General features: G+C 41.5%; 1 protein-coding gene across 2 annotated transcripts; it reads right to left on the reverse strand.

Moving 5' to 3' along the window:
- Positions 1-68,754: 68,754 nt before the first annotated feature.
- lrrc40 (leucine rich repeat containing 40) lies at positions 68,755-242,777 on the reverse strand. 2 transcript variants are annotated; one of them, XM_056275812.1, is made up of 16 exons: positions 242,314-242,777; positions 239,573-239,754; positions 233,612-233,685; positions 212,639-212,768; positions 203,292-203,415; positions 203,034-203,173; positions 198,047-198,219; positions 197,052-197,142; positions 193,870-193,915; positions 193,596-193,698; positions 192,211-192,318; positions 179,386-179,505; positions 178,735-178,845; positions 79,879-79,956; positions 69,741-69,926; positions 68,755-69,473 (listed from the first exon to the last, which is right to left on the reverse strand). In XM_056275812.1, the coding sequence occupies exons 1-16, from the start codon at positions 242,453-242,455 to the stop codon at positions 69,368-69,370; spliced, it is 1,914 nt and encodes a 637-aa protein (XP_056131787.1). In that variant the 5' UTR covers positions 242,456-242,777; the 3' UTR covers positions 68,755-69,367. The 2 variants fall into 2 exon arrangements, with proteins under 2 accessions (XP_056131787.1, XP_056131788.1); XM_056275813.1 differs by lacking the exon at positions 179,386-179,505.
- Positions 242,778-276,065: the final 33,288 nt, after the last annotated feature.

Here is a 276,065-nt window from a genome sequence, read left to right on the forward strand (position 1 = left end):
TCGTGAGACCCGCTATGTTATATGGTTTGAAGACAGTGGCACTGACGAAAAGACAGGAGGTGGAGCTGGAGGTGGCAGAGTTGAAGATGATAAGATTTTCATTGGGAGTGACGAAGAAGGACAGGATTAGGAACGAGTATATTAGAGGGACAGCTCAGGTTGGACGGTTTGGAGACAAAGCAAGAGAGACAAGATTGAGATGACTTGGACATGTGTGGAGGAGAGATGCTGGGTATATTGGGAGAAGGATGCTGAATATGGAGCTGCCAGGGAAGAGGAAAAGAGGAAGGCCAAAAAGGAGGTTTATGGATGTGGTGAGGGAGGACATGCAGGTGACTGGTGTGACAGAGGAAGATGCGCAGAGGACAGGAAGAGATGGAAACGGATGATCCGCTGTGGCGCCCCCTAACGGGAGCAGCAGTAGTAGTAATAGATTAATAATTTGGAGAGTAATTTGAAAAACTAATCCCTCTCCCTACTGCCATGTACGCAGATGCAAGATGGACATTGAGAAGACGGCGGATGTTCTAAAGCAAACCACAACAGAGCTGAGTGATTTTAGGATGAAAGTATTGCACACAGTTAAGCCAGAAGGATGAAGACAAAGTTTTACACTGGGCTCCCAACTTCTTCTTTTTAATGCAGGTTTTTCAACTGTGTGAGTCCTATCACCTGTGGCTATTTGTGCTTTCTAAATTTGAACAAGTAATAAAAACGGCAATGATTTGTACATAATAAAACACCTTTTTTGTGTTTATATGTGATGGCATCAGCCACTTGCACTTTTCCGTTGTGCAGAAAAGAGGATTCTGACAATCTGAATGGAATAGATATTTCTTTATCAACCACAAATGTAAACTTGTATTTTGCAGTTCATCTGGGAGTGTACACTGGTGATGGATTTAAAATAGCTGCAAGTAACACCACTACCACTTAAATGGGGGTTAAAAATGACAGAAAAGACAGGCAAATGCAAGTAACTTAACCTGCCATGCAACTGCAATGAGCAGCAATGACTTCTCCATCTTGCTCGGCGATTCTCCACATCTGTAGTGGCGCTTCGCCAGACCTTTGAGACTGGTTAACCTCATAATGCTGAGAGGCGCTGCGGCATTGAATGTTTGTTGTCAGGTTAATCCACAGGACATGAAAGAAAAGCCGCTCACCCTGGCAAAACCCAAACGGCAGTCATTGTGCAGCACCTTGGTACCAAGGTTGTGGACCCAGCTGCTAACAGAGTTGTATGCCTCCATGCTTTTGTATGCTTTCATTTGTTATCTTGAGTAGGAAGTCCGGAGGACAAGGTAGCTGCTTATACCCGCTGCCTCGAGAGCAGGCAAGTCTTTCAGTCCAGTTAAAAAAATCACTCTTCCTGACACAAGGTTCATGCCCAACATATCTTACTCTCTGTTTATACCCTCCTCTCATAACATCGTCTAAACTAGCGCCGTTCGGGCTGTCCTCCATCTCGTCCATTCTGCTTTTCACCTCCTGCCCTCCATCTGAATCTCCTGCATCATCAGAATCACCTGACTGCAAACAAGCCATTGTCTGAAATACCTCTTTCAGAAACCTAGTGGGTGGTGTCTAATGGACAGCTGGAAGTCTTAAGTGAGAGACTAACCCCTCTAAGTCTAACAGAACTTTGTTTAAACGAGTCAGATTTGCCGAGGGTCAGTTCAGATGGGGGGTTTTGCCGTCACAGGTAGCCTATAATGTAGTGCCTGATGTCATCTATTTTATTAATGAAGTGGTGGAGAAACTGCTCGCATTTTTAATGGATGCTTCCAAAGGCTGGCTGTGAGCTGAGCTAACTGAATTTATTGCTTGAAATAAAACCCTGAGGTTGTGGCAGCTACCAGCAATTAAACTGTAGAAGCAGGAATGCCTTGCTTCCTGCAAAGCATTCTGATAAGCCAGCATCAAACTTTTCAGTATATCAAGAGATACCTTAAGTTTTCCCTCTTTCTCTTTCCATTTCCTCTCAGCTTTCCCTCATTGCCTCTTTGGGTCCATTGTGTGGTCATTAAGCCAGGCGAGGGCATTATGTTTGACTCGTTCAACTTTGATAGGGGCAGTGTCATCAAGGATCGTCCGGCCAGTTCTATTAAAATGATCCAGTAAATGAGAGAGAGAGAGAGAGAGAGAGAGAGAGAGAGAGAGAGAGAGAGAGAGAGAGAGAGAGAGAGAGAGAGAGAGAGAGAGCCCTTCTGATAAGGGTATTACTAGCAGGAGCCACTTTCAGGGTCAAGTCCTGGAACGGTATGAAGTCTGTGACTGGGTGTGGAGAACAGAGAACACAAAGGCAACAGGAACATGGCTCTGGCTGGTTCTAATTCAGATAAACACTTGGCGGTTGAGTTAAACAAATGTTACTTAAGATTTGATAATCATGACTTCACAGATAAACTGAATGCATTAAAGAACAACACTAGAGCACCCCCTGCTTGGACTGTTAATGTGGAGACCCATTCAGCCGTGTTGGTGTGCAAAGCCTGTGTGTGTTCAGAGGCCCTGATTCATTCCCACGGGGTAATAATGGAGAGGGTGATGGTAGGTGCAGGAAAATAACGTTGTAGTTTCTGGTGACCATTCCACCGCTGTCAGCAATCCATTATCTGCTCAGAGACCAAGGTCGGTCACTGGTCTGCTTACTGGCAGTGGTCTCAAACGGCCCATGTCACGTCTTTTTGTAATACACGTGTGAATAAGTTCATCGTTGTAAATCACATTTCTGTGGCCTTATGCATGTGAAATAGGGAGCGACTATACAGAAAACTTTTTTACTTTTACTTTTTACTACTTTATTGCCCCCCATGGCGAAACTCTTCCTCTGCATTTAACCGTCCTAGCTGTGTAGCTAGGCACAGTGGGCAGCTGCCGTGCAGCGCCCGGGGACCAGAAAACGGCTTGTGTTCTGTTGGAACAGGGGTCTGAAATACAGATTTGACCAGAAATGTAAAGCGCTTTGAGTGGCTGTTGCAGCTAGAAAAGTACTATATAAAATGCAACTTGATTGGTTGATTGATTGATTGATTGATTGGACCGTTGATATCAAACATGCGGAAAAACACTTCAAAGTCACCAAGTCTAGCAAAAGCCCCGGATCTGATAATATCTGTGACCAGGTTCTTACAACCTGTACTGAACAGTTGTGCGGACAGCGGTGGCAGCTTTTCCAGCACTCTAGAGTAGACCTCCCAAGCGAGACTGAGCACACCCTCCGGCCCCCTTTTTATATATGGGAACCATCACCCCAGTTGCATCGGAGGATCCAAACTCCTGATTTTCACTTTTACCTAAATGGAGTCTGAGCTGTCCAGTCTGAGATCCGATCTCCACTCCATCGAAAGCCTTGTGGATGACGTCCTCCAGCGGTAATCTCTGCCTATCACCCGGGTTGATGTGCTACAGCTGCACGCTCACCGCAGCTCTGAGAGTCCGGCAAAAAGTGACACTCCCGGCCCATCCACTGTTCACCCTCCCCCTAGGGAGTCTGTCGTGAGGAAGAGAAGAAGGATTTCTCTTCCTCCGCTCTCTCCAGACGGGGATGACGACCCCGTCCCGCTTTCAAACATCTTTGCTCCACTCGAACAGCTACCTGAGCTAACGGCTCCAACTCCGGAGCAGCTGGTCCCAGTCTGCTCCAACAAGAGAAGAAGGCGTCCAAACTCCCCAATGACCCTGGCTTCCCTTGGGAAACATCGCCGATGCCTCTCCTCTCCTACCTCGAGTGCGCTCCTGCTAGCCCTCAGCCTCCGACCCACCTGCTCAGCGGAGCAACGGACACTGCCGTGGCTAGTGGTGACATGATCTACAGCAACGTCTCACCAGGTGAAACGCTTTTTAGCAACGCTGTTGTCCCTGAAGCTGCCCCAACTATGTGGCTAACGACATTCATCTAACCTTTTTCTTCCACATTTTCTGTCTAAGGGGCTGTAAGGACAGGCAACCTGAAATCCCTCTATTCTTTGTGACTTCCTCGTAAGATCCGTTGAACTTCCAGGCACTATCACCTACTGTCTCTTTGGTGGCAAAGTTGCAGACGTGATTGACCTGTCTCCAGTGCTCATAGAGCTCCACACCTCAGCTCATATCTAATCATCCATGTGGGCACAAATGACGTTATGAATAAACAATCAATCAAACTCCGCGATCAATTAGAGTCTCATGCAATCAAAACCCAGAGCCTGAGCTCTGGTTGTTTGCCCTGTTAAAGTTTTTTTTTTAGGGAGTTGTTCCTTATCCGATCATAGGGTCTCAGGACAGGACGTTGTGTTGCTGTAAGCCCCTTGAGGCACATTTGTATTTTGTGATATTGGGCTGTACAAATAACATTGACTTGACTTGGGCAAAACCTGCATTTTTTTTTCTGGTCCCATTCCCTTCAAAAGGCCCTGAACATTTCAGCCGTCTCTATAGTCTGCATGAATGGCTCAAAACCTTCTGCACTGCAACCGGGCAGGGATTTATTAGCAACGTCGGCTGTTTCTGGACCGGACATGACGTGTATAAATCAGATGGCCTGCACCCAAACACAAAGGACATTAAGCAACTTGCTAAGAACCTCATACAGTATATCGCTCTTAATTCTGACTGGTACCTACCTCAGCATGACCCTGTACCAGAAGACACACCTGTTCTGATCTGTTATTCCCACCTATATGCTTATTTAGGTGTCATTAATTATAAATGATTAGGCACACCGTTATTACACAATGCCTGACGTGGCTTGCTTTATTCCACCATATTGCAAGACTGCCCGAACAATATTCCTCCCGCTTCTCCCCACATCAACAGGTGACGTCACATACATACGGGTGCCCTTACATGCCAAACCGGTACATGACATCCCTCCTTTTCTGGGAAATAAACTTCAGGTTATTTTCAATTCAAAAATATGAACCCATATAATGACAGTATCAAAACATTCCTAACCAAAACACATACCACATATTCTGTATGCTTTCACCTTAATTAGAACCATGTATTAATTCTCCATTAACACATATTCACTTATGAACAGTCTGTAAACATATAAGACCTTTTAACATGTTAATTTCACATTTGCATCATCAAACAACAATCGTCACTGAACTTGACCCAACAGTTTTTTTTTTACATTTCTCCAGTCTATGTCATGTCATAATCTGCCAGCCTCGATGGCAAGCGTCTCTCTCTTGGAGGCCTGTCTGCCCCCGGGGTGTCATTGCTGGTGTTGCTCCGCTCTGCGTTTTGAGCACCCAGTGTCTCTCTGTTTGATGTGCAGTCCTCGGCATCCTGTGATGCTTCTGCTCCGGCAGGTGTCTCCTGAGTACTGGTGTATCGCTTCACGAATGTTGTGTTCCGTGTGTATCTGGCTCCGGTTGGAGATTCGACGACAACTTGATCTCCTGATTTGCTCACCACCTTGTGTGGCGTTGTGTTGAATAGTGTTGTCAGTTTATCAGTCTTTTCTTGTCTCACTAGGACCGTGTCACCGACATTGACATCCGAGTACCTGGCGTGACGCCGTTCGTCTGCATAGATCTTTGATTGTCCTTTCTGTTCTGCGTCTCTGTCTCTTACCTCCAGATCAGCGTATGCTGCTGTGATGCTTGGCAGCTTCCCCCTCATCTTTCTTTTGAAGAGCAACTCCGCGGGACTCTTCCCTGTGGTCGCGTGATCGATGCTCCGGTATACTGTCACATACTTTCGGAGTTCTCGCGTCCAACTGAGTCCATCTGAAACAGCGATGCGAATCCTCTTCATCAGCGAGGCGTTTTGACGTTCTACCTCGCCGTTCGCCTGCGCCCATCGTGGCGTTGTTTTCACATGCTTGATTCCGTTGGTGTCACAGTACTCACTGAACTCCTCTGATTTGAACTGAGGACCCTGGTCCGACATCAGTGTGACGGGAAGTCCATGTCGACTGAAGATTGTCTCTAGACTGTCTATCACTTTTGACGTGGTTGTGGACTTTAACACGTCATACTCATAGTAGCGGCTGTAGTAATCAACTACAACTAGAATCGAGTCACCTGTCGGCAGGGGTCCGAGTAAGTCAATGGCAATATCTTGCCAGGGCCCCTCTGGTAACTCTGTTGGTCTTAACGGTTCCGGTGCGTCTGGCCGAGCAACAACTTGGCATCCGTGGCATGACCTACAATGTCTCTCGGCTGCTCTGTCCTTTGTTGGCCACCAGACTTTGCTCCTGAGGTGCTGTTTAGTTCTGACAATTCCTAAGTGTCCTTCGTGTGCTAGTGAGAGAGCGCGTGCCCGCAGTACTTGTGGCAGCACAATACGCGTTCCACGTAGAATCAACTGTCCTATTACACATAACTCACTAGCCACCGCGGCATATGCTGCGCACTTCTCAAAGTGTCCACTCTCAATAGCTTTACGCACCTCGATCAGCTCCTCGTCGTGGGCTGATGCCTCCTCCACCTCGCGGGTTGTCAATGCTCTGGGTGTGGCACTCACCGCAACGAATGTCACGTACTCGTCGGATCCGTGTGCATGTTTCTGTTTCAGTGCGCTGTTCCCCAGCAGACGTGATAGTGGGTCTGCTATGTTCTTTTTGCCCGAGATATGTACTACTTTAAAATCATAAGGCTGTAACCTTAGGACCCATCGCTCTATACGAGCGCATGGTTTCGAGCGTGGACTGTAGATAGATTCAAGAGGTTTGTGGTCTGTAACCAAGTCAAATCGTCTACCATAGATGTATGGGTGTAACCTTTCACACGCCCATACCAGACCTAAGCCCTCTTTCTCTGTCTGAGAATACCTGCGCTCACAGTCGGTTAGACCACGACTGACATAACAAATGAGAACATTTTCTCCATTCAATGATTTTGGTCGGTGCATCTTTGTTAAAGTAGGCTAGTGTCCCTGCTTTGGCTAAGCCCTCTTTCAGCGCCTCAAACCTTGTTTCTGTTCTTGACCGAATTCAAACGGAGTGTCCTTTCTTGTCAGGCGTCGCAGCGGCTCTGACACTGTTGCAAACTGTGGAATGAATCTGCTGCTGTAACTTACGAGCCCGAGGAAGCTTCTCACCTCCGATGCGTTTTCTGGCTCTCTCGCCTCGCTCACGGCTCTCACTCTCTCCTCTGTAGGGCCGATTCCTTTTTCAGACAGCAGGATTCCCATGAAAATCTGTCGATCCATGTTGAACTGACACTTGGCAGGGTTTAGCGTCAGTCCGCACTCCTCCAGTCTCCTCATGACTGTGTGTAGTCGCTCGTTGTGTGTCTCCTCATCCTTAGCGTGGACTATGACATCATCGGAGATGTTCTCCACACCTTCTATACCAGCCAGTGCAGCGGCGATTTCATGCTGGTACTGTTTGCTGGCGGAAGACACGCCGAAGATGAGTCTCTTGTATCTGTAGACTCCGTTGTGGATGGCGAATGTGGTGATTCCGCGTGATTCTGGGGTCATTTCAAGTTGGTGGTAGCCCCACTTTAAGTCCAGTTTACTAAACACCACCGATCTATTCATCCCTTGTAGTAGCTCATCCACAGTGGGTATTGGATACCTCTCTCTGATGATGGCAAGGTTTGCCTGTCGCATGTCTAAACACAGTCTTATTTCTGAGTTTGCCTTGGGCACGATGACCACTGGATTTCCCCATGGTGTTGGTCCATCGACCGGTTCTATTATGTCTAGATCTAGGAGCTCTTTTATCTTGGCCTCCACAGGCGCCCGTAGGTTGAAGGGTATACGCCTGAGTGGCTGTGCTACTGGTGTCACCTCTGGGTCTATGTGTAGCGTTATCTGTTTTGTTTTCAGCTTCCCTACCCCCTGAAATACAGTCGGGTACTGCTGCTGAAGTGATTGGTTCATGTCTCTGACGGCTGATATGTTGGCACCTATTTTCAGTACACCTAGTTTCATGGCCAACTCTTTTCCTAGTAGTGGTTCTCCATCACCTCTGATTACTATGAATTCTGCTTGTTCACAGCGTTCTCCTATTTTTACTTTGCATGTGAACGCCCCTGTAATGGGTAGAGGTTGGTTAGATGAATAGGAAGTTAGTTTCCTTCCCGGCTTTGAGGCATATGACTGGCACCTAATTTTCTCTGACTTTAAACCCTCCCAGGTCTTTTCGTCTATCACATTGCAAGTAGCCCCGGAGTCGACAAGCATCTTCAAGCTAACTCCTCCCACATTTATGTTGAGCCTATCTGACTTGTTTGTATCACTCAATACAAAGGCATAATCATGTTCTTCTATCTCTATTTTGAGGCACTTTTCCCTTTCCTGTTACACCTTTTGTTTTGCATTGCTTTGCGAAATGGTCTCTACCATTGCATTTGCGACACGTTTGGCCGCGCGCGGGATAATTGGGGTCTTTCCCAAAGTGGTCTGAATGTCCACATCTAAAACACGTTTTGTCCATTTTGTCCGTTTTTCCTCTATCCACGCCCGGTCTACCTTGTCCTCTTTTCTGATATTTCCCTCCTTTCTGTGAGACACGACTCACTGTCGCCTCTGCTTTCCCCTCCCTCACAGACATCTCCGCCATTTGTTCTTCAATTTGTTCACACTGTGCCGCCAACTCGAGAGCGCTAGCAAGCACCAAACCACGCTCCTCAAGGAGTCTACGACGAACATAACTTGACGTGCATTTGCTTACAATTGCATCTCTGATCTGATCATCTGTGTCTCCGCCAAAACCGCAGTCTTTTGCCGCACGTCTCAAGCGTGTAGCGAATTGTTGTACTGTCTCCCCCTGATTCTGAGAGATTTTCTGAAATGTCTGGCGGGCGAATGTAGCATTTACCTGAGGCACGAAATATCTGTTCAAAGCTGCAACAGCGGCATCATAATCAGTCATATTGTATTTAGAAATCACGTCAGGACACAGCGCTGTCGCTTGACACAACCTCTCCGTGGCATTCTTTATTTAGACTGACACAGCATCAAAGGCAGACCCGATCAAACAACCCAGAGCCCGCAGGCATCACCAATCGATCCCAGCACAATAGAACAGCACCAAATCAAATGCAGCACTGTCGATGTGTGCACACATAACATCCCCCCCCCCCCCGGCAGGATTTCAAACATGAAAGGTTGACACAAAGTCCTCTAGGTGGCCAGAGCGTAAACATGTGCGAACAGGTCGCGGGGCGGCCTGAGGCTGGGGAGGCCGAGGTGGGGAGGGAGATGGCAGGGGAAGCTGAGGCCCAGAAATGTCTGGGGCCCGTGTAGGAGCTGCATGAAGCCCCGGGGCGTCTCGCCATGCTGAGGAAATGGCTATGGTTGTGTCACCAGCTGTGTGTGGCGGAGCTGACACCTTCCGTAGACGACTGGAGTGCCACCGAGTGCCATCGCTGAGGAGGTAAGTGGCTGGGCCCAGCTGACGGGTGACTTGGAGAGGAGAGGACCAGTATGAAGCCATTTTATTGTCCCTGTGGGGCCTGCGGACCCTGACCCAGTCTGACACATTGATGTCTGGCACCCTGGTTCGTTTTGACTGGTCAAACCGTTGCTTCATCCGCGTCTGCTGATGAGTGACTGAGGCTCTGACCCCAGAGGGAGGTGCCTGAGGTGTGGAGGGGCGGAGCCTGTCAAGGGGCATGCACAGTTCCCGGCCTAGCATGAGAGAGGCTGGGGAGACGCCTGTGGTCGAGTGCTGTGTGGCCCGATAGTGCAGCAGAGTGTGACGGATGGCCTGCGTGAAAGAGCACCCTTGGGCCATGTGTGCTCTGAGGCCGTTCTTCAGTGACTGGTGAAAACGTTCAACGCCGCCATTGGCCTGGGGGTGGTAGTACGCAGTGCGTATATGACGGATGCCCTTGCTTTCGAGATAAGCAGTGAACTCAGCAGAGACCAGCTGAGGGCCGTTGTCAGTGGTGATGGCCTTTGGGAGGCCCCAGCGAGAGAAAAGAGAGTCCAGGAAGTCGATGATGATCTGTGAGGTCACAGTGCCGGAAGTGGTGAGTTCAGGCCATTTTGAGTGTAGATCGTAAGCGACCACCATGAAGCGTTGGTGGTGGGGAACTCCATGGATCTCACCACAAATGTCCAACTGCAGGTGTTCCCAGGGCTGAGAGGGCCAGGCGAGAGGTTGCAGGGGTGTGGGAGCCTGGTGGCCAGTCTTGCCACTCACAAGGCAGGCAGAACAGTCCTTCACCAGAGCCTCAATATCTCTGTCTATCCCCGGCCACCACACCAGGTCTCGGCAGCGCTGTTTCAGTTTCACAATGCCCAGGTGGCCTTCATGCGCCGTATTCAAAACACGTGCACGGAGAGCAGCTGGGACCACTGTGCAAAACCCACGTGCCACGCAGGTGTCGTTCCAGCAGGAGAGCTCCTGTCTGACTCGGGCGAACGCAGCCAGCTCCTCTGGGACCTTGTGAGGCCAGCCGTTCTGGATGTAGGTGCGGAGCTGGGAGAGGACAGGGTCCTGTTCGGAGGCTGCCCTCAGCTCCTGCAGAGAGACAGTGACCTGGAGGGGTGTGTGTAGCATTTGGACAATGTCCTTTTCCACACAGTCAGTGTCCGTCTGTGGAGCTGGGGTGGAGACAGAGCGAGAGAGCAGGTCGGCGACAACATTGTCTCTGCCTGGGTTGAACTGCAGGCTGAAGTTGTACTGGCGGAGGCGGTCAGACCAGCGGTGCAGCCTCAGGGGTTTGTGGCCTGTCCCAGATGTGGACAGCAGCGCTGTCAGGGCCTGGTGATCTGTCCTGAGGGTGAAGGAGCGGCCATAGAGGTAGAGGTGCCACCTTTCACAAGCCCAGATACAGGCTAACGCCTCACGCTCACCCACGGAGTACCGCTGCTCGGTCAGGTTGAGGGCACGGGAGGCGAAGGCAATGGGCTTCTCCACACCGTTCTGGGTTTGAGACAGCACGGCCCCTATCGCTGTGGCTGATGCGTCACAGGTCACAAAGGTGGAGCTGGAGATGTCGAAGTGAGCCAACACTGGTGGTGAAGTCAGTTGAGTCTTGAGATCACGCACAGCGTCACTGCATGCCTTTGACCACACCCATGGCTCGTCCTTACGCAGCAGCTGGCGCAGGGGGGCTGTGGTCGCAGAGTACTGGGGAAGAAACCTCAGGTAGTAACTTGTCATACCCAGGAAGGAGGCGACCTGGGCGGCCGAGCTGGGCTCAGGGATGGCCTGAATGGCGTCCACGTTGGATTGTAGTGGAGTTACACCGCTCGCTGACAGCCGGAACCCCACGAAGTCGATGGCTGGCACAGAGAGGACACATTTCTCAGCATTGAGAGTTAGCTTGTGCTTGGACAGGGCTGCGAAGACCATGTTAAGGCGCTTGTCGTGGATTTCACTGGTGGGCCCGTGTACCACTATATCGTCCAGATAAATGGCCACGCCCAGTATGCCAGCCAGCACGGAGACCATGATTTTCTGGAAGCAGCTAGGGGCGGAGCTGAGACCGAAAGGCATCCTGGTGTAGCGAAACACTCCTGCATGTGTCACAAAGGCTGTGAGGTTTCGGCTGCTGGGGTGGAGGGGCACCTGTAAGTACTCCTGTCTGAGGTCGAGCTTGGAGAACACCTCAGAGCCATAGAACTGAGCAGTGAGTTCTTCTGAGGTGGGCAGTGGATACTTATCAGGGACCACTGCCTTATTTACTGCACGTAGACCGACGCAGACACGCAGGCCCCCCCGACTTCTTCTTAGCCACCACGAGGTTTGAGACCCAAGGTGACGCGTCCACCGGTTCAATGATGCCAGCTTCCAGCAGTTGTTGCAGCTCGGCGGAGACCCCATCACGGAGAGCCAACGGGATGCGGCGCAGTGGTTGGATGACAGATTTCACAGCAGGGTTGAGGAGAGGTTGATGGGTGAAGGCGGAGAGGCAGCCCAGCCCCATAAACAGCGATGGCCACTTCTGCTGCCAAGGTGTGGCGACAGTCAGGATTGCTGCCCCCCTTGTGTTTAAGAGGGAGAACCCCAGAGTGGAGAACAGGTCCGGGCCCATCAGGTTGGCCCCACGGCGTGCCACATGAAAAACTGCATTGGGCACCAGCTTGGTTCCATAGCGGACAGTCAGTTGGAGAGAGCCAACCAGATCGATTTTGGAGTCACCATACCCACAGAGGACAGCTGAGGGTGCGGACAGTGGCAGTGAACCGAAAAATTGACTGTAGGTATCAACATTCAGGAGAGACACACTTGCACCGGTGTCCAACAGCAGGGGGATGCACACATCATTAATGTTGACTGTGCATGATTTGAATGACACTGGCCCAGAGCTCACCTTGTGAATGACGGCGGTTGAAGACTGGGGGGTGTGGCTCTCTGACCCAGCCGGGGAAGATCGACAGACGTTGGCAAAGTGATTGTGCTTACCGCAGCTACGGCATGTCTGGCCACGGGCAGGGCAGTTCTGAGCCCTTGAAACATGAGACCGAGACCCACAGTTACCACAGGACTGTTGAGGGCGGGGCCGAGAACGCCGTCGTTGCAGTTGCAAGACGTCCCCAGTGGAGTCGGCGCCCGCCTCGCTCTGGTTGGGTTGCGTCCCTAGGGGCAGCCGTGAGTAGAGGGAGGAGTCGTTGGCAGCTTGACTGGAGGTGGCCACTTGCTGTGTATTTAGCATAGCAGCACACTCAGCTGCTCCCTCAACCTGTAGTGCGATGGTAATTGCTCTGGACAGCAGCAGATCGTCTTTTTCCAGCAGGAGAGTCTCACGCACCTTTGCGTTGTTGGTGTGTTCGATTAGCTGGTCGCGAACCATCTCGTCCTGAAGCGCGCCAAACTTGCATGAGCTAGCTAGCCCTCGCAAATTAGCTACGTACTGCCGCACAGACTCACCAGGCAGTTGGTGTCGCTGACGGAATATAAATCGCCGAAGGAGGGCACTCTGTGGAGCAGCGAAATGGGTGCTCATAAGTCCCACAGCTTCGGCAAAGCTTGTGACGTTCCCCAGAGACCCGAGCACACGATGACCCTCTGATCCCAAGCAGTGTAGCAACAGAGCCGTCTTCCTAGCCTGGCTCACGTCGTCGAGCCCTGAGGCGATGATGTAATTTTCAAAACTATGTAGCCAGCGAGTCCATGGTACCGGAGGCTCGCCAGGTAATGCCAGGAAGGGGGCAGGTGGTGGGAGAGAGATATCAGCCATCCTCGTCGCCAATATTGTATTTAGAAATCACGTCAGGACACAGCGCTGTCGCTTGACACAACCTCTCCGTGGCATTCTTTATTTAGACTGACACAGCATCAAAGGCAGACCCGATCAAACAACCCAGAGCCCGCAGGCATCACCAATCGATCCCAGCACAATAGAACAGCACCAAATCAAATGCAGCACTGTCGATGTGTGCATACATAACACTGTCTCCCCCTGATTCTGAGAGATTTTCTGAAATGTCTGGCGGGCGAATGTAGCATTTACCTGAGGCACGAAATATCTGTTCAAAGCTGCAACAGCGGCATCATAATCAGACACCTCTCCGGTGCCGTCCAAAGTTGAAAAGATGTCCTGTGTGTCTGGACCTGCGTGATGCAAAAGAAGTGCTCTCCGGCGCTGCTTCACTGCATCCTCGGTGTTATCATCGATGATCAGACCTTTCCCATCAGCAAACAGTTCAAATGACATTAGCCATCTTGTCCACCGCGGCCCCAAAGTCGCCGGGTCGGAGTAGCAATCAATCGCCGGTACGCATGCTGTCTTTTCCATGCTGCCGCGCTAGCTAGCTACAACTGTTAGCTACACTTCAGATCTGACTAAACGTTACGAACTTTAGCTCATCACTTAGCTTAGGCTCGGTACATCACTCGTCGCCATTGTTCTGATCTGTTATTCCCACCTATATGCTTATTTAGGTGTCATTAATTATAAATGATTAGGCACACCGTTATTACACAATGCCTAACGTGGCTTGCGTTATTCCACCGTATTGCAAGACTGCCCGAATAATATTCCTCGCGCTTCTCCCCATGTCAACAGGTGACGTCACATACATACGGGTGCCCTTACATGCCAAACCGGTACATGACAACACCCGCGCATTTTTACCCTTTACAATCACCCTAATCAGTCCCCCCTGTTGACCCACAGGCACTACTGAAGCTACAGTAAGAGCATATTAGTTGCCATCCCACCCACCCCAACAACAAAATCGGGAATATCTTCTACTCAACATCAATCACGCTCTTTAACCGTATCTACTGCCATGTCTAACATTGCTGCTGTTTTGAATAATTATATAAGGTCCCGTGCCAACAAGTCTATTTTATGCCAAGATTTTATTATGACCAATATATTGATTTTGGTTTGTTTGTTTTTCATTACTGACTCTTGGTTAAGCCCTGGATACTCTGTCCTGTTAACCGAGGCATGTCCCTCTAACTCCTCCTGTCAACCCAGGCTGTCCGGCCATGGAGGTGGGCTGTCGTTTTTAATAAGTATAATGCTCCCCTCTCTCTTAATACTTCTTCTTCTTTCAATTCTCTGAGTTTTCTTCTAAATGGCCAGCATCCTATACTCTGTATTTTCATCTGTAGACCGCTTGAGACTTACACTAGTTCTAATCAAGAATTTTCTGAACTTCTTTCTTTTATTGTGGCTAAATATGATGACGTTCTGTGAGCTTAACAAATAAATACATTGTATTTATTGACTGTTTTTTTCTTTATTGTTTAATCACATCGGTAGCTGATGAGTGCATTACGCACGAAACAAGCTTGTACTGAAAAATATTAAAGTTTTTTTCTTCCTACATCTATCTTCATATTCCGCTCATTTGTTGAGCACTTTTATCAACACCATTGATGGTTTCCGGGAAAAAAGCTATATATACACTACCGTTCAAAAGTTTGGGATCACCCAAACAATTTTGTGTTTTCCATGAAAAGTCACACTTATTCACCACCATATGTTGTGAAATGAATAGAAAATAGAGTCAAGACATTGACAAGGTTAGAAATAATGATTTGTATTTGAAATAAGATTTTTTTTACATCAAACTTTGCTTTCGTCAAAGAATCCTCCATTTGCAGCAATTACAGCATTGCAGACCTTTGGCATTCTAGCTGTTAATTTGTTGAGGTAATCTGGAGAAATTGCACCCCACGCTTCCAGAAGCAGCTGCCACAAGTTGGATTGGTTGGATGGGCACTTCTTTGAGCAGATTGAGTTTCTGGAGCATCACATTTGTGGGGTCAATTAAACGCTCAAAATGGCCAGAAAAAGAGAACTTTCATCTGAAACTCGACAGTCTATTCTTGTTCTTAGAAATGAAGGCTATTCCATGCGAGAAATTGCTAAGAAATTGAAGATTTCCTACACCGGTGTGTACTACTCCCTTCAGAGGACAGCACAAACAGGCTCTAACCAGAGTAGAAAAAGAAGTGGGAGGCCGCGTTGCACAACTGAGCAAGAAGATAAGTACATTAGAGTCTCTAGTTTGAGAAACAGACGCCTCACAGGTCCCCAACTGGCATCTTCATTAAATAGTACCTGTTAGAGCCTGTTTGTGCTGTCCTCTGAAGGGAGTAGTACACACCGGTGTAGGAAATCTTCAATTTCTTAGCAATTTCTCGCATGGAATAGCCTTCATTTCTAAGAACAAGAATAGACTGTCGAGTTTCAGATGAAAGTTCTCTTTTTCTGGCCATTTTGAGCGTTTAATTGACCCCACAAATGTGATGCTCCAGAAACTCAATCTGCTCAAAGAAGTGCCCATCCAACCAATCCAACTTGTGGGAGCTGCTTCTGGAAGCGTGGGGTGCAATTTCTCCAGATTACCTCAACAAATTAACAGCTAGAATGCCAAAGGTCTGCAATGCTGTAATTGCTGCAAATGGAGGATTCTTTGACGAAAGCAAAGTTTGATGTAAAAAAAATCTTATTTCAAATACAAATCATTATTTCTAACCTTGTCAATGTCTTGACTCTATTTTCTATTCATTTCACAACATATGGTGGTGAATAAGTGTGACTTTTCATGGAAAACACGAAATTGTTTGGGTGATCCCAAACTTTTGAACGGTAGTGTAAATATAATAATTATTGTTACAAACGTTTGGTCAAGATGGCACAATGCGTTAACGAGTTATGACACGTTTTGAAAAGAGGCGCCGCCCATAGCATGTGATCCAAATTTAGAAGCCAATTATATCACAAAGTTATTAAACAGGAAGAAAACATGGATAATATTTGTGCACGATATTCCCATGCTGCCAAGTCCAAAATTGGCTGAAGATTGGAATAAATTTGTACCAGAATTAAACATTTATTTTAAAAACTGAAAAAAACAGTTGTGGAAAAAATTTTAAATGGCAGAAAATCTGGTCACATGGAAATGGCCATGGCCCATAAAGGGAGATACATCTTGAGCCAGGAATCCAGGGAAATACGAATTTTGATTCTTTGACTTGCAGCTAAAAGTTATGGACTTCACCAAAAGGGGAAGTGGTTTATTATGGCCCCACCTATGGGTCAATTGATGTAAAAAAAAAAAGCTTTGCCTGAGTAGTGGGGGAGATTTTGAACCGACCTGTAAATTTTGGTGACTGTAGCCCTTATAGATTCATATACTTATGTGTGCAGTTTGCATGTTCTCACTATGTCTGTGGTGGGTTTTCTCTGGGTGCTCCGGTTTCCCCCACCGTCAAAAAGACATGCAACTTACAGTTAGTACTCCTGTCTGTGTCCCTGAGCAAGGCATGGCAAGAGGAACTGGAGTTGGTCCCCGGGCGCTGCACGGCGGCTGCCCACTACTCCTAGCTCCACAGCTAGGATGGGTTAAACGCAGAGAAAGAATTGCCCCATGGGGATCAATGAAGTAGTAAAAGAAAGTGTTTCTGACATAAGGACACAGTAAGGGCAAAAAAAAAAGAATTCAAGCAAAAAAAAATAAAGTCTAAACCCCGGAAGGAATAGTAGTGTTGTGAATCTAATCTGTCCAAGGTCTGCAAATAACCATAAATCTACATCTCACAGTTCATCCATGGCATCCTGAACACAAACATGGTGAAACATGAACATGGTGAAACATCATGAACATGGTAAAACATCGTGTGCATGTTGAAACATCATGAACATGGTGAAACATCATGAGCATGGTGAGACATCATGAGCATGGTAAAACATCATGAGCATGGTGAAACATCATGAACATGGTGAAACATCATCAGCATGGTGAAACATCATGAACATGGTAAAACATCATGAGCCTGGTGAACCATCATGACCATGGTGAAACATCATGAACATGGTGAAACATCATGAGCCTGGTGAACCATCATGACCATGGTGAAACATAATAAGCATGTTAAACATCATGAGCATGGTAAAACATCATGAGCATGGTAAAATATCATGAGCATGGTGAAACACCGTGAGCATGGTAAAACACCGTGAGCATGGTAAAACATCATGAGCATGGTAAAATATCATGAACATGGTGAAACATGAGCATGGTGAAACATCATGGACATGGTGAAACATCATGAGCATGGTGAAACATGAACATGGTAAAACATCATGAGCATGGTGAAACATCATGAGCATGATAAAACATGAACATGGTGAAACATGAACATGGTGAAACAACATAAGCATGGTGAAACATCATGAGCATGGTAAAATATCATGAACATGGTGAAACATGAGCATGGTGAAACATCATGGACATAGTGAAACATTATGAGCATGGTGAAACATGAACATGGTGAAACAACATAAGCATGATGAAACATCATGAACATGGTGAAACAACATGGGCATGATGGAACATCATGAACATGGTAAAACATCATGAGCATGGTGAAATGTCATGAACATGGTGAAACATCATGAACATGTTGAAACATCATGATCATGGTAAAACATCATGAACATGCTTAAACAACATGAGCATGGTGAGACATGAACATGGTGAGACATGAACATGGTGAAACAACATAAGCATGGTGAAACATCATGAGCATGGTAAAATATCATGAACATGGTGAAACATCATGAGCATGGTAAAACATCATGAGCATGGTGAGACATGAACATGGTGAAACATCATGAACATGGTGAAACATCATGAGCAATATGACACATCATGAGCATGGTGAAATGTCATGAGCATGGTGAAACATAATGAACATGGTAAAACATGAGCATGGCGAAACATCATGAGCATGGTGAAACATCATGAGCATGGTGAAATGTCATGAGCATGGTGAAACATCATGAACATGGTAAAACATGAGCATGGCGAAACATCATGAGCATGGTGAAACATCATGAACATGATAAAACATCATGAACATGGTGAAACATCATGAGCATGGTGAAACATCATGAACATGGCTAACATCATGAGCATGGTGAAACATCATCAGCATGGTGAAAAATCACGAGCATGGCAAAACATCATGAGCATGTTGAAACATCATGAGCATGGCGAAACATCATGAACATGGTGAAACATCATGAACATGGTGAAACATCATCAGCATGGTGAAAAATCACGAGCATGGTGAAACATCATGAACATGGTGAAACATCATCAGCATGGTGAAAAATCATGAGCATGGCGAAACATCATGAACATGGTAAAACATGAGCCTGGTGAAACATCGTGAACATGGTAAAACATCATGAGCATGGTGAAATGTCATGAGCATGGTGAAACATCATGAACATGTTGAAACATCATGATCATGGTAAAACATCATGAACATGCTTAAACAACATGAGCATGGTGAGACATGAACATGGTGAGACATGAACATGGTGAAACAACATAAGCATGGTGAAACATCATGAGCATGGTAAAATATCATGAACATGGTGAAACATCATGAGCATGGTAAAACATCATGAGCATGGTGAGACATGAACATGGTGAAACATCATGAATATGGTGAAACATCATGAGCAATATGACACATCATGAGCATGGTGAAATGTCATGAGCATGGTGAAACATAATGAACATGGTAAAACATGAGCATGGCGAAACATCATGAGCATGGTGAAACATCATGAGCATGGTGAAATGTCATGAGCATGGTGAAACATCATGAACATGGTAAAACATGAGCATGGCGAAACATCATGAGCATGGTGAAACATCATGAACATGATAAAACATCATGAACATGGTGAAACATCATGAGCATGGTGAAACATCATGAACATGGCTAACATCATGAGCATGGTGAAACATCAGCATGGTGAAAAATCACGAGCATGGCAAAACATCATGAGCATGGTGAAACATCATGAGCATGGCGAAACATCATGAACATGGTGAAACATCATGAACATGGTGAAACATCATCAGCATGGTGAAAAATCACGAGCATGGTGAAACATCATGAACATGGTAAAACATGAGCATGGTGAAACATCATGAACATGGTGAAACATCATCAGCATGGTGAAACATCATGAACATGGTGAAACATCATCAGCATGGTGAAAATTCATGAGCATGGTGAAACATCATGAACATGGTAAAACATGAGCATGGTGAAACATCAGCATGGTGAAATGTCTGTGCAGTCCATCAGTGGATAGTAGCTTCACATAAGTGTCACCAATCACTTTGATAAGTAAATCTCAACAGCTGCTTTTTAAAGAGTCTCGTAGCGCCCCTTTGAGGGAGAAACTGCAGTGTGTGCAGCCAGGCAATATTGTCTGTTGAGTAAAACAAGAAAATCCAGTTATCATGTACTCGCAAAGTGGCTGCAGAACACAAACTACATTACAACAATTCACATTCCCTGGGAACTGAAAATAAAGTGGAAATGTAATGGACATAAAACTAAACGTGTTATGTTAAAACATATTACAAATATTAATATACATTTCATAGTCCAGTTGAATTTATATATGTATATTTTCAATTTCAATTGATGTTTTACATCATAGTTCAGTTGTTGCAGGTTTAGAATCATTTTATTTTCTACGGCTGTTCTTGTAATTACATAACACAGCCACTCAGGATGCACATGCCAGTGCATTCTTAGTGCTGGTCCCAAGCCCGGATAAATGGGGAGGGTTGCATCAGGAGGGGCATCTGGCATAAAACTAAAAATCAAATATGCGGATCATAAATCAGATTTCCATACCGGATCGGTCGAGGCCCCTGGGTTACCAAGAACCTCCACCGGTACTGTTGGCCAGCAGGGTGCCGGTGGAAACTATGTTACTGTTGGATGAAGGAGAAGGAGAGGGGGAAGGCATGTCCAGAGGCAGCGGGAGAGGAGGAAGGGTAGAAGGTTGGAGGTGAGAGTCGAAACTTTGAATGTTGGCACTATGAGTGGTAAAGGGAGACACGGGGAGAACATGCAAACTCCACACAAAGGATGACCTGGGATAACCCCAAGGTTGGACTACCCCGGGGTTCGAACCCAGGACCTGACTGGTAAAGGGAGAGAGCTGGCTGATATGATGGAGAGAAGAAAGGTAGATATACTGTGTGCAAGAGACCATGTGGAAGGGGAGTAAGGCCAGGAGCACTGGAGGTGGGTTCAAACTCTTCTACCATGGCGTGAGTGGGAGGAGAAATGGGGTAGGGGTAATTCTGAAAGAAGAGTTTGTCAAGAGTGTGCTGGAGGTGAAGAGTGTCAGACAGAGTGAAGAGTCTGAAAGTGTGATGATGAATGTTATCAGTCCATATGCCCCGCAAGGTGGGTGTGAGTTGGAAGAGAAAGAAGGATTTTGGTGTACGTTGGATGAAGTGGTGGAGGGTGTACCCAAGGGGGAGAGAGTGGTGACTGAAGCAAACGTCAATGGACCTGTTGGTGAAGGGAACAGAAACAATGAGGAGGTGATGGGCAGGTAGAGTGTCAAAGGTGAAGAATGTGGAAGGACAGATGGATAATCTGGACAGCAGGATCATCCATTTCCATCTCTTTCTGTCCTCTACATCTTCCTCTGTCACACCAGGCACCTGCATGTCCTCCCTCACCACATCCATAAACCTCCTCTTTGGTCTTCCTCTTCTCCTCTTCCCTGGCAGCTCCATATTCAGCATTCTTCTCTCAATATACCCAGCATCTCTCCTGCACACATGTCCACACCATCTCCAACTTGCCTCTCTTGCTTTGTCTCTAAGCTGTCCAACCTGAGTTGCCCCTCTAATATACTCGTTCCTTATCCTGTCCTTCTTCATCACTTCCAATGAAAATCTTATCATCTTCAACTCTGCCACCTGCAGCTCCACCTCCTGTCTTTTCATCAGTGCCACTGTCCCCAAATCATACAACATAGCTGGTCTCACAACCATCTTGTAAACCTTCCCTTTAACTCTTGCTGGTACCCTTCTGTCACAAATCACTCCTGACACTCTTCTCCACCCACTCTACTCTGCCTGCACTCTCTTTTTCACCTCTCTTCTGCACTCCCCGTGACTTTGGAAAGTTGACCCCAAGTATTTAAACACATATGCCTGCGTCACCTCCACTCCTTGCATCCTCACCATTCCACTGTCCTCCCTCTCATTCACACATAGGTATTCCGTCTTGCTCCTACTGACTTTCATTCCTCCTCTCTCCAGGTCATACCTCTACCTCTCCAGGCTCTCCTCCACCTGCACCCTACTCTCGCTACAGATCACAATGTCATCCGCAAACATCATAGTCTATGAAGACTCCTGCCTGATCTCGTCCGTCAACCTGTCCATCACAATTGCAAAGAAGAAAGGGCTCAGAGCCGATCCTTGATGTAATCCCACCTCCACCTTGAACCCATCTGTCACTCAAACCACACACCTCACCACTGTCACACTGCCCTCATACATATCCTGCACCACTCCTACATACTTCTCTGCAACTCCCGACTTCCTCATACAATACCACACCTCCTCTCTCGGCACCCTGTCATATGCTTTCTCTAAATCCACAAAGACACAATGTAACTCCTTCTGTCCTTCTCTATACTTCTCCATCAACATTCTCAAAGCAAACATCACATCTGTGGTGCTCTTTCATGGCATGAAACCATACTGCTGCTCGCTGATCATCACCTCTCCTCTTAACCTAGCTTCTATTACTCTTTCTCATATCTTTATGCTGTGGCTGATCAACTTTATACCTCTGTAGCTGCTACAGTTCTGCACATCACCCTTGTTACCGAGTAGGGGCGTCAGTTTGTTTTGAAAAGTGCCGGTGACATTTACCATCAGCACCAGTGAGTTTTGAAAAGTGCTGGTGACTATCAGGGGTTAAAGTGGGATTTGGTAAGTGGGGGATCTCTGTATTAGAGGTGGACAAAAGTGCGGGAGTGATAGGTAGCTAGCTAACGTTAGGCTAGCTAACCACTGGTCCAGTAGTCCCGACGTTAGCATTGTTAGCTAATAATAGCTACCGGTAGCTAACGTTTGCTAGCTAGTTAGTTATTTGAATGAAAATATTGCATGGCCAGAGCTAAGGTTGGACAAACATAACTAGCTAGCTACCGGTAACGTTACCGGACGCTACCGATAGTTAGCTTACCTAGCAGCATTCAAACAACTAGCCAGCAACGTCAGCAACTAGCTAGCAACGTTACCGGGTGGAAGATAGCTAGTTAGCTAGCTAGCTAACGTTACGTTCGCTAACGTTAGTTGCTTGAATGAAAACCACAGCAGAGCTAGACAAAACTATTGGAAATACTATTGGAAATACACTGAAGATACTCACTCTTTATGCCCCCCAATCCAAGATAATAGTGCAGGTAGCAGGTTGACGCTCTCTCGAGTCTTGTCTGCCTGGTGCGGTGAACTGACCCTGACCCGTGAGTGTGAAGCCAGTCTCTTTTGATGTCAAGTCTGGTGAAGCCAGACAGCAGGCAAGTGCGGGTCACGTGAGGACGCGATATCATTCAAACTTTTAGAAAAAGTAAAGTAGTATAAAAATAGAAGAACGACTTTATTTGCGATTTATTTTGTAATGTATGTGAATTGGCTGCATCATGTTTTTTGTTTTAAATTTTACTGTGACAAAATGGTTGAAATTACTCCTGTCTAGAGTGCCGGATCTCAGCTCCGGTTGACTTGGGGGAGGAGGGGAAGTGCCGGTGTCGGGATCCGGGTAGCTCCGGCCCACTTTAATCACTGGTGACTATGACGGGTTCGACATGTTCACACCTTTTTTCAGTGTTCCGGCCACAGAACAGCTATGTGAGGATGTTGTTCATTGACTTCAGCTCAGCTTTTAACACAATCATACCACAACAATTGATCAAAAAGCTGAGCCAGCTAGGCTTAACACCTCCCTCTGCAACTGGGTGCTGGACTTCCTCACGGGGAGGCCACAGTCAGTGCAAATTGGCAAGATCACCTCCAGGACCACCACACTGAGCACCGGCACTCCACAGGGATCTGTGCTCAGTCCACTCTTGTTCACCCTGCTGACTCATGACTGCACAGCATCATCCACCTCCTACCTCATTATAAAGTTTGCACAGTGGTAGGTCTCATCAGCAACAATGATAAATCATCATACAGAGCGGAGGTGGACCAACTGGTGACGAGCTGCAAAAACAACAACCTCTTCCTAAACAGAGGAAAAACTAAGGAGGTCATTATTGACTTTAGAAAGACCAGCGCCCACCATACCCCTCTGACCATCAATGGTATGGACGTGGAGAGAGTCAGCAGTGTTAAGTTCCTGGGAGTTCACATAACAGAGGACCTCTCCCGGTCCTCACATGTCACTGCACTCTCCAAGAAGGCCCAGCAGCGTCTTCAGCTCCTGTGGTGTCTGAAGAAGGCAAGTCTCCCCCCATCCATCCTCATCACATTCTACAGAGGCACCATGGAGAGCATCCTGACCAGCTGTATTACTGTCTGGCATGGGAACTGCAAGGCCTCGACTGCAAGTCCCTACAGCGGATAGCAAAGGCGGCTGGAAAGATCATAGGAACTGCTCTCCCGTCCATCGAGGCCATCTATGATGCACGGTGCACCCAGAAGGCTGTCAGCATCGTGAAGGACCCCACCCACCCTTCCCATATCCACTTCACCCTCCTACCCTCTGGCAGGAGGTACTGGTGCATCTGTGCTGCCTCCACCAGACTATGCAACAGGTTCATTCCTCAGGCTGTGAGGTTCCTCAACAGCCTGAACACTCAGACCTTCCACAAAATGACTTTTTGACCATCTTACTCGCTGTCCGTGTCATGTGTGCTTGTGGTGTTTAGTTCTATGAAGTAATTCTTGTTTTTAATGCACTTTTTGTTTTTAATATTTATTGTGTGTTTTTTGTTTTTATGTGGCCCTGAGGTCCTTGTGAAATGTAATTTCGTTCCCTGGTATGTAGGAGACATGCATATGAGGCAATGACAATAAAAGCAGTCTTTAGAAGTCTAAGTCACATAATGTCGTTCAAGGGATGTACACAGCCTTTAAAAGCTTCACCTTTTATGTGTTACGATACTGTCACGTCGACCTGCTTAGCCTACATGGATGACATAGCCTACATAATGGTGCATCATTCATTCTAGTGTCACTGTCATGTAAAACAATAAGAAGTTTATGAAATCCACATCAGCCCCTCAAAGTACTCCTTCCACCTTCTCAGCATGCTCTCCTTGCTCGTCAGCACATTTCCATCTCTATCCTTCATCACCTTAACCTGCTGCACATCCTTCCCAGCTCAGTCCCTCTGTCTAGCCAATCAGTACAAGTCCTTTTCTCCTTCCTTAGTGTCTAACCTGTCATACAACTCACCATACACCTTTTCCTTTGCCTTTGCCACCTTTCTCTTCACTTTATGCTGCATCTCCTTGTACTCCTGTCTACTTTCTTCATCTCTCTGACTATCCCACTTCTTCTTTGCCAACCTCTTCCTCTCTATAATTTGCTGTACTTCCTCATTCCACCACCAAGTCTCCTTGTCTTCCTTCCTCTGTCCTGATGACACACCAAGTACCTTCCTAGCTGTCTCCCTCACTGTTTCTGCAGTGGTTGCCCAGCCATCTGGCAACTCTTCACGACCACCCAGTGCCTGTCTTAACTGCTCCCTGAACTCCACACAACAGTCTTCCTTCTTCAACTTCCACCAGTTGATCTTCAAAATCCACCACCATCTGTCCTTCCACATTTCTCTCCTTGACACCATACCTACCCATCAACTGCTCATCACCTCTGTTCCCTTCACCAACATGCCCATTGAGGTCCGCTCCAGTCACCACTCTCTCCTCCTTGGGTACCCTCTCCACCACGTCATCCAACTCACTCCAGAATTCTTCTTTCTCTTCCATCTCACAACCAACTTGTGGGGCATATGCGCTGATAACATTCAGCAATCCATATGTCAATACATATGTCAATATGTCATTGATATTCATATATTAAACAACAAAATGTTGCGCTGACTGAAAAGCTCTGGCCGTCCAGCACCGCTGCAGGAAGTGTAACACTGCAGCACTGGAATTAACTGAACACCTGGCGTATCGCTACATGACAGGGTACACTGTGTGTCTTTTCATTTTATCCTATTTTATTTTATTTTGATGTTGTCTTCTGTGTTGGTCACTTCGACATTGTGTATCCATCCCAGCCGACAACACCACGTGCGTTTACTGAGGTGTGCACACTGTAATGCGCACACGCACTTGCACAAAAGAAACAGACGCACAAAAGGGTTTCGGGTAGGGAAACCCCGCAATGGCTACTTTAAGCACAAATTACTTCCAATTCCTAATATGTACAAACATCTTGTAATAATCTCTCCCAACTCTCCCCGTTCTGCACACTTCCTTATTTATATCTGAAATCCAGTGTCATGTGGAGTCCATGGATCTGTCTGTGTTTCTGTAGCTTTTGAGGTTCCACCGTAGCAGATCAGCAGCTACTGACATTTAAATAAAAACATTGTTCCAGAAGTCTCTTGTGCAACTCTGCCAGGACCTCCTACCACTGCTTTGCCACCCAACTTACAACTTGGTTGATCCCCCAATGCCAAGTTCTGCCCAGGCATGTGTTATTTCATTTAACCTTAATTTAATCAGGAAGGTCTTGTTGAGACAGGTCTCATTTTCACACGAGTCCTGACCAAGACAGCAGTGGATCATCCGTCTCCATCTCTTCCTGTCCTCTGCGTCTTCCTCTGTCACACCAGCCACCTGCATGTCCTCCCTCACCACCTCCTTTTTGGCCTTCCTCTTCTCCTCTTCCCTGGCAGCTCCAAATTCAACATCCTTCTCCCAATATACCCAGCATCTCTCCTCCACACATGTCCAAACCATCTCAATCTTGTCTCTCTTGCTTTGTCTCCAAACCGTCCAACCTGAACTGTCCCTCTAATATACTCGTTCCTAATCCTGTCTTTCTTCATCACTCCCAATTAAAATCTTATCATCTTCACCTCTGCCACCTCCAGCTCCACCTCCTGTCAGTGCCACTGTCTCCAAATCATACAACATAGCTGGTCTCACAACCATCTTGTAAACCTTCCCTTTAACTCTTGCTGGTACCCTTCTGTCACACATCACTCCTGAAACTCTTCTCCACCCACTCCACCCTGCCTGCACTCTCTTCTTCCCCTCTCTTCTGCACTCCCCGTTACTGTGGACAGTTGACCCCAAGTATTTAAACTCATACGCCTTCGTCACCTCTACTCCTTAGTTTCTAGAGATTTTTGTCATTTAATTTAAAGCACAAAGTGAGGCATGTTGAAAATATCAGTGGGCCGTCTTTTGTTCGTGTGACTATATACACGGGTAGAAGTGGTTGTTTGTCATCACAGCAGTCTGTCTAACAACATGAGGGGTCTTTCAGCATAGTTACAATAAAATCTACATTTCATTCCAGACCAGCATCATATCCACCATCATAACACTGAGTGCCTACTTGTGTCAGGTAAGTGTGCAGGTGTGTAGTGTGTAGGTAAAGGTAAGTGTGCAGGTGTGTAGTGTGTAGGTACAGGAAAGTGTGTAGGTGTGTAGTGTGTAGGTAAAGGTAAGTGTGCAGGTGTGTAGTGTGTAGGTACAGGTAAGTGTGCAGGTGTGTAGTGTGTAGGTACAGATAAGTGTGCAGGTGTGTAGTGTGTAGGTACAGGTAAGTGTGCAGGTGTGTAGTGTGTAGGTATAGGTAAGTGTGCAGGTGTGTAGTGTGTAGGTATAGGTAAGTGTGTAGGTGTGTAGTGTGTAGGTACAGGTAAGTGTGTAGTGTGTAGGTACAGGTAAGTTTACAGTGTGTAGGTGAGAGATGTGTAGGTATAAGTAAGTGTGCAGGTGTGTAGTGTGTAGGTACAGGTAATTGTGCAGGTGTGTAGTGTGTAGGTACAGGTAAGTGTGTTGGTGAGAGATGTGTAGGTACAAGTAAGTGTGCAGGTGTGTAGTGTATAAGTACAGGTAAGTGTGCAGGTGTGTAGTGTGTAGGTATAGGTAAGTGTGCAGGTGTGCAGTGTGTAGGTACAGGTAAGTGTGCAGGTGAGAGATGTGTAGGTAAAGGTAAGTGTGTTGGTGTGTAGTGTGTAGGTAAAGGTAAGTGTGTAGGTGTGTAGTGTGTAGGTAAAGATAAGTGTGCAGGTGTGTAGTGTGTAGGTACAGGTAAGTGTGAAGGTGAGAGATGTGTAGGTAAAGGTAAGTGTGCAGGTGTGTAGTGTGTAGGTAAAGGTAAGTGTGTAGGTACAGGTAAGTGTGTAGTGTGTAGTGTGTAGGTATAGGTAAGTGTGTAGGTGTGTAGTGTGTAGGTGTAGGGTGTGTAGGTGTGTAGTGTGTAGGTATAGGTAAGTGTGCAGGTTTGTAGTGTATAGGTATAGGTAAGTGTGTAGGTGTGTAGGTAAAGATAAGTGTGCAGGTGTGTAGTGTGTAGCTACAGGTAAATGTGAAGGTGAGAGATGTGTAGGTAAAGGTAAGTGTGCAGGTGTGTAGTGTGTAGGTAAAGGTAAGTGTGTAGTGTGTAGGTACAGGTAAGTGTGTAGTGTGTAGTGTGTAGGTATAGGTAAGTGTGTAGGTGTGTAGTGTGTAGGTACAGATAAATGTGCAGGTGTGTAGTGTGTAGGTACAGGTAAGTGTGCAGGTGTGTAGTGTGTAGGTACAGGTAAGTTTGCAGGTGTGTAGTGTGTAGGTACAGGTAAATGTGCAGGTTTGTAGTGTGTAGGTACAGGTAAGTGTGTAGTGTGTAGGTACAGGTAAGTGTTCAGGTGTGTAGTGTGTAGGTACAGGTAAGTGTGCAGGTGTGTAGGTACAGGTAAGTGTGTAGTGTGTAGGTACAGGTAAGTGTGTAGTGTGTAGGTACAGGTAAGTTTACAGTGTGTAGGTGAGAGATGTGTAGGTATAGGTAAGTGTGCAGGTGTGTAGTGTGTAGGTACAGGTAATTGTGCAGGTGTTTAGTGTGTAGGTACAGGTAAGTGTGCAGTGTGTAGGTACAGGTAAGTGTGTAGGTGAGAGATGTGTAGGTACAAGTAAGTGTGCAGGTGTGTAGTGTATAGGTACAGGTAAGTGTGCAGGTGTGTAGTGTGTAGGTACAGGTAAGTGTGCAGGTGTGCAGTGTGTAGGTACAGGTAAGTGTGCAGGTGAGAGATGTGTAGGTAAAGGTAAGTGTGTAGGTGTGTAGTGTGTAGGTACAGGTAAGTGTGCAGGTGTGTAGTGTGTAGGTACAGGTAAGTGTGCAGGTGTGCAGTGTGTAGGTACAGGTAAGTGTGCAGGTGTGCAGTGTGTAGGTACAGGTAAGTGTGCAGTGTGTAGGTACAGGTAAGTGTGCAGGTGTATAGTGAGTAGGTATAGGTAAGTGTGTAGGTGTGTTGTGTGTAGGTATAGGTAAGTGTGCAAGTGTGTAGGTACAGGTAAGTGTGTAGGTACAGGTACGTGTGCAGGTGTGCAGTGTGTAGGTACAGGTAAGTGTGCAGGTGTGTAGTGTGTAGGTACAGGTAAGTGTGTAGGTACAGGTAAGTGCAGGTGTGCAGTGTGTAGGTACAGGTAAGTGTGCAGTGTGTAGGTACAGGTAAGTGTGCAGTGTGTAGGTACAGGTAAGTGTGCAGGTGTGCAGTGTGTAGGTACAGGTAAGTGTGTAGTGTGTAGGTACAGGTAAGTATGCAGCTGTGTAGTGTGTAGGTACAGGTACGTGTGCAGGTGAGAGTTGTGTAGTGTTGTCAGGGGTTTGGTAAAAGTTGAGGGTGTCTATCACAAACCCAGTCGCAGCAGCAGCAGCAGCAGCAGCAGAGTCGGTGGAGCAGGCTGACCAGATTACGCCTTGTTATGTTTAAATGGGGTGTGTGAGCTAACAGCTCTGCCTCCTTTCTGCTCCTCCTCCTCATCTGCTGAGCTGATCTGGTAGACGGGCTGATGTGGTACCCTGGCTGCACCTGATGCCAGGACTCTGGAAGATGCTCTGTGTGCAGCGAGTTCAGCAGTGGCCACATCAAGACCGACCAATTAAAGACCAAAAAGAATTTCATCATAAAAACAAATTAGAAAAGCATCCTACCTTCATCAAACTGCACCAAATGGAAAGAGAAGATGAGGAGCAGCTGGGAGGGTAAGTTGTGCGAGTTCCCTTGCATTGCATTTCCTAAACCTGAATTAGACTGCTTATAGGAGTTGGATTAAGTAAGAATATAAATCTGCAACATGCTTGTGAGCGTTGACATTAAACAGCCCAGGTGTAGTCCACATGCGCCACCCTTTGCACGTGCATTTGATTGCCAGCTGTTGTTACCCTGCCCTGTGCAGCGCGCTATTGCAGGAGCAGCTGCCATTGTTCGTCACTTTAGAGAGCATGGCGACCACGGCGTCCGCCGCTGCGAGAAGAAACAACTGACCGTCCTCACGTCTCGACGTGTGACGGAGTCCGCATCACGACGTGTAGATCCGCCGGGCCGCGCGCTGGAGAACCCGTCTCCAGTGGTCTGGCTTACGGCTCCTTCATCATGAACAGGGATGCTGAGAAATAACGCGTTGGGTGACCTGGCAATCCTCCAACCACCTCCCATCACCTCCCATCATAACGGAGGATGAATTGGGGAATTAGCAGGATGAATAGCTTATCTACATCTCTATTTATATTTATATCTATATTTCTATATCTATATGCAAGAGGCCGTAAAGCGGAACAGGACCGACAGGTGCACGTAACCGCACGCGACTGCATCATAAAGCAAAAAAAAAAATCTCCCCACACGCGCACCCACCTTGATACACGTCCATACAATGACCCCAGACGCGAATAGCGCATCAAGTGAAATGACGCACACGGAGGTTGAAGATGCGCTGCTCTGCCATCCTGGAGAGGTTACGAGGGGTGTTAGCAGTAAGCTACACACCAGCCCGTCAGCGGGCTAACTGCTGCTGGGACCGGGCTAGCTGCTGCTGGGACCGGGCTAGCTGCTGCTGGGACCGGGCTAGCTGCTGCTGGATGCTCTGCCGACAGGAGGCATCACATAAAACAGCCCCGTCAGGCGAGGGGGAGGATGAACACGTCTCGGTCTTACCTCTCTGCCATTTTCCCGACGGTTGTCTGTCCTTATCCGCACAGAAGAATGTCCACCCTGCCTCCCATCTCACATGACTAACGCCTGTGGCCACAGTCTCCGGGACTCTCCTCCCTGGCGCCGGTCTCGCTGCACGCGCTCTCACTGACACTCCGGCTCCGCGCGAGCGGTCACCAACAAACCGGCCTCCCTCTCACCGGCGTGACGTCACTGCGGCGGCGTGCACGGGCTCTGATGGAGACGGTGTGCAGAGCCTCTCAGTAAGGGCACGTAAAGGATAAACAAGTCTTTCACAACCTGGCCTTATTTCCCTTGTTTTACCCATCGTGTACGTCGATTATGATGTCATTTTGCTCACTGACGTCACTGTAAACATGTTGGACACCGCTGGACACCGCTGGACACGGCTGGGCACGGCTGGACACCGCTGGACACAGCTGGACACCGCTGGACACAGCTGGGCACGGCTGGACACAGCTGGACACGGCTGGACACAGCTTCACACTGGCGTCTGACAGGACAATGGAACACCATCAGATATGTTTCAACAAGTCCGTTTCAACCCGATTATCTAGACCACATCTTTGGAAGGAAAACGGAAGTTTAAGTTCAGCGTTATGGCCCGACATGCCCCATGTTGTCAGTAGTCCATCACACTGCTGAACGTCTACACACTTGCATTAAGGTGATTGGTACAGTTTCTAATGTCCACCTTGTTTAAGCTTTCTGGCCATAAATAACAAATACAACATAGCCCAACACATGATCCACTTCTGTGCTACTGGGGATGTTACCTATAAATGTGAGGAGGAAAGAAGGCGTGGACTACCCTTCTGTGTAAACTGACCCAGCATTTTATTTTTTATTTTTTGTGTATCATCTAGGTGATTGAAACAACACATCTTAACATTGATTTATAACCATATTCATTGCACAATTTAATTCATACTTTTATATACGTTCACATGCACATTTTCCTTTTCATCATTATGAATTAACACGTCATGTCCATTTCTGTTAAACTTTATTACTGAAGGTTTTAAAATGCGTCCACACTTCATATCCACCTTATTCCTAGCCCCCGTGATACCTTGCGTGAATTATGGGCGCGACTTCCGGCGCGTCCTGTCACTGAACCGGAACCGGCGTTTTCCATGGTAGCGGTACGCTAACCGTCTTTCTTAGAGCGATTTGTACGGCGTCTCATTCATTCAGCCAGCCAAATGAGCTACTGGTGTAGGACACAACCTCACGGAGCTCAAAAAGGGTGCAATAAGAACACCTCGCCGTTCATAAGACGGCAAGTTGGTCGGGAAGATGACGTGAAAAAGTGGCCTCGTATCATGAAGCTGTGAAACGAAACACCACAGAGCCAAAAAAATAAAATAAAATTCTGATGAGCATGTGTACCCAACCTTCACTGGCAACACAGCATGGCAAAGAAAATGAGGTCAAATTCATCACACTCATGGAGAGCAGAGGGCATACTGTGGAGAAGAGAGGCCTGGTGGCGCACCCTGACCATCCTTGGTTGGGAGCCAGACCTGATGGGAGCCTTGATTCAACACAACTCCTTGAGATCAAGTGCCCCTTCAAGAGTTCCATGTCTCTGGTCGAATTTCTGAGTCGGCCACTGACATTAAATGCTTGGGTGGGGGACAGTACCCGGTTCATCCCTCAGGCGCAGGTGAATAGCATTTTTTTTCTTTCAAGAAAACAGATTATTGGCTGCATAATTAGAAGTATTGGACATTGTATTGTAAACTCATACTGATCAGAATTTTGTAGCAACGTGCTTTCATATTCTTTCTTTCAGACACAACTGACAATGATGTGCCTGGGCCTACAGACCTGCAAGCTGGTCATCTGGACACCAAGTGAGGACTTAGAAGTGAATATTCCCTTTGACAAAAACTATGCAGATGCACATGTGCAACAGCGGCAGAATTTCTACTTTTTACACATGCTACCTAGGCTGGCGGATGATTTTGCTAACAAGAAGCTAAATCTCTGCCCAAAGTACCTGGAGCTCGTCCATGTGTAGATGTGGGGTGAGCAGGCGAGTCAATATACTGGGCATACACAATACAATCCGTTTGAATGTACACATATTGTATGAAGTACTGTTTTAAAAGCTATGTTGAACAGATATAGATCACATGTTAAGGAACAGATCGACACAAACACAGTGTAATGATGTCTCAGATGGCGGTGCGAATTCACGTTCGCAGCGGCCTCACCCAGTGCCGGTGTGGGAAGATGGCGGCAGTGGCCTCCCCCAGTACCGGTGTGGGAAGATGGCGGCAGTGGCCTCACCCAGTGCCGGTGTGGGAAGATGGCGGCGGCGGCCTCACCCAGTGCCGGTGTGGGAAGATGGCAGCGGTGGCCTCAGCCAGTGCCGTCGGTGCAGTGTCTTTGTTCACGTCTGCGTCTAAATGGTTGTCTCGGTTTGTTGGCTGGGAGAGCTGGTGCTGGATCGGCTGCGAGAGCTTGCTCTGCTGCGCTGTGGGCCCAGGTAAGTGTGCAGGTGTGTAGTGTGTAGGTACAGGTAAGTGTGCAGGTTTGTAGTGTGTAGGTACAGGTAAGTGTGCAGGTGTGTAGTGTGTAGGTACAGGTAAGTGTGTAGTGTGTAGGTACAGGTAAGTGTGCAGGTGTGTAGTGTGTAGGTACAGGTAAGTGTGCAGGTTTGTAGTGTGTAGGTACAGGTAAGTGTGCAGGTGTGTAGTGTGTAGGTACAGGTAAGTGTGTAGTGTGTAGGTACAGGTAAGTGTACAGTGTGTAGGTGAGAGATGTGTAGGTATAGGTAAGTGTGCAGGTGTGTAGTGTGTAGGTACAGGTAATTGTGCAGGTGTGTAGTGTGTAGTGTGTAGGTACAGGTAAGTGTGCAGGTGTGTAGTGTGTAGGTACAGGTAAGTGTGCAGGTGAGAGATGTGTAGGTAAAGGTAGGTGTGTAGTGTGTAGGTAAAGGTAAGTGTGTAGGTGTGTAGTGTGTAGGTAAAGGTAAGTGTGCAGGTGTGTAGTGTGTAGGTACAGGTAAGTGTGCAGGTGAGAGATGTGTAGGTAAAGGTAAGTGTGTAGGTGTGTAGTGTGTAGGTATAGGTAAGTGTGTAGGTGTCTGGTCTGGCCTTGCCCGGAGCTGCGACTGAGGAGGAGACACGGAGAGCGGTCTGACAGGACCCATGATCGGGCAGGCTAAGCTAACTGCTAGCCCATGCAGACCGGCTGGCGTTTGTTCCCTTGGTCAGTGATTTTTTGTTTACTTTGGATATATGTGCTAGTTTGGATATATGTGTTAGTTTTGATATATGTTTTAGTTTACATATATGTGTTAGTTTGAATATATGTGTTAGTTTGGATATGTGTTAGTTTACATATATGTGTTAGTTTGGATATATGTGTTAGTTTGGATATATGTGTTAGTTTGGATATATGTGTTAGTTTAGATATATGTGTTAGTTTGGATATATGTGTTAGTTTGGATATATGTGTTAGTTTAGATATATGTGTTAGTTTGGATATATGTGTTAGTTTAGATATATGTGTTAGTTTGGATATATGTGTTAGTTTGGATATATGTGTTAGTTTAGATATATGTGTTAGTTTGGATATATGTGTTAGTTTGGATATATGTGTTAGTTTAGATGTATGTGTTCAGTAACACTTTAGTATGGGGAACATATACACCATTAATTAGGTGCGTATTAGCATGCAAATTAGCAACATATTGGCTCTTCATTGGTCTTTATTAAGCACTTATTAATGCCGTATTCTGCATGGCCTTATTATACAACCAGTAAGCCATTAACCATGAGTTTTCCCTCTATAACCTCAGAATTATTGCTTATTAGTAGTACCATCTCAATATGCTTTGCTTAGTATGGACTTTATAAGGTGGTAGTACCACAAGAAGAGTTATTCTCCCTTACTAACACTTAATGAATATGGTCTGTTCTTACATAACAAAACACAAAAGTACAAGTGTTAATAGTGTTAAATTACTCTAAATTAAGTTTTTGTTACTTAGAATATGTTCCCCATACTAAAGTGACATCTTCATCATTACTAATTCACTAGTAATTAAGTTTTTTTACTTAGAATATGTTCCCCATACTAAAGTGTTACCATGTGTTCTTGTAGTTCTTCAATGTGTTTATGTCTGTATGTTGTCCTGTTGTGGGCTGTGTGTTGTACTGCTGTGGGCTGTGTGTTGTCCTGTTGTGGGCTGTGTGTTGTACTGCTGTGGGCTGTGTGTTGTACTGCTGTGGGCTGTGTGTTGTCCTGTTGTGGGATGTGTGTTGTACTGCTGTAGGTTGTGTGTTGTACTGCTGTGGGCTGTGTGTTGTCCTGTTGTGGGCTGTGTGTTGTCCTGGTGTGAGCTGGGGGACGGCATTTTGTTTTGTGTCATGTGCCCCAGTACACGAGGTGACACATAAGCTGTTGGTGATTCCCGACTCTCCGGTTGGCTTTTCCTAGAGCCGGCTGTTCTGGTCGTGGGGAGGAACAGTGAGGACAGGCCAGTTGATGCAGGCAGTTGGGTGAGTTGACAGAACAGTGATTAGGAAACCGATCCCGCTAACGGCTGGAATCAAATAACTTTACACATTCTGACATTGTGCAGTTCATTAATAGGAATAAAGTCATGTACCTTTTTCAATACATTTAACAGCCAGCACACGTGGTGAGCAGTGGTAGAGGGATTCAGGTTCTTTCCTTTAATAAAAGTACTAATACAACATGGTAAAGTACTACACTGCAAGTGAAAGTCCTGCATTCAAAACCTTCAGTAAGAAAAAAGTATGTATAATCAGTAAAATCTACTGAAAATCTAAAAAGTAAAAGTACGCATTGTGCAGTAAAATGTTCCCTGTCAGTATTTTTACTATTATGTTTGATGTTTTTGGATTAATATTACTGCTGCATTAATGTGTATGCTGCATTTTACTACTGTAGATGTCTAAAGTGGAGCTCAGTGGAACTTCTTTCTATACTGTTTGTTACTTTACTCTACAGTGGTGCATCATATTCCATAAGATCATCACATGTTTGTAGCATGGCCATCCTGTGAGAATCACCTACATCTGAAATTCAGAAAATCAGCCTGATTTCAGCTTTGTGGTTGATATGGATTTCCCAACTAATCCAAGAGTTTTTTTAAATAGTTTATTGAGATTAACAAGGTAGGAGAATTTTCTCAACCCATGAAGAAACACTTTATCCTTCAGTTTATCACAAATACTCAAATTCAGCACATCTGGTTTTCACTGGACAGGAATGGTATGAACAATTATCTGAAAAGTAACTAGCAACTAAAACTGCAGGTTAGCAACTTCTATCATCTTTTTTGAAACACGAACAGCAATAGTTAACACTTCAGCCAAATCTGCTGCCGGTCTGTGATACTGCTTCCGCCGAACACCGGAAGTATTACCCATAATCGTTTCCCCAGAGACCCCCCCCCCCCCAAGGAAACTCATGGATAGCTGCCTTTCCTCACAACAACCCCCTCCCTCCCTCTCCCATCCTTAATTCTCCCCCACCAAATTTCATTAAACACATTTAATTGAGGTTAAAAATGCTTGAAGTCCAATATTCATTGAATACATTGAATTTAGGTGAAACAAAAATCATTAAGGTCAAAAAGGAATTGAACACATATAATTGAGGTAATAAAAAAAAATCCAGATCCGGATCGGTCGAGGCCCGGGTTAACAACGGCCGCCATCAGTGCTGTGTCCTCACAGGGTACCGATGGAAACAGGGAAGAAGCCGAAAGAAGAAGAAGAATTGAGGTTAAAAAATGCATTAATTCCAAAATCCACTGAATACATTTAACTAAAGTAAAAAGCTTCAGGGCCAAAATAAAACATTGCGGCAAAATCCTTTATGACATTTTTGTTTGTAGTTTAAAATGTATGAGGATTGCTCCAGATTGTTAATTAGGCCTAATTCTGGACACTAAGGAAGGAGAAAATAACTTGTACCGACTAGCTAGACAGAGGGACCGAGCTGGGAAGGATGTGCAGCAGCCTTAGGGCGATCAAGGATAGAGATGGAAATGTGCTGACAAGCGAGGAGAGTGTGCTGAGAAGGTGGAAGGAGTACTTTGAGGGGCTGATGAATGAAGAAAATGAGAGAGAGAGAGAGAGAGAGAGAGAAGAGAGAGAGAGAGAGAGAGAGAGAAGAGAGAGAGAGAGAGAGAGAGAGAGAGAGAGAGAGAGAGAGAGAGAGAGAGAGAGAGAGAAGGCTGGATGATGTGGGGATAGTGAATCAGGAAGTTCAGTGGATTAGCAAGGAGGAAGTGAGGGCAGCTATGAAGAGGATGAAGAGTGGAAGGGCAGTTGGTCCAGATGACATACCTGTGGAGGCATCGAGATGTTTAGGAGAGATGGCAGTGGGGTTTTTTATCTAGATTGTTTAACACAATCTTAGAAAGTGAGAAGATACCTGAAGAGTGGAGAAGAAGCATACTGGTACCGATTTTAAATAATGAGGGTGCTATGCAGAACTGTAGCAAGTATAAGGTATAAAGTTGATCAGCCACAGCATGAAGATATGGGAAAGAGTAATAGAAGCTAGGTTAGAGGAGAGGTGATGATCAGCAGCAGCAGTATGGTTCATGCCATGAAAGAGCACCACAGATGTGATGTTTGCTTTGAGAATGTTGATGGAGAAGTATAGAGAAGGCCAGAAGGAGTTACATTGTCTTGTAGGTTTAGAGAGAGAAAGCATATGACAGGGTGCCGAGAGAGTAGGTGTGGTATTGTATGAGGAAGTTGCGAATTGCAGAGAAGTATGTAGGAGTGGTGCAGGATGTGCATGAGGGCAGTGTGACAGTGGTGAGGTGTGTGGTTGGAATGACAGATGGGTTCAAGGTGGAGGTGGGATTACATCAAGGATTGGCTCTGAGCCCTTTCTTGTTTGCAGATGACATTATGATCTGTAGTGAGAGTAGTGTGCAGGTTGAGGAGAGCCTGGAAAGGTGGAGGTATGCACTGCAGAGAAGAGGGATGAAAGTCAGTAGGATCAAGACAGAATACATATGAGTGAATGAGAGAGAGGACAGCGAAATGGTGAGGATGCAAGGAGTAGAGGGGACGAAATATGAGTTTAAATGCTTGGGGTCAACTGTCCAAAGTAACGGGGAGTGCAGAAGTGAGGTGAAGAAGAGAGTGCAGGCAGGGTGGAGTAAGTGGAGAAGAGTGTCAGGAGTGATTTGTGACAGAAGGGTACCAGCAAGAGTTAAAGGGAAGGTTTACAAGATGGTTGTGAGACCAGCTATGTTGTATGGTTTGGAGACAGTGGCACTGACAGGAGGTGGAGCTGGAGGTGGCAGAGTTGAAGATGCTAAGATTTTCATTGGGAGTGATGGAAGAAGGACAGGATTAGGAACGAATATTTTAGAAGGACAGCTCAGGTTGGACAGTTTGGAGACAGAGCAAGCGAGACTAGATTGAGGGGGTTTGCACATTTGCAAAAGAGATGCTGGGTATGTTGAGAGAAGGAGCTGCCAGGGAAGAAGAAAAGAGGAAGCCCAAGGAGGAAGTTTATGGATGTGGTGAGAGAGGACATGCAGGTGGCTGGTTTGACAGAGGAAAATGCAGAGGACCGGAAGAGATGGAAACGGATGATCTGCTGTGGCGAACCCTAACGCAAGCAGCTGAAAGTAGTAGTAGTAGTAGTAGTAGTAGTAGTAGTAGTAGTAGTAGTAGTAGTAGTAGTAGTAGTAGTAGATCCTCTAAGTAAACCCTCTCTGGCACTAGTTGATACTTTTGGGTTCACTCAGTTTGTTCAAGAGTCAACTCATTGCAGTGGTAACACCCTTGATTTGATTTTATATAAAGGGATAGCTGTTTCTGATCTGAATGTCTTGCCAACCACATCTGCTGTGTCAGATCGTTTTTCTTGGCCTGTCCAGTTAATGTCAGCACAGATGTAATGTCACTCGCCACAGTGGTCCCTCCACTGTAACTGCATTTGGCCAGCAGCTGCCAGAACTCTTGTCTCCTTTCACTGTAGAGACTGACTCTGTTGAAAATTTCACTTGTGACTTAAATGTGGCCCTCTCTTGTCTCGTCGATTCAGTTGCACTACCAGAGCTAGGCAACTAAAGAGGCCTACACCCTGGTTTGACAATGAGACGCGTGCTCTTAAGCGGGCCTGCAGGAGTATGGAACGTAAATGACGAAAATCAAAACTGGAAGTTTTTTTTACCTATCATAGCATGAGTGTTTATTGAAATACAAGTGTGCTTTATCTGCTGCAAAAGCAGCGTACCTCTCGCTTGATCAATATTAATAAACATAATCCCAGATTTCTCTTTGATACTGCATCTAATTTTACTAAAAAGCAGGCATCTATTAGCTGCTCACCATTCACAGCCCATGAGTTTCTAGACTTTTTCTGCAATAAGGTTGATGAGATCATAAACAAAATTAGTTCAACTCCAGCAACTCCTGCAGATCTTGTCTTACCAAATTCATATATGTACAATGAGTCACTGATAGTCCCAGTTATTACAGTTTTGAGACTATCTCTCTTGATAATATGGCTAAGCTCGTGTCAGCTTCTAAACCAACTACTTGCCTACTTGACCCCTTACCAGCAAAACTTTATTTAAAGACCTTTGGCCTTTCCTGGGACCTACAATGCTAGACATTAATTTGTCACTTACTACTGGTACTGTTCCCAGCAGTTTTAAGATGGCTGTGGTTAAATCTCTACTTAAAAACCGCACCTCGATCCAGGGTCTCTTAATAACTATCGACTGGTCTCTAATCTTCCATTCTTTTTTTAGAGTACTAGAGAGAGTTGTGTATCAACAACATTCGACCCATATAAAAGAAATGATCTATATCTATATTATATATAATTATCTATATCTATATTATCTATATCTATGAACCTTTTCATTCAGCTTTCAGGGCCTGTCACTCCACTGAAACTGCTCTGACCAGAGTGTTGAATGATCTTTTACTAGCTATGGACTCTGATTCCACTTCTGTGCTTCTACTACTGGACTTCAGTGCAGCATTTGACACCATTGATCACTTTATACTATTAAGACTAAATTGTTATTTTGGTGTCTCTGGCTTAGTTCTCTCTTGACTTAAATCGTACTTATCTGGAAGAACACATTGTGTCTGCTATAGTAATATTACATCAAAATTCTCTGACGTTAAATATGGTGTACCTCAGGGCTCACTTCTTGGCCCTCTTTCTCTTTTCTCTTCTCAGTCCACTTTTCTCTCTTTATATTTTACCTCTTGGCCAAATTATACACAGTCATGGAATCAATTTGAATTGATATGCTGATGATACTGAGCTGTATGTGCCTTCACGGGCTGATGATCATTCTCAAATGATTAATGTAGAGGCCTGCTTGGCTGCTGTCAAATATTGGATGTCACAAAACTTTCTGTTTTTAAATTTGGATAAAACCGAGATGCTGGTCATTGGCCCTGGTAGACACAGACACCAATTTGATCAAGTAACGATAACAATCGACAACTCCGTGATTTCACAAAGTGTGGCAGCCTAAAATCTTGGTGTTACATTTGATCCCAGGCCTAGCCTTTCCTTTGATAAGCACATTAAAGAAATCACCAAGACTGCCTTTTTTCACTTATGTAACATAGCTAAAATTCGATCTGTCCTGTCCATGGCCGACACAGAAACTCTAATACATGCATTTGTTTCATCCAGACATGATTACTTTAATGTTCTGTTCTCAAGTCTGCTACATGCTAGTACTAAAAGTCTTCAGATCAGAATGCTGCAGCTAGAACGCTAAGTAAATCTAGGAAATTTGACCATATTGCACCAGTTCTTGCGTCCCTTCATTGGCTTCCTATCCATGTTAGATCATGGATTAGAAGCACCTTGAAGTCTGCTTCAAGGTGCTTCTGCTGACTTATAAAATCCTAAATGGGCTTGCTCCATCTTACCCGTCTGAGCTCCTTAAACTGTATATTCCATCTCGAGCTCTTCGCTCTCAAAATACAGGGCTCCTGTGTGTACCCAAAGTTAAAAATTAGTCAGCTGGTGGCAGGGCCTTTTCCTATCAGGCCTCATTCTAGTAGAATAACCTGCCTGCTGCCATCAGACAATCAAGAGTCTGTTGAGTCCTATAAAGCCAAACTTAAAACTCATCTTTTTGCCTTAGCTTACAATCAGTTGCCCTTAAGTTGAGTGCTTCACAACCTGTACTGGATGGCGGGTTGGTTTTCTGTCTCAATTTATTTACCAACCACTGTTCTGCCCACCAGATTATAGCATATAGATTATTGACAATCGCAAACTGTTCTCTTCTTTCACATGTCTTTTCTCTCTCTCTCTGAATTATGTCTTTTCCTTTCTCTTCTGTGTGTGAATGGTGTGATGTGAGTCTCCCAGGTGTGTGACGTGAGTCTCCCTCTTTTAACCCCCTCTTTGAAGTAATATAATGAGCCGTCACAGTTAAATAACTCTCCGTGGCTGTCGAGGTCCACGAGTCGGTGGTCAAAGCGAAGTGGTGCGCTTCAATTCCCTCGTTCGGGATTCCATGCTGTGTTTCATCATACAGGTCTGGAATGATTCTGCACGCCGTGTGGCACCTTGATGGTAAAGCGCGGCTGCGATATTTTAATCATGCGTTTAAATGCAGAATCTTCCACTATTGCCGGTGGCTGCATGTCCTTGGCTACGAACTGTCCTGGTGCTTTAGTGATTGGGTTTGCTCTGTGTGAATCGGCGGGCAGCTGCTGTCTCAAAGCAGCAGGAATACGTTTTTTTTATATATATATTTTTATTGAACATTGTTCATATTCGTGTACAGATTCTTGAAGAAAGTTCATTATAAAACAAACATGGCAAATATACATTCCATCCAAAAATACATAGATATATCCAAAGTGCCAAAGGGAACAGTATGTAAACATTTCTATACAGTATATCAGGAAGTACATAGAGATTTAATGTCACATGACAAATATACGGTAATGTATTATAAAAATAAGGGTACAAACAATAATAAATTAAATACATGATACACTAATTGAAAATAATAAAACATAGTCCATCATACAAGGGGGAATTAATAAGGATATCAGCCTTCTGATTCAGTGGGAAAATGTCTTAACACCTCATAAATCTTTAGAGCTTTTGTATCGGTCATTAGTTTTAAAGATTTCAAGTATAATCTAAATTCATTTAAAAAACAACAAATTTGGGGGATGACTTAAAGTATCTATTTTTATGAATAAAGACTTTGGCTAAGCAGAGGATTACAGTACAACAGAGTTCATCGTTTTTGTTTTGCAAAATCATACCAAATGTTATATTGTCTCTAGAAATCGAAGTTGGAAAGGACAAAATCCTTTGCTTTATCCATTTGTGAACGTCAAGCCAGAACACAAGTACCACGCCACATGAGAAAAATACATGGTCCGTAGTTTCTATGTCATTTTCACAAAATGAACATATATTATCGTCAAAACCAAACCGTGATCTAAGTAGTTCTTTGGAGGGATATATGTTATTCATAATTTTGAATTGTGTTTCCTTCGCTTTGGGGGGGGGGGGATAGGAAATGTTAGATACATTGTTCTCAATTTAATAATTGAATTTTTATCAAATTTGTGTAAAATGTCATTTTTGTTTTGTCTTTCAGGGAATAAGTTTTCAGTGAGACAGTTTCTAATAAAATGATTATCACATTTTTTGTCCAAGATTAAAAACCCTTGAATTGACAGTGGGGCCAATCGTGGCTGTACAGGTTGGTGAGTCATTATATTTGTTATCAGAGATACAAATTCTTTGGGGAGTGCTTTATGTAATTTAGTAAAGTCTGATTTGGAAGGCTTGAAAGTATGTTTTGTCTGGAATTGTTCATAGTTTAATAAATTACCACTAGGATCCATTAGATCAACTATTGACCATATATTTTCCTCATACCAATCCTTAAAGAATAAAGACTTGTTCCGATATAATATACACTACCGTTCAAAAGTTTGGGATCACCCAAACAATTTTGTGTTTTCCATGAAAAGTCACACTTATTCACCACCATATGTTGTGAAATGAATAGAAAATAGAGTCAAGACATTGACAAGGTTAGAAATAATGATTTGTATTGAAATAAGATTTTTTTTACATCAAACTTTGCTTTCGTCAAAGAATCCTCCATTTGCAGCAATTACAGCATTGCAGACCTTTGGCATTCTAGCTGTTAATTTGTTGAGGTAATCTGGAGAAATTGCACCCCACGCTTCCAGAAGCAGCTCCCACAAGTTGGATTGGTTGGATGGGCACTTCTTTGAGCAGATTGAGTTTCTGGAGCATCACATTTGTGGGGTCAATTAAACGCTCAAAATGGCCAGAAAAAGAGAACTTTCATCTGAAACTCGACAGTCTATTCTTGTTCTTAGAAATGAAGGCTATTCCATGCGAGAAATTGCTAAGAAATTGAAGATTTCCTACACCGGTGTGTACTACTCCCTTCAGAGGACAGCACAAACAGGCTCTAACCAGAGTAGAAAAAGAAGTGGGAGGCCGCGTTGCACAACTGAGCAAGAAGATAAGTACATTAGAGTCTCTAGTTTGAGAAACAGACGCCTCACAGGTCCCCAACTGGCATCTTCATTAAATAGTACCTGTTAGAGCCTGTTTGTGCTGTCCTCTGAAGGGAGTAGTACACACCGGTGTAGGAAATCTTCAATTTCTTAGCAATTTCTCGCATGGAATAGCCTTCATTTCTAAGAACAAGAATAGACTGTCGAGTTTCAGATGAAAGTTCTCTTTTTCTGGCCATTTTGAGCGTTTAATTGACCCCACAAATGTGATGCTCCAGAAACTCAATCTGCTCAAAGAAGTGCCCATCCAACCAATCCAACTTGTGGGAGCTGCTTCTGGAAGCGTGGGGTGCAATTTCTCCAGATTACCTCAACAAATTAACAGCTAGAATGCCAAAGGTCTGCAATGCTGTAATTGCTGCAAATGGAGGATTCTTTGACGAAAGCAAAGTTTGATGTAAAAAAAATCTTATTTCAAATACAAATCATTATTTCTAACCTTGTCAATGTCTTGACTCTATTTTCTATTCATTTCACAACATATGGTGGTGAATAAGTGTGACTTTTCATGGAAAACACGAAATTGTTTGGGTGATCCCAAACTTTTGAACGGTAGTGTATATCTATTATTCCAAAGTGCAGTGGTGTGGGGTGAAAAGTTATGTACATATAACATTCTCCAATACAACAGTATCTGTTTATGGAACTCTGATAATGAAACAGGAAGTTCATCAATATTATAGTCAGTTCTGAGTATAAATTTCATCCTCCAATTTTATTGAATAAGTGATTTGGAATACAGTACCAGAGGGAGTTACGATGTTTGATCCAAGATTTTAGCCAATTTATTTTTAAAGTTCCATTAAGGCAATCAAAATCAATAACTTTTAGTCCTCCATCCTTTACTTCTTTAACCATATGAATTTTCTTTATATAGTGTGGTCTGTTTCGCCAAATGAAATTTAGATTAATCTGATTGATTGATTTGATTAATTTTTTTTGGAATGGCGTGAGAATAGGCTGGGTAAATACACCTTGATAAGCATTCCATCTTAGTTAAATAAATTCTGCCAAGAATTGATAGGTCTCTTTGGAGCCAGATGTTTAGCTTTGATTTACATTCCTTTAACTTATTTTCTACATTCAAAGACTGACTTCGTTTTTGGTCTTTTGAAAGGAAAATTCCCAGGTATTTGATTTCTGATTTAATAGGAATATTACAGATTTCTTTTAGTGGGGTGTCATGTACAGCCAATAATTGACATTTTTTTAAATTTAGTGTTAATCCTGAAGCTTTAGAGAATTTTTCAACTTTTTCAATAGTTGTTGGAATTTGGTGTCTATCTTTTAAGAAAAATGTCGTGTCATCTGCTAGTTGGCTGATGATAACATCTGTACCTAATACATTTAATTGTTTAATGTCATCACAATTTTTGAGGTAAATTGCTAACATTTCTGTAACTAGTATGAATAAATATGGAGAAACCGGAAAACCCTGAGGAATCCCTACATTCACCTTAAAACTGGGGGTAGTGCCAGCAGGTAGTATAACACAGCTGGTAATATTCTGATACAGTCCACTGACAAAATTCCTAAAATTAACTCCAAATCCAAAATGTTCAAGTACCAAGATGATAAATGGATGCGCCACAGAGTCAAAGGCTTTATAAAAATCTAAAAACAGGAGAAACCCATCATCTTCAATTTGGTTTCTGTATTCAATAATGTCCATTACCAGCCTTATATTGTTGTGGATTGATCTTCCTTTTAGAAAACCTGATTGTGTTTCTGCAATAAGATTCGAAATCCCTGTTTGAAGACGAGTAGTGAAAATGTAGGTTAGGAGTTTGTAGTCTGAGTTTCTAAGAGTGATGGGCCTTCTATTATCTATAATTCTGGGGTCTTTTCCAGGTTTTGGAATTGAACTGATAATCCCTTGTTTCATTGTAGGTGGAAGTGTGCAAGTTTCAAATATTTCCATGAAAACTTGATGTAGTAGTTCTCTAATATCTTCCCAGAAATGTCTGTAGAAGTCACCTGTGAGGCCGTCTGACCCAGGGGCTTTATTTAAAGACAAGCGACTATTAAGCAGCAAGATGGAGGAGGGAGCGGACGCGGAATAAACAGCTCACGTAACAAACCCTGAAATCGACAAACTTGGACAAAAAACTCACAGGAAACTTTCTTTGTTTGCGTTGGAATCTATCGGAGTCGCTCTTAGAACTGAGTAGGTAATTTCGGTCACTTTCTAAAGCACACTCTAAACTAAAAATGGCTAAAGCTAACGCGAAGCTAAAGGCTCCCCAAATGCACGACCACTGCGGTCCAGAGAACATGGAGACAAACGCCAAAGGCACAAAAAACACCCTTACATCTCCTGCTAAGCCGCCAGGTCCTCAGAAAAAAACAAAAAGGAGACGAGGCCACAACTGCTGGAGCCCACGCCGAGGATACCTCGAATGCTGCTATCTTAGCTGCCATCGGTACTCTCCACAACATGATGGAGGATTTCAAGACGGAGTTGAAACAAAACACACTGACCATTGCTAACATCGCAAAAGCGGTCGAGTTTAACTCGGCCGAAATCAAAGTGTGCAAGGTTAAAAACAAAGAGTTGGATGAAGAAATAAAACAACTCCGTGTGAAGAACGCAGAGCTGGACAGGAGAGCTACAGAGGTGGAAAAGAGAGCTGCAGATCTGGAGCGCTACAAGACAGGATGGAACTTACGACTTAACGGCTGAAAAGAAGAAAAGGAGGAGAACACACGACAGCTCGTCGCTGAAATCAGCGGGAAGATCGTTCCACACTGGAAAGAGAAGATGGATCTCATGCTGGACTCTGTGCACCGTCTGGGGCCGAACAACAACAGCCGCCCTCGTCAGATCATCATGCAGTTCAATGGACGGCTCAACAGGGATGAACTCTGGCGAACCACCAAACTTCACCCAGTCTGCAAGAATCTCAACGTCCGCTTCGCAGAAGATCTCACCAAAGAAGACAGAGAGGCACGGCAAGCTGTTTGGCCGAAAGTTGAGCAAGCAAGGAGGGCAGGTCTGAAGAGCTTTTTCCGTGGCCCATATGCGTTCATTAACGGACAGAGTCACACCATAGACCTAAATAACCTGGAATGTTGATTCCTAAAACAAGTGAGTTATAAATAGAAAAAATGCTTAGGGTTTTGTTACACAAAGTTCAGTAACTACTAGCAGATAAACCTTTTTTTGTTCTTTAACAGTTCAGTTAATTATCTCTGTTTTTGTGTTCTATGTTTAGTCTAAAAAATGATATCTCTCATTTCTGTTAATGCAAGGGGTCTAAGAGACATGACAAAAAGGAAAAGCTTCTACTTATTCTGTAAAGGGAAAAATGCAAATGTTGTTTTTCTACAAGAAACTCACTCCAAGACTGAGGATACTTTATTTTGGTCTAAACAATGGGGAGATGATGCTTTCTTCAGCCATGGCACTTCAAGATCAGCAGGGGTTGCCATCCTCCTAAAAAACTTCAGAGGTCAGGTTATATCCCACAAGGCAGATGAACATGGCCACTGGTTGATTCTTACCCTAAGCATAGATGAATTGAAATTCATCCTGATTAATGTTTATGGCTACAACAATAGCACAGAAAACAGAGGACTATTTGATCAAATAAGCTTACAATTAGACAACTTAAAATGATCATACTCAACTGATAATGTTATAGTTGGAGGGGGTCTGAATTTAGTCCAGGATGATTTCTTTGATAAATATCCTCTTAGACATTCTGCAAGTCACCCTAATTCCTTATTTTCTAACTTTTGCAATGAACAAAATCTGATTGATGCATGGCGATATTTAAATCCAGGAATATTTAGATACTCATGGTTCAGCCCAAATTCAAATTTAAAATCTAGAATTGACTATTGGTTAATTGCAAGCCACTTGCTGTGCTATGATATCAACTCTGATATCTCGGCTGCTCCACTTACTGATCACAGCATTATTTCTCTACATGTTAAACCTAAAAACAGGAGTACTTATTCTCACAAATATTGCAAATTTAACTCCAGTCTAAATAAAAATTCTGATTACTGTAGAAAAATTAAACTATTGATTCAAGAGATCATAAACTTTGAAGAACTAACAACGCCTGTCAAGAAATGGGAGTTCCTAAAATATAAAATACGCCAACTCACCACCTCATTCAGTAAAAAAATTAAAAAAGATCTTGAAAGAAAAGAACTAGATATAATTAAACAGCTTAATGTTTACTGCAATAAACCTAATCCCACTGAAGATGAGAAACAGAAAATATTAAACCTTCAACCCAATTTGGATGAAATCTACACTCAGAAAGCAAAAGGAGCCTTTATTAGGTCTAGAGCTAAATGGATAGAGGAGGGTGAAAAATACTCAGCATATTTCTGTAACCTTGAAAAAAGAAGGCAAGAAAAAAATGACATTAAATCCTTGATAACTGATGATATAGAAACCACAGATGAAAAATTAATCTCCTCGGAAATCCTTAAATTCTATAGCCAGCTTTACAGCTCTAAATTTTCTAATGAGGAATGTCATGCATTCTTAAATGATATAGCAAGTTATATTCCCAAAATTGAAGATGGTTTCAAACAAACTTGCGATCATCAAATAACAATTGCAGAACTTGATGCAGTTATTAGTCACTTGTCTTTAAATAAAGCCCCTGGGTCAGACGGCCTCACAGGTGACTTCTACAGACATTTCTGGGAAGATATTAGAGAACTACTACATCAAGTTTTCATGGAAATATTTGAAACTTGTACATTCCACCTACAATGAAACAAGGGATTATCATTTCAATTCCAAAACCTGGAAAAGACCCCAGAATTATAGATAATAGAAGGCCCATCACTCTTAGAAACTCAGACTACAAACTCCTAACCTACATTTTCACTACTCGTCTTCAAACAGGGATTTCGAATCTTATTGCAGAAACACAATCAGGTTTTCTAAAAGGAAGATCAATCCACAACAATATAAGGCTGGTAATAGACATTATTGAATACAGAAACCAAATTGAGGATGATGGGTTTCTCCTGTTTTTAGATTTTTATAAAGCCTTTGGCTCTGTGGAGCATCCATTTATCATCTTGGTACCTGAACATTTTGGATTTGGAGTTAATTTTAGGAATTTTGTCAGTGGACTGTATCAGAATATTACCAGCTGTGTTATACTACCTGCTGGCACTACCCCCAGTTTTAAGGTTAATGTGTGGCGGACACCAGGGGCTATGCCTCCCACCCAGCAGGACTGTGAGCTGGGGGCGTGGTTTACGTTCCCGGACTCGCCGGTGCAGGGTTGTTCCTGCTGCAGTTGGTTTTTGGAGTTGAGGAATAAACATCAAACTCGCCTTGGTCTCCTGTGTTTTTCCTCATTCCTGCCACATTGGTGACCCCGAATTGAACATTTTTGGAGCAGAAGAGGACTGTGAATCCACTTCGGCCACGCCGCCCCAACTCTCACAGCCGGCCGTTCTCGCCGCGGCTGTGAAACTCCCAGAAACTCCCAGAGTTCTCGCAGAGCGACCCGGCCTCGTGGTTCCAGCATGTCGAGGCGCTGTTCCACCTGCGTGGAATCTCCGCGGACGACTCCAGATACTATCTGGTCGTCGCTGCGCTGGACCAGCAGTCCACACTCCGGGCCATGCAGCTGTTGCGCGCCCCTCCGCAACACGATAAATACGTCGCCCTCAAACATCTTCTGCTCCGGAGGTACAGACTATCTACCGCAGAGAGGGCAGATAGAATCCTTTCCCTATCCGGTTTGGGCGACGGGACGGCTGTGGATCTCATGGACAATATGCTGTCGCTGCTAGGCCCAGACGAAGGTGGGTTCCTTTTCCCGCACGTTTTCCTGCGCCAGCTCCCGTCTTCTGTGCGCGCGGCTTTGGCTAACTCCCCGTGTCTGGCCGCTGGTGACTGCCGAGGTTTGGCTGAGGAGGCCGATCGGGTCCTGCTGGTTACCAGACGGTTCTCTGTGCAGAGTGTGGCATCGGAGCCTCTGCAGCCGACGTCGGAGGACGCGGACCCGGCAGTGGTGGCTGAAGTGACTGCCCGGAGACGGCGCGGGAGAGGCCTCTGTTTCTTCCACCGGCGGTTCGGCGGCAAGGCGAGGCGCTGCGTCCCTCCGTGCACGTTTGAGGCGGCGGGAAACTCCAGGGCCAGCGCTCAGTAGCAGCTGTGGGCGCTGGTGGACGTCGTGAGCTGCTCTTCATTAAGGACACGATGTCAGGAAGACGGTTTCTGGTGGACTTAGGCTCGCAAAAGAGCCTACTCCCTCCTGCTAAGACAGACAGGTCAGCCGAAGGCGGCGGCCCACAGTTAAGTGCATCTAACGGTTCGTCCATTGCGACGTTTGGCACAAGGTTGGCGACTGTTTGCTTCCACGGACGCCATTTTGAGTGGGACTTTGTAGTGGCCGCCATTACTGTTCCTATTATCGGCGCGGATTTTCTGTGTGCTAATGGTCTGCTGGTTGATGTTGCAAACCGCCGTTTAATTGATGCTGTGTCTTTCGCCACTGTTCCGTGCGAGACAGGGGGAGCCGGGCCATTAACACACGCTAACTTTTTAGCATTAGGGGATGTTTTTCAGCGTTTGCTGGCGGATTTTCCATCGGTGACTACGCCTGCCTTTTCCACCACGGTTACTAAACACGGGGTAGAACATTTCATTCCCACGGTGGGACCGCCAGTTTTTGCGCGCGCGCGGCGCCTCGACGCGGTAAAATTGGCTACAGCTAAGGAGGAGTTCGCCATCATGGAGCGTCTGGGTATAGTGAGGCGTTCCAACAGCCCGTGGGCCTCGCCGCTTCACATGGTGCCCAAGGCGGATGGGTCGTGGTGGCCTTGCGGCGATTTTCGCCGCCTGAACAACGTCACCGCCAATGACCGCTATCCCATCCCACACATACAGGACTTTTCCATACGCCTGGCAGGTACCACTATCTTCTCTAAGGTGGACCTGGTGCGCGGCTATCATCAGGTTCCCGTGCGCGCAGAGGACGTGCCCAAGACCGCAGTGATCACCCCGTTTGGGCTTTTTGAGTTCATGCGCATGCCATTTGGCTTGAAGGGGGCAGCGCAAACCTTTCAGAGGCTGATGGACTCGGTGTTGCGTGACCTTGCTTTCGTGTTCGTTTATCTCGACGACATATTAGTGGCCAGTCCGTCAGCTGAAGAGCACCTGGCGCACCTGAAACAGGTTTTCCGTCGTCTGGACGAACACGGCCTGATAGTCAACCCGGCCAAGTGTCAGTTTGGACTGCCGGTGATTGACTTCTTGGGTCACCGCATTTCGCCGCAAGGCGCGGTCCCGTTGCCTTCTAAGGTGCAAGCGGTGGCGGAATTTCCCCGCCCAGTCTCTGTTAAGGCATTGCAGGAATTCTTGGGCATGGTGAATTTCTATAACCGTTTCCTCCCTCGCGCTGCCCACCTCCTTCAGCCACTTTACGAAGCCCTGCGGCTTAAGAAGGCTAACGACCCTGTCGACTGGACTCCCGAACAGGTCCAGGCCTTTGACGGAGCTAAGTGCGCCCTGGCTAACGCTGCCCTCCTCGCGCATCCCACACCCACGGCGTCCATAGCTTTAACAACCGACGCGTCTGACATAGCCGTGGGGGCTGTGGTTGAACAGCGTGTGGCGAATGCGTGGCAGCCACTCGCATTTTTTAGCCGCAAACTGCGAGATAGCGAGCGCAAGTACAGCGTTTTTGACCGGGAGTTGCTGGCACTGCACCCTGCAACCCGGCATTTCCGCTTCCTGCTGGAGGGTCGCCCATTCACGGCTTATGTGGATCATAAGCCGCTGACTTTTGCTATGTCCAAGGTGACTGAGCCGTGGTCTGCTCGCCAACAGCGCCAACTAGCGGCGAAACAGACCACACTATATAAAGAAAATTCATATGGTTAAAGAAGTAAAGGATGGAGGACTAAAAGTTATTGATTTTGATTGCCTTAATGGAACTTTAAAAATAAATTTTCTAAAATCTTGGATCAAACATAGTAACTCCTTCTGGTACTGTATTCCAAATCACTTATTCAATAAAATTGGAGGATGAAATTTATACTCAGAACTGACTATAATATTGATGAACTTCCTGTTTCATTATCAGAGTTCCATAAACAGATACTGTTGTATTGGAGAATGTTATATGTACATAACTTTTCACCCCACACCACTGTACTTTGGAATAATAGATATATATTATATCGGAACAAGTCTTTATTCTTTAAGGATTGGTATGAGGAAAATATATGGTCAATAGTTGATCTAATGGATCCTAGTGGTAATTTATTAAATTATGAACAATTCCAGACAAAACATACTTTCAAGCCTTCCAAATCAGACTTTACTAAATTACATAAAGCACTCCCCAAAGAATTTGTATCTCTGATAACAAATATAATGACTCACCAACCTATACAGCCACGATTGGCCCCACTGTCAATTCAAGGGTTTTTAATCTTGGACAAAAAATGTGATAATCATTTTATTAGAAACTGTCTCACTGAAAACTTATTCCCTGAAAGACAAAACAAAAATGACATTTTACACAAATTTGATAAAAATTCAATTATTAAATTGAGAACAATGTATCTAACATTTCCTATCCCCCCCCCCCAAAGCGAAGGAAACACACTTCAAAATTATGAATAACATATATCCCTCCAAAGAACTACTTAGATCACGGTTTGGTTTTGACGATAATATATGTTCATTTTGTGAAAATGACATAGAAACTACGGACCATGTATTTTTCTCATGTGGCGTGGTACTTGTGTTCTGGCTTGACGTTCACAAATGGATAAAGCAAAGGATTTTGTCCTTTCCAACTTCGATTTCTAGAGACAATATAACATTTGGTATGATTTTGCAAAACAAAAACGATGAACTCTGTTGTAATGTAATCCTCTGCTTAGCCAAATTCTTTATTCATAAAAATAGATACTTTAAGTCATCCCCCAAATTTATTGTTTTTTTAAATGAATTTAGATTATACTTGAAATCTTTAAAACTAATGACCGATACAAAAGCTCTAAAGATTTATGAGGTGTTAAGACATTTTCCCATTGAATCAGAAGACTGATATCCTTATTAATTCCCCCTTGTATGATGGACTATGTTTTATTATTTTCAATTAGTGTATCATGTATTTAATTTATTATTGTTTGTACCCTTATTTTTATAATACATTACCGTATATTTGTCATGTGACATTCAATCTCTATGTACTTCCTGATATACTGTATAGAAATGTTTACATACTGTTCCCTTTGGCACTTTGGATATATCTATGTATTTTTGGATGGAATGTATATTTGCCATGTTTGTTTTATAATGAACTTTTTTCAAGAATCTGTACGTGGATATGAACAATGTTCAATAAATATATATATATATAAAAATCTGTCGTGATGGCGATGGGCGCTCCAGACACAGGGTGTGCCAGCATCGCCGCGTCAGCCAGGGCGGCCTTCACATCCTTAAAAGCCTTGTCCCTCTCTGCAGACCAGTCCACGGTGTGTTTGGGGGCTGTGCCCTTCAGAGCCTCATATAGGGGGCGGAGGAGATCGGCAGCCCAGGGGATGAACCGGTGGTAGGACACCATGCCAATGAACTTCCGGAGGGACTGGGCCGTGTGTGGGCGTGGAAAGTCTGCGACGGCCTCCACCTTAGATGGAAGGGGGGCCGCCCCGTCCTTGGTGACCCGGTGGCCCAGGAAGTCGATGGTGCTCAGACCAAACTTGCATTTGGCCGGGTTAACTATCAGCCCGTGCAGGCTGAGCCTCTCGAAAAGGGCTCTGAGGTGGGACAAGTGATCGGACACGGAGGCGCTAGCGACCAGGATGTTATCCAGGTACACAAAGAGGAAAGGCAGGTCCCGCAACACTGAGTCCATGAGGCGTTGGAAGGACTGCGCGGCGTTCTTGAGCCCAAACGGCATGCGCAGGAACTCGAACAGTCCGAACGGAGCTGTCACAGCCGTTTTGGGGACATCAGGGGGATGGACGGGCACCTGGTGGTATCCACGGACGAGGTCCACCTTGGAAAAGATCACTTTCCCAGCCAGGTGGGCGGAGAAATCTTGGATGTGAGGGACCGGGTAGCGGTCCGGTGTTGTTGCGTCATTGAGCCGACGGTAGTCACCACATGGACGCCACCCACCGCCAGGCTTAGGCACTATGTGGAGGGGTGAAGCCCACGGGCTGCTAGAGCGGCGGATGATGCCGAGGCGCTCCATGTTCTCAAACTCCGCCTTGGCGACAGAGAGCTTGGTCGGGTCGAGGCGCCGAGCTCGGGCGTGCACCGGCGGCCCAGTGGTGACGATGTGGTGCTCAACCCCATGTTTGGTTGTAGATGACGAGAATGTGGGCTGAGTGAGGTCAGGGAACTCAGAGAGAAGATGGAGAAACACGTCCTCGTTGGAGAGCATGCTGGACAGCCTGACGGAGCCTGTATCGCTGAGTGCACACGCGTGTGAAGCGAAGGTGACGGCGTCAATCAGGCGTCGATTCCTAACGTCCACCAGCAGCTCATGAGCACAAAGGAAATCTGCACCGAGGAGGGGAAATGCCACGTCGGCGGTGACAAAATCCCAGCTGAACCGCTGTCCGTTAAAACACGTCAATGTGTCTCGTGCCGTACGTACGGATAGAGCTGCCGTTAGCAGCTTCCATGGGAGGGCCGTGAGCGCCCAACAGGGCGTCCACACTCGATGCAGGTACGACACCCCTCTGCGCCCCAGTGTCGCAAAGGAAACGCCGCCCCGAGATGGAGTCTTGCAGGAAAAGTAGCCTGTTGTCCTCCACGCCGACGCCCATGGCCACTAGTGAGCGCCAGCCTTGGCGTTTCCCGACGAGCTGAATTTGCACGGGGAGTTGCACTTTTTGCCCTGGCCCCGAACTTTGCATGGTAAAAGCACAGGCCGGGCTCCTGTCGCCGACCGGGGGTTGCCGCGGCGACCACCATGGAGTCACCAGGTGGTGGCGTGTGGGGGTGGGCAGGGGTGAGCGCGGACGCGCAGTGCTGCTTTTGGCTGGCCAGGGAGAACTTGTCAGCTTCTTCAGCTAGCTTGCGGCAATCGGTAATGCTGGTGTTAGCCAAAGCGGTCCGCACCTGAGCAGGCAGTTGTCGCAGAAACAGTTGGACAAAAAGGAAATCAGGTGTGTGCGCCGGTCCCAGCAGATTCAGCATCTTGTCCATGAGCTCGGATGGCTTGCGGTCACCCAAGCCCTGCAGAGAAAAGAGACGGTGGGCCCTCTCGGCGTCGGAAAGTTCAAAAATCTTCAGAAGGTGATCTTTGAGCCCCTTGTATTTGTCTTCCGCCGGAGGATTTGTAAGGAAACTCACCACTCTAGTTGCAGTCGAACACCCGAGCGCCGATACCACGTAATTGTATTTAGTAGCATCATCCGTTATTTTGCGGATAGCAAACTGACTCCCAGAACTCTGGCAATTTGAGAGAAACCGCGTTGATTTCGTCAACCATGTTCGTCTGAAAGATTGTCTCTGATAACTACCAAGAGACAAACGTCGGGGTCACCAGTGTAGAGGAGCTCAAGCAGGAGTCGTGACGACTTTCTCTTTCGGCTACACAACTTGCACCATTCATTCCTTCCACCTCTACAACAACAACAAAAACCCGCGCAGCGGAAGTGCACCACTGCAAACCCGAACAGAGAAAACAGCAGCTGTAAACAAACGTTCCTACTGGCTCAATAAGGGGAATCATGTATCCCCATAACCACTACAGTACAATGATTCGGGAAGACTTAAAATTACTATTTGTATTCATGGTGTTTTATTTTTGCATTTTCTCCAAGGCCACTACAAAATAGGCTGCGTAATGTCACCACAGCCTGAACTACGTTCGCCCAATTAATAACACACGAGCTCGCGAAATGGGGAGTGTATCGAACCGTGGAGACCGTAGCGAACGATTTGGAATTTGATCAAATATCGTCCCTCCCCTAGTCTCCCTTGTGTGCACGTGAAGTCTGTCCTCCTCCCAGGTCTCCATGGTGACGGTGGTCGCCACCTGTACAGTGCTTGGCATCCCCCTCATCACATTTTCTGTAAATGCATATAATGGTGTTATCCTATTTTAATGTTACATCCTCCTGTCACTCAGACGCGTGACTATTTTTATTTTTTTTTACATGGTGATGCTGGTCACGTGGCTCGGGTCATGGGCTGTTCCGGTGTCGTCAGGACACTACTTGGCATCCTCCTCATCACATTCTTCATATACTTTATAATTCCATTATAATTGTGTTATCCTCTTTTAATGTGGTATTGTGTAAATTGTGTAAACACAACATCATGGCACATTGTGCGTCTTGGGAGAGAGATCCTCTTCCTCTGTTGCTCTCCCTGAGGCTTCTTCCTGTTTTTCTCCCTGTTAGCGGGTTTTAGGGAGTTGTTCCTTATCCGATGCGAGGGTCTAAGGACAGGATGTTGTGTTGCTGTAAAGCCCCTGAGGCACATTTGTATTTTGTGATACTGAGCTACACAAATAACGCTGACTTGACTTGACTTACAATGTACACTCGCACCACGGATGATCCCTTCCACACTGTGTGGCTCAGCCCACCTAGTCAACACTGTAATAAACTACCCTCTCTCCGGGGCCACAGCATTCCAGTTTGCCCATGGCTTCGTCTTCTCGGAGATATCGCCTCAGTGGAAACACCACCTGAACCCCAGCAACCCATTTTGATGTCCTGAACTCTTGCCAAGAAAACAGTTCTACATCGCAACGGAAACACCAGTGGCAATATCCAGACATGAAGTTGATTCATTTGATGAAATAGGGCTGCTGTCATCGATGTCTTGGAATTAGCCAGCGACACATTAAGTCTTTCTGATCCTGGACGATGTGGTAGGTCTTGGGCATGTGTGGGTTTTCCAGGTCGCGGGATGTGCTGTCTGGTCGTGGGCCCTTGATCTTGGTTGGGTGCGCCTGGGGGGTGCTCTGCAAAGTGTGCTTCTCACTGGGGGACCAGGTGGCGGGTAGGGGACATTATCCATATCTGTGTCCATGGCCTGCATGCATGGCGGTCTGGTGCTGGCCAGGGTGCTGGTCAGGGGTCGGCTGGAGGTGGAGGATAGCCTGCCATGCTGGAGGTGCTTGGTGGGATGCTGAGTGCCCCTTGCTGGTCACAGTAGGTTGGTTTCCCTCCGGTGCCAGGGATGAGCCGCAGGCTGGTCCCGGAGGGGTGGGGTGGGGGGGTCTGCTTGGCCTCTGAGCAGCATTTAATGACAGTGCTGGGTGATGTCCTGCCTGCTGCATTCTGGCAGGACTGCGGTGAGCGCTGTTAGGTGCTTTTCAGAGCCTATTGGCTTATTGTCGTGGGTGTGGTCCGGGGGTGACAGTCTTGCTCCCGCTGCATGACTTTTCTGTGATGAGTGCAACATGTGTGGGGAGGTGGTGGTAGGACCACATGTCTGACTGTCCATGGGCGGTGGTGGGGCCCTATCTGTCCCGGTGGAGGTTGTTGTTGGGTGGCCTGGGTGGGATGTATTTGGGTATGTGGGTGTGTGCTTAGTGTGTGCGGCTGGATGGGGCGTCTACCCGATGGTGGTGGTGTAGCAGGCCACACCCCTGTGCCGTGTCTGGATAGGCATGGGCGCCCCACCCTGCATGCTGTGTGGGTGGGCGGTCCTGGCAGTGTGAGGGTCTGTCGTTTGTGGGGCCTAGCACCGGGTTTGTGCTTACCATCCACAGCTTGGGCCCCACACCGGCAGGTGCATCTTGTGCCTGCATGTTGGTGGTGTGGGCCTGGCTCATGCTTTTGGGGACTGGTTTGTGCACTATGTTGGCATGTGGGTCTGTTACTGTGCAGGCTCCTGGCCCCCCTGTGGGCTTGCTGTTCCTCTGGGGTTGTGGTGCTTTGGGCTCCGGCTGTTCTTTTGGTCGTGGGGTGTATGCACGTCTGTTGGGCCCGTGAGTGGCTGTGGAGCCTGTCTGCTGCACGGAGGCACTACGATAAGCCACAGATCTCAGACACCAGAATGTATGGGGATTAATCACGTGCACTCACGGGTGGACACTTCACATGCACATACACACTGCTAGCATCTGCCTCACACACTCGCTGGAACACACTGGATCACCTCCAGCTTCGTGATCCTTTTTCTCGCCTTGTTTTTGTCTTCTCCTTTGTCGACTGCCATCCTAACTGATCTTAACTTATGTAACCCTGTGGTTAAATTATAGGCCTTAGATATATGACATTGCACTATTAGATAAGAGTTTGGCCTATGTTTGTTATTTTGTATACCTTTTGAATATGAATATATTATATTGTTGATATTGTTCTGCAAAACAGTTGTTTACCAATGTGAAATGCATTTACTTTCGTGTTGAAACTTACCATTGTTGTGATTGGTTGGCTGTGGAGAGAATACCTTACCTTGAATGTGATTGGTTGAGAGGGCAGCGGGAAACGTGAGCACGAGCAGACTGGACGGAGGGAGGGAGGTCTCTCGTCCCTTGTGTGAGCAAAACGGAGCAGTTTGATGTCGAGTTGTTATATGCTATTTTGCGGTGAGAGAAATGTAATTGAAGTTTAGTGAACAGTGACGTGTGAGGGTGTCTGACCGAGACCCATCCCGGGAACTGTTTGTGTGGATTTGGGAGACAAACTGACTACTCGTCAGTCCCATATGTGGACCCAGCGACGTTACGGAGCGAGCTAGCCAGTCGGTGTTCGTTGCTAGCACAGCAAGACGCGCGAATGGACTGGATGCGGTAAGGGGCTCTCCCCACAGTGAGTCGGGCCGTCTTCTAGTTTAGCGAAGTAACGTTATCAGTACAGTGTAGTGGTGGGTTCATGCGACCATCGAGGAACGCAGAAGGAGTCGTCTGTTGCCGTGTTGGGCTGCCGAGGCGAGCGCACGGTTCGACCGTGAGATGGTGCTAACGGCTAACTAGCCAGTTAGCTAGGATGGCTGCCTGCCTGCCTGACGTTCGCTGCTGTGCCGCGGTGAGAAGCGCGAGACGAAGAGGAGCATTCTTTGTGAGTACAAGTTGGATGTGCGGGCTTCCAAGGGGAGCGAAGAGGGCTGTTTAGGGTCCCCACGTACCCGATAAAGAAACAGGCCTGCAACTGGGGGTTGACTTTCTTTTATTTTATTGCCGGCTTAGTTATAGGGTTATTGAGCTGTATGCTAATGTGTTAGTCTGATTAATTTGTGTATATCTGAATGCAGATGCTTGTTAGCCATTGAGGCTTATTACTTTCATTCATTCTAATAATTATTACTCATAATACATTTGTATATATAATTCTATGTACCTGTGTGAGTGTGGATTATTCATGTGTGTTTATTCCTGTGGTGTCTAGGCTATGGTAAGTGACATGTTGAGACAACCTTAAAGGGCTAATCCACCATTTTAATATGTTACTCGGTGACACATTGAGGTGTCTAGACCATGTTAGATTGCCTTAAAGGGGTAGTCAACCTTTTTAGTTGGAGTTACCAGATGACACTGTAAGACATTTAGAGCCTTTAGAACATACTTTAAACACATAAAAAGCGAAGTTAACATACTTCAATAGTTTATTGGATACCGAGTTGTATAGAGAACTCAGGAGCGTTGTCCTTGACAGTTAAAAAGGATAGATAGCGCTACACTTATCTTAACTGATCCTAACTGATCTCGATGAGCTCGAGTCAGTTGTTTTGTCAAACACACATCAGTGTCTGTCTCTATGTCTTATGGTCCCTTTTAATTTCTGTTTCCTTGTTCCTCTTGTGGTGATTGTCCCCCTATCGGAGAAGCAGTGCTGACTGGTTGTGTAGCTGATCAAACATGTGGAAGAGGGGGGCCGCCGAGTGGCGGCTATAAATACATAACCAAAACCCTGTGGCCTTGTCGCCTCACAGATCATCCAGTGGAAGGAGTTATAAGCAGGTCCTGATGGAGAACCTGAACTCCACATATGTCCAGGACACATCGACATGCAAATTCCCTGTGTTGGAGCCAAGCATGCCGACAGCACAGGTTTGAAAACAAAAATGATTGTTATTCCTCACAGAATAGATTCCAACGTATCATCACAGATTCAAACGTTGCATGTTGGAATGTGTATGACTTAATAGCGTGCTTTTAACATGCACTGTTGATGAAATGAAGGTGAAAAGGGCATGCTAAAATGTATATATAGCGCAAACACCTTTGCGCTCTATTTTCCATGCAAGCCCTGAGGATCAGGTGCCATATTCATTAAACATCTTCAGGCAAAAACAAGTTTCTAATGAGCTGATTTCTTAAAAATAATTTAAAGACTCCAATATTTTTTGTTTCAGAGTGATTCATTAAGCATTTAGCACCAAAACTAGCTCTTAAATCTGCAAAACCAGTGGTAGAGCAGTCCTACGTCATCACTTAGGACTCCTCCAAGGCCAAATCATAGAAGAAGAAGAAGAAGAAGAAGAAGAAGAAGAAGAAGAAGAAAGCCACTTTATTCTGTCTCTGTACGGTTGTTCGGTTACAATTAATTCATCCTCTGCATGTAACATCCTATTGTACAGGATGGGCTAGATACCCATCCTGTACAATAGGATGGGTATCTAGCCCATCCTGTTGTACAGGAGCAGCGGGCAGCTGCAGCACCCGGGGACCAACTCCACTGCTTCTTTCCATTGCCTTGCTCATAGCAGCCACTCACAGCAGTCTGCTGTTAGACTGGGCGGTGATCACAGGTCCAAAATTGCCTTTAATACTTTATTTCCTTTCATGGACAAGTTGTGCAAGAGGTAAAAGCTGGTCTTACATCCAATTTGGTTTTCGTTTGTTACAGTTATGACATCTAAGAGGCTCCATTAATTACCCGAACATATAGCCTATTTGATACCAAGTATTTTATTTTTGGTTCCATGTACGTGTAACCGGTTATTTTCTTGCCCGGTGCGGGATTCGATACGGGGTGTACTGCACCACAAGGCGACATCACTAACCGCTCGGCTAAAGGGTCAGACCCGTTAGCTAGGGACTAACGTGTCTTATTAGTAGTTTACATACGTAATCAGCTTATTAATAAACTAACTTTATTCAAGAATAAATTCTTTAATGGACATAATTTGCAACATAATGTGTACCTTCCACCTTTGTAATGTTCGTCTGCTCTTTGGGCTGGTATGAGAGTTGGCCTATAGGTGGCAACACTGTGTTAATCTTACGTGTCTGTGATCTACTAGACAAGAGAAGTAGAGTGATTGCGCCAACGTACAAGACATGTTCTGTACTGTGTCCCAGAGTTATAGGTAAAGCTTCATAAACCCACGTAACTGCATGATCATTTCAATATGGTGTCAGAACTGGACTCAGCGGCAACCAACAGAAGAAGAAAATAATAAATTTGAGGACGGAAAACTTCCACATTGAGACAGCTAGCTGGCTAACGTTGCTGCGGAGAAGTACCGTGCTAGCTACAATGGCAGAGGCAAAAGCTAATTTCCCGGCGATTCCAGTGCCGGAACGGATGGACCTGAAAGGAGGCGTATTCAACAACGTGACATTCTTTAGAGCACAATGGGAAAACTACCAGATGCAACGGGACTGAATGAAAAGGATGACAAAATCCGCGTGGCTACTCTGCTGACCGTGATGAGTAAGGAATGCCATGTGCTGCAACGGCACCTTCACAGGACAGATGTAGACAGACGCAAACCTGATAAGATTCTAGATGCACTTGAAAAGCACTTCGAGCCATCCAGGAATGAGATTTATGAGCGCTGTATATTCCATACCGCTCAGCAGAGCCAGTGTGAGTCAGCACTGCGCTGACTTGAGGAAGTTAGTGCACACCTGTGATTTTGGCGCTTTGAATGAGGAAATGATACGTGACAGGCTTGTCATTGGGACAAAAGACGTTGGCGCTCGCACGCACATGCTGAGGGAATCCAACCACACGCTAGCGACAGCCATAGATACTTTTGTGTCTATGGCTGTCCAGGCCTTTGGCTGTCCAGGCCTTTTGTCCTTGCATGTGACAAGTTTGATCAATACACCCATGGCAGGGAGAGCATTACAGTGCACAGCGACCACAAGCCACTGGAGGTGATCTTCAAAAAGTCCCTCCTCACAGCCCCCAAGAGGCCGTGAGGAGGCTCCAACGCTATCAGCTGCAGGTACAATACAAACCGGGCAAACTGCTGCATGTAGCGGATTTTCTCCCCAGAACGGCTCAACCAAATATGACACACACGCAAATGCAAACACCAGCCACAGTCTACGCCATGAGCCTGATTACAGAGGCCCTTGAAGGTGTGGATCACAGCAGCTGTACCAATATCTCCACAAAGACACTGGAGTCCATCAGAGCCGCCATGCTCAAAGATCCCTTATGTCAGGCTCTGTGTGCCCAAATCTCTGAAGGCTGGCCCATCTCTAAACGAGCAGTTGATCAAACACTGAGACCGTTTTGGACATTCAAGGACGAGCTAGCCATTGACAATGGACTGATATTCAAAGGTGACAGAGTGTTCATCCTAGAGCTACTACGCGATGGCTTCCTATCAAAGATTCCCTCAGGGCACTCTGGCATTGAAGGCAGTCCCAGGAAGGCACGGGACACAGTATTCTGGCCAGGAATAACGGAGGAGGTGAAGAAGTATGTGAGCAGATGTAGCACGTGCAACACCCTTCAGGGGAGACAGCAGAAGGAATCACTCAATCCCTATCATCTCCCCAAACTCCCACGGTCTAAGGTAGGCGTGGACCTATTCACCGTGAACCAATTACACTACCTCATCGACTACTACTCGGACTACTGGGAGCTGGATGAATTGGAGGACACCACAGCATCTATAGTCCATGGGCCAGAGCCCAAAATTTCCTATTTCGGTACACTCAAGGTGGCAAAACTTACTTATAATTTTTGAAAGGATCCATGTCTGTAGATGATATTTTGGTATGATAACAATTCCTGAGTGGCAGCTGTATCACAGTTATCAGCTCATGAAGTTAACCACCCGCTAAAGTAAATTGCATTTTAGACGCTGGTGCATATCCTGGTTTAGCCTCATGGTCAGGACATTTTTCAATGTTCTATAATATTGTCTTTGGTATCATTTTAAAGGGGACCTTCTTAGCTTTCATTCAAGCCCTGTTGTGGATATTTCTCACAAATATAGAGGTCACTTGAGCTCTTCAACCCGTCAATAACACACATCTTTCTGCAATGTTCGCCTAAACTATATACTTTCTTTTAGCCCTGTGGCATCTAGGAATATCAGGGACACAAAACACAAAAACTGGAATACTCACAGGACTGTAAAGATTCAGGAAATGTATAATATACCCATACTATTTCATTGTGTGAGGTGATTGTGAACCTTAAATTAGAAGGGCATTATTACTAAGAAACTAACTAGACCAAAGCCAGTTAGTCCATGGGTCAGACCAGATATCGATATCACCCAAGGTGACACAACTTCACTGGTGCCATTTTATTTGGTACACTAACAGAAGTAAAATAATACATGATAACCTTTCCAAATGAGCAGCTATTTCATTTTTCTTTCAGGAAACCTGTTTCTGTGCCTCTCACGATTGTGTATTTGCCCAGATTTTTACAAATATAGCATTTCAACACCCCTGGTACTGATTAGCCTAGCTTAAACTCTGGGACAGTTCTTAGTTGGCCAACAACCAAGGATAACCAGTACTGTGTACTTCCATTCATTGTGCTAAGCTAGGCTAACGTGCAGCCAGATAGCTTTCTACTAAACACATATAGAGGAAACTGGTATCTATCTTCTTGACTCACTCTGGAGAAGATTGTAAGCTAATTTCCCATAATGTTAGCATGTTCTTTTAATGTATATGTTAATATGATTAGTTAAAGTGGCTACGAGGAACTTTCATCTTGTGTTGATTTTAGCGGCCTCATGTGGACAAAATACAGCTGTTGCATAGCAACTAGGTAATGTATCTATTTGTGGCTATGTAAGATAAATAATGGTAATATGACGCTGGTGAAGCAAAGTAAACTTTGTTTTAGTAGTGTTCATACACCTAAGTTACATGTATTTGTTTGTATGTGGCAGGTGAAAACTGACTGAATATGGCCACTGGTGAACAAGCAAGTTTTTACCCAATACCAAAGCGCCCACGGGTGGAGTGCATTATCCACTGTTCTGATGATACAGATAAGCTGGTTTCACTACAAAGTGTCGACTCATGGAGAACTCTGCTCAGGGCAGCTCAGATACCAAATCATGCACCAGTTTTGAAACTGGAAAAAGACATTCCTGAGGGACAGATTCCAGCAATCTACTACCACAGAAAGTGTCGCAGTATCTTCACTATGAAGCAAATTCTTGATGGCCTCCTTGCAAAAGAAAAGAAAAGTTGTGTCTCTGCTGAAGAGAAACAATCTAAGAGAGTAGCTCGACATGCTCCAAGTACATCTAGGACTTATGATGCAGAGTGCATATTTTGTCAGAAAAACAGCAAATATTCCAAGAGACAGAATACGAGAGAAGTACTGGTGCAGTGTCGAGAACTGCGAGCTGATGCAAAGATCAGGAGTGCAGCCACAAAGAAAAGGGACAGCAGAATCCTTGCCATTGTGAGTAGAGACCTTGTAGCAGCTGAAGGGCACTACCACAGGTCATGCTATAGACTTTACACCAAAGAAGAGGTTTCCAAAGGAGAAGTTGCCGGCAACGAAGATGATGATGCTGCAGCCCAGTATGAAGCTGCTGTGAATAACGCATACAATGAGCTGTTCCTCTTCATCAGGATGGAGCTTTTGGGCAATCCTCAAGTGATGACAATGACTGATCTCTCTTCTAGACTGGTAGCTTCAATGAACTCCCAAGGCATTGCCCAAGTCAAGGAATCAACCAAGAAGCACATAAGGCGAAACCTGGAGAGTGAGTTTGCTGGAGCCTTGCAGATATTCGCTAATGAGAAAGGAAAATTCCTCCTCTATCCCGATAACTTGTCCATGAGGGAACTTGCCAAAGAAAATCAGTCTCTCGAAAGGGAGCTGCAGACCCTGAAAAGTGTCAGTGCACAAGATGTTATAGCCAAAGCAGCCATCAAATTGAGAGCAGACATTAAAAGTCAAGATGTTCCTCAAACCTGGCCGCCTGAAGTCAAACCAGAAGCAGAATGTCCTACCATTCCAGAGTCGCTCATTATCTTCCTGTACTCTCTACTCACAGGCTCAAATGATCCTGATCATCCATACCAGAGAGTGCAGTGCCTTCTGCAGTCATTTGGCCATGACATAGTATATGCAGTGACATGTGGAAATACCAAGCCTTCCAAGCACATTGTTCTGCCATTCAGTGTCAAATCGTTGACAGGAAATGTAGTTGATAAACATCCTCAACCGACTTGGTCAAAGTGTGTCCTATTTACAGATGGAAGAGATCAACACTGCCCTATGTCTCCAGAAAATCTCATCATCAGGGAGTGGCATTGCCCTTCCAGCTAACATCCATCCTGGCATATTCACAACTTTAGCCTGGGACAATATCGACCGTCTTGAAGAAACTGTCAGTGGTGAGGGAACATCTCACAGAGTCAATGGGATTGCTGTGCAAGCAAAGCCAGTCAACCCACTTCCTGTCCAACCCATGCCCACTGTTCCCAAAACAAAGAAGAGAAGCATTGATGGACCCCCACCAATGTTACCAACTTACAATGCTGGACAACGGGTAGGGCCACCACAAAGCAAAAAGTCAGATGCCGATACTGCAGCCAATACTAAGCTTGCCAGAGAGAAAAACCTTCTTTGGGTCCTAGCACGCATGTCACAACAAGAAGAACAGTCAGTCAGCAGCTGGACAGGCTTCAACATCCTGACTCGAGGAGAGATGACGGTCATCCCCGACAATATAGGCTATCTGCCTACCATCAATGCTCCAGCGACACAAATGTCTACTGTCAACGAGGTGCTTAACCAGTCACTGAGCATCATGCAGTGCTTAGGCCTGAGGAAGATTGTCTGTGTCTTTGACCAAGCCCTGTATGCGAAGGCTGTCGAGATCACATGGAAACACCATGACAAGTTCCATGATATCATCGTTAGGCTTGGGGTATTCCACACCATCTGCACACTGCTGGCAATAATAGGAAAACGTTTCCAAGATGCTGGACTCAAAGACCTCTGCATTGAGTCTGGCATGATTGCAGAAGGCTCAATTGCTGGTGTTATGGATGGCCGCAAGTACAACAGGGCAGTGCGACTACACAAGCTCCTGTATGAGGCTCTCATGCGACTGACCTTGAATGGTTTCCTGTCCCGGTTGGAAGAAACTCACAGGAATGACATGGTTCACCTGAATGAGACACTGAAGACCATTGACAGCCTTGGGAAAGAAGTATCACAACATGCTTTGAAGGAGGTCCTCGAGAACAGCTCTTGTACACGCATCATGGATCTATTTGAAGTCTACCGTGAGTTCCTTAGAGGTGGAAACGGCAGCCTCTCGAACTTCTGGATGTCCTATTTGGACATGGTTGAAATCTTGTTGGGGCTCATCCGAGCATCCAGAGAGGGAGACTGAATGCTACACTTGGCTAGCATTCGAGCAATGATCCCATGGTGCTTTGGTTATGACAGGATGAATTATGCACGCTACCTCCCCTACTACTACGCCCAGATGTCTGAGCTGCCCATCACACACCCAGATGTGTACACAGAATTCATGGAAGGAGGCTTCTCAGTCCAACTGGGCTCCACCAATCCCTTTGGCCGAATCCCTGTTGACCAAGCTATAGAAGAAACGGTGAACAAAGACACCAAAAACAGCTGGAGGGACAAAGGGATTCAGCTTGAAGCCAGGAGCTGTGACCAAATATTATCTCACAGCTGAGTATAGAAGCATGTACCTCAGACAGCTGAGAGACCTGACAGGTCAAGGCAGGTGCAAATGGTCTCATCCAGATCTACAGAGTCCAAGGATCAAGAGAGATGAAGCAGATGTCCAGTCTCTCATGGACCTTATGGAGAATAACTGGCTCAATCCTATGTCCCCTGATGACATTGATTTGGTTAGCCTCTCCACTGGCAACATGGCTCCACCTGATGTGACCATAGATCTCTTGAGAGCTCTTGAGAAAGGAGAAGAGGCCTACCAAGCATTCCAGCAAACAAGGTTAGATGCAGACCCACCACCTGTGAAATTCCACGACAAGATGACCAAGCAAAGTCTGAAAACATTCTCCAATGTCAGCACAAAACAAGCTCATGGAAAGAAAGCACAGGATGTGGTTCTGAAGGCAGATAGAAACCTTTTCAGTCACATGATCCTGGTGGCTGAAAGCAGGAAGGTGAATCTGAAGGATGTCCTTGCCTACCCATTGGGCCCACTACCATGGGCACTGGCAAATGCTGATGGGTCCTTACGAAAAACAAACAAGGCTGCACTTGCCAGAGAGCTTGAAAAGAATGCATCTCCTGCAGAAGACATCCCAATCCCATCTACTTCCATCATTGATGGGATGAGCCTGGTCCAAAAAATGAATGGCAACAACAAAACCTTTGCACAGGTGGCAGAGTCAGCCTTGACCCAGGTCCTCCATGAGGGAGCACAGAGTGGGAGGATTGATGTTGTTTTTGATGTCTATCACCAGACTTCGATCAAAGATGCTGAACGACTGAACCGGGGTGGAGACATCACTCTCCAGTACAAGAATCTTGCAGGGGGACACCACGTCCAGCAGTGGAGAAAATTTCTGTGCAGTTCCTCCAACAAGACCAGTCTCATCAAGTTTCTGGTGGAAGAGTGGAAACTCCCACGATACAGAGCTATGCTGCATGGCAAGGTGTTGTACATGACCTGTGAGGAAACCTGCTACAAGTTGACAGAAGATGGGTGTGAGGAAGCAGCAGAACTGCACTCCACACATGAAGAAGCTGACACCCGTCTGCTCCTGCATGCATTGCATGCAGCAAATGCGGGCTCAAAGTCAGTTATCATCACAGCTGAGGACACTGATGTCATGGTGCTTTGTCTTGGCTTCCAGAAGGACATCACCTGTCCCATCTACCAGAAGTGTGGGACTCAGAACCGCACACGGTTTGTCGACATCACCAAACTGGCAAGTTCACTTGGAGACAGCATCTGTGACAGCCTAATTGGCTTACATGCCTTCACAGGCTGCGACACTGTCAGTACATTCGCTGGTCGAGGGAAGCTGAATGCCCTGAAGATAGTGAGAAAGCACACTTCCTGCCAAGAGACTTTTAGTCAACTGGGACAGACATGGAATGTGAGTGATGAGCTGTTCCAGAAAATTGAGCAGTTCACCTGTCGGATGTATGTTGCTAATAGCAGCACTGCTGAGGTGAACAAACTGCGTTACCAGCTCTTCTGCACCAAAAGGGGAGAGGTTGAGTCCAGCCAGCTGCCACCATGTAGAGACTGTCTCTTTATGCATGTTCAACGAGCCAACTACCAGGCAGCAATATGGAAGTGCTGTCTGCAGGCTAACCCTGTGGTGCCAAGCCCTACTGAGTATGGATGGACAGACGATGAAGGCAAGCTGGCCATTTACTGGATGCGCTCCCCACCTGCACCAGATGTGGTCTTGGAAATGCTAACATGCAAGTGTGTGCATTCATGCAAAATGCCAAGCTGCATGTGCCTGTCAAATGGACTTCCATGCACAGACATGTGCAGGTTACAGACCTGCAGTAACCAAAAACAGCAGGATGGTCCAGAACTGGACTTTGAACTTGGGGAGTCAGATGATGAGAGAAACAAGCAGTTTGATGAATGACAGTGTGATGATTCTGATGGTATTACTGTGGTAGTAGTCTATTGATGCACAGGATGTTGATTCTGGACTTGGTTACCCAGAGCTTGATAACAATAATGTAACCATATTCACATATACCCATTACCCTACCCATTACCATTACATATACCCACTAATGATATGGGATTACATGTATCATTGACTAAGTATATGTAAATGTCAATGTTGTTTAAAATATTAAAATAGTTCATTACCTCACTATGGTATTCCTTTTTATCATGTATTTTGATTGTGTATTTAAACAAATGTATAGAGACCAGTTTGTGACCTAACTGGCTTTGGTCTAGTTCTCATTTAAGGCTCACAGTCACCTCACACAATGAAATAGTATGGGTATATTATACATTTTCTGAATCTTTACAGTCCTGTGAGTATTACAGTTTTTGTGTTTTGTGTCCCTGATATTCCTAGATGCCACAGGGCTAAAAGAAAGTATATAGTTTAGGCGAAAATTGCAGAAAGATGTGTGTTATTGACGGGTTGAAGAGCTCAAGTGACCTCTATATTTGTGAGAAATATCCACAACAGGGCTTGAATGAAAGCTAAGAAGGTCCCCTTTAAAATGATACCAAAGACAATATTATAGAACATTGAAAAATGTCCTGACCATGAGGCTAAACCAGGATATGCACCAGCGTCTAAAATGCAATTTAGTTTAGCGGGTGGTTAACTTCATGAGCTGATAACTGTGATACAGCTGCCACTCAGGAATGGTTATCATACCAAAATATCATCTACAGACATGGATCCTTTCAAAAATTATAAGTAAGTTTTGCCACCTTGAGTGTACCGAAATATCGTCTGGCCCATGGACTACTACTGTCATCGATCGCTGCAAACAGCACTTTAGCCGTTATGGCATCCCTCACACTGTCATCTCAGACAACGCCCCCCCCCCCCCCCCCCTGGACTTGACTTTCAGACCTTCTCAAATGACTGGGACTTCCGACACGTAACATCATCACCATACCACAGCCAAAACAATGCCAAGGCGGATTCAGCTGTCAAAATAGCCAAAGCAATGTGAAAACCAGATAATAACATCTCAAGCTATGTGATGAAAACCAACATTTTTATTTCCCAGTTATAACATGTCAAGCTGTGATGAAAACCAACATTTTTATTTCCCGGTTATAACATGTCAAGCTGTGATGAAAATCAGTTAATAACATCTCAAGCTGTGATGAAAATCAGTTATAACATCTCAAGCTATGTGATGAAAACCAACATTTTTATTTCCCAGTTATCACATGTCAAGCTGTGATGAAAACCCAACATTTTTATTTCCCAGTTATAACATGTCAAGCTGTGATGAAAATCAGTTATAACATGTCAAGCTGATGAAAATCAACATTTCTTTGCAAACATATTGAGTCAGGTTTGAGCAGGAGACTGTTGCCTCGGGTTTTTGATGAACTTACTGAAGCAGCCTGGTGTGTAAGATTGTGTCAGAACAAACCGGCTGCTGCGGGTGGCAGTTTCACATTGTGTGCGTTGTCCTCTGGGATTTGGCATGTTTATTGAATGTTGGACCAACAACAGTAGGTGACAACAACAGTTTTGTTCTCAGCGCTGGTCCTTCACTGCTGATTTCCTTGATAAGGATGTCGCCATCCATTTGTTCTGATGACGGATCTTGGAGCAGTGGCAGCTCACGGGTCACGTGAGGAGAAGGGTTATGTGGGAATGCGGCTGCGCAAATATTCCAACACAGCATCTGTTCCCTTGGCAACGATGGCTGCTCTTGGAGCCCGGAAGGGGTTCCCTTGTAGACTAAGACACCTGGAGAAGACAGACAATGGCTTTCATTTGTTATTTTCTCTTCTTTTCAAACGTTCTCTTCCCACAGTCAGCCTCGGCATTCAGAATAGGACAGACTACCAGGTCCAGAGTAAGGTCTGCAACACAGTCCACAACCCCCACATCAGATGTATCTGTGTGTGTGTGTGTGTGTGTGTGTGTGTGTGTGTGTGTGTGTGTGTGTGTGTGTGTGTGTGTGTGTGTGTGTGTGTGTGTGTGTGTGTGTGTGTGTGTGGATGTATATCAAACCTTAGGTTGGTACACAGTCCCAGCTCAGGAGGTATGTTTAGCAGGTCATTGTTTGAGAGATCCAGAGTTGAGAGATTGACCAGTTGCCTTAAACGGCAAGGGTCTATCCCGCCCACCTGATTGTCACTGAGCAACACCGTCTCCAGGGAAACTACCTGATACAGAACATCAGGGAAATACTTGAACCTACGACAACCAGCAAGAAAAACAGTAAGGAAACATTAGGAGAGTGACAGAATGTTTGGCCATGATCATTTCTGAACGCTTAACTGACAAGCTAACTGATGACTATATTAAGTAGCTAACTGACTGTACAGCACACAGCAGGCCTAGTTCTGACCAGCCACCAAGCCATTATCCAAGACTGTACAGCACACAGCAGGCCTGGTTCTGACCAGCCACCCAGCCATTATCCAAGACTGTACAGCACACAGCAGGCCTGGTTCTGACCACCCACCCACCCAGCCATTATCCAAGACTGTACAGCACACAGCAGGCCTAGTTCTGACCACCCACCCAGCCATTATCCAAGCCTGTACAGTACACAGCAGGCCTGGTTCTGACCACCCACCCAGCCACTATCCAAGACTGTACAGCACAAAGCAGGCCTAGTTCTGACCACCCACCCAGCCATTATCCAAGATTGTGCAGCACACATCAGGCCTGGTTCTGACCACCCAGCCAGCCAACCACTATCCAGACTGTACAGCACACGGCAGGCCTGGTTCTGACCAGCCACCCAGCCATTATCCAAGACTGTACAGCACACAGCAAGCCTAGTTCTGACCACCCACCCACCCACTATCCAAGACTGTACAGCACACAACAGGCCTAGTTCTGACCACCCACCCAGCCACTATCCAAGACTGTACAGCACACAGCAGGCCTAGTTCTGACCAACCACCCAACCACTATCTAAGACTGTGCAGCACATAGCAGGCCTAGTTCTGACCACCCACCCAGCCACTATCCAGACTGTACAGCACACAGCAGGCCTAGTTCTGACCACCCACCCACCCAGCCATTATCCAAGACTGTGCAGCACACAGCAAGCCTAGTTCTGACCACCCACCCAGCCATTATCCAAGACTGTGCAGCACACAGCAGGCCTGGTTCTGACCACCCAGCCAGCCAGCCACTATCCAAGACTGTACAGCAGGCCTGGTTCTGACCACCCACCCAGCCAATATCCAAGACTGTACAGCACACAGCAAGCCTAGTTCTGACCACCCACCCAGCCACTATCCAAGACTGTACAGCGCACAGAAGGCCTAGGTCTGACCACCCACCCAGCCATTATCCAAGACTGTATAGCACACAGCAGGCCTAGTTCTGACCACCCACCCACCCAGCCATTATTCAAGACTGTACAGCACACAGCAAGCCTAGTTCTGACCACCCACCCATCCACTATCCAAGACTGTACAGCACACAACAGGCCTAGTTCTGACCACCCACCCAGCCACTATCCAAGACTGTACAGCACACAGCAGGCCTAGTTCTGACCACCCACCCAACCACTATCTAAGACTGTGCAGCACACAGCAGGCCTAGTTCTGACCACCCACCCAGCCACTATCCAAGACTGTACAGCACACAGCAGGCCTAGTTCTGACCACCCACCCAGCCACTATACAGACTGTACAGCACACAGCAGGCCTAGTTCTGACCACCCACTCACCCAGCCATTATCCAAGACTGTGCAGCACACAGCAAGCCTAGTTCTGACCACCCACCCAGCCATTATCCAAGTCTGTACAGCACACAGCAGGCCTGGTTCTGACCACCCAGCCAGCCAGCCACTATCCAAGACTGTACAGCAGGCCTGGTTCTGACCACCCACCCAGCCAATATCCAAGACTGTACAGCACACAGCAAGCCTAGTTCTGACCACCCACCCAGCCATTATCCAAGACTGTACAGCACACAGCAGGCCTAGTTCTGACCACCCACCCAGCCACTATCCAAGACTGTACAGCACACAGCAGGCCTGGTTCTGACCACCCACCCAGCCATTATCCAAGCCGCTTTATCCGAATTCGGATTGCGGGGATGCTGGAGACTATCCCAGCAGTCACTGGGCGGCAGCTGGGGAGACACCCTGGACAGGCCGCCAGGCCATCACAGGGCCATCATTATTATTATCATTATCATTGGTATTATTATTATTGTTGTTGATTATTGCTATTATAATATTAAATATATCTTTATTTATATTTATATAATACCAAATTATTTAATAATTCTGACCATGAAGTTAAAAAGGTAAACTATCTCAATAAATACTACAGCACTCCTCACATTATTAATTCGTTCTTGAACAAAATTTTCTTCAGCTTGGTGACAAATACCCAAGAAATACAAGATAAGTACAAATACCAGGACAGCCGTCGATTTTCTGTAGTCGCCACTGGAATGTTCTGGGTAAGATACTCCAATTGTTCCACACAACACATATTAAGCCTCCTGATATCAAAGTATCAAGAAAACATCCAAAATTACCGTTATTAAAGACGAACACTGTCTACAGGACATCTTCATCACTTCACTGTTTATAACCCCTCTCTTCTACTGAATGTCTTCATCACTTCACTGTCTATAACCCTCTCTTCTACTGGACATCTTCATCACTTCACTGTCTACAATCCCTCTCTTCTACTTGATGTCTTCATCACTTCACTGTCTATAATCCCTCTCTTCTACTGGATGTCTTCATCACTTCACTGTCTATAATCCCTATTTTCTACTGAACGTCTTCATCGATTCACTGTCTATAATCCCTCTCTTCTACTGGACGTCTTCATCACTTCACTGTCTATAACCCCTTTCTTCTACTGGACATCTTCATCACTTCACTGTCTATAACCCCTCTCTTCTACTGGACATCTTCATCACTTCACTGTCTACAATCCCTCTCTTCTACTGGATGTCTTCATCCCTTCACTGTCTACAATCCCTCTCTTCTACTGGACGTATTCATCACTTCACTGTCTATCATCCCTCTCTTCTACTGGACATCGTCACCACTTCACCGTCTACAATCCCTCTCTTCTACTGGACGTCTTCATCGATTCACTGTCTATAATCCCTCTCTTCTACTGGATGTCTTCATCACTTCACTGTCTATAATCCCTATTTTCTACTGCACGTCTTCATCGATTCACTGTCTATAATCCCTCTCTTCTACTGGACGTCTTCATCACTTCACTGTCTATAACCCCTCTCTTCTACTCGACATCTTCATCACTTCACTGTCTATAACCCCTCTCTTCTACTCGACATCTTCATCACTTCACTGTCTACAATCGCTCTCTTCTACTGGATGTCTTCATCACTTCACTGTCTACAATTCCTCTCTTCTACTGGACGTCTTCATCACTTCACTGTCTATAACCCCTCTCTTCTACTGGATGTCTTCGTCACTTCACTGTCTATAATCCCTATTTTCTACTGGACGACTTCATCGATTCACTGTCTATAATCCCTCTCTTCTACTGGATGTCTTCATCACTTCACTGTCTATAATCCCTATTTTCTACCGCAAGTCTTCATCACTCCACTGTCTATAATCCCTGTCTTCTACTGGACGTCTTCATCACCTCACTGTCTATCATCCCTCTCGTCTACTGGACATCTTCATCACTCCACTGTCTATAACCCCTCTCTTCTACTGGACATCTTCATCACTTCACTGTCTATAACCCCTCTCTTCTACTGGACATCTTCATCACTTCACTGTCTACAATCCCTCTCTTCTACTGGATGTCTTCATCACTTCACTGTCTACAATTCCTCTCTTCTACTGGATGTCTTCATCACTTCACTGTCTACAATCCCTCTCTTCTACTGGACGTTTTCATCACTTCACTGACTTCACTGTCTACAATCCCTCTCTTCTACTGGATGTATTCATCACTTCACTGTCTATCATCCCTCTCTTCTACTGGACATCGTCACCACTTCACTGTCTACAATCCCTCTCTTCTACTGGACGTCTTCATCGATTCACTGTCTATAATCCCTCTCTTCTACTGGACGTCTTCATCACTTCACTGTCTATAATCCCTATTTTCTACTGCACGTCTTCATCGATTCACTGTCTATAATCCCTCTCTTCTACTGGACGTCTTCATCACTTCACTGTCTATCATCCCTCTCGTCTACTGGACATCTTCATCACTCCACTGTCTATAATCCCTGTCTTCTACTGGATGTCTTCATCACTTCACTGTCTATCATCCCTCTCGTCTACTGGACATCTTCATCACTCCACTGTCTATAATCCCTGTCTTCTACTGGACGTCTTCATCACTTAACTGTCTTTAATCCCTCTCTTCTACTGGACATCTTCATCACTTCACTGTCTATTATCCCTCTCTTGTACTGGACGTCTTCATCACTTCACTGTCTATTATCCCTCTCTTGTACTGGACGTCTTCATCACTTCACTGTCTATCATCCCTCTCGTCTACTGGACATCTTCATCACTCCACTGTCTATAACCCCTCTCTTCTACTGGACATCTTCATCACTTCACTGTCTATAACCCCTCTCTTCTACTGGACATCTTCATCACTTCACTGTCTACAATCCCTCTCTTCTACTGGATGTCTTCATCACTTCACTGTCTACAATTCCTCTCTTCTACTGGATGTCTTCATCACTTCACTGTCTATAATCCCTCTCTTCTACTGGACGTCTTCATCACGTCACTGTGTACAATCCCTCTCTTCTACTGGACGTTTTCATCACTTCACTGACTTCACTGTCTACAATCCCTCTCTTCTACTGGATGTATTCATCACTTCACTGTCTATCATCCCTCTCTTCTACTGGACATCGTCACCACTTCACTGTCTACAATCCCTCTCTTCTACTGGACGTCTTCATCGATTCACTGTCTATAATCCCTCTCTTCTACTGGACGTCTTCATCACTTCACTGTCTATAATCCCTATTTTCTACTGCACGTCTTCATCGATTCACTGTCTATAATCCCTCTCTTCTACTGGACGTCTTCATCACTTCACTGTCTATCATCCCTCTCGTCTACTGGACATCTTCATCACTCCACTGTCTATAATCCCTGTCTTCTACTGGATGTCTTCATCACTTCACTGTCTATCATCCCTCTCGTCTACTGGACATCTTCATCACTCCACTGTCTATAATCCCTGTCTTCTACTGGACGTCTTCATCACTTAACTGTCTTTAATCCCTCTCTTCTACTGGACATCTTCATCACTTCACTGTCTATTATCCCTCTCTTGTACTGGACGTCTTCATCACTTCACTGTCTATAACCCCTCTCTTCTACTGAATGTCTTCATCACTTCACTGTCTATAACCCTCTCTTCTACTCCTCTCCAGGTATGGATGGCCGCTGGTTCAGAGAGGAACTTATCCGCCTTTTGACAGGTTTTGTTTTTAGTTCTGCTGGTTGTCCACACACCATCCTGACAACAAACCAAGGGCTGAAGTGGGGGTGCCGGTTTAGTCGCTGACGACCCGACGGTTGCAGTTTAACGTCGTACCCAGGACTTGCATATGTTGCCTTCCAGTAAATAAACAGTTGTCACTTTATGATACTTTCTCAGCTCTTAAATATATTTCTGTAATGCTGTTAAATTACTTTTATTGCTATAAATAATAAATAAATGAATAATGCTACATAATAAATTGAACACTTTAAATGGAAGATCCCCATCCCCCCACCACCACCCACCCTGTGATTGACATCGGCCAATTCTGATTCAGGTGATTGGACCCAAAACCCCTGATCAGAGCATCCCTATAAGTCTATTTACACAAGTCTTTTTTTATACAATTATACAAGTCTATTTACATACACAAGTCTGTGATGGTTGTCAGACCTTTATCCTTCCTGTAAGTAAAGGCTTGATCAGATTGGGATGGAATAAAATAATGATTGAAACAAATAGAAGAATGGACAGAAATTTCGGTTCTGAGACCACTCTTAATTTGATTCAAACTTTTAATTGTGTTTTGCAGGACAAAACCATCTTCCAGCAGATGCAATGGATAATCCTTTGTGGAAAACAGAAGAGCTTACAGAGAAGTGTTCCTGGCTGTATGAAACTCAGCTGCAGCCACTTGGGTGTAGCAGAGACACACTTGTGTGAGGGAACTGATCCTGACAGTAAATTACGGCTCTGGCATTGGCCGCCACATAATAATGTTGGAAAACTGGAGGGGATAAACCCTCCAGTTTCTTAGACTTTTGTAAATAAGTCTTGGACATACAATGGGTTTCATAACCCCAAACGAACGGCATTGTTATTGAATCACGTTTTGAAAAGAATGACATCCATCCATCCATTATCCAAACTGCTTATCCTGCTCTCAGGGCCACGGGGATGCTGGAGCCTATCCCAGCAGTCATTGGGCAGCAGACGGGGAGACACCCTGGACAATGAAAGCTTAAATGGAATACTTTGAAACAAATACAGAAACCCGGGGAGCAACACCATAATAATCACTTTTACACGGCCTGTAAGTTAAAGTGACAAAGATGTCCATGAATCAATATTTTTCTTCAGCTGGTCTGAGTACAAAAGTTATTCTTAAACAAAAGCTTAGGACGTACAGGAGTAGACAAGTCCAAGTAAGAGAACTGGTCTTTGACATTTCAAAAGGCAGAGATTCAAGAAAAAGAAGATCCAAATTTTTTGTAAGAGGACTGAATACACTTTTCCTCCAGGTAACGGCATACCCAGAGAACCTACCAGAACATCTGATTAGAGAAACCCTCTCATGACACCCCCTATAATAAAACCCCTCGATACCCCCTATAATCAAGCTGGTAGAATTCAGATCTGGTATTAAACTGAAAACATTATGAAAGCATCCAAAGGAGTTGAATCAAGTGCAACTGGACTTGGTATATATATCCGTGAAGACGTTTCGCCTCTCATCCAAGAGGCTTCCTCAGTTCGTGCCTTTCTGACTAGACCAAGCTAGTCTGACTGGCTGGTGATGAAACTCAGATATTTATCCTCTTTGGAGTCGTTATCAGAGCTATTGATGTCCATGGCTCTTTGTGTTCCGATGTTTAGCAACGCCCGTCATTATCAGAGGTATTGATATGCATGGCTCTTTTGTGTTCCGATGTTTAGCCACGCCTGTCGTTATCAGAGCTATTGATGTGCATGGCTCTTTTGTGTACTGATGTTTAGCGGCGACGGTCGTTGGGGGTGTTAGTTTCGACTTCGTTAGTGCTCCATTCAGTGGTCATGAGTCATTGGAGCCGTTAGTGACCGACTGTTGTTCTTGGAGGCTAGGCTTCTTGAGTCTCCTGGGTAGAGATGAAAGGACGGCATTGTAAGTGGGAGATAGGTGGTGTCGCAGACCTCCTCCTCTGTTGAGGGATGGTTTTTCCAGTTTCACATAGATGGCTTCCTTCACCCCTCTTTCAAACCATCTATCTTCCCTGTCGAAAATGTGTACGTTGCTGTCCTCAAAGGAGTGTGTCTTCTCCTTTAGGTGTAGATAGACTGCTGAGTCTTGTCCTGAGGAGTTTGGCCTTCTGTGTTGGGCCATCCGTTTGCGTAGTGGTTGTTTGGTTTCTCCTATGTATAGGTCAGTGCAATCCTCATTGCATTGTACAGCATACACCAGATTGCTTACCCAAAAAAGCAACCTGGTGTATGCTGTACTTTGATCAGAAGGCTTAACATGGGCTTCTTGTGGGCGTCTAGGTGGCATAGCGGTCTATTCCGTTGCCTACCAACATGGGGATTTCCAGTTCGAATCCCCGTGTTACCTCCGGCTTGGTCGGGCATCCCTACAGACACAATTGGCTGTGTCTGCGGGTGAGAAGCCGGATGTGAGTATGTGTCCTGGTCGCTGCACTATCACCTCTTCTGGTTGGTTGGGACGCCTGTTCGGCGAGAGGGGGAACTGGGGGGAATAGTGTGATCCTCCCACGCGCGATGTCCCCCTGGTGAAACTCTTCACTGTCAAGTGAAAAGAAGCAGCTGGTGACTCCACATGTATCGGAGGAGACATGTGGTAGTCTGCGGCCCTCCCCGGATCAGCAGAGACCAGGATGACTCGGAAGAGTGGGGTAATTGGCCAAGTACAATTGGGGGAAAAAAGGGGGAGGAAAAAAATGTGTTTCTTGTAAAAATAAAACACCAGCAGATATTTTAGATGAGACAAAACCTTCCTTCTCTTCACGTGACTTCCCATACCCTCTACTTTGCCATACCCTCTACATTCCCATACCCTCTACTTTCCCGTCCCTTCTACATTCCCACGCCCTCTACAGTCCCATACCCTCTATGTTCCCATACCCTCTACATTCCCATGCCCTCTACAGTCCCATACCCTCTATGTTCCCATACCCTCTACATTCCCATGCCCTCTACAGTCCCATACCCTCTACGTTCCCACACCCTCTACATTCCCACACCCTCTACATTCCCATGCTCTCTACATTCCCATACCCTCTACGTTCCCTTACCCTCTACGTTCCAAGTAACAAAGGTTAATGTCCCGACATCAGAGGTATTCTTAATCATTCCCACCACTGCAAACATATCAAACAAATATAACACAAAGAATAGGCTTGGCAAATTTGAATAAAATTTGGAACATTCCCCAGTCTGGCACAAATATACCCAATCCCCCCCAAAGCTAAACAGGTTGACCATACCCCTGTCTTCTTAAGGAAACGACAAGGCAATAATGTGGGTTAACCACACTGACCCTCACCAGCAAAACCATTTTGGTAACCCTCTCAATATTTTAGCTTGTAATGCTCAGGTAAAGAATAGTAGCCTGTGCTTCATCACCCTTTCAATTTGAGAAGAAAAAAATAAAGGAACAAAACTGTATATCAGACCATTGAGTTAGCAACAATCATGCAGCTTACACATCTGTAGCTTTTACCAGCTGCATTTGTTTGTAGAATCAGCTGCAGGGTAAGGAGTCTGCAAAATGCTTGGGATCCTCCATTGATGTACTCAAACTTTTGGATGAGTGCTTTACCCCAGACCATCAACTAAGAAACGTATTCGACAGGAACACAGTCAAATTAGCTACAGCTGCACGCCAAATGTTCAGCAGGTTATTTCATCCCACAACACAAGCATCATGACCAAGGCACAGACACCCTCAATGCAGCCAAACACCACCAACTGCAACTGCCATGCTAAGGCATCGTGCCCTCTTGAAGGAAAATGCCAGACAGAGGGAGTCATCTACCAGGCATCGGTGACTATACAAGACAACTGCAATGTGGACACTTATGTTGGACTAACAGAGGGCCCTTTTAAAATGAGGTTTAACGCCTATATGAGTAGCTTCAGAAATGCAACGGCCTTGAGCTGCCACATTTGGTCATTGGTAGACAAGAATTTTAGTTACTCTATCTCATGGAAAATCCTTACTAAAAGCAATGCATATTCAACTAACAGCAAAAGATGTAACCTGTGCTTAGCAGAGACGTATTTTATTATTTGCAGACCAGATATGTCCACCTTGAACAGTAGAAATGAACTGGCCACCAGCTGTAGACACCGAAAAAATACCTGCTTTGTAATTATAAATAAGCCATTGTCTTTATTATTCCCCTCCCACAAGACGATACACATGTGATGACCTTTATTAGATGTTATATTTTTATATTTTAACTGTCTGCTCTTCCAACTGTGCTCCAGCACCACTCCACCATATGATTTACGTAAAGTACCCCGCTGGATGTTGCCCTGTTATATTTTACATGTAGGCTTTGTCAACAGTGCTCCGGCCCTTTAAGTCCTTGCTTTTTCAAAACAAGCCCCAACCCCTCCCACATTGGTTGTAATGTTTCTGATGTTATTTTTCAAATGTTTTCTATCCTCCCATTGGTTGCCGTGCACTGTAAATAGGCGGTATGGCGCGGGACAGCATAGTATTTATGCGCTGTGTTTTTTCTTTGTTGTTTAGCCACCTTGGCAGCTGATGAGCACGTGATGCACAAAACAGGCTTGTACTGCAATGTATTAAAGTTTTTTTTTCCTACATCTATCTTAATATAAATGTAAAACACACACACACACACAAGGTTATGGATAAAAAGAAGAGATCAGCTTGACTGAAGAAAGATCACAGCAGGAAACAGTGTGTTGCTTGCCTGTTACTACTGAGCACAACGGACCGCAGTCTGGTCAGGTTCTTCATGTCAGATGGCAGCTCATCCAGCTTGTTGTTCCTGACAGAAACACACAACAACACACAGTCACCACACTAACACAAACTCAGTCCCTTCATCTAGTTCAACATTCACACAAGTGTGTAAAAAAGACCCCAACTGTCCAACCTAGCCTCCTCAAATGGTTTAACATAGTACTGCTGTTTGTTTAACAGGTTACTGATGTTTTTTTAACATGTTACTGGTGTTTGTTTAACATGTTACTGGTGCTTATTTAATGGGTTACTGGTGTTTGTTTAACATGTTACTGGTGCTTATTTAACGGGTTACTGGTGTTTGTTTAACGGGTTACTGGTGTTTGTTTAACATGTTACTGGTGTTTGTTTAACAGGCTCCTGGTTTTTGTTTAACATGTTACTGGTGCTTATTTAACGGGTTAATGGTCTTTGTTTAACATGTTATTGGTGTTTGTTTAACATGTTACTGGTGTTTGTTTCACATGTTACTGGTGTTTGTTTAACATGTTATTGGTGTTTGTTTAACATGTTACTGGCGCTTATTTAACGGGTTACTTGTATTTGTTTAACAGGTTATTGGTGTTTGTTTAACATGTTACTGGTGTTTGTTTTAAAGGTGAATTGTGTTTGTTTAACAGGTTACTGGTGTTTGTTTTAAAGGTTAATGGTGTTTGTTTAACAGGTTACTGGTGTTTGTTTAGCATGTTACTGGTGTTTGTTTACGATGTTATTGGTGTTTGTTTAACAGGTTACTTGTGTTTGTTTAACATGTTACTTGTGCTTGTTTAACGGGTTACTGGTGTTTGTTTAACATGTTACTGGTGTTTGTTTAACAGGTTAATGGTGTTTGTCTAACATGTTACTGGTGCTTATTTAACGGGTTACTGGTGCTTATTTAACGGGTTACTGGTGTTTGTTTAACATGTTACTGGTGTTTGTTTAACATGTTATTAGTGTTTGTTTAACATGTTACAGGTGCTTATTTAACGGGTTAATGGTGTTTGTTTAACAGGTTACTGGTGTTTGTTTTAAAGGTTAATGGTGTTTGTTTAACAGGTTACTTGTGTTTGCTTTACATGTTACTGGTGTTTGTTTAACAGGTTCCTGGTTTTATGTTTAACATGTTACTGGTGCTTATTTAACGGGTTACTGGTGTTTGTTTAACATGTTACTGGTGTTTGTTTAACATGTTATTAGTGTTTGTTTAACATGTTACAGGTGCTTATTTAACGGGTTAATGGTGTTTGTTTAACAGGTTACTGGTGTTTGTTTAACAGGTTACTTGTGTTTGCTTTACATGTTACTGGTGTTTGTTTAACAGGTTCCTGGTTTTATGTTTAACATGTTACTGGTGCTTATTTAACGGGTTAATGGTCTTTGTTTAACATGTTATTGGTGTTTGTTTAACATGTTACTGGTGTTTGTTTCACATGTTACTGGTGCTTATTTAACGGGTTACTGGTGTTTGTTTAACATGTTACTGGTGTTTGTTTCACATTTTACCGGTGCTTATTTAACGGGTTACTGGTGTTTGTTTAACAGGTTACTGGTGTTTGTTTTAAAGGTTAATGGTGTTTGTTTAACAGGTTACTTGTGTTTGTTTTACATGTTACTGGTGTTTGTTTTAACATGTTACTGGTGCTCATTTAACGTGTTAATGGTCTTTGTTTAACATGTTATTGGTGTTTGTTTAACATGTTATTGGTGTTTGTTTCACATGTTACTGGTGCTTATTTAACGGGTTACTGGTGTTTGTTTAATATCTTACTGGTGTTTGTTTAACAGGTGAATGGTGTTTGTTTAACAGGTTACTGGTGTTTGTTTAACATGTTACTGGCGCTTATTTAACGGGTTACCGGTGTTTGTTTAACATGTTACTGGTGTTTGTTTAGCATGTTACTGGTGTTTAATCAACAGGTTACTGGTGTTTGTTCAACATGTTATTGGTGTTTGTTTAACATGTTACTGGTGTTTGCTTAACAGGTTACCGGTGTTTGTTTTACAGGTAACTGGTGTTTGTTCAATATGTTACTTATGTTTATTCAACAGGTTACTGGTGTTTGTTTAATGGTTTACTTGTCTTTGTTTTAAAGGTTAATGGTGTTTGTTTAACAGGTTACTGGTGTTTGTTTTACAGGTTACTGGTGTTTATTTTAATGGTCAATGGTGTTTGTTCAACATGTTATTGGTGTTTGTTTAACATGTTACTGTTGCTTATTTAACGGGTTACTGGTGTTTGTTCAACATGTTATTGGTGTTTGTTTAACATGTTACTGTTGCTTATTTAACGAGTTACTGGTGTTTCTTTAACAGGTTACTGATATTTGTTTAATATCTTACTGGTGTTTGTTTTAAAGGTGAATGGTGTTTGTTTAACAGGTTACTGGTGTTTGTTTTAAAGGTTAATGGTGCTTGTTTAACAGGTTACTGGTGTTTGTTTAACAGGTTACTGCTGTTTGTTTAACAGGTTACTGGTGTTTGTTTTACAGGTTACTGGTGTTTGTTTAACAGGTTACTGGTGTTTATTTTAAAGGTTAATGGTGTTTGTTTAACAGGTTACTGGTGTTTATTTTAAAGGTTAATGGTGTTTGTTTAATATGTTACTGGTGCTTATTTAACGAGTTACTGGTGTTTGTTTAACATGTTACTGGTGCTTATTTAACGGGTTAATGGTCTTTGTTTAACATGTTATTGGTGTTTGTTTAACATGTTACTGGTGTTTGTTTCACATGTTACAGGTGCTTATTTAACGGGTTAATGGTGTTTGTTTAACAGGTTAACGGTGTTTGTTTTAAAGGTTAATGGTGTTTGTTTAACAGGTTACTTGTGTTTGTTTTACATGTTACTGGTGTTTGTTTAACAGGTTCCTGGTTTTTGTTTAACATGTTACTGGTGCTTATTTAACGGGTTACTGGTGTTTGTTTAACATGTTACCGGTGTTTGTTTCACATGTTACTGGTGCTTATTTAACGGGTTACTGGTATTTGTTTAATATCTTACTGGTGTTTGTTTTAAAGGTGAATGGTGTTTGTTTAACAGGTTACTGGTGTTTTTTTTAGCATGTTACTGGTGTTTGTTTAACAGGTTACTGGTGTTTGTTTAACATGTTACTGGTGCTTATTTAACGGGTTACTGGTGTTTGTTTAACATGTTACTGGTGTTTGTTTAACAGGTTAATGGTGTTTGTCTAACATGTTACTGGTGCTTATTTAACGGGTTACTGGTGTTTGTTTAACATGTTACTGGTGCTTATTTAACGGGTTACTGGTATTTGTTTAATATCTTACTGATGTTTGTTTTAAAGGTGAATGGTGTTTGTTTAACAGGTTACTGGTGTTTGTTTAGCATGTTACTGGTGTTTGTTTAACAGGTTACCGGTGTTTGTTTTACAGGTAACTGGTGTTTGTTCAATATGTTACTTATGTTTATTCAACAGGTTACTGGTGTTTGTTTAATGGTTTACTTGTCTTTGTTTTAAAGGTTAATGGTGCTTGTTTAACAGGTTACTGGTGTTTGTTTAACAGGTTACTGGTGTTTGTTTTAAAGGTGAATTGTGTTTGTTTAACAGGTTACTGGTGTTTGTTTTAAAGGTTAATGGTGTTTGTTTAACAGGTTACTGGTGTTTGTTTAGCATGTTACTGGTGTTTGTTTACGATGTTATTGGTGTTTGTTTAACAGGTTACTTGTGTTTGTTTAACATGTTACTTGTGCTTGTTTAACGGGTTACTGGTGTTTGTTTAACATGTTACTGGTGTTTGTTTAACAGGTTAATGGTGTTTGTCTAACATGTTACTGGTGCTTATTTAACGGGTTACTGGTGCTTATTTAACGGGTTACTGGTGTTTGTTTAACATGTTACTGGTGTTTGTTTAACATGTTATTAGTGTTTGTTTAACATGTTACAGGTGCTTATTTAACGGGTTAATGGTGTTTGTTTAACAGGTTACTGGTGTTTGTTTTAAAGGTTAATGGTGTTTGTTTAACAGGTTACTTGTGTTTGCTTTACATGTTACTGGTGTTTGTTTAACAGGTTCCTGGTTTTATGTTTAACATGTTACTGGTGCTTATTTAACGGGTTACTGGTGTTTGTTTAACATGTTACTGGTGTTTGTTTAACATGTTATTAGTGTTTGTTTAACATGTTACAGGTGCTTATTTAACGGGTTAATGGTCTTTGTTTAACAGGTTACTGGTGTTTGTTTTAAAGGTTAATGGTGTTTGTTTAACAGGTTACTTGTGTTTGCTTTACATGTTACTGGTGTTTGTTTAACAGGTTCCTGGTTTTATGTTTAACATGTTACTGGTGCTTATTTAACGGGTTAATGGTCTTTGTTTAACATGTTATTGGTGTTTGTTTAACATGTTACTGGTGTTTGTTTCACATGTTACTGGTGCTTATTTAACGGGTTACTGGTGTTTGTTTAACATGTTACTGGTGTTTGTTTCACATTTTACCGGTGCTTATTTAACGGGTTACTGGTGTTTGTTTAACAGGTTACTGGTGTTTGTTTTAAAGGTTAATGGTGTTTGTTTCACATTTTACCGGTGCTTATTTAACGGGTTACTGGTGTTTGTTTAATATCTTACTGGTGTTTGTTTAACAGGTGAATGGTGTTTGTTTAACAGGTTACTGGTGTTTGTTTAACATGTTACTGGCGCTTATTTAACGGGTTACCGGTGTTTGTTTAACATGTTACTGGTGTTTGTTTTAAAGGTTAATGGTGTTTGTTTAACAGGTTACTTGTGTTTGTTTTACATGTTACTGGTGTTTGTTTTAACATGTTACTGGTGCTCATTTAACGTGTTAATGGTCTTTGTTTAACATGTTACTGGTGTTTGTTTCACATGTTACTGGTGCTTATTTAACGGGTTACTGGTGTTTGTTTAACATGTTACTGGTGTTTGTTTCACATGTTACTGGTGCTTATTTAACGGGTTATTGGTATTTGTTTAATATCTTACTGGTGTTTGTTTTAAAGTTGAATGGTGTTTGTTTAACAGGTTACTGGTGTTTGTTTAGCATGTTACTGGTGTTTAATCAACAGGTTACTGGTGTTTGTTCAACATGTTATTGGTGTTTGTTTAACATGTTACTGGTGTTTGCTTAACAGGTTACCGGTGTTTGTTTTACAGGTAACTGGTGTTTGTTCAGTATGTTACTTATGTTTATTCAACAGGTTACTGGTGTTTGTTTAATGGTTTACTTGTCTTTGTTTTAAAGGTTAATGGTGTTTGTTTAACAGGTTACTGGTGTTTGTTTTACAGGTTACTGGTGTTTATTTTAATGGTCAATGGTGTTTGTTTCACAGGTTACTGGTGTTTGTTCAACATGTTATTGGTGTTTGTTTAACATGTTACTGTTGCTTATTTAACGGGTTACTGGTGTTTGTTCAACATGTTATTGGTGTTTGTTTAACATGTTACTGTTGCTTATTTAACGAGTTACTGGTGTTTCTTTAACAGGTTACTGATATTTGTTTAATATCTTACTGGTGTTTGTTTTAAAGGTGAATGGTGTTTGTTTAACAGGTTACTGGTGTTTGTTTTAAAGGTTAATGGTGCTTGTTTAATAGGTTACTGGTGTTTGTTTAACAGGTTACTGCTGTTTGTTTAACAGGTTACTGGTGTTTGTTTTACAGGTTACTGGTGTTTGTTTAACAGGTTACTGGTGTTTATTTTAAAGGTTAATGGTGTTTCTTTAACAGGTTACTGGTGTTTACTTTAAAGGTTAATGGTGTTTGTTTAATATGTTACTGGTGCTTATTTAACGAGTTACTGGTGTTTGTTTAACATGTTACTGGTGCTTATTTAACGGGTTAATGGTCTTTGTTTAACATGTTATTGGTGTTTGTTTAACATGTTACTGGTGTTTGTTTCACATGTTACAGGTGCTTATTTAACGGGTTAATGGTGTTTGTTTAACAGGTTAACGGTGTTTGTTTTAAAGGTTACTTGTGTTTGTTTTACATGTTACTGGTGTTTGTTTAACAGGTTCCTGGTTTTTGTTTAACATGTTACTGGTGCTTATTTAACGGGTTACTGGTGTTTGTTTAACATGTTACCGGTGTTTGTTTCACATGTTACTGGTGCTTATTTAACGGGTTACTGGTATTTGTTTAATATCTTACTGGTGTTTGTTTTAAAGGTGAATGGTGTTTGTTTAACAGGTTACTGGTGTTTTTTTTAGCATGTTACTGGTGTTTGTTTAACAGGTTACTGGTGTTTGTTTAACATGTTACTGGTGCTTATTTAACGGGTTACTGGTGTTTGTTTAACATGTTACTGGTGTTTGTTTAACAGGTTAATGGTGTTTGTCTAACATGTTACTGGTGCTTATTTAACGGGTTACTGGTGTTTGTTTAACATGTTACTGGTGCTTATTTAACGGGTTACTGGTATTTGTTTAATATCTTACTGATGTTTGTTTTAAAGGTGAATGGTGTTTGTTTAACAGGTTACTGGTGTTTGTTTAGCATGTTACTGGTGTTTGTTTAACAGGTTACCGATGTTTGTTTTACAGGTAACTGGTGTTTGTTCAATATGTTACTTATGTTTATTCAACAGGTTACTGGTGTTTGTTTAATGGTTTACTTGTCTTTGTTTTAAAGGTTAATGGTGCTTGTTTAACAGGTTACTGGTGTTTGTTTAACAGGTTACTGGTGTTTGTTTTAAAGGTGAATTGTGTTTGTTTAACAGGTTACTGGTGTTTGTTTTAAAGGTTAATGGTGTTTGTTTAACAGGTTACTGGTGTTTGTTTTACAGGTTACTGGTGTTTATTTTAATGGTCAATGGTGTTTGTTTCACAGGTTACTGGTGTTTGTTCAACATGTTATTGGTGTTTGTTTAACATGTTACTGTTGCTTATTTAACGGGTTACTGGTGTTTGTTCAACATGTTATTGGTGTTTGTTTAACATGTTACTGTTGCTTATTTAACGAGTTACTGGTGTTTCTTTAACAGGTTACTGATATTTGTTTAATATCTTACTGGTGTTTGTTTTAAAGGTGAATGGTGTTTGTTTAACAGGTTACTGGTGTTTGTTTTAAAGGTTAATGGTGCTTGTTTAACAGGTTACTGGTGTTTGTTTAACAGGTTACTGCTGTTTGTTTAACAGGTTACTGGTGTTTGTTTTACAGGTTACTGGTGTTTGTTTAACAGGTTACTGGTGTTTATTTTAAAGGTTAATGGTGTTTGTTTAACAGGTTACTGGTGTTTATTTTAAAGGTTAATGGTGTTTGTTTAATATGTTACTGGTGCTTATTTAACGAGTTACTGGTGTTTGTTTAACATGTTACTGGTGCTTATTTAACGGGTTAATGGTCTTTGTTTAACATGTTATTGGTGTTTGTTTAACATGTTACTGGTGTTTGTTTCACATGTTACAGGTGCTTATTTAACGGGTTAATGGTGTTTGTTTAACAGGTTAACGGTGTTTGTTTTAAAGGTTAATGGTGTTTGTTTAACAGGTTACTTGTGTTTGTTTTACATGTTACTGGTGTTTGTTTAACAGGTTCCTGGTTTTTGTTTAACATGTTACTGGTGCTTATTTAACGGGTTACTGGTGTTTGTTTAACATGTTACCGGTGTTTGTTTCACATGTTACTGGTGCTTATTTAACGGGTTACTGGTATTTGTTTAATATCTTACTGGTGTTTGTTTTAAAGGTGAATGGTGTTTGTTTAACAGGTTACTGGTGTTTGTTTAACAGGTTACTGGTGTTTGTTTAACATGTTACTGGTGCTTATTTAACGGGTTACTGGTGTTTGTTTAACATGTTACTGGTGCTTATTTAACGGGTTACTGGTATTTGTTTAATATCTTACTGATGTTTGTTTTAAAGGTGAATGGTGTTTGTTTAACAGGTTACTGGTGTTTGTTTAGCATGTTACTGGTGTTTGTTTAACAGGTTACCGGTGTTTGTTTTACAGGTAACTGGTGTTTGTTCAATATGTTACTTATGTTTATTCAACAGGTTACTGGTGTTTGTTTAATGGTTTACTTGTCTTTGTTTTAAAGGTTAATGGTGCTTGTTTAACAGGTTACTGGTGTTTGTTTAACAGGTTACTGGTGTTTGTTTTAAAGGTGAATTGTGTTTGTTTAACAGGTTACTGGTGTTTGTTTTAAAGGTTAATGGTGTTTGTTTAACAGGTTACTGGTGTTTGTTTAGCATGTTACTGGTGTTTGTTTACGATGTTATTGGTGTTTGTTTAACAGGTTACTTGTGTTTGTTTAACATGTTACTTGTGCTTGTTTAACGGGTTACTGGTGTTTGTTTAACATGTTACTGGTGTTTGTTTAACAGGTTAATGGTGTTTGTCTAACATGTTACTGGTGCTTATTTAACGGGTTACTGGTGCTTATTTAACGGGTTACTGGTGTTTGTTTAACATGTTACTGGTGTTTGTTTAACATGTTATTAGTGTTTGTTTAACATGTTACAGGTGCTTATTTAACGGGTTAATGGTGTTTGTTTAACAGGTTACTGGTGTTTGTTTTAAAGGTTAATGGTGTTTGTTTAACAGGTTACTTGTGTTTGCTTTACATGTTACTGGTGTTTGTTTAACAGGTTCCTGGTTTTATGTTTAACATGTTACTGGTGCTTATTTAACGGGTTACTGGTGTTTGTTTAACATGTTACTGGTGTTTGTTTAACATGTTATTAGTGTTTGTTTAACATGTTACAGGTGCTTATTTAACGGGTTAATGGTCTTTGTTTAACAGGTTACCGGTGTTTGTTTTAAAGGTTAATGGTGTTTGTTTAACAGGTTACTTGTGTTTGCTTTACATGTTACTGGTGTTTGTTTAACAGGTTCCTGGTTTTATGTTTAACATGTTACTGGTGCTTATTTAACGGGTTAATGGTCTTTGTTTAACATGTTATTGGTGTTTGTTTAACATGTTACTGGTGTTTGTTTCACATGTTACTGGTGCTTATTTAACGGGTTACTGGTGTTTGTTTAACATGTTACTGGTGTTTGTTTCACATTTTACCGGTGCTTATTTAACGGGTTACTGGTGTTTGTTTAACAGGTTACTGGTGTTTGTTTTAAAGGTTAATGGTGTTTGTTTCACATTTTACCGGTGCTTATTTAACGGGTTACTGGTGTTTGTTTAATATCTTACTGGTGTTTGTTTAACAGGTGAATGGTGTTTGTTTAACAGGTTACTGGTGTTTGTTTAACATGTTACTGGCGCTTATTTAACGGGTTACCGGTGTTTGTTTAACATGTTACTGGTGTTTGTTTTAAAGGTTAATGGTGTTTGTTTAACAGGTTACTTGTGTTTGTTTTACATGTTACTGGTGTTTGTTTTAACATGTTACTGGTGCTCATTTAACGTGTTAATGGTCTTTGTTTAACATGTTACTGGTGTTTGTTTCACATGTTACTGGTGCTTATTTAACGGGTTACTGGTGTTTGTTTAACATGTTACTGGTGTTTGTTTCACATGTTACTGGTGCTTATTTAACGGGTTATTGGTATTTGTTTAATATCTTACTGGTGTTTGTTTTAAAGTTGAATGGTGTTTGTTTAACAGGTTACTGGTGTTTGTTTAGCATGTTACTGGTGTTTAATCAACAGGTTACTGGTGTTTGTTCAACATGTTATTGGTGTTTGTTTAACATGTTACTGGTGTTTGCTTAACAGGTTACCGGTGTTTGTTTTACAGGTAACTGGTGTTTGTTCAGTATGTTACTTATGTTTATTCAACAGGTTACTGGTGTTTGTTTAATGGTTTACTTGTCTTTGTTTTAAAGGTTAATGGTGTTTGTTTAACAGGTTACTGGTGTTTGTTTTACAGGTTACTGGTGTTTATTTTAATGGTCAATGGTGTTTGTTTCACAGGTTACTGGTGTTTGTTCAACATGTTATTGGTGTTTGTTTAACATGTTACTGTTGCTTATTTAACGGGTTACTGGTGTTTGTTCAACATGTTATTGGTGTTTGTTTAACATGTTACTGTTGCTTATTTAACGAGTTACTGGTGTTTCTTTAACAGGTTACTGATATTTGTTTAATATCTTACTGGTGTTTGTTTTAAAGGTGAATGGTGTTTGTTTAACAGGTTACTGGTGTTTGTTTTAAAGGTTAATGGTGCTTGTTTAACAGGTTACTGGTGTTTGTTTAACAGGTTACTGCTGTTTGTTTAACAGGTTACTGGTGTTTGTTTTACAGGTTACTGGTGTTTGTTTAACAGGTTACTGGTGTTTATTTTAAAGGTTAATGGTGTTTCTTTAACAGGTTACTGGTGTTTACTTTAAAGGTTAATGGTGTTTGTTTAATATGTTACTGGTGCTTATTTAACGAGTTACTGGTGTTTGTTTAACATGTTACTGGTGCTTATTTAACGGGTTAATGGTGTTTGTTTAACAGGTTAACGGTGTTTGTTTTAAAGGTTACTTGTGTTTGTTTTACATGTTACTGGTGTTTGTTTAACAGGTTCCTGGTTTTTGTTTAACATGTTACTGGTGCTTATTTAACGGGTTACTGGTGTTTGTTTAACATGTTACCGGTGTTTGTTTCACATGTTACTGGTGCTTATTTAACGGGTTACTGGTATTTGTTTAATATCTTACTGGTGTTTGTTTTAAAGGTGAATGGTGTTTGTTTAACAGGTTACTGGTGTTTTTTTTAGCATGTTACTGGTGTTTGTTTAACAGGTTACTGGTGTTTGTTTAACATGTTACTGGTGCTTATTTAACGGGTTACTGGTGTTTGTTTAACATGTTACTGGTGTTTGTTTAACAGGTTAATGGTGTTTGTCTAACATGTTACTGGTGCTTATTTAACGGGTTACTGGTGTTTGTTTAACATGTTACTGGTGCTTATTTAACGGGTTACTGGTATTTGTTTAATATCTTACTGATGTTTGTTTTAAAGGTGAATGGTGTTTGTTTAACAGGTTACTGGTGTTTGTTTAGCATGTTACTGGTGTTTGTTTAACAGGTTACCGGTGTTTGTTTTACAGGTAACTGGTGTTTGTTCAATATGTTACTTATGTTTATTCAACAGGTTACTGGTGTTTGTTTAATGGTTTACTTGTCTTTGTTTTAAAGGTTAATGGTGCTTGTTTAACAGGTTACTGGTGTTTGTTTAACAGGTTACTGGTGTTTATTTTAAAGGTTAATGGTGTTTGTTTAATATGTTACTGCTGCTTATTTAAGGAGTTACTGGTGTTTGTTTAACATGTTACTGGTGCTTATTTAACGGGTTACTGGTGTTTGTTTAACAGGTTACTGGTGTTTGTTTAATGGTTTACTTGTCTTTGTTTAACAGGTTACTGGTGCTTATTTAACGGGTTACTTGTATTTGTTTAACAGGTTATTGGTGTTTGTTTAACATGTTACCTACCGGTGTTTGTTTAATATCTTACTGGTGTTTGTTTAACAGGTTACTGGTGTTTCTTTAACAGGTTACTGATATTTGTTCAATATGTTACTTATGTTTATTCAACTGGTTACTGGTGTTTGTTTAATGGTTTGTCTTTGTTTTAAAGGTTAATGGTGTTTGTTTAACAGGTTACTGGTGTTTGTTTTACAGGTTACTGGTGTTTATTTTAATGGTCAATGGTGTTTGTTTCACAGGTTACTGGTGTTTGTTCAACATGTTATTGGTGTTTGTTTAACATGTTACTGTTGCTTATTTAACGGGTTACTGGTGTTTGTTCAACATGTTATTGGTGTTTGTTTAACATGTTACTGTTGCTTATTTAACGAGTTACTGGTGTTTCTTTAACAGGTTACTGATATTTGTTTAATATCTTACTGGTGTTTGTTTTAAAGGTGAATGGTGTTTGTTTAACAGGTTACTGGTGTTTGTTTTAAAGGTTAATGGGGCTTGTTTAACAGGCTACTGGTGTTTGTTTAACAGGTTACTTGTGTTTGTTTTACAGGTTACTGGTGTTTGTTTAACAGGTTACTGGTGTTTATTTTAAAGGTTAATGGTGTTTGTTTAATATGTTACTGGTGCTTATTTAACGAGTTACTGATGTTTGTTTAACATGTTACTGGTGCTTATTTAACGGGTTACTGGTGTTTGTTTAACATGTTATTGGTGTTTGTTTAACATGTTACTGTTGCTTATTTAACGGGTTACTGGAGTTTGTTCAACATGTTATTGGTGTTTGTTTAACATGTTGATGTTGCTTATTTAACGAGTTACTGGTGTTTCTTTAACAGGTTACTGATATTTGTTTAATATCTTACTGGTGTTTGTTTTAAAGGTGAATGGTGTTTGTTTAACAGGTTACTGGTGTTTGTTTTAAAGGTTAATGGGGCTTGTTTAACAGGTTACTGGTGTTTGTTTAACAGGTTACTGCTGTTTGTTTAACAGGTTACTTGTGTTTGTTTTACAGGTTACTGGTGTTTGTTTAACAGGTTACTGGTGTTTATTTTAAAGGTTAATGGTGTTTGTTTAATATGTTACTGGTGCTTATTTAACGAGTTACTGATGTTTGTTTAACATGTTACTGGTGCTTATTTAACGGGTTACTGGTGTTTGTTTAACATGTTATTGGTGCTTATTTAACGGGTTACTGGTGTTTGTTTAACGGGTTACTGGTGTTTGTTTAACATGTTACTGGTGTTTGTTTAACATGTTACTGGTGTTTGTTTTAAAGGTTAATGGTGCTTGTTTAACAGGTTACTGGTGTTTGTTTAACATGTTACTGGTGCTTATTTAACGGGTTACTGGTGTTTGTTTAACAGGTTAATGGTGTTTGCTTTAAAGGTTAATGGTGTTTGTTTAACATGTTACTGGCGCTTATTTAACGGGTTACCGGTGTTTGTTTAACATGTTACTGGTGTTTGTTTAACAGGTTACTGGTGTTTGTTTAACATGTTACTGGTGCTTATTTAACGGGCTACTGGTGTTTGCTTAACGTGTTACTGGTGTTTGTTTTAAAGGTTAATGGTGTTTGTTTAACAGGTTACTTGTGTTTGTTTTACATGTTACTGGTGTTTGTTTTAACATGTTACTGGTGCTTATTTAACGGGTTAATGGTCTTTGTTTAACATGTTATTGGTGTTTGTTTAACATGTTACTGGTGTTTGTTTCACATGTTCCTGGTGCTTATTTAACGGGTTACTGGTGTTTGTTTAACATGTTACTGGTGTTTGTTTCACATGTTACTGGTGCTTATTTAACGGGTTACTGGTGCTTATTTAACGGGTTACTGGTGTTTGTTTAACATGTTACTGGTGTTTGTTTAACATGTTATTAGTGTTTGTTTAACATGTTACAGGTGCTTATTTAACGGGTTAATGGTGTTTGTTTAACAGGTTACTGGTGTTTGTTTTAAAGGTTAATGGTGTTTGTTTAACAGGTTACTTGTGTTTGCTTTACATGTTACTGGTGTTTGTTTAACAGGTTCCTGGTTTTATGTTTAACATGTTACTGGTGCTTATTTAACGGGTTAATGGTCTTTGTTTAACATGTTATTGGTGTTTGTTTAACATGTTACTGGTGTTTGTTTCACATGTTACTGGTGCTTATTTAACGGGTTACTGGTGTTTGTTTAACATGTTACTGGTGTTTGTTTCACATTTTACCGGTGCTTATTTAACGGGTTACTGGTGTTTGTTTAACAGGTTACTGGTGTTTGTTTTAAAGGTTAATGGTGTTTGTTTCACATTTTACCGGTGCTTATTTAACGGGTTACTGGTGTTTGTTTAATATCTTACTGGTGTTTGTTTAACAGGTGAATGGTGTTTGTTTAACAGGTTACTGGTGTTTGTTTAACATGTTACTGGCGCTTATTTAACGGGTTACCGGTGTTTGTTTAACATGTTATTGGTGTTTGTTTTAAAGGTTAATGGTGTTTGTTTAACAGGTTACTTGTGTTTGTTTTACATGTTACTGGTGTTTGTTTTAACATGTTACTGGTGCTCATTTAACGTGTTAATGGTCTTTGTTTAACATGTTACTGGTGTTTGTTTCACATGTTACTGGTGCTTATTTAACGGGTTACTGGTGTTTGTTTAACATGTTACTGGTGTTTGTTTCACATGTTACTGGTGCTTATTTAACGGGTTATTGGTATTTGTTTAATATCTTACTGGTGTTTGTTTTAAAGTTGAATGGTGTTTGTTTAACAGGTTACTGGTGTTTGTTTAGCATGTTACTGGTGTTTAATCAACAGGTTACTGGTGTTTGTTCAACATGTTATTGGTGTTTGTTTAACATGTTACTGGTGTTTGCTTAACAGGTTACCGGTGTTTGTTTTACAGGTAACTGGTGTTTGTTCAGTATGTTACTTATGTTTATTCAACAGGTTACTGGTGTTTGTTTAATGGTTTACTTGTCTTTGTTTTAAAGGTTAATGGTGTTTGTTTAACAGGTTACTGGTGTTTGTTTTACAGGTTACTGGTGTTTATTTTAATGGTCAATGGTGTTTGTTTCACAGGTTACTGGTGTTTGTTCAACATGTTATTGGTGTTTGTTTAACATGTTACTGTTGCTTATTTAACGGGTTACTGGTGTTTGTTCAACATGTTATTGGTGTTTGTTTAACATGTTACTGTTGCTTATTTAACGAGTTACTGGTGTTTCTTTAACAGGTTACTGATATTTGTTTAATATCTTACTGGTGTTTGTTTTAAAGGTGAATGGTGTTTGTTTAACAGGTTACTGGTGTTTGTTTTAAAGGTTAATGGTGCTTGTTTAACAGGTTACTGGTGTTTGTTTAACAGGTTACTGCTGTTTGTTTAACAGGTTACTGGTGTTTGTTTTACAGGTTACTGGTGTTTGTTTAACAGGTTACTGGTGTTTATTTTAAAGGTTAATGGTGTTTCTTTAACAGGTTACTGGTGTTTACTTTAAAGGTTAATGGTGTTTGTTTAATATGTTACTGGTGCTTATTTAACGAGTTACTGGTGTTTGTTTAACATGTTACTGGTGCTTATTTAACGGGTTAATGGTGTTTGTTTAACAGGTTAACGGTGTTTGTTTTAAAGGTTACTTGTGTTTGTTTTACATGTTACTGGTGTTTGTTTAACAGGTTCCTGGTTTTTGTTTAACATGTTACTGGTGCTTATTTAACGGGTTACTGGTGTTTGTTTAACATGTTACCGGTGTTTGTTTCACATGCTACTGGTGCTTATTTAACGGGTTACTGGTATTTGTTTAATATCTTACTGGTGTTTGTTTTAAAGGTGAATGGTGTTTGTTTAACAGGTTACTGGTGTTTTTTTTAGCATGTTACTGGTGTTTGTTTAACAGGTTACTGGTGTTTGTTTAACATGTTACTGGTGCTTATTTAACGGGTTACTGGTGTTTGTTTAACATGTTACTGGTGTTTGTTTAACAGGTTAATGGTGTTTGTCTAACATGTTACTGGTGCTTATTTAACGGGTTACTGGTGTTTGTTTAACATGTTACTGGTGCTTATTTAACGGGTTACTGGTATTTGTTTAATATCTTACTGATGTTTGTTTTAAAGGTGAATGGTGTTTGTTTAACAGGTTACTGGTGTTTGTTTAGCATGTTACTGGTGTTTGTTTAACAGGTTACCGGTGTTTGTTTTACAGGTAACTGGTGTTTGTTCAATATGTTACTTATGTTTATTCAACAGGTTACTGGTGTTTGTTTAATGGTTTACTTGTCTTTGTTTTAAAGGTTAATGGTGCTTGTTTAACAGGTTACTGGTGTTTGTTTAACAGGTTACTGGTGTTTATTTTAAAGGTTAATGGTGTTTGTTTAATATGTTACTGCTGCTTATTTAAGGAGTTACTGGTGTTTGTTTAACATGTTACTGGTGCTTATTTAACGGGTTACTGGTGTTTGTTTAACAGGTTACTGGTGTTTGTTTAATGGTTTACTTGTCTTTGTTTAACAGGTTACTGGTGCTTATTTAACGGGTTACTTGTATTTGTTTAACAGGTTATTGGTGTTTGTTTAACATGTTACCTACCGGTGTTTGTTTAATATCTTACTGGTGTTTGTTTAACAGGTTACTGGTGTTTCTTTAACAGGTTACTGATATTTGTTCAATATGTTACTTATGTTTATTCAACTGGTTACTGGTGTTTGTTTAATGGTTTGTCTTTGTTTTAAAGGTTAATGGTGTTTGTTTAACAGGTTACTGGTGTTTGTTTTACAGGTTACTGGTGTTTATTTTAATGGTCAATGGTGTTTGTTTCACAGGTTACTGGTGTTTGTTCAACATGTTATTGGTGTTTGTTTAACATGTTACTGTTGCTTATTTAACGGGTTACTGGTGTTTGTTCAACATGTTATTGGTGTTTGTTTAACATGTTACTGTTGCTTATTTAACGAGTTACTGGTGTTTCTTTAACAGGTTACTGATATTTGTTTAATATCTTACTGGTGTTTGTTTAACAGGTTACTGGTGTTTGTTTTAAAGGTGAATGGTGTTTGTTTAACAGGTTACTGGTGTTTGTTTTAAAGGTTAATGGGGCTTGTTTAACAGGCTACTGGTGTTTGTTTAACAGGTTACTTGTGTTTGTTTTACAGGTTACTGGTGTTTGTTTAACAGGTTACTGGTGTTTATTTTAAAGGTTAATGGTGTTTGTTTAATATGTTACTGGTGCTTATTTAACGAGTTACTGATGTTTGTTTAACATGTTACTGGTGCTTATTTAACGGGTTACTGGTGTTTGTTTAACATGTTATTGGTGTTTGTTTAACATGTTACTGTTGCTTATTTAACGGGTTACTGGAGTTTGTTCAACATGTTATTGGTGTTTGTTTAACATGTTGATGTTGCTTATTTAACGAGTTACTGGTGTTTCTTTAACAGGTTACTGATATTTGTTTAATATCTTACTGGTGTTTGTTTTAAAGGTGAATGGTGTTTGTTTAACAGGTTACTGGTGTTTGTTTTAAAGGTTAATGGGGCTTGTTTAACAGGTTACTGGTGTTTGTTTAACAGGTTACTGCTGTTTGTTTAACAGGTTACTTGTGTTTGTTTTACAGGTTACTGGTGTTTGTTTAACAGGTTACTGGTGTTTATTTTAAAGGTTAATGGTGTTTGTTTAATATGTTACTGGTGCTTATTTAACGAGTTACTGATGTTTGTTTAACATGTTACTGGTGCTTATTTAACGGGTTACTGGTGTTTGTTTAACATGTTATTGGTGCTTATTTAACGGGTTACTGGTGTTTGTTTAACGGGTTACTGGTGTTTGTTTAACATGTTACTGGTGTTTGTTTAACATGTTACTGGTGTTTGTTTTAAAGGTTAATGGTGCTTGTTTAACAGGTTACTGGTGTTTGTTTAACATGTTACTGGTGCTTATTTAACGGGTTACTGGTGTTTGTTTAACAGGTTAATGGTGTTTGCTTTAAAGGTTAATGGTGTTTGTTTAACATGTTACTGGCGCTTATTTAACGGGTTACCGGTGTTTGTTTAACATGTTACTGGTGTTTGTTTAACAGGTTACTGGTGTTTGTTTAACATGTTACTGGTGCTTATTTAACGGGCTACTGGTGTTTGCTTAACGTGTTACTGGTGTTTGTTTTAAAGGTTAATGGTGTTTGTTTAACAGGTTACTTGTGTTTGTTTTACATGTTACTGGTGTTTGTTTTAACATGTTACTGGTGCTTATTTAACGGGTTAATGGTCTTTGTTTAACATGTTATTGGTGTTTGTTTAACATGTTACTGGTGTTTGTTTCACATGTTCCTGGTGCTTATTTAACGGGTTACTGGTGTTTGTTTAACATGTTACTGGTGTTTGTTTCACATGTTACTGGTGCTTATTTAACGGGTTACTGGTGTTTGTTTAACGGGTTACTGGTGTTTGTTTAACACGTTACTGGTGTTTGTTTAACAGGTTACTGGTGTTTGTTTTAAAGGTTAATGGTGCTTGTTTAACAGGTTACTGGCGTTTGTCTAACATGTTACTGGTGCTTATTTAACGGGTTACTGGTGTTTGTTTAACATGTTACTGGTGTTTGTTTAACAGGTTAATGGTGTTTGTCTAACATGTTACTGGTGCTTATTTAACGGGTTACTGGTGTTTGTTTAACATGTTACTGGTGCTTATTTAACGGGTTACTGGTGTTTGTTTAACATGTTACTGGTGTTTGTTTAACATGTTATTAGTGTTTGTTTAACATGTTACAGGTGCTTATTTAACGGGTTAATGGTGTTTGTTTAACAGGTTACTGGTGTTTGTTTTAAAGGTTAATGGTGTTTGTTTAACAGGTTACTTGTGTTTGTTTTACATGTTAGTGGTGTTTGTTTAACAGGTTCCTGGTTTTTGTTTAACATGTTACTGGTGCTTATTTAATGGGTTAATGGTCTTTGTTTAACATGTTATTGGTGTTTGTTTAACATGTTACTGGTGTTTGTTTAACAGGTTACTGGTGTTTAATCAACAGGTTACTGGTGTTTGTTTTACAGGTAACTGGTGTTTGTTCAATATGTTACCCATGTTTATTCAACAGGTTACTGGTGTTTGTTTAATGGTTTACTTGTCTTTGTTTAACAGGTTACTGGTGTTTGTTTAACATGTTACTGGTGCTTATTTAACGGGTTACTTGTATTTGTTTAACAGGTTATTGGTGTTTGTTTAACATGTTATTGGTGTTTGTTCAACATGTTACTGGTGCTTATTTAACGGGTTACTGGTGTTTGTTTAACAGGTTACTGGTGTTTGTTTTAAAGGTTAATGGTGCTTGTTTAACAGGTTACTGGTGTTTGTTTAACAGGTTACTGCTGTTTGTTTAACAGGTTACTGGTGTTTGTTTTACAGGTTACTGGTGTTTGTTTAACAGGTTACTGGTGTTTATTTTAAAGGTTAATGGTGTTTGTTTAACAGGTTACTGGTGTTTATTTTAAAGGTTAATGGTGTTTGTTTAATATGTTACTGGTGCTTATTTAACGAGTTACTGGTGTTTGTTTAACATGTTACTGGTGCTTATTTAACGGGTTAATGGTCTTTGTTTAACATGTTATTGGTGTTTGTTTAACATGTTACTGGTGTTTGTTTCACATGTTACAGGTGCTTATTTAACGGGTTAATGGTGTTTGTTTAACAGGTTAACGGTGTTTGTTTTAAAGGTTAATGGTGTTTGTTTAACAGGTTACTTGTGTTTGTTTTACATGTTACTGGTGTTTGTTTAACAGGTTCCTGGTTTTTGTTTAACATGTTACTGGTGCTTATTTAACGGGTTACTGGTGTTTGTTTAACATGTTACCGGTGTTTGTTTCACATGTTACTGGTGCTTATTTAACGGGTTACTGGTATCTGTTTAATATCTTACTGGTGTTTGTTTTAAAGGTGAATGGTGTTTGTTTAACAGGTTACTGGTGTTTTTTTTTAGCATGTTACTGGTGTTTGTTTAACAGGTTACTGGTGTTTGTTTAACATGTTACTGGTGCTTATTTAACGGGTTACTGGTGTTTGTTTAACATGTTACTGGTGTTTGTTTAACAGGTTAATGGTGTTTGTCTAACATGTTACTGGTGCTTATTTAACGGGTTACTGGTGTTTGTTTAACATGTTACTGGTGCTTATTTAACGGGTTACTGGTATTTGTTTAATATCTTACTGATGTTTGTTTTAAAGGTGAATGGTGTTTGTTTAACAGGTTACTGGTGTTTGTTTAGCATGTTACTGGTGTTTGTTTAACAGGTTACCGGTGTTTGTTTTACAGGTAACTGGTGTTTGTTCAATATGTTACTTATGTTTATTCAACAGGTTACTGGTGTTTGTTTAATGGTTTACTTGTCTTTGTTTTAAAGGTTAATGGTGCTTGTTTAACAGGTTACTGGTGTTTGTTTAACAGGTTACTGGTGTTTATTTTAAAGGTTAATGGTGTTTGTTTAATATGTTACTGCTGCTTATTTAAGGAGTTACTGGTGTTTGTTTAACATGTTACTGGTGCTTATTTAACGGGTTACTGGTGTTTGTTTAACAGGTTACTGGTGTTTGTTTAATGGTTTACTTGTCTTTGTTTAACAGGTTACTGGTGCTTATTTAACGGGTTACTTGTATTTGTTTAACAGGTTATTGGTGTTTGTTTAACATGTTACCTACCGGTGTTTGTTTAATATCTTACTGGTGTTTGTTTAACAGGTTACTGGTGTTTCTTTAACAGGTTACTGATATTTGTTCAATATGTTACTTATGTTTATTCAACAGGTTACTGGTGTTTGTTTAATGGTTTGTCTTTGTTTTAAAGGTTAATGGTGTTTGTTTAACAGGTTACTGGTGTTTGTTTTACAGGTTACTGGTGTTTATTTTAATGGTCAATGGTGTTTGTTTCACAGGTTACTGGTGTTTGTTCAACATGTTATTGGTGTTTGTTTAACATGTTACTGTTGCTTATTTAACGGGTTACTGGTGTTTGTTCAACATGTTATTGGTGTTTGTTTAACATGTTACTGTTGCTTATTTAACGAGTTACTGGTGTTTCTTTAACAGGTTACTGATATTTGTTTAATATCTTACTGGTGTTTGTTTTAAAGGTGAATGGTGTTTGTTTAACAGGTTACTGGTGTTTGTTTTAAAGGTTAATGGGGTTTGTTTAACAGGTTACTGGTGTTTGTTTAACAGGTTACTGCTGTTTGTTTAACAGGTTACTTGTGTTTGTTTTACAGGTTACTGGTGTTTGTTTAACAGGTTACTGGTGTTTATTTTAAAGGTTAATGGTGTTTGTTTAATATGTTACTGGTGCTTATTTAACGAGTTACTGATGTTTGTTTAACATGTTACTGGTGCTTATTTAACGGGTTACTGGTGTTTGTTTAACATGTTATTGGTGTTTGTTTAACATGTTACTGTTGCTTATTTAACGGGTTACTGGTGTTTGTTCAACATGTTATTGGTGTTTGTTTAGCATGTTACTGTTGCTTATTTAACGAGTTACTGGTGTTTCTTTAACAGGTTACTGATATTTGTTTAATATCTTACTGGTGTTTGTTTTAAAGGTGAATGGTGTTTGTTTAACAGGTTACTGGTGTTTGTTTTAAAGGTTAATGGGGCTTGTTTAACAGGTTACTGGTGTTTGTTTAACAGGTTACTGCTGTTTGTTTAACAGGTTACTTGTGTTTGTTTTACAGGTTACTGGTGTTTGTTTAACAGGTTACTGGTGTTTATTTTAAAGGTTAATGGTGTTTGTTTAATATGTTACTGGTGCTTATTTAACGAGTTACTGATGTTTGTTTAACATGTTACTGGTGCTTATTTAACGGGTTACTGGTGTTTGTTTAACATGTTATTGGTGCTTATTTAACGGGTTACTGGTGTTTGTTTAACATGTTACTGGTGTTTGTTTAACATGTTATTAGTGTTTGTTTAACATGTTACAGGTGCTTATTTAACGGTTAATGGTGTTTGTTTAACAGGTTACTGGTGTTTGTTTTAAAGGTTAATGGTGTTTGTTTAACAGGTTACTTGTGTTTGCTTTACATGTTACTGGTGTTTGTTTAACAGGTTCCTGGTTTTATGTTTAACATGTTACTGGTGCTTATTTAACGGGTTAATGGTCTTTGTTTAACATGTTATTGGTGTTTGTTTAACATGTTACTGGTGTTTGTTTCACATGTTACTGGTGCTTATTTAACGGGTTACTGGTGTTTGTTTAACATGTTACTGGTGTTTGTTTCACATTTTACCGGTGCTTATTTAACGGGTTACTGGTGTTTGTTTAACAGGTTACTGGTGTTTGTTTTAAAGGTTAATGGTGTTTGTTTCACATTTTACCGGTGCTTATTTAACGGGTTACTGGTGTTTGTTTAATATCTTACTGGTGTTTGTTTAACAGGTGAATGGTGTTTGTTTAACAGGTTACTGGTGTTTGTTTAACATGTTACTGGCGCTTATTTAACGGGTTACCGGTGTTTGTTTAACATGTTACTGGTGTTTGTTTTAAAGGTTAATGGTGTTTGTTTAACAGGTTACTTGTGTTTGTTTTACATGTTACTGGTGTTTGTTTTAACATGTTACTGGTGCTCATTTAACGTGTTAATGGTCTTTGTTTAACATGTTACTGGTGTTTGCTTAACAGGTTACCGGTGTTTGTTTTACAGGTAACTGGTGTTTGTTCAGTATGTTACTTATGTTTATTCAACAGGTTACTGGTGTTTGTTTAATGGTTTACTTGTCTTTGTTTTAAAGGTTAATGGTGTTTGTTTAACAGGTTACTGGTGTTTGTTTTACAGGTTACTGGTGTTTATTTTAATGGTCAATGGTGTTTGTTTCACAGGTTACTGGTGTTTGTTCAACATGTTATTGGTGTTTGTTTAACATGTTACTGTTGCTTATTTAACGGGTTACTGGTGTTTGTTCAACATGTTATTGGTGTTTGTTTAACATGTTACTGTTGCTTATTTAACGAGTTACTGGTGTTTCTTTAACAGGTTACTGATATTTGTTTAATATCTTACTGGTGTTTGTTTTAAAGGTGAATGGTGTTTGTTTAACAGGTTACTGGTGTTTGTTTTAAAGGTTAATGGTGCTTGTTTAACAGGTTACTGGTGTTTGTTTAACAGGTTACTGCTGTTTGTTTAACAGGTTACTGGTGTTTGTTTTACAGGTTACTGGTGTTTGTTTAACAGGTTACTGGTGTTTATTTTAAAGGTTAATGGTGTTTCTTTAACAGGTTACTGGTGTTTACTTTAAAGGTTAATGGTGTTTGTTTAATATGTTACTGGTGCTTATTTAACGAGTTACTGGTGTTTGTTTAACATGTTACTGGTGCTTATTTAACGGGTTAATGGTCTTTGTTTAACATGTTATTGGTGTTTGTTTAACATGTTACTGGTGTTTGTTTCACATGTTACAGGTGCTTATTTAACGGGTTAATGGTGTTTGTTTAACAGGTTAACGGTGTTTGTTTTAAAGGTTACTTGTGTTTGTTTTACATGTTACTGGTGTTTGTTTAACAGGTTCCTGGTTTTTGTTTAACATGTTACTGGTGCTTATTTAACGGGTTACTGGTGTTTGTTTAACATGTTACCGGTGTTTGTTTCACATGTTACTGGTGCTTATTTAACGGGTTACTGGTATTTGTTTAATATCTTACTGGTGTTTGTTTTAAAGGTGAATGGTGTTTGTTTAACAGGTTACTGGTGTTTTTTTTAGCATGTTACTGGTGTTTGTTTAACAGGTTACTGGTGTTTGTTTAACATGTTACTGGTGCTTATTTAACGGGTTACTGGTGTTTGTTTAACATGTTACTGGTGTTTGTTTAACAGGTTAATGGTGTTTGTCTAACATGTTACTGGTGCTTATTTAACGGGTTACTGGTGTTTGTTTAACATGTTACTGGTGCTTATTTAACGGGTTACTGGTATTTGTTTAATATCTTACTGATGTTTGTTTTAAAGGTGAATGGTGTTTGTTTAACAGGTTACTGGTGTTTGTTTAGCATGTTACTGGTGTTTGTTTAACAGGTTACCGGTGTTTGTTTTACAGGTAACTGGTGTTTGTTCAATATGTTACTTATGTTTATTCAACAGGTTACTGGTGTTTGTTTAATGGTTTACTTGTCTTTGTTTTAAAGGTTAATGGTGCTTGTTTAACAGGTTACTGGTGTTTGTTTAACAGGTTACTGGTGTTTATTTTAAAGGTTAATGGTGTTTGTTTAATATGTTACTGCTGCTTATTTAAGGAGTTACTGGTGTTTGTTTAACATGTTACTGGTGCTTATTTAACGGGTTACTGGTGTTTGTTTAACAGGTTACTGGTGTTTGTTTAATGGTTTACTTGTCTTTGTTTAACAGGTTACTGGTGCTTATTTAACGGGTTACTTGTATTTGTTTAACAGGTTATTGGTGTTTGTTTAACATGTTACCTACCGGTGTTTGTTTAATATCTTACTGGTGTTTGTTTAACAGGTTACTGGTGTTTCTTTAACAGGTTACTGATATTTGTTCAATATGTTACTTATGTTTATTCAACTGGTTACTGGTGTTTGTTTAATGGTTTGTCTTTGTTTTAAAGGTTAATGGTGTTTGTTTAACAGGTTACTGGTGTTTGTTTTACAGGTTACTGGTGTTTATTTTAATGGTCAATGGTGTTTGTTTCACAGGTTACTGGTGTTTGTTCAACATGTTATTGGTGTTTGTTTAACATGTTACTGTTGCTTATTTAACGGGTTACTGGTGTTTGTTCAACATGTTATTGGTGTTTGTTTAACATGTTACTGTTGCTTATTTAACGAGTTACTGGTGTTTCTTTAACAGGTTACTGATATTTGTTTAATATCTTACTGGTGTTTGTTTTAAAGGTGAATGGTGTTTGTTTAACAGGTTACTGGTGTTTGTTTTAAAGGTTAATGGGGCTTGTTTAACAGGTTACTGGTGTTTGTTTAACAGGTTACTTGTGTTTGTTTTACAGGTTACTGGTGTTTGTTTAACAGGTTACTGGTGTTTATTTTAAAGGTTAATGGTGTTTGTTTAATATGTTACTGGTGCTTATTTAACGAGTTACTGATGTTTGTTTAACATGTTACTGGTGCTTATTTAACGGGTTACTGGTGTTTGTTTAACATGTTATTGGTGTTTGTTTAACATGTTACTGTTGCTTATTTAACGGGTTACTGGAGTTTGTTCAACATGTTATTGGTGTTTGTTTAACATGTTGATGTTGCTTATTTAACGAGTTACTGGTGTTTCTTTAACAGGTTACTGATATTTGTTTAATATCTTACTGGTGTTTGTTTTAAAGGTGAATGGTGTTTGTTTAACAGGTTACTGGTGTTTGTTTTAAAGGTTAATGGGGCTTGTTTAACAGGTTACTGGTGTTTGTTTAACAGGTTACTGCTGTTTGTTTAACAGGTTACTTGTGTTTGTTTTACAGGTTACTGGTGTTTGTTTAACAGGTTACTGGTGTTTATTTTAAAGGTTAATGGTGTTTGTTTAATATGTTACTGGTGCTTATTTAACGAGTTACTGATGTTTGTTTAACATGTTACTGGTGCTTATTTAACGGGTTACTGGTGTTTGTTTAACATGTTATTGGTGCTTATTTAACGGGTTACTGGTGTTTGTTTAACGGGTTACTGGTGTTTGTTTAACATGTTACTGGTGTTTGTTTAACATGTTACTGGTGTTTGTTTTAAAGGTTAATGGTGCTTGTTTAACAGGTTACTGGTGTTTGTTTAACATGTTACTGGTGCTTATTTAACGGGTTACTGGTGTTTGTTTAACAGGTTAATGGTGTTTGCTTTAAAGGTTAATGGTGTTTGTTTAACATGTTACTGGCGCTTATTTAACGGGTTACCGGTGTTTGTTTAACATGTTACTGGTGTTTGTTTAACAGGTTACTGGTGTTTGTTTAACATGTTACTGGTGCTTATTTAACGGGCTACTGGTGTTTGCTTAACGTGTTACTGGTGTTTGTTTTAAAGGTTAATGGTGTTTGTTTAACAGGTTACTTGTGTTTGTTTTACATGTTACTGGTGTTTGTTTTAACATGTTACTGGTGCTTATTTAACGGGTTAATGGTCTTTGTTTAACATGTTATTGGTGTTTGTTTAACATGTTACTGGTGTTTGTTTCACATGTTCCTGGTGCTTATTTAACGGGTTACTGGTGTTTGTTTAACATGTTACTGGTGTTTGTTTCACATGTTACTGGTGCTTATTTAACGGGTTACTGGTGTTTGTTTAACGGGTTACTGGTGTTTGTTTAACACGTTACTGGTGTTTGTTTAACAGGTTACTGGTGTTTGTTTTAAAGGTTAATGGTGCTTGTTTAACAGGTTACTGGCGTTTGTCTAACATGTTACTGGTGCTTATTTAACGGGTTACTGGTGTTTGTTTAACATGTTACTGGTGTTTGTTTAACAGGTTAATGGTGTTTGTCTAACATGTTACTGGTGCTTATTTAACGGGTTACTGGTGTTTGTTTAACATGTTACTGGTGCTTATTTAACGGGTTACTGGTGTTTGTTTAACATGTTACTGGTGTTTGTTTAACATGTTATTAGTGTTTGTTTAACATGTTACAGGTGCTTATTTAACGGGTTAATGGTGTTTGTTTAACAGGTTACTGGTGTTTGTTTTAAAGGTTAATGGTGTTTGTTTAACAGGTTACTTGTGTTTGTTTTACATGTTAGTGGTGTTTGTTTAACAGGTTCCTGGTTTTTGTTTAACATGTTACTGGTGCTTATTTAATGGGTTAATGGTCTTTGTTTAACATGTTATTGGTGTTTGTTTAACATGTTACTGGTGTTTGTTTAACAGGTTACTGGTGTTTAATCAACAGGTTACTGGTGTTTGTTTTACAGGTAACTGGTGTTTGTTCAATATGTTACCCATGTTTATTCAACAGGTTACTGGTGTTTGTTTAATGGTTTACTTGTCTTTGTTTAACAGGTTACTGGTGTTTGTTTAACATGTTACTGGTGCTTATTTAACGGGTTACTTGTATTTGTTTAACAGGTTATTGGTGTTTGTTTAACATGTTATTGGTGTTTGTTCAACATGTTACTGGTGCTTATTTAACGGGTTACTGGTGTTTGTTTAACAGGTTACTGGTGTTTGTTTTAAAGGTTAATGGTGCTTGTTTAACAGGTTACTGGTGTTTGTTTAACAGGTTACTGCTGTTTGTTTAACAGGTTACTGGTGTTTGTTTTACAGGTTACTGGTGTTTGTTTAACAGGTTACTGGTGTTTATTTTAAAGGTTAATGGTGTTTGTTTAACAGGTTACTGGTGTTTATTTTAAAGGTTAATGGTGTTTGTTTAATATGTTACTGGTGCTTATTTAACGAGTTACTGGTGTTTGTTTAACATGTTACTGGTGCTTATTTAACGGGTTAATGGTCTTTGTTTAACATGTTATTGGTGTTTGTTTAACATGTTACTGGTGTTTGTTTCACATGTTACAGGTGCTTATTTAACGGGTTAATGGTGTTTGTTTAACAGGTTAACGGTGTTTGTTTTAAAGGTTAATGGTGTTTGTTTAACAGGTTACTTGTGTTTGTTTTACATGTTACTGGTGTTTGTTTAACAGGTTCCTGGTTTTTGTTTAACATGTTACTGGTGCTTATTTAACGGGTTACTGGTGTTTGTTTAACATGTTACCGGTGTTTGTTTCACATGTTACTGGTGCTTATTTAACGGGTTACTGGTATCTGTTTAATATCTTACTGGTGTTTGTTTTAAAGGTGAATGGTGTTTGTTTAACAGGTTACTGGTGTTTTTTTTTAGCATGTTACTGGTGTTTGTTTAACAGGTTACTGGTGTTTGTTTAACATGTTACTGGTGCTTATTTAACGGGTTACTGGTGTTTGTTTAACATGTTACTGGTGTTTGTTTAACAGGTTAATGGTGTTTGTCTAACATGTTACTGGTGCTTATTTAACGGGTTACTGGTGTTTGTTTAACATGTTACTGGTGCTTATTTAACGGGTTACTGGTATTTGTTTAATATCTTACCGATGTTTGTTTTAAAGGTGAATGGTGTTTGTTTAACAGGTTACTGGTGTTTGTTTAGCATGTTACTGGTGTTTGTTTAACAGGTTACCGGTGTTTGTTTTACAGGTAACTGGTGTTTGTTCAATATGTTACTTATGTTTATTCAACAGGTTACTGGTGTTTGTTTAATGGTTTACTTGTCTTTGTTTTAAAGGTTAATGGTGCTTGTTTAACAGGTTACTGGTGTTTGTTTAACAGGTTACTGGTGTTTATTTTAAAGGTTAATGGTGTTTGTTTAATATGTTACTGCTGCTTATTTAAGGAGTTACTGGTGTTTGTTTAACATGTTACTGGTGCTTATTTAACGGGTTACTGGTGTTTGTTTAACAGGTTACTGGTGTTTGTTTAATGGTTTACTTGTCTTTGTTTAACAGGTTACTGGTGCTTATTTAACGGGTTACTTGTATTTGTTTAACAGGTTATTGGTGTTTGTTTAACATGTTACCTACCGGTGTTTGTTTAATATCTTACTGGTGTTTGTTTAACAGGTTACTGGTGTTTCTTTAACAGGTTACTGATATTTGTTCAATATGTTACTTATGTTTATTCAACAGGTTACTGGTGTTTGTTTAATGGTTTGTCTTTGTTTTAAAGGTTAATGGTGTTTGTTTAACAGGTTACTGGTGTTTGTTTTACAGGTTACTGGTGTTTATTTTAATGGTCAATGGTGTTTGTTTCACAGGTTACTGGTGTTTGTTCAACATGTTATTGGTGTTTGTTTAACATGTTACTGTTGCTTATTTAACGGGTTACTGGTGTTTGTTCAACATGTTATTGGTGTTTGTTTAACATGTTACTGTTGCTTATTTAACGAGTTACTGGTGTTTCTTTAACAGGTTACTGATATTTGTTTAATATCTTACTGGTGTTTGTTTTAAAGGTGAATGGTGTTTGTTTAACAGGTTACTGGTGTTTGTTTTAAAGGTTAATGGGGCTTGTTTAACAGGTTACTGGTGTTTGTTTAACAGGTTACTGCTGTTTGTTTAACAGGTTACTTGTGTTTGTTTTACAGGTTACTGGTGTTTGTTTAACAGGTTACTGGTGTTTATTTTAAAGGTTAATGGTGTTTGTTTAATATGTTACTGGTGCTTATTTAACGAGTTACTGATGTTTGTTTAACATGTTACTGGTGCTTATTTAACGGGTTACTGGTGTTTGTTTAACATGTTATTGGTGTTTGTTTAACATGTTACTGTTGCTTATTTAACGGGTTACTGGTGTTTGTTCAACATGTTATTGGTGTTTGTTTAGCATGTTACTGTTGCTTATTTAACGAGTTACTGGTGTTTCTTTAACAGGTTACTGATATTTGTTTAATATCTTACTGGTGTTTGTTTTAAAGGTGAATGGTGTTTGTTTAACAGGTTACTGGTGTTTGTTTTAAAGGTTAATGGGGCTTGTTTAACAGGTTACTGGTGTTTGTTTAACAGGTTACTGCTGTTTGTTTAACAGGTTACTTGTGTTTGTTTTACAGGTTACTGGTGTTTGTTTAACAGGTTACTGGTGTTTATTTTAAAGGTTAATGGTGTTTGTTTAATATGTTACTGGTGCTTATTTAACGAGTTACTGATGTTTGTTTAACATGTTACTGGTGCTTATTTAACGGGTTACTGGTGTTTGTTTAACATGTTATTGGTGCTTATTTAACGGGTTACTGGTGTTTGTTTAACATGTTACTGGTGTTTGTTTAACATGTTATTAGTGTTTGTTTAACATGTTACAGGTGCTTATTTAACGGTTAATGGTGTTTGTTTAACAGGTTACTGGTGTTTGTTTTAAAGGTTAATGGTGTTTGTTTAACAGGTTACTTGTGTTTGTTTTACATGTTACTGGTGTTTGTTTAACAGGTTCCTGGTTTTTGTTTAACATGTTACTGGTGCTTATTTAATGGGTTAATGGTCTTTGTTTAACATGTTATTGGTGTTTGTTTAACAAGTTACTGGTGTTTGTTTAACAGGTTACTGGTGTTTAATCAACACTTTACTGGTGTTTGTTTTATAGGTAATTGGTGTTTGTTCAATATGTTACCCATGTTTATTCAACAGGTTACTGGTGTTTGTTTAATGGTATACTTGTCTTTGTTTAACATGTTACTGGTGTTTGTTTAACATGTTACTGGTGCTTATTTAACGGGTTACTTGTATTTGTTTAACAGGTTATTGGTGTTTGTTTAACATGTTATTGGTGTTTGTTCAACATGTTACTGGTGCTTATTTAACGGGTTACTGGTGTTTGTTTAACAGGTTACTGGTGTTTGTTTTAAAGGTTAATGGGGCTTGTTTAACAGGTTACTGGTGTTTGTTTTACAGGTTACTGGTGTTTGTTTAACAGGTTACTGGTGTTTATTTTAAAGGTTAATGGTGTTTGTTTAACAGGTTACTGGTGTTTATTTTAAAGGTTAATGGTGTTTGTTTAATATGTTACTGGTGCTTATTTAACGAGTTACTGGTGTTTGTTTAACATGTTACTGGTGCTTATTTAACGGGTTAATGGTCTTTGTTTAACATGTTATTGGTGTTTGTTTAACATGTTACTGGTGTTTGTTTCACATGTTACAGGTGCTTATTTAACGGGTTAATGGTGTTTGTTTAACAGGTTAACGGTGTTTGTTTTAAAGGTTAATGGTGTTTGTTTAACAGGTTACTTGTGTTTGTTTTACATGTTACTGGTGTTTGTTTAAAGGTTCCTGGTTTTTGTTTAACATGTTACTGGTGCTTATTTAACGGGTTACTGGTGTTTGTTTAACATGTTACCGGTGTTTGTTTCACATGTTACTGGTGCTTATTTAACGGGTTACTGGTATTTGTTTAATATCTTACTGGTGTTTGTTTTAAAGGTGAATGGTGTTTGTTTAACAGGTTACTGGTGTTTTTTTTAGCATGTTACTGGTGTTTGTTTAACAGGTTACTGGTGTTTGTTTAACATGTTACTGGTGCTTATTTAACGGGTTACTGGTGTTTGTTTAACATGTTACTGGTGTTTGTTTAACAGGTTAATGGTGTTTGTCTAACATGTTACTGGTGCTTATTTAACGGGTTACTGGTGTTTGTTTAACATGTTACTGGTGCTTATTTAACGGGTTACTGGTATTTGTTTAATATCTTACTGATGTTTGTTTTAAAGGTGAATGGTGTTTGTTTAACAGGTTACTGGTGTTTGTTTAGCATGTTACTGGTGTTTGTTTAACAGGTTACCGGTGTTTGTTTTACAGGTAACTGGTGTTTGTTCAATATGTTACTTATGTTTATTCAACAGGTTACTGGTGTTTGTTTAATGGTTTACTTGTCTTTGTTTTAAAGGTTAATGGTGCTTGTTTAACAGGTTACTGGTGTTTGTTTAACAGGTTACTGGTGTTTATTTTAAAGGTTAATGGTGTTTGTTTAATATGTTACTGCTGCTTATTTAAGGAGTTACTGGTGTTTGTTTAACATGTTACTGGTGCTTATTTAACGGGTTACTGGTGTTTGTTTAACAGGTTACTGGTGTTTGTTTAATGGTTTACTTGTCTTTGTTTAACAGGTTACTGGTGCTTATTTAACGGGTTACTTGTATTTGTTTAACAGGTTATTGGTGTTTGTTTAACATGTTACCTACCGGTGTTTGTTTAATATCTTACTGGTGTTTGTTTAACAGGTTACTGGTGTTTCTTTAACAGGTTACTGATATTTGTTCAATATGTTACTTATGTTTATTCAACAGGTTACTGGTGTTTGTTTAATGGTTTGTCTTTGTTTTAAAGGTTAATGGTGTTTGTTTAACAGGTTACTGGTGTTTGTTTTACAGGTTACTGGTGTTTATTTTAATGGTCAATGGTGTTTGTTTCACAGGTTACTGGTGTTTGTTCAACATGTTATTGGTGTTTGTTTAACATGTTACTGTTGCTTATTTAACGGGTTACTGGTGTTTGTTCAACATGTTATTGGTGTTTGTTTAACATGTTACTGTTGCTTATTTAACGAGTTACTGGTGTTTCTTTAACAGGTTACTGATATTTGTTTAATATCTTACTGGTGTTTGTTTTAAAGGTGAATGGTGTTTGTTTAACAGGTTACTGGTGTTTGTTTTAAAGGTTAATGGGGCTTGGTTAACAGGTTACTGGTGTTTGTTTAACAGGTTACTGCTGTTTGTTTAACAGGTTACTTGTGTTTGTTTTACAGGTTACTGGTGTTTGTTTAACAGGTTACTGGTGTTTATTTTAAAGGTTAATGGTGTTTGTTTAATATGTTACTGGTGCTTATTTAACGAGTTACTGATGTTTGTTTAACATGTTACTGGTGCTTATTTAACGGGTTACTGGTGTTTGTTTAACATGTTATTGGTGTTTGTTTAACATGTTACTGTTGCTTATTTAACGGGTTACTGGTGTTTGTTCAACATGTTATTGGTGTTTGTTTAGCATGTTACTGTTGCTTATTTAACGAGTTACTGGTGTTTCTTTAACAGGTTACTGATATTTGTTTAATATCTTACTGGTGTTTGTTTTAAAGGTGAATGGTGTTTGTTTAACAGGTTACTGGTGTTTGTTTTAAAGGTTAATGGGGCTTGTTTAACAGGTTACTGGTGTTTGTTTAACAGGTTACTGCTGTTTGTTTAACAGGTTACTTGTGTTTGTTTTACAGGTTACTGGTGTTTGTTTAACAGGTTACTGGTGTTTATTTTAAAGGTTAATGGTGTTTGTTTAATATGTTACTGGTGCTTATTTAACGAGTTACTTATGTTTGTTTAACATGTTACTGGTGCTTATTTAACGGGTTACTGGTGTTTGTTTAACATGTTACTGGTGCTTATTTAACGGGTTACTGGTGTTTGTTTAACATGTTACTGGTGTTTGTTTAACAGGTTAATGGTGTTTGTCTAACATGTTACTGGTGCTTATTTAACGGGTTACTGGTGTTTGTTTAACATGTTACTGGTGCTTATTTAACGGGTTACTGGTGTTTGTTTAACATGTTACTGGTGTTTGTTTAACATGTTATTAGTGTTTGTTTAACATGTTACAGGTGCTTATTTAACGGGTTAATGGTGTTTGTTTAACAGGTTACTGGTGTTTGTTTTAAAGGTTAATGGTGTTTGTTTAACAGGTTACTTGTGTTTGTTTTACATGTTACTGGTGTTTGTTTAACAGGTTCCTGGTTTTTGTTTAACATGTTACTGGTGCTTATTTAATGGGTTAATGGTCTTTGTTTAACATGTTATTGGTGTTTGTTTAACATGTTACTGGTGTTTGTTTAACAGGTTACTGGTGTTTGTTTAACAGGTTACTGGTGTTTGTTTTACAGGTAACTGGTGTTTGTTCAATATGTTACCCATGTTTATTCAACAGGTTACTGGTGTTTGTTTAATGGTTTACTTGTCTTTGTTTAACAGGTTACTGGTGTTTGTTTAACATGTTACTGGTGCTTATTTAACGGGTTACTTGTATTTGTTTAACAGGTTACTGGTGTTTGTTTTAAAGGTTAATGGTGCTTGTTTAACAGGTTATTGGTGTTTGTTTAACATGTTATTGGTGTTTGTTCAACATGTTACTGGTGCTTATTTAACGGGTTACTGGTGTTTGTTTAACAGGTTACTGGTGTTTGTTTTAAAGGTTAATGGTGCTTGTTTAACAGGTTACTGGTGTTTGTTTAACAGGTTACTGCTGTTTGTTTAACAGGTTACTGGTGTTTGTTTTACAGGTTACTGGTGTTTGTTTAACAGGTTACTGGTGTTTATTTTAAAGGTTAATGGTGTTTGTTTAATATGTTACTGGTGCTTATTTAACGAGTTACTGGTGTTTGTTTAACATGTTACTGGTGCTTATTTAACGGGTTAATGGTCTTTGTTTAACATGTTATTGGTGTTTGTTTAACATGTTACTGGTGTTTGTTTCACATGTTACAGGTGCTTATTTAACGGGTTAATGGTGTTTGTTTAACAGGTTAACGGTGTTTGTTTTAAAGGTTAATGGTGTTTGTTTAACAGGTTACTTGTGTTTGTTTTACATGTTACTGGTGTTTGTTTAACAGGTTCCTGGTTTTTGTTTAACATGTTACTGGTGCTTATTTAACGGGTTACTGGTATTTGTTTAATATCTTACTGGTGTTTGTTTTAAAGGTGAATGGTGTTTGTTTAACAGGTTACTGGTGGTTTTTTTAGCATGTTACTGGTGTTTGTTTAACAGGTTACTGGTGTTTGTTTAACATGTTACTGGTGCTTATTTAACGGGTTACTGGTGTTTGTTTAACATGTTACTGGTGTTTGTTTAACAGGTTAATGGTGTTTGTCTAACATGTTACTGGTGCTTATTTAACGGGTTACTGGTGTTTGTTTAACATGTTACTGGTGCTTATTTAACGGGTTACTGGTATTTGTTTAATATCTTACTGATGTTTGTTTTAAAGGTGAATGGTGTTTGTTTAACAGGTTACTGGTGTTTGTTTAGCATGTTACTGGTGTTTATTTTAAAGGTTAATGGTGTTTGTTTAATATGTTACTGCTGCTTATTTAAGGAGTTACTGGTGTTTGTTTAACATGTTACTGGTGCTTATTTAACGGGTTACTGGTGTTTGTTTAACAGGTTACTGGTGTTTGTTTAATGGTTTACTTGTCTTTGTTTAACAGGTTACTGGTGCTTATTTAACGGGTTACTTGTATTTGTTTAACAGGTTATTGGTGTTTGTTTAACATGTTACCTACCGGTGTTTGTTTAATATCTTACTGGTGTTTGTTTAACAGGTTACTGGTGTTTCTTTAACAGGTTACTGATATTTGTTCAATATGTTACTTATGTTTATTCAACAGGTTACTGGTGTTTGTTTAATGGTTTGTCTTTGTTTTAAAGGTTAATGGTGTTTGTTTAACAGGTTACTGGTGTTTGTTTTACAGGTTACTGGTGTTTATTTTAATGGTCAATGGTGTTTGTTTCACAGGTTACTGGTGTTTGTTCAACATGTTATTGGTGTTTGTTTAACATGTTACTGTTGCTTATTTAACGGGTTACTGGTGTTTGTTCAACATGTTATTGGTGTTTGTTTAACATGTTACTGTTGCTTATTTAACGAGTTACTGGTGTTTCTTTAACAGGTTACTGATATTTGTTTAATATCTTACTGGTGTTTGTTTTAAAGGTGAATGGTGTTTGTTTAACAGGTTACTGGTGTTTGTTTTAAAGGTTAATGGGGCTTGGTTAACAGGTTACTGGTGTTTGTTTAACAGGTTACTGCTGTTTGTTTAACAGGTTACTTGTGTTTGTTTTACAGGTTACTGGTGTTTGTTTAACAGGTTACTGGTGTTTATTTTAAAGGTTAATGGTGTTTGTTTAATATGTTACTGGTGCTTATTTAACGAGTTACTGATGTTTGTTTAACATGTTACTGGTGCTTATTTAACGGGTTACTGGTGTTTGTTTAACATGTTATTGGTGTTTGTTTAACATGTTACTGTTGCTTATTTAACGGGTTACTGGTGTTTGTTCAACATGTTATTGGTGTTTGTTTAGCATGTTACTGTTGCTTATTTAACGAGTTACTGGTGTTTCTTTAACAGGTTACTGATATTTGTTTAATATCTTACTGGTGTTTGTTTTAAAGGTGAATGGTGTTTGTTTAACAGGTTACTGGTGTTTGTTTTAAAGGTTAATGGGGCTTGTTTAACAGGTTACTGGTGTTTGTTTAACAGGTTACTGCTGTTTGTTTAACAGGTTACTTGTGTTTGTTTTACAGGTTACTGGTGTTTGTTTAACAGGTTACTGGTGTTTATTTTAAAGGTTAATGGTGTTTGTTTAATATGTTACTGGTGCTTATTTAACGAGTTACTGATGTTTGTTTAACATGTTACTGGTGCTTATTTAACGGGTTACTGGTGTTTGTTTAACATGTTATTGGTGCTTATTTAACGGGTTACTGGTGTTTGTTTAACGGGTTACTGGTGTTTGTTTAACATGTTACTGGTGTTTGTTTAACATGTTACTGGTGTTTGTTTTAAAGGTTAATGGTGCTTGTTTAACAGGTTACTGGCGTTTGTCTAACATGTTACTGGTGCTTATTTAACGGGTTACTGGTGTTTGTTTAACATGTTACTGGTGTTTGTTTAACGGGTTACTGGTGTTTGTTTAACAGGTTAATGGTGTTTGCTTTAAAGGTTAATGGTGTTTGTTTAACATGTTACTGGCGCTTATTTAACGGGTTACCGGTGTTTGTTTAACATGTTACTGGTGTTTGTTTAACAGGTTACTGGTGTTTGTTTAACATGTTACTGGTGCTTATTTAACGGGCTACTGGTGTTTGCTTAACGTGTTACTGGTGTTTGTTTTAAAGGTTAATGGTGTTTGTTTAACAGGTTACTTGTGTTTGTTTTACATGTTACTGGTGTTTGTTTTAACATGTTACTGGTGCTTATTTAACGGGTTAATGGTCTTTGTTTAACATGTTATTGGTGTTTGTTTAACATGTTACTGGTGTTTGTTTCACATGTTCCTGGTGCTTATTTAACGGGTTACTGGTGTTTGTTTAACATGTTACTGGTGTTTGTTTCACATGTTACTGGTGCTTATTTAACGGGTTACTGGTATTTGTTTAATATCTTACTGGTGTTTGTTTAACAGGTTAATGGTGTTTGTCTAACATGTTACTGGTGCTTATTTAACGGGTTACTGGTGTTTGTTTAACGGGTTACTGGTGTTTGTTTAACACATTACTGGTGTTTGTTTAACAGGTTACTGGTGTTTGTTTTAAAGGTTAATGGTGCTTGTTTAACAGGTTACTGGCGTTTGTCTAACATGTTACTGGTGCTTATTTAACGGGTTACTGGTGTTTGTTTAACATGTTACTGGTGTTTGTTTAACAGGTTAATGGTGTTTGTCTAACATGTTACTGGTGCTTATTTAACGGGTTACTGGTGTTTGTCTAACATGTTACTGGTGCTTATTTAACGGGTTACTGGTGTTTGTTTAACATGTTACTGGTGCTTATTTAACGGGTTACTGGTGTTTGTTTAACATGTTACTGGTGTTTGTTTAACATGTTATTAGTGTTTGTTTAACATGTTACAGGTGCTTATTTAACGGGTTAATGGTGTTTGTTTAACAGGTTACTGGTGTTTGTTTTAAAGGTTAATGGTGTTTGTTTAACAGGTTACTGGTGTTTTTTTTAGCATGTTACTGGTGTTTGTTTAACAGGTTACTGGTGTTTGTTTAACATGTTACTGGTGCTTATTTAACGGGTTACTGGTGTTTGTTTAACATGTTACTGGTGTTTGTTTAACAGGTTAATGGTGTTTGTCTAACATGTTACTGGTGCTTATTTAACGGGTTACTGGTGTTTGTTTAACATGTTACTGGTGCTTATTTAACGGGTTACTGGTATTTGCTTAATATCTTACTGATGTTTGTTTTAAAGGTGAATGGTGTTTGTTTAACAGGTTACTGGTGTTTGTTTAGCATGTTACTGGTGTTTATTTTAAAGGTTAATGGTGTTTGTTTAATATGTTACTGCTGCTTATTTAAGGAGTTACTGGTGTTTGTTTAACATGTTACTGGTGCTTATTTAACGGGTTACTGGTGTTTGTTTAACAGGTTACTGGTGTTTGTTTAATGGTTTACTTGTCTTTGTTTAACAGGTTACTGGTGCTTATTTAACGGGTTACTTGTATTTGTTTAACAGGTTATTGGTGTTTGTTTAACATGTTACCTACCGGTGTTTGTTTAATATCTTACTGGTGTTTGTTTAACAGGTTACTGGTGTTTCTTTAACAGGTTACTGATATTTGTTCAATATGTTACTTATGTTTATTCAACAGGTTACTGGTGTTTGTTTAATGGTTTGTCTTTGTTTAACAGGTTACTGGTGTTTGTTTTACAGGTTACTGGTGTTTATTTTAATGGTCAATGGTGTTTGTTTCACAGGTTACTGGTGTTTGTTCAACATGTTATTGGTGTTTGTTTAACATGTTACTGTTGCTTATTTAACGGGTTACTGGTGTTTGTTCAACATGTTATTGGTGTTTGTTTAACATGTTACTGTTGCTTATTTAACGAGTTACTGGTGTTTCTTTAACAGGTTACTGATATTTGTTTAATATCTTACTGGTGTTTGTTTTAAAGGTGAATGGTGTTTGTTTAACAGGTTACTGGTGTTTGTTTTAAAGGTTAATGGGGCTTGTTTAACAGGTTACTGGTGTTTGTTTAACAGGTTACTGCTGTTTGTTTAACAGGTTACTTGTGTTTGTTTTACAGGTTACTGGTGTTTGTTTAACAGGTTACTGGTGTTTATTTTAAAGGTTAATGGTGTTTGTTTAATATGTTACTGGTGCTTATTTAACGAGTTACTGATGTTTGTTTAACATGTTACTGGTGCTTATTTAACGGGTTACTGGTGTTTGTTTAACATGTTATTGGTGTTTGTTTAACATGTTACTGTTGCTTATTTAACGGGTTACTGGTGTTTGTTCAACATGTTATTGGTGTTTGTTTAGCATGTTACTGTTGCTTATTTAACGAGTTACTGGTGTTTCTTTAACAGGTTACTGATATTTGTTTAATATCTTACTGGTGTTTGTTTTAAAGGTGAATGGTGTTTGTTTAACAGGTTACTGGTGTTTGTTTTAAAGGTTAATGGGGCTTGTTTAACAGGTTACTGGTGTTTGTTTAACAGGTTACTGCTGTTTGTTTAACAGGTTACTTGTGTTTGTTTTACAGGTTACTGGTGTTTGTTTAACAGGTTACTGGTGTTTATTTTAAAGGTTAATGGTGTTTGTTTAATATGTTACTGGTGCTTGTTTAACGAGTTACTGATGTTTGTTTAACATGTTACTGGTGCTTATTTAATGGGTTACTGGTGTTTGTTTAACATGTTATTGGTGCTTATTTAACGGGTTACTGGTGTTTGTTTAACGGGTTACTGGTGTTTGTTTAACATGTTACTGGTGTTTGTTTAACATGTTACTGGTGTTTGTTTTAAAGGTTAATGGTGCTTGTTTAACAGGTTACTGGCGTTTGTCTAACATGTTACTGGTGCTTATTTAACGGGTTACTGGTGTTTGTTTAACATGTTACTGGTGTTTAACAGGTTAATGGTGTTTGTCTAACATGTTACTGGTGCTTATTTAACGGGTTACTGGTGTTTGTTTAACATGTTACTGGTGCTTATTTAACGGGTTACTGGTGTTTGTTTAACATGTTACTGGTGTTTGTTTAACATGTTATTAGTGTTTGTTTAACATGTTACAGGTGCTTATTTAACGGTTAATGGTGTTTGTTTAACAGGTTACTGGTGTTTGTTTTAAAGGTTAATGGTGTTTGTTTAACAGGTTACTTGTGTTTGTTTTACATGTTACTGGTGTTTTTTAACAGGTTCCCGGTTTTTGTTTAACATGTTACTGGTGCTTATTTAATGGGTTAATGGTCTTTGTTTAACATGTTATTGGTGTTTGTTTAACAAGTTACTGGTGTTTGTTTAACAGGTTACTGGTGTTTAATCAACAGGTTACTGGTGTTTGTTTTACAGGTAACTGGTGTTTGTTCAATATGTTACCCATGTTTATTCAACAGGTTACTGGTGTTTGTTTAATGGTTTACTTGTCTTTGTTTAACAGGTTACTGGTGTTTGTTTAACATGTTACTGGTGCTTATTTAACGGGTTACTTGTATTTGTTTAACAGGTTATTGGTGTTTGTTCAACATGTTACTGGTGCTTATTTAACGGGTTACTGGTGTTTGTTTAACAGGTTACTGGTGTTTGTTTTAAAGGTTAATGGTGCTTGTTTAACAGGTTACTGGTGTTTGTTTAACAGGTTACTGCTGTTTGTTTAACAGGTTACTGGTGTTTGTTTTACAGGTTACTGGTGTTTGTTTAACAGGTTACTGGTGTTTATTTTAAAGGTTAATGGTGTTTGTTTAACAGGTTACTGGTGTTTATTTTAAAGGTTAATGGTGTTTGTTTAATATGTTACTGGTGCTTATTTAACGAGTTACTGGTGTTTGTTTAACATGTTACTGGTGCTTATTTAACGGGTTAATGGTCTTTGTTTAACATGTTATTGGTGTTTGTTTAACATGTTACTGGTGTTTGTTTCACATGTTACAGGTGCTTATTTAACGGGTTAATGGTGTTTGTTTAACAGGTTACTTGTGTTTGTTTTACATGTTACTGGTGTTTGTTTAACAGGTTCCTGGTTTTTGTTTAACATGTTACTGGTGCTTATTTAACGGGTTACTGGTGTTTGTTTAACATGTTACCGGTGTTTGTTTCACATGTTACTGGTGCTTATTTAACGGGTTACTGGTATTTGTTTAATATCTTACTGGTGTTTGTTTTAAAGGTGAATGGTGTTTGTTTAACAGGTTACTGGTGTTTTTTTAGCATGTTACTGGTGTTTGTTTAACAGGTTACTGGTGTTTGTTTAACATGTTACTGGTGCTTATTTAACGGGTTACTGGTGTTTGTTTAACATGTTACTGGTGTTTGTTTAACAGGTTAATGGTGTTTGTCTAACATGTTACTGGTGCTTATTTAACGGGTTACTGGTGTTTGTTTAATGGTTTACTTGTCTTTGTTTTAAAGGTTAATGGTGCTTGTTTAACAGGTTACTGGTGTTTGTTTAACAGGTTACTGGTGTTTATTTTAAAGGTTAATGGTGTTTGTTTAATATGTTACTGCTGCTTATTTAAGGAGTTACTGGTGTTTGTTTAACATGTTACTGGTGCTTATTTAACGGGTTACTGGTGTTTGTTTAATGGTTTACTTGTCTTTGTTTAACAGGTTACTGGTGCTTATTTAACGGGTTACTTGTATTTGTTTAACAGGTTATTGGTGTTTGTTTAACATGTTACCTACCGGTGTTTGTTTAATATCTTACTGGTGTTTGTTTAACAGGTTACTGGTGTTTCTTTAACAGGTTACTGATATTTGTTCAATATGTTACTTATGTTTATTCAACAGGTTACTGGTGTTTGTTTAATGGTTTGTCTTTGTTTTAAAGGTTAATGGTGTTTGTTTAACAGGTTACTGGTGTTTGTTTTACAGGTTACTGGTGTTTATTTTAATGGTCAATGGTGTTTGTTTCACAGGTTACTGGTGTTTGTTCAACATGTTATTGGTGTTTGTTTAACATGTTACTGTTGCTTATTTAACGGGTTACTGGTGTTTGTTCAACATGTTATTGGTGTTTGTTTAACATGTTACTGTTGCTTATTTAACGAGTTACTGGTGTTTCTTTAACAGGTTACTGATATTTGTTTAATATCTTACTGGTGTTTGTTTTAAAGGTGAATGGTGTTTGTTTAACAGGTTACTGGTGTTTGTTTTAAAGGTTAATGGGGCTTGTTTAACAGGTTACTGGTGTTTGTTTAACAGGTTACTGCTGTTTGTTTAACAGGTTACTTGTGTTTGTTTTACAGGTTACTGGTGTTTGTTTAACAGGTTACTGGTGTTTATTTTAAAGGTTAATGGTGTTTGTTTAATATGTTACTGGTGCTTATTTAACGAGTTACTGATGTTTGTTTAACATGTTACTGGTGCTTATTTAACGGGTTACTGGTGTTTGTTTAACATGTTATTGGTGTTTGTTTAACATGTTACTGTTGCTTATTTAACGGGTTACTGGTGTTTGTTCAACATGTTATTGGTGTTTGTTTAACATGTTACTGTTGCTTATTTAACGAGTTACTGGTGTTTCTTTAACAGGTTACTGATATTTGTTTAATATCTTACTGGTGTTTGTTTTAAAGGTGAATGGTGTTTGTTTAACAGGTTACTGGTGTTTGTTTAATGGTTTACTTGTCTTTGTTTAACAGGTTACTGGTGTTTGTTTAACATGTTACTGGTGCTTATTTAACGGGTTACTTGTATTTGTTTAACAGGTTATTGGTGTTTGTTTAACATGTTATTGGTGTTTGTTCAACATGTTACTGGTGCTTATTTAACGGGTTACTGGTGTTTGTTTAACATGCTACTGGTGTTTGTTTAACAGGTTACTGGTGTTTGTTTAACAGGTTACTGGTGTTTGTTTTACAAGTAACTGGTGTTTGTTCAATATGTTACTCATGTTTATTCAACAGGTTACTGGTGTTTGATTAATGGTTTACTTGTGTTTGTTTAACAGGTTACTGGTGTTTGTTTAACGTGTTACTGGTGCTTATTTAACGGGTTACTTGTATTTGTTTAACAGGTTATTCGTGTTTGTTGAACATGTTACCAGTGTTTGTTTAACAGGTTACTGGTATTTGTTTAATAGCTTACCGGTGTTTGTTTAACAGGTTACTGGTGTTTGTTTTAAAGGTTAATGGTGTTTGTTTAGCAGGTTACTGGTGTTTGTTTAAGATGTTATTGGTGTTTGTTTAACAGGGTACTGGTTTTTGTTTAACATGTTACTTTTGTTTAATCAACAGGTTACTGGTGTTTGTTTAACATGTTATTGGAGTTTGTTTAACATGTTACTGGTGCTTATTTAACGGGTTACTGGTGTTTGTTTAACATGTTACTGGTGCTTATTTAACGGGTTACTGGTGTTTGTTTAACATGTTACTGGTGTTTGTTTAACAGCTTACTGATGTTTAATCAACAGATTACTGGTGTTTGTTTAACATGTTATTGGTGTTTGTTTAGCATGTTACTGTTGCTTATTTAACGAGTTACTGGTGTTTCTTTAACGGGTTACTGGTATTTGTTTAATATCTTACTGGTGTTTGTTTTAAAGGTGAATGGTGTTTGTTTAACAGGTTACTGGTGTTTTTTTTTAGCATGTTACTGGTGTTTGTTTAACAGGTTACTGGTGTTTGTTTAACATGTTACTGGTGCTTATTTAACGGGTTACTGGTGTTTGTTTAACATGTTACTGGTGTTTGTTTAACAGGTTAATGGTGTTTGTCTAACATGTTACTGGTGCTTATTTAACGGGTTACTGGTGTTTGTTTAACATGTTACTGGTGCTTATTTAACGGGTTACTGGTATTTGTTTAATATCTTACTGATGTTTGTTTTAAAGGTGAATGGTGTTTGTTTAACAGGTTACTGGTGTTTGTTTAGCATGTTACTGGTGTTTGTTTAACAGGTTACCGGTGTTTGTTTTACAGGTAACTGGTGTTTGTTCAATATGTTACTTATGTTTATTCAACAGGTTACTGGTGTTTGTTTAATGGTTTACTTGTCTTTGTTTTAAAGGTTAATGGTGCTTGTTTAACAGGTTACTGGTGTTTGTTTAACAGGTTACTGGTGTTTATCTTAAAGGTTAATGGTGTTTGTTTAATATGTTACTGCTGCTTATTTAAGGAGTTACTGGTGTTTGTTTAACATGTTACTGGTGCTTATTTAACGGGTTACTGGTGTTTGTTTAATGGTTTACTTGTCTTTGTTTAACAGGTTACTGGTGCTTATTTAACGGGTTACTTGTATTTGTTTAACAGGTTATTGGTGTTTGTTTAACATGTTACCTACCGGTGTTTGTTTAATATCTTACTGGTGTTTGTTTAACAGGTTACTGGTGTTTCTTTAACAGGTTACTGATATTTGTTCAATATGTTACTTATGTTTATTCAACAGGTTACTGGTGTTTGTTTAATGGTTTGTCTTTGTTTTAAAGGTTAATGGTGTTTGTTTAACAGGTTACTGGTGTTTGTTTTACAGGTTACTGGTGTTCATTTTAATGGTCAATGGTGTTTGTTTCACAGGTTACTGGTGTTTGTTCAACATGTTATTGGTGTTTGTTTAACATGTTACTGTTGCTTATTTAACGGGTTACTGGTGTTTGTTCAACATGTTATTGGTGTTTGTTTAACATGTTACTGTTGCTTATTTAACGAGTTACTGGTGTTTCTTTAACAGGTTACTGATATTTGTTTAATATCTTACTGGTGTTTGTTTTAAAGGTGAATGGTGTTTGTTTAACAGGTTACTGGTGTTTGTTTTAAAGGTTAATGGGGCTTGTTTAACAGGTTACTGGTGTTTGTTTAACAGGTTACTGCTGTTTGTTTAACAGGTTACTTGTGTTTGTTTTACAGGTTACTGGTGTTTGTTTAACAGGTTACTGGTGTTTATTTTAAAGGTTAATGGTGTTTGTTTAATATGTTACTGGTGCTTATTTAACGAGTTACTGATGTTTGTTTAACATGTTACTGGTGCTTATTTAACGGGTTACTGGTGTTTGTTTAACATGTTATTGGTGTTTGTTTAACATGTTACTGTTGCTTATTTAACGGGTTACTGGTGTTTGTTCAACATGTTATTGGTGTTTGTTTAACATGTTACTGTTGCTTATTTAACGAGTTACTGGTGTTTCTTTAACAGGTTACTGATATTTGTTTAATATCTTACTGGTGTTTGTTTTAAAGGTGAATGGTGTTTGTTTAACAGGTTACTGGTGTTTGTTTAATGGTTTACTTGTCTTTGTTTAACAGGTTACTGGTGTTTGTTTAACATGTTACTGGTGCTTATTTAACGGGTTACTTGTATTTGTTTAACAGGTTATTGGTGTTTGTTTAACATGTTATTGGTGTTTGTTCAACATGTTACTGGTGCTTATTTAACGGGTTACTGGTGTTTGTTTAACATGCTACTGGTGTTTGTTTAACAGGTTACTGGTGTTTGTTTAACAGGTTACTGGTGTTTGTTTTACAAGTAACTGGTGTTTGTTCAATATGTTACTCATGTTTATTCAACAGGTTACTGGTGTTTGATTAATGGTTTACTTGTGTTTGTTTAACAGGTTACTGGTGTTTGTTTAACGTGTTACTGGTGCTTATTTAACGGGTTACTTGTATTTGTTTAACAGGTTATTCGTGTTTGTTGAACATGTTACCAGTGTTTGTTTAACAGGTTACTGGTATTTGTTTAATAGCTTACCGGTGTTTGTTTAACAGGTTACTGGTGTTTGTTTTAAAGGTTAATGGTGTTTGTTTAGCAGGTTACTGGTGTTTGTTTAAGATGTTATTGGTGTTTGTTTAACAGGGTACTGGTTTTTGTTTAACATGTTACTTTTGTTTAATCAACAGGTTACTGGTGTTTGTTTAACATGTTATTGGAGTTTGTTTAACATGTTACTGGTGCTTATTTAACGGGTTACTGGTGTTTGTTTAACATGTTACTGGTGCTTATTTAACGGGTTACTGGTGTTTGTTTAACATGTTACTGGTGTTTGTTTAACAGCTTACTGATGTTTAATCAACAGATTACTGGTGTTTGTTTAACATGTTACTGGTGTTTGTTTAATGGTTTACTTGTCTTTTTTTAACAGGTTACTGGTGCTTATTTAACGGGTTACTTGTATTTGTTTAACAGGTTATTGGTGTTTGTTTAACAGGTTACTGGTGTTTGTTTTAAAGGTTAATGGTGTTTGTTTAACAGGTTACTGGTGTTTGTTTTACAGGTTACTGGTGTTTGTTTAACAGGTTACTCGTGTTTGTTTTAAAGGTTAATGGGCTTTGTTTATCAGGTTACTGGTGTTTGTTTAACAGGTTACTGGTGTTTGTTTAACAGGTTACTGATGCTTATTTAACGAGTTACTGGTGTTTCTTTAACAGGTTACTGATATTTGTTTAATATCTTACTGGTGTTTGTTTTAAAGGTGAATGGTGTTTGTTTAACAGGTTACTGGTGTTTGTTTTAAAGGTTAATGGGGCTTGTTTAACAGGTTACTGGTGTTTGTTTAACAGGTTACTGCTGTTTGTTTAACAGGTTACTTGTGTTTGTTTTACAGGTTACTGGTGTTTGTTTAACAGGTTACTGGTGTTTATTTTAAAGGTTAATGGTGTTTGTTTAATATGTTACTGGTGCTTATTTAACGAGTTACTGATGTTTGTTTAACATGTTACTGGTGCTTATTTAACGGGTTACTGGTGTTTGTTTAACATGTTATTGGTGCTTATTTAACGGGTTACTGGTGTTTGTTTAACGGGTTACTGGTGTTTGTTTAACATGTTACTGGTGTTTGTTTAACATGTTACTGGTGTTTGTTTTAAAGGTTAATGGTGCTTGTTTAACAGGTTACTGGCGTTTGTCTAACATGTTACTGGTGCTTATTTAACGGGTTACTGGTGTTTGTTTAACATGTTACTGGTGTTTGTTTAACGGGTTACTGGTGTTTGTTTAACAGGTTAATGGTGTTTGCTTTAAAGGTTAATGGTGTTTGTTTAACATGTTACTGGCGCTTATTTAACGGGTTACCGGTGTTTGTTTAACATGTTACTGGTGTTTGTTTAACAGGTTACTGGTGTTTGTTTAACATGTTACTGGTGCTTATTTAACGGGCTACTGGTGTTTGCTTAACGTGTTACTGGTGTTTGTTTTAAAGGTTAATGGTGTTTGTTTAACAGGTTACTTGTGTTTGTTTTACATGTTACTGGTGTTTGTTTTAACATGTTACTGGTGTTTGTTTCACATGTTCCTGGTGCTTATTTAACGGGTTACTGGTGTTTGTTTAACATGTTACTGGTGTTTGTTTCACATGTTACTGGTGCTTATTTAACGGGTTACTGGTATTTGTTTAATATCTTACTGGTGTTTGTTTAACAGGTTAATGGTGTTTGTCTAACATGTTACTGGTGCTTATTTAACGGGTTACTGGTGTTTGTTTAACGGGTTACTGGTGTTTGTTTAACACATTACTGGTGTTTGTTTAACAGGTTACTGGTGTTTGTTTTAAAGGTTAATGGTGCTTGTTTAACAGGTTACTGGCGTTTGTCTAACATGTTACTGGTGCTTATTTAACGGGTTACTGGTGTTTGTTTAACATGTTACTGGTGTTTGTTTAACAGGTTAATGGTGTTTGTCTAACATGTTACTGGTGCTTATTTAACGGGTTACTGGTGTTTGTTTAACATGTTACTGGTGCTTATTTAACGGGTTACTGGTGTTTGTTTAACATGTTACTGGTGTTTGTTTAACATGTTATTAGTGTTTGTTTAACATGTTACAGGTGCTTATTTAACGGGTTAATGGTGTTTGTTTAACAGGTTACTGGTGTTTGTTTTAAAGGTTAATGGTGTTTGTTTAACAGGTTACTTGTGTTTGTTTTACATGTTACTGGTGTTTGTTTAACAGGTTCCTGGTTTTTGTTTAACATGTTACTGGTGCTTATTTAATGGGTTAATGGTCTTTGTTTAACATGTTATTGGTGTTTGTTTAACATGTTACTGGTGTTTGTTTAACAGGTTACTGGTGTTTAATCAACAGGTTACTGGTGTTTGTTTTACAGGTAACTGGTGTTTGTTCAATATGTTACCCATGTTTATTCAACAGGTTACTGGTGTTTGTTTAATGGTTTACTTGTCTTTGTTTAACAGGTTACTGGTGTTTGTTTAACATGTTACTGGTGCTTATTTAACGGGTTACTTGTATTTGTTTAACAGGTTATTGGTGTTTGTTTAACATGTTATTGGTGTTTGTTCAACATGTTACTGGTGCTTATTTAACGGGTTACTGGTGTTTGTTTAACAGGTTACTGGTGTTTGTTTTAAAGGTTAATGGTGCTTGTTTAACAGGTTACTGGTGTTTGTTTAACAGGTTACTGCTGTTTGTTTAACAGGTTACTGGTGTTTGCTTTACAGGTTACTGGTGTTTGTTTAACAGGTTACTGGTGTTTATTTTAAAGGTTAATGGTGTTTGTTTAACAGGTTACTGGTGTTTATTTTAAAGGTTAATGGTGTTTGTTTAATATGTTACTGGTGCTTATTTAACGAGTTACTGGTGTTTGTTTAACATGTTACTGGTGCTTATTTAACGGGTTAATGGTCTTTGTTTAACATGTTATTGGTGTTTGTTTAACATGTTACTGGTGTTTGTTTCACATGTTACAGGTGCTTATTTAACGGGTTAATGGTGTTTGTTTAACAGGTTAACGGTGTTTGTTTTAAAGGTTAATGGTGTTTGTTTAACAGGTTACTTGTGTTTGTTTTACATGTTACTGGTGTTTGTTTAACAGGTTCCTGGTTTTTGTTTAACATGTTACTGGTGCTTATTTAACGGGTTACTGGTGTTTGTTTAACATGTTACCGGTGTTTGTTTCACATGTTACTGGTGCTTATTTAACGGGTTACTGGTATTTGTTTAATATCTTACTGGTGTTTGTTTTAAAGGTGAATGGTGTTTGTTTAACAGGTTACTGGTGTTTTTTTTAGCATGTTACTGGTGTTTGTTTAACAGGTTACTGGTGTTTGTTTAACATGTTACTGGTGCTTATTTAACGGGTTACTGGTATTTGTTTAATATCTTACTGATGTTTGTTTTAAAGGTGAATGGTGTTTGTTTAACAGGTTACTGGTGTTTGTTTAGCATGTTACTGGTGTTTATTTTAAAGGTTAATGGTGTTTGTTTAACAGGTTACTGGTGTTTGTTTTACAGGTAACTGGTGTTTGTTCAATATGTTACCCATGTTTATTCAACAGGTTACTGGTGTTTGTTTAATGGTTTACTTGTCTTTGTTTAACAGGTTACTGGTGTTTGTTTAACATGTTACTGGTGCTTATTTAACGGGTTACTTGTATTTGTTTAACAGGTTACTGGTGTTTGTTTTAAAGGTTAATGGTGCTTGTTTAACAGGTTATTGGTGTTTGTTTAACATGTTATTGGTGTTTGTTCAACATGTTACTGGTGCTTATTTAACGGGTTACTGGTGTTTGCTTAACAGGTTACTGGTGTTTGTTTTAAAGGTTAATGGTGCTTGTTTAACAGGTTACTGGTGTTTGTTTAACAGGTTACTGCTGTTTGTTTAACAGGTTACTGGTGTTTGTTTTACAGGTTACTGGTGTTTGTTTAACAGGTTACTGGTGTTTGTTTAACATGTTACTGGTGCTTATTTAACGGGTTACTTGTATTTGTTTAACAGGTTACTGGTGTTTGTTTTAAAGGTTAATGGTGCTTGTTTAACAGGTTATTGGTGTTTGTTTAACATGTTATTGGTGTTTGTTCAACATGTTACTGGTGCTTATTTAACGGGTTACTGGTGTTTGTTTAACAGGTTACTGGTGTTTGTTTTAAAGGTTAATGGTGCTTGTTTAACAGGTTACTGGTGTTTGTTTAACAGGTTACTGCTGTTTGTTTAACAGGTTACTGGTGTTTGTTTTACAGGTTACTGGTGTTTGTTTAACAGGTTACTGGTGTTTATTTTAAAGGTTAATGGTGTTTGTTTAACATGTTATTGGTGTTTGTTTAACATGTTACTGGTGTTTGTTTCACATGTTACAGGTGCTTATTTAACGGGTTAATGGTGTTTGTTTAACAGGTTAACGGTGTTTGTTTTAAAGGTTAATGGTGTTTGTTTAACAGGTTACTTGTGTTTGTTTTACATGTTACTGGTGTTTGTTTAACAGGTTCCTGGTTTTTGTTTAACATGTTACTGGTGCTTATTTAACGGGTTACTGGTATTTGTTTAATATCTTACTGGTGTTTGTTTTAAAGGTGAATGGTGTTTGTTTAACAGGTTACTGGTGGTTTTTTTAGCATGTTACTGGTGTTTGTTTAACAGGTTACTGGTGTTTGTTTAACATGTTACTGGTGCTTATTTAACGGGTTACTGGTGTTTGTTTAACATGTTACTGGTGTTTGTTTAACAGGTTAATGGTGTTTGTCTAACATGTTACTGGTGCTTATTTAACGGGTTACTGGTGTTTGTTTAACATGTTACTGGTGCTTATTTAACGGGTTACTGGTATTTGTTTAATATCTTACTGATGTTTGTTTTAAAGGTGAATGGTGTTTGTTTAACAGGTTACTGGTGTTTGTTTAGCATGTTACTGGTGTTTATTTTAAAGGTTAATGGTGTTTGTTTAATATGTTACTGCTGCTTATTTAAGGAGTTACTGGTGTTTGTTTAACATGTTACTGGTGCTTATTTAACGGGTTACTGGTGTTTGTTTAACAGGTTACTGGTGTTTGTTTAATGGTTTACTTGTCTTTGTTTAACAGGTTACTGGTGCTTATTTAACGGGTTACTTGTATTTGTTTAACAGGTTATTGGTGTTTGTTTAACATGTTACCTACCGGTGTTTGTTTAATATCTTACTGGTGTTTGTTTAACAGGTTACTGGTGTTTCTTTAACAGGTTACTGATATTTGTTCAATATGTTACTTATGTTTATTCAACAGGTTACTGGTGTTTGTTTAATGGTTTGTCTTTGTTTTAAAGGTTAATGGTGTTTGTTTAACAGGTTACTGGTGTTTGTTTTACAGGTTACTGGTGTTTATTTTAATGGTCAATGGTGTTTGTTTCACAGGTTACTGGTGTTTGTTCAACATGTTATTGGTGTTTGTTTAACATGTTACTGTTGCTTATTTAACGGGTTACTGGTGTTTGTTCAACATGTTATTGGTGTTTGTTTAACATGTTACTGTTGCTTATTTAACGAGTTACTGGTGTTTCTTTAACAGGTTACTGATATTTGTTTAATATCTTACTGGTGTTTGTTTTAAAGGTGAATGGTGTTTGTTTAACAGGTTACTGGTGTTTGTTTTAAAGGTTAATGGGGCTTGGTTAACAGGTTACTGGTGTTTGTTTAACAGGTTACTGCTGTTTGTTTAACAGGTTACTTGTGTTTGTTTTACAGGTTACTGGTGTTTGTTTAACAGGTTACTGGTGTTTATTTTAAAGGTTAATGGTGTTTGTTTAATATGTTACTGGTGCTTATTTAACGAGTTACTGATGTTTGTTTAACATGTTACTGGTGCTTATTTAACGGGTTACTGGTGTTTGTTTAACATGTTATTGGTGTTTGTTTAACATGTTACTGTTGCTTATTTAACGGGTTACTGGTGTTTGTTCAACATGTTATTGGTGTTTGTTTAGCATGTTACTGTTGCTTATTTAACGAGTTACTGGTGTTTCTTTAACAGGTTACTGATATTTGTTTAATATCTTACTGGTGTTTGTTTTAAAGGTGAATGGTGTTTGTTTAACAGGTTACTGGTGTTTGTTTTAAAGGTTAATGGGGCTTGTTTAACAGGTTACTGGTGTTTGTTTAACAGGTTACTGCTGTTTGTTTAACAGGTTACTTGTGTTTGTTTTACAGGTTACTGGTGTTTGTTTAACAGGTTACTGGTGTTTATTTTAAAGGTTAATGGTGTTTGTTTAATATGTTACTGGTGCTTATTTAACGAGTTACTGATGTTTGTTTAACATGTTACTGGTGCTTATTTAACGGGTTACTGGTGTTTGTTTAACATGTTATTGGTGCTTATTTAACGGGTTACTGGTGTTTGTTTAACGGGTTACTGGTGTTTGTTTAACATGTTACTGGTGTTTGTTTTAAAGGTTAATGGTGCTTGTTTAACAGGTTACTGGCGTTTGTCTAACATGTTACTGGTGCTTATTTAACGGGTTACTGGTGTTTGTTTAACATGTTACTGGTGTTTGTTTAACGGGTTACTGGTGTTTGTTTAACAGGTTAATGGTGTTTGCTTTAAAGGTTAATGGTGTTTGTTTAACATGTTACTGGCGCTTATTTAACGGGTTACCGGTGTTTGTTTAACATGTTACTGGTGTTTGTTTAACAGGTTACTGGTGTTTGTTTAACATGTTACTGGTGCTTATTTAACGGGCTACTGGTGTTTGCTTAACGTGTTACTGGTGTTTGTTTTAAAGGTTAATGGTGTTTGTTTAACAGGTTACTTGTGTTTGTTTTACATGTTACTGGTGTTTGTTTTAACATGTTACTGGTGCTTATTTAACGGGTTAATGGTCTTTGTTTAACATGTTATTGGTGTTTGTTTAACATGTTACTGGTGTTTGTTTCACATGTTCCTGGTGCTTATTTAACGGGTTACTGGTGTTTGTTTAACATGTTACTGGTGTTTGTTTCACATGTTACTGGTGCTTATTTAACGGGTTACTGGTATTTGTTTAATATCTTACTGGTGTTTGTTTAACAGGTTAATGGTGTTTGTCTAACATGTTACTGGTGCTTATTTAACGGGTTACTGGTGTTTGTTTAACGGGTTACTGGTGTTTGTTTAACACATTACTGGTGTTTGTTTAACAGGTTACTGGTGTTTGTTTTAAAGGTTAATGGTGCTTGTTTAACAGGTTACTGGCGTTTGTCTAACATGTTACTGGTGCTTATTTAACGGGTTACTGGTGTTTGTTTAACATGTTACTGGTGTTTGTTTAACAGGTTAATGGTGTTTGTCTAACATGTTACTGGTGCTTATTTAACGGGTTACTGGTGTTTGTTTAACATGTTACTGGTGCTTATTTAACGGGTTACTGGTGTTTGTTTAACATGTTACTGGTGTTTGTTTAACATGTTATTAGTGTTTGTTTAACATGTTACAGGTGCTTATTTAACGGGTTAATGGTGTTTGTTTAACAGGTTACTGGTGTTTGTTTTAAAGGTTAATGGTGTTTGTTTAACAGGTTACTGGTGTTTTTTTTAGCATGTTACTGGTGTTTGTTTAACAGGTTACTGGTGTTTGTTTAACATGTTACTGGTGCTTATTTAACGGGTTACTGGTGTTTGTTTAACATGTTACTGGTGTTTGTTTAACAGGTTAATGGTGTTTGTCTAACATGTTACTGGTGCTTATTTAACGGGTTACTGGTGTTTGTTTAACATGTTACTGGTGCTTATTTAACGGGTTACTGGTATTTGCTTAATATCTTACTGATGTTTGTTTTAAAGGTGAATGGTGTTTGTTTAACAGGTTACTGGTGTTTGTTTAGCATGTTACTGGTGTTTATTTTAAAGGTTAATGGTGTTTGTTTAATATGTTACTGCTGCTTATTTAAGGAGTTACTGGTGTTTGTTTAACATGTTACTGGTGCTTATTTAACGGGTTACTGGTGTTTGTTTAACAGGTTACTGGTGTTTGTTTAATGGTTTACTTGTCTTTGTTTAACAGGTTACTGGTGCTTATTTAACGGGTTACTTGTATTTGTTTAACAGGTTATTGGTGTTTGTTTAACATGTTACCTACCGGTGTTTGTTTAATATCTTACTGGTGTTTGTTTAACAGGTTACTGGTGTTTCTTTAACAGGTTACTGATATTTGTTCAATATGTTACTTATGTTTATTCAACAGGTTACTGGTGTTTGTTTAATGGTTTGTCTTTGTTTAACAGGTTACTGGTGTTTGTTTTACAGGTTACTGGTGTTTATTTTAATGGTCAATGGTGTTTGTTTCACAGGTTACTGGTGTTTGTTCAACATGTTATTGGTGTTTGTTTAACATGTTACTGTTGCTTATTTAACGGGTTACTGGTGTTTGTTCAACATGTTATTGGTGTTTGTTTAACATGTTACTGTTGCTTATTTAACGAGTTACTGGTGTTTCTTTAACAGGTTACTGATATTTGTTTAATATCTTACTGGTGTTTGTTTTAAAGGTGAATGGTGTTTGTTTAACAGGTTACTGGTGTTTGTTTTAAAGGTTAATGGGGCTTGTTTAACAGGTTACTGGTGTTTGTTTAACAGGTTACTGCTGTTTGTTTAACAGGTTACTTGTGTTTGTTTTACAGGTTACTGGTGTTTGTTTAACAGGTTACTGGTGTTTATTTTAAAGGTTAATGGTGTTTGTTTAATATGTTACTGGTGCTTATTTAACGAGTTACTGATGTTTGTTTAACATGTTACTGGTGCTTATTTAACGGGTTACTGGTGTTTGTTTAACATGTTATTGGTGTTTGTTTAACATGTTACTGTTGCTTATTTAACGGGTTACTGGTGTTTGTTCAACATGTTATTGGTGTTTGTTTAGCATGTTACTGTTGCTTATTTAACGAGTTACTGGTGTTTCTTTAACAGGTTACTGATATTTGTTTAATATCTTACTGGTGTTTGTTTTAAAGGTGAATGGTGTTTGTTTAACAGGTTACTGGTGTTTGTTTTAAAGGTTAATGGGGCTTGTTTAACAGGTTACTGGTGTTTGTTTAACAGGTTACTGCTGTTTGTTTAACAGGTTACTTGTGTTTGTTTTACAGGTTACTGGTGTTTGTTTAACAGGTTACTGGTGTTTATTTTAAAGGTTAATGGTGTTTGTTTAATATGTTACTGGTGCTTGTTTAACGAGTTACTGATGTTTGTTTAACATGTTACTGGTGCTTATTTAATGGGTTACTGGTGTTTGTTTAACATGTTATTGGTGCTTATTTAACGGGTTACTGGTGTTTGTTTAACGGGTTACTGGTGTTTGTTTAACATGTTACTGGTGTTTGTTTAACATGTTACTGGTGTTTGTTTTAAAGGTTAATGGTGCTTGTTTAACAGGTTACTGGCGTTTGTCTAACATGTTACTGGTGCTTATTTAACGGGTTACTGGTGTTTGTTTAACATGTTACTGGTGTTTAACAGGTTAATGGTGTTTGTCTAACATGTTACTGGTGCTTATTTAACGGGTTACTGGTGTTTGTTTAACATGTTACTGGTGCTTATTTAACGGGTTACTGGTGTTTGTTTAACATGTTACTGGTGTTTGTTTAACATGTTATTAGTGTTTGTTTAACATGTTACAGGTGCTTATTTAACGGTTAATGGTGTTTGTTTAACAGGTTACTGGTGTTTGTTTTAAAGGTTAATGGTGTTTGTTTAACAGGTTACTTGTGTTTGTTTTACATGTTACTGGTGTTTTTTAACAGGTTCCCGGTTTTTGTTTAACATGTTACTGGTGCTTATTTAATGGGTTAATGGTCTTTGTTTAACATGTTATTGGTGTTTGTTTAACAAGTTACTGGTGTTTGTTTAACAGGTTACTGGTGTTTAATCAACAGGTTACTGGTGTTTGTTTTACAGGTAACTGGTGTTTGTTCAATATGTTACCCATGTTTATTCAACAGGTTACTGGTGTTTGTTTAATGGTTTACTTGTCTTTGTTTAACAGGTTACTGGTGTTTGTTTAACATGTTACTGGTGCTTATTTAACGGGTTACTTGTATTTGTTTAACAGGTTATTGGTGTTTGTTCAACATGTTACTGGTGCTTATTTAACGGGTTACTGGTGTTTGTTTAACAGGTTACTGGTGTTTGTTTTAAAGGTTAATGGTGCTTGTTTAACAGGTTACTGGTGTTTGTTTAACAGGTTACTGCTGTTTGTTTAACAGGTTACTGGTGTTTGTTTTACAGGTTACTGGTGTTTGTTTAACAGGTTACTGGTGTTTATTTTAAAGGTTAATGGTGTTTGTTTAACAGGTTACTGGTGTTTATTTTAAAGGTTAATGGTGTTTGTTTAATATGTTACTGGTGCTTATTTAACGAGTTACTGGTGTTTGTTTAACATGTTACTGGTGCTTATTTAACGGGTTAATGGTCTTTGTTTAACATGTTATTGGTGTTTGTTTAACATGTTACTGGTGTTTGTTTCACATGTTACAGGTGCTTATTTAACGGGTTAATGGTGTTTGTTTAACAGGTTACTTGTGTTTGTTTTACATGTTACTGGTGTTTGTTTAACAGGTTCCTGGTTTTTGTTTAACATGTTACTGGTGCTTATTTAACGGGTTACTGGTGTTTGTTTAACATGTTACCGGTGTTTGTTTCACATGTTACTGGTGCTTATTTAACGGGTTACTGGTATTTGTTTAATATCTTACTGGTGTTTGTTTTAAAGGTGAATGGTGTTTGTTTAACAGGTTACTGGTGTTTTTTTTAGCATGTTACTGGTGTTTGTTTAACAGGTTACTGGTGTTTGTTTAACATGTTACTGGTGCTTATTTAACGGGTTACTGGTGTTTGTTTAACATGTTACTGGTGTTTGTTTAACAGGTTAATGGTGTTTGTCTAACATGTTACTGGTGCTTATTTAACGGGTTACTGGTGTTTGTTTAATGGTTTACTTGTCTTTGTTTTAAAGGTTAATGGTGCTTGTTTAACAGGTTACTGGTGTTTGTTTAACAGGTTACTGGTGTTTATTTTAAAGGTTAATGGTGTTTGTTTAATATGTTACTGCTGCTTATTTAAGGAGTTACTGGTGTTTGTTTAACATGTTACTGGTGCTTATTTAACGGGTTACTGGTGTTTGTTTAATGGTTTACTTGTCTTTGTTTAACAGGTTACTGGTGCTTATTTAACGGGTTACTTGTATTTGTTTAACAGGTTATTGGTGTTTGTTTAACATGTTACCTACCGGTGTTTGTTTAATATCTTACTGGTGTTTGTTTAACAGGTTACTGGTGTTTCTTTAACAGGTTACTGATATTTGTTCAATATGTTACTTATGTTTATTCAACAGGTTACTGGTGTTTGTTTAATGGTTTGTCTTTGTTTTAAAGGTTAATGGTGTTTGTTTAACAGGTTACTGGTGTTTGTTTTACAGGTTACTGGTGTTTATTTTAATGGTCAATGGTGTTTGTTTCACAGGTTACTGGTGTTTGTTCAACATGTTATTGGTGTTTGTTTAACATGTTACTGTTGCTTATTTAACGGGTTACTGGTGTTTGTTCAACATGTTATTGGTGTTTGTTTAACATGTTACTGTTGCTTATTTAACGAGTTACTGGTGTTTCTTTAACAGGTTACTGATATTTGTTTAATATCTTACTGGTGTTTGTTTTAAAGGTGAATGGTGTTTGTTTAACAGGTTACTGGTGTTTGTTTTAAAGGTTAATGGGGCTTGGTTAACAGGTTACTGGTGTTTGTTTAACAGGTTACTGCTGTTTGTTTAACAGGTTACTTGTGTTTGTTTTACAGGTTACTGGTGTTTGTTTAACAGGTTACTGGTGTTTATTTTAAAGGTTAATGGTGTTTGTTTAATATGTTACTGGTGCTTATTTAACGAGTTACTGATGTTTGTTTAACATGTTACTGGTGCTTATTTAACGGGTTACTGGTGTTTGTTTAACATGTTATTGGTGTTTGTTTAACATGTTACTGTTGCTTATTTAACGGGTTACTGGTGTTTGTTCAACATGTTATTGGTGTTTGTTTAACATGTTACTGTTGCTTATTTAACGAGTTACTGGTGTTTCTTTAACAGGTTACTGATATTTGTTTAATATCTTACTGGTGTTTGTTTTAAAGGTGAATGGTGTTTGTTTAACAGGTTACTGGTGTTTGTTTAATGGTTTACTTGTCTTTGTTTAACAGGTTACTGGTGTTTGTTTAACATGTTACTGGTGCTTATTTAACGGGTTACTTGTATTTGTTTAACAGGTTATTGGTGTTTGTTTAACATGTTATTGGTGTTTGTTCAACATGTTACTGGTGCTTATTTAACGGGTTACTGGTGTTTGTTTAACATGCTACTGGTGTTTGTTTAACAGGTTACTGGTGTTTGTTTAACAGGTTACTGGTGTTTGTTTTACAAGTAACTGGTGTTTGTTCAATATGTTACTCATGTTTATTCAACAGGTTACTGGTGTTTGATTAATGGTTTACTTGTGTTTGTTTAACAGGTTACTGGTGTTTGTTTAACGTGTTACTGGTGCTTATTTAACGGGTTACTTGTATTTGTTTAACAGGTTATTCGTGTTTGTTGAACATGTTACCAGTGTTTGTTTAACAGGTTACTGGTATTTGTTTAATAGCTTACCGGTGTTTGTTTAACAGGTTACTGGTGTTTGTTTTAAAGGTTAATGGTGTTTGTTTAGCAGGTTACTGGTGTTTGTTTAAGATGTTATTGGTGTTTGTTTAACAGGGTACTGGTTTTTGTTTAACATGTTACTTTTGTTTAATCAACAGGTTACTGGTGTTTGTTTAACATGTTATTGGAGTTTGTTTAACATGTTACTGGTGCTTATTTAACGGGTTACTGGTGTTTGTTTAACATGTTACTGGTGCTTATTTAACGGGTTACTGGTGTTTGTTTAACATGTTACTGGTGTTTGTTTAACAGCTTACTGATGTTTAATCAACAGATTACTGGTGTTTGTTTAACATGTTATTGGTGTTTGTTTAGCATGTTACTGTTGCTTATTTAACGAGTTACTGGTGTTTCTTTAACGGGTTACTGGTATTTGTTTAATATCTTACTGGTGTTTGTTTTAAAGGTGAATGGTGTTTGTTTAACAGGTTACTGGTGTTTTTTTTTAGCATGTTACTGGTGTTTGTTTAACAGGTTACTGGTGTTTGTTTAACATGTTACTGGTGCTTATTTAACGGGTTACTGGTGTTTGTTTAACATGTTACTGGTGTTTGTTTAACAGGTTAATGGTGTTTGTCTAACATGTTACTGGTGCTTATTTAACGGGTTACTGGTGTTTGTTTAACATGTTACTGGTGCTTATTTAACGGGTTACTGGTATTTGTTTAATATCTTACTGATGTTTGTTTTAAAGGTGAATGGTGTTTGTTTAACAGGTTACTGGTGTTTGTTTAGCATGTTACTGGTGTTTGTTTAACAGGTTACCGGTGTTTGTTTTACAGGTAACTGGTGTTTGTTCAATATGTTACTTATGTTTATTCAACAGGTTACTGGTGTTTGTTTAATGGTTTACTTGTCTTTGTTTTAAAGGTTAATGGTGCTTGTTTAACAGGTTACTGGTGTTTGTTTAACAGGTTACTGGTGTTTATCTTAAAGGTTAATGGTGTTTGTTTAATATGTTACTGCTGCTTATTTAAGGAGTTACTGGTGTTTGTTTAACATGTTACTGGTGCTTATTTAACGGGTTACTGGTGTTTGTTTAATGGTTTACTTGTCTTTGTTTAACAGGTTACTGGTGCTTATTTAACGGGTTACTTGTATTTGTTTAACAGGTTATTGGTGTTTGTTTAACATGTTACCTACCGGTGTTTGTTTAATATCTTACTGGTGTTTGTTTAACAGGTTACTGGTGTTTCTTTAACAGGTTACTGATATTTGTTCAATATGTTACTTATGTTTATTCAACAGGTTACTGGTGTTTGTTTAATGGTTTGTCTTTGTTTTAAAGGTTAATGGTGTTTGTTTAACAGGTTACTGGTGTTTGTTTTACAGGTTACTGGTGTTCATTTTAATGGTCAATGGTGTTTGTTTCACAGGTTACTGGTGTTTGTTCAACATGTTATTGGTGTTTGTTTAACATGTTACTGTTGCTTATTTAACGGGTTACTGGTGTTTGTTCAACATGTTATTGGTGTTTGTTTAACATGTTACTGTTGCTTATTTAACGAGTTACTGGTGTTTCTTTAACAGGTTACTGATATTTGTTTAATATCTTACTGGTGTTTGTTTTAAAGGTGAATGGTGTTTGTTTAACAGGTTACTGGTGTTTGTTTTAAAGGTTAATGGGGCTTGTTTAACAGGTTACTGGTGTTTGTTTAACAGGTTACTGCTGTTTGTTTAACAGGTTACTTGTGTTTGTTTTACAGGTTACTGGTGTTTGTTTAACAGGTTACTGGTGTTTATTTTAAAGGTTAATGGTGTTTGTTTAATATGTTACTGGTGCTTATTTAACGAGTTACTGATGTTTGTTTAACATGTTACTGGTGCTTATTTAACGGGTTACTGGTGTTTGTTTAACATGTTATTGGTGTTTGTTTAACATGTTACTGTTGCTTATTTAACGGGTTACTGGTGTTTGTTCAACATGTTATTGGTGTTTGTTTAACATGTTACTGTTGCTTATTTAACGAGTTACTGGTGTTTCTTTAACAGGTTACTGATATTTGTTTAATATCTTACTGGTGTTTGTTTTAAAGGTGAATGGTGTTTGTTTAACAGGTTACTGGTGTTTGTTTAATGGTTTACTTGTCTTTGTTTAACAGGTTACTGGTGTTTGTTTAACATGTTACTGGTGCTTATTTAACGGGTTACTTGTATTTGTTTAACAGGTTATTGGTGTTTGTTTAACATGTTATTGGTGTTTGTTCAACATGTTACTGGTGCTTATTTAACGGGTTACTGGTGTTTGTTTAACATGCTACTGGTGTTTGTTTAACAGGTTACTGGTGTTTGTTTAACAGGTTACTGGTGTTTGTTTTACAAGTAACTGGTGTTTGTTCAATATGTTACTCATGTTTATTCAACAGGTTACTGGTGTTTGATTAATGGTTTACTTGTGTTTGTTTAACAGGTTACTGGTGTTTGTTTAACGTGTTACTGGTGCTTATTTAACGGGTTACTTGTATTTGTTTAACAGGTTATTCGTGTTTGTTGAACATGTTACCAGTGTTTGTTTAACAGGTTACTGGTATTTGTTTAATAGCTTACCGGTGTTTGTTTAACAGGTTACTGGTGTTTGTTTTAAAGGTTAATGGTGTTTGTTTAGCAGGTTACTGGTGTTTGTTTAAGATGTTATTGGTGTTTGTTTAACAGGGTACTGGTTTTTGTTTAACATGTTACTTTTGTTTAATCAACAGGTTACTGGTGTTTGTTTAACATGTTATTGGAGTTTGTTTAACATGTTACTGGTGCTTATTTAACGGGTTACTGGTGTTTGTTTAACATGTTACTGGTGCTTATTTAACGGGTTACTGGTGTTTGTTTAACATGTTACTGGTGTTTGTTTAACAGCTTACTGATGTTTAATCAACAGATTACTGGTGTTTGTTTAACATGTTACTGGTGTTTGTTTAATGGTTTACTTGTCTTTTTTTAACAGGTTACTGGTGCTTATTTAACGGGTTACTTGTATTTGTTTAACAGGTTATTGGTGTTTGTTTAACAGGTTACTGGTGTTTGTTTTAAAGGTTAATGGTGTTTGTTTAACAGGTTACTGGTGTTTGTTTTACAGGTTACTGGTGTTTGTTTAACAGGTTACTCGTGTTTGTTTTAAAGGTTAATGGGCTTTGTTTATCAGGTTACTGGTGTTTGTTTAACAGGTTACTGGTGTTTGTTTAACAGGTTACTGATGCTTATTTAACGAGTTACTGGTGTTTCTTTAACAGGTTACTGATATTTGTTTAATATCTTACTGGTGTTTGTTTTAAAGGTGAATGGTGTTTGTTTAACAGGTTACTGGTGTTTGTTTTAAAGGTTAATGGGGCTTGTTTAACAAGTTACTGGTGTTTGTTTAACAGGTTACTGCTGTTTGTTTAACAGGTTACTTGTGTTTGTTTTACAGGTTACTGGTGTTTGTTTAACAGGTTACTGGTGTTTATTTTAAAGGTTAATGGTGTTTGTTTAATATGTTACTGGTGCTTATTTAACGAGTTACTGATGTTTGTTTAACATGTTACTGGTGCTTATTTAACGGGTTACTGGTGTTTGTTTAACATGTTATTGGTGCTTATTTAACGGGTTACTGGTGTTTGTTTAACGGGTTACTGGTGTTTGTTTAACATGTTACTGGTGTTTGTTTAACATGTTACTGGTGTTTGTTTTAAAGGTTAATGGTGCTTGTTTAACAGGTTACTGGCGTTTGTCTAACATGTTACTGGTGCTTATTTAACGGGTTACTGGTGTTTGTTTAACATGTTACTGGTGTTTGTTTAACGGGTTACTGGTGTTTGTTTAACAGGTTAATGGTGTTTGCTTTAAAGGTTAATGGTGTTTGTTTAACATGTTACTGGCGCTTATTTAACGGGTTACCGGTGTTTGTTTAACATGTTACTGGTGTTTGTTTAACAGGTTACTGGTGTTTGTTTAACATGTTACTGGTGCTTATTTAACGGGCTACTGGTGTTTGCTTAACGTGTTACTGGTGTTTGTTTTAAAGGTTAATGGTGTTTGTTTAACAGGTTACTTGTGTTTGTTTTACATGTTACTGGTGTTTGTTTTAACATGTTACTGGTGCTTATTTAACGGGTTAATGGTCTTTGTTTAACATGTTATTGGTGTTTGTTTAACATGTTACTGGTGTTTGTTTCACATGTTCCTGGTGCTTATTTAACGGGTTACTGGTATTTGTTTAATATCTTACTGGTGTTTGTTTAACAGGTTAATGGTGTTTGTCTAACATGTTACTGGTGCTTATTTAACGGGTTACTGGTGTTTGTTTAACGGGTTACTGGTGTTTGTTTAACATGTTACTGGTGTTTGTTTCACATGTTACTGGTGCTTATTTAACGGGTTACTGGTATTTGTTTAATATCTTACTGGTGTTTGTTTAACAGGTTAATGGTGTTTGTCTAACATGTTACTGGTGCTTATTTAACGGGTTACTGGTGTTTGTTTAACGGGTTACTGGTGTTTGTTTAACACATTACTGGTGTTTGTTTAACAGGTTACTGGTGTTTGTTTTAAAGGTTAATGGTGCTTGTTTAACAGGTTACTGGCGTTTGTCTAACATGTTACTGGTGCTTATTTAACGGGTTACTGGTGTTTGTTTAACATGTTACTGGTGTTTGTTTAACAGGTTAATGGTGTTTGTCTAACATGTTACTGGTGCTTATTTAACGGGTTACTGGTGTTTGTTTAACATGTTACTGGTGCTTATTTAACGGGTTACTGGTGTTTGTTTAACATGTTACTGGTGTTTGTTTAACATGTTATTAGTGTTTGTTTAACATGTTACAGGTGCTTATTTAACGGGTTAATGGTGTTTGTTTAACAGGTTACTGGTGTTTGTTTTAAAGGTTAATGGTGTTTGTTTAACAGGTTACTTGTGTTTGTTTTACATGTTACTGGTGTTTGTTTAACAGGTTCCTGGTTTTTGTTTAACATGTTACTGGTGCTTATTTAATGGGTTAATGGTCTTTGTTTAACATGTTATTGGTGTTTGTTTAACATGTTACTGGTGTTTGTTTAACAGGTTACTGGTGTTTAATCAACAGGTTACTGGTGTTTGTTTTACAGGTAACTGGTGTTTGTTCAATATGTTACCCATGTTTATTCAACAGGTTACTGGTGTTTGTTTAATGGTTTACTTGTCTTTGTTTAACAGGTTACTGGTGTTTGTTTAACATGTTACTGGTGCTTATTTAACGGGTTACTTGTATTTGTTTAACAGGTTATTGGTGTTTGTTTAACATGTTATTGGTGTTTGTTCAACATGTTACTGGTGCTTATTTAACGGGTTACTGGTGTTTGTTTAACAGGTTACTGGTGTTTGTTTTAAAGGTTAATGGTGCTTGTTTAACAGGTTACTGGTGTTTGTTTAACAGGCTACTGCTGTTTGTTTAACAGGTTACTGGTGTTTGCTTTACAGGTTACTGGTGTTTGTTTAACAGGTTACTGGTGTTTATTTTAAAGGTTAATGGTGTTTGTTTAACAGGTTACTGGTGTTTATTTTAAAGGTTAATGGTGTTTGTTTAATATGTTACTGGTGCTTATTTAACGAGTTACTGGTGTTTGTTTAACATGTTACTGGTGCTTATTTAACGGGTTAATGGTCTTTGTTTAACATGTTATTGGTGTTTGTTTAACATGTTACTGGTGTTTGTTTCACATGTTACAGGTGCTTATTTAACGGGTTAATGGTGTTTGTTTAACAGGTTAACGGTGTTTGTTTTAAAGGTTAATGGTGTTTGTTTAACAGGTTACTTGTGTTTGTTTTACATGTTACTGGTGTTTGTTTAACAGGTTCCTGGTTTTTGTTTAACATGTTACTGGTGCTTATTTAACGGGTTACTGGTGTTTGTTTAACATGTTACCGGTGTTTGTTTCACATGTTACTGGTGCTTATTTAACGGGTTACTGGTATTTGTTTAATATCTTACTGGTGTTTGTTTTAAAGGTGAATGGTGTTTGTTTAACAGGTTACTGGTGTTTTTTTTAGCATGTTACTGGTGTTTGTTTAACAGGTTACTGGTGTTTGTTTAACATGTTACTGGTGCTTATTTAACGGGTTACTGGTGTTTGTTTAACATGTTACTGGTGTTTGTTTAACAGGTTAATGGTGTTTGTCTAACATGTTACTGGTGCTTATTTAACGGGTTACTGGTGTTTGTTTAACATGTTACTGGTGCTTATTTAACGGGTTACTGGTATTTGTTTAATATCTTACTGATGTTTGTTTTAAAGGTGAATGGTGTTTGTTTAACAGGTTACTGGTGTTTGTTTAGCATGTTACTGGTGTTTATTTTAAAGGTTAATGGTGTTTGTTTAATATGTTACTGCTGCTTATTTAAGGAGTTACTGGTGTTTGTTTAACATGTTACTGGTGCTTATTTAACGGGTTACTGGTGTTTGTTTAACAGGTTACTGGTGTTTGTTTAATGGTTTACTTGTCTTTGTTTAACAGGTTACTGGTGCTTATTTAACGGGTTACTTGTATTTGTTTAACAGGTTATTGGTGTTTGTTTAACATGTTACCTACCGGTGTTTGTTTAATATCTTACTGGTGTTTGTTTAACAGGTTACTGGTGTTTCTTTAACAGGTTACTGATATTTGTTCAATATGTTACTTATGTTTATTCAACAGGTTACTGGTGTTTGTTTAATGGTTTGTCTTTGTTTTAAAGGTTAATGGTGTTTGTTTAACAGGTTACTGGTGTTTGTTTTACAGGTTACTGGTGTTTATTTTAATGGTCAATGGTGTTTGTTTCACAGGTTACTGGTGTTTGTTCAACATGTTATTGGTGTTTGTTTAACATGTTACTGTTGCTTATTTAACGGGTTACTGGTGTTTGTTCAACATGTTATTGGTGTTTGTTTAACATGTTACTGTTGCTTATTTAACGAGTTACTGGTGTTTCTTTAACAGGTTACTGATATTTGTTTAATATCTTACTGGTGTTTGTTTTAAAGGTGAATGGTGTTTGTTTAACAGGTTACTGGTGTTTGTTTTAAAGGTTAATGGGGCTTGGTTAACAGGTTACTGGTGTTTGTTTAACAGGTTACTGCTGTTTGTTTAACAGGTTACTTGTGTTTGTTTTACAGGTTACTGGTGTTTGTTTAACAGGTTACTGGTGTTTATTTTAAAGGTTAATGGTGTTTGTTTAATATGTTACTGGTGCTTATTTAACGAGTTACTGATGTTTGTTTAACATGTTACTGGTGCTTATTTAACGGGTTACTGGTGTTTGTTTAACATGTTATTGGTGTTTGTTTAACATGTTACTGTTGCTTATTTAACGGGTTACTGGTGTTTGTTCAACATGTTATTGGTGTTTGTTTAACATGTTACTGTTGCTTATTTAACGAGTTACTGGTGTTTCTTTAACAGGTTACTGATATTTGTTTAATATCTTACTGGTGTTTGTTTTAAAGGTGAATGGTGTTTGTTTAACAGGTTACTGGTGTTTGTTTTAAAGGTTAATGGGGCTTGTTTAACAGGTTACTGGTGTTTGTTTAACAGGTTACTGCTGTTTGTTTAACAGGTTACTTGTGTTTGTTTTACAGGTTACTGGTGTTTGTTTAACAGGTTACTGGTGTTTATTTTAAAGGTTAATGGTGTTTGTTTAATATGTTACTGGTGCTTGTTTAACGAGTTACTGATGTTTGTTTAACATGCTACTGGTGCTTATTTAATGGGTTACTGGTGTTTGTTTAACATGTTATTGGTGCTTATTTAACGGGTTACTGGTGTTTGTTTAACGGGTTACTGGTGTTTGTTTAACATGTTACTGGTGTTTGTTTAACATGTTACTGGTGTTTGTTTTAAAGGTTAATGGTGCTTGTTTAACAGGTTACTGGCGTTTGTCTAACATGTTACTGGTGCTTATTTAACGGGTTACTGGTGTTTGTTTAACATGTTACTGGTGCTTATTTAACGAGTTACTGGTGTTTGTTTAACATGTTACTGGTGCTTATTTAACGGGTTAATGGTCTTTGTTTAACAGGTTATTGGTGTTTGTTTAACATGTTATTGGTGTTTGTTCAACATGTTACTGGTGCTTATTTAACGGGTTACTGGTGTTTGTTTAACAGGTTACTGGTGTTTGTTTTAAAGGTTAATGGTGCTTGTTTAACAGGTTACTGGTGTTTGTTTAACAGGTTACTGCTGTTTGTTTAACAGGTTACTGGTGTTTGTTTTACAGGTTACTGGTGTTTGTTTAACAGGTTACTGGTGTTTATTTTAAAGGTTAATGGTGTTTGTTTAACAGGTTACTGGTGTTTATTTTAAAGGTTAATGGTGTTTGTTTAATATGTTACTGGTGCTTATTTAACGAGTTACTGGTGTTTGTTTAACATGTTACTGGTGCTTATTTAACGGGTTAATGGTCTTTGTTTAACATGTTATTGGTGTTTGTTTAACATGTTACTGGTGTTTGTTTCACATGTTACAGGTGCTTATTTAACGGGTTAATGGTGTTTGTTTAACAGGTTAACGGTGTTTGTTTTAAAGGTTAATGGTGTTTGTTTAACAGGTTACTTGTGTTTGTTTTACATGTTACTGGTGTTTGTTTAACAGGTTCCTGGTTTTTGTTTAACATGTTACTGGTGCTTATTTAACGGGTTACTGGTGTTTGTTTAACATGTTACCGGTGTTTGTTTCACATGTTACTGGTGCTTATTTAACGGGTTACTGGTATTTGTTTAATATCTTACTGGTGTTTGTTTTAAAGGTGAATGGTGTTTGTTTAACAGGTTACTGGTGTTTTTTTTAGCATGTTACTGGTGTTTGTTTAACAGGTTACTGGTGTTTGTTTAACATGTTACTGGTGCTTATTTAACGGGTTACTGGTGTTTGTTTAACATGTTACTGGTGTTTGTTTAACAGGTTAATGGTGTTTGTCTAACATGTTACTGGTGCTTATTTAACGGGTTACTGGTGTTTGTTTAACATGTTACTGGTGCTTATTTAACGGGTTACTGGTATTTGTTTAATATCTTACTGATGTTTGTTTTACAGGTAACTGGTGTTTGTTCAATATGTTACCCATGTTTATTCAACAGGTTACTGGTGTTTGTTTAATGGTTTACTTGTCTTTGTTTAACAGGTTACTGGTGTTTGTTTAACATGTTACTGGTGCTTATTTAACGGGTTACTTGTATTTGTTTAACAGGTTATTGGTGTTTGTTTAACATGTTATTGGTGTTTGTTCAACATGTTACTGGTGCTTATTTAACGGGTTACTGGTGTTTGTTTAACAGGTTACTGGTGTTTGTTTTAAAGGTTAATGGTGCTTGTTTAACAGGTTACTGGTGTTTGTTTAACAGGTTACTGCTGTTTGTTTAACAGGTTACTGGTGTTTGCTTTACAGGTTACTGGTGTTTGTTTAACAGGTTACTGGTGTTTATTTTAAAGGTTAATGGTGTTTGTTTAACAGGTTACTGGTGTTTATTTTAAAGGTTAATGGTGTTTGTTTAATATGTTACTGGTGCTTATTTAACGAGTTACTGGTGTTTGTTTAACATGTTACTGGTGCTTATTTAACGGGTTAATGGTCTTTGTTTAACATGTTATTGGTGTTTGTTTAACATGTTACTGGTGTTTGTTTCACATGTTACAGGTGCTTATTTAACGGGTTAATGGTGTTTGTTTAACAGGTTAACGGTGTTTGTTTTAAAGGTTAATGGTGTTTGTTTAACAGGTTACTTGTGTTTGTTTTACATGTTACTGGTGTTTGTTTAACAGGTTCCTGGTTTTTGTTTAACATGTTACTGGTGCTTATTTAACGGGTTACTGGTGTTTGTTTAACATGTTACCGGTGTTTGTTTCACATGTTACTGGTGCTTATTTAACGGGTTACTGGTATTTGTTTAATATCTTACTGGTGTTTGTTTTAAAGGTGAATGGTGTTTGTTTAACAGGTTACTGGTGTTTTTTTTAGCATGTTACTGGTGTTTGTTTAACAGGTTACTGGTGTTTGTTTAACATGTTACTGGTGCTTATTTAACGGGTTACTGGTGTTTGTTTAACATGTTACTGGTGTTTGTTTAACAGGTTAATGGTGTTTGTCTAACATGTTACTGGTGCTTATTTAACGGGTTACTGGTGTTTGTTTAACATGTTACTGGTGCTTATTTAACGGGTTACTGGTATTTGTTTAATATCTTACTGATGTTTGTTTTAAAGGTGAATGGTGTTTGTTTAACAGGTTACTGGTGTTTGTTTAGCATGTTACTGGTGTTTATTTTAAAGGTTAATGGTGTTTGTTTAATATGTTACTGCTGCTTATTTAAGGAGTTACTGGTGTTTGTTTAACATGTTACTGGTGCTTATTTAACGGGTTACTGGTGTTTGTTTAACAGGTTACTGGTGTTTGTTTAATGGTTTACTTGTCTTTGTTTAACAGGTTACTGGTGCTTATTTAACGGGTTACTTGTATTTGTTTAACAGGTTATTGGTGTTTGTTTAACATGTTACCTACCGGTGTTTGTTTAATATCTTACTGGTGTTTGTTTAACAGGTTACTGGTGTTTCTTTAACAGGTTACTGATATTTGTTCAATATGTTACTTATGTTTATTCAACAGGTTACTGGTGTTTGTTTAATGGTTTGTCTTTGTTTTAAAGGTTAATGGTGTTTGTTTAACAGGTTACTGGTGTTTGTTTTACAGGTTACTGGTGTTTATTTTAATGGTCAATGGTGTTTGTTTCACAGGTTACTGGTGTTTGTTCAACATGTTATTGGTGTTTGTTTAACATGTTACTGTTGCTTATTTAACGGGTTACTGGTGTTTGTTCAACATGTTATTGGTGTTTGTTTAACATGTTACTGTTGCTTATTTAACGAGTTACTGGTGTTTCTTTAACAGGTTACTGATATTTGTTTAATATCTTACTGGTGTTTGTTTTAAAGGTGAATGGTGTTTGTTTAACAGGTTACTGGTGTTTGTTTTAAAGGTTAATGGGGCTTGGTTAACAGGTTACTGGTGTTTGTTTAACAGGTTACTGCTGTTTGTTTAACAGGTTACTTGTGTTTGTTTTACAGGTTACTGGTGTTTGTTTAACAGGTTACTGGTGTTTATTTTAAAGGTTAATGGTGTTTGTTTAATATGTTACTGGTGCTTATTTAACGAGTTACTGATGTTTGTTTAACATGTTACTGGTGCTTATTTAACGGGTTACTGGTGTTTGTTTAACATGTTATTGGTGTTTGTTTAACATGTTACTGTTGCTTATTTAACGGGTTACTGGTGTTTGTTCAACATGTTATTGGTGTTTGTTTAACATGTTACTGTTGCTTATTTAACGAGTTACTGGTGTTTCTTTAACAGGTTACTGATATTTGTTTAATATCTTACTGGTGTTTGTTTTAAAGGTGAATGGTGTTTGTTTAACAGGTTACTGGTGTTTGTTTTAAAGGTTAATGGGGCTTGTTTAACAGGTTACTGGTGTTTGTTTAACAGGTTACTGCTGTTTGTTTAACAGGTTACTTGTGTTTGTTTTACAGGTTACTGGTGTTTGTTTAACAGGTTACTGGTGTTTATTTTAAAGGTTAATGGTGTTTGTTTAATATGTTACTGGTGCTTGTTTAACGAGTTACTGATGTTTGTTTAACATGCTACTGGTGCTTATTTAATGGGTTACTGGTGTTTGTTTAACATGTTATTGGTGCTTATTTAACGGGTTACTGGTGTTTGTTTAACGGGTTACTGGTGTTTGTTTAACATGTTACTGGTGTTTGTTTAACATGTTACTGGTGTTTGTTTTAAAGGTTAATGGTGCTTGTTTAACAGGTTACTGGCGTTTGTCTAACATGTTACTGGTGCTTATTTAACGGGTTACTGGTGTTTGTTTAACATGTTACTGGTGCTTATTTAACGAGTTACTGGTGTTTGTTTAACATGTTACTGGTGCTTATTTAACGGGTTAATGGTCTTTGTTTAACAGGTTATTGGTGTTTGTTTAACATGTTATTGGTGTTTGTTCAACATGTTACTGGTGCTTATTTAACGGGTTACTGGTGTTTGTTTAACAGGTTACTGGTGTTTGTTTTAAAGGTTAATGGTGCTTGTTTAACAGGTTACTGGTGTTTGTTTAACAGGTTACTGCTGTTTGTTTAACAGGTTACTGGTGTTTGTTTTACAGGTTACTGGTGTTTGTTTAACAGGTTACTGGTGTTTATTTTAAAGGTTAATGGTGTTTGTTTAACAGGTTACTGGTGTTTATTTTAAAGGTTAATGGTGTTTGTTTAATATGTTACTGGTGCTTATTTAACGAGTTACTGGTGTTTGTTTAACATGTTACTGGTGCTTATTTAACGGGTTAATGGTCTTTGTTTAACATGTTATTGGTGTTTGTTTAACATGTTACTGGTGTTTGTTTCACATGTTACAGGTGCTTATTTAACGGGTTAATGGTGTTTGTTTAACAGGTTAACGGTGTTTGTTTTAAAGGTTAATGGTGTTTGTTTAACAGGTTACTTGTGTTTGTTTTACATGTTACTGGTGTTTGTTTAACAGGTTCCTGGTTTTTGTTTAACATGTTACTGGTGCTTATTTAACGGGTTACTGGTGTTTGTTTAACATGTTACCGGTGTTTGTTTCACATGTTACTGGTGCTTATTTAACGGGTTACTGGTATTTGTTTAATATCTTACTGGTGTTTGTTTTAAAGGTGAATGGTGTTTGTTTAACAGGTTACTGGTGTTTTTTTTAGCATGTTACTGGTGTTTGTTTAACAGGTTACTGGTGTTTGTTTAACATGTTACTGGTGCTTATTTAACGGGTTACTGGTGTTTGTTTAACATGTTACTGGTGTTTGTTTAACAGGTTAATGGTGTTTGTCTAACATGTTACTGGTGCTTATTTAACGGGTTACTGGTGTTTGTTTAACATGTTACTGGTGCTTATTTAACGGGTTACTGGTATTTGTTTAATATCTTACTGATGTTTGTTTTAAAGGTGAATGGTGTTTGTTTAACAGGTTACTGGTGTTTGTTTAGCATGTTACTGGTGTTTATTTTAAAGGTTAATGGTGTTTGTTTAATATGTTACTGCTGCTTATTTAAGGAGTTACTGGTGTTTGTTTAACATGTTACTGGTGCTTATTTAACGGGTTACTGGTGTTTGTTTAACAGGTTACTGGTGTTTGTTTAATGGTTTACTTGTCTTTGTTTAACAGGTTACTGGTGCTTATTTAACGGGTTACTTGTATTTGTTTAACAGGTTATTGGTGTTTGTTTAACATGTTACCTACCGGTGTTTGTTTAATATCTTACTGGTGTTTGTTTAACAGGTTACTGGTGTTTCTTTAACAGGTTACTGATATTTGTTCAATATGTTACTTATGTTTATTCAACAGGTTACTGGTGTTTGTTTAATGGTTTGTCTTTGTTTTAAAGGTTAATGGTGTTTGTTTAACAGGTTACTGGTGTTTGTTTTACAGGTTACTGGTGTTTATTTTAATGGTCAATGGTGTTTGTTTCACAGGTTACTGGTGTTTGTTCAACATGTTATTGGTGTTTGTTTAACATGTTACTGTTGCTTATTTAACGGGTTACTGGTGTTTGTTCAACATGTTATTGGTGTTTGTTTAACATGTTACTGTTGCTTATTTAACGAGTTACTGGTGTTTCTTTAACAGGTTACTGATATTTGTTTAATATCTTACTGGTGTTTGTTTTAAAGGTGAATGGTGTTTGTTTAACAGGTTACTGGTGTTTGTTTTAAAGGTTAATGGGGCTTGTTTAACAGGTTACTGGTGTTTGTTTAACAGGTTACTGCTGTTTGTTTAACAGGTTACTTGTGTTTGTTTTACAGGTTACTGATGTTTGTTTAACAGGTTACTGGTGTTTATTTTAAAGGTTAATGGTGTTTGTTTAATATGTTACTGGTGCTTATTTAACGAGTTACTGATGTTTGTTTAACATGTTACTGGTGCTTATTTAACGGGTTACTGGTGTTTGTTTAACATGTTATTGGTGTTTGTTTAACATGTTACTGTTGCTTATTTAACGGGTTACTGGTGTTTGTTCAACATGTTATTGGTGTTTGTTTAGCATGTTACTGTTGCTTATTTAACGAGTTACTGGTGTTTCTTTAACAGGTTACTGATATTTGTTTAATATCTTACTGGTGTTTGTTTTAAAGGTGAATGGTGTTTGTTTAACAGGTTACTGGTGTTTGTTTTAAAGGTTAATGGGGCTTGTTTAACAGGTTACTGGTGTTTGTTTAACAGGTTACTGCTGTTTGTTTAACAGGTTACTTGTGTTTGTTTTACAGGTTACTGGTGTTTGTTTAACAGGTTACTGGTGTTTATTTTAAAGGTTAATGGTGTTTGTTTAATATGTTACTGGTGCTTGTTTAACGAGTTACTGATGTTTGTTTAACATGTTACTGGTGCTTATTTAATGGGTTACTGGTGTTTGTTTAACATGTTATTGGTGCTTATTTAACGGGTTACTGGTGTTTGTTTAACGGGTTACTGGTGTTTGTTTAACATGTTACTGGTGTTTGTTTAACATGTTACTGGTGTTTGTTTTAAAGGTTAATGGTGCTTGTTTAACAGGTTACTGGCGTTTGTCTAACATGTTACTGGTGCTTATTTAACGGGTTACTGGTGTTTGTTTAACATGTTACTGGTGTTTGTTTAACAGGTTAATGGTGTTTGTCTAACATGTTACTGGTGCTTATTTAACGGGTTACTGGTGTTTGTTTAACATGTTACTGGTGCTTATTTAACGGGTTACTGGTGTTTGTTTAACATGTTATTAGTGTTTGTTTAACATGTTACAGGTGCTTATTTAACGGTTAATGGTGTTTGTTTAACAGGTTACTGGTGTTTGTTTTAAAGGTTAATGGTGTTTGTTTAACAGGTTACTTGTGTTTGTTTTACATGTTACTGGTGTTTGTTTAACAGGTTCCTGGTTTTTGTTTAACATGTTACTGGTGCTTATTTAATGGGTTAATGGTCTTTGTTTAACATGTTATTGGTGTTTGTTTAACAAGTTACTGGTGTTTGTTTAACAGGTTACTGGTGTTTAATCAACAGGTTACTGGTGTTTGTTTTACAGGTAACTGGTGTTTGTTCAATATGTTACCCATGTTTATTCAACAGGTTACTGGTGTTTGTTTAATGGTTTACTTGTCTTTGTTTAACAGGTTACTGGTGTTTGTTTAACATGTTACTGGTGCTTATTTAACGGGTTACTTGTATTTGTTTAACAGGTTATTGGTGTTTGTTCAACATGTTACTGGTGCTTATTTAACGGGTTACTGGTGTTTGTTTAACAGGTTACTGGTGTTTAATCAACAGGTTACTGGTGTTTGTTTAACATGTTACAGGTGCTTATTTAACGGGTTAATGGTGTTTGTTTAACAGGTTACTGGTGTTTGTTTTAAAGGTTAATGGTGTTTGTTTAACAGGTTACTTGTGTTTGTTTTACATGTTACTGGTGTTTGTTTAACAGGTTCCTGGTTTTTGTTTAACATGTTACTGGTGCTTATTTAATGGGTTAATGGTCTTTGTTTAACATGTTATTGGTGTTTGTTTAACATGTTACTGGTGTTTGTTTAACAGGTTACTGGTGTTTAATCAACAGGTTACTGGTGTTTGTTTTACAGGTAACTGGTGTTTGTTCAATATGTTACCCATGTTTATTCAACAGGTTACTGGTGTTTGTTTAATGGTTTACTTGTCTTTGTTTAACAGGTTACTGGTGTTTGTTTAACATGTTACTGGTGCTTATTTAACGGGTTACTTGTATTTGTTTAACAGGTTATTGGTGTTTGTTTAACATGTTATTGGTGTTTGTTCAACATGTTACTGGTGCTTATTTAACGGGTTACTGGTGTTTGTTTAACAGGTTACTGGTGTTTGTTTTAAAGGTTAATGGTGCTTGTTTAACAGGTTACTGGTGTTTGTTTAACAGGTTACTGCTGTTTGTTTAACAGGTTACTGGTGTTTGTTTTACAGGTTACTGGTGTTTGTTTAACAGGTTACTGGTGTTTATTTTAAAGGTTAATGGTGTTTGTTTAACAGGTTACTGGTGTTTATTTTAAAGGTTAATGGTGTTTGTTTAATATGTTACTGGTGCTTATTTAACGAGTTACTGGTGTTTGTTTAACATGTTACTGGTGCTTATTTAACATGTTACTGGTGTTTGTTTCACATGTTACAGGTGCTTATTTAACGGGTTAATGGTGTTTGTTTAACAGGTTAACGGTGTTTGTTTTAAAGGTTAATGGTGTTTGTTTAACAGGTTACTTGTGTTTGTTTTACATGTTACTGGTGTTTGTTTAACAGGTTCCTGGTTTTTGTTTAACATGTTACTGGTGCTTATTTAACGGGTTACTGGTGTTTGTTTAACATGTTACCGGTGTTTGTTTCACATGTTACTGGTGCTTATTTAACGGGTTACTGGTATTTGTTTAATATCTTACTGGTGTTTGTTTTAAAGGTGAATGGTGTTTGTTTAACAGGTTACTGGTGTTTTTTTAGCATGTTACTGGTGTTTGTTTAACAGGTTACTGGTGTTTGTTTAACACGTTACTGGTGCTTATTTAACGGGTTACTGGTGTTTGTTTAACATGTTACTGGTGTTTGTTTAACAGGTTAATGGTGTTTGTCTAACATGTTACTGGTGCTTATTTAACGGGTTACTGGTGTTTGTTTAACATGTTACTGGTGCTTATTTAACGGGTTACTGGTATTTGTTTAATATCTTACTGATGTTTGTTTTAAAGGTGAATGGTGTTTGTTTAACAGGTTACTGGTGTTTGTTTAGCATGTTACTGGTGTTTATTTTAAAGGTTAATGGTGTTTGTTTAATATGTTACTGCTGCTTATTTAAGGAGTTACTGGTGTTTGTTTAACATGTTACTGGTGCTTATTTAACGGGTTACTGGTGTTTGTTTAACAGGTTACTGGTGTTTGTTTAATGGTTTACTTGTCTTTGTTTAACAGGTTACTGGTGCTTATTTAACGGGTTACTTGTATTTGTTTAACAGGTTATTGGTGTTTGTTTAACATGTTACCTACCGGTGTTTGTTTAATATCTTACTGGTGTTTGTTTAACAGGTTACTGGTGTTTCTTTAACAGGTTACTGATATTTGTTCAATATGTTACTTATGTTTATTCAACAGGTTACTGGTGTTTGTTTAATGGTTTGTCTTTGTTTTAAAGGTTAATGGTGTTTGTTTAACAGGTTACTGGTGTTTGTTTTACAGGTTACTGGTGTTTATTTTAATGGTCAATGGTGTTTGTTTCACAGGTTACTGGTGTTTGTTCAACATGTTATTGGTGTTTGTTTAACATGTTACTGTTGCTTATTTAACGGGTTACTGGTGTTTGTTCAACATGTTATTGGTGTTTGTTTAACATGTTACTGTTGCTTATTTAACGAGTTACTGGTGTTTCTTTAACAGGTTACTGATATTTGTTTAATATCTTACTGGTGTTTGTTTTAAAGGTGAATGGTGTTTGTTTAACAGGTTACTGGTGTTTGTTTTAAAGGTTAATGGGGCTTGTTTAACAGGTTACTTGTGTTTGTTTTACAGGTTACTGATGTTTGTTTAACAGGTTACTGGTGTTTATTTTAAAGGTTAATGGTGTTTGTTTAATATGTTACTGGTGCTTATTTAACGAGTTACTGATGTTTGTTTAACATGTTACTGGTGCTTATTTAACGGGTTACTGGTGTTTGTTTAACATGTTATTGGTGTTTGTTTAACATGTTACTGTTGCTTATTTAACGGGTTACTGGTGTTTGTTCAACATGTTATTGGTGTTTGTTTAGCATGTTACTGTTGCTTATTTAACGAGTTACTGGTGTTTCTTTAACAGGTTACTGATATTTGTTTAATATCTTACTGGTGTTTGTTTTAAAGGTGAATGGTGTTTGTTTAACAGGTTACTGGTGTTTGTTTTAAAGGTTAATGGGGCTTGTTTAACAGGTTACTGGTGTTTGTTTAACAGGTTACTGCTGTTTGTTTAACAGGTTACTTGTGTTTGTTTTACAGGTTACTGGTGTTTGTTTAACAGGTTACTGGTGTTTATTTTAAAGGTTAATGGTGTTTGTTTAATATGTTACTGGTGCTTGTTTAACGAGTTACTGATGTTTGTTTAACATGTTACTGGTGCTTATTTAATGGGTTACTGGTGTTTGTTTAACATGTTATTGGTGCTTATTTAACGGGTTACTGGTGTTTGTTTAACGGGTTACTGGTGTTTGTTTAACATGTTACTGGTGTTTGTTTAACATGTTACTGGTGTTTGTTTTAAAGGTTAATGGTGCTTGTTTAACAGGTTACTGGCGTTTGTCTAACATGTTACTGGTGCTTATTTAACGGGTTACTGGTGTTTGTTTAACATGTTACTGGTGTTTGTTTAACAGGTTAATGGTGTTTGTCTAACATGTTACTGGTGCTTATTTAACGGGTTACTGGTGTTTGTTTAACATGTTACTGGTGCTTATTTAACGGGTTACTGGTGTTTGTTTAACATGTTATTAGTGTTTGTTTAACATGTTACAGGTGCTTATTTAACGGTTAATGGTGTTTGTTTAACAGGTTACTGGTGTTTGTTTTAAAGGTTAATGGTGTTTGTTTAACAGGTTACTTGTGTTTGTTTTACATGTTACTGGTGTTTGTTTAACAGGTTCCTGGTTTTTGTTTAACATGTTACTGGTGCTTATTTAATGGGTTAATGGTCTTTGTTTAACATGTTATTGGTGTTTGTTTAACAAGTTACTGGTGTTTGTTTAACAGGTTACTGGTGTTTAATCAACAGGTTACTGGTGTTTGTTTTACAGGTAACTGGTGTTTGTTCAATATGTTACCCATGTTTATTCAACAGGTTACTGGTGTTTGTTTAATGGTTTACTTGTCTTTGTTTAACAGGTTACTGGTGTTTGTTTAACATGTTACTGGTGCTTATTTAACGGGTTACTTGTATTTGTTTAACAGGTTATTGGTGTTTGTTCAACATGTTACTGGTGCTTATTTAACGGGTTACTGGTGTTTGTTTAACAGGTTACTGGTGTTTAATCAACAGGTTACTGGTGTTTGTTTAACATGTTACAGGTGCTTATTTAACGGGTTAATGGTGTTTGTTTAACAGGTTACTGGTGTTTGTTTTAAAGGTTAATGGTGTTTGTTTAACAGGTTACTTGTGTTTGTTTTACATGTTACTGGTGTTTGTTTAACAGGTTCCTGGTTTTTGTTTAACATGTTACTGGTGCTTATTTAATGGGTTAATGGTCTTTGTTTAACATGTTATTGGTGTTTGTTTAACATGTTACTGGTGTTTGTTTAACAGGTTACTGGTGTTTAATCAACAGGTTACTGGTGTTTGTTTTACAGGTAACTGGTGTTTGTTCAATATGTTACCCATGTTTATTCAACAGGTTACTGGTGTTTGTTTAATGGTTTACTTGTCTTTGTTTAACAGGTTACTGGTGTTTGTTTAACATGTTACTGGTGCTTATTTAACGGGTTACTTGTATTTGTTTAACAGGTTATTGGTGTTTGTTTAACATGTTATTGGTGTTTGTTCAACATGTTACTGGTGCTTATTTAACGGGTTACTGGTGTTTGTTTAACAGGTTACTGGTGTTTGTTTTAAAGGTTAATGGTGCTTGTTTAACAGGTTACTGGTGTTTGTTTAACAGGTTACTGCTGTTTGTTTAACAGGTTACTGGTGTTTGTTTTACAGGTTACTGGTGTTTGTTTAACAGGTTACTGGTGTTTATTTTAAAGGTTAATGGTGTTTGTTTAACAGGTTACTGGTGTTTATTTTAAAGGTTAATGGTGTTTGTTTAATATGTTACTGGTGCTTATTTAACGAGTTACTGGTGTTTGTTTAACATGTTACTGGTGCTTATTTAACGGGTTAATGGTCTTTGTTTAACATGTTATTGGTGTTTGTTTAACATGTTACTGGTGTTTGTTTCACATGTTACAGGTGCTTATTTAACGGGTTAATGGTGTTTGTTTAACAGGTTAACGGTGTTTGTTTTAAAGGTTAATGGTGTTTGTTTAACAGGTTACTTGTGTTTGTTTTACATGTTACTGGTGTTTGTTTAACAGGTTCCTGGTTTTTGTTTAACATGTTACTGGTGCTTATTTAACGGGTTACTGGTGTTTGTTTAACATGTTACCGGTGTTTGTTTCACATGTTACTGGTGCTTATTTAACGGGTTACTGGTATTTGTTTAATATCTTACTGGTGTTTGTTTTAAAGGTGAATGGTGTTTGTTTAACAGGTTACTGGTGTTTTTTTTAGCATGTTACTGGTGTTTGTTTAACAGGTTACTGGTGTTTGTTTAACACGTTACTGGTGCTTATTTAACGGGTTACTGGTGTTTGTTTAACATGTTACTGGTGTTTGTTTAACAGGTTAATGGTGTTTGTCTAACATGTTACTGGTGCTTATTTAACGGGTTACTGGTGTTTGTTTAACATGTTACTGGTGCTTATTTAACGGGTTACTGGTATTTGTTTAATATCTTACTGATGTTTGTTTTAAAGGTGAATGGTGTTTGTTTAACAGGTTACTGGTGTTTGTTTAGCATGTTACTGGTGTTTATTTTAAAGGTTAATGGTGTTTGTTTAATATGTTACTGCTGCTTATTTAAGGAGTTACTGGTGTTTGTTTAACATGTTACTGGTGCTTATTTAACGGGTTACTGGTGTTTGTTTAACAGGTTACTGGTGTTTGTTTAATGGTTTACTTGTCTTTGTTTAACAGGTTACTGGTGCTTATTTAACGGGTTACTTGTATTTGTTTAACAGGTTATTGGTGTTTGTTTAACATGTTACCTACCGGTGTTTGTTTAATATCTTACTGGTGTTTGTTTAACAGGTTACTGGTGTTTCTTTAACAGGTTACTGATATTTGTTCAATATGTTACTTATGTTTATTCAACAGGTTACTGGTGTTTGTTTAATGGTTTGTCTTTGTTTTAAAGGTTAATGGTGTTTGTTTAACAGGTTACTGGTGTTTGTTTTACAGGTTACTGGTGTTTATTTTAATGGTCAATGGTGTTTGTTTCACAGGTTACTGGTGTTTGTTCAACATGTTATTGGTGTTTGTTTAACATGTTACTGTTGCTTATTTAACGGGTTACTGGTGTTTGTTCAACATGTTATTGGTGTTTGTTTAACATGTTACTGTTGCTTATTTAACGAGTTACTGGTGTTTCTTTAACAGGTTACTGATATTTGTTTAATATCTTACTGGTGTTTGTTTTAAAGGTGAATGGTGTTTGTTTAACAGGTTACTGGTGTTTGTTTTAAAGGTTAATGGGGCTTGTTTAACAGGTTACTGGTGTTTGTTTAACAGGTTACTGCTGTTTGTTTAACAGGTTACTTGTGTTTGTTTTACAGGTTACTGGTGTTTGTTTAACAGGTTACTGGTGTTTATTTTAAAGGTTAATGGTGTTTGTTTAATATGTTACTGGTGCTTATTTAACGAGTTACTGATGTTTGTTTAACATGTTACTGGTGCTTATTTAACGGGTTACTGGTGTTTGTTTAACATGTTATTGGTGTTTGTTTAACATGTTACTGTTGCTTATTTAACGGGTTACTGGTGTTTGTTCAACATGTTATTGGTGTTTGTTTAGCATGTTACTGTTGCTTATTTAACGAGTTACTGGTGTTTCTTTAACAGGTTACTGATATTTGTTTAATATCTTACTGGTGTTTGTTTTAAAGGTGAATGGTGTTTGTTTAACAGGTTACTGGTGTTTGTTTTAAAGGTTAATGGGGCTTGTTTAACAGGTTACTGGTGTTTGTTTAACAGGTTACTGCTGTTTGTTTAACAGGTTACTGGTGTTTGTTTAACAGGTTACTGGTGTTTATTTTAAAGGTTAATGGTGTTTGTTTAATATGTTACTGGTGCTTGTTTAACGAGTTACTGATGTTTGTTTAACATGTTACTGGTGCTTATTTAATGGGTTACTGGTGTTTGTTTAACATGTTATTGGTGCTTATTTAACGGGTTACTGGTGTTTGTTTAACGGGTTACTGGTGTTTGTTTAACATGTTACTGGTGTTTGTTTAACATGTTACTGGTGTTTGTTTTAAAGGTTAATGGTGCTTGTTTAACAGGTTACTGGCGTTTGTCTAACATGTTACTGGTGCTTATTTAACGGGTTACTGGTGTTTGTTTAACATGTTACTGGTGTTTGTTTAACAGGTTAATGGTGTTTGTCTAACATGTTACTGGTGCTTATTTAACGGGTTACTGGTGTTTGTTTAACATGTTACTGGTGCTTATTTAACGGGTTACTGGTGTTTGTTTAACATGTTACTGGTGTTTGTTTAACATGTTATTAGTGTTTGTTTAACATGTTACAGGTGCTTATTTAACGGTTAATGGTGTTTGTTTAACAGGTTACTGGTGTTTGTTTTAAAGGTTAATGGTGTTTGTTTAACAGGTTACTTGTGTTTGTTTTACATGTTACTGGTGTTTGTTTAACAGGTTCCTGGTTTTTGTTTAACATGTTACTGGTGCTTATTTAATGGGTTAATGGTCTTTGTTTAACATGTTATTGGTGTTTGTTTAACAAGTTACTGGTGTTTGTTTAACAGGTTACTGGTGTTTAATCAACAGGTTACTGGTGTTTGTTTTACAGGTAACTGGTGTTTGTTCAATATGTTACCCATGTTTATTCAACAGGTTACTGGTGTTTGTTTAATGGTTTACTTGTCTTTGTTTAACAGGTTACTGGTGTTTGTTTAACATGTTACTGGTGCTTATTTAACGGGTTACTTGTATTTGTTTAACAGGTTATTGGTGTTTGTTCAACATGTTACTGGTGCTTATTTAACGGGTTACTGGTGTTTGTTTAACAGGTTACTGGTGTTTAATCAACAGGTTACTGGTGTTTGTTTTACAGGTAACTGGTGTTTGTTCAATATGTTACCCATGTTTATTCAACAGGTTACTGGTGTTTGTTTAATGGTTTACTTGTCTTTGTTTAACAGGTTAGTGGTGTTTGTTTAACATGTTACTGGTGCTTATTTAACGGGTTACTTGTATTTGTTTAACAGGTTATTGGTGTTTGTTCAACATGTTACTGGTGCTTATTTAACGGGTTACTGGTGTTTGTTTAACAGGTTACTGGTGTTTGTTTTAAAGGTTAATGGTGCTTGTTTAACAGGTTACTGGTGTTTGTTTAACAGGTTACTGCTGTTTGTTTAACAGGTTACTGCTGTTTGTTTAACAGGTTACTGGTGTTTGTTTTACAGGTTACTGGTGTTTGTTTAACAGGTTACTGGTGTTTATTTTAAAGGTTAATGGTGTTTGTTTAACAGGTTACTGGTGTTTATTTTAAAGGTTAATGGTGTTTGTTTAATATGTTACTGGTGCTTATTTAACGAGTTACTGGTGTTTGTTTAACATGTTACTGGTGCTTATTTAACGGGTTAATGGTCTTTGTTTAACATGTTATTGGTGTTTGTTTAACATGTTACTGGTGTTTGTTTCACATGTTACAGGTGCTTATTTAACGGGTTAATGGTGTTTGTTTAACAGGTTAACGGTGTTTGTTTTAAAGGTTAATGGTGTTTGTTTAACAGGTTACTTGTGTTTGTTTTACATGTTACTGGTGTTTGTTTAAAGGTTCCTGGTTTTTGTTTAACATGTTACTGGTGCTTATTTAACGGGTTACTGGTGTTTGTTTAACATGTTACCGGTGTTTGTTTCACATGTTACTGGTGCTTATTTAACGGGTTACTGGTATTTGTTTAATATCTTACTGGTGTTTGTTTTAAAGGCGAATGGTGTTTGTTTAACAGGTTACTGGTGTTTTTTTTTAGCATGTTACTGGTGTTTGTTTAACAGGTTACCGGTGTTTGTTTAACATGTTACTGGTGCTTATTTAACGGGTTACTGGTGTTTGTTTAACATGTTACTGGTGTTTGTTTAACAGGTTAATGGTGTTTGTCTAACATGTTACTGGTGCTTATTTAACGGGTTACTGGTGTTTGTTTAACATGTTACTGGTGCTTATTTAACGGGTTACTGGTATTTGTTTAATATCTTACTGATGTTTGTTTTAAAGGTGAATGGTGTTTGTTTAACAGGTTACTGGTGTTTGTTTAGCATGTTACTGGTGTTTGTTTAACAGGTTACCGGTGTTTGTTTTACAGGTAACTGGTGTTTGTTCAATATGTTACTTATGTTTATTCAACAGGTTACTGGTGTTTGTTTAATGGTTTACTTGTCTTTGTTTTAAAGGTTAATGGTGCTTGTTTAACAGGTTACTGGTGTTTGTTTAACAGGTTACTGGTGTTTATTTTAAAGGTTAATGGTGTTTGTTTAATATGTTACTGCTGCTTATTTAAGGAGTTACTGGTGTTTGTTTAACATGTTACTGGTGCTTATTTAACGGGTTACTGGTGTTTGTTTAATGGTTTACTTGTCTTTGTTTAACAGGTTACTGGTGCTTATTTAACGGGTTACTTGTATTTGTTTAACAGGTTATTGGTGTTTGTTTAACATGTTACCTACCGGTGTTTGTTTAATATCTTACTGGTGTTTGTTTAACAGGTTACTGGTGTTTCTTTAACAGGTTACTGATATTTGTTCAATATATTACTTATGTTTATTCAACAGGTTACTGGTGTTTGTTTAATGGTTTGTCTTTGTTTTAAAGGTTAATGGTGTTTGTTTAACAGGTTACTGGTGTTTGTTTTACAGGTTACTGGTGTTTATTTTAATGGTCAATGGTGTTTGTTTCACAGGTTACTGGTGTTTGTTCAACATGTTATTGGTGTTTGTTTAACATGTTACTGTTGCTTATTTAACGGGTTACTGGTGTTTGTTCAACATGTTATTGGTGTTTGTTTAACATGTTACTGTTGCTTATTTAACGAGTTACTGGTGTTTCTTTAACAGGTTACTGATATTTGTTTAATATCTTACTGGTGTTTGTTTTAAAGGTGAATGGTGTTTGTTTAACAGGTTACTGGTGTTTGTTTTAAAGGTTAATGGGGCTTGTTTAACAGGTTACTGGTGTTTGTTTAACAGGTTACTGCTGTTTGTTTAACAGGTTACTTGTGTTTGTTTTACAGGTTACTGGTGTTTGTTTAACAGGTTACTGGTGTTTATTTTAAAGGTTAATGGTGTTTGTTTAATATGTTACTGGTGCTTATTTAACGAGTTACTGATGTTTGTTTAACATGTTACTGCTGCTTATTTAACGGGTTACTGGTGTTTGTTTAACATGTTATTGGTGTTTGTTTAACATGTTACTGTTGCTTATTTAACGGGTTACTGGTGTTTGTTCAACATGTTATTGGTGTTTGTTTAACATGTTACTGTTGCTTATTTAACGAGTTACTGGTGTTTCTTTAACAGGTTACTGATATTTGTTTAATATCTTACTGGTGTTTGTTTTAAAGGTGAATGGTGTTTGTTTAACAGGTTACTGGTGTTTGTTTAATGGTTTACTTGTCTTTGTTTAACAGGTTACTGGTGTTTGTTTAACATGTTACTGGTGCTTATTTAACGGGTTACTTGTATTTGTTTAACAGGTTATTGGTGTTTGTTTAACATGTTATTGGTGTTTGTTCAACATGTTACTGGTGCTTATTTAACGGGTTACTGGTGTTTGTTTAACATGCTACTGGTGTTTGTTTAACAGGTTACTGGTGTTTGTTTAACAGGTTACTGGTGTTTGTTTTACAAGTAACTGGTGTTTGTTCAATATGTTACTCATGTTTATTCAACAGGTTACTGGTGTTTGATTAATGGTTTACTTGTGTTTGTTTAACAGGTTACTGGTGTTTGTTTAACGTGTTACTGGTGCTTATTTAACGGGTTACTTGTATTTGTTTAACAGGTTATTCGTGTTTGTTGAACATGTTACCAGTGTTTGTTTAACAGGTTACTGGTATTTGTTTAACAGCTTACCGGTGTTTGTTTAACAGGTTACTGGTGTTTGTTTTAAAGGTTAATGGTGTTTGTTTAGCAGGTTACTGGTGTTTGTTTAAGATGTTATTGGTGTTTGTTTAACAGGGTACTGGTTTTTGTTTAACATGTTACTTTTGTTTAATCAACAGGTTACTGGTGTTTGTTTAACATGTTATTGGAGTTTGTTTAACATGTTACTGGTGCTTATTTAACGGGTTACTGGTGTTTGTTTAACATGTTACTGGTGCTTATTTAACGGGTTACTGGTGTTTGTTTAACATGTTACTGGTGTTTGTTTAACAGCTTACTGATGTTTAATCAACAGATTACTGGTGTTTGTTTAACATGTTACTGGTGTTTGTTTAATGGTTTACTAGTCTTTTTTTAACAGGTTACTGGTGCTTATTTAACGGGTTACTTGTATTTGTTTAACAGGTTATTGGTGTTTGTTTAACAGGTTACTGGTGTTTGTTTTAAAGGTTAATGGTGTTTGTTTAACAGGTTACTGGTGTTTGTTTTACAGGTTACTGGTGTTTGTTTAACAGGTTACTCGTGTTTGTTTTAAAGGTTAATGGGCTTTGTTTATCAGGTTACTGGTGTTTGTTTAACAGGTTACTGGTGTTTGTTTAACAGGTTACTGATGTTTATTTTAAAGGTTACTGGTGTTTGTTTAACATGTTATTGGTGTTTGTTTAACATGTTACCTACCGGTGTTTGTTTAATATCTTACTGGTGTTTGTTTAACAGGTTACTGGTGTTTCTTTAACAGGTTACTGATATTTGTTCAATATATTACTTATGTTTATTCAACAGGTTACTGGTGTTTGTTTAATGGTTTGTCTTTGTTTTAAAGGTTAATGGTGTTTGTTTAACAGGTTACTGGTGTTTGTTTTACAGGTTACTGGTGTTTATTTTAATGGTCAATGGTGTTTGTTTCACAGGTTACTGGTGTTTGTTCAACATGTTATTGGTGTTTGTTTAACATGTTACTGTTGCTTATTTAACGGGTTACTGGTGTTTGTTCAACATGTTATTGGTGTTTGTTTAACATGTTACTGTTGCTTATTTAACGAGTTACTGGTGTTTCTTTAACAGGTTACTGATATTTGTTTAATATCTTACTGGTGTTTGTTTTAAAGGTGAATGGTGTTTGTTTAACAGGTTACTGGTGTTTGTTTTAAAGGTTAATGGGGCTTGTTTAACAGGTTACTGGTGTTTGTTTAACAGGTTACTGCTGTTTGTTTAACAGGTTACTTGTGTTTGTTTTACAGGTTACTGGTGTTTGTTTAACAGGTTACTGGTGTTTATTTTAAAGGTTAATGGTGTTTGTTTAATATGTTACTGGTGCTTATTTAACGAGTTACTGATGTTTGTTTAACATGTTACTGGTGCTTATTTAACGGGTTACTGGTGTTTGTTTAACATGTTATTGGTGTTTGTTTAACATGTTACTGTTGCTTATTTAACGGGTTACTGGTGTTTGTTCAACATGTTATTGGTGTTTGTTTAACATGTTACTGTTGCTTATTTAACGAGTTACTGGTGTTTCTTTAACAGGTTACTGATATTTGTTTAATATCTTACTGGTGTTTGTTTTAAAGGTGAATGGTGTTTGTTTAACAGGTTACTGGTGTTTGTTTAATGGTTTACTTGTCTTTGTTTAACAGGTTACTGGTGTTTGTTTAACATGTTACTGGTGCTTATTTAACGGGTTACTTGTATTTGTTTAACAGGTTATTGGTGTTTGTTTAACATGTTATTGGTGTTTGTTCAACATGTTACTGGTGCTTATTTAACGGGTTACTGGTGTTTGTTTAACATGCTACTGGTGTTTGTTTAACAGGTTACTGGTGTTTGTTTAACAGGTTACTGGTGTTTGTTTTACAAGTAACTGGTGTTTGTTCAATATGTTACTCATGTTTATTCAACAGGTTACTGGTGTTTGATTAATGGTTTACTTGTGTTTGTTTAACAGGTTACTGGTGTTTGTTTAACGTGTTACTGGTGCTTATTTAACGGGTTACTTGTATTTGTTTAACAGGTTATTCGTGTTTGTTGAACATGTTACCAGTGTTTGTTTAACAGGTTACTGGTATTTGTTTAATAGCTTACCGGTGTTTGTTTAACAGGTTACTGGTGTTTGTTTTAAAGGTTAATGGTGTTTGTTTAGCAGGTTACTGGTGTTTGTTTAAGATGTTATTGGTGTTTGTTTAACAGGGTACTGGTTTTTGTTTAACATGTTACTTTTGTTTAATCAACAGGTTACTGGTGTTTGTTTAACATGTTATTGGAGTTTGTTTAACATGTTACTGGTGCTTATTTAACGGGTTACTGGTGTTTGTTTAACATGTTACTGGTGCTTATTTAACGGGTTACTGGTGTTTGTTTAACATGTTACTGGTGTTTGTTTAACAGCTTACTGATGTTTAATCAACAGATTACTGGTGTTTGTTTAACATGTTACTGGTGTTTGTTTAATGGTTTACTTGTCTTTTTTTAACAGGTTACTGGTGCTTATTTAACGGGTTACTTGTATTTGTTTAACAGGTTATTGGTGTTTGTTTAACAGGTTACTGGTGTTTGTTTTAAAGGTTAATGGTGTTTGTTTAACAGGTTACTGGTGTTTGTTTTACAGGTTACTGGTGTTTGTTTAACAGGTTACTCGTGTTTGTTTTAAAGGTTAATGGGCTTTGTTTATCAGGTTACTGGTGTTTGTTTAACAGGTTACTGGTGTTTGTTTAACAGGTTACTGATGTTTATTTTAAAGGTTACTGGTGTTTGTTTAACATGTTATTGGTGTTTGTTTAACATGTTACTGGTGCTTATTTAACGGGTTACTGGTGTTTGTTTAACATGTTACTGGTGTTTGTTTAACAGGTTACCGGTGTTCGTTTAACAGGTTACTGGTGTTTAATCAACAGGTTACTGGTGTTTGTTTTACAGGTAACTGGTGTTTGTTCAATATGTTACTCATGTTTATTCAACAGGTTACTGGTGTTTGTTTAATGGTTTACTTGTCTTTGTTTAACAGGTTACTGGTGTTTGTTTTACAGGTTACTGGTGTTTATTTTAATGGTCAATGGTGTTTGTTTCACAGGTTACTGGTGTTTGTTCAACATGTTATTGGTGTTTGTTTAACATGTTACTGTTGCTTATTTAACGGGTTACTGGTGTTTGTTCAACATGTTATTGGTGTTTGTTTAACATGTTACTGTTGCTTATTTAACGAGTTACTGGTGTTTCTTTAACAGGTTACTGATATTTGTTTAATATCTTACTGGTGTTTGTTTTAAAGGTGAATGGTGTTTGTTTAACAGGTTACTGGTGTTTGTTTTAAAGGTTAATGGGGCTTGTTTAACAGGTTACTGGTGTTTGTTTAACAGGTTACTGCTGTTTGTTTAACAGGTTACTTGTGTTTGTTTTACAGGTTACTGGTGTTTGTTTAACAGGTTACTGGTGTTTATTTTAAAGGTTAATGGTGTTTGTTTAATATGTTACTGGTGCTTATTTAACGAGTTACTGATGTTTGTTTAACATGTTACTGGTGCTTATTTAACGGGTTACTGGTGTTTGTTTAACATGTTATTGGTGTTTGTTTAACATGTTACTGTTGCTTATTTAACGGGTTACTGGTGTTTGTTCAACATGTTATTGGTGTTTGTTTAACATGTTACTGTTGCTTATTTAACGAGTTACTGGTGTTTCTTTAACAGGTTACTGATATTTGTTTAATATCTTACTGGTGTTTGTTTTAAAGGTGAATGGTGTTTGTTTAACAGGTTACTGGTGTTTGTTTAATGGTTTACTTGTCTTTGTTTAACAGGTTACTGGTGTTTGTTTAACATGTTACTGGTGCTTATTTAACGGGTTACTTGTATTTGTTTAACAGGTTATTGGTGTTTGTTTAACATGTTATTGGTGTTTGTTCAACATGTTACTGGTGCTTATTTAACGGGTTACTGGTGTTTGTTTAACATGCTACTGGTGTTTGTTTAACAGGTTACTGGTGTTTGTTTAACAGGTTACTGGTGTTTGTTTTACAAGTAACTGGTGTTTGTTCAATATGTTACTCATGTTTATTCAACAGGTTACTGGTGTTTGATTAATGGTTTACTTGTGTTTGTTTAACAGGTTACTGGTGTTTGTTTAACGTGTTACTGGTGCTTATTTAACGGGTTACTTGTATTTGTTTAACAGGTTATTCGTGTTTGTTGAACATGTTACCAGTGTTTGTTTAACAGGTTACTGGTATTTGTTTAATAGCTTACCGGTGTTTGTTTAACAGGTTACTGGTGTTTGTTTTAAAGGTTAATGGTGTTTGTTTAGCAGGTTACTGGTGTTTGTTTAAGATGTTATTGGTGTTTGTTTAACAGGGTACTGGTTTTTGTTTAACATGTTACTTTTGTTTAATCAACAGGTTACTGGTGTTTGTTTAACATGTTATTGGAGTTTGTTTAACATGTTACTGGTGCTTATTTAACGGGTTACTGGTGTTTGTTTAACATGTTACTGGTGCTTATTTAACGGGTTACTGGTGTTTGTTTAACATGTTACTGGTGTTTGTTTAACAGCTTACTGATGTTTAATCAACAGATTACTGGTGTTTGTTTAACATGTTACTGGTGTTTGTTTAATGGTTTACTTGTCTTTTTTTAACAGGTTACTGGTGCTTATTTAACGGGTTACTTGTATTTGTTTAACAGGTTATTGGTGTTTGTTTAACAGGTTACTGGTGTTTGTTTTAAAGGTTAATGGTGTTTGTTTAACAGGTTACTGGTGTTTGTTTTAAAGGTTAATGGGCTTTGTTTATCAGGTTACTGGTGTTTGTTTAACAGGTTACTGGTGTTTGTTTAACAGGTTACTGATGTTTATTTTAAAGGTTACTGGTGTTTGTTTAACATGTTATTGGTGTTTGTTTAACATGTTACTGGTGCTTATTTAACGGGTTACTGGTGTTTGTTTAACATGTTACTGGTGTTTGTTTAACAGGTTACCGGTGTTCGTTTAACAGGTTACTGGTGTTTAATCAACAGGTTACTGGTGTTTGTTTTACAGGTAACTGGTGTTTGTTCAATATGTTACTCATGTTTATTCAACAGGTTACTGGTGTTTGTTTAATGGTTTACTTGTCTTTGTTTAACAGGTTACTGGTGTTTGTTTAACATGTTACTGGTGCTTATTTAATGGGTTACTTGTCTTTGTTTAACAGGTTACTGGTGTTTGTTTAACATGTTACTGGTGCTTATTTAACGGGTTACTGGTGTTTGTTTAACATGTTACTGGTGTTTGTTTAACAGCTTACTGGTGTTTGTTTTACAGGTAACTGGTGTTTTTTCAATATGTTACTCATGTTTATTCAACAGGTTACTGGTGCTTGTTTAATGGTTTACTTGTCTTTGTTTAACAGGTTACTGGTGCTTATTTAACAGGTTACTTGTATTTGTTTAACAGGTTATTGGTGTTAGTTTAACATGTTACTGGTGTTTGTTTAATATCTTACTGGTGTTTGTTTTAAAGGTTAATGGTGTTTGTTTTAAAGGTTAATGGTGTTTGTTTAACAGGTGACCGGTGTTTGTTTAACATGTTACTGGTGTTTGTTTAACATGTTACTGGTGCTTATTTAACGGGTCACTGGTGTTTGTTTAACATGTTACTGGTGTTTGTTTAACAGGTTAATGGTGTTTGTCTAACATGTTACCGATGTTTGTTTAACATATTACTGGTGCTTATTTAACGGGGCACTGGTGTTTGTTTAACATGTTACTGGTGCTTATTTAACAGGTTACTGGTGTTTGTTTAACATGTTACTGGTGTTTGTTTAACATGTTATTGGTGTTTGTTTAACATGTTACTGGTGCTTATTTAACGAGTTACTGGTGTTTGTTTTAAAGGTTAATGGTGTTTCTTTAACAGGCTACTGATGTTTGTTTTAAAGGTTAATGGTGTTTGTTTAACAGGTTACTGGTGTTTGTTTTAAAGGTTACTGGTGTTTGTTTAACAGGTTACTGATGTTTAATCAACAGGTTACTGGTGTTTGTTTAACATGTTATTGGTGTTTGTTCAACATGTTACTGGTGCTTATTTAACGGGTTACTGGTGTTTGTTTAACATGCTACTGGTGTTTGTTTAACAGGTTACTGGTGTTTGTTTAACAGGTTACTGGTGTTTGTTTTACAAGTAACTGGTGTTTGTTCAATATGTTACTCATGTTTATTCAACAGGTTACTGGTGTTTGATTAATGGTTTACTTGTGTTTGTTTAACAGGTTACTGGTGTTTGTTTAACGTGTTACTGGTGCTTATTCAACGGGTTACTTGTATTTGTTTAACAGGTTATTGGTGTTTGTTTAACATGTTACCAGTGTTTGTTTAACAGGTTACTGGTATTTGTTTAATATCTTACCGGTGTTTGTTTAACAGGTTACTGGTGTTTGTTTTAAAGGTTAATGGTGTTTGTTTAGCAGGTTACTGGTGTTTGTTTAAGATGTTATTGGTGTTTGTTTAACAGGCTACTGGTGTTTGTTTAACATGTTACTTTTGTTTAATCAACAGGTTACTGGTGTTTGTTTAACATGTTATTGGAGTTTGTTTAACATGTTACTGGTGCTTATTTAACGGGTTACTGGTGTTTGTTTAACATGTTACTGGTGTTTGTTTAACAGCTTACTGATGTTTAATCAACAGATTACTGGTGTTTGTTTAACATGTTACTGGTGTTTGCTTAACAGGCTACTGGTGTTTGTTTAATGGTTTACTTGTCTATTTTTAACAGGTTACCGGTGATTATTTAACGGGTTACTTGTATTTGTTTAACAGGTTATTGGTGTTTGTTTAACAGGTTACTGATGTTTGTTTTAAAGGTTAATGGTGTTTGTTTAACATGTTACTCATGTTTGTTTTACAGGTTACTGGTGTTTGTTTAACAGGTTACTCGTGTTTGTTTTAAAGGTTAATGGGCTTTGTTTAACAGGTTACTGGTGTTTGTTTAACAGGTTACTGGTGTTTGTTTAACAGGTTACTGATGTTTATTTTAAAGGTTACTGGTGTTTGTTTAACATGTTGTTGGTGTTTGTTTAACATGTTACTGGTGCTTATTTAACGGGTTACTGGTGTTTGTTTAACATGTTACTGGTGTTTGTTTAACAGGTTACTGGTGTTCGTTTAACAGGTTACTGGTGTTTAATCAACATGTTACTGGTGTTTGTTTTACAGGTAACTGGTGTTTGTTCAATATGTTACCCATGTTTATTCAACAGGTTACTGGTGTTTGTTTAATGGTTTACTTGTCTTTGTTTAACAGGTTACTGGTGTTTGTTTAACGTGTTACTGGTGCTTATTTAACGGGTTACTTGTATTTGTTTAACAGGTTATTGGTGTTTGTTTAACATGTTACCAGTGTTTGTTTAACAGGTTACTGGTATTTGTTTAATATCTTATCGGTGTTTGTTTAACATGTTACTGGTGCTTATTTAACGGGTTACTTGTATTTGTTTAACAGGTTATTGGTGTTTGTTTAACATGTTACTGGTGCTTATTTAACGGGTCACTGGTGTTTGTTTAACATGTTACTGGTGTTTTTTTTACAGGTAACTGGTGTTTGTTCAATATGTTACTCATGTTTATTCAACAGGTTACTGGTGTTTGTTTAATGGTTTACTTGTCTTTGTTTAACAGGTTACTGGTGCTTATTTAACAGGTTACTTGTATTTGTTTAACAGGTTATTGGTGTTAGTTTAACATGTTACTGGTGTTTGTTTAATATCTTACTGGTGTTTGTTTAACAGGTTACTGGTGTTTGTTTTAAAGGTTAATGGTGTTTGTTTAACAGGTGACCGGTGTTTGTTTTACAGGTTACTGGTGTTTGTGTAACAGGGTACTGGTGTTTGTTTTAAAGTTTACTGGTGTTTAATCAACAGGTTACTGGTGTTTGTTTTACAGGTAACTGGTGTGTGTTCAATATGTTACTTAGTTTATTCAACAGGTTACTGGTGTTTGTTTAATGGTTTACTTGTCTTCGTTTAACAGGTTACTGGTGTTTGTTTAACATGTTACTGGTGCTTATTTAATGGGCTACTTGTATTTGTTTAACATGTTACTGGTGTTTGTTTAACAGGTTACTGGTGTTTAATCAACAGGTTACTGGTGTTTGTTTAACAAGTTACTGGTGACATTGACTTACTACCACTCAGAGAGTCATGAGTAGGCTACCTATCACCTTATACAATTTCACATGGTCCTTCGAGCCGGATGTTGATGGTTTCTGTGGATTGAAGATGCCTTCATAAGAGAACCCAGATGTGCGACCCAAGCATGCTGTATGGCCTCCAGTCTGGATGAATGAATATGAAGTCAACCTCCCTAGTTGGAGGCAACATCCTCAAGCGAATGTAAGTCGCACAGAACAGCAGCGAGCAGTTGAAGAACACTCACTATTCAGCCATGATCTGGAGGGATACGCCCAGATGACGCCCCTCACGCAATGGCGGAACAATGGGCCAATACAACAGCGTTCCTTTGGCGCTGAAGCACCACTGAACCCTGGATGGAAGAGCAATGTGGAAGCCCCCTACAGCATGCCACCGTGGGTTCCCTATCCTTCCCCCGCGGCCTCATCAGAGGTTATGAGAGCAATTCGGCAGCTCCAAGAGGAGAACCAACGGTTACAAATGGCTGTCAGATATGAGACGTCATATAGACCACAGCGCTCCACAACCGCTCCCTCAGCCTCATCAATCAGTCCCTACACCACTGATCCGGTCCTTCTCGCAGCCAGAACAGTTGACAGCGCCCAGCGGTTTACTCGGGCCAGCAGCTAATACTGGAAATGACCTGGTTAGGCAAGAGGAGGAAGAGGAGGATTGGCCACCACCTCCACCGCCATTAGGGGAGGAGCTGGTGGATGAGCTGGCATTCAGACTCCGCTCGATGAAACAGGAGCCGCCACAGACACCGAGCCCGGAGTATTGGGAACCTGACCATGGTTCACAGGCGTCAGCTGAGTCGATAGAGGAGTCTGACAGAGAGTATGGTGGAGCAACTGTCCCTCGACCTCTGCGCCGCGAACATTCAGCAGCAAGGCAAGTCTTGACTCATCCTCAGCACTCCTCTACATCTTTTCAGCAGGAGAAGACCTACCATGGACCGAAACCCATACCGAAGTTCACTAAAGAGGATCCGAGGGAGTTTGCAAGACTTAAGATGGCTTTGGAGAATATTCTGCCTGAAGACACAACCGAAAGATTCAAATATCAGGTGCTTACAGATCACTTGAAATTCAAAGAAGCGTTGCTAATAGCAGACTCCTATAGCAACTCCCGCTATCCATACCGCGACACCATGGCCTCCCTCATCTCCCACTACAGACAGCCACATCATCTGGCCTTACAGCGAATCGCGGAGGTGATGGATGGACCTACCATTCGCAGTGGTGATAAATCGAGCTTTAAGAAGGTTTGCTTTGCATGTGAGAGCTCTGGTAGGAATGCTAGACCAGTTGGGTGAAGAGGGTAATATTCAGCTTCAGTGTGGTTCACATGTTGCGAGACTTGCAGCCAAGTTACCACATGACCTGCATGCCAACTTCAAGAGATACATTCATCCACTAAAGATCAAAGTCCCAACCCTCCTGAACTTTGCTGACTGGTTGGAGTACGAGCTGGAAATCCAACACACCGGACTCAGGCTTGGCCACAGCGAAAGGAAGGAAGCCATAGAGTCAAAGAAAGATCAACACAAAGACAACAAGGGACGCAAGACAATCAGTGTCTTACATGGTGCGGAACCAACTGTCGCCACTGTTACAGAGCCTGCCACATCCCCCAACACGTCTCAAGATAGCCCGAAAGTGTATTGCCCATACTGCAAGAACACAGAGCATTACCTGTCCCAGTGCTCAGATTTCAGTCAACTGACTAATGAACAGAAGGGCAATTGGGTTAAGTCCAGCAAGAAATGTTGGAGGTGTGAATGTGGCCACCAAGCGAAACAGTGTCGTCTAAGAGCGACTTGTAAGATATGCAAAGGGAAACATATTGAAGTACTGCACGACCTTAGCAGGAAGCCAGTGGGAGAGGAGGACGCTGCTCATGTAGGTGCACTGAGTGAAATCCTCTATCTGGATCGCCAGTGGGTTGCAGTCAGGTGCTGTTGAAGATCACGAAAGTCATTCTCCGGAATGGGGATCAAACAGTGGAGACCTATGCGATACCGGACGACGGGTCCGAGAGGACCATTCTTCTCCAAGCCGCGACCAAACAGCTGGGTCTCAAAGGAACACCAGAACAGTTAGCACTGAGAACAGTCCGACAAGGCATCAGAGTTGTCCATGGTTCAGCCGTCTCGTTTACCATTTCCTCTGCCAACCAGCCGCATCACAGACATAAGATCAAGGGTGCATTCACTGCAGAGGAACTGGGGCTGGCAGAACATACTCGGTCAGTGGCAGCTCTGCAACGCAAGTACTAGCATCTTAAGGGACTGCCGCTCCACTCACTGGACAGGGTTTGGCCCCTTCTGCAGATAGGCTCCGATTACCCGGAGCTGATCATGCCGATCGAACCAGTTCGTATAGGTCCGCCGGGTGGGCCAGCAGCAGTCAACACCAAGCTGGGATGGACTCTCCAGGGTTCAACAAAGTTTGTGAAAGGATGCATCCCCTCATCACAGTGCTTTCTGGTGGCCAAATTCTCCCCAACAGAAGAACTGTCCAGGCACGTGGAGAGACTCTGGCAGCTGGACACGCTGCCTTACCGGAGTGAGAAGCTTGTCACCAGGTCAAGACAGGAGGCAGTGAACCTGCTGGACACCAAGACCATCAGAGTGAACACCCATGGAGTTGGAAGGTACGCTACCCCCCTGCTGAGGGTGAATATGCCCCAACTACAGGCTCCCAAAGAGGCAGTGGTGGCAAACCTGCGCAGTGTGGAGAAACGCCTTGCCAAGGACCCAGAGAAAGCAGCAGTATACAGCGTGGAGATACAGAAGTTGGAGCAGGCTGGCTGCTGCCTCGTCAGAGATGGACCAGGGAGAAACCTGGTACATCCCCCATCACCTGGTCCAGCACAATGGCAAGAACAGGTTAGTTTTCAACTGTTCATTCAGGTATCGGGATAACAACCTCAATGAGCTCCTCCTGCCAGGACCTACCTTGGGCTCCTCCCTGCTTGGCGTACTCCTGCACTTCCGGGAACATTCTTTCGCGGTCAGTAGCGACATAAAGGTGATGTTCCGCCAGGTGCAACTTCTGGCCCAAGACAAGCCACTGCTCCGCTTTCTTTGGCGAGACCTCAAGAGGGAGGCTGCTCCGAGAGTGTATGAATGGCAGGTCCTTCCCTTTGGGACAACCTGTAGCCCATGCTGCGCCACGTATACGCTACAGAAGCATGTCATCGACCACAGCCTGCCTGGAGAGGATGTCCGTGAAGCTGTAGAGAGGAGCTTCTACGTGGACAACACCTCCAGAGTGTGCCTTTGGTGGATGAGGCAAAGCAGCTGGTGGACAAACTGAAGGCGCTCCTAGCTACAGGTGGCATGGAGCTGAGGCAGTGGGCCAGCAACATTCCCGAGGTGATCAGTCACCTACCCAAAGAAGCCCGAGCAGAAAGCAGTGAGCTCTGGCTCAGTCAAGATCCAGCGGGCGCGGACCCTCAGGAACAGACCCTCAGGCTGCGTTGGTCATGTCAGTCAGATACCCTGGGCTACAAGTGTCGGCTGCCAGAAACCCCCACTCCCACAATGAGAAACATCTACCGTGTCCTTGCAAGCCAATATGATCCATTGGGGTTCATTGTGCCTGACACGACAAGAGCTAAGGTACTGGTGCGACCGCTGTGGGCCAAACAGAGAGAGTGGGATGATCCCTTGCTGCCCGGCAAGCCTCTCCAGTCCTGGGAAACCTGGGAAGAGGAACTGAGACACCTGCACCTGATCTCTTTTCCCCACTGCTATGTGAGGGCCAAGATGGATCTGCCAGACAGCGTCAGAGATGTACACATATTCTGTGACGCCTCCGAGTGTGCCTACGGGTCCGCGGCTTATCTACGCACAGAAGATCCACAGGGGCAGGTCCAAGTCGCATTCCTGACCGCCCGATCGAGAGTGACCCCAAAGCGCCAACAGTCCATACCACGATTGGAGCTCTGCGCTGCCGTCACAGGAGCTCAGCTGGCCGCTCTGCTGAAGAGGGAGCTCACTTTGCCCCTGCGCAGAATTGTCTTGTGGTCAGACTCCACGACAGTCTTGACCTGGCTTCAGTCAGACTCGTGCCACTACAAAGTGTTTGTTGGCACCAGAGTAGCTGAGATCCAAGACCTGACTGATGCTCAAGCCTGGCACTATGTGGACTCTGCCAGTAATCCAGCAGATGATCTGACCTGTGGCCTGACCTTGCAGGAGCTTGCCTCGACAGACAGTCGATGGTGTCAGGGCCCAGTCTTCCTGCGACAGTCACCTGACCACTGGCCAGCCAAACCTGCTACTGAGGTACCAGATGATCCCACTGAGGTGAGGAAGCCAACCTTCTGCGCTCTGTCCATCACATCCACTGACCCTACACTACCTGATCAAGGTCAGTTCAGCAGCTTCAAAGAGCTGATCGAAGCAACAGCGTTATCTCATCATGGGGCAGCAGGCTTGCAAGGGAGCCCTTCTGCTGAAGCCTATATAGAAGGAGAGAGAGAAGTTCTGAGACAGGCTCAAAAACAGTACTTCCCAGAAGAGCTCAAGAACTTGAGAGAAAGCAAACCTGTGTCGTCCACGAGTCACCTGCTGACCTTGGATCCGGAATGTGACGAGAGCACGAAGCTTATCTGGTTGGGTGGAAGACTACGACGTAGTCACCAGTTAGAGCCTTACACCATGCATCCTATCGTCTTGGACCCTGCACACCCAGTGACCAAGTTGGTCATCCAGGACACTGACAATGAGCTACGACATCCTGGATCGGAGCGGCTGTACGCAGAACTCCGCCGGAGATATTGGATTCTCAAGGGAAGAGAAGCCATTAAGAAACAACAGTGGATCTGCATGGACTGCTAACGATGGAGGGCCAAACCCACTGTTCCGAAGATGTCGGACCTTCCTGAAGCTCGTCTGCATCTGTACAAGCCGGTGTTCATCTCCACCGGGGTTGACTTCTTCGGGCCTCTTCAAGTGAAAGTAGGCAGACGGAACGAGAAGAGGTGGGGAGTGCTGTTTAAGTGCATGACGACTAGGGCAGTCCACATAGAACTCCTGACCAGCCTCGACTCAGATTCCTTTCTTATGGCATTTAGGAGGTTCATTGCTCGGAGAGGGAAACTATGGAGCTTCTGTCTGACCAGGGCACCAACTTCAAGGGTGGAGAGCGAGAGCTACAGGAGGCCTTTGGAGCTCTGCATCACACCCTTCAAGAGCGGCTGGCGAAGACTCAGATCAAGTTCCAGTTCAACCCACCAAGTGCCCCTCATTTCGGGGGTGTCTGGGAACGTGAGATAAGATCTATCAAGACCGCCCTCACCGCCACTGTGAAAGCATAGACCGTCACTGAGGAAGGGCTCAACACCGTTCTCATTGAAGTGGAGGGCATCTTGAACTCCAAACCCTTGGGGTACGTGTCAACTGATGTGGCAGACCCAGAACCCGTGACCCCAAACTTGCTTGTCATGGGGCGGCTGGACCCAACCATGCCCCAAGCTGTTTACCAGGAGTCAGAGCTTCTGAGTCGCCGCCGATGGAAACACTGCCAAGTGTTGGCTGACCAGTTTTGGAGACACTTCGTGAGGTATTACCTGCCTGCTCTCCAGACCCGCTCCAAGTGGTGGAACGACTCAGAGAACCTCCAGTCCGATACGGTTGTCATGATCGTCGACCCACAGCTGTCAAGGGCATCTTGGCCAATAGGGAAAGTGAGCAGGGTTTTCCCAGGAGCAGACGGACAAATCCGTGCTGCTGAAGTCAACATTGAAGGCAAGACCTACATGAGACCAGTTGCCCGCCTCATCAAGCTCCCTGCCATTCCAGATGAGGACACTGTGTGAATCTTCTCCGTCAGAGACAAACACGGCACGCCATATTTGGGGGTGGCTGTTAAGAAGATTCCATATCCTTCTCTTTGTTTTAGTTTATTAATATCTCTTAGATATTATGAGTAGTATTTTAGTTTAGAATAGGCCTATATTTCATGTTCATTCCTAAAGTCCCGCCTACTCTATGTTTCTATTGGTTAATGGTGAAGTAGCCTGTTTCCTATTGGTTAGCTAGGTTGTCAATCATCCCCTGTAGCTAACATGTCATGTCATGTCCTCAGTTGCTCCGGCAAAGTTTGGAAAAGACACACGAGTGCCGACCAGTGGTTATTAGCCCAAAGTTCTACAACTAGCTAAGAATTAGTAACGAGAAATAGTGAATGAGCGTTTGTTTGGACATCGTTTGTCGAAGTGTGCGTCCATCGAGAGGCAAGTACGGTAGTATTTCTGTTGATTTGTACAATGTAGATGTAAATGAACCTAGCTAAAATAAGCTAATGCTAGCTACAGTTATTGGACCTGCGTGGGGATAACTAGAGTTAAACTAATGTGTAAGAGTGGCTAATGTTATTTGATTGCTATGTAGCCTGTAATGTAAGACGAATGATTGGTTGTAGCCTAACTAAATTTGAATGATTTACTTACAAGGATCTAATTATTTCTGTTCTATTGCTGTAGTAGTGTATTTCATAGCACTACTGTAATGTGAATAATATTGTTTATTTCTGTTATTCCAGAACCACAACTCATAACACAAATATACATACAACTCATTATACAAACTATGTACAACGAGACAACTGTTCAGTGCGTGAAGATTTATTAAGAGTCATAAAAGGAAGACCATCTGTCTCTGTGCATTCTTACCGATGCCCCACGGTGACATTGACTTACTACCAGTCAGAGAGTCACGAGTAGGCTACCTATCACCTTATACAATTTCACAGTGTTTATTCATCAGGTTACTGGTATTTGTTTAATAGTTTACTGGTGTTTGTTTAACAGGTTACTGGCGTTTGTTTTACAGGTTACTGGTGTTTGTTTTACAGGTTACTGGTGTTTGTTTCAACAGGTTACTGGTGTTTGTTTTAAAGGTTACTGGTGTTTGTTTCAACAGGTTACTGGCGTTTGTTTAACAGGTTACCGGTGTTGGCTTTACAGGTACTGGTGTTTGTTTAATAGTTTACTGGTGTTTGTTTAACAGGTTACTAGCATTTGTTTTACAGGTTACTGGTGTTTGTTTAACAGGTTACCGGTGTTGGCTTTACAGGTACTGGTGTTTGTTTAACAGGTTACTGGCGTTGGCTTTACAGGTTACTGTTTTTTGTTTAACAGGTTACTAGCGTTTGTTTTACAGGTTACTGGTGTTTGTTTAACAGGTTACTAGCGTTTGTTTTACAGGTTACTGGTGTTTGTTTAACAGGTTACTGGCGTTTGTTTAACAGGTTACTGGTGTTGGTTTAACAGGTTACTGGTGTTTGTTTAATAGTTTTCTGATGTTTGTTTAACAGGTTACTGGTGTTTGTTTAAGGTTACTGGTGTTTGTTTTACAGGTTACTGGCGTTTGTTTAACAGTTTACTGGCGTTGGCTTTACAGGTTACTGTTTTTTGTTTAACAGGTTACTGGCGTTTGTGTAACATGTTACTGGCATTTGTTTAACAGGTTACTGGTGTTGGTTTAACAGGTTACTGGTGTTTGTTTTACAGGTTAGTGGTGATTAACAGGTTACTGGTGTTTGTTTAACAGGTTACTGGTGTTGGTTTTACAGGTTAGTGGTGTTTAACAGGTTACTGGTGTTGGTTTTACAGGTTAGTGGTGATTAACAGGTTAGTGGTGTTTGTTTAACAGGTTACTGGTGTTGGTTTTACAGGTTAGTGATGTTTAACAGGTTATTGGTTTTGGTTTAACAGGTTACTGGTGTTGGTTTTACAGGTTAGTGGTGTTTAACAGGTTACTGGTGTTGGTTTAACAGGTTACTGGTGTTGGTTTAACAGGTTACTGGTGTTTGTTTTACAGGTTACTGGTGTTTGAAAGCCGTCTTACCTGAAGTCTAGGTGTGTTAGTTGCAGTAACATGCAGATTTCAGGAGAACAGCAGGTCAGTCTGTTAAAACCAAGATTCAACTCCGACACTGAAGACTGAAACATGACAAGTCTACAGACAGCAGAGAGAGAGAAAAAAAAACAGAAGTGAGACTTATCGAAAATCTTTTAAATAAATGAGCCCAAAACATTGTTCAGTTAAAAATAATAATGACAGACTGGTGTTCAACATGACTGGTACATTAAAAGTCAGTCGAACCTAAGACGGCAAAAATTATGGCACAAGTCTTTCGAGACGCTCCAAATCTTATATTTTGCAATTCTCTGAGCGCTTCCTAACTATCCCAAAGAACAGTCACACTTTATTTGAAGGGGTGTGCATAAGACTGACATGACACTGTCATGAACATGAAGGAGTCTTAATGGCAACAGTCATAAACATTCATAAAGTGTCATTCGGTCAGTTATGTCATTTTTAACACTGAGTTGACATTGGTCGAGATTTCTGTTTTCAGGCTACAGACATGTGAAATAAATAGCATGTCTGGAAGTGTAGTATGGGAAGACGGCGGCGCAAATTCACGTTTGCAGCAGCCTCACCCAGTAGGTGTGGGAAGATGGCAGCGTGAATTCTCGTTTGTGGCAGCCTCACCCAGTATCGTCCATGCAGCATCTTTGTCCATGTCTGCGTCTAAGTTTGTCTTCGTTTGATGGCTGGGAGAGCTTGGTCTGCTGCATCCTGTGGGCCCAGGGACCACGGCCCTGGCCGGAGCTGTGCCCAAAGAGGAAACACTGAGGGCGGTCTGATAGGACGCGGAAGCGGGGCAGGCTAAGCAACTGCTAGCTCATGCAGACTGGCAGTTCCGATAACACTGAGGGTGGTATGGCAGCGGCCTCGCCTAGCCTTAACTGTGTTTTTAGTGTCATCGTGTGGAGTGCGGGGAGGTGTGTCAAAGGTGTCTGGCTGGGAGAACTGGCATTGGATCAGCTGAGGAAGCCTGGTCTGCTGTGTCCAGTAGGCCCAAGGACCACAGCTCTGACCGGAGCTGCGCCTGAAGAGGAAACACCGAGGGCGGTCTGACAGGACATGGAAGTGGGGCAGGCTAAGCAACTGCTAGCCCATGCAGACCGGCTCTACATAACACATGATCTCACTTTTTTAAGCGATAGTGCTTTATTTTTAGCATTATTAATGTTGTGTGGCTGTAGAGGAGAAAAACCCATAAATATAAAGCAGCACGTCATCAGTGAAACCTTTGCGAAGCCACCTGTTGCACATTCAACAACAAAACCATTAAAGAATCTTTAGTTGAAAGCTAAATGAATGACAAACAATAATACTGAATCAGTTGCAGACCACAGCTGGGATTCAACAAAACATTTAGTCACTCCATGTGGCTCGACTTATTCTAAAATCAAAAATGTGCCCTAAATTAAAATTAATTGAGAGTTATAAATGAAAATAGTTTTTTTTAACCGTTTCCTGCTGGTCTGGGAATCAAACCAGTGACCAGAAGTGGGCTTGTGACCGCAGCGTCCCAAGCCCACTTCTCTAACCTTTGGGCCATGGCTGCCCCAGCCGTATGCAAACTAATGCAATTAATGCATTACACATTCCTCTCACCTGTTTTTATCTGACTGACATGAAACTATAAGAACTCACCACCCTCACTACACTCCTGAACCCAATAAGTGGCCCGCGGGCCCAACCTAGCCCAATGTCTGCCCACACCGACCCACTGGCACTAAGACACCTGTTGTAACATGTGAAATATAGTGTGCAACATGTGAAATAAAGTGTGTGCTGCTCTACTTTATTTTGACCTCACCCACACCGTAACCTTGACCTATGCTGTAAAGCGCACGTAGACATAAGACGAACTCCACCCTCTCTATGGCTCCTGACTAGACAGAGCCGCTCCCTAGTTAAGTCACATATAATCAATAACTGTCCGAAACCAACAACATGGCCTGCACACAAAAGCAGAAAGTCGACCAGGAAAACTGTCAGTTCAAATCTGACTGGACTGCTCAGTTTTGTTTTATTTTACCGCACCACGCCAACGCCAAACAGGTTACTGGTGTTGGTTTAACATGCACATGTTAAACCAACACCAGTAACCTGTGGTCTGCATGCACATCCAGCATGTGCATGCAGACTGCAGCTGTCTGCACAAGGGACGATCTCAAGCACCACTTCAACACTATGCATGCTGCCAGTTGTAATGCCAACTACCCTACACAATCAAAACTGGAGGGGAGAAGTGTCCAAACCACATGGCTTATCCACAGGGGTAACTCAAGGGTCACTGCTCGGTCCCCTCCTCTTCTCAATACACCTTCTCAGTTGGTGCAATCTTCCACTCCCATGGTTCCTCACACCATTGGTATGGTGATGATCAGAAGTAGAATCAGAACTTTTTCGTCCACGAGGGGAAGTTGGGTATACCCAGCTCTTCCCATTGTTCCCGCCAGATGAGCTCACAGTCTCGGCACGGATATCGTCATGCCTTGCTGATATCTCTGCATGGATGAAAGAACGCCACCTTCAGCTTAACCTATCTAAGACTGAGCTCCTTGTCATCCCAAATCAGTAGTGAGTGTGTACATGTACCTACTGGGTAAATCAGTAGTGTGTGTACATGTACCTGCTGGGTAAATCAGTAGTGGGGTGTGTACATGTACCTGCTGGGTAAATCAGTAGTGTGCATGTACATGTACTGCTGGGTAAATCAGTAGTGGGGTGTGTACATGTACTTACTGGGTAAATCAGTAGTGTTTGTATATGTACCTGCTGGGTAAATCAGTAGTGTGTATGTACATTTCCCTGCTGGGTAAATCAGTAGTGTGTATGTACATGTACCTGCTGGGTAAGTCAGTAGTGTGTGTATATACATGTGCATGCTGGGTAAATCAGTAGCGGGGTGTGTACATATACTTGCTGGGTAAATCAGTAGTGTGTGTATGTACATGTACCTGCTGGGTAAATCAGTAGTGTGTGTACATGTACCTGCTGGGTAAATCAGTAGTGTGTATGTACATGTACCTGCTGGGTAAACCAGTAGTGTGTATGTAAATGCACCTGCTGGGTAAATCAGTAGAGTGTGTATGTACATTTCCCTGCTGGATAAATCAGTAGTGTGTGTATATGTACCTGCTGGGTAAATCAGTAGTGTGTATGTACTTTCCCTGCTGGGTAAATCAGTAGTGAGTGTAAGTACATCCACCTGCTGGGTAAATCAGTAGTGTGTGTATGTACATGTACCTGCTGGGTAAATCAGTAGTGTGTGTATGTACACGTACCTGCTGGGTAAATCAGTAGTGTGTGTATGTACATGTACTTGCTAGGTAAATCAGTGGTGTGTATGTACATGTACTTGCTGGGTATATCCATGGTGTGTATGTACATGTACCTGCTGAGTAAATCAGTAGTGGGGTGTGTACATGTACCTGCTGGGTAAATTAGTAGTGTGTGTATATACATGTACCTGCTGGGTAAATCAGTAGTGGGGTGTGTACATGTACCTGCTGGGTAAATTAGTAGTGTGTGTACATGTACCTGCTGGGTAAATCAGTAGTGTGTATACATGTACCTGCTGGGTAAATCAGTAGTGGGGTGTGTACATATACCTGCTGGGTAAATCAGTAGTGTGTGTATGTACATGTACTTGCTGGGTAAATCAGTGGTTTGTATGTACATGTACCTGCTGAGTAAATCAGTAGTGGGATGTGTACATGTACCTGCTGGGTAAATCAGTAGTGTGTGTGTATATGTACCTGATGGGTAAGTCAGTAGTGTGTGTGTACGTGTACCTGCTGGGTAAATCAGTAGTGTGTATGTACATGTACTGCTGGGTAAATCAGTAGTGGGTGTACGTGTGCCTGCTTGGTAAATCAGTAGTGTGTGTACATGTACCTGCTGGGTAAATCAGTAGAGTGTGTATATACATGTACCTGCTGGGTAAATCAGTAGTGTGTGTATATGTACCTGCTGGGTAAATCAGTAGTGTGTATGTAAATTTACCTGCTGGGTAAATCAGTAGTGTGTGTATGTACATGTACCTGCTGGGTAAATCAGTAGTGTGTGTACATGTACCTGCTGGGTAAATCATTAGTGTGTATGTACATGTACCTGCTGGGTAAACCAGTAGTGTGTATGTACATGTACCTGCTGGGTAAATCAGTAGAGTGTGTATGTACATTTCCCTGCTGGGTAAGTCAGTAGTGTGTGTATATACATGTACCTGCTGGGTAAATCAGTAGCGGGGTGTGTACATATACTTGCTGGGTAAATCAGTAGTGTGTGTATATGTACCTGCTGGGTAAATCAGTAGTGTGTATGTACATTTCCCTGCTGGGTAAATCAGTAGTGAGTGTAAGTACATCCACCTGCTGGGTAAATCAGTAGTGTGTGTATGTACATGTACTTGCTGGGTAAATCCGTGGTGTGTATGTACATGTACCTGCTGAGTAAATCAGTAGTGGGGTGTGTACATGTACCTGCTGGGTAAATTAGTAGTGTGTGTACATGTACCTGCTGGGTAAATCAGTAGTGTGTATACATGTACCTGCTGGGTAAATCAGTAGTGGGGTGTGTACATATACCTGCTGGGTAAATCAGTAGTGTGTGTATGTACATGTACTTGCTGGTTAAATCAGTGGTGTGTATGTACATGTACCTGCTGGGTAAATCAGTAGTGGGATGTGTACATGTACCTGCTGGGTAAATCAGTAGTGTGTATGTACATGTACCTACTGGGTAAATCAGTAGTGTGTGTATATGTACCTGCTGGGTAAATCAGTAGTGTGTATGTACTTTCCCTGCTGGGTAAATCAGTAGTGAGTGTAAGTACATCCACCTGCTGGGTAAATCAGTAGTGTGTGTATGTACATGTACCTGCTGGGTAAATCAGTAGTGTGTGTATGTACACGTACCTGCTGGGTAAATCAGTAGTGTGTGTATGTACATGTACTTGCTGGGTAAATCAGTGGTGTGTATGTACATGTACCTGCTGAGTAAATCAGTAGTGGGGTGTGTACATGTACCTGCTGGGTAAATTAGTAGTGTGTGTACATGTACCTGCTGGGTAAATCAGTAGTGTGTATACATGTACCTGCTGGGTAAATCAGTAGTGGGGTGTGTACATATACCTGCTGGGTAAATCAGTAGTGTGTGTATGTACATGTACTTGCTGGGTAAATCAGTGGTTTGTATGTACATGTACCTGCTGAGTAAATCAGTAGTGGGATGTGTACATGTACCTGCTGGGTAAATCAGTAGTGTGTGTGTATATGTACCTGATGGGTAAGTCAGTAGTGTGTGTGTACGTGTACCTGCTGGGTAAATCAGTAGTGTGTATGTACATGTACTGCTGGGTAAATCAGTAGTGGGTGTACGTGTGCCTGCTTGGTAAATCAGTAGTGTGTGTACATGTACCTGCTGGGTAAATCAGTAGAGTGTGTATATACATGTACCTGCTGGGTAAATCAGTAGTGTGTGTATATGTACCTGCTGGGTAAATCAGTAGTGTGTATGTAAATTTACCTGCTGGGTAAATCAGTAGTGTGTGTATGTACATGTACCTGCTGGGTAAATCAGTAGTGTGTGTACATGTACCTGCTGGGTAAATCATTAGTGTGTATGTACATGTACCTGCTGGGTAAACCAGTAGTGTGTATGTACATGTACCTGCTGGGTAAATCAGTAGAGTGTGTATGTACATTTCCCTGCTGGGTAAGTCAGTAGTGTGTGTATATACATGTACCTGCTGGGTAAATCAGTAGCGGGGTGTGTACATATACTTGCTGGGTAAATCAGTAGTGTGTATGTACATTTCCCTGCTGGGTAAATTAGTAGTGTGTGTATATACATGTACCTGCTGGGTAAATCAGTAGTGTGTGTATGTACATGTACCTGCTGGGTAAATCAGTAGTGTGTGTATGTACATGTACTTGCTGGGTATATCCGTGGTGTGTATGTACATGTACCTGCTGAGTAAATCAGTAGTGGGGTGTGTACATGTACCTGCTGGGTAAATTAGTAGTGTGTGTATATACATGTACCTGCTGTGTAAATCAGTAGTGGGGTGTATGTACATGTACTTGCTGGGTAAATCAGTGGTTTGTATGTACATGTACCTGCTGAGTAAATCAGTAGTGGGATGTGTACATGTACCTGCTGGGTAAATCAGTAGTGTGTGTGTATATGTACCTGATGGGTAAGTCAGTAGTGTGTGTGTACGTGTACCTGCTGGGTAAATCAGTAGTGTGTATGTACATGTACTGCTGGGTAAATCAGTAGTGGGTGTACGTGTGCCTGCTTGGTAAATCAGTAGTGTGTGTACATGTACCTGCTGGGTAAATCAGTAGAGTGTGTATATACATGTACCTGCTGGGTAAATCAGTAGTGTGTGTATATGTACCTGCTGGGTAAATCAGTAGTGTGTATGTAAATTTACCTGCTGGGTAAATCAGTAGTGTGTGTATGTACATGTACCTGCTGGGTAAATCAGTAGTGTGTGTACATGTACCTGCTGGGTAAATCATTAGTGTGTATGTACATGTACCTGCTGGGTAAACCAGTAGTGTGTATGTACATGTACCTGCTGGGTAAATCAGTAGAGTGTGTATGTACATTTCCCTGCTGGGTAAGTCAGTAGTGTGTGTATATACATGTACCTGCTGGGTAAATCAGTAGCGGGGTGTGTACATATACTTGCTGGGTAAATCAGTAGTGTGTGTATATGTACCTGCTGGGTAAATCAGTAGTGTGTATGTTCATTTCCCTGCTGGGTAAATCAGTAGTGAGTGTATGTACATGTACTTGCTGGGTAAATCCGTGGTGTGTATGTACATGTACCTGCTGAGTAAATCAGTAGTGGGGTGTGTACATGTACCTGCTGGGTAAATTAGTAGTGTGTGTACATGTACCTGCTGGGTAAATCAGTAGTGTGTATACATGTACCTGCTGGGTAAATCAGTAGTGGGGTGTGTACATATACCTGCTGGGTAAATCAGTAGTGTGTGTATGTACATGTACTTGCTGGTTAAATCAGTGGTGTGTATGTACATGTACCTGCTGGGTAAATCAGTAGTGGGATGTGTACATGTACCTGCTGGGTAAATCAGTAGTGTGTGTGTACATGTACCTACTGGGTAAATCAGTAGTGTGTGTATATGTACCTGCTGGGTAAATCAGTAGTATGTATGTACTTTCCCTGCTGGGTAAATCAGTAGTGAGTGTAAGTACATCCACCTGCTGGGTAAATCAGTAGTGTGTGTATGTACATGTACCTGCTGGGTAAATCAGTAGTGTGTGTATGTACACGTACCTGCTGGGTAAATCAGTAGTGTGTGTATGTACATGTACTTGCTGGGTAAATCAGTGGTGTGTATGTACATGTACCTGCTGAGTAAATCAGTAGTGGGGTGTGTACACGTACCTGCTGGGTAAATTAGTAGTGTGTGTACATGTACCTGCTGGGTAAATCAGTAGTGTGTATACATGTACCTGCTGGGTAAATCAGTAGTGGGGTGTGTACATATACCTGCTGGGTAAATCAGTAGTGTGTGTATGTACATGTACTTGCTGGGTAAATCAGTGGTTTGTATGTACATGTACCTGCTGAGTAAATCAGTAGTGGGATGTGTACATGTACCTGCTGGGTAAATCAGTAGTGTGTGTGTATATGTACCTGATGGGTAAGTCAGTAGTGTGTGTACATGTACCTGCTGGGTAAATCAGTAGAGTGTGTATATACATGTACCTGCTGGGTAAATCAGTAGTGTGTGTATATGTACCTGCTGGGTAAATCAGTAGTGTGTATGTAAATTTACCTGCTGGGTAAATCAGTAGTGTGTGTATGTACATGTACCTGCTGGGTAAATCAGTAGTGTGTGTACATGTACCTGCTGGGTAAATCATTAGTGTGTATGTACATGTACCTGCTGGGTAAACCAGTAGTGTGTATGTACATGTACCTGCTGGGTAAATCAGTAGAGTGTGTATGTACATTTCCCTGCTGGGTAAGTCAGTAGTGTGTGTATATACATGTACCTGCTGGGTAAATCAGTAGCGGGGTGTGTACATATACTTGCTGGGTAAATCAGTAGTGTGTATGTACATTTCCCTGCTGGGTAAATTAGTAGTGTGTGTATATACATGTACCTGCTGGGTAAATCAGTAGTGTGTGTATGTACATGTACCTGCTGGGTAAATCAGTAGTGTGTGTATGTACATGTACTTGCTGGGTATATCCGTGGTGTGTATGTACATGTACCTGCTGAGTAAATCAGTAGTGGGGTGTGTACATGTACCTGCTGGGTAAATTAGTAGTGTGTGTATATACATGTACCTGCTGTGTAAATCAGTAGTGGGGTGTATGTACATGTACTTGCTGGGTAAATCAGTGGTTTGTATGTACATGTACCTGCTGAGTAAATCAGTAGTGGGATGTGTACATGTACCTGCTGGGTAAATCAGTAGTGTGTGTGTATATGTACCTGATGGGTAAGTCAGTAGTGTGTGTGTACGTGTACCTGCTGGGTAAATCAGTAGTGTGTATGTACATGTACTGCTGGGTAAATCAGTAGTGGGTGTACGTGTGCCTGCTTGGTAAATCAGTAGTGTGTGTACATGTACCTGCTGGGTAAATCAGTAGAGTGTGTATATACATGTACCTGCTGGGTAAATCAGTAGTGTGTGTATATGTACCTGCTGGGTAAATCAGTAGTGTGTATGTAAATTTACCTGCTGGGTAAATCAGTAGTGTGTGTACATGTACCTGCTGGGTAAATCATTAGTGTGTATGTACATGTACCTGCTGGGTAAACCAGTAGTGTGTATGTACATGTACCTGCTGGGTAAATCAGTAGAGTGTGTATGTACATTTCCCTGCTGGGTAAGTCAGTAGTGTGTGTATATACATGTACCTGCTGGGTAAGTCAGTAGCGAGGTGTGTACATATACTTGCTGGGTAAATCAGTAGTGTGTGTATATGTACCTGCTGGGTAAATCAGTAGTGTGTATGTACATTTCCCTGCTGGGTAAATCAGTAGTGAGTGTAAGTACATCCACCTGCTGGGTAAATCAGTAGTGTGTGTATGTACATGTACCTGCTGGGTAAATCAGTAGTGTGTGTATGTACATGTACTTGCTGGGTAAATCCGTGGTGTGTATGTACATGTACCTGCTGAGTAAATCAGTAGTGGGGTGTGTACATGTACCTGCTGGGTAAATTAGTAGTGTGTGTACATGTACCTGCTGGGTAAATCAGTAGTGTGTATACATGTACCTGCTGAGTAAATCAGTAGTGGGGTGTGTACATATACCTGCTGGGTAAATCAGTAGTGTGTGTATGTACATGTACTTGCTGGTTAAATCAGTGGTGTGTATGTACATGTACCTGCTGAGTAAATCAGTTGTGGGATGTGTACATGTACCTGCTGGGTAAATCAGTAGTGTGTGTGTACATGTACCTACTGGGTAAATCAGTAGTGTGTGTATATGTACCTGCTGGGTAAATCAGTAGTGTGTATGTACTTTCCCTGCTGGGTAAATCAGTAGTGAGTGTAAGTAAATCCACCTGCTGGGTAAATCAGTAGTGTGTGTATGTACATGTACCTGCTGGGTAAATCAGTAGTGTGTGTATGTACACGTACCTGCTGGGTAAATCAGTAGTGTGTGTATGTACATGTACTTGCTGGGTAAATCAGTGGTGTGTATGTACATGTACCTGCTGAGTAAATCAGTAGTGGGGTGTGTACATGTACCTGCTGGGTAAATTAGTAGTGTGTGTACATGTACCTGCTGGGTAAATCAGTAGTGTGTATACATATACCTGCTGGGTAAATCAGTAGTGTGTGTATGTACATGTACTTGCTGGGTAAATCAGTGGTTTGTATGTACATGTACCTGCTGAGTAAATCAGTAGTGGGATGTGTACATGTACCTGCTGGGTAAATCAGTAGTGTGTGTGTATATGTACCTGATGGGTAAGTCAGTAGTGTGTGTGTACGTGTACCTGCTGGGTAAATCAGTAGTGTGTATGTACATGTACTGCTGGGTAAATCAGTAGTGTGTATGTAAATTTACCTGCTGGGTAATTCAGTAGTGTGTGTATATGTACCTGCTGGGTAAATCAGTAGTGTGTATGTAAATTTACCTGCTGGGTAAATCAGTAGTGTGTGTATGTACATGTACCTGCTGGGTAAATCAGTAGTGTGTGTACATGTACCTGCTGGGTAAATCATTAGTGTGTATGTACATGTACCTGCTGGGTAAACCAGTAGTGTGTATGTACATGTACCTGCTGGGTAAATCAGTAGAGTGTGTATGTACATTTCCCTGCTGGGTAAGTCAGTAGTGTGTTTATGTACATGTACCTGCTGGGTAAATCAGTAGTGTGTGTATGTACATGTACTTGCTGGGTAAATCCGTGGTGTGTATGTACATGTACCTGCTGAGTAAATCAGTAGTGGGGTGTGTACATGTACCTGCTGGGTAAATTAGTAGTGTGTGTACATGTACCTGCTGGGTAAATCAGTAGTGTGTATACATGTACCTGCTGGGTAAATCAGTAGTGGGGTGTGTACATATACCTGCTGGGTAAATCAGTAGTGTGTGTATGTACATGTACTTGCTGGTTAAATCAGTGGTGTGTATGTACATGTACCTGCTGAGTAAATCAGTAGTGGGATGTGTACATGTACCTGCTGGGTAAATCAGTAGTGTGTGTGTACATGTACCTACTGGGTAAATCAGTAGTGTGTGTACATGTACCTGCTGGGTAAATCAGTAGTGGGGTGTGTACATGTACCTGCTGGGTAAATCAGTAGTGGGTGTACGTGTGCCTGCTTGGTAAATCAGTAGTGTGTGTACATGTACCTGCTGGGTAAATCAGTAGAGTGTGTATATACATGTACCTGCTGGGTAAATCAGTAGTGTGTGTATATGTACCTGCTGGGTAAATCAGTAGTGTGTGTATGTACATGTACCTGCTGGGTAAATCAGTAGTGTGTGTATGTACATGTACTTGCTGGGTATATCCGTGGTGTGTATGTACATGTACCTGCTGAGTAAATCAGTAGTGGGGTGTGTACATGTACCTGCTGGGTAAATTAGTAGTGTGTGTATATACATGTACCTGCTGTGTAAATCAGTAGTGGGGTGTATGTACATGTACCTGCTGAGTAAATCAGTAGTGGGATGTGTACATGTACCTGCTGGGTAAATCAGTAGTGTGTGTGTATATGTACCTGATGGGTAAGTCAGTAGTGTGTGTGTACGTGTACCTGCTGGGTAAATCAGTAGTGTGTATGTACATGTACTGCTGGGTAAATCAGTAGTGGGTGTACGTGTGCCTGCTTGGTAAATCAGTAGTGTGTGTACATGTACCTGCTGGGTAAATCAGTAGAGTGTGTATATACATGTACCTGCTGGGTAAATCAGTAGTGTGTGTATATGTACCTGCTGGGTAAATCAGTAGTGTGTATGTAAATTTACCTGCTGGGTAAATCAGTAGTGTGTGTATGTACATGTACCTGCTGGGTAAATCAGTAGTGTGTGTACATGTACCTGCTGGGTAAATCATTAGTGTGTATGTACATGTACCTGCTGGGTAAACCAGTAGTGTGTATGTACATGTACCTGCTGGGTAAATCAGTAGAGTGTGTATGTACATTTCCCTGCTGGGTAAGTCAGTAGTGTGTGTATATACATGTACCTGCTGGGTAAATCAGTAGCGGGGTGTGTACATATACTTGCTGGGTAAATCAGTAGTGTGTGTATATGTACCTGCTGGGTAAATCAGTAGTGTGTATGTACATTTCCCTGCTGGGTAAATCAGTAGTGAGTGTAAGTACATCCACCTGCTGGGTAAATCAGTAGTGTGTGTATGTACATGTACCTGCTGGGTAAATCAGTAGTGTGTGTATGTACATGTACTTGCTGGGTAAATCCGTGGTGTGTATGTACATGTACCTGCTGAGTAAATCAGTAGTGGGGTGTGTACATGTACCTGCTGGGTAAATTAGTAGTGTGTGTACATGTACCTGCTGGGTAAATCAGTAGTGTGTATACATGTACCTGCTGGGTAAATCAGTAGTGGGGTGTGTACATATACCTGCTGGGTAAATCAGTAGTGTGTGTATGTACATGTACTTGCTGGTTAAATCAGTGGTGTGTATGTACATGTACCTGCTGAGTAAATCAGTAGTGGGATGTGTACATGTACCTGCTGGGTAAATCAGTAGTGTGTGTGTACATGTACCTACTGGGTAAATCAATAGTGTATGTACATGTACCTTCTGGGTAAATCAATAGTGTGTGTACATGTACCTGCTGGGCAAATCAGTAGTGTGTACATACATGTACCTGCTGGGTAAACCAGTAGTGTGTGTATGTACATGTACCTGCTGGGTAAATCAGTAGTGTGTCTATAAATCTACTGCTGGGTACATCAGTAGTGTGTGTGTACATGTACCTGCTGGGTAAATCAATAGGGTGTGTACATGTACTGCCGGGTAAATCAGTAGTGGGGTGTATACATGTACCGATGGGCAAATCAGCGGTGTGTGTATACATGTATCTGTTGGTTAAATCAGTAGCGTGTGTATAAATGTACTGCCGGGTAAATCAGTAGTGGGACGTATACATGTACCTGCTGGGTAAATCAGTAGTTGGGTGTATACATGTACCTGCTGGGCAAATAAGTGTGTGTGTACATGCACTGCTGGGTAAGTCAGTAGTGTGTGTACACATGTACTGCTGGGTAAGTCAGTAGTGTGTGTATACATGTACTGCCGGGTAAGTCAGTAGTGGGATGTATACATGTACCTGTTGGGTAAGTCAGTAGTGGGGTGTACACATGTACCTGCTGTGTAAATAACTGTGGGTGTACATGTACTGCTGGGTAAGTCAGTAGTGTGTGTATACATGTACTGCTGGATAAGTCAGTAGCGTGTGTATACATGTACTGCTGGGTAAGTCAGTAGCGTGTGTCTACATTTACTGCTGGGTAAATCAGTAGTGGGGTGTATAGCAGCAGGAACATTCTGGGTAAGTCAGTAGTGGAGTGTATACATGTATCTGCTGGGTAAATAAATGTGTGTGTCTACATGTACTGCTGGGTAAGTCAGTAATGGGGTGTATACATGTACTGCTGGGTAAGTCAGTAGTGTGTGTATACATGTACTGATGGGTAAGTCAGTAGCGTGTGTATACATGTACTGCTGGGTAAATCAGTAGTGGGGTGTATAGCAGCAGGAACATTCTGGGCAAGTCAGTAGTGGGGTGTATGCATGTACCTGTTGGGTAAATAAGTGTGTGTGTACATGTACTGCTGGGTAAGTCAGTAATGGGGTGTATACATGTACTGCTGGGTAAGTAAGTGTGTGTACATGTACTGCTGGGTAAGTCAGTAATGGGGTGTATACATGTACTGCTGGGTAGGTCAGTAGTGTGTGTGTGTACATGTACCTGCTGGGTAGGGTGGCCAGCTGGTTCTTGCTGAAGTTGATGGTGGTAATGGCTTCTCCTGCTGCAGCATCAAACAACTCATCTGGAACATCCTGCGCTTGTTTCTCACTGGGATGCAGTACAGGATCACACACCAAACATCACACATGTGCCCAGACAGGAAACCCACAGTAATACTGCTGTATTTTTCCTTACATTGGGTTTTTGTAAATGTTAAGACAGTAAAAGGTGCCGCAGCATAATTCACTAAACTTTACATGACTATTGCTACTCCATATTAGTGGCACTGAAAGTTATCCCCTGGCCTGGTGCCAGTCAACATGGGGCCATGTGCATTCAGGTTTTCTTTCCAGCCTAGCCACCATCCCATTATCCCAACTGCTTATCCTGCTCTCAGGGTCGCAGGCAGGCTGGGGCCTATCCCAGCAGTCATTGGGCAGCAGGTGGGGAGACACCCTGGACAGGCTGCCAGGCCAACACACAGGGCACACACACACACACACACACATTCATATCTAGGGACAATGTAGTACGGCTGATTCACCTGGCCTACATGTCTTTGGACTGTGGGAGGAAACCGGAGCCCCTGGAGGAAACCCACGCAGACATGTGGAGAACATGTAAACTCCAGACCCGGGATAACCCCCAAGGACTGAGTACCCCGGAGCTCGAACCCAGAACCTTCTTGATGTGAGGCGACCGTGCTAACCACTGCACCACTGTGCCACTCCGACCTAACCTACACCAGTTTATTGTACTGATTAGTCTTACTCAGTCTGGATGAAGGTGTGTTGTTCAGTGAAATAAAATGGTGTGGAGCTACGGAGGAATGAAACCCTGCATCCACATGGTCCTCCATGACACACGGCTGAGTACCATTACTGTAACCATAAAGTCATCAAGTTCAGTTTATCTGTGGCCTTCCAGCCTTCCTAACTGACACATATCTCAGCACAACAACAATATGTGAGCACAACAACAGTATGTGAGCATAACAACAGTATGTGAGCATAACAACAATATATGAGCACAACAACAATATGTGAGCATAACAACAGCATGTGAGCATAACAACAGCATGTGAGCATAACAACAATATGTGAGCATAACAACAATATGTGAGCATAACAACAGCATGTGAGCATAACAACGTGAGCATAACAACAGCATGTGAGCATAACAACAGCATGTAAGCATAACAATATGTGAGCATAACAACAATATGTGAGCATAACAACAGCATGTGAGCATAACAACATGTGAGCATAACAACAGCATGTGAGCATAACAACATGTGAGCATAACAACAGCATGTGAGCATAACAACAATATGTGAGCATAACAACAGCATGTGAGCATAACAACAGCATGTGAGCGTTACTTACCTGTAGTCAAGTCTCTTGAGAACACCGATGTTGTGTGTGTTCACTCTGGCCTGGCTGGGTAGAGTCATGGCCGTGGGAACCTCATCTACTTTGCCTGGCTCTTCTACAGAGATTTCCGCAAACACACACAGACACACACAGACACACACAGACACACACACACGTGAACAGACCTCTGGATGTGTGGTGGGTGTAGCAGCATAAGGCTGTATGATGCAGGCAGCAGGGGGTCAGGGAGGTGTCCTGCATCAGTAGGCAGAACAAGATGACCTACCTCTGATCCTGCCTCGGAGGTACTTCAGCAGCTCACTTGTGCTCTTCTGTCAGGACGACAAAATAACATGCAGCTATGTGAGGGCTGGGTTCGGTTAGAAAATGATGTGCGTGTGTGTGTGTGTGTGTGTGTGTGTGTGTGTGTGTGTGTGTGTGTGTGTGTGTACTGTGGGGTCCAACATATATACACCAACATCCATCAGCAAATCAAGGCCTGTCAGGAAAAGATAAGTGCATTGCTTCAGAAATACTTTTGAGTCAATGCAAACATGCAGTGATGGAAGTGTGTTGTCAAACATCACTACAACACGTTGACACTGCTCTGAAGTGCAAACTGCAACTGGGGGTTGTGATGGTGAATTATGGTAGACAGTGTTAAAATAGCTTTCACTATACCTTTAGTGCTAAAATGTAATAATAATAAATTAAACTTATATAGCGCTTTTCTAACACTAGTGAGACTACTGTCTTTAACACGAGTCAATGTTGAACAGAGCAAAACAGCAATTGACACGATCACTGGCCAGAGGCCTTCGCCCGGCTCAAACAGTGCTTCACATCTAGCCCCATCACCGTCCATGCTAACCCGACGCTGCCCTTCGTCGTGGAGGTGGATGTGTCGGAGGTGGGCATCAGGGCCATCTTGTCCCCAACAGGCGCCTGCACACGGTAAGCTCCATCCGTGTGCCTTTTTTTCCCAGAGTCTCAACCCCGCAGAGAGAAATTGTGACGTTGGGGACCGGGAGCTGCTGGCAGTAGTGGAGGCTCTGAAACAATGGCGGCACTGGTTGGAGGGCTCGAGGCATCCGTTTGTGGTTTGGACCGACCACAAAAACCTGTCCTACTCCGCAGTGCCAAACGGCTGAAGTCCCGGCAAGCCAGGTGGGCTCTTTTCTTCAACCGGTTTGACTTTGCGTTGTCCTACCGCCTGGGCAATAAAAACACCAAAGCCGACGCACTGTCTAGCCAGTTTGATGCAACAGGGAGGAGTGCAGAGCCCACCCTGGCCCCATCCCGCATCATCGCACCAATCCTGTGGGGGATAGAGACCGAGGTGGTGGCTGCACAACGCACTGATCCAGGGCCTAGGGGTGGCCTGCAGGACCGACTGTATGTGCCTCCTGCAGTGTGGCCACAGGTCTTGGAATGGGAACATTCGTCTCGTCTGGTGGGCCATCCAGGGGACAGGAGGACTCTGGAGTTCGTCGGCCGCAGGTTTTGGTGGCCAACCAGGCAGAGGGATATTTCCTCCTTTGTGGCAGCCTGCGTCACCTGTGCCCAGCAGAAGTCCCCACACCAGCGTCCGCCCGGCCTGCTCTGCCCGTTGCCTATCCCACGTCGGCCCTGGTCCCACCGGTTAGTGTACTTCGTCACCGGCCTCCCTCAATCCGAGGGGAAGTCGGTCATCCTGGTCACCGTGCATCGGTTTTGTATGTAAAATGTATAATAAAAGAAAACAAATCAAAACACGCAAGCGATATCATCAAACATTTGTTTTAAATCTCGGTAGTTGGAAAAGGAGTAGGCAGAAGTTAAAAAAAACTTTTCTAGTCCTACCCCCTTTTACTATTTTAGTATTTCAACAATGAACTGTGTGATTTAAATGAAAACTCAATCATCTCCCACCAGTGACCATGACGTCTATCTAGTAAACCATACAAAGATCATTCATTCAACACAACAAGAACACACAAGAACACAGCAAGTGCAGAGCAACATCAAAACAACTCAAGAACAACTCACACAAGATGTACCAGCTCCATCCCATATCTGCTCAAAATATTATTTTTAAAGAGTCTTTTAAATTTGATTATTGAGTCACATGTTTTCATTTCATCCCTGCAGTTGTTCCAATCTTGACTCCTTTGGTTGTGACACAATGATATTTTGCATTTGTCCTTACTGGGTTTTGTTTAAACGTACATATTCCTCTCAGGTCATAATTACTTTCCCTGAACTGGACCAGCCCCTGGATACTGCTGGGTACTTTATGATTTAACACTTTGGACATGATCTGAGCAGTTTTAAAGTCCACCAGATCTTTGAATTTTAGTGTTTTTAGTTTGATAAAGAGTTGGTTTGTTGGTTCTCTGCAGCTGGCTCCATTTACTATCCTTATGGCTCTTTTTTGAATAATGAAGATTGAATCGGTGTTGGTTTTATATGTGTTCCCCCACACTTCCACACAGTAGGTGATGTATGGAAGTATGAGGGAACAGTACAAGGTGTAAAGTGAAGCTTGATTTAGAAGATCTTTGACTTTGAATAGTATTGCAATTGATTTGGATACTTTGGCCTTGGTATAATTTATATGTGGTTTCCAACATAATGTATTGTCCACTATTTCCCCAAGAAATTTAATTTCAGTCACTCTTTCTATTTTTACGGTTACCAAAGATTATAAATTTTGTTTTACTTAAATTCAATGTTAGTTTGTTAGCATCAAACCAAGTCTTTAATGTCATCAGTTCCTTTTCCACTATATCCAGGAGTTGATTCAGATGATCCCCACAGCAAAATAAATTTGTGTCATCAGCAAACAAAATGGCTTTCACAGATTCAGAAACTTCACAAATATTGTTTATATACAGAATAAACAGTAATGATCCCAACACTGAGGCCTGTGGGACCCCGCATGTAACTTTCAGTAGGTGAGGCTTAAAGTTTTGTAATTCAACATATTGATATCTGTCTTTTAGATAGCTGGTTAACCAGGAGAGTGCGGTTCCCCTAATTCCATATGATTGTAGTTTTTTCAGTAATATTTCATGGTGTACAGTGTCAAATGCTTTTTTTAGATCCAGAAATACAGGTTTTATGTAACCGTATGTACGGTTATATAAAACCTGGGCAGTGCAGCTGTCAGAATGCAGATTTCAGAAGTGAGCAGAGAACTGAGCAGCGAGTGCGCTAATCTAGAAAAAATGTGCAGGACTACAGGAAACGAGCACAGTTCTTGTTTCTGTGCTCTTTAACATTTTTTGCACGCTTGTTATTGCCATTTTTCTCTGTTCAACTTTGTTCTTGTGCATTTGTGTTAAAGACAGTAGTTTCACCCTATACGGTAAGGACCGAAGCATATAGTCAATCCAGAGCCCGAATGTCCCATGTCGGTGAGTATGCAGTTGCTAAGTGTGTTTTGGCTTAGTGTAGTCATGTTAACTGTGCTTATGTGTAACCTACAGTAAGCAGATCTCTTCTGATTCCTCTTAGTGGGTTCCCCTCCAACATTAACGTCTTCAGATTTGGTAGCAAGCTTAAAGAAGCTGGAAGACTGAGACACACATACATACATGCATGGAAAGAACATCATGAACTTTAAAAAGGGCTGCCATTTTCGACCAATGTGAGCGAGAGACCAACCTTATCAACACAAGGACAGGCAGTACGTTTACATGACGTTAGAAAAAGTGGATTTATCGTGTTAGTCTGACTAAAACTGCACTTTTAAAACACATGTAAACGTGTTAGTCTGACTCAAGTCGTACTAAATTGAATTTCTGGAAGTCAGAGTAACACACCTAGATAATGATCCATAGTTCCCGTGGTGGTCTTTCACCCAGAAGTGGAACAGCGTAGTATCAACATGATGAGCGTTGGTGCGAGAACCATGCATTTCTCGACACGAGGAGACAAACCTCATGTTGTGTCAGCTAAAGGAGGTGAATATCTTGAAGCACATGGATGGAAGGAGAATGCGGAATGGCGAACTATTTAAGAAAGTCACCGCTCGACATGGAACCCAGTTGCCGCTTGGTAACTTGTTTGCCGCTTGTTTAGTATGTGACACAATAGGTCAACCGGAAGAAGGTCCAATAGCAACCAGCTGAAAGGGGGCATATCACCACCTACCGTACCGGGGTCGGACATACTTCGGTCAATAAATCGATTCTCCCCCGGTTCTTGTATGCTGGGACAACGACAGTAGTCTAATTACATGGCCTAATCGAGCTGTAACCATAGCTCCACTTAACTGTGCATGTAAACGTACAGACTGTTGGTTCTGATTTTTTAACTGATATGTTTCTAGTTTGCTGCCTACATTCTTGGCTACTTAATGTTCAAAGTTGTTGACAGGGCTGTCTAAAACTATTGGATGATCGGATCAGTTAGTGAGTTTTGGCCCTGTCACTGTAACACCCTTCAGTGATGATGTTTTGGCCGTTACATTGACCTACATGGCGATGTCGTTGTTGGTGAGGTCAATGCGTGTGAGTGTGCTCAGTAGAGTGATCCGGTCAGGAAGTATTTTAATCTTGTTGTCTCGCAGTTCCAGAAGAGAAATCGCCACCAGACTTGCCAACTGCTCCTCTTCCAACCCCTCGATTTGGTTGTTACCAACATATAGCTCCTGGACAGAAACACACAAAACTCAGGTTATTTATCATCTTTAGGATTGTGATTATTATGGTCGGCATTTTAAGATGTATTATCCGGGGTATACAGAGATGTAACTATCAGTCTGGTTGTTTAGGAAAAATGCAATTTAATTTGAACAATTCCACAGAAAAATCCAAATTTGTATCCCACCACAAGATGTGGCCTAAACTGTAACTGTATTTAATTAAATATGTTTAACATTTGTACTTACTTAAATATCATCATTAAATTCATTTTGGTAGCATAGAGTAGGGATATGGGAAAATGACAAAATCGCTGTTCAGATCAGTAGTGGGTCAGGACTTTTTAATACCTGCAACCGCCCAACCTGTAATGAGAGCCAATCCACCCTGCCCGACCCGCTAAAATATGTTACCTGAACCTGACCAGACCCGCAAACCTTAAAAATGTAGCCTAGGCTACAGCAAAGTCAGCAGTGTTGCACTATTTCGTTTTTGGGCTGTTTGCCCAGCATAACACACTAATTGCGAGGCATAGCCATGGTATATCAGAGTTGCCAACTTTGGAAACCTGTCCGGAGTGAGATTTTGCACCACGCGTGTGCACTTTCATTTGTTGGTTTCATTCTTCTCTCTGCCATGCACATTGAATAGCGAATGTAAGCTAGCGGGCTGTTTACAGAGCACTTATTCAATATGGAGAGAAGCATCATGCACAAATCAGAGTAATTTAAGATGCATTTTCATGGAAACACTCACATAAAAGACTTAGTTTATAATACTCAGCTGTCTTCGGGAGTCAAAGTCGTTCGCTTGGTTTAACCATTACCATATCAAAAAGACATTGAAACCATTACTATACCAGCAAGACTTTGAGATATTACTAGACCAGAAAGACTTTAAGAGCATTACTATATCAGAAAGACTTTGAGACCATTACCATACCAGCAAGAGTTTGGGACATTATCATACCAAAAAAACTTTGAGACCATTACTATACCAGAAAGACTTTGAGACATTTCTATACCAGAAAGACTGAGACCATTACTATACCAGAAAGACTTTGAGACATTACCATACCAGAAAGACTTTGAGACATTACTATACCAGAAAGACTTTGGGACCATGACCATACCAGAAAGACTTTGAGACCACTACTATACCAGAAAGACTTTGAGACCACTACTATATCAGAGATACTTTGAGACCATTATTATACCAGCAATACTTTGAGACATTACCATACCAGAAAGACTTTGAGACATTACCATACCAGAAAGACTTTGACACATTACTATACCAGAAAGACTTTGGGACCATGACCATACCATAAAGACTTTAAGACCATTACTATATCAGAAATACTTTGAGACCATTACTATACCAGAAAGACTTTAAGACATTACTATACCAAAAACACTTTGAGACCATTCCTATACCAGCAAGACTTTTGAGACCATTCCTATATCAGAAAGACTTTGGGTCCATTACCATACCAGAAAAACTTTTAGGGCATTACTATACCAGAAAGACTTTGAGACCATTACTATACCAGAAAGCCTTTGAGACCATTACCATACCAGAAAGCCTTTGAGACCATTACCATACCAGAAAGCCTTTGAAACCATTACTATACCAGAAAGCCTTTGAGACCATTACTATACCAGAAAGACTTTGAGACATTATCATACCATTAAGACTGTGAAACCATTACTTTACCAGAAAGACTTTGAGACATTACTATATCAGAGAGACTTTGACGCCATTACTATACCAGACAGACTTTGAGACCATTACTATACCAGAAAGACTTTGAAACCATTACCATACCAGAAAGACTTTGAGACCATTACTATACCAGAAAGTCTTCGATACCATTACCATACCAGAGAGACTTTGAGACCATTACCATACCAGAAAGCCTTCGAGACCATTACTATACCAGAAAGACTTTGAGACCATTACTATACCAGAAAGTCTTCGATACCATTACCATACCAGAGAGACTTTGAAACCATTACCATACCAGAAAGACTTTGACACCATTACCATACCAGAAAGCCTTCGAGTCCATTACTATACCAGAAAGCCTTCGAGTCCATTACTATACCAGAAAGACTTTGAGACATTATCATACCATTAAGACTGTGAAACCATTACTTTACCAGAAAGACTTTGAGACATTACTATACCAGAGAGACTTTGATGCCATTACTATACCAGAAAGACTTTGAGACCATTACTATACCAGAAAGCCTTTGAAACAATTACCATACCAGAAAGACTTTGAGACCATTACCATACCAGAAAGCCTTCGAGATCATTACCATACCAGAAAGACTTTGAGACCATTACCATATCAGAAAGCGTTCGAGACCATTACTATACCAGAAAGACTTTGAGACATTATCATACCATTAAGACTGTGAAACCATTACTATACCAGAAAGACTTTGAGACTTTACTATACCAGAGAGACTTTTCAGGCCATTACTATACCAGGAAGACTTTGAAACCCTTACCATACCAGAAAGACTTTGAGACCATACTATACCAGAGAGACTTTGAGGCCATTACTATACCAGAAAGACTTTGAAACCATTACCATACCAGAAAGCCTTCGAGTCCATTACTATACCAGAAAGACTTTGAGACATTATCATACCATTAAGACTGTGAAACCATTACTTTACCAGAAAGACTTTTGAGACATTACTATACCAGAGAGACTTTGAGGCCATTACTATACCAGAAAGACTTTGAGACCATTACCATACCAGAAAGACTTTGAGACCATTACTATACCAGAAAGCCTTCGAGATCATTACCATACCAGAAAGACTTTGACACCATTACTATACCAGAAAGCCTTCGAGACCATTACTATACCAGAGACTTTGAGACATTACCATACCATTAAGACTGTGAAACCATTACTTTACCAGAAAGACTTTGAGACATTACTATACCAGAGAGACTTTGAGGCCATTACTATACCAGAGAGACTTTGAGGCCATTACTATACCAGAAAGACTTTGAGACCATACTATACCAGAGAGACTTTGAGACCATTACTATACCAGAAAGACTTTGAAACCATTACCATACCAGAAAGACTTCGAGTCCATTACTATACCAGAAAGACTTTGAGACATTATCATACCATTAAGACTGTGAAACCATTAATTTACCAGAGAGACTTTGAGGCCATTACTATACCAGAAAGACTTTGAGACCATACTATACCAGAGAGACTTTGATGCCATTACTATACCAGAAAGACTTTGAGACCATTACTATACCAGAAAGCCTTTGAAACCATTACCATACCAGAAAGACTTTGAGACCATTACCATACCAGAAAGCCTTCGAGATCATTACCATACCAGAAAGACTTTGAGACCATTACCATACCAGAAAGACTTTGAGACATTATCATACCATTAAGACTGTGAAACCATTACTTTACCAGAAAGACTTTGAGACATTACTATACCAGAGAGACTTTGAGGCCATTACTATACCAGACAGACTTTGAGACCATTACTATACCAGAAAGCCTTTGAAACCATTACCATACCACAAAGACTTTGAGACCATTACCATACCAGAAAGCCTTCGAGACCATTACCATACCAGAAAGCCTTTGAGACCATTACTATACCAGAAAGACTTTGAGACATTACTATACCAGAGACTTTAAGACCATTACTATACCAGAATGACTTTGAGACATTACTATACCAGAAAGCCTTTGAGACCATCACTGTACCAGAAAGACTTTGAGACCATTACTATACCAGAAAGCCTTTGAGACCATTACCATACCAGAAAGACTGAGACCATTACCATACCAGAAAGCCTTTGAGACCATTACTATACCAGAGAGCCTTTGAGACCATTACCATGCCAGAAAGACTGAGACCATTACCATACCAGAAAGCCTTTGAGACCATTACTATACCAGAAAGCCTTTGAGACCATTACCATACCAGAAAGACTATATAGCAGTAGGCCTTACACTGCTGCCCTCCCACTCCCTCCATCTTCCTTCCTGGACTCTCTGTATATGGACACCCTGCATAAAACCTGCAGTATCCTGTCAATAACTTATTCTGTAAATAAATTCTTAAAATTCTCATTTAAAGTTTTTACAAATACAGCTCCTGACACCCAGTGCCGGGCATCAGGGGCTGCCACGTTGTCTCTCATGTTTCAACTCTGCACTGGTGGTGATTGCACTTCACCTGTATTAATTATTTCATTTTATCTTGTGTATATTTAATTTATTATTCTTTTTTACTTTTGTCTTTACGTTTACTTTTTATCTTTACTGTAAAATTTTCCCTCTTCCACCATCATTCCAAGACAAATTACTTGTATGAGCTTGTACTTGGCAAAAAATACAATTCTGATATTGATTTTATTGTCTTATAGTCCCCACACGATACCTAATGGTCCCATCCCTATAGAAGTTAGCCTACTTTCCACACCAAATGAGCTATCTATCCCCTACTTGCAAAACAAAACATTTATTTTCCATTTGAAAATAGTCAAAAAGACTAAATGAATTTGCTCAGATTTATCATTCCCCTTGTTTGTCTTAATGGATGTTCAACTTGCTTAGCCAGGTGCCACTGACAGGTATTCACTCTCTCACAAAGAAATTTGACTGCTCAATCTAAGCTGCTTTGGTTGACGGACATCATTTCAACCAAATGTTTAATCAGTGGACCAAAATGGATCAGCTCTACAGGTTAGCTCTCAAAACTCCTTGTGTGTGGATTGTAGTTGCCATTTCATAGACCAGAGTAGTTAAACTTGCCTTTAGGTTTGGGGCTTGGAGTTTTGGGAGGTGGCAGAGCTTGTTGTGTCTGAGGAAGAGCTGCTCCAGACTTGACATCTGTGAGAGGCTAGCTGGCATATCATTTAACTGGTTGTTGCTGCAGTCAAGCTGCTTCACACCTGGATACACCAACACACAAAGCACAACATTCACATTTCAATACCGTTTTATTCAAACACTTTTACATCCACATAAACAAGTCCCAGAAACTGAACTCTGACATCAAGATAATCTTACTGGCCAGCTGTGCTAGACTGTCAGGGAGAGAAGTGAGCCGGTTGTGAGATAGGTCCAGTCTCTGCAGACAAATTAGATGCCCCAGGGTGGAGGGAATGGTCACCAGACAGTTATTGGACAAGTCCTTTAAACGGTCAAAAAGAGACAGTAAACATCTATCAGCCAGTAATATAGCACAGTGTGCAGCAGCAGTGTGTGAGAGCAATGTGTCTACCGCATCTTCCCAGCATGCAATCTGCTACAAAGGACTAAATGAAAGGTCAAATCAAAGTAGTTTGATCTACTTTGGTAAACCTAACATGGCTCACATTATTTTTCAGTTGGTGCGTCTAAGGGCCCTGACACACCAGACTGACAGTCGGCCGTCGGCCAATGTCGGGCCATCGGTGAGCGTCTGTGACCCTAGTTTTTGCAGTGTGTCCCGCACCGTCAGCAACTAGTCGGACCCCTGTCGGCAGCTTTTCGGCTGATTCAGCATGTTGAATTGGCAGAGCCCGTCGGTGAGAGAGATCACTCTGATTGGCTGTTCAGCTTAGTGCATCAGTGCAGAACGTACATGCTAGTTGGCCGTCGGCTGTAGTCTTTGCAGTGTGTTCAAGTGCTACTTTTTGGCCCAGATGGCAGGCGACATGAGGTGACTATTGCGTCGCCTCACGTCGCCACTAGTCGATTTGGTGTGTCTGGGCCCTAAAAGACAACACACATATATATGTGTGTGTGTGTAATTGACCTGGCTACCTGCCCAACCATTTTTGCCGGAGTCCATGTATTAGTCCATGGGCCAGACGATATTTCGGTACACTCAAGGTGGCAAAACTTACTTATAATTTTTGAAAGGATCCATGTCTGTAGATGATATTTTGGTATGATAACCATTCCTGAGTGGCAGCTGTATCACAGTTATCAGCTCATGAAGTTAACCACCCGCTAAAGTAAATTGCATTTTAGACGCTGGTGCATATCCTGGTTTAGCCTCATGGTCAGGACATTTTTCAATGTTCTATAATATTGTCTTTGGTATCATTTTAAAGGGGACCTTCTTAGCTTTCATTCAAGCCCTGTTGTGGATATTTCTCACAAATATAGAGGTCACTTGAGCTCTTCAACCCGTCAATAACACACATCTTTCTGCAATGTTCGCCTAAACTATATACTTTCTTTTAGCCCTGTGGCATCTAGGAATATCAGGGACACAAAACACAAAAACTGGAATACTCACAGGACTGTAAAGATTCAGGAAATGTATAATATACCCATACTATTTCATTGTGTGAGGTGATTGTGAGCCTTAAATGAGAACTAGACCAAAGCCAGTTAGGTCACAAACTGGTCTCTATACATTTGTTTAAATACACAATCAAAATACATGATAAAAAGGAATACCATAGTGAGGTAATGAACTATTTTAATATTTTAAACAACATTGACATTTACATATACTTAGTCAATGATACATGTAATCCCATATCATTAGTGGGTATATGTAATGGTAATGGGTAGGGTAATGGGTATATGTGAATATGGTTACATTATTGTTATCAAGCTCTGGGTAACCAAGTCCAGAATCAACATCCTGTGCATCAATAGACTACTACCACAGTAATACCATCAGAATCATCACACTGTCATTCATCAAACTGCTCGTTTCTCTCATCATCTGACTCCCCAAGTTCAAAGTCCAGTTCTGGACCATCCTGCTGTTTTTGGTTACTGCAGGTCTGTAACCTGCACATGTCTGTGCATGGAAGTCCATTTGACAGGCACATGCAGCTTGGCATTTTGCATGAATGCACACACTTGCATATTAGCATTTCCAAGACCACATCTGGTGCAGGTGGGGAGCGCATCCAGTAAATGGCCAGCTTGCCTTCATCGTCTGTCCATCCATACTCAGTAGGGCTTGGCACCACAGGGTTAGCCTGCAGACAGCACTTCCATATTGCTGCCTGATAGTTGGCTCGTTGAACATGCATAAAGAGACAGTCTCTACATGGTGGCAGCTGGCTGGACTCAACCTCTCCCCTTTTGGTGCAGAAGAGCTGGTAACGCAGTTTGTTCACCTCAGCAGTGCTGCTATTAGCAACATACATCCGACAGGTGAACTGCTCAATTTTCTGGAACAGCTCATCACTCACATTCCATGTCTGTCCCAGTTGACTAAAAGTCTCTTGGCAGGAAGTGTGCTTTCTCACTATCTTCAGGGCATTCAGCTTCCCTCGACCAGCGAATGCACTGACAGTGTCGCAGCCTGTGAAGGCATGTAAGCCAATTAGGCTGTCACAGATGCTGTCTCCAAGTGAACTTGCCAGTTTGGTGATGTCGACAAACCGTGTGCGGTTCTGAGTCCCACACTTCTGGTAGATGGGACAGGTGATGTCCTTCTGGAAGCCAAGACAAAGCACCATGACATCAGTGTCCTCAGCTGTGATGATAACTGACTTTGAGCCCACATTTGCTGCATGCAATGCATGCAGGAGCAGACGGGTGTCAGCTTCTTCATGTGTGGAGTGCAGTTCTGCTGCTTCCTCACACCCATCTTCTGTCAACTTGTAGCAGGTTTCCTCACAGGTCATGTACAACACCTTGCCATGCAGCATAGCTCTGTATCGTGGGAGTTTCCACTCTTCCACCAGAAACTTGATGAGACTGGTCTTGTTGGAGGAACTGCACAGAAATTTTCTCCACTGCTGGACGTGGTGTCCCCCTGCAAGATTCTTGTACTGGAGAGTGATGTCTCCACCCCGGTTCAGTCGTTCAGCATCTTTGATCGAAGTCTGGTGATAGACATCAAAAACAACATCAATCCTCCCACTCTGTGCTCCCTCATGGAGGACCTGGGTCAAGGCTGACTCTGCCACCTGTGCAAAGGTTTTGTTGTTGCCATTCATTTTTTGGACCAGGCTCATCCCATCAATGATGGAAGTAGATGGGATTGGGATGTCTTCTGCAGGAGATACATTCTTTTCAAGCTCTCTGGCAAGTGCAGCCTTGTTTGTTTTTCGTAAGGACCCATCAGCATTTGCCAGTGCCCATGGTAGTGGGCCCAATGGGTAGGCAAGGACATCCTTCAGATTCACCTTCCTACTTTCAGCCACCAGGATCATGTGACTGAAAAGGTTTCTATCTGCCTTCAGAACCACATCCTGTGCTTTCTTTCCATGAGCTTGTTTTGTGCTGACATTGGAGAATGTTTTCAGACTTTGCTTGGTCATCTTGTCGTGGAATTTCACAGGTGGTGGGTCTGCATCTAACCTTGTTTGCTGGAATGCTTGGTAGGCCTCTTCTCCTTTCTCAAGAGCTCTCAAGAGATCTATGGTCACATCAGGTGGAGCCATGTTGCCAGTGGAGAGGCTAACCAAATCAATCTCATCAGGGGACATAGGATTGAGCCAGTTATTCTCCATAAGGTCCATGAGAGACTGGACATCTGCTTCATCTCTCTTGATCCTTGGACTCTGTAGATCTGGATGAGACCATTTGCACCTGCCTTGACCTGTCAGGTCTCTCAGCTGTCTGAGGTACATGCTTCTATACTCAGCTGTGAGATAATATTTGGTCACAGCTCCTGGCTTCAAGCTGAATCCCTTTGTCCCTCCAGCTGTTTGGGTGTCTTTGTTCACCGTTTCTTCTATAGCTTGGTCAACAGGGATTCGGCCAAAGGGATTGGTGGAGCCCAGTTGGACTGAGAAGCCTCCTTCCATGAATTCTGTGTACACATCTGGGTGTGTGATGGGCAGCTCAGACATCTGGGCGTAGTAGTAGGGGAGGTAGCGTGCATAATTCATCCTGTCATAAGCAAAGCACCATGGGATCATTGCTCGAATGCTAGCCAAGTGTAGCATCCAGTCTCCCTCTCTGGATGCTCGGATGAGCCCCAACAAGATTTCAACCATGTCCAAATAGGACATCCAGAAGTTCGAGAGGCTGCCGTTTCCACCTCTAAGGAACTCACGGTAGACTTCAAATAGATCCATGATGCGTGTACAAGAGCTGTTCTCGAGGACCTCCTTCAAAGCATGTTGTGAGACTCCTTTCCCAAGGCTGTCAATGGTCTTCAGTGTCTCATTCAGGTGAACCATGTCATTCCTGTGAGTTTCTTTCAACCAGGACAGGAAACCATTCAAGGTCAGTCGCATGAGAGCCTCATACAGGAGCTTGTGTAGTCGCACTGCCCTGTTGTACTTGCGGCCATCCATAACACCAGCAATTGAGCCTTCTGCAATCATGCCAGACTCAATGCAGAGGTCTTTGAGTCCAGCATCTTGGAAACGCTTTCCTATTATTGCCAGCAGTGTGCAGATGGTGTGGAATACCCCAAGCCTAACGATGATATCATGGAACTTGTCATGGTGTTTCCATGTGATCTCGACAGCCTTCGCATACAGGGCTTGGTCAAAGACACAGACAATCTTCCTCAGGCCTAAGCACTGCATGATGCTCAGTGACTGGTTAAGCACCTCGTTGACAGTAGACATTTGCGTCGCTGGAGCATTGATGGTAGGCAGATAGCCTATATTGTCGGGGATGACCGTCATCTCTCCTCGAGTCAGGATGTTGAAGCCTGTCCAGCTGCTGACTGACTGTTCTTCTTGTTGTGACATACGTGCTAGGACCCAAAGAAGGTTTTTCTCTCTGGCAAGCTTAGTATTGGCTGCAGTATCGGCATCTGACTTTTTGCTTTGTGGTGGCCCTACCCGTTGTCCAGCATTGTAAGTTGGTAACATTGGTGGGGGTCCATCAATGCTTCTCTTCTTTGTTTTGGGAACAGTGGGCATGGGTTGGACAGGAAATGGGTTGACTGGCTTTGCTTGCACAGCAATCCCATTGACTCTGTGAGATGTTCCCTCACCACTGACAGTTTCTTCAAGACGGTCGCTATTGTCCCAGGCTAAAGTTGTGAATATGCCAGGATGGATGTTAGCTGGAAGGGCAATGCCACTCCCTGATGATGAGAGTTTCTGGAGACACAGGGCAGTGTTGATCTCTTCCATCTGTGAATAGGACACACTGTGACCAAGTCGGTTGAGGATGTTTATCAACTCTACATTTCCTGTCAACGATTTGACACTGAATGGCAGAACAATGTGCTTGGAAGGCTTGGTATTTCCACATGTCACTGCATATACTATGTCATGGCCAAATGACTGCAGAAGGCACTGCACTCTCTGGTATGCATGATCAGGATCATTTGAGCCTGTGAGTAGAGAGTACAGGAAGATAATGAGCGACTCTGGAATGGTAGGACATTCTGCTTCTGGTTTGACTTCAGGCGGCCAGGTTTGAGGAACATCTTGACTTTTAATGTCTGCTCTCAATTTGATGGCTGCTTTGGCTATAACATCTTGTGCACTGACACTTTTCAGGGTCTGCAGCTCCCTTTCGAGAGACTGATTTTCTTTGGCAAGTTCCCTCATGGACAAGTTATCGGGATAGAGGAGGAATTTTCCTTTCTCATCAGCGAATATCTGCAAGGCTCCAGCAATCTCACTCTCCAGGTTTCGCCTTATGTGCTTCTTGGTTGATTCCTTGACTTGGGCAATGCCTTGGGAGTTCATTGAAGCTACCAGTCTAGAAGAGAGATCAGTCATTGTCATCACTTGAGGATTGCCAAAAAGCTCCATCCTGATGAAGAGGAACAGCTCATTGTATGCCTTATTCACAGCAGCTTCATACTGGGCTGCAGCATCATCATCTTCGTTGCTGGCAACTTCTCCTTTGGAAACCTCTTCTTTGGTGTAAAGTCTATAGCATGACCTGTGGTAGTGCCCTTCAGCTGCTACAAGGTCTCTACTCACAATGGCAAGGATTCTGCTGTCCCTTTTCTTTGTGGTTGCACTCCTGATCTTTGCATCAGCTCGCAGTTCTCGACACTGCACCAGTACTTCTCTCGTATTCTGTCTCTTGGAATATTTGCTGTTTTTCTGACAAAATATGCACTCTGCATCATAAGTCCTAGATGTACTTGGAGCATGTCGAGCTACTCTCTTAGATTGTTTCTCTTCAGCAGAGACACAACTTTTCTTTTCTTTTGCAAGGAGGCCATCAAGAATTTGCTTCATAGTGAAGATACTGCGACACTTTCTGTGGTAGTAGATTGCTGGAATCTGTCCCTCAGGAATGTCTTTTGCCAGTTTCAAAACTGGTGCATGATTTGGTATCTGAGATGCCCTGAGCAGAGTTCTCCATGAGTCGACACTTTGTAGTGAAACCAGCTTATCTGTATCATCAGAACAGTGGATAATGAAATCCACCCGTGGGCGCTTTGGTATTGGGTAAAAACTTGCTTGTTCACCAGTGGCCATATTCAGTCAGTTTTCACCTGCATACAAACAAATACATGTAACTTAGGTGTATGAACACTACTAAAACAAAGTTTACTTTGCTTCACCAGCGTCATATTACCATTATTTATCTTACATAGCCACAAATAGATACATTACCTAGTTGCTATGCAACAGCTGTATTTTGTCCACATGAGGCCGCTAAAATCAACACAAGATGAAAGTTCCTCGTAGCCACTTTAACTAATCATATTAACATATACATTAAAAGAACATGCTAACATTATGGGAAATTAGCTTACAATCTTCTCCAGAGTGAGACAAGAAGATAGATACCAGTTTCCTCTATATGTGTTTAGTAGAAAGCTATCTGGCCGCACGTTAGCCTAGCTTAGCACAATGAATGGAAGTACACAGTACTGGTTATCCTTGGTTGTTGGCCAACTAAGAACTGTCCCAGAGTTTAAGCTAGGCTAATCAGTACCAGGGGTGTTGAAATGCTATATTTGTAAAAATCTGGGCAAATACACAATCGTGAGAGGCACAGAAACAGGTTTCCTGAAAGAAAAATGAAATAGCTGCTCATTTGGAAAGGTTATCATGTATTATTTTACTTCTGTTAGTGTACCAAATAAAATGGCACCAGTGAAGTTGTGTCACCTTGGGTGATATCGATATCTGGTCTGACCCATGGACTAACTGGCTTTGGTCTAGTTAGTTTCTTAGTAATAATGCCCTTCTAATTTAAGGTTCACAATCACCTCACACAATGAAATAGTATGGGTATATTATACATTTCCTGAATCTTTACAGTCCTGTGAGTATTCCAGTTTTTGTGTTTTGTGTCCCTGATATTCCTAGATGCCACAGGGCTAAAAGAAAGTATATAGTTTAGGCGAACATTGCAGAAAGATGTGTGTTATTGACGGGTTGAAGAGCTCAAGTGACCTCTATATTTGTGAGAAATATCCACAACAGGGCTTGAATGAAAGCTAAGAAGGTCCCCTTTAAAATGATACCAAAGACAATATTATAGAACATTGAAAAATGTCCTGACCATGAGGCTAAACCAGGATATGCACCAGCGTCTAAAATGCAATTTACTTTAGGGGGTGGTTAACTTCATGAGCTGATAACTGTGATACAGCTGCCACTCAGGAATGGTTATCATACCAAAATATCATCTACAGACATGGATCCTTTCAAAAATTATAAGTAAGTTTCGCCACCTTGAGTGTACCGAAATAGGAAATTTTGGGCTCTGGCCCATGGACTATATAGGCTAAAGAAGTAATAACAGTTCAATACATGTTTTGCTCTTTATCGGTGTATATTCCTGAAGGTTCTACAGTGTGTATGTAGTATGTGTTATATATATATATATATATATATATATATATATATATTTATTTATACAGTGGTGTGAAAAAGTGTTTGCCCCCTTCCTGATTTCTTATTTTTTTGCATGTTTGTCACACTTAAATGTTTCAGATCATCAAACAAATTTAAATATTAGACAAAGATAACACAAGTTAACACAAAATGCAGTTTTTAAATGAAGATTTTTATTATTAAGGGGGGAAAAAAATCCAAAGCTACATCGTCCTGTGTGAAAAAGTGATTGCCCCCTAAACCTAATAACTGGTTGGGCCACCCTTAGCAGCAACAACTGCAATCAAGCGTTTGCGATAACTGGCAATGAGTCTTTTACAGCGCTGTGGAGGAATTTTGGCCCACTCATCTTTGCAGAATTGTTGTAATTCAGCCACATTGGAGGGTTTTTGAGCATGAACCGCCTTTTTAAGGTCATGCCACAGCATCTCAATCGGATTCAGGTCAGGACTTTGACTAGGCCACTCCAAAGTCTTTATTTTGTTTTTCTTAAGCCATTCAGAGCTGGACTTGCTGGTGTGTTTTGGATCATTGTCCTGCTGCAGTACCCAAGTGCGCTTCAGCTTGAGGTCACGAACAGATGGCCGGACATTCTCCTCCAGGATGTTTTGGTAGACAGCAGAATTCATGGTTCCATTTACCACAGCAAGTCTTCCAGGTCCTGAAGCAGCAAAACAGCCCCAGACCATCACACTACCACCACCATATTTTACTGTTGGTATGATGTTCCTTTTCTGAAATGCGGTGTTATTTTTACGCCAGATGTAATGGGACACACACCTTCCAAAAAGTTCAACTTTTGTCTCGTCAGTCCACAGAGTATTTTCCCAAAAGTCTTGGGGATCATCAAGATGTTTTCTGGCAAAACTGAGATGAGCCTTTATGTTCTTTTTGCTCAGCAGTGGTTTTTGTCTTGGAACTCTGCCATGCAGGCCATTTTTGCCCGGTCTCTTTCTTATGGTGGAGTCATGAACACTGACCTTAACTAAGGCAAGTGAGGCCTGCAGTTCTTTGGATGTTGTTGTGGGGTCTTTTGTGACCTCTTGGATGAGTCGTCGCTGCGCTCTTGGGGTAAATTGGTCGGCCGGCCACTCCTGGGAAGGTTCACCACTGTTCCATGTTTTCGCCATTTGTGGATAATGGCTCTCACTGTGGTTCGCTGGAGTCCCAAAGCTTTAGAAATGGCTTTATAACCTTTTCCAGACTGATAGATTTCAATTACTTTGTTTCTCATTTGTTCCTGAATTTCTTTGGATTGCAGCATGATGTCTAGCTTTTGAGAATGTTTTGGTCTACTTCACTTTGTCAGGAAGGTCCTATTTAAGTGATTTCTTGATTGAGAAGAGATGTGGTAGTAATCAGGCCTGGGTATGGCTAGAGAAATTGAACTCAGCTTTCCAAAGATGTGATAAACCACACTTAATTTATATTTTAACAGGGGGGGGAGCAATCACTTTTTCACACAGGGCAATGTAGGTTTGGATTTTTCTTTTCCCTTAATAATAAAAACCTTCATTAAAAAACTGCATTTTGTGTTTACTTGTGTTATCTTTGTCTAATATTTAAATTAGTTTGATGATCTTAAACATTTAAGTGTGACAAACATGCAAAAAAATAAGAAATCAGGAAGGGGGCAAACACTTTTTCACACCACTGTATATATGTGTATCTTACCAGCTCTGTCAGATTGTCCAGTTGTCCCAGCTCTTCAGGCAGTGTTTCAAGAAGGTTCTTCTGGAGCGTCAGAGTGTGAAGGTTCTTCAGGCTGCACACTTCCACAGGTAACACACTCAGCTGGTTGTGACTGGACAGACATACAGACAGACATGTGAGAACATGTACAAAAAAGGGAAAGCAATTTTCAGTTTAAGATAATATCTATCTGTCAATATATCAACATTAAAGGTAACCAATGCCGATTTTGATCACTAATGGTGCTTATAGAGCACAGTTATAAGATTGTGTCCCCCGTACTGTTTGTTTCACGTTCTTTAAGCATGCGCACAAGGGCACACATGCACATCATAAGCACTGGGGTGACAAATTACCACAGTTCTGTGAAGATGAAGCATAACGAGGAAGAAGAAGAAAAAGAAGACGACAACATGTTGACAGGGGGATGTTTTGTTTGGATTCATCACTCAGGGCAGGATATAAAGCACACAATTTCATCTAATCAGTTCAACGACAGTGGAAATTAATCACAGTGATCACATACATTCAGGGCGATATGATCACCATAAATGATTACAGATCACTATAGTTAAACACTTGAAGTACAGTCTTTTTATCTAATTGATATATGTACACTTGATTAATAAACAATGTAACAAAACAGAAAACTTGTTCTCAATGTGCAGAAGACGAAGGAGCCGATTGTGGACTTCAGGAGGTCTAGAAGCTGCAGCCACTCCCCCATATACATCAATGGGGTGGAAGTGGAGCGTGTCTCCAGCTTTAAATTCCTTGGAGTCCACATCAGCGAGGACCTCTCCTGGACATTAAACACCCAGGCCCTTGCGAAAAATGCCCAACAACACCTGCATTTCCTGAGGAGGCTGAGGAGCGCCCATCTATCCCCCAAAATCCTCACCAACTTCTACCACTGCACCATAGAGAGCATCCTGACCAGCTGCATCTCAGTGTGGTACAGCAACTGCACCTCAGTCGACCAGAAAGCTCTGGAGCGGGTCATCAAGGCAGCCCAGCATATCACCGGTACCCAGCTCCCAGCCATAAAAGACATTTATCACAAACGCTCCCTTTGAAGGGAGCAGAGATCCCACCCACCCCAACCATGGACTGTTCTCCCCCCTGCGCTCTGGGAGGTGCTACAGGAGCCTCAGAGCCCGCACTACCAGGCTCAAAAACACCTTCTTTCCCCAAGCTGTGGCCCACCTGAACCTGGCTACCCACTGAATGTCTGTAGATATTTTTAAATATTTTGTACTCGTGCTCTTTTTTTAACTTATTTTAGCTTTTGGTATTCATCTGTGTATATCTTATACTGCGTTTGCTGTGTTTGTGTGTGTCTGTCTTGCACTGTTTGGCAAAGCTGCAGACCTCATTTCCTTTTTACACATGTGCCTGCACATTGTTTTTAATGGCAATACATTTAATTAAATTGAACTTTGTTGGACTTCCGCTCACTCTACCAACTCATCTTCATCTATGTGAGAGCGTAGTCCTGCGTGTTTGTTGATAAAGCAATAGGAGAAGATGTTCGGTCTCAAAACCATCCGTTTTATTTAGCAGTAAATGGATAAAGCATACAGAGCTCTGGGTCTAGATCTTCCTATCCCTGACAAACAACAGATTGTGTCAGTTCACGAAGTCTGACTGTCTCTCCTTTCCCTGACCCAGTCTTTATACTATACAAAGTGTTGACTGAATATGGATGTGTGTGATCTTCTTTCTGATTGGTCCGTTCATCTGACTCCGTTTCCGCCTCACTGATATCCGGACTCCAGGTAATCTTCTTCTCCATCTGTGTTGCAGCTGCCGTCGTAAAATCCTGTTCCTATCTCTGAAACCACAAATCACAGCACATCTCGTCTCCACTCCCCCGACCACAACACTTCCAGTGTCCCCCTTTCCCATTCAGAGTCGCCAACCCTATGCAAGGTCAGGGACCCTCACACCCTCCAGGGAGACAGACATCTTGTCTCTACTCCCCCTTTACCACAACATCCTTATTGCTCCCTTTGTTATTCAGTGACCCTCACACCTAATTTACTCTGTGACCCTCTGTCTGCTCACATACTCAGTACTTTTCCACTGCCACTATAGACCCTCCTGTCCTTGTAACAAGCCCTGTTCCTCATGCATATGTTTTCCCAATGATTAATATATCCTTATATCCCTTATTCCAATTAATACATTGTAATCATCATTATTAAACATCACACCATTACATTTATCTACAACTTCTAGATTTTCCTGGACTGCGGGGAACGTGAGTGGCTGTAGAGACTGTCTGCTGTTCAGAGGCACTACGATAAGTCACAGAGTTCAGACACCAGAATTTAATGGAAATAATCCCATGCACTCACAGCTGGACACTTCACATTCACATAGGTGGACACATCACATGCACAAACACACTGCTAGCATCAGCCTCACAAACTCCCTGGAACACTCTCTCCATTACATCTTTCTTCTCAGTCCTTTCTCCCGCTTTATGTTATAACTGCTGTCCTTAACTAATATTGATACGATCGCTGTAATTATGTTTTCCTGAACACACGTCAGTGTCTGTTTCTATGTCTATGTCTCATCAGATACATGTTGTCATCTTTTGTTTCTATGTCTATGTCTCATCAGACACGTCATATTTTGTTTCTTATGTCTATGTCTCATCAGACACATGTTGTCATCTTTTGTTTCTTATGTCTATGTCTCATCAGACACATGTTGTCATCTTTTGTTTCTATGTCTATGTCTCATCAGATAAATGTTGTCATCTTTTGTTTTTATGTCTACGTCTCATCAGATAAATGTTGTCATCTTTTGTTTCTATGTCTATGTCTCATCAGACACATGATGTCATCTTTTGTTTCTATGTCTGTCTCATCAGATAAATGTTATCTTTTCTTTCTGTCTCGTCACATACACGTTGTCATCTTTTGTTTCTATGTCTATGTCTCATCAGACACATGTTGTCATCTTTTGTTTCCATGTCTAGGTCCATCAGATAAATGTTGTCATCTTTTGTTTCTATGTCTATGTCTCATCAGACACATGTCATCTTTTGTTTCTATGTCTATGTCTCATCAGATAAATGTTATCTTTTCTTTCTGTCTCGTCAGATACACGTTGTCATCTTTTGTTTCTATGTCTATGTCTCATCAGACACATGTTGTCATCTTTTGTTTCCATGTCTATGTCTCATCAGACAAATGTTGTCATCTTTTGTTTCTATGTCTATGTCTCATCAGACACATGTTGTCATCTTTTGTTTCTATGTCTATGTCTCATCAGATAAATGTTGTCATCTTTTGTTTCTATGTCTATGTCTCATCAGACACATGATGTCATCTTTTGTTTCTATATCTATGTCTCATCAGATAAATGTTATCTTTTCTTTCTGTCTCGTCAGATACATGTTGTCATCTTTTGTTTCTATGTCTATGTCTCATCAGACATGTTGTCATCTTTTGTTTCTATGTCTATGTCTCATCAGACACGTTGTCATCTTTTGTTTCTATGTCTATGTCTCATCAGATAAATGTTGTCATCTTTTGTTTTTACGTCTATGTCTCATCAGACACATGTTGTCATCCTTTGTTTCTATGTCTATGTCTCGTCAGATACATGTTGTCATCTTTTGTTTCTACATTTCCTTGATTTGCTTGTGGTGATTGTCCCCCTCCTGAAGAAGTGATTCTGATTCGTTATTTAGCTGATCAAACATATGGAAGAGGGGGACTGGTGGTAGCTATAAACACATAACAAAAACCCTGTGCTCTTGTCCTAACAATGTTATATGTTACAATTTCATTTAGCAGACACTTTTATCCAAAGCGACGTACATCTGAGAGTTACTGCAACACAATCAAGGATCTAGTCAGGGGACAACAACACAAGTAAGTGCCAAAAAACCAGGTTCAAGTCCCATAGGACATAGGTGTCAACAGGCAGTGCACAAAGGCAATGTATAGGGTGCACACGGTTAACAGCAGCAAGCCTGCTTACCAAGCCCTTGTGTTGTCCCACCATTGACGGAGTCCCATCGGTGACAACGGACACAATTTTGCTCACCTCCAAGCCCTTCTTCTCAAAGAACCGTGTTAATTCATTAAAGATGATTTCCTCAGTTGTGCACCGCCCAGGCAGAGGAAGCAAACAAAGTAGCTCCTCCCGAAAGCTCTTCCCATCAAAAATTTTGTGAACACAGATAGCTGTTCCATACCGGGTCAATCACAGGACGAGTTTATGGCTAGTGATATGGCTTCTGCTTTCTTCAAGTCGGCGAGTAGATTGGAAAAACACTCCTCCACTAAAAGTTCTACTCTTCTTGTTGTCGTGTTAGCCGACAATGGTACCTGCTTTAATAGCTCCACAACCGCTTTCTTGTTTTTCTCATCATGACTTAAAACTTCACCAACTACATCAGTTGCACATGTTTTAATCAACTTGGCATCAGTGAACGTCTTCTTAGCTTTAGCAAGGCTCCATGAAACATGCAGCGATGCAGCTGTTGCACTCGCTTGTGCCCATGTTGATATACAGATAGTAGAAATGGAGTGCTTGTATGATGTTTGCTATTTTTTGTTTGTGGTGATCTGATTTTTACAATTTCATTTAACAGACGCTTTTATCCAAAGCGACGTACATCTGAGAGTTAATACAACACAAGCAAGGATCTAGCCAGGAGGCGACAATGCGAGTAAGTGTCAAAGAAACTAGGTTCAAATCTGATAGGACATATGTGTCAACAGGCAGTGCACAAAAGCAAAGGTGCATAGAAGCGAATTTGTTTATTTTACTTTTTTATGTTAATACCATCAGGTGTGGAGGTGTTGGAGAAAGAGCTGAGTCTTTAGCTTCTTCTTAAAGATGGAGAGGGAATATTTGTTTTCAACTCTAAATATATTGGATTTGATGACTCCTTCATCTCTTGATTAGGACTACTTTACTCTCTTCCTTTGGCCCGTGTGATCACCAATGGACAACAATCTAAATATTTTTCAATCGGCAAAAGACAGTTCATCTGGACACAAGATTTTGTCCAGGTGAGCTGATTCAACTTTCTGGGACAATTTGATGGGTTTTACTCAAGAATGCATGAACTACCCTAGATTACACAGCAACCTGTACTATGTAGTGACATAACACATACTGTGGCACAGTATGGTAAAATGTAAAATGTAGTTTATTTTACTCCATTCTCCCTTTTGGTGCATACAGAACAGTTTTAACCTTGTGAACTTACCTCTAGTGAATCTGAAAACAAAACGTCACAAGTCTGGAATTTAAATCTTTACAATACTCTTCAGTAAAACTGCCGGCATAAAGCTGCACTTAATATGGCCATCAGTGATTTCAATTTAGAACACTTTTTTTGATACTTTTTATTTAATATTTTCAGATGACATACAAACAAACCTACAGTAAGTCTACAATAATAATAATAAAAAAAACAAAAAAACATGGGGGCTCCTCTGTTGACAGTATTATGATTTGTGACCAATGAGTTCAAAAGTCTTGTTTAGTTGATAGCATCCTCTATTCCTCTGATGTAGGCAGACCATTTCTCCCATTTCCTGTGAAAGATCGCTCCTCTGGACCTCAGACAGAAAGTCATCTTTTCCATTGCGTAGATTTCTTTAACTCTGTCCATCCACTGATTGAGACTCGGGGTCTCAGGTTTGTACCAGGTCTTTGTAATTTTTTTTTACAGGCCATTAGTAGTATTTTGCACAGATACCAGTCTTTCTTTTTAATCACATTGTCTTTCAAAGTACAGAAATACAACACTTTAACATCATTAGGAATCTTATATCTCAAAATCTTTCCCACAATTAGGCATATATTTTCCCAGAAAGGTTGGATTTTTGGGCATAACCAGAAGATATGGGAGTGATCAGCGTTCAAGTTTCCGCACTGCCTCCAGCAATGTTCCTGTGATTGAGAAAATTTGCTCTTTATACGTGGTGTAATAAAGTAGCGGATCAAATTTTTCCATCCAAATATTCTCCACTTCTTTGAACTTGTGGATGAATGCTGTGCACTCCACATTGAACACCAGTCCTCCTGTGATATTTCTATGTTTAATTCTTTCTCCCATTTTACTTTAATATATCCTGTGTTGTTCCCGTTCTGTTTCTGAAGTCCCTGATACATTTTGGAAATAGTTTTTCTATTCTTTTTTTTATAGGCATCAGTCAGAATATCTATCACTGCATTGCCCTCTCTAGACAATGTTGGTTTTATTCTTTTATCATAGTAATCTCTTATTTGTAGGTATCTGAAAAAGTCTTTATTTTCAAGTCCAAATTCCTTTTGTAATTCCCAAAAACTATTAAAGAGTCCACTGTGAGTTAGTGTGCATACTGCTGTAATGCCCTTGTCCCACCACTGTCTGAAACCGACATCACTGACTCCTGGTTTAAATTTAGGATCTAGTGCAGGCCAAATTAATAATTTGATGTCTCCCTCCATTTTATATTCCTTCACCATCTTACTCCAAATATCCATTGTTTGTTTAATAATTTCATTATTGCTTTGTTGAGAGATTTTATTTCCTATGTCTCCTAATGTTGCTTGAATTTGGAAAGTATCTAACTTGCCCTCTATATCTTTCCATCTTGCCTGATACAGGGGGCAGCATGTACAAGCCAGGAACCTCCCTTGGGCTGCATAAAGCCAGGAACCTCCCTTGGGCTGCATAAAAGTATTGTTTCAGGTTGGGCAGGGACAACCCGCCCTCCTCTTTTTGTAATTGAAGTGTCTTATACCTGACCCTTGGTTTCTGTCCGGCCCAGATAAATCTAGATACGAGTTTGTCCCGATGTCTGAAACGTGTCTCCGGAATCATTAGTGGGATGGATTGAAAAAGGTATAGCAATCTTGGTAATACGATCATTTTTATTACCTCAATTGGTGTCTCAAAATCCATGTTAAAAGCTGACCACCTCCTGATATCCGTCTTAATATTGTTATCAATCTGATTATAATTTATTTCGAATGTTTTATTAAGATTTTTTGCCAGTATCACACCCAGATATTTGATCACTTTAGCACTCCATTTGATTTTGTATTTTTCTTTTATTTCTTGACCTGGAGAATAATTTAATGTGAGAATTTGTGTTTTTGCTATGTTTAATTTATAACCTGAGTATTTACCAGTCTTCTAATATTGACATCAGTTTAGGAAAGGTTCTGTCCGGGTCTTGAAGAGTCACTATAACATCGTCTGTGAAAAGCCCTATAATATGTTCCTGTTCTCCTATTTGGATTAATTTTAAATTGTTGCTCTGCCTGATCATTTGTGCCAACGGTTCAATAAATATTGCAAACAAGGTCGGGCTAAGGCAACATCCCTGGCGAGTCCCTCGTTGCAAAACAAATCTATCAGTTAGATGTCCATTAATTTTTATCCTCGCTGTAGGTTCTTTAGGTTCTGTAGGCTTTGAATACATTGTATTGTCTGTTTTTGAATCCCTAGTCTCCCCAGTACCTGATAGAGGAATTTCCAATTGACACAGTCAAAGGCCTTCTCTGCGTCGAGGCTCACTAAAACTGCTCTCAGTCCCTGTTTTTGAATCTGGTCTATTATGTGTAGGGTACGCCTAATATTTTCTTGAGTCTGCCTACCTGTTATAAAGCCTGACTGATCTTCATCAATTAAGTCAGTCATAAAATTTCCAAATCTTTTAGAAATTATTGAGGTAAAGAGCTTGTGATCCACATTTAGGATTGAAATAGGTCTATATGACTCACAGTATTCTTTGTTTTTCCCTTCCTTTGGTATTATGGAAATTATAGCCTCTTTCCAGGAGGGGGGCAGTTTCCCCTCAGTTAGAGTCTGATTAAAGGAACTCGGGAGTAGCGGAGTTAATTCTTCCTTGAATATTTCATACCACTCGCTGGGAAATCCATCACTACCTGGTGTTTTGTTTGATTTTAATCTGCTAATTGCAGCATCTAGTTCCTCCTTAGTGATGTTGGAACTTAACTTCCTGTTCTGTTCTGCTCCAATGGATGGCAAGTCTAATAAATCCAGGAATTCTTTCATTTCATATTCTTCTTTTGTTATGGGCTGAGAATATAGGTTTTCATAATAATCTTTAAAGACCTTTTCTATTTCTTCGGGTTCAAATAATAGTTGCTTTGTTGCGGGGTCTCTAATCTTATGTATGGTATTCAAGGCTTGCTGGGTCTTAAGTCGTCTTGCCAGATACTTTGTTGCTTTGGGCCCTGATTCATAATAGGTTTGTTTCTTGAATTTTAGTTTTTTCTCAACCTCATTACTTAGGATGTCATCTATCTGTCGTCTCACATTGATTATTTGTCTTAAAACTGTTTCATCCTTATTGTTTTTATGTTGTTGCTCTAATATTTTTAATTTGTTTAATCAACTTTTTATAATCTTCCTCTCTAATCTTTTTTTGGTAAGATGTCATTGCTATTAACCTCCCTCTCAGTACAGCTTTGACCGTGTCCCATAGTATAGTGAAATCAACTGGACTGTCTTTGTTGTCTTCTATGCAGTATTTAATATCTTTCCTAACTTCTTCCTGGAGTTCCTGGTTATTTAGCATACTCACATTTAGTCTCCATAGTGTATTTTTATTTCTCCTATTTAGGTGGGTTTTGAGATACATTATACTGTGATCAGACAAATCAGTTATCCCTATCTTACATTCTTCTATTCAATATCTGTCTACTGTGTTCATAAAAAAATATTCTATTCTGGAGTACACAGAGTGTGGAGCAGAATAGTGTGTGTAGTCCCTCTCCAACGGATGAAGTTCCCTCCAAACATCAAACATCCCTAGTTCAGTTAGAGATATACTGACAAGCTTTGACAAGTGTGTCTTATTTCTCTTGCTGTTAGTTGAGTCAAATTTAGCATTCAGAATCATGTTGAAATCCCCTGCACATATTACAATTCCTTCATTTTCCAATGCTATGATTTCAAACACTAATTTCAGAAATTTTTATCAGAATTCGGTGGTACATAGACATTGACCAAAGTAATTAAATTATTATCTATTTTCCCTTTTACAATTATATACCTCCCCTCTTTGTCACCAATTTCTTTAATAACTTCAAAATTGACAGAGTTGGAAATTAATATGGCGACTCCTCTCTTTGGACCCTTCTTAAATGAACTGAAGAAGACGTTTTTAAATCCAAATTTCCTCAGTTTATCATGTTCTTGCTGAGATAAATGCGTTTCTTGTAAATATATCACTTGGACTTTTTCTTTCCTCATTTTTGCCATTACTTTTCCTCTTTTAATTGAATTATTTAAACCATTCACATTTAAGGACGCTATTCTCACATTGTTACTTTGCATTACTATTAACAACAAAGATATAAGAAAACATCGGTAGCGCCCCCAATACTGCCAGAACGGTGGCATAAAACAGACAAAACGAAAAAAACAGAAGCACTTCCAAACCGCGGAGGATCCTCCCGTCCTCCGACAAACCGATCCCGTTGGTGGATCTAGGAAATACCCTCTTATGAAGAGAGGGGCCTAATTTAGTTATGACATTAGGGCCTACAGTAAGGATTTGTGTCATACTAAATGAGTCCAACGTAAAAATAACTCAGGCCCCCGATAGTCACTTTTCTTTTACCTTTGGGGTAATACGTTAATCATAGTTAGGTAACCAAAAACAGGCTAAATCAGAACATTCCTACCGGATAGCTTTATATATTCCTGCCTTTAGTCGGAGGCTCTTCGGAACTCTTGCAGCTTGTCCTTGGCTCGTGTGGCTGGAGTTATGCTGCTGCCGCTTCTCTTGGTTCCTTCTTTGCGCCGCCATTCCATCGCTGACCGGAGCCGTGTCTCCAGTCCGTCCACCGACTCGCTCGTCCGTGTCGGTGTCTTCTCCGCGAGTCCGCGCCTCTCCATTTCATCCCTCACCTCCCTCGCGCTGTTGTAGGTTCGGATTCCCGTCTCCCAGTGGATTCTCATCCTGGTGAACGGCGTCTGAAACCGGACGCCCTTCTCCTTCAGAATTCTTTTAGCAGCGTTGTACTCCTTTCTTTTCCGAACAACCTCCGTCGCGTAGCCGTGATCGAATGATAATATTCTGCTTCCGAGTTGTATTTTCTTTTTCCACACCTCTCTCATGACTCTCTCTTTGGTGGTGAATTCCAGGAAATTCACAATGATGGGTCTCGGCTGGGCTCCGTCTGCAGGCTTCTGTGCAAGTGATCGATGCGCTCTTTGAATTTGGAAATTAAAATCCTCCGACAAATGAAGTTCACGTCTGAGCAGGTCTTGTACAAATTTAGCCGCCGACTCACCCTCTTCTCCCTCTGTAACTCCATAGATACGGAGATTGCTTCTTCTCGATCTGGACTCCAGGTCGGTTAATTTGTCTTGGAGAGTTTTTTGTTCTTTTAATGAGATGATGAGAGCGTTGTTTGCTTCCTGTGCCCACTGCTCCAGCTTTTCAATCCGCGCCTCTGCCCCGCTAACTCTGCCGCTCTGCAGCTGCTGCTCAGCGGCGACTCCAGTGAGCTGCTGGTTTATGTCTCGTTTGAAAGCCTCCAAGTCTTCTCTCACATCGTTCCTCGATGTTTCTCCAAATTCACGGAAAGCAGTTTTAAATTCCGTTTTAAGCCCCGTATCTCCTCACTAATGGTTTCTAAAACCTAGCACCTCTTCGCCTCGCATTCAGCCAGGTGCGCTGTGTCATGGCCGCCATCTTCCTCCATTTCACGGTTAGCTAGCGATTTCTCCATTTCGTGTTTCGCCGTGTTTTTGGTCTGAATGATTCGAGTTTTCCTCGGTTACGTTCCAGTCAGTGTGATTTCTAGTCCTATTAATTCGAGTTTTCGAGGTGTTTTCACTCCTGACTATCGAGAGCTCCGAAACCACGCAGCCTATCACTCCATATCCAGACCGGAAGTCAATTTAGAACACTTTTTAAAACATTTGGTCAAGCTTTCTACATCCAAACAGCTGTCAAGTAAATCGATGCACTGAGAAAAAAAAATAAAAATCCAGTCTCATTGGCCACTCTAGCTGCAGTATAAAGAGACAGAAAATGTCCTGTAAATGACTATAATGTCCTCTGTAACCACTCCTTGTCAGCCAGCCAGGAGATTTCTTTGCAAGCTGGCATCTCTATAAATTCTGCTTGATCTCAATCAGCTTTTGCATTCATGAGGCACTCAAGTAGAAGTGAGGTGGTGGGTTCTTTTGCAGGATGATTTCAAAATATAGCTAGTTCTTGCTACTTCAGCCCAGTATCACTTAAAATGACGGAAAGCTCCCTTCAAACTGTGAAAGCCAATGTGTTTCAAAGTATCTCATAAAGGTAGTCACAAGTTAAACCTTATCTAGTTTTTTATAACAGACACAATAACTTTATTTATTTCCTTGGAAACACGTTCGTTACTTGATGAACTTGATTTCCATCTCATCCTGTTTATGAGACGATGGGGGCGCTGCTCGTATGGCAGCAGGTGTTTGCACGTCATATGTGAGTCTCGTCTTGTTATGGTTTCTATGATATCTCTAAGTTTATATTTTACTTTTGTCATTCAGAAATGGAAATTTTCTGAAAATTTCTGGTGGCAACTGCTGTCAACTTTATCTTGAGTCTACATTATTCACAACTGACAGAATCATGTATACCTGAGACTCTTCTGGGAGTATTAGGTCCCAATCAAACAGAATGGTTTTTACAGGGTGCAAAACGTAAGGCACAATGCACTGCCTTTTTTGTTTTTCACCAAAAAAATTTTAAAAAGAAAAAACATGCAGCGCAAAAAAGGCAGTGCATTGTGTCTTCACGCTGCATTCTTTTTTCTTTTTTTTTAATTGTTGCTAGACAACCACCGAATCACCTGTTCTTCGCCCAAGTTATTTTGCTGTGAAGTAAGCTCACAGATCTGTACTTTTTATTTTGGCTCAGTAAAAGTAGTTAACTTCCTAGTTAGTTTTTGTTCAGATCACGGTAAATACAGTTGTTAAAGGCATATATGTATGCAGCTCCAGGTATCCAGCAACAGCCCCTAATAGTTTGTCATCCATGTTGTCTCCATTTGTTGTCAGCACCCCCACTGGAGGCCCACCTCTCAATTAATTCGACTGGACAATGGGGAATAAACGCAAATGACGTCGGGTGCTTTTCTGCTCTTGAAGTTTTTTTAACCCGAGGCATTCAAGGCACCTCCTACAAAAACGCGACGTGCTCAACAACGCAAAAGCAGTGAGAAAATAGTTTCACTCCAAGATTGTGTTCACTCAGTTTGTTCAAGAGTCGCCCCCTCGCAGTGGTAACACCCTTGATTTGGTTTTATCTTAAGGGATAGCTGTGTCTGTTCTGAATGTCTTGCCAACCACATCTGCTTTGTCAGATCATTTTTTCATCAAATTTGAAGCATTATTGGCCTGTCCAGTTAATGTCAGCACAGATGTAATTGCCACTTGCCACATTAGTCCCTCCACTGTAGATGCATTTGGCCAGCAGCTGCCTGAAGTCTTGGCTCCTTTCACTGTAGTGACTGACTCTGTTGAAAATTTCACTAATGACTTAAATGTGGCCCTGTCTTGTCTCGTCGATTCAGCTGCACCTCTCACTACCAGAGCTAGGCGACTAAAGAGGCCTACACCCTGGTTTAACAATGAGACACATGCTCTTAAACGGGCCTGCAGGAGACTGGAACGTAAATGGTGAAAATCAAAATTGGAACTTTTTTACCTATTTTAGCATGAGTGTTTATTGAAATTCAAGCGCGCTTTATCTACTGCAAAAGCAGCATATCTCTCTCAATTGATCAATATTAGTAAACATAACCCAAGATTTCTCTTTGACACTGTACCCAAACTTACTATAAAGCAGCCGTCTATAAGCTGCTCACCATTCATGGCCCATGAGTTTCTAGACTTTTTCTGCAATAAGGCTGATGAGATCATAAACAAAATTAGTTCTTCAACTCCAGCTACTCCTGCAAATCCTGTCTTACCAAATTCATATCTATACAATGAGTCACTGACAGTCCCAGTTATTGCAGCTTTTGAGACTATCTCTCTTGATACATTGACTAAGCTCATGTCAGCTTCTGAACCAAAAACGTACCTAATAACCCTTTACCAACAAAACTTTTTAAAGACCTCTGGCCTTTCCTGGGACCTACAATAGTAGACAATGTTAATTTAATTTCTACTGGCACGGTTCCCAGCAGTTTTAAGACAGCTGTGGTTAAACCTCTACTTAAAAAAACCACACCTTGATCCAGGGTCTCTTAATAACTATCGACCATTCTCTAATATCTCATTCTTTTCTAAATCACTACAGAGTTGTGTATCAAAACCTTTCGACCCGTATAAAAGAAAAATATCTACATGAACCCTTTCAATCGGCTTTCAGGGCCTGTCACTCCACTGAAACTGCTCTGACCAGAGTGGTGAACAATCTTCTATTGGCTATGGACTCTGATTCCACTTCTGTGCTTCTATTACTGGACCTCAGTGCAGTCTTTGACACCATTGATCACTGTATACTATTAGACAGAATAAATTGCAATTTTGGTGTCTCTGGCTTAGCTCTATCATGGCTTGAGTCCTACTGATCTGGAAGAACACATTGCGTCTGCTATAATAATATTACATCAACATTCTCTGACATTAAACGTGGCATAGTACCTCAGGGCTCAGTTCTTGGCCCTCTACTTTTCTCTATATTTCACCTCTTCGCCGAATAAATTCCCATTGCTATGCTGATGATACTCAACTGTATGTGCCTATAAGGGTTGAGGATCATACTCAAATGACTAATTTTGAGGCCTGCTTAGCTAATGTGAAAAAATTGATGTCACTAAATTTACTGCTTTTAAATTTGGATAAAATTGAGATGCTGGTTATTGGCCCTGCTAGACAGACACCAATTTGATCAAGTAACAATAACAATTGACAACTAAAGGGTGGCAGCCAAAAATCTTGGTGTTACATTTGATCCCAGCCTTTCCTTTGATAAGCATATTAAAGAAACCACCAAGACTACCTTTTTTCACTTACATAGCTAAAATTTAACCCAGCCACTGAAGAGGCACAAGCCAGTGCATTCTTAGTGCCGGTCCCAAGCCCGGACAAATGGGGAGGGTTGCATCAGGGAGGGCATCCGGCGTAAAATCTTTGCCAAATCAAATATGCAGATCATAAATAAGATTTCCAAACTGGATTGGTCGAGGCCCGGGTTACCAACGACCTCCACTGGTACTGTTAACCAGCAGGGTGCCGGTGGAAACTATGCTACTGTTGGGCGAAGGAGAAGGCATGTCCAGAGGCAACTAGAGAGGAGGAAAGGTAGGCGTGTGGAAGTGAGAGTTGGAACTTTTAATGTTGGCACTATGACTGGTAAAGGGAGAGAGCTGGCTGATATGATGGAAAGAAGAAAAGTAGGCATACTGTGTGTGCAAGAGACCAGGTGGAAGGGGAGTAAGGCCAGGAGTATCAGATGTGGGTTCACACTCTTCTATCATGGTGAATGGGAAGACAAATGGGGTAGGGGTAATTCTGAAGGAAGAGTATGTCCAGAGTGTGCTGGAAGTGAAGAGAGTGTCAGACAGAGTGATGAGTATGAAGCTGGAAATCGAAGGTGTATTGCTGAATGTTATCAGTGCATATGCCCCGCAAGTTGGGTGTGAGATGGACAAGAAAGAAGAATTCTGGAGTGAGTTGGACGACGTGGTGGAGAGGGTATCCAAGGAGGAGAGAGTGGTGATTGGAGCAGACTTCAATGGACATGTTGGTGAAGGGAACAGAGGTGATGAGGAGGTGATTTGTAGGTATGGAGTCAAGGAGAGAAATGTGGAAGGACAGATGGTGGTGGATTTTGCGAAAAGGGTGGAAATGGCTGTGGTGAATACATATTTCAAGAAGTGGGAGGAACACAGGGTGACGTACAAGAGCGGAGGAAAGTGCACACAGGTGGACTATATCCTATGTAGAAGGTGCGATCTAAAAGGGATTGGAGACTGCAAGGTGGTGACAGGGGAGAACGTAGCTAGGCAGCATCGGATGGTGGTCTGTAGGATGACTTTGGAGACCAAGAAGAGGAAGCGAGTGAAGACACAGCCGAAGATCAAATGGTGGGAGTTGAAGAAGGAAGACTGTTGTGTGGAGTTCAGGCAGGAGTTAAGACAGGCACTGGGTGGTAGTGAAGAGTTGCCAGATGGCTGGAAACCTCTGCAGAAATAGTGAGGGAGACAGCTAGGAAGATACTTGGTGTGTCATCAGGACAGAGGAAGGAAGACAAGGAGACTTGGTGGTGGAATGAGGAAGTACAGCAAATTATACAGAGGAAGAAGTTAGCAAAGAAGAAGTGGGATAGTCAGAGAGATGAAGAAAGTAGACAGGAGTACAAGGAGACACAGCGTAAAGCAAAGAGAGAGGTGGCAAAGGCAAATGTGTATGGTGAGTTGTATGACAGGTTAGACACTAAGGAAGGAGAAAAGGACTTGTACTGATTGGCTAGACAGAGGGACCGAGATGCGAAGGATATGCAGCAAGTTAGGGTGATCAAGGATAGAGATGGAAATGTGCTGACAAGCGAGGAGAGTGTGCTGAGAAGGTGGAAGGAGTACTTTGAGGGGCTGATGAATGAAGAAAATGAGAGAGAGAGGCGGTTGGATGATGTAGGGATAGTGAATCAGGAAGTTCAGTGGATTAGCAAGGAGGAAGTGAGGGCAGCTATGAAGAGGATGAAGAGTGGAAAGGCAGTTGGTCCTGATGACATACCTGTGGAGGTATGGAGGTGTTTAGGAGAGATGGCAGTGGGGTTTTTAAATAGATTGCTTAACACGATCTTGGAAAGTGGGAGGATGCCTGAGGAGTGGAGAAGAAGCATACTGGTACCGATTTTCAAGAACAAGGGCAATGTGCAGAACTGTAGCAACTACAGAGGTATAAAGTTGATCAGCCACAGCATGAAGATTTGGGAAAGAGTAATAGAAGCTAGGTTAAGAGGAGAGGTGACGATTAGCGAGCAGCAGTATGGTTTCATGCCAGGAAAGAGCACCACAGATGTGATGTTTGCTTTGAGAATGTTGATGGAGAAGTATAGAGGAGGCCAGAAGGAGTTATCTTGTTCTTTGTGGATTTAGAGAAAGCATACGACAGGGTGCTGAGAGAGGAGGTGTGGTATTGTATGAGGAAGTCGGGAGTTGCAGAGAAGTATGTAGGAGTGGTACAGGATATGTATGAGGGCAGTGTGACAGTGGTGAGGTGTGCGGTTGGAATGACAGATGGGTTCAAGGTGGAGGTGGGATTACATCAAGGATCGGCTCTGAGCCCTTTCTTGTTTGCAGTGGTGATGGAAAGGTTGATGGACAAGATCAGTCAGGAGTCTCCATGGGCGATGATGTTCGTGGATGACATTGTGATCTGTAGCAAGAGTAGGGTACAGGTTGAGGAGAGCCTGGAAAGGTGGAGGTATGCACTGGAGAGAAGAGGAATCAAAGTAAGTAGGAGCAAGACAGAATACCTATGTGTGAATGAGAGGGAGGACAGTGGAATGGTCAGGATGCAAGGAGTGGAGGTGACGAAGGCATATGAGTTTAAATACTTGGGGCCAACTGTCCAAAGTAATGGGGAGTGCAGTCGAGAGGTGAAGAGGAGAGTGCAGGCAGGGTGGAGTGGGTGGAGAAGAGTATCAGGAGTGATTTGCGACAGACGGATACCAGCAAGAGTTAAAGGGTAGGTTTACAAGATGGTTGTGAGACCAGCTATGTTATATGGTTTGGAGACACTGGCGCTGATGAAAAGACAGGAGGTGGAGCTGGAGGTGGCAGAGTTGAAGATGCTAAGATTTTCACTGGGAGTGATGAAGAAGGACAGGATTAGGAATGATTATATTAGAGGGACCGCTCAAGTCGGACGGTTTGGAGCCAAAGCAAGAGAGACAAGATTTAGATGGCTTGGACATGTGTGGAGGAGAGATGCTGGGTATATTGGGAGAAGGATGCTGAATATAGAGCTGCCAGGAAAGAGGAAAAGAGGAAGGCCAAAGAGGAAGTTTATGGATGTGGTGAGGGAAGACATGCAGGTGGCTGGTGTGACAGAGGAAGATGCAGAAGACAGGAAGAAATGGAAATGGATGGTCCGCTGTTGCGACCCCTAATGGGAGCAGCCGAAAGTAGTAGTAGTAGACATATAGCTCAAATTTGGTCTTTCCTGTCCATGGCTGATGCAGAAACTCTAATACATGCATTTGTTTTATCCAGACTTTATTATTGTAAGGTTCTGCTTTCAGGTTTGCCACATGCTAGTACTAAAAGTCTTCAGATCGTTCAGAATGCTGCAGCTAGAATCCTAACTAAAACTAGAAAATGTGACCATATTACACCAATTCTTGCCTCCCTTCATTGGCTTCATATCCATGTTAGATCAGACTTCAAGGTACTTCTGCTGACTTATAAAATCCTAAATGGGCTTGCCCCATCTTACCTGTCTGATCTCCTTAAACTGTACATTCCATTTCGAGCTCATCGCTCTCAAAATACAGGGCTCCTGTGTGTACCCAAAGTTAAAAAGAAGTCAGCTGGTGGCAGGGCCTTTTCCTATCGGGTCCCGTTCTTGTGGAATAACCTGCCTGCTGCCATCAGACAATCAGAGTCTGTTGAGTCCTTTAAATCCAAAATTAAAACTTATCTGCCTCAGCCTACAATTAGTTGCCTTTAAGTTGAGTGCTTCACAGCCTGTACTGCATGGTGGGTCGGTTTCTGTCTCAATGAATTTACCAACCACTGTTCTGCCAACAAGATTATTAGTGTACTACTATTGACTATTGCAAATTGTTCTCTTCTCTCACGTCTTCTCTCTGAATGATGTCTTCTCCTTTCTTGTCTTCTGTGTGTATGAATGGTGTAATGTGAGTCTCCCCTGTGTGCATGTGCAATCTGTCCTCCTCCCAGGTCTCCATGGTGAGGGTGGTCACCACCTGGACACTGCTTGGCATCCTCCTCATCACATTTTCTTTTTACATATCTTATAAATCCATATAATTTTGTTATCCTATTTTAATGTTACATCCTTCTCTCACTAAGATGTGTGACTTTTTTTTCTTTTTCTTTTAACATGGTGATGGTGGTCGCATGGCTCGGGTCCTGGGCTGTCCCGATGGCATCTGGACACTGCTTGGCATCTTTCTCATCATAATATTCACATATTTTATAATTCCATTATAATTCTCTTATCCTCTTACAGTGCTGTATTGTGTAAATTGTGCAAACACAACATCATTGCATGTTGTCTGTCTTGGGAAAGAGATCCCTCCTCTGTTGCTCTCTCTGAGGTTTCTTCCTATTTTTTCTCCCTGTAAATTTTTTTTGTTTTTTTTTGTTTTGTTAGGGGGTTGTTCCTTATCCAATGCAAGGGTCTAAGGACAGGCTGTGTTGCTGTAAATCCCCCTGAGGCAAATTTGTAATTTATGATACTGGGCTATACAAATAAAATTGACTTGACTCTCATTAGAAAAAAAATTACAAAGAGCCATCCCAGGCTGCTAAAAAGCACTCTGTCTGATCGGGACCAAATGGAATCTTCAGGCCTTGGATGACAACACTGCATCTTGCATCTACTACTTTCGGCTGCTCCCGTTAGGGGTCGCCACAGCGGATCATCCGTTTCCATTTCTTCCTGCACTAACACTGCATCTTGCATGCTGCAAGATATTAAATTGGAAATATATAATTAGACCACCAGGAACAAATCTGGGATAATGTTTCCTTTGATCAAGAAATACAGAAAGAAAGGCAGTATTCATCAGTGCATTAGGAGGAAACTCCAGAATAATCACATCCCTTTCCCTTCAATAATATTGGCAAATGTGCAGTCTCTGAGGAACAATATTAATGAGCTGCACTCAAATATAAATTACCTTTATGAGTACAGAGATGCCTGTCTTATGACATTCACAAAAATTTGGCTCACTGACCTGGACTCGGACTTAACTTTGGGTATCAGGAGCTTTGAGGTGGCCCCTCACTGACTAGATTGGGACGATGAGGTAACAGGGAAATCACAGCAGGTTCATGGTTGTACATCAGCCAACATTAGTGTGCAAGTGAACAGCTGTGTCTACCACACATTGAATTGCTGTCTGTTTCTCTAAGGCTGTTTTTCTTCCCTAGAGAATCCTCTAAACTGTTAGTGACCATTGCTTATATACATCCCAAGGCTGATGCCAAATATGTGGCTGAAACTATGTTTAGACTGACTCAGAAGCTGCGATCCATTTCTACTGAAGCCCCAAAAGTCACACAGGGTAATTTCAACCATTGTAACTTAAAGAAAACACTGAATAATATCTATAAATGTCACCTGCTTGACATACTGGAACAAAACCTTAGACCTTTGCTATGGTTCCATTAGAGGGGTTTCCATTGCTTGACCCTCCCTTTTTGGTTGGTCTGACCATAATACTGTGCTTCTTCTGCCCACCAACAAGATAGCATAAAACATTACTTTAGAATTCTGTTTGTTAAAAATGCAGAACTAGATGTACGTACACTACCGTTCAAAAGTTTGGGATCACCCAAACAATTTCGTGTTTTCCATGAAAAGTCACACTTATTCACCACCATATGTTGTGAAATGAATAGAAAATAGAGTCAAGACATTGACAAGGTTAGAAATAATGATTTGTATTTGAAATAAGATTTTTTTTACATCAAACTTTGCTTTCGTCAAAGAATCCTCCATTTGCAGCAATTACAGCATTGCAGACCTTTGGCATTCTAGCTGTTAATTTGTTGAGGTAATCTGGAGAAATTGCACCCCACGCTTCCAGAAGCAGCTCCCACAAGTTGGATTGGTTGGATGGGCACTTCTTTGAGCAGATTGAGTTTCTGGAGCATCACATTTGTGGGGTCAATTAAACGCTCAAAATGGCCAGAAAAAGAGAACTTTCATCTGAAACTCGACAGTCTATTCTTGTTCTTAGAAATGAAGGCTATTCCATGCGAGAAATTGCTAAGAAATTGAAGATTTCCTACACCGGTGTGTACTACTCCCTTCAGAGGACAGCACAAACAGGCTCTAACAGGTACTATTTAATGAAGATGCCAGTTGGGGACCTGTGAGGCGTCTGTTTCTCAAACTAGAGACTCTAATGTACTTATCTTCTTGCTCAGTTGTGCAACGCGGCCTCCCACTTCTTTTTCTACTCTGGTTAGAGCCTGTTTGTGCTGTCCTCTGAAGGGAGTAGTACACACCGGTGTAGGAAATCTTCAATTTCTTAGCAATTTCTCGCATGGAATAGCCTTCATTTCTAAGAACAAGAATAGACTGTCGAGTTTCAGATGAAAGTTCTCTTTTTCTGGCCATTTTGAGCGTTTAATTGACCCCACAAATGTGATGCTCCAGAAACTCAATCTGCTCAAAGAAGTGCCCATCCAACCAATCCAACTTGTGGGAGCTGCTTCTGGAAGCATGGGGTGCAATTTCTCCAGATTACCTCAACAAATTAACAGCTAGAATGCCAAAGGTCTGCAATGCTGTAATTGCTGCAAATGGAGGATTCTTTGACGAAAGCAAAGTTTGATGTAAAAAAAAATCTTATTTCAAATACAAATCATTATTTCTAACCTTGTCAATGTCTTGACTCTATTTTCTATTCATTTCACAACATATGGTGGTGAATAAGTGTGACTTTTCATGGAAAACACAAAATTGTTTGGGTGATCCCAAACTTTTGAACGGTAGTGTATGTATAAAATATAGTGCAAATATGAGCTAATATTAAGCAGGCGTATGAGCAACACATTGTGGACACCATCCCTGACTAGCTTTACAGAAATCTTTTTAGTTAGACTTATAAAACTCTATTTTATCTAGTTCTCCATGAATGCAATGTAATATGCAGTGATCATCAAGATTCAGTTTACTGTAAATATCCAGAAATTAACAACAGGTAGATTTGTGTGTGCCTGTATGCATGCATCCATCTTTACCTGAGTCGTAGTTGCTGTAGCTGCTTCAGTTCTTCCAGAGAACTGGGTAAAGTGCTCAGTTGGTTGTCATGAAGCTGAAGAATAAAAATAAACAAACTTTCATTTCATTTCAACTTCTCATAACTGCTTCCCTGAGGGTGTGTGCAAATGCGTGCAGATACCAGTAATTAATACATCGCTTTATTAGCAATACCATGCTTATTAAACTGGGTCATTACTTATTTTCTTAATCAGGAAATGTTTTAGTTAATTAGGGGTCCAAGCACTAAGAGCTGGAATCCTATATTTAGGAGTTCAAGCATGTTGTTTTGCAACCCTATTGTTTTTGTTTGGATCGTTGGGAGCCCAAGCACAAAGTGCTGGAACCCTATTGTTACTGTTAGGGTTTTTATTAGGGGTCCAACCATGTAGTAAGCACGTAGAAACTCCATTGTTACTGTTAGGATTTTTATTAGGGGTCCAAGGACGTAGTAATCACATAGAAAAACTATTGTTATCGTTAGGATTATCATTCTCATAGGGTTCCCTGAACCCCTATCTATTGAAATTGTTCTGACAATATTTTTTCTCTTCAAAAACTATATGAATCTCAGAGACTGCACTTCCCACAGGGATCACATTTTGTACACAAGTGCACATCACGCATATGTACCTTATTTTCCACAGCCATACATTTTAGCACTAGCTTGCCAAACATTTCCCCTACACCCAAAATTCTGTCCATAGAGGCCATGCCTTTTCTGACTAGATTTTTCTGCAATTTGTAAAATTTTCTTCCAAAAGTCTTTTTGCTTCTCCTCCTACAAACTAGGCCCAATCTTTTACCAAATGTGGTACAAATGATCTTCACAGTCCCCCAATAATTTGATTGTGCTCAATGTTTTGATATAACAAATCATCAAGCCACAGCAATCTAATGAATCTTTGGGTAAGACCTTGATGCTGCATGATCAACATTAGCAATAGCTGGCGCTAAAGCCCCATTTGTTTGGTCAGCTTGATGTTCAGCCTGCTGTTGCTGGTATTACTGCTGAACACCTCGGCTGCTACCATAGGCACATTCCAAAGGTGCTCAACAGGTGAATTCCATCCTGCACCTGGTGAGTTGGTACAGTCAGCAGCTGCCAACACCGAAACCCCAGCTGGTGGTTAAGTAACAAAAAAACAAAAAACAAAAAAAAATCTCAAAATCTGAGCTCTGTCTTGACATTGTTCTGCCACTAAATTAACATGGGTTTTGGAAAGAAATTGAGATTAAAGCTGTGCAACTTCTTCCTCATTCAATGCACAATCATGACACCAAAACACAAAGCCTTGTGGCAATCTTCTCCTGGATCGCCACCTTGCCGTGGCGGAGAAGCTTGCTTGTAACAATGTTCCCAAGAGCTATACCATCTGGAGCTTGGCTAATGATAGGGTCACCCAAGGCGGATAGCCATACCACATGTACCCTGGCTCTGCCAAATGACGGAAGCTGAGCAGGTCTGGGCTTGACTAGTACTTGGATGGGAGACCTCACGAGAAAACTGAGTTGCTGCCGGAAGTAGTGTTGGTGGGCCAGTAGGGGGCAGTCTTCCCTCTGGTCCTAATAAAAACAACAAATATCAAAATCCTAATGCCCCAGTGCAGTGACAGCGGACACTATGCTGTAGGAGATGCCATCCTTCACATGAGATGTTAAACCAAGGTCCTGACTCACTGTGGTCACTAAAGATGCCATGGCATTTATCACTAGAAGTAGGGGGTTCCCCGGTGTCCTGGCAAAATTCCCAACCTGGCTCTCTCCATCTGGCCACCTAATCATCCCCTATGTAATTGACTCAATGATTCCTCCCTCTCAAACTGATGTGTAGTGAGCGTTCCGCTGCAAAATGGCTGCCATGCATCACCCAGGTGGTGCTACACATTGTTGGTGGTTGAGGTGAGTTACCCCCTTCAATATGAAGCGCTCTGGGTGTCTACAAAAGAGCTATATAAATGTAATGATTATTATTATTGTTATTATAATTATATTATGTTACTCAGTTAGTCATCTCATAAGATTTATTTTCATTCTGATCATCTACTAATAGTATAGGAGCTCATCTTGCTAGTATGTAGTTAGGAATATCATTTGGATGAGTATTTAATGTGGTAGAATGATTACTGTTTAATCATATGTTCTCTTGGTGTTTTATGCAATACCATATAATAAACTTTCCATGTTTAGAATCACTATTGAGGGACTATGGTGGTGGCCATCACAGGATGGACAAGTTGATGGCCGAGATCAGACAGGAGTCTCCATGAACTATGGTGTTTGTGGATGACATTGTGATCTGTAGCGAGAGTAGGGTGCAGGCTGAAGAGAGCCTGGAGAGGTGGAGGTATGCACTGGAGAGAAGAAGAATGAAAGTCAGTAGGAGCAAGACAGAATACATGTGTGTGAACAAGAGAGAGGACAGTGGAATGGTGAGGATGCAAGGAGTAGAGGTGGCGAAGGAGGATGAGTTTAAATACTTGGGGTCAACTGTTTAAAGTAACTGGGAGTGCAGAAGAGGTGAATAATAAAGTGCAGGCAGGGTGAAATGGGAGGAGAAGAGTTTTAGGAGTGCTTTGCAACAAAAAGGTACCAGCAAGATTAAAAGGGAAGGTTTACAAGATGACAGTGAGACCAACCATGTTGTATGGATTGGAGAGGGGGGCACTGTTTGGAGGTGGAGTTGGAGGTGGCAGAGATGAAGATGCTATGATTTTCATTGGGAGTGACGAAGAAGGACAGGATTAGGAATGAGTATATTAGAGGGACAGCTCAGGTTGGACGGTTTGGAGACCAACCAAGGCGTGGCATTGAGATGGTTTGGACATGTATGGAGGAGAGATGCTGGGTATATTAGGAGAAGGATGGAGATGATGGAGGTGGCAAGCAAGCGGAAAAGAGAAAGGCCAGAGAAGGTTTGTGGATGTGGTGAGGGAGGACAAGCACGTGGTTGGTGTAACAGAGGAAGATGCAAAGGACAGGAAGAGATGGAAGTGGATGATTCACTGTGGCGACTCCTAACGGGAGCCAGAAGTTGGTCCACCCAAGGATTGGGTCCCCCAGCACAAACGGAGAAATATAATGTATGCTGTTAAGTGCCAGGAGGATTGCCATTATTTGTACATCAGGGAAACCAAACAGATGCTGGCCAAGAGGATGGCACAACAACACATCAGGCCAGGACTCCACAGTCTACAACCATCTACAGGCCAGTGGCCACTCTTTCACAGATGAGGATGTGCATATCCTTGATAGGGAGGAACGCTGGTTTGAACAGCAAATCAAAGAGGCCACCTATGTGAAGAGAGAATGACCATCCCTGAACCGGGGAGGGCGGGGGGGGGGATTAAGAGTACATCTGTTGCCATCTTAGAATGCTATGATTGCAATTGCAATCATAGCATTCTCCAATCCTTTGTGAATAGTACACATGGCCATTGAAACTAGTTAATCGTCACACCTATTTGCATATGAAAATAATTGTTGTTTCGGTCGCTATGCAACTGGGCTGTTTATAAGGTTGAGGGATACCTGCAGTCAGTTGAGACTGACAAAGTCATCAGGGAAACCAAATGGTGAACAGTGTGAGGATGAATGATGAAACGTTTCTCCCACTAATCATTGCATTTGGATTTATCTGACAATGTTAAGCATTCATTTGAATGACAGCCCGCAGAAAGAAAGTTTTTATATCTTGGTTGTTTTGGGGTACAGTACTCTGTAGCACCTACCAGAAGGGAGGAGTTGGAACAGGTTGTGACCAGGGTGTGATGGGGCTGCAGTGATGTTGCCTGCCCGTTTTCTGACTCTGGAGGTTTATAAGTCCTGAATGGAGGGCAGGTTAGAATCAATGATTTTCTCTGCAGACCTATTTGTCCATTTTAGTCTGTCCCTGTCTTGTTTGGAGGCCGATCTAAACCAGACAGTGATGGATGTGCAGAGGACAGACTGGATTATTGCAGTGTAGAACTGAATCAGCAGCTCCTGAAGCAGGTTGAACTTCCTGAGCTGGCAGAGAAAGTACATCCTCTGCTGGGCTTTTTTGATGATTGTGTCTATGTTGGATGCCTACCCTATGTCCTGGGAGACTGTGGAACCCAGAAATCTGTAGGTTTTCACCACAGACACCGATCTGTTGAGTATGGGGGGGGGAGTGTTGGGGGGCTCCTCCTGAAGTCCATCTCCACTGTTTTTGAGCATGTTGAGCTCCAGGCTGTTATGGCCACACCAGAGGCCAGCTGATCAGCCTCCCATCTATATACAGACTTGTCACCATCCTGGATAAAGCCATGGATAGTTGTGTCGTCCGCAAACTTCAGGAGTTTAACAGACGAGTCACCTGAGGTGCAGTCATTTGTGCAGAGGGAGAAGAGTAGCGGGGACAGCACACATCCCTGGGGGTGGCGCCAGTGCTGATTGTCTGGGTGCTGAATGTGATTTTCCCCAGCCTCATCAGCTGCCTCCTGTCTTGTCAGGAAGATTTTAATCAACTGGCAGATGGGGCCTGGAACAGTGAGCCAGGTGAGCTTTACGTGGACAATATCTGGGAGAATCGTGTTGAACGCTGAGCTGAAGTCCACATACTGGTCTCTTGCGCATGTCCCTGAGGAATCGAGGTGTTGGAAGATGTAGTGCAATCCTATGTTGACTGCATCCTCCACTGACCTGTTTGCTTGGTAAGTAAACAGCAAGAGGTCGAGCGGGGGGCCTATGATTTCCTTCAGGTGGGCCAACACCAGTCTCTCGAAGGATTTCATGGCCAAAGACATTAGTGCAATGGGCCTGTAGTCATTTAATCCTGTGATACGGGGTTTCTTTGGGACCGGGATGATAGTGGCACTCTTGAAGGAGGGGACTTCACGCAACTCTAGTGATCTATTGGAGATCAGTGTGAAAATGGGGGCCAGCTGGTCAGCACAGACTTTCAGATAGGAGGGTGAGACGTCACCCGGGCCTGGTTGCCTTCTTGGTTTTCTGTCCCTGGAAGAGCTGCCACACGTCCTCAACACAGATCCTGAGTGCAGATGGGGGTTTGGGGGGAAAGGGAGAGTGGCTGGCAGGGAGTGCAATTGTTTGGGTGTTGTGGCCAGAGAGAGGGAGGGGTGTGAAAGTTTGCTTTTCAAACCTGCAGTAAAACCCATTTAGATCTTCAGCAAGTTGATGGTTCCCTGCAGTGTGGGGGATGATCTCCTGTAGTTGGTAATGTCTTTCCATCCTCTCCGGACTGATGCTGGGTCGTTGGCAGGAAACCTGTTTATCAACTTTTCAGAGTAGCACTTATTTGCCACTCTGATCTCCTTTGTAATTTACCATAACATATCACATAAAGCATCACGTCAACAGACAACCACAGACAATTACACCACAACACATACGGCGCATAGCAATTTCACAGCAACACATGTACAGAGATCATCTAAGGAGAAATGTGCAAAATATCACAAAGACGCCAGGTGTGCAAATTCAGCTTATCAATGGTTGAGCAGACAAAGGAGGCCCCAAATCTCTTTGTCCTGTATGAAGGAACTCTGTACCCTTGACCTGAAGGTAGGAACTCACACTCCCTCTGTAGGGGGTGGTCCAGACAGTCTCAGATGTCATAGGCTTTCCTTAGCACCTGCCTGTTGCAAATTTCTATGAACTGGGCCTGATTCCTCTAGATGACTTTACTGGCCACTCTGACAAGGTTCTGACAAGTACATTCCCTGATAACAGTTGCAAAAGACCTTGGAAAGTAAGACCACCAAATATTTCTGAGACGCACCAAACTTTCATGCCATTTCCATCCCCTTTCTATCCATCTATCCATCCAACTCTACAAGCTTATAACAAGAACATTATGGAACTCTACTCATTATTGCCGTAGGTTTCACATCTTTGAAGAAATTGCATATTTTGCTTGGACCCCGTCTATTACAACATCTAGCAATATCTTCACTTACATCAAGTGTAGTGAGTCCAGGCAGTAGTCTGATGTCTTCAGAAAGTGTTGTCAGCTGATTGGATGCCAGCAGCAGTTTAACAAGGTCAGTTTGTTCCCACCAGCGATCGGATCCTCCAAACGACAGATTCTGATTAGCTTCTTCTGGTGTGTCAATGTTCAGACGATACACATTCTGAGGGACTGAGTGAGAATACTCAAGTTACACAAATACTGACAAGCCAAGAACAGCAAAATGACTAAAGATGACTTAAGCACTTGTGGAAGTATATTTTTATTTTTCCATTTGATTGCCCTGATATTTGTTTATGCACAAGAAACTCAAACAATTTAATGTATTGCAATTCAAATCACCATCGCTTGTTTTAATTCATTTCTGATTGTAAAGCTGCAACCTGCAACACCTTCCATTAACAAATCGTTATCTTATCTATGTGGACCATGGAGTCAGGCTGTAATACTGTCATCTTCACCATGGTTGAAGACACACTTCAATCTACAAATACCAATATTACATTTTTTTAAAACTGGGTAGGATGAACACTGGTGCAACGGCAAACACATATGTGAAGGAAGCACTCCAGCAGGAAAAAAGATTGAAAAGTGATGCCAAAGTGGCAATGCCTCTGTCAGACAGACAATCAATATGACTGAAGAACAATGTGATGATGTAGTCTGAATAAGTTTGGAATGCTTGCTTTAAGCTCTAGTCAAAGGATCACATTTTAACAAGGGTGTGGACTATTTCCTGAAGATCTAACTGCACATGAGCTGCAACAGCTGCTACAATTTGTTTGTAGTCCGAAAAGACTTCTCTCTGGCTCCTACATCCAGCTATACTGAAATGCAGTCCTAATGTAATATTGATTGACTGTTCAACATAATCACCACATGTCATTACATTTCAAATGGATTGAATAAAGCAAAAATCTTAGGGATTCCAGCTTTAATTCGATGCCACTTTCATCATCCCCTTGATTCAATAGCAGCTCCTGTATATCAAACAAATAGCCCTGCCCACCGGTGTAGTGTACTTACCGATGTTTAAAATCACATGACCAGAATAGTGTGGCTGATTTATCCAAAGACCGAATGAAGACTACCTCGGCACCCATTCAATTTGACAGCAGACATTACTACTACTACTTTCAGCTGCTCCCCTTAGGGGGCGCCACAGCGGATCATCCATTTCCATCTCTTCCTGTCCTCTACATCTTCCTCTGTCACACCAGCTACCTGCATGTCCTCCCTCACCACATCCATAAACCTCCTCTTTGGCCTTCCTCTTCTCCTCTTCCCTGGCAGCTCCATATTCAGCATCCTTCTCCCAATATACCCAGCATCTCTCCTCCACACATGTCCAAACCATCTCAATCTTGCCTCTCTTGCTTTGTCTCCAAACTGTCCAACCTGAGCTGTCCCTCTAATATACTCGTTCCTAATCCTGTCCTTCTTCATCACTCCCAATTAAAATTTTAGCATCTTCAACTCTGCCACCTCCAGCTCCACCTCCTGTCTTTTCATCAGTGCCAGTGTCTCCAAACCATACAACATAGCTGGTCTCACAACCATCTTGTAAACCTTCCCTTTAACTCTTGCTGGTACCCTTCTGTCACAAATCACTCCTGACACTCTTCTCCACCCACTCCACCCTGCCTGCACTCTCTTCTTCACCTCTCTCCTGCACTCCCCGTTACTTTGGACAGTTGACCCCAAGTATTTAAACTCATTCACCTCTGTCACCTCTACTCCTTGCATCCTTATCTTCTGTTACCAATACCCATGCTACCAGTGTTCTTATCTTGTGTTACACATGCTACCAGTGTTCTTATCTTGTGTTACCCACACTACCAGTGTTCTTATCTTGTGTTACCCATGCTACCAGTGTCCTTATCTTGTGTTACCCATGCTACCAGTGTTCTTATCTTGTGTTACCCATGCTACCAGTGTCCTTATCTTGTGTTACCCATGCTACCAGTGTTCTTAACTGTGCTGCCCAGTAGTAGTGTTTGAGGTAGGGTAAATTAAGACCCCCCTTTGTTATTTACTCTTGTTATGGTTCTAGCAAAGCTTTTTTAAATTTTATTTTGTTTGTTTTTGAAAAAGCACAGGCTGATGGAGCAATCTAGTGACACATGTCACAAAAACAGGTTTGATAAAGTTGAAGTGGAACTTGCGTTTGTTATTTGCACAAGATACATTTCTGAAAGAAAAGTGAAAATAATGTTCATGTCTTGATGTTATTCAAATAAAGTTAAACTTGGCCCATTTTGTCACCATTTTGTTGGGGCGGTTTGGATAACGGACGGATGGATGGATGGACAGATGGATGGACGGATGGCGGGGGGGCATGACAGGAAAAGTTTGAGAACCACTGCTGTAGGGCTAGGTTACTGTGGTCCACACGTCTTGTCATTACGGTATGCTAAATTACAAATAATAATGACAGCAATTCTCTAATGATAATAACAACAATGACAATAATAATGATAAAGTAACACAACCACGTATCGTTAAACACACGTTCGAAAACAGTCGAACCCCAATCGGAAAAACAGCGGACCACTCCCTGGTTTAGCTAGTTTAGCTAAGGCTAGTTTTATTCAGCATAGTTAGAAGAAAGCTGAGCAGGTTCTCTGCGGGTCTGTGGTGTCGGGGTGTGCAGGGGGAACCGTGGCTGTGGTGGTTCAGCAAAGAAAGGTAGATCTAGTAGTAAAGCCTGACTGGTGTTTCTAACTTTACCCTCTGTCAGCCCGCGTCCCGTCAGGTTGAGCTGACCGCTCTTCCTCGCCGCCTTCAGCAGCCCGGCCGGAACTGTGGGCTGTGTGTCCGCCCTGAACCCGGACAACGAATCCGTTTTACCCCCTCTTTTAAACCGAGACATGATTAAATGCCCCAAAACGTGGTTCCACGGTGGTTAGTTTATGACCCAGGAAGACCCAGGACACCGCGCCGCAAAACCGTTTCCGGTTCGACTTTTCAGAATAAAAACATGGACAGTTTGAGTACGCGCTAATGCTGCGTTCCGTTCAATGTTGGAGGTCGGGTTTAAGTTAAAAGGTCCGACGTCCGACGTAAAGGCGTTCCAGGTGCACGACGCCAAACGTCAACAAAAAAACGACACGTGGCTGACCGTGACAAACTACTTCCCCGCGATTTGCCCCGAGTTCAGACTTCACAGGTCGGAGCTCTGCCTTGCAGTGGCGTTCCACTGTACTTTTTCTAGGAGGAGCTCGGAAATTCTCAACTTCCCAGTTGTCTGGAACGCAGCATCAGTCGTTTAGCGAAGCAGGCAAATGATTCCGCTTCCGGTTTGCTGGGCAGCAGACCCGCGTCTCCTCAGAATGAAAAACAAGTAGACGGGGGACGCTGAACATGGAGAGACAAGTCATGGTTGCAGAGGAGATAATGCAACAGTTGTTTTTTTCTTCAAACGTTTTGCTCCCTGTAAAGAAATTAGAGATTATATGATAGACGATGTCAAGATAAACACAAAAATAGTTATAGATTTGCGTCACCTACGTGATACAGCGCAGCCAAGGTGAGGAGTGTGCCCGTTTTGGGAACCTCAGAACTGCACCTCTGCTCTTCGCAGATGATGTGGTTTGGTTGGCTTCATCAGAACAGGACCTCCAGCGCACTGGGGCGGTTTGCAGCTGAGCGTGAAATGGCTGGGATGAGAGTCAGCACCTCCAAGTCTGAGGCCATGGTTCTCTACCGGGAAATGGTGGCTTGCTCCCTCCGGGTTGGGGATAATAATAATAATAATAATTTTATTTATATAGCACCTTTCTAAAACAATGTTACAAAGTGCTTCACAAAAAAACAAAACATAAAACCAGACAAGGTAGGAATAAGAGTAAGATCAAATAAGAGTAAAATTAAAAACAGTAAAAATAAAAACAAATATCAAACATTTGTAAACGCTTATGAAAGCGTTTACAAATGTTTGAGTTGAGGATGAGTTGTTGCCTCAAGTGAAGGAGTTCCAGTATCTCGGGGTCTTGTTCCCGAGTGAGGGTAGGATGTTGCGGGACATTGACAGGCGGATTGGTGCAGCATCAGCAGTAATGTGGACGTTGTACCGGACCGTTGTGGTGAAGAAGGAGCTGAGCCAGAAGGCCAAGCTCTCAATTTACCAGTCAATCTTCGTCCCAGCCCTCACCTACGGTCATGAGCTTTGGGTAGTGACCGAAGGGTGAGATCGCGGATACAAGCGGCTGAAACGAGTTTCCTCCGTAGGGTGTCTGGGCTCAGCCTTAGAGATAGGGTGAGGAGCTCGGACATCCGGAGGGAGCTTGGAGGAGAGCCGCTGCTCCTTCACGTCGAAAGGAGCCAGTTGAGATGGTTCGGGCATCTGATCAGGATGCCTCCTGGGCACCTTCCTTTGTAGGTTTACCGGGCACGGCCAACTGGGAGGAGACCCCAGGGTAGACCCAGAACTCACTGGAGGGACTACATGTCCAATCTGGCCTGGGAACGCCTTGGGATCCCCCAGGAGGAGCTGGAGGGCGTTGCTGGGGAGAGGGATGTCTGGAGTGCCCTACTTAGCTTACTACCACCACGACCCGACCCCGGAGAAGTGGCTGAAGATGAATGAATGCATCACGTAGGAATTTGGAGAAATTTTGAAATAAGTTTTATTGAATTTAACATGTTTAATCACATAATTAGGAAATATATAAATTGGGAAATAATTAGGAAATAAAGGACTAGGAATAAGTATATTAGAGGGGCAGTTCAGGTTGGACGGTTTGGAGACAAAGCAAAAGAGACAAGATTGAGATGGTTTGGACATGTGTGGAGGAGAGATGCTGGGTATATTGGGAGAAGGATGCTGAATATGGAGCTGCCAGGGAAGAGGAGAAGAGGAAGGCCAAAGAGGAGGTTTATGATGTGGTGAGGGAGGACATGCAGGTGGCTGGTGTGACAGAGGAAGACGCAGAAGATAGGAAGAGATGGAAAAGGATGACCCGCTGTGGCGAACCCTAACGGGAGCAGCTTAAAGTAGTAGTAGTAGAAGTAGTAGTAGTAGTAGTAGAATCGCATAGTGATGCTGACACGTTGTGTTAGTTCAACTGACCTTGAAATGTTTTGCAGCAAATTTTTGGTTTGTACTCAGCATCTGGTGCCTCTCGTGTCAGCGTCCAACAATAGTCGGTCAGCATTGATGGATTCCAGTTGCCCTGATGCCTCTTTTCCATGGTCACCATGTCCTGGTGAAACCTTTCACCATGTTCGTCACTGACTGCACCAAGATCAGCAGGGAAGAAGTTCAAGTGTGCTGCAGAACATAAATTTTCACTGACATCAAGAATCAGGAACACTTTATTTGTCATTTCACCTCATGTACTTACACACATGAAATGAAATGAAATGCCGTTTCCCCCAGCCCACAGCAGTGCAGCGTACAGACAAAAACACATTCAAGAACTACAAGAACATAAATACCCAAACTAACACATATATCCAAACTATAAAAAAAAATCACTGTCCAAGGGAACAAACGCCAGCCAGCATGACTGTCGGAAGCACCGGTCTGCATGGGATTAGCAGTTAGCCTAGCCTGCCCGGTCCTGTCAAACCGCCCTCCGTGTTTCCTCCTTGGGCGCAGCTCCAGGCAGGGGCCACAGTCCCTGTGGCAACCAGACGAAGCCGACCAAGCCCTCCTGGCCAGACACCCTTGACACACCTCCCCGCACTCCACAAGACGACATCAAAAACATCACAGTCAACGCCAGGTGAGGCCGCCATCAGACCGCCCTCGGTGCTATTGGAACTGCCGGTCTGCATGGGCTAGCAGTTAGCTTAGCCTGCCCCGCTTCTGCATCCTGTCAGACCGCCCTCGGTGTTACCCCCTCGGGTGCAGCTCCGGGCAAGGCCGCGGTCCCTGGGCCCAAAATGCAGTAGACCAAGCTCTCACAGCCGATCCAGCGCCAGCTCTCCCAACCAACAAACAAAGACAAAAACTTAGACGTGGACAAAGACACTGTTTCAACGGTATTGGGTGAGGCCGCCGCAAATGTGAATTTGCGTCAACATGTTACACTTCATGGTTTTGTGTGCTTTAAACATGTTGTCAAGCAGCTCAGTGTAGTTTGGTGCTCTGTAGTTGCCAAGAAAATTCTCAACAGTCTTAAATGCCTTCCATGCTGTTTTCTCTGCCCTACTAGCAGATCTTCTAACTCCCTGTCGTTGAGGACCTGTCTGATCTGTGGACCAACAAAAATGCCTTCATTCATCTTGGCATCAGTTATTATGGAAACATCTGTCTCAGATAGTGAAATCCATCACCTTCTTTGTTCATTGCTTTCACAAAATGTTTCATCAATCCGAGTTTTATATGAAGAGGAGGCATAAATATCTTTGTTGGGTGGACGAGTGGTTTATATGCCTCACTTTTCTGCCCTGGAACGAAATGCTTACGGAGCGCCTAGTTCCTTTTAATGTAATGTGACTCTTTGGCATGGCTATCCCATTCACAAAGGAAACAAGAGTACTTTGTATATCTGAGCTATATTCCTAGTAGCAGTGTCAATACTTTTACATCACCACATATGTTCCAGTCATAATTGTTGTACTGTATGTGTTTCAACAAGTTCCATGTTATTGTAGGTTTCTTCCATGTGTACTGCATAGCCGGTGGGTACTGAAGGGTAGTCATTGCCATTGTGTAACAGGACAGCGTTCAGGCTTAAGTTTGATGAAAGTATAAAGAGACGTAATTGTTGTGAGTCATGCACACAACCCAAAGCCATGAACAATCCATTAGTATCAGTGCAGAAACAAAGGTTGTCAACCTGCGTAAAGAAATTTGTCAAATGTTCTTGATGGTTCCAGAAATATAGAAATGTTTGTACCTGGTGACAGCCAACCCCATCCTTGCCATCTTGAACCAAGTAGTTCTGCTTTAGCTTTTGACAAATCTAAGTCCCTGACCAGGTCATTTAATCCTGGCTGTTATCAGATGAGGATAACCAGGCATAAAGGGGTCAACATCTGGATCAGTGTCGTTTTCCACATTTGGTTCATGTGTTGTGGCATCCTCATCTGCCTCGACGCCGTATCATTGGAACTGCAAATGGCATCCGAGTACCTCTGAGCCAAGCTCTCAGGTTGACTGCACATTGTAAAGTTTTGAAATAATAACTCAGATACCATGAAGCTGCATTTTGGAATCTTTAGTGAAACATTTGTACAACGACAACGGTATATCTGCTAGTGTATCTGCTAGCCATGGCATACTAACACTCCTCTCTCACTCTCCTACTTCCGGGCTTAACACTTAATTTAGAGCGCCCCCTAGAGCGCCCACTTGTGACCAGAATAAACATTAAAACTAACACCAGGAACATTACTAAACATTACAACCCTCCTTTCCTTACATTTTTTTAAACAATAACTATTAACCAGTCCAACTCAAACTTTCTCTTGCATTAATAGCTTTTAGTCAGTTCACTTTAAAGTCAGTGAGGTATGACGGGGGTCTTCTGTTTATCCTGACTGGGTATGTCTGAACAGGTGACTGTGGCCCAGGGGGGTTAGGAGGTAAGGGGTCTAGGAGTTGTTCAGGGTGGATTTCGGTCCAGTCCATGCCTTTCGTTGTCTGAAATGTCATGAGAGATATGTGATACTCGTGCAGGTTGGCGTGACACATAGTGACCCTGCGGCCATAACGGCTGCGCTTCACAGGAGGGGACACAGATGGGGCCGAAACCCGGGCCATAGGCGGGGCCAAAGCAGGAACAGAGGCAGGTGCCGGGGCCGACCTAGGAGGGCGCCCCCGCCGCGGGGGTAGGGCCAATTGCATTGGCTCCCCAATGTCCAAGTGAGCGGGCTTGAGACGGTCTATAGTGACCCGCTCCGGCCTGCCCCCCATGTCCACCACAAAGTTCTTATCCCCCGCCTCCAGGACGCGGAAGGGCCCGTCGTATGGGGGCTGCAGCGGGGACCGATGGCTGTCGTGCCTAATGAAGACGTACCTCGCCGATGGCAGATCCTTGGGGACGTAGGACCGGGGGAGGCAGTGTTGAGACATCGGAACGGGAGCGAAGGCACCGGCAGCGCTCCGGGACGCACTGAGGTGAGAGGCGGCCGACCAGGGAGCCGTAGCATCCGGAAGAAACTCCCCCAGAACCCGCAGGGGCTGGCCATACACCAGCTCAGCGGAGGAGGTCTGGAGGTCTTCCTTCGGGGCCGAACGCAGGCCGAGCATGACCCACGGGAGCCGGTCCATCCAGTCGCAGCCAGTGAGGCTTGCCCGCAGAGCGGCTTTCATGTCCCGATGGAATCGCTCACAAAGTCCGTTGCTCTGCGGGTTGTACGCCGTAGTGCGGTGGATCTTCACCCCCAGGTGCTCAGCGACCGCCGTCCAGAGCTCCGAGGTAATCTGGGAGCCCCGGTCACTCGTGATGTCACCAGGCGTGCCGAAACGGGCCACCCAGCAGCCGATGAACGCCCGTGCTACCTCTGCTGCCGTCGTGGAGGACAAGGGAATAGCCTCTGGCCACCTGGTGGCCCTGTCCACAATAGTGAGGAGGAACATATAACCACGGGAGGGGGGCAGGGGACCCACCAGGTCAACATTGACGTGGTCAAACCGCCTCTCTGGAACCACAAACGGCGCCAAAGGGGCCTTGGTATGGCGGTGCACCTTGGCGCGTTGGCACGCCACACACGAGCCGGCCCAGGCTCTAACATCCTTACGGAGCCCAGGCCAAACGAACTTGACGCTCACCAGCTTGGTCGAGGCCTTCACTCCCGGGTGGGAAAGGCCGTGGACGGTGTCGAAAACTCGGCGCCGCCAGGAAGTAGGCACCAGGGGGCGCGGTTGACCGGTGGAGATGTCACAGAGGAGGGTGGTGTTGGCCGCGTCGAACGTCACGTCCTCCAGCCGTAGCGCCGTAGGGGTCGACCGGTAGTCTTGAACGGTCGCGTCCTTGGCTTGGTCCGCTGCCATAGCGGCGTAGTCGAGTCCCAAGTGAACGGCGTTAACAACCGCCCGTGAAAGGCAGTCGGCGACAAAGTTATCCTTGCCCGACACGTGTTGTATGTCCGTGGTAAACTCGGAAACCGCCGCGAGATGGCGCTGCTGACGCCCAGACCACGGTTCTGAGGTTTTGGCCATACAGAACGTCAGCGGTTTGTGGTCCACGAAAGCGGTGAACTGTCGGCCCTCCAATAGGAACCTAAAGTGTCTGGTTGCGAGGAAGAGACCCAGTAGTTCCCTATCAAAGGTGCTGTATTTGCGCTCGCTCTCACGGAGTTGTTTACTGAAGAACGCCAACGGCTGCCAGCCCCCCCCACCCACTGCTCACACACGGCCCCCACGGCGTAGTCGGAGGCATCCGTTGTAAGGGCTATGGGGGCGGCAGGCGACGGGTGAGCTAGCAGCGCAGCGTTGGCCAGCGCGGTCTCGGCGGCCACAAAAGCCTCGTCCATCCCCGAAGACCAGTCCAGCTCGTCCTTAGACTTCTTACCCCGCAGGGCCTCATACAGGGGACGCATGATGTGGGCGGCACGGGGAAGGAAACGGTTATAAAAGTTCACCATGCACAGGAATTCCTGCAGCGACTGTACAGTGCGGGGGCAGGGGAACATGGTGACAGCCTCAACCCTGGCAGGGAGGGGAACGGCCCCCTGTGGAGTGATGTGGTGCCCGAGGAAGGTGATGGACGACTCCCCGAACTGACACTTAGCTGGGTTGATGATGAGGCCGTGTTCGCTGAGCCTGTCGAACAGCTGTCTGAGGTGCGTCATGTGTTCCTCCGCCGACGCGCTGGCCACGAGGATGTCGTCTAAGTACACAAACAAAAATGGCATGTCGCGGAGCACAGAATCCATAAGGCGCTGAAACGTCTGCGCCGCCCCTTTAAGACCGAAAGGCATACGTAAGAACTCAAAGAGCCCAAAGGGTGTGATGACAGCCGTTTTTGGGACATCCAGTGGGTGGACCGGCACTTGGTGATACCCCCGCACTAAGTCGATTTTGGAATAGATGGCAGCGCCCGCCAGGTGGGTAGAGAAATCTTGTATGTGCGGTATGGGGTACCGGTCGGGGGTCGTGGCATTGTTTAGGCGACGGTAGTCCCCACACGGGCGCCAACCCCCGTCGGCCTTAGTAACCATGTGAAGAGGGGAAGCCCACGGGCTGTCAGAACGGCGGACAATGCCGAGGCGCTCCATAGTTGAAAACTCCTCCCTGGCTATTGCGAGCTTGGCCGAGTCGAGGCGTCGGGCCCGGGCGTAAACTGGGGGGCCCACTGTGGTGATATGATGTTCCACGCCGTGCTTGGCCACCGCCGAGGAGAAGGTGGGTGTGGTGAGCTCGGGGAAATTGGCGAGCAGGCGTTGGTATGGATCCCCGGTGGAGAGTGTGTTAGCGAGGCACAGCGCTCCAGCCCCCCCAAGCGTGCAGGGGTATGGCGCAAAAGAGACGGCATCAATCACGCGACAGTTTTTAACATCCACCAGCAGGTTGAAAGCACACAGGAAATCCGCACCTAGGAGCGGGGTGGATACAGCAGCCATCACAAAGTCCCAGCCGAAACGTCAGCCGCCAAAACACACGTCCACATGTCTGATACCGTACGTCCGAATGGACGTGCCGTTGGCGGCGTCCATCTGGGGGCCGTGACTGTCGGTCATCGTGTCCACAGCTTGTGCTGGTAGTATGCTGCGTTGAGCGCCAGAGTCAACCAGCAGCTGTTGCAAGTGTAGGTGCATATAAATAACAGACAGAGTCGGGCTGTGTCGCTTAGTAACATGTATTCACCGGCTGTGCCCATAACGCAACTGAGGCATGTTACACAGGGCAAGTATACATCAATCAGTGCCCCCAGGGGGAGCTGTTGACTACATAACATTACCCTACAACATCTCCCTTCCTTTCGTAGAATACAATACTAAATAATATAATGGATAGTATTAGCCATTAGAACATTAGTGCTCATATCCCAATATTAAATAGTGCAATGGAAATAGTGCATAGAGAAGGAACAGCAAGTCAGTATCAACCAAAACCTCTGCAGAACAATAACGACAAAATGGTAGCATCAGAACATCCACAAGACCACTGAATAAGAACATTAGAAGTGAACATCACAGTTTTTGTTTCGTTTTTAAAAAAAAAACATTTTTAATGTCCACAGTCCAGTGTGTGTGTGTGTGTGTGTGTGCGTGTGAGCGTGTGTGTGTCAATCTCAGTACAGTGTATGACCTAGAGGTCAAGTCTTTCTGGAGGCTTAATCTGCCTCCTGCTCCGGGAGAAGGCCGGGCCCTGTAACTCACGGCATGGTGTGGTCACAGCCTGTGGGGGAGATGGCGGCGACCTCGGGGCTGACGACCTTGGAGACATTACAGGGCTGCTGACGACTTCCTCCATGCTGCCCCCGCTCACATGGCCCCCTTCAGCTGCACACGCGCCCACAGGCTGCTCCGGTGGCCGTTCTGTGTGGGCTGACAGCTGTGGAGGGGCAACCTCTGCTGGTCGGAGATCAACCCTGTTGCGACGGTACGTGGTTCCCTCCACGTTGACGAGATAGGACCGCGGTCCCACCTGCTGCAGGCATACTCCTCTCCTCCATTGACCTGTCCTGTCACCCGGGATTGGTTTCATCCTGACAGGCTGGCCGATGTTTAGCTCTGGCAGATCCCTCGCAGTTCTGTCATATGTCAACTTCGCTGGCTGATGCTTCACCCTCAGCTTGTCTGTGACCTCAGTGATGATCTGAGGTGCTAGCAGCTGGTCGGCCACAGGGAGAAGAGTTCTCAGCCTCCGTGACATCAGCCGTTGTGCTGGGCTGCAGCGTATGTCCTCAGTGGGCGTGTTTCTCCAGTGTAGAAAAGCCTTCCAGGGGTCTTCGTCGGCCCGGTCTGCTTTTCTGCATAGGCCTTTCACAATCTTCACTGCAGACTCTGCTTTGCCGTTAGCATTTGGGTGTCTCGGGGAGGACATGACATGTTCGAAGCCCCACTCCCTCACAAACGCCCGAAACTCTCCACAATCAAACTGACCTCTGCAGTCGGAAATGACCTGGTCAGGGATACCGTACCGTGCAAACTGCGCCTTGCACCTTCGGATGGTCGTTTCTGCCGACAGGTCTGGGAGTAGATCAATCTCCAAGAAGTCTGAATAGTGATCCACCATGAGCAGGAAGTCCTGCCTTGCGTAGCTGAACAAGTCCATGCTCACCAGCTGCCAGGGACGTGTGGGGAGTGGGTGTGACATCATAGTCTCTTTTTGTTGCTCGTGTGCATACTCGTTACACACTGAGCACTGCTGCATAGTCTTTGATTTCCCCCTGCATATTTGGCCAGTAGAGAGTATCCCGGGCCCGTCTATAACAAGCCTCACCCCCCACGTGGTTGTAGTGGATCCGTTTCAGCATCTCAGGACGCATAGCTTTCGGAATGATGACATGCTGGCTCCTAAAAAGCACACCGTCCTTGTAATGAATGAAAGATGTTATTATTTTGAAGGTCCTGTCACGTGTTTAACTTGACCTACTCACGAGTGTACGTGCAGTGCGTGTGACGTATACAGGAAGTTAGACGCGCATGTTATGAAGGTTGTATGTTGGATGAACGCTAGTAAAAGCTACACAGTTAAGAACCTACGAAGTCGGCTCATTCTTGAATTATTCTTATGTCAGTAAGACAAGGCGTTTACGGACATTACAGTCCTGTGCGCTTATTTCATCTCTGATGGCCCAGTATTCTCTGATGGCTACGGGGCTCTCCTCTTTGTGTTCTGGCCATCCCTCCAGCACGACCAACTTGAGTGTTTGAAGACGCACATCCTCCTCTGTGTGTTTTCGAATCTGTGCGAGGCGTTGGCTGGTGACGTTTAGATAGTCTGCTTGCTGAATGGCTGCCGTGTCGTACTGCACCTGCTGCATGCTGCAGACCATTTCACGTCTGTACTGAGTGTCCGTTCTCTGTGGCGGGGTGGTGGCTCTGCTGAGCGTGTCACTGATGTACATTTCAGGGCCTGGCTTGTACATCACCGTGAGGCAGTAGTTCTGAAGTGTGAGGAGCATGCTTTGAAGGCGCTTTGGTGCACTGAGAAGGGGCTTAGTGAAGATTGACACCAGCGGGCGGTGGTCGGTCTCTGCAGTCACATCACCCCTCCCATATAGGTAGTAGTGGAAGCGTTGACAAGCGAATACGATGCTCAGGCACTCCTTCTCAATCTGTGCATAGTTTTGCTCCATCTGGTTCAGCGCGCGGGAGGCGAACGCGACCGGCTGTCCCCCCTGAAGCAGGCAGCAGCCCAAACCGGTCTGACTGGAGTCGCTCTGTATGGTGACTGGCTTGCTGACATCATAGTAACGTAGTACTGGCACCGCCGTGACCAGCGTTTTGATTTCTTTCATAGCAGCATCATGTTTGGGCAACCAGTGCCACAGCACACCTTTGTCCAGCAACCTTCTCAGCGGTTCACACACCTCTGACAAGCGGGGCATGAACCTCGATAAATAGTTAACGAAGCCGACACACCGCTGAACGCCTTTTGCATCCGTGGGGTTTGGCATGTCCAGGACTGCCCTGACCTTCTCGGGATCAGCTTTGAGGCCCTCCGCCGACAGTATGTGGCCGTGGAAGCGGACCTCCCTCACACGAAACTGTAGCTTTTTTATGCTCAGCCTCAGCTTCACTTCCCTGCATCTGTCCATCAGAGCAATGAGGTTTGCGTCGTGGTTGCGAACGGCTTCCTCCTGCGTGTCCCCACAGCCAACTATGAGGATGTCATCGGCTATGGGCTCAATTCCTTTCAAACCGGCCAGCAGCTCATGTTGTTTCCTCTAGTACAGCTCTGGTGCGACTGACACGCCAAAAGGGAGCTTCAGCCATCGCTTTCTACCCCACGGCGTCCAGAATGTTGTCATCAGGCTGCTCTCCTCATCAAGGCGACACTGCAAGAATGCGTCGCGCGCATCCACCAGGGTGAAGATACGTGCCTTAGGCAGCTTGTACAGCACGTCATCTAAAGTGGGCATGAGGTAATGGGACCTTTTCAGGGCTCGGTTAAGTGGCTTGGGGTCGATGCAAAGCCTCAATTTGTCTGGCTTCTTCACTGTGACCAGATTGCTAATCCAGTCTGTGGGCTGAGTGACTGTGGTTAAGTGTCCATCCTTTTCATATTGGTCCAGCTGCGCCTTAACAGCTGCCTTGAGGGCCACCGGGACATTTCTTGGTGCGCACTGGACAGGGGCCACAGTGCTATCCACCTCGAAGTGAACATCACCCGGCAGTGACTCGACTGGGCTGGTGAACACGTCATTGTAAGTGTTAATGAGACAGCCTTTGGTTAGCTCACCTGTCTTGCAGTGCTCCACTTTATTCAGCTCTTCGGGAATGGTGAAGCGTATCAAGCCAAGTCTCTCGCATGTCTCCCCTGAAAGCAAGGGCTTCTGGCTGGTGCGCACAACCTCAAAGTCCAGTCTGTGCGTCTTGCCCCTGATGACACACTGTGTGCTGTACACGCCCATTGAGCTCATCCACTCACTGTTGTAGAGTCTCAGCCTGGTGAGACTTTTCTGAAGAGGCACTCTAGGCGCCAGTCTCATCTTGTCTTTCAAGCTCATCACGTTGCAGGTGGCTCCAGAGTCAAGCTGGCACCTCTGGACCCCTCTGTGCAGTGGCAGGTTTACAAACCACTTTTTCCTTTGAGTGTTCACAGCCCCCACGCTCTCAGCCGTGTACACATCCCTCTCATCGCGGTCGCTGTCCTCTGGGTCCCCTAGCGGCGGGTCATCCACAGCGTTCAACTGACGTGCTTGCTGGCCTCTTTTCATGCTTACTTTGGCAAAGTGATTAGCAGTGCCACACAAGCGACATGACTTTCCAAATGCGGGGCACAGGTCTCGCCCCCGTCTGTGCGGTGTGCCACAGTACTTGCATTCACCTGTGCCTATCTGCGGCTGTGCAGATGTGTTGGTGGGCTCGGATGGCCTGCTGGTAGGTCTCCGTCCTGGTCGCTGTCCATGTGCTACACTGATGCTCTCCCCAGACACAGAGCTGTTAAGTGACATGGATTTTAACTTATTGTCCAACACCTCCGCTGCACGGCAAATGTCAATAGCTCCCTCCAACTTAAGCTCCTTTTCTCTTAGCATGCGTCGTCTGGCGCCCTCATCAGTTGTTCCCGGAACAAGCCTGTCCCTTATAAGCTCGTCTCTTATAGCTCCATATTCACATGTGGCAGCCTTTTCTCTCAGTCTCGTGACAAAAGCATCCACAGGTTCTCCTTCCTCTTGTTTAAGGTTGCCAAAAACATACCTCTCAAAGATGACGTTTTTGGTAGGTGTGAAGTATTCCCCCAGTTTGTCGAGTATCGCTCCGGCGTCTTTCTGCTCTTCCGCTGTGAGTCCCAGGTTGCCGAGCTAGCCCAGTTGCTGTGAAGATCCCCAGTCATCTTCATGGGCTCCGGCGGCGGAATATTGGAAGCCATCGTCTTGGCTCGATGCTAATGCTAGCAGGCTAACTGAAACTTCTAGCTACGCTTAGTAAAAAAATAAACGCACACTGTTCAAGCAACAGGCAACGTAAGACTCACGTTGGGTTCCAATACAGCTTCTGACACCATGTTGGAAGTGTAGGTGCATATAAATAACAGACAGAGTCGGGCTGTGTCGCTGAGTAACATGTATTCACCGGCTGTGCCCATAACGCAACTGAGGCATGTTACACAGGGCAAGTATACATCAATCAGTGCCCCCAGGGGGAGCTGTTGGCTGCATAACATTACCCTACAACAGCAGCCGCCGGCCCGACAAGGAGTCCCTGATGAACAACAGCTTGCAGTCACGGCCGGCGCCGATAGCCGTTAACGAGCGCCGGCCTTGGCGTTTTCCTGAACCTTGTAACTGCAGGGTTTGCGACACTGTTTTGCTTTTGCCCCAAACCTGGCATGGTAATAACAGAGCCAGTCGTCAGGTTGGCGGCGGGCTGTCACCGCAGCCGCGGTGTCCATATAGTCGTACACAGGTGGTGGTGGGGTGGTCTGATGGGGTAGCAGGGCATGCACAAACTGTTGCCGGTTGGCCAGGAAAACCATGTCTGCTTCAGCAGCCAGAGAACGGTAGTCCTTGGAGGCGGCGAGAGGAGAACTGGCCAGTGCTGTGCGTACAGGTGCGGGGAGCTGCCTCAGAAAAATGTGTGTGAAAAGAAAGGCCGGATCAGCCGATCCCAGCACAGAGAGCATTTTTCCCATTAACTCAGACGGTTTGCCGTCGCCGAGGCCATTCAGGGACAGTAAACGGCCTGCCTTCTCCAGCTCCGACAGTTCAAATAGTTTCAGGAGGAATGTCTTTATAGCATCGTACTTGCCAGCAGCTGGCGGAGCTTCCAACAGTGTCATTGCTCGCGCCGTTGTCGATGCGTCTAACGCCGCCACTACGTGGAAGTACTGCGTTGCATCCTGCGTTATCCCTCTCAGCTGGAACTGGGCTTCCACATGTTGAAACCACGGCCGTGGATTATGCTGCCAAAAGTCGGGTAGCTTCACAGTAGCGGCGTAAATGCTAGCGTTAGCGATAGCCATGTTGTTAGCACCGGCGTCGGGAGCGGGTACCGCGGCAGCATTATTCCCGGCATCTTCGTTGTCAGACATACTCGTATTAGTAGTTCGATCACGTCGGGGTCACCAATGTGAAGTTAGAAAACAACGAGACAGGAGACATGAGAGTAGACGTAGTCGAGGTAGTTTACTAGCTCCAACTTAGCATGTCATACATTCGACAACGACACTGAACCGTGAACCGGAAGCGGAAGTGCATTATCTGACCCCTCGCCTCTTCCCTTAAAGGTACGCCGTCCTCTTAGGTGAATGTCTCCCATTATATAGATGTGGGTCACCACAGTGTAATATATTCTCTCTATTATCTGGATGTATCTTATACTGCCAATATATCCATAACAGTGATTGAGCCGGAGACCAATTCCCAACGTCTGGTCCTCTTTATTGTAACTCTCCGACTGGCGCAGCCGTCAACATCCGGGGTATATGAGAGCCTAGCTTAACCACCACTAGGTAGCTCTGTTGGTCTACTAATGATTATCATTCAGCTAAGCATTTAGTACCAGTATACTACACTCCTCCCCCTTAAACTATGAAGTTCCCCTAATAAAATTTTATCACTAAAACATGCTGATATGGCAAATTACTGTTGCTTGCTTGCTGGTTGTCCATCGTGCCAGATGATGACCATCTTCTTCTATTTGTGGGTCCTTTGAGGACTCAGATAGCAGAAGATACCTGCGCAGAGATGGTTTTTAAAATGGCATGGGGGGCGCGCTTCTCCCAACGCCACATGACTTGATTGTAGAGGAGATGGTTCCGATGGCAAGGGGGATCCCTAGACGACCGGCACCTCCACTCAACTGCAGGGGGCTGCCGGAAATCCAGTTTTTCGGAAACCGCCTCGAAGCGTGCCGCCACAGCTTGCTTTTCTGTTGGGGTAAGCTCCCTTAGCCTTATGTCTTCCAGACTCATCCACAAGGCAGCGGGGCAGTGGTTGATAGGTGCCAGGGCGTGTCCACCATGGTGGGCCTGCACACCATATCTCTGGGGCCCACTGCTGCTCCGAGATCCCCTGCCAAGTTAGCCTGGGGCCGCAAGACCCCAGTTACCACGTGTGGCCACGGGGAGGCCTGGCAGGAGTCTTGGTGAAGGAGAGGCTATGTACTGGCAAGGGAAGGCTTACACACTAGGATGCTTCCCTATTCGCCACAAAGGCTAGCCAGCGGCAGCAAGCTAAGGGCAGGAGGGACACAAGCGGGTTGGAAGAACACATGCACCTTCCCTCCAACTACACACTGCTGCACTAGACGCATCACAACACCCTGTGTGTATGTACACACACACACACACACACACACACACACACACACACACACACACACACACACACACACACACACACACACACACACACACACACACACACACACAAATTACTGTAAACTACTAATAAGACACGTTAGCCCCTAGATAACGGGTCTGACCCTTTAGTCGAGCGGTTAGTGATGTCGCCTTGTGGTGCAATACACCCCGTATCGAATCCCGCACCGGGCAAGAAAATAATCGGTTACATTGGTAGCAGCGGTAGGATCCGGAAGTGTGCAGATCCTCAGAAATCTCTTCGGAGCGCGGGAGTAACAAAGCGCGAAGGCGCGCTTCCGGGAGAGGGTGACGACTGTAAACTACTAATAAGACACGTTAGCCCGTAGCTAACGGGTCTGACCCTTTAGCCGAGCGGTTAGTGATGTCGCCTTGTGGAGCAGTACACCCTGTATCGAATCCCGCACCGGGCAAGAAAATAACCGGTTACATTACTTTCAACATCTTTTACTTGGTCATTACTGGTTACACAACCCACTTCGACCCACATTTGCCCATTTACATATCAGTCTCAGGAACTCTTTTTCACATTTTTTTCTGAACAGGAGTTGAACAATTTAGTCTCGCAGGAACTCTTTTATTCAGGAACTCGGCTGATCTTTCTCTGCAAAGTTAATATGTAGCCTCTGCCAAACTCTCGTAGGCCACGGCCAGCAGTGTAGTGGTGCTACTGCTGGTAGTTTCCTCACACTCTGACAAGCATCACATTGCTGCACTGCACGTTCGATATCACTGTCCAACTGAGGCCACCATAAATAGCCCCTCGCCAAACTTTTCATCCTGAACCCTCCGGGGTGCCCTTGGTGTAGGTCGTACAGTAGTCGTTCTCTGTGTGCTGGTGGGATGATAATTCGAATTCCCCACAGAATCCATCCTTGTTCCATAGACAGTTCATTCCTTCGGTTGAAGTACGGTTTCAGTGTGTCATCGTTGATGTAACTCGGCCATCCAGACCAGGTCAGTTCCAGTACCTTGCATAGGACTGGGTCCTTGAGAGTGCTCTGTGCAATCTCTGTAGCCTGCACGGGGAGCTCATCTACTAATGAGAAATTAAAGATGCTGTTCTCCTCCGCTGTGTTGTCCTTTTCTTTCCCCCGGCAGTCTAGATAACGCACCCGCATTTGCATTGTCCGCTGACGTTCTGTACTCTATACTGTAGTCATAAGCCATAAGCCTCAGTGCCCATCTCTGCATACACAAAGCGGCTAGTGTAGGGATTTCTGACTTGGGTCCTAAGATGGCAAGGAGGGGTTTGTGGTCAGTTATTAAACTGAATTTGCGGCCATAGAGATATTTATGAAATTTGGTCACGCCAAATATTATGGCCAACGCCTCCTTCTCTATCTGACTATATTTACTCTCTGCCTCTGTCAACGTACGTGACGCAAAGGCGATTGGTTTCTCGTCCCCATTTTCCATTATGTGCGACATTACCGCACCTATCCCATAAGGGGATGCGTCACAAGCTAATCTCAGTGGTTTCTGCGTGTCGTAGTGTACTACTACTGAGCTTTTCACTAACTGTTCTTTGGCAGCCTTGAATGCTGCTGCACTCTCTGGTGTCCATTTCCATTCGACTTCCTTCTTCAGGAGTTGGGGTAGTGGCTGCAATACGGTCGACAGATCTTTCATGAAACGGCCATAATAGTTTAACAGTCCTAGGAATGACCGTAGCTCTGTGACGTTTGTGGGCTGGGGTGCATTTACGATGGCGGCAACCTTTGTCTCAGTGGGGTGAAGTCCCTCTTTATCTATCAGATGCCCCAGGTACTCTACTTTTTCCTGCATGAAGTCACATTTTGCTCTTTTTACTCTTACCCCGTAGCTCTCCAGTCGGCTCAAAACCTCTTCTAGGTTCCTCAGGTGCTCCTCTCTTGTTCTGCCTGTGACTAGTATGTCATCGAGGAAGCAGGTCACATGCTCTAAGCTTTGTAGTATCTGGTCCATCACATTCTGGAACATAGAAGGTGCACTCGACATTCCATATGAAAGTCTGTGATAAACATACAGTCCTTTGTGGGTATTTATTGTTAAATACTTCTCTGAGTCCTTCTCTAACTCAAGCTGTTGGTAGGCATGTGAGAGATCTAATTTGCTAAAGAGAGTGCCCCCGGCCAGTGTGGCGAAGAGATCCTCGGCGTTCGGTAGTGGATAGGTCTCCTCTTCCACACTCTGATTAACCGTGACTTTATAGTCTCCACAGATACGAACTGACTTGTTTGATTTGGGTACAACTACTATCGGGGCAGCCCACTGATTATGGTCTATCTTTGAGATAATACCAGCTTTTTCCAGCCTATCTTGCTCTTTTTCAACTGCGTCTTTTAGTGCGTATGGCACTGGTCTTGCCTTTCTGAAGACAGGTTTTGTATCTGGCTTCACTTTGATATTTGCCTTAAATTCACGAATAGTGCCAGGCTCCTCAGCAAATACTGCTTTGTTTCTCTGTAACACTGCCTCTACATCTGTGTTATCACTGCTCCCTGCTGGTGTAACTGAGAATATGTTTGCCCAGTCTAGTTTAAAATTGGCCAGCCAGTTACGGCCAAGGAGGGCTGGTCTGTCACCTTTCACAATCACAAGAGGTAAATCTCCACTCTGGTTGTCATATTTCGCATTGACAGTCACTTGGCCCATCAAGGGAATGTTCTCACCGGAAAAGATTGACAGACGCACTTTACTTTCTTTCAGTGGCAGGTGTGAGAGATGTTCCTTGTACACTATCTCAGATACCAGGGTTACGGCAGCTCCTGTGTCAAGCTGCATGTCTACAGGGTTTCCTTCTAACTTAATATTGACCTTAATGTCCCTTTTTCCATTACCAACTGTATTCGTGGGGTACACTGTATTCATCGGATACGCACCAAACAGTTCATCCTCATTTCCATCTACTCTCTCACTTGGACTGTGGTCTTCAGCCACATACTGTGTATGTCCCTGTCTATTTTTAGTTTTACACATTCTTGCTATGTGCCCTACCTTGGAACACTTGTGGCATGTCTCGGTTTTATACCTACATACTTGAGCTGCATGGTTGTTACCTCCACATCGGTAACAGGGTTGGTGCGTTTCTGTTCTCTGTGGTCTGGAGTTATCACTGGTAGGTTCCTTGTGTAGCCGGGTGGTAAATCTGTTAAATGATTTTCCAGTTAAATTTAGTATAGTTTAACTGTTAATATATGTAATTGTTACACTGTCAAGCCATGTTGATGCTCGGTGATTTTGGGCGCGAGCCGTCGACCACTGTTCGCCATTGCAGGCATGACAAGGTAATGTTGGCGTGCATAAAGCCACACCATGCCATTGTATTTGGGTAGTAAGGGAAATGTAAAGGTTTTATACGCATTTTAATTCTGTTCAAAGGTAACTGACAGAGTGAGAAGTTGCGCGATCTTCAGGAAGTTCCACATGTCTTTGTTAAACCCTGTTTAACATACATAGTCCACTGCCGTATTTTGCACCGTATGTTGTATTTTGTATTTATTATTTTCCTTTTAAAATCTTTTCTGTTAAACTTGCCACATCTGTGAACATTTATGAGCTGTTTGCTCGAAAGACAGGAATTTATGCACTCAGTAAAACGATCTGCATTCGAAGGTTCAAACAATAAAATTAAAGCTACAAGAACCCCTGAAGTAATTGTGTCCTGTGTGGTATCTAATTCCACGGGCTACATAATTTTGGTACCAGGAGTGGGGTGTAGCTAAAACATTTTTTTAAATTGGCAACAGAGTGGCTTATTTTTACTAAAATAAATAAATAAATAAATACAGCAGTGGTGAAGATTGCTGGTGACGTCCGTTGGTGTTGAGTCTGAAGCCATCCTGCTGTGGAGGTGGTGACCATCGAGAGACGACGTGAGGGGCTCTCCGAGGTTCTGGTGCTTCCTGTTTCACACGACTCAGCCGTACCAGCGCAGAGGACTCCAGCGCTAACTTCAGCTACAAAGACCAAGATCCAGCAAGGCTCCAAGTTAAAGACTGTCCTTGTAGTATCCTTGAACCAGGTTTTGAACTAAATATCCTCATTTATACTGGACTGAGTAAAGATTAATATATCATTATGTCTAGTGATTCTGGTGATGAAGGGAGTTCACGTAATGATAATGGCCACACCTCAGGTGGCATAACGGGTATAGGTGAAGGTGCTACAGAAGAAATGCAGACCACCATGCAAGAGCTCACCAGACTGCGAGATGAGCTCACCAGGTTAAATGGTGAAGCAAGGGCTCAGAGAGCAAGTGATAACAGTGCACCCACACGTTCATACATCTACGTTCCAAGAGAACGCCAGATCCAAGCATTTAGTGGGGAGTGTGGTACAGACAGGAGATCTGTCGAAGAGTTTATTGAAGAGGTTGAAAGGGTTTTAAGATACAGAGAGCAAACAACAGAAGAACAATGTGACTATATACTATCTCTATTGCGTGGCCCTGCATTAGAAGAGGTGAGACTATGCATGAGGGGTCAGTCAGTGGGGCCCAGTGATTTATACTCTTACCTGAGCAATGCATTTGGGGAAAAGCGCAGTTCCACACAGCTTTTGCAGACCTTTTACAACCGTAACCAAACTGATGGAGAAGACCTCCGTGACTACTCCCATGCACTATCCCAGATTTTGAGCTCTGTAGTGAAACAGTCCACAGAGGTAATACCTAATGAGAAAACTGTGCTCAGAGGCGGTTTATTGAGGGTTTAAGAGAAGCAGCACTCAGGCGTGAACTCAGGAAAATGGTTAGGGACAAACCAGAGAGCAGTCTTCTAGGTGTGAGGAACGAGGCCCCCCTGTGGGAGATGGAGGACAGCAGGTCTCATCGTCCCAGGGTCATAAAGAGCAACCAAGTTACATCAGAGGTTCCAGAAACCCAGTGCTCTACTATTAAAACAAACAATGACCAAGGTACTGCATTAAATGATGTTCGGAGAGCAGTAGCCCATCAGGAAAAACAGCTAGCAGAGTTAGGCAAAACACTCGCTGATCTAGCCTTTGCTGTAGGTGAACTGAGTAAGCGCAGCACTCAACAGACATTCCTAGAGCCCAAGCCACGACCTAGACCCCAGCCAAAGTTCACACCAGATGGTCAGCCTATCTGTTTCAAGTGTAGAGGCATAGGTCACATTGCAAGAAAATGCTCACAGGCCAGAGGGGGTCAAGGGGACGCAACACCTAGTTCTTCTGTAGTGCAGGAAAACTCGCACCCTCAGTTGTCATGAGCCACACAACTCGAGGGGAGGAAGCTGGCTCACCAAAAGAGACACCAGACAGAAGCAGGATCTTAGAGCGTGCAGTCGGAGAATGTAAAACTGTTGAGGTGAAACTACGAGGTGTTACAGTGTCCTGCTTACTTGACACTGGTAGCCAGGTCAGTACAATTTCTGAGAGTTTTTTCAGGGAACACCTGTCAGTGAAAGGCGAAGACATTCACCCGGCATTTGAGTGGTTAAAGATCACTGCAGCTAATGGATTAGACATACCCTATATGGGCTGTGTGGAGCTTGATGTAGAAGCCATGGGTCTGACTATCCCAGAGCGAGGTTTTCTGATAGTTAAAGATTCTGAACACTCTTCCTCTGTTCCAGGTCTAATAGGGATGAACATTGTCAAAAAATGCAGAGAGCTAGTACACACTGAGTTTGACACCCCACTGCAGGAGAGGTTTGACTCAAACTGGAGAGAGGCTTTTAATCATCTTCATGCAGTACATGCAACAGACAGACTCTCTTTCGCTAGGGTAGCTGGTAAGGATGTAGTCCATATACCTGCTTCATCTGCTGCTACAGTTATGGCTAGGGGACTCAGGACCGTGAGTGAGGATGGTTCTTTTTTGTTGCTGGAGTCTGTGGGTGTCCCCGTTCCTGGAGGTTTGGTTGTTGTGCCTACTTTGGTTTCATCGGGCAATCACATTTTTCCAGTCCGAGTCATGAACATGTCTGATGAAGATATCTGGCTAGGGCCACGGACTAGGCTAGGGGTTTTGACTCAGGTAGACTGTGTGAAAAGTGATGAGCTTTGTGAGGTACAGTTCCAGAGAATCTCAGCAGACACTGAACAAGTGAGTATCAGTGAACACCTTGAAACACCGACAGATGTGCAGGAAATTCTCGGCAAGCTCAATTTTTGTGGTAGCCCAGAACAGCAAGCACAGCTGACTTTGTTACTGGAGAAGTACTCTTTTGTGTTTGCAACAGAAGATGAAGATCTAGGCCACACTGACAAAGTACAACATGAGATCCATCTGACAGATGACATACCTGTAACACAGCCATACAGATGAATCCCACCCACACAGTACAGTGAAGTCAGGGAACATATTGGCAAGCTGCTTAAAAAAGGGGTCATTCAAGAAAGCTCCAGTGCTTATGCTTCGCCCATAGTACTAGTGAGAAAGGCAGATGGTAGTCTGAGGCTATGTGTCGATTACAGGAAACTCAACTCAAAGACAAGACGTGATGCATTCCCGCTCCCGAGAATTGATGAGAGTTTTGATGCGCTGAGAGGGGCAAAGTTCTTTTCGACCATAGATCTGGCGAGCGGATACCACCAGGTAGCTATGCATGAGAGAGATCGGACTAAGACTGCATTTACTACACCGGTTGGTCTGTATGAGTATGTGAGAATGCCTTTTGGTGTTTGTAACGGTCCAGCTACATTTCAGAGACTTATGCAAGTTACTATGAATGATCTCATTTTTCAGATACTCCTGGTCTACCTAGATGACATCTTGGTTTTTTCAGAGACATTTGAGCAGCATTTGGAGAGACTTGAGACTGTGTTTAAGAGACTGGCAGAGACGGGCCTTAAGGTGAAGTTGCAGAAGTGTGCTTTTCTACAACAGTCAGTAAAGTTTTTGGGTCATCAGGTGTCAGCAGAAGGTATAGGAACTGACCCCTCCAAGGTCTCTGCTGTTAAGAACTGGAAGGTCCCAACCACTGCCAAAGAGCTGCAGTCGTTCTTGGGTTTCTGTAGTTACTACAGGAGATTCATTCGAGGCTTCTTACAGATTGCCGGGCCACTGCATGACCTAGTCAACAAATGTTCAGGTGTGAAGAAAACAGGGAAAGTAGGTCACCAGTTTTGTAATATGTGGACACCAGAGTGTGACTCTTCCTTTGAGCAGTTAAAGGAAAAACTTACCTCTGCTCCCATTTTGGGTTTTGCCGACTTCACACCACCATTTGTAGTTGAGACAGATGCTAGTCAGCATGGATTAGGCGCTGTATTGTGTCAGCAGCAAGGTGACACCAGACGTGTCCTAGCATATGCTAGCCGCAGACTACGCCAGGCTGAGAAGAATGACCGAAATTATAGTAGCATGAAGTTGGAGTTGCTTGCCTTAAAATGGGCAGTTGCTGAAAAATTCAGGGGTTACTTGCTTGGTTCAAAGTTTGTTGTCCTGACTGATAACAATCCCCTCTGCCACCTCAAGACAGCCAAGTTAGGTGCTATAGAGCAGAGGTGGGTAGCGCAACTGTCTGTTTTTGATTTCGAGGTTAAGTACCGTCCTGGTTGCAGTAATGCCGCCGCAGATGCTCTCTCTAGGCAGGAGTTTACAGGGGAGCCTGAAACAGACCCTGACTCGGATTTTGACAACTGTATTGCTGTGTGTAACCTGATTGAGCGAGGAACAGTTCTGGATCCTGGTCTTGTCTCTAGAGGTCTGGAGTGTTACAAAGTGAGACAGATCCGTGCTGGGGAGTCGAGGTCTGGTGAGACAGGTACTAAACAGGGCAACACCCCCACACTGCCAGGTTATACCAGAGAGGAGCTGGTAGGTTTTCAGGCCGGTGACCCCACCCTAAAAGAGTTTAGGGCATTTTGGGATCGGGGGAGGAGGCCATGTCCCAGAGAGAGAGCAGCCCTGTCTAGTCAAGTGAAAAGATTGTTGAAACAATGGAGATGCATACAACAACGAGAAGGGTTGTTGTACAGGGTTATCACAGACCCACGTCATGGAGAAGTGTGGCAGTTACTCGTGCCTAGTTGTTTGAGGGACCAAGTTCTAGAAAATGTACATAACAACATGGGACATCAGGGCATAGAGCGCACTGTAAACTTGCTAAGAGGGAGGTGTTTTTGGGTAGGGCTATGCGAGGATGTTGAAAGCTGGGTTAAAAACTGCGAGCGGTGCATTTTGACCAAGATGCCTCAGCCAAAAATCCATGCTCCAGTTCAGGCATTCCTGGCCTCCCGACCTCTAGAAGTGGTGGCTGTTGATTTTACAGTGTTGGAGGCAGCTTCAGATGGCCGTGAAAATGTCCTTGTTGTGACCGATGTGTTTACAAAGTTCACACAAGCGTATGCTACCAAAGACCAGAAGGCTGACACTACAGCTAAAGTTTTGCTCAGGGAGTGGTTCATGAAATATGGGGTCCCAGAGAGACTGCACTCAGACCAAGGTCGAAATTTCGAGAGTGAAATTATAGCAGAGCTGTGCAAACTCTATGGGGTTAAAAAGACACGGACAACTCCCTACAGGCCACAGGGAAACGGTCAGTGTGAAAGATACAATCGCACACTCCATTACTTGTTAAGGACACTCCCACCAGAGAAAAAAAGCGTTGGCCAGAGCATCTGTCTGAAGTAGTATATGCCTATAATGTCACTCCTCATTCCACCACAGGGTACTCGCCTTATTATTTGCTTTTCGGGGTACAGCCACATCTCCCAGTAGATGCTTTATTAGGGCGTGAGTGTGTGTCAGACAGGAAACAGGATTGGTTGTCTGTTCATCAGGAGAGACTCAGACAGGCACACGAGAGAGCCAGAGAGTACTCAGAGCAGAAGGAATGAGAAAATGAGAAGGTGTATTGTCCTCCTGTGGACATTGGTCAGTTGGTTTTCCTACGTCACAGACCCCCAGGTAGACATAAGATTCAGGACACATGGACCTCAACAGTCTACAAGGTAGTTGACATCCAGGGTACCACACACACCATTGAACCTTTTGAGGGAGGTCCCATTAAAAGAGTTCATAGGTCAGAGTTGCGACCTTGTGCAAAACCAGTTCCCAAACCAAGAACTAGAACTAGGTTACAGACCACTACACAGCCTGTAGCTGAGGATGAGCCTGAGTCACCTGAGGCTGATTTTGTTATTGTTGAGGAAGTCATCCCTCGCCGGCTTGTGCAAGTACCTAACCTGCCTCTTGCAGCAGAAAGTGTTAGTTTACATGTGACAGCACCCACAGATGAGAGTGACGGTGAAGGTTTTGACAAGCCTGGGTGCTGCTCTCTTTGAAAAGGCCTTGCAGGGAGTATTTGAGTCAGTTCATGTTTCGTAGTCACCGAGGTCGTTGACTATATTTGCAGGGGAGTATGTAGCTACACTTGCTTTTCCACTCGCTGGTGGACGACTTGCTTCTCCACGCACCCTTGCTTGTTCTCTTCTTGTCTATCTTATTGACAGTTGCAGCTCCGCTTGGTTTGCTGGCAAACTCCAGCGTATTCTTTGACGCCATTTCCATAGATAAGGCCAGCTCACATGCTTTTGCAAAAGTCAGATTGTGTTCTGCGAGCAACTTTCTCTGAATAGCCTCCACCTTTAAACCACTTGTAGTGGTTATGGGGCTACATAATTCCCCTTATTGAGCTAGTAGGAACGTTAGTTTACAGCTGCTGTTTCCTCGGTTCGGGTTTACAGTGACACACTTTTGCTGCGCGGTTTTTTTGTTGTTGTGGTAATGGTGGAAGGAATAAATGGTGCACGTTGTGTAGCCGAAAGAGAAAGTTGTCACGACTCCTGCTTGAGCTCCTCTACACTGGTGACCCCGACGTGATCGACGAAAGCCGTGAACTGACGGCCCTCCAGTAGGAAACGAAGTGCCTAACAGCGAGGAAAAGGCGAAGCAGCTCACGATCAAAGGTGCTGTATTTGCGCTCTCTCAGGTTCAACTGCCGGCTGAAGAAGGCAAGCGGCTGCCACGCACCGCTCACCCACTGCTCGTAAACCGCGGCGACAGCCTAGTCCGAAGGATCCGTCGTGATGGCAATGGGCGCTCCAGACACAGGGTGTGCCAGCATCGCCGCGTCAGCCAGGGCGGCCTTCACATCCTTAAAAGCCGTGTCCCTCTCTGCAGACCAGTCCACAGCGTGTTTGGGGGCTGTGCCCTTCAGAGCCTCATATAGGGGGCGGAGGAGATCGGCAGCCCGGGGGATAAACCGGTGGTAGAAGGACACCATGCCAATGAACTCCCAGAGGGACTGGGCTGACACCTGTGTGGAGGGCCAACGCTCCAAAGTGCTCCAGCACGTCAAAGCGCCCCTGATACCTTTCACGGTACCTGAGAGGAGGTTCGACCACGTGAATGTGGACCTGGTAGGCCCCCCACCCCCCTCCCGTAGTTTCACATACCTGCTCACCATGGTCGACAGGACCACGCGATGGCCAGAGGCCATCCCGCTTTCGTCCACGACAGCACCTGAGGTTGCCCGAGCGTTCATCGGAACCTGGGTCTCCCGCTTTGGCACCCCATCTGACCTCTCCTCGGACAGATGGCCACAATTCACGTCAGCGCTCTGGGAGGAGATCGCCGCGGGTTTAGGGGTAAGGCTCCATCGCACCACAGCATATCACCCTCAGGCGAATGGATTGGTCGAGAGGTTCCATCGCTCGATGAAGGCCGCATTGTGGGCTACCCTCAAGGACGACCGCAGGGTCGACAAACTGCCTTGGGTCATGCTTGGGCTCAGGACGGCTCCCAAGGAGGACCTCCAGTCCTCATCCGCCGAACTGGTCTACGGACAGCCACTTCGGGTCCCGGGGGATTTCCTTCCCACCGCCACAGCTCCCTGGTCCGCCAGATGCCAACGGACTGCGCTGCAGGAGGAAGCCAGGGCTTTTGCACCGGTACCCATTTCTCAGCATGGCGGATCTCAGTCCTGTGTCCCCATGGAGCTGCGGTCGGCGGAGTATGTTTTCATCTGTCATGGTGCGCACCGCGGTCCCCTGCAGCCATCCTACGACGGCCCCTTTCGGGTACGGGACACTGGAGATAAGCACTTTGTGGTGGAGGTTGGCAGCAGGCTGGAGCGGGTTTCTGTGGACCGCCTCAAGCCTGCTCACCTGGACTTAGACCGCCCTGTTGGTCTTGCCCTGCCTCCACGGCGGGGGCGCCCCCCGGCTCTGCCCCCCTCCCCCGGCGAGATGCCCCCTGCTTCCCCAGCCCCTCCCTTTCCCCGGTCCAGCTGTGAGGACTCTGCTGCTTTGCCTGCGGTTAACCAGCCCCCAGCTCCTGTTCAGCGGAGCCGTTGGGGCAGAGAGATCCGCCCCCCTCGCCACACTGACTTTTCGTATTAAGGCGAATTCTGGGGGGGACGTGTGTAGTGGTTATGGGGCTACATAATTCCCCTTATTGAGCTAGTAGGAACGTTAGTTTACAGCTGCTGTTTCCTCGGTTCGGGTTTACAGTGACACACTTCCACTGCGCGGGTTTTTTGTTGTTGTGGTAATGGTGGAAGGAATAAATGGTGCACGCTGTGTAGCCGAAAGAGAAAGTTGTCACGACTCCTGCTTGAGCTCCTCGACACACTAACAAATCGGTCTCTCAGTGCTTCATTTAAATGCTGACCGAATTCACAATGTGTGGACAGGTGCTTTAAAGCAACCACATAATCAGACACTGACTCATTTTCTAGTTGGTTTCTTTTCTGAAATCTAAAACGTTCAGCTATGATTAGTGGCTTGGGTTTATAATGGGATGCTAGTTTCCCGCTCAGTACTGCATACGTGAGGCTACTCGGTTTTTCTGGTATGCAGAGGTTCTTTAGTAGGCCATAGGCTTCTGCGCCTATCACAGACAGGAAAACATTGGCCTTTTTACCATCCTCCACTTCATTAACGATCATCCATTGCTCCAATCTTTCAAGGTACGACTCGAAATCCTCTTTACCTTCCTTGTATTCAGCAATATTGCCGATGAAATGCGCCATGCTTGTGCTTGGCTTGGCTAGCTAGTCTTTTCTTGCTAGCTGGCTGTAAGCTAGCTTGTAGCGTCACGTTGCTTCGTCCGCTTTTATTAACTACTGGGATTACCTTCTCACATTAAAGGTATCCCATCCTCGTCGCCACTGTAATATATTTTCTCTATTATCTGGATGTATCTTATACTGCTAATATATCCATAACAGTGATTGAGCCGGAGACCAATTCCCAACGTCTGGTCCTCTTTATTGTAACTCTCCGACTGGCGCAGCCGTCAACATCCGGGGTATATGAGAGCCTAGCTTAACCACCACTAGGTAGCTCTGTTGGTCTACTAATGATTATCATTCAGCTAAGCATTTAGTATCAGTATACTACACATGGACATTACACACACGTTGCACAACAAATGTGAGGAGCCCAGGTTTTCTCTTGGTCACCAATTTTACATCCGAAGTAGCTCATAGGCTTTAGTTTCAAAGTTTTAAGTTGTACATATCAAGTTACGTGCACAATTACGTAACTTGATATGTACAACTTGGAACTTTTCACCCGTTTGCTGGTAGGTGTAGGGGAAAGTTTGTCGAAAATTATGTGCACGTCGTTGCCATTTATCCATGGTAAATCTTGCAGGCCTCGCGAAAAACATGCCACTGTCAATGGCACGCGCCAACAAACAGGAAACTGGTATGACCGCTGCAGTAGAAACCGGAAATCAGTGGACTACAGTTATGCACAGAGTCTATTACTTGGGGGTGCTGGTTAGGTGGCCAGATGGAGAGAGCCAGGTTGGTAATTTTGCCAGGACACGGGGGACCCTCTACTCTTTGTGATAAGTGCCATGGGATCTTCAATGACCACAGTGAGTCAGGACCTCAGTTTAACGTCTCATCAGAAGGACAGGATCTCCTACAGCAGTGTCCCCGTCCCTGCACTGGGGCACTGGGATTTGAGTTTGATGTTTTTATTAGGACCAGAGGGAAGACTGCCCCCTACTGGCTTACCAACACCACTCGGTTTTCCCGGGAGGTTTTCCATCCAAGTACTAGCCAAGCCCATACCTACTTAGCTTCTGTCATTTGGCAGAGCCAGCGTACATGTTGGCATGGCTGCGGGCATAGTGTGTGTTTTTGGAAACGTACATTGCCAAAATAAATTTGGTGTGTTCACCCAGTGTGTTTCTTTAGGCTGATATGTACTAGAGAACGATTTCCATATGTTTATAGCAATGTGTAGATGCTTATATGAAACTGATTGCTGGTTTCGTTTGTTATGCAGCTGTATTGTTTATAAGGGTGGGGATACCTGCAGTCAGTTGAGACTGTTGAAGTCACTTATATGACTGATGAAACGTTTCTCCTGCAAACCTTGTGTCCAGATGAATTGATTCACCTTTCTGGGATATATATTAAAGTTAAAAAAAACTCGACTAAAATGTATAAATTGATTAAACAGTTCTGAATTTGTTATTGAGTGCACTTATCCCTTCCACATTTTGCTTTCATTAATTTAGCATTGAAGTTATTGTTTTCACATCTGAGTATGTGGTAACATACCCTCACCCCCTCCTCAAGTTAATCTCTGAAAGCTGGCAACCTTGGTGTTGAGGGAAATGAAAAGGCGGATATATTAGCCAAACAAACACAAGTAGATATACAGTGTAGTGATATAACGCCATGTATATCCACTGGAACTACACTAGGTGTTATGTACTACCCGGACTGTTATTATGGTTACACCACTACCATGTATGGTTATTACGTATGCCAACTGAGCCACGATTAAACCTGAGTTCTATAACCCGGTGTGGTCATTGATCCTCGACCAATACTACCCCAAGTATTACTTCATGGTGGCAGCGGTAAAGTACTCTCTATGAAGAATGAAGATAGACTGATGAAATTGTCCGTGGATAATTTCTGCCATCATTCAAGCAAGAGTGCGCCGGAGCTGAGCTAGCCGCAAAGCTAACTAGCTAGCTAGTAACAGGAGACGTCATGGCATCGCATCTACCGACGATGAATTGGTCCGACCCGGACCTGGGTGAGGCTATTTCACTGTATAAACAGAAAAAATGACTCTGTATTTAGAAGATGAAGAAATAAATGGCGCAGCTAAACAAGCTAGGAAAATATTTCGTGGAATCGGAGATGAAGGATTAAAAAGACTGAACGCCAGTGGTCTCACTGATGATGAAAAGAAAAAGCCTGCCAAACTATGGGACTTCTTTGAAAAACAGCTAAAGTTGAACGTAAATTTCAGAATCCATAGACGGCAACTGATGCAATACAGACAGAAACCAGATGAGAATATTGATGATTTTGTGACCAGAGCCAGAACACTAGCACAGAAATGTCAGTTTTCAGACGAAGAGCTTAACGAGCGTATGATTGAGCTTATTATTGCGAGCACTCCCCATGATGCCCTGAGGAATGATCTATACGGCAAACCAAAAGGATATTCCTTAGCAGAGGTTCTGGCAGAGGGGCGAAAATATGAAGCCCTGACAGCAGGCAATGAACAGTTAGACAAACTTAGCCTGTCACACAATGAGAGAATCCACGCTGTGGACAGGGACCGCATATGTCGTAACTGCGGGAGAAGCCACAAACCACGTCGATGTCCTGCATATGATGATGAATGCAATGCGTGTGGTGCAAAAGGTCACTGGGAGCGGTGCTGCAGGAAAGCCAAACGAGAGCGCCAGGAACACTCCAGCCAGAGCAGGAGCGGGGGAAGTAAGTCCCACACACCACAAGACAAACAGCACAAACGCAAAACCTATATAGACAAAAAGCAACAGAGCAGGACTCGCATACATGCTGTAGAGAGTAGCAGTGAAACAGACAGTGAGAACGAAAGTACTTACCAGAAACAGTTCCACTCCATAACTATCAGTGAAAAGTGCATGCATAGCATAGACAGCAAGCCAGCCCGAGAGGAGGCGTACACAGTCCTGAAGGTGACACCACCTGACCTACCTGGTCGTGGATACACACTACGTCTGAAGATAGACACAGGTGCGCCAGGCAACACACTCCCATTGCGTACCTTCAAGCAGATGTACGGTGAAAATGCATGCACCCAGAAACGACTGAAAAAAACCAACAGGAGGCTATCTGCATACAGTGGTCACGCCATCCCCTGCCTAGGCACCATTGACATTCCATGCCAGTACAAAGAATCCAAATGGATCAATGCAAAGTTCTATGTTGTAGACGTACCAGGGCCAGCCATAGTTGGGCTGCCAACATGTGAACTGTTAAACCTAGTGACTGTCAATGTAGATGCAGTGACCGAGAAAGGACATGCAAACCAGAAAAAAGTCAACACAAGACAGACAAAACCCAAAATGACCATATCTAACAGTGCAGACCTAAAGAGAGCATACCCAGACCAGTTTGACAAAATTGGCAACTTCAGTGGAAAGGCCAAGCTCTTCCTGAAAAAGGATGCTGAACCATTCATAGATCCACCACGTAAGTGCAGCATTCACATCAAAGACATACTGAAAGATGAACTGAATAACCTAGTCGAACAAGATGTGTTAAGAAAAGTAGAACAGCACACAGACTGGTGCTCGAGTCTGGCATACAGCACAAAGAAAGACGGGTCCCTTCGCATATGCTTAGACCCCCAAAAGCTTAATGCCAGCCTTAGGAGATGCCCACACAAGATTCCTACTGTGGAGGAACTGAACCCGAAGTTTGCAAATGCAAAAATATTCAGCAAACTTGACGCAAAAGCTGGATATTGGTCAATACACCTAGAGGAAGAGTCACAACTGCTAACCATATTCCGAACTCCATTTGGTAGATACTGCTGGAAACGTTTGCCATTTGGTCTCAGTGTCTCTCAAGATCTCTTCCAGGCAAAGATGGACCAAATCCTGGAGGGGCTCAACGGTGTCGTCAGCATAGCCGATGATATCGCAGTCTACGGAGCAAGCAAAGAGGAGCATGACAGGAACCTGACCAACCTGATGGAGAGAGCAGCCAAGACAGGTATTGTGTTCAACAGTGACAAGTGCACAATCAAACAGACAAGCATCTCATTCTTTGGCAACCTGTACACAGACAAAGGTATCAAACCTGACCCAGCCAAAATCAGGGACATCCAGAAAATGCCGACACCCCAGAACAAAGATGAACTGAGCAGATTCTTGGGGATGCTGACCTGCCTGTCACCCTACATCCCAAAGTTTGCAGACAAAGCACACACACTGAGGGTGCTGCTGAAAAGTGACGTGCCTTGGACATGGGACACTGACCATCAAAAGAGCTTTGAGGACGTGAAATCAGTTATCAACGGACATGACTGCCTGAAGTACTATGATCGAAGCACACCTCTGACACTTGAGGTCGATGCATCACAGAAAGGACTGGGCGTGGCATTAGTGCAGAACAAAAAACCCATAGCTTTTGGCTCAAAGACACTGGACGACTGCTAATCCAGGTACAGCAACATAGAGCGAGAAATGCTGGCCATAGTCTATGGAATGCAGCGATACCATACCTACCTGTATGGGAAGTCATTCATTGTAGTTACAGACCACAAACCCCTGGTTACCATATGCACAAAGCCACTGCATGCCGCCCCGCCACGGCTTCAGCGAATGCTGATAAAAACACAAGGATACAACTACGAGGTCACGTATCGACCAGGAAACCAGATGGTCCTGGCAGACACACTCAGCCGACTACCCAACCCTGAGAACAACAGCAACATCGAGCTGGACGAGCGCATTGACGGAATAGAGGCAGAAGTCGAGGATCCAGAGATGCTCACTGTTGCAATGATAAACTTCTCTCCCGAGAAACAGGACGCACTCCGCATGGAAACCACCAGTGACCCCAGACTCAATGCACTGAAAGAGCTGATCCACCAGGGATGGCCAGACAACATCAAAGCTCTACCAAGACAACTACGTTAGTACTGGTCATTCAGAGATGAGCTCGCGGTTGAAGCAGGAGTCATATTCAAAGGCAGACAGGTGCTCATCCCAGACTCCATGACTGATTCTATACTCGAACAGCTGCATGTAGGACACCAGGGCATCGAAAAGACACGGCGACTGGCGAGAGAAAGCGTCTACTGGATCAGAATGAACGATGACATCGAAAGAGTCTGCAGGTCATGTAGCGTATGCATGGAACATCAGGATGCAAATCCAAAGCAACCTCTCAACCCACACAACACACCGTCAAAACCATGGCAATCCCTAGCTTCTGATCTATTCGAGATCGATGGACATCAGTATTTACTGATTGTGGACAGATATTCTAAGTTCCCTCTAGTGGATGAAATGCCCATGCCTGTGTCCAGCCGGGCAGTTGCACAAAAAATGGAAATGTACATGTCTCTTTTTGGAAGGCCTGACAAGATACTTACAGATAATGGACCCCAGTACACAGGGCATGCGTTCCAGAAATTCACGGCTGACTCGGGAATCAGGCACGTGACAAGCTCACCCCACTATCCAAAAAGCAATGGATTCATTGAGAGGCATGTGCGACACATCAAATCCATTGTGAAGAAAACCATGAGACAAGGAGGTAACATACAAGTGGCCTTACTACAGGTCAGAGCAATACCCATCGACAGTAAACTACCATCACCAGCAGAACTGATCTTCGGAAGGCCGGTCACCACCCTGCTGCTGAGTCGAGGGGACCCAGGCAAGGAGGAAAACCGACTCCACCTGGAGCAGAGAACAGCAAACATGAAGGAACATCATGACCGCAGCAGCGGCAGAGAACTTCCTCCACTCGGTCCCGGACAGCACGTATCTGTCCTAAACAAGGAAAAAGGGACTTGGTATCCAGCCACCGTCGTACAAAAGTGCGATGAGCCAAGGAGCTACATTGTGCAAACATCAAATGGGAACAAACTCAGACGTGGCAGGAGCCACCTGCGGGAAATTCACCACCCCCATGCACTGAGGAGCGCAAGAACCCGCTTCACAGAACCTCAACGGGACACTCATGCAGCTGGAACTTCTTCCAGCCAAACCTGTGAAACACACAAGACAGTACGCACAAGATATGGAAGAGCTGTTTCCAAACCAGCTCACTACAAGGACTATGAGTAGAGACAATCACACACAAAAGGAGGGCTCTGAATATGTTTATTGTTTTTTGAGATGGACAATTCTGAGTGTGTTGTCTAAAAAAAAAAAAAGAGAAGGCAACCTCTGTGTAATGAAAAAATTGAAAACTAAACAGGGGGGATGTAGTGATATAACGCCATGTATATCCACTGGAACTACACTAGGTGTTATGTACTACCCGGACTGTTCTTATGGTTACACCACTACCATGTATGGTTATTACGTCTGCCTACTGAGCCACGATTAAACCTGAATTCTATAACCCGGTGTGGTCATTGATCCTCGACCAATACTACCCCAAGTATTACTTCATACAGGTTTCCCTAAACAAAGCTGAGGCAAAAATGTCCATCAATTGATGCATGCAAAGAGTCTTGCAGGACTACTGGGATGACAGCAAAACTAGAAGACACTTGTACAGAACACAGAAACATGGTGGTGCTGGCAACGTGGGGACCTGGAGTCGCAGAGAAGATAACATGATGTTTAACCTGTTTTTAGAATTGCTTACACAGGTCTCAACTCTATAGGATAGGTAAACACTCAGCTGGAAAGCGCTTA

This window comes from Lampris incognitus, chromosome 3 (assembly GCF_029633865.1).
Source record: "Lampris incognitus isolate fLamInc1 chromosome 3, fLamInc1.hap2, whole genome shotgun sequence".
NCBI lineage: Eukaryota > Metazoa > Chordata > Actinopteri > Lampriformes > Lampridae > Lampris > Lampris incognitus.

Excerpts from the sequence above, each read along its gene's own strand:
- lrrc40 (XM_056275812.1), bottom strand. The coding sequence starts at position 242,455 with ATGTCTCGGTTTAAAAGAGGGGGTAAAACGGATTCGTTGTCCGGGTTC. Across the intron at positions 239,755-242,313 it reads GGGACGCGGGCTGACAGAGG|TCCCTCAGAATGTGTATCGT; the intron begins GTAAAGTTAGAA and ends ATTCTCACTCAG. Across the intron at positions 79,957-178,734 it reads CTAACACACCTAGACTTCAG|GAACAACAAGCTGGATGAGC; the intron begins GTAAGACGGCTT and ends TGTTTCTGTCAG.